This window comes from Hyperolius riggenbachi, chromosome 6, assembly GCF_040937935.1.
Source record: "Hyperolius riggenbachi isolate aHypRig1 chromosome 6, aHypRig1.pri, whole genome shotgun sequence".
NCBI classification, from domain to species: domain Eukaryota; kingdom Metazoa; phylum Chordata; class Amphibia; order Anura; family Hyperoliidae; genus Hyperolius; species Hyperolius riggenbachi.
Genome location: NC_090651.1, coordinates 109,114,685 through 109,403,042, shown reverse-complemented (window position 1 = coordinate 109,403,042; position 288,358 = coordinate 109,114,685).

The following is a 288,358-nucleotide window of genomic DNA, read 5'->3' as shown; positions in this document are numbered from 1 at the left end:
TGCGCGAACCTCGAACGTGAACTTCCTCAAAAGTTCGCAATCATGCAAACTTTTCAAACTACAATAGACTTCATTGGGCAGGCGAACTTTCAAAATTTCAAACATTAATTCTGGCCAGAAAAGTGATGGAAAAGATGTTTCAAGGGGTCTAACATCTGGAGGGGGCATGGCGGAGTGGGATAAATGCCAAAAGTCGTGGGGAAAAATCAGGATTTGACGCACAGCAGCGTTTTAAGGGCAGAAATGTGACAGACAGGGCTGTATATGCAAGTGTCAGTGGGCCACACAAAAAAAAAAAACATCACAAGAACATAAGCTCTGAAAAGAGCTGTTTTGGGGTGCTTTTTAGCAACAAATATCAGCAAGGAGCAAGCTAACAAGTCTAACAACAGCCTAACCAAGCTTCCCCTATCTCGTCTCCAATGTCTCTCCCTTCTCTCCCTAATATCTGAGCAGACTGAGTGAGAACATGGCCGACACTGCTGCCTTTTATAAGGGGGGGTCGAACTTACATAAAGTTCGCATTCAATCGCGAACACAAACCCATGATATTTGCGCGAATAGGTTTGCATGTGAACTGTTCGGGCTATCACTAGTGATGAGTGAAAATGCCAATATTCTTTAGCATTAATTTTCGCAAAAATAATGTAAATTCCATTTTTGAGTGAAAATGCCATTAAAAATCATTTTGTATTAAGTTAATTTGTGTGATTTTTCGCATTGTTTGCGAATTTTAGCACTAAAATAAACTATGTTTGCGTTTTTCACAAATTTTCGTGGTAAAAATAAAGTGTTCATATTTTACGTGAATTTTCGCATCTGAAAGAAAAGTGAATTTCCTTTGACAATATTGAGAAAATACAATGTATTTTCACACATATTTTCCCAAATCAAAAATTTTATTTTTTAAGCCGAAACCTCGCAAGCAACATTGGTCCGGTTGCCCTGAGCCTTCATTCATTCAATTTGTTTCATTAATCACATGAAACCTCATTGGATGCTTTAGGCATCTGCTTTATTTCTGCTTCAATTTGTCTAACTCTGGTCTTGACAAAGGAGCTCCGGTGGGTATTTATCTTTTTATTATCGTGGTGTTTGGTATTTCATTGATGAATAATGCATATTCTACACGTATGTATTTGCAATAGTGTCCCACACACTAATCAAACAAAAACTTTACATTGTATGAGCTCAGCACTTATGCTGCTACATTGTTAATGGTGTGTGTAAACCCAGAAGCAAAGTCACAACTCAAGTGTAATGAGTGACAAATGAGAAGTCATTCCTACAACTCTAGCTAAAGAAAATCTTTATTCGCGCAGAACAAAATATATAACCGAAAAGGCACAACATAAAGCATACGTATACAACTACACCACACACATTACAGTAAAAAAATGCATCCTATTAAAATAACTGAAAGTACACACTGTTTAACCTCTCCACTACTCACGCTGCTCCCTTCGGGTGGGGTTGGAGGGTTAAAATTTTGTGCCGCCTGGGGTCCCAAAAACCAAATTCTAACCCCTCTGTCTCTTCCTCTAATGTCCCAACCCCACTGCCCTCAAGGTTGAATGCTCACAAGGGAAGTTACCTCCCCCCACTGATTCTTCTTTTTTGCTGTACTTTATCCTATGACCACGTACCAGCAGTGGTGATATCTTAAACCCCACATCAACTATGTATGTACTGTATTTGTACTTGTATTGCTAGATATCTTGACTACAGTGTTTTGAACTTCTCCTGTATCTCTGCTCCCGGCCATTTGTTTTGTACTATTTATAGCACTACGGAAAATGTTGGTGCTATAAATAAATAATAATAATGACAGACTACCTTTAAGCCTAAACACCCAGTCATAGGAAAAGGAGTCTGGACAATTACTAAAAACAGCTTTCTTTATTGAAACAAGGTGTCAGAAAAAAAAAAAAAACAGTAACAAGGTCAGCTGGCATTATGGACCACACTGACCAGTGGGTTCCAAATATGTCACTTGGGGGTTGATTCACAAAGGTTACTTATTTTTCACCTTTACTGTAAGGAACGCTAATGCATGAGATAAACAAATAAGGAGAGATAATTCATGAGATAAATAGATAAGGAGAGCTAAACCATGAGTTATGTCAAATAAGGAGAGCTAAACCATGAGTTATGTCAAATAAGGAGAGCTAAACCATGAGTTATTTATTTATTTATTTATTTATTGTATTTATAAATGTATTGTATTTATAAAGCGCCATCATATTACGCATCGCTTATGTCAAATAAGGAGAGCTAAACCATGAGTTATGTCAAATAAGGAGAGCTAAACTATGAGTTAAGTTAGATAAGGAAAGCTAAACCATGAGTTAAGTTAGATAAGGAGAGGTAAACCAGGAGTTAAGTCATTTAAGGAGAGATAAATTGTGAGTTAATAAATAAGGTGAGGGGGGCGTGGCCTGGCGCCGACGGAGATGGCAGCTTAGTTCCCAGCTCTCCTCCTGGACTCGGAAATCTGCCCCATATTAGCTGCAATATAGATTTAAAATAGAAGGGGGCACACTGGCAAGGACTCCTGACCTCCCAGCACCAGACTCAAGCGACCAGAGCTGATTCCCCGACTACCCGCGGACTTCCACGCCAGACGCGCTCCATCTGCGGCCGGCAAAACTACGCGAGGCCCCGGCTTCGGCGGCGCGACTAGGCCGCAATTACGCATCCGGCTCCACAAAGCAGCTCTGACTACAAGAGACTGATCCTGAAGCCCAGCGCATAACACCAGAGGACCCAACAGGTATCTCAATCCTCCTGTCTCATTCTTTAGAACTATCTGAGACCCCTTTTGCCAGCAAGCACCATCCCCTTCTACCCTCACTACCAACAGCTATATACACTCCTAGGCTGCCTCTACCCTTATACTAGCCACCAATTGACTAGACAAAGATCCGTGGGCTAAACACCAAAGAGGGCCTTGCTGCTTCTCACTTCACATGACAGATTTGTGAACTTGCTATTACTGAGATATTGAAAAATGGCGCAGACTCCACAACCAGACCAACTGGCCCCACAGTTTCTTACAGTGGAAGTACTCGATGAAAGATTGGCAGCACTGTTCGAGAAAATCACGCTGTCACATACTAATGAGTTATCCAAACTATCAAATGAACTGAGAGGTGAAATATCCTCAATCGGATCCCGTACCAATGATATGGAGAAAAAAATGGATCAACTCACGGAATATGTTAATACACTAGAGGAAGATAATGCTACTTTAAAGGATGATATGACCATTCTGAAGCTGCAACAAGAAGACCAGGAGAATAGGGACAGACGCCAAAATTTACGGTTTAAAGGAGTCTCAGAATCGCTTAAAGATCCAGAGATAAAACCCTTTCTGATATCACTCTTTCGTAAACTGGCTCCGGAAGTAACCGATGGAGATTGGAGACTTGATAGAGCTCACAGATCACTGGGCCCGCCACCTGAACCAGGTAAAAGACCTAGAGACATTGTGGCGAAATTCCACTTTTACGAAAGTAAAGAGATCCTAATGCGCGCCGCACGGAAACATGAATCGATAGAGCATAATGGTCTTCGTGTACAAATCTTCAATGATATTTCAGTCTCTACTCTGCTTAAAAGGAGGGCTATGCAACCAGTAACTGCGCTTCTTCGCAAACATAACATCCCATACAGTTGGGGCTATCCATTCAAACTACTAGTGAGAAAAGATGGCCGGATACTCTCAATTAACAACATAAATGAAGCTGACTCCTTCTTACAGAAACTGGGCATCCCACAGACGGTAACGGAGATGCGTCCGAATATTCCGGTGAAACATGCTCGGTCACCCCAAAAAGAGTGGACTGAACACCCTTCTAAAGTATCGCGTGTTAGTAACCGGCGATCAGCCAACATATCTACTATGGAAACATGAAAAGACTATCGACCAGCTTGGAATCCTTTAACAGGCTTCTGTACGGAGGCCATGGGAGAGCCTCCCTCTCCTCGACACCAGTCACTTAACCCCCTACAGGTGTAGTGGACAGGCCACCACCATACTCTGTAGTGCCCTGAACTCAGAGTAGTATTCTTGCTCTTATCCTTGTCCTGTAATTTTGATTACAGGCAAAGCTTCTACACAGTTGTTCAATAATGATATCCTTTTCTCTTTTTTATTTACTAGCATTAACTGATATGATGATGTTGATTTCTGTTGTTCTTGACATGCTATGTTGTTACTTTCTCTCTATTGCTAAATTTGCTTGTTGCAAATGTACTGACCCTCATTATTTCAAACACAATTATGTTTTTATTCGACCTGTCGCAGCCCAGCAGTTCTCTAAATACAAATTAAGATTGACATATGACGCAGATTGGGTTCTACCCCACAGACATACACAGTGAAGCTCCTTTCTTACAATGTAAAGGGGTTAAATTCCATTAAAAAGCGTAACCTAGCTCTAAAACAATTTATAGACTCAAAGGCTGAAATTATATTGATCCAGGAGACACATTTTAAGAGGGGAGGCTCCTTAAAGTTTGCTCTTAAACACTACCAGAATACATATACTGCCAGTGATGTTTCGGGTAAGGCAGAGGTCGCTATTCTATTGGCTAACGGTTCAGGAATTAAAGTCATAGATCACAAACTGCACCCGAAAGGGCGCTTTATCATACTTAAATGTCTGTTGGGTGAGACCCAGTTTGTACTGGCCAATCTTTATGTTCCGAACGTAAAACAAATTCAATTTCTCTCTAAGGTGATGACTTTTATTGAGAACATGGAATGCCCAGCCATGATTATAGGAGGTGATCTAAATTTACTACATTCCCCTTATCTAGATCGAGATTCTTTAGTTAAGCCCGACCCCCCTACACCCACAATTAAATTATCTAAAGATTTTCGACAATGGATACGATCTCACCACCTCTTTGATACTGTTAGAATCTCAGATCCTACACAAAGACGCTATAGCTTTTACTCCCCGGTACATAAAACCCATACAAGGTTAGACTACTTCCTGGTAACAATTCCAATTTTATGACTTATGCTCTCAGCCGATATACTGGACATATCATGGTCAGATCATGCCCCCATAACTCTGGAAATTAAATTAGAAACATTAAGCCCCAGACCATATCATTGGAGACTTAATGAATATCTCCTGCAAAATGAGGAAACTAAATCCCTCCTACAATCATCTTTACAGGAATACTTTTCAATTAATACAGGCTCGGTAGATAAGATATCGACCCTATGGGAAGCCCATAAGGCCTATTTCAGAGGACAATGTATGGCTTTAGGGGCAAAAAGAAAAAAGGATAAGCTTATGCAGATCCGGGAAGTTTCGGAGAAAATAAAAGAGGCTGAAAAAATCTATGCTCAAACTCCCTCTCGTACAACATTGAAAAAGTTAGTATCCTTAAGAAACCATTTGAAAGACCTATATATGACCCGCACTGCTAAATCCCTAATATGGTCCCGACAGAGGTTCTATGCTCAAGTGAATAAACCACATACTTTGATGGCAAGGATGCTCAGGGGTCCCAACCAGAAACACTCACCAGATAAAATCATTGATTCATTAGGGACACAACATCTAGATCCACAACGAATTGCAGACGCGTTTGCCGGATACTACACAAAACTCTACTCCTGCTTGGAGAAGGGGAAGCACCCCGAGTTCAATGAAGAGTTATTCCTGCAATCCCTATCTAATTCGGATCTACCAAAATTACAACCTGAGGGTATTATATCTCTGAATGCCCCCGTAGATCGAGAGGAAATTGAGCTAGTTCTTAAATCACTACCCTTGCATAAAGCCCCAGGCCCAGACGGTCTGTCTTATATATATTATAAGACTTATCAAGATATTTTAAGTCCCTATTTAACTCAACTGTTTAATGCCATTCTTGAAGGGAAAGAATGCCCTCACAACCTAGGTCACTCATATATATCAGTAATCCTTAAACCAGGCAAAGATGACACCGATTGTGGCAACTACAGACCGATAGCCCTTCTAAATTCTGACTATAAAATTTTCACTAAAATTCTAGCGACTAGACTGGCGGGTTTATTACCTGACCTGATCGATAAGGATCAAGTCGGATTTATTAACTATAGGCAAGCGGGAGACAACACCAGACGTACAATTTCCTTGATAGACTCTCTTAGACATACGAAAACACCGGCTTTGTTACTTAGCCTAGACGCAGAAAAGGCCTTTGATAGGCTTAGCTGGCCATATATGTTTAGTCTTTTACAATATCTAGGCTTCCAAGGCCCATTCCTACAGGCACTACGTTTTCTATACTCGGCTCCCTCAGCTCAAGTACGCTTACCACATGCTTCCTTTGTTAGATTTCCCATTAAGAATGGCACACGGCAGGGATGCCCCCTTTCACCATTACTTTTCGTTCTCTGCATAGAACCTCTGGCGTCCGCTATACGAAATTCACCGGATATCTCGGGTATACAAATAGGTCATAAGCAGTACAAACTGTCACTATTTGCAGATGACATTCTCCTTACTCTTACAAACTTGCATATCACACTCCCGAATCTGCATAAGCTCCTACGTCAATTTGGGGACCTGTCTGGATACAAAGTGAACACCACTAAAACAGAAGCCCTTCCCATTAATATCCTTCCAGACAAGCTCATCCTATTACAAAACAGGTTTACCTATAAATGGTGCTCCACTTCGCTGAAATACTTGGGGGTTAAACTAACCTTGGACTACGATTCACTATACATCAACAATTTCCCCTCCCTTTTTGTAGAAATTAGACAATTGCTTACTAAATGGTCTCCTCTCAAATTATCCTTCTTCGGGAGAATCTACAGTGTATCAATGACTATTCTCCCTAAACTGTTGTACCTATTTGAGACCCTACCAGTTAGGATCCCAATGAGCTCGTTACGCTCCCTACAGAGAGATATATTACAATACATCTGGGCCTCGAAATTCCATAGAATACCCAACTCTGTTATGATCACTCGGGAGGAACATGGAGGTCTTGGGCTACCTGATATTATTAAATATTACCTGGCTGCCCATCTAAGGCAGGTGGTGCCATGGACTCATTATTATGCATACACTAAATGGATGGAGATCGAAAAAATTTGGCTAGCACCAATACATCCATGCTCCCTCTTATGGAACGCCAACCTAGTACACACACCCCTACTGAAGACCATACAATTTACCAAACATATCTGGTCATATAGTAGTAAAAAATTTGGCTTAATATCTCAAACATCCACGCTAACCAATATATTGTTTCATCCTGACCTACCTAATAGCTCCATGCCCTACTTTGCAAAACATTGGTTAAAACGGAGTTTTCCAACTAAGACACTTAATAGATCCTCTAACTAAAACCATGTACACTCCAAAACAAGCGAAGGTAAAATTCAAACTATCGTCATTGATGCTTTATAATTATCACCAAATTAGACATTTTATACACTCACTAAGTGGATCATGGTCTTTCGAGACACCCACATCTTTTGAGACGCTATGCGCAAGGGGCCATACCCAACCTCATCTCATCTCAACGATATATCGAATATTATCCACCCCACTAACTGATATATTCACACATAGATATATGATGAAATGGTCACAATACCTATCTATTGATATTACACCCCCTATGTGGAAGAGACTTTGGAATGCTTCTTCTCTACTCCCCATATGTACGACACATAAGGAGACTTACTATAAGGTCCTTTTCTTATGGTATAGAACTCCAGAGATTATCAATAAATGGAACCCAACCATCCCTAGCTCTTGCTGGCGATGTCAGAAAACGCAGGGCAGCATATATCATATATTCTGGGAGTGTACTCGTATAATCCCCTTCTGGAACAAGGTTAAAAATATTCTGAGCGAAATCTTGGAAACACAATTAGAATGTAATCCTTTAAATATGCTATTGGGATATCCATACCCAGGACAAACACGTAAAGCCAGTAAGCTCTCGAGTATCATTTTAAACACGGCCAAACGTTTGATAGCCAAACATTGGCGTTCAATAAAACCACCAACTAAGGATGCTTTGATTAACGAAATTTTGGAGGTTAAGAGATTAGAAGAGCTCACGGCTCGTCTAAATGATACACTAGGCAAGTTCAATGAGATCTGGAGGCCATGGGATGTATGGCGGATTACACAGGATTATGGAGAAATACTCTGAAACTATCAGAATATACAATATTAAAGGAATTTATACTTCCCCTTTTTATCATTAAACAATAATAATAACTTCGGTGTGTGTGATCACTGCATGGGCTGCGATGGGACGAATTTGAAACTCGCTTCTTTATATTCTATCCTATACCTTTTTCTCTCTCTTCATCATTACCACTTATTTTCCCACTTCTTCGGTTTTGGTTTTGTTATTGCCAACACTAGTTTAGATATTATAGACCCAATTACGCATCTGAATGCATATATTAATCAGTGGGTCAAATAATGACATTAGCAGTATACGTTGAGTGCACCGGGCGTGCATTCATATCTATACTACATAGGTAATACACACGTACACGTAATATTTTATTGATTCTACGAATTGAAAATCAGTTACTATGTCAGAGACAATAGATCTACGTCAAGGGGATCACTTGAGTGTATGACCCCTTAGGGCCTCAGGTCCCTCTTGATGCAGATAAAAAATTCTTATAAGCTAACTCCGATTATATAGTTAAGCGCACATGAGTGGCAGACATGTGCAACTCTCTTAGCTTAAGAAAAGTTTTCAATATGTCAAAATACTTGTTATCTTTTCAATTAATGGTTATAAAGGGATATATTTGTTTATTCTACTCACTTGGTTATGGACTTTAGAAGTCAACGCTGTTGGTTGACCTACTGTATAGGAAAATCTGTCATCAATGTAACCAGGTGTACTACTTACAGTTCCCTTGTATCAATATCATACTTTCTATATGTTATGTGTAAAACTTTAAATAAAGAATTTTAAAAAAAATAAATAAATAAGGTGAGATAATTTAACAGAAAGGCTTTGTAAATCAGCCCATGATCTTTTATGTTGTTTTTTTCATGATGTCTTTATGTTTTTAGTTATTGTGTGGATCACTTGTTAGTTACTATTACTGAAATTAACAATGCTTAAATGTGAAATGTTAGGGACTTTGGTGACCGTTCCCAGCTTGCTGTTACTGAGTCCATTTAATTTTCCAATCTAGCCATATTCCATGAATGTGGTTCGTCTTCACCTGAAACAGATGCTGCCTAGCCTGCCTTAATATGAATGAATCGCTTTAAAAAATGGCAGTAGAAGCTTGGTGGTCTGAGTCAGCAGGAAGCAGATCTACAGCAGAGAACAGACTGATTGTGTTAGATCTCTCCAGAACATTGAACATCACCCAGAGAGTCTGGGGAAAAATGGCTTTATTCAAATGATTAAGCTAGTTGCTGCTGTGTTCTGCAGATTCACACATTCTCCCATTATTTCCTGACCTCCTGCCAAAAACTCCTACTTAGAGCAATAATTAGAATTAGCGATTCCATTGCATGCTTCTGTCCTCTTTCTACACGCAAATGAAATGCAGCTTTTGTACAACCTCCAGGTACTTGTCTCTGCATTGTAAGTGCTGAAATATTTATATTTTCCGATACAATACATTAAAAAATGTTATTACAAGATTATTCTTGAGAACCTTCTCTGCTAATAAGAAATTACATTTTAAGAGAATATAAAACGCATTTGAACTGTACGTTATCAATGCGGATGAATAATGTGCCTCGCTGTTAAAATCAGCTAAAGGCCAACAAAAGAAGATAGGAAGGCTCAGAGTCTGTGTTATTTTTCTCAATAAATTGCAGTTTCCTCTCAATGCGCACAATGGGGATATTCATAAATTCAGCCAGAATGAAAACTGAGATTAGGTGATTTTTTTTACGACATGTGTGTGTGCTTCTCTGTAGTGTACAGTATATTATTTACAATGCACTTTTAGGTTACCGCCACATAGCTGTAATCACTGGTGCAACAATAGCCCCTGCAACCCTCGCCATTGCAGGGGGGGCCCAGGGGCTAAGAGGCCCAATTTTGTGTTTGCCCCCCCCATGGACGGGTGGTTACAGTAGCAGGAGCAGGCTCACCCAGCTCATCTGCAACCAGAAAGCTTCCTGAGCACTTCCTGAGCCCATGGTCCTGCAACCATTCAGAGGCAGCTTCTCTGGTGGTCTAGTGCCCCTCCCCCCCTTATAGCTTTCCCTGGTGTCTAGTGGGCATCCTACCTCCCCCTTTCAGCATCCCTGGTGTTTAGTGGTCCACCCATTGTTCTCAGTTCAGCATTCCTGGTGTCAAGTGCTCCCACTCCCTCCCCGATACAGCCTACCTGATGTCTAAAGGTCCCACCTCTGTCCCCCATACAGTGTATCTGGTGTCTAGTCATCCTCGCTCCCTCCCCCTTATAATGTACTAGTGATTCTAGTGTTTCCACTACCTCTCCCACAGCTAGTTCCCTGGTGGTCTAGTGGCCACCTGCCCTTCTCCATAGCATGTTCCCTGGTGTGTAGTGGTAACCCTGCCTCTACCATAGTGTGTTCCCTAGTGACTGAAGGGTGAACATCATCTTTCCTGATCTAGGGCCAGACACACTGCACTGGGTCTTTTTGTCATCCTTCACATCGGGAAGTGTGTCTGCCCCAGAACAGGTATGCTTTTCCACTGTCTGCAAGGGGGCATAGGGAGAGAGGGTGGGTGGCCACTAGGAACACACTAAGAGAGAGAGAGGGTGGCCACTAGACAGGGGAACGTGCTATGAGAAAGGGTGGACAGACACTAAACACAAGGGGACAAGCTAATGGAGAGTGAGGGCATCCAATGGACACCAGGGAACATGCTAAGGGAGAGGGCGGGTGGCCACGTGACACCAAGGAACATGCTAAGGGAGAGGGCGGGTGGCCACTTGACACCAGGGAACATGCTAAGGGAGAGGGTGGGTGGCCACTAAACACCAGGGGACAAGCTAACGGAGAGTGAGGGCATCCACTAGACACCTGGAATATGCTAAGGGAGAGGGCAGGTGGCCACTTGACACCAGGCAGGTTTTTAGCAGAGTATAAACTGAAATTTTGCCCTTTAAGGAATTTTAGGATCAAAAAATGTTGGGTTTATGCTCGAGTATACAGTATGGAGTAAGTTTACCTTTCAATTAAAATTGCTGCTTATATTTGGATTAGTGCAAAGAGAACACAGACAGGCAGAGCACAGTAGAGCAAAGTGTGTTTTTCCTCCCCTGTGTAAGTTAAACAAATTATTGTAGTGACGCCTATATTATGCTGGTGAACAGTATATGTGCATTACAGCGTGCTGGGGAAGTAAAGTACAGCAACTTTTCCTGTGCACAATGTGGGTAGTCAACTCTCTTCAGCCAATGCCTACTGCATGTCCTCTGTCCACTGTAGGATGCATCCGCAGTGTCCCTCCGTGTCTCACAGACATACCGCTTGGAAACCTGTTCTTTTTCTAAGGAGAGAGGAAAGGAAAAAAAAACTGTTGCTGAAATTGTCAGTAATTGATTAATTTTGATGGTCTGGATTAAAATTATCTGACTGGAATGGTTCGAAAAGTTGGTTTTAAAGCAAACCAGAAGCAATAAAAAAAAAACCAAACAACTTATGATATAATTAATTGTATGTGTAGTACAGAATCGAACAGAACATTAGTAGCAAAGAAAAGAGTCTCATTTTTATTTTCAGTTATATTGCTTTTTTTAAATAACATTGCATCACACTGTCAGTTTCAGTTTTAAAATCACACTCTTTTAAGCTATAAAACAATGCAGAGGTAATGACCCTTTAAACTTTCTTGCAGTAAAACCTTATCTCAAGCTGTCTTGCTGTCTTCCACTGTTTCTTTGATATGTAAGTGCTTCAGAAAACAAGACCGTATTCGACCAACTTGGGTTGAAGAGCTCAGAAAAGCTCTTTTGCGTAGATAACAACTAAAGTTTTTGTTTAACTCTTCCTGTACTAACTAACAATATAAGACTATTTTCTTTGCTACTAATGTTCTATTTCTTATCTGTACTACACATACAATTCATTATCTCATAAGTTTATTTTCGCTTCAGGTTTGCTTTAAATCTCAAATAACTGATTTCTCCTGTTTGTGATCCATTAAACATTCCTTTTGAGATGCGTGTGAAAAGATTTATGCTTTTCTATCTCCTTCCAGAATGACTAATAACTGTGACAGTAATTGTCCATATTAGGAGAAAAGATCATTGCCAAGCCAAACAGCTTCAGCCATCAAGGGATCTGTGTATTTGAAAGGTCTGTATCAGTGCTGCGCTGCTCAGGAACAGAGAAGGAATCTGCCAACTATCAGCATCTAGCTCAGGTGCTTTGAACCCTGAAGCTCAGAAAAGCAGCATCTTCATCTTCAAAGCTGTGAGTCGCCTGATGGGCACAGCAGAGGGAAGTGTAAATTACAGCAATACACGTACCTATCAGCCATTATTTGGAGCTTTGTGGTGTACTGTAATATACTGTGTAGAAAATAACAACATTGCAATTTGGTGTTGGAGTTGGAGAAACCTTTTTGGGGTGTGAGTTTGTGTTTTTATGTGACAGTTTTTAAACCTGAGTCTTGCCATTGAATGCTTGTGTAAACATTAACATTGAGGGCTGGTGCACGCCAAGAGCGGTTCTGCGTGTTCTGAGCGTTTTTTTTAAAATGCTTTGGGGTAGAAAACCACTTGGCTAATTTATTTCAATGGGCTGGTGCAAACTTAGGTCCTGCAGCATTTTTGAGATTTCTAAGGCATTTCTGCCTCAATGTTAAGTATAGGAAAGTGGAAAACCGCCCTGAAAAACGCTAGATCAGAGCGGTTTTCCAGGCGTTTTTGTTACAGTAGCTGTTCAGTTACAGCTGTACTGTAACAAAATATAAAAAACGCTACACAAAAACGCTCGGCATGTTTAGAAAATCTCTCTAAGCTGCCTAAAATCGCCCAGAAAAACCTCTCCAAAAACCGCTAGCATTTGCGGATCCACTAACGGTTTTTGGTGTGCACTGGCCCTTAAACTTGCAAAACTTTTCTTTTAGCCAACACACTATCATGCACAGACAAACTAAATGACAGTATTCAAAAAGTATTTGTTTTAACTTTTTATAGAGGAACTGTAGTGAAAATAAAGTAATTAACATTGGGTTGTTGTTGTTTTTTTACAATATTACTTTATAAATTATTTAGTCAGCATTTGCCCATTTTAAAATCTTTCTTTACCCTGATTTACATTCTGAAATTTATCACAGGTGGCTACATCTTTAGTACTGGCAGGTGATCTCTGCGGAATGTTTGTTTTTGATAATTTCTTCCAGAATGCTCTGGGGGTGAAAAGTCTGCATATCTTATCTTATCCTGATTTACATTCTGAAATTTATCACAGGTGGCTACATCTTTAGTACTGGCAGGTGATCTCTGCGGAATGTTTGTTTTTGATAATTTCTTCCAGAATGCTCTGGGGGTGAAAAGTCTGCATATCTTATCAGCCTAGGCTAAGCATCACTGCTTACTGTTACATACAATATACAGCAATAAGGAAATGTTTCTGATGATGAAACCAGGAAAATTACCATAAAAGCAGCTACTCTGAATAATTTACTGAATTCTACAATATGTGGTTATGGTGCCTCAAAGGACATGCCAACCCCTTGCGTACCAGCAGTCTCCAGAAACTGCTGGTACCACAAAACGGCTGTTACCGACAAATCGCTGCACACACCCGCCATTCTCGCCGGTCATGCCATTCTCCCATCGCCGCAGGCCCCTCTCTCTGCCATCGCTATGATGGCAGAGTGTTAGAATTTAAGTATTATATGCTTAATTGTTAGGCCTCAGTTACTTTAACTGAGGTTAGTTAAAAGACTTGATTTGCAGAGAAGTCTCCCTTTAAGGAGCATTTCTAGAAGCACTGTGCTTCTGATCACACAAGGCCAGAATGCTTATCTTATCCACGATGTACAGACAGCCAGACATCTTTTCTGTAAACATTGAGTGTTTTCGTATTTGCTAAAGGTAAACAATAGCCAGGAACATTTTTCCTAGATTCTGGGTATAAGTAGAGGAAACGCCATATTTGGCTTGTCCCATCGGAGCAGGCGCAGATAGGTTCATCCATCACATGCTATTATCAGCCAATTGCATGCAATGGGGACTGGGCCATCCTTGCGGGATGATGTCACATTTAACTCTTTAGAGGTTAGTATAAGAATAGCCAACATGGGCTCCCGAGGGCACTTCTCTCTACTTCTACTGACTTCTTTCTTGTAACTTTCCGTAACTGTATGCTGTATATATGCCTAAGTGCAACTAGCATAGATGTAACAAAGAGAAAGCCTGGTCTCTCGTCACTAGGGATAGACCGAGTCTGCATGGAACATATAAGATTCTACAGACCGTTTGCTTTGCCGAGGGAGGTAACATGTAACGAAGATATAAGATTGCTGATGAACACATCTGTATATTTGTTTTACAAATAAACTCTTGAACCTTTGACGACGTCTAAAGGTGCCCATACACTAGAACGAATATGGGCAGATTCGCCCAAGAGACAAATTTATCTCTAATCGAATCTGATTAGAGATACATTTGTCTCTAATCAAATCTGCCCATACACTACAGGTCGATTCCCTTTCGATTTCAACATAAAATCATCTGGGAATCAGCTGAGCCGCCGCTGTCCACCCCGCCGCTGCGTCCAAAATGTATAAAATGTATGTAAATTATGTAGTGCATTTATACATTACCTGTCCTGCAGCAGCTCGCCGGGTCCATATGTCCATCTCGCTGGGTAAGCCGCATACACGCTAGCGGCGCATAGCGTCTGACGTCAGCTGCTATGCACCTTCGTGACGTCAGAGCGCCGCCAGTGAGATGGACGGATACCGCGTGGAGGCTGACACGGACAGGTAATGCATAAATGCACTACATACATTTATACATTGCGGCGGCAGCGGCGGGGGTGTCGTCGTCTTGTCGATCGTTCGCAATTCGGCCACCCTACCGCCGCGCACCCGACCAACCAACCTCAGCCCGAAATTTTCCAGCATGCACGATCAACCGTGCGGCCAATTTCTGTCCCGAAATTGGTCGCTTTGTTGGTCGGGCATGCACTTGGCAGCAGCAATTTTCATCCAATTCGATTATAATAATTGAAATGGATGGTCGATTGGTTGGTTGGTTGGTTGCCTAGTGTATGGCCCCCTTAAGAAATTCTATCTCCTATGCTGTTTGCTGTGATGAGTGTCAAGTTATCACACTTCCTGTGATATGGTGCCGTACGAAGGTGTAGTGTTGTTGCCAATAGCAACCAACAAAGATTTATTACACAGAGCTCTGTGCACCAGTGGTGCTCGGATAATTTCCATGATCACAGAATAACCGTGATTCATGAGCACTTTTTCCCTATTCGACTTCCGAATCCAAATCCGTGATCAATTCTGGATCACAGAAATCGGCCACGGAAATTCCGTGATTGCAAATATTTGGAATTCGGTTACGGACGTGATTGCAGTGGAAAACCGTTATTAGGTCGTGATTGGACGGAAAGGGGAAAAACTGACATTCCTGTGCCAATCGGAGGCCCCCAGGCAGGCCCTAGCAACCAATCATAGGAGGGGAGGCTCTGCCCTCCCCTCCTCTATATAAAGTGGGGGCCATTTCTAGAGCTACGTCCTTGCTAGACTGTGTGGCACTGTAAGGATCATCTCCAGATCATATTGTACATCTGCAAGAGGGTTTTCAGTCCTTACATTGCCCTTATACTGTATTTGATACTTGTATTCAGCTTGCTAGCCAGTGAGTGATTACTTAAAGGGGAACTTCAGCCTAAACAAACATACTGTCATCAAGTTACATTAGTTATGTTAATTAGAATAGATAGGTAATATAATCTCTTACCCACCCTGTTTTAAAAGAACAGGCAAATGTTTGTGATTCATGGGGGCTGCCATCTTTGTCATGGGGGCAGCCATATTTTTGGTTGAAAGGAGGTGACAAGGAGCAGGAGACACAGTTCCAACTGTCCTGTGTCCTGATTACCCCTCCCAGCTGCACACGCTAGGCTTCAAATGTCAAATTAAAAATGTAAAAAAAAAAAATTGCACCAAAACAGCAGAACGAGAACAACAACATCAGAAATCCCATCATGCTTTGCACAGCATCAGGTGAAAAAAGCCCAGGCAGTTTTTTTTTTCTGTGCAGCTAAAAATGAGGCTTGTATAAAAGAAACAAAGTTCTGATGCTGTGAAACTGTTAAAGAAACACCAGGCCTTTTCAGTGCTGCTGAGTCGATTTTTAGTCCGGAGGTTCACTTTAAGTTAGTTGTAGTCAGTGTAGTTGTCAGTGAGAGAGTGTACTGATTGCTGTGCTTAGTGCAGGCAGGCAGGTTCAACTTCACACTGATTCTACTGCTCTAGTACTGTATACTTGTTAGCGAGCTAAGCCAGCCAGCGATCGACTTCAGTTAGTTGCAGTCACTGCCACAGTTGTTCATTCACTAAGTTTAGTCAGTGACCTTGTACTTTGCTACTAGCGTGCAGCCAGTTAGATTGCTGTGTGCATAGTGTAGGCAGACCACGGCGCTGTCCACTGATTTTCGTGTTCTATCTTACTGTATTCAGTATTTTTTTTTCTTTTTTCTGAAAAATCAATAAAAGCCTCCTGTTATATTCCATCAGTCCCCAGGCCCACACACATATTGACTGTAAAAAGCATCACTCTTTCTCCACCTCGAAATTTTGTGCATAGTATACAACATGTCTGGCAGGGGTCATCGGTGTGGCAGGAGAGGGAGTGCCATTGCCTCCGCCACTTCTGGGACTGGTCCACGACCAGGGAGAGGGTGCTAAGCTGTAGGGGGTGCAGCAGAGAGTCGTCCATCAGCAGCACAGCCTGTGCCGAGTCAGACGATACTGGTGTCGCCCATTTTCAACACCTTGGGTCGCCGTGTGGTCATTCAGGAGAAATACTCACAGGCATTGATGGACATGATGACGGAGGAGCAGCCCATCATTAGTTTATCCCAGACCTCCGCTGTGAGCAGCACTCCCAGCAGCGGCAGCCCCATGCTTGCTGTGACATCCACTCATGGATGGGAGCCATGGATGCATGTAATTTTTTTGGGCATCATGCTGTGGTACCACCAGTGAGGTGCCATGGTTGTTATTTGCTGCCGCACAGACCGCTTTAGTCCTCATCCTGCTGCCACTGATGTTCTACGTCACTACTAAAGTCTGCGTTCCCGCCTCCAGCAGCCATGGACAACTCTGCTGCGATGTCATTGCTATCGCTGCAAGGAAAACATTTTTTACAAAAACCTCTCTACTAAAAAACCTTGCTACCAATTAATAGCCGCATTTAAAGTATTGATTTATTTTTAAAATCCATTTTCTCAAAAACTTAAAGTTCTTTTTGGAATTTTTTGTTTAAGTTATCACCTTCATAATCCATGCAATTTGGGGGATTGTAGCATGTATGGGGCCTTGCTATTAGCTAAAAAGCTTTTCCATGATCATGGTCGTGAATTTCCGTGATTGCCTCATTCACGAAAAAAATCTGGGTCGAATTTGTGAGTCCGTTTCAAATCCGGAAATTAATCACGGAATTTCCAGAATTTTTTTCAATCACGGCTGAATAGTCGAATCTGTGATTGGGGGGTATCCGAGCATCATTGCTGTGCACCGGTCAGGAGCAGCTTTTATTGGGTCACAGTGATCACGCAGTCAGGAGCCAATGAAAGCAGCTTCTGACCGGCTCACAGAGCTTTGCTGTCATATAGATGGCAGGGCAAATGAACTGCAGCAGGGAGAGAGCGACGTGATCGGCGGTAGCAGTGGTAGCACGCCGTGGACTGGTTGAAATCTACGTCCTGCCAGAGCCGCGCAGCCACCTGCAAGACGTAGATTTCAACTATCGCGGCACAGAAGAAGTTAAGGAACGGACAACTTACAGAAATATGTGGAGCCAGCATAAATATTGCTTTGTACATACTTTAGATCGTTTGACCTCGGGACGGGTATCCTCTAAGAAATGTAAAAAATGGGTCTTGTAAAAGCACAGTTATAATACTTATAATATATAGTCGTTTTTATTGCTGAAAATTAAAATCAGTATACAGTATTTTTCCTATACTGAATTTTATTTTCAACTTAATTTCAGCATTACGCAGACTAAAAACAAAGATTACTTGAAAAAAGGGTCATCTTCATTATGTCCTAGTCTTATTGCCAAGGCCAGTTTTCTGAGAGTATTCTGGAAAGCTTTGTTGTAAAATACAACGCTAGTCCCTTTAACAGTGAACCGCTTCAACTGCAAACAGGAAACAAATAGCATCGGTTACTTTCTCTTATCCTCTTTTGACCTTAGATAAATAACTCTTATATTCCTTCATAGATCATATATCATATTTTTACAGCATTTGCCACTTCATGTTTACAGAGAGAGCAGATGGCTGAGACAAGCTTGTACTAGGCTGTTACACTCACACACCACACGTCTGTAGTAGATAAAAAATAGAACCTTATGAGTCTTGTAATAATGTACTACTAAGGATATATAGATATTAGTTGTATACCCAAGAGATTTGCACATTTTTTATTACTCAGTATTTGGAAGGGCTTTCATGAAAAACACTGTTAAAGGAAATCTCTAAGTTTGTTAAAAAGATGGGTACGAGTAAACTGCTACACAAATGGTTGTTACAGAAAACTGAAATTACCTATCTACTCCCAGGGCAGTTTTTTAGGCTAAATTGCACCCAGGGCAAGGGTGTAAAAATTGCACCCCCTTCCCTTGTGGAGCCATGTATAGGTGCCACAAGTTAGCCAGGTACCCAGTAAAGGTAGCCAGCTATAGGTCTCCCCAGTATAGGTAGCCAGGTATAGGTGCCCCAGTATAGGTATCCAGTATATTTGTCCCTGTATAGGTTAGCCAGGTAGGTGCCTCCAGTATAGGTAGCCAGTATAGTTGCCCCCAGTATAGGTTAGATAGGTAGATGCCCCAGTATAGTTTAGCTAGGTAGGTGCCTCCAATATAGGTAGCCAGTAAAGCTGCCACCAGTATATGTTAGATAGGTAGGCACCCCCAGTATAGGTTAGCTAGGTAGGTGCCCGCAGTATAGTTTAGATAGGTACGAACCCCCAGTATAGATTAGATAGGTACGTGTCCCCAGTATGGGTTAGCTTGGTAGGTGCCTCCAATATAGGTAGCCAGTATAGTTGCCACCAGTATAGGTTAGATAGATAGGCGTCCCAAGTATAGGTTAGATAGGTAGGTACCCACAGTATAAGTTAGATAGGTAGGTGCCACCAGTATAGGTTAGTTAGGTAGGAGCCCCAGTATAGGATAGATATCAAGTTGCCCCCAGTATAGGTTAGATAGGTAGGTGTCCGCATTATAAGTTAGGTAGGTGGCCCAGTATAAGTTAGATAAGTAGGTGCCCACATTATATGTTAGATAGGTAGGACCCCTCAGTATAGGTTAGATAGGTAGGTGCCACCAGTATAGGTTAGATAAGTAGGAGCCCACAGTATAAGTTAGATAGGTAGGTGCCCCCAGTATAGGCTAGATAAGTAGGAGGCCCCAGTATAGGTTAGATGGGTAGGTTTCCCAATATAGGTTAGATAGGTAGGTGCCCCCCATAATGGAGGGGGGAGTCAGTGGAGGGGGGTGCTCCCCCCTCTGCTGCAGAGTTAGCGCAGGGAAGCCTGGTATTCTTCCCTTTCCGAGTAAAATTGCGAGAATCAGAAATTACTCAGAGTATCGCGTTCCTTTCTTCCATGCAAAAATTGGCTTTGGAAACAAGAATTTTCAGTAAACTCAGCAATAACTAAATGGCTGGGAACATAAAAAATGACTTATAAAACCGGAATTTTTGGCCCATAATGATGTAAAAAAATGGCTGCCAGGGATAGCATGTACAGGGGCTTTGATATTAACTGTGGAAATCAGCGCTATTTACTTCAATAGTAAAAGCCTCCAGAACACAAAAATCAGAACAAGTGATTCAGTACTTGCCGGCAGAACATGGAATGTCAATGGATTCGGAATTCAGCTGTTCTTATCAACCCTAGTGTCAAATAAGCAACTGTCCAAAAAAAGCTCATTTGCCTAAGCAGCAGTGTATGGAATCAGCACCATAACAGACAGGAATGAAGAGCAACACAGATGCTGTATGTTGCATAGTAATGCACGGCCATCTGCACTGAATAATGGGAACAAAGCCTTAACACCCATACTAATAGTCCAACTCTTTTCTGGGAGGCACAGAGGAGGGGAAGAGTGCGGTGGCAAAAAAGTGCTACCCATTCACAAGGTTCCCCTCCAGTATTGCCAGCTATGTGGGGATCTGCAGTTAGAGGGTGGTTGGGGGTGAGACAGGCAAAAATGGCACTGGAAATTTGGGCACACCATGCGCTGCCATAGGCCGTGATGTGAATTACGGCTATAGCGGTGCTCAGACATAAATTTGGGCACCGTCAAAAGCAGAAGCCCAAATTGCTATAAAAACAGCATAATTCGGCCACCAGGAATAGTTGGCAACCCCCAGAGTCGAAAGCGGCCTAGATGGGGAATAGTGATTAACACCGCCGGGACTTTTGTAGTAGCAGGGTGAGACATCTTTCAGCTTTGCCCTGCGCCCAAATTTCCCAATGCTTTAATTACATGCAGTGTCAGACTGGGAGGTGGAAAAACTGAGGAAATCCACTTGCTGGCCAAGCAGTAGAAACCCTGTGTTATCACTACCAATAGAAACCTGCAGCAAGTCTTTACTGTGAGCAGCAACACCCAGGCCCGGATTTACCTCACAGGAGCCTATAGGCACAGATTCCTGGCACCTTATACTTCACCCTCCATGAACTTACCAACCCCTGCCGAACCGCACCGCAAGTGTGCTGGCTGTCCAAGCTGTCACTTCTCTCTTGCCCGTCATAGGTAGCTACAGGTGCCCTTTAGTATTAGGTAGCCAGAAGTACCCTCAATTATAAGTACCTAGAGGTGCCCCCAAGATTTAGGTAGCTAGAGCAACCTCAGTATTATGTAGCTTGAGGTGCCCCTGACTGAAAGGAGATCTCATCAGTGGAATGCTGAGAGCAGGGTAAGCAACCTTTCATTTACACTCTCATCAGGACTCTGCATAGGGAAGGAGGGAGGCACTGGGGTAGGGGAGTGAGCCACCTTTCCATCATCAGGCGCTTGTAGGCACGTGCCTACAGTGCCTTATTGTAAATCTGGCCCTGGCAACACCTGATTACTGCTGCTTGGCCAGCAAGTGGATTTTCACAGCTCTTCCAGCTCCCAGTCCAACACTGATTACATGCATGGGAGGTGAGCACATAATCATTACCATTGCCTGCCACCAAACTGAATGACTGTTCATGTGGTTAGTTACAATATCTAAGTGGAAACAACACAGTTTTTTTTTCTTTTTATGAAATAATAAAAAAAAGTTATGACAAATTTAGATATAGTTATAATATTTATTTGAAGTGCAGTGATGTTTTGTTAACATTTATTTCTTACAAACGACATAGTTGTAAAGCACCACCAGCTGCTATTAGCTGGCAATCACCACAGATGTCACCTGGAGCATAGAAACCCACAGTGAGTGTCGGGGAACAGTTAATAAGCTATGATGTGACACCATGGGCACGCTCGTGGACATTTATAGCGCAAATGGGATTTTCTCTGCATCACGGAGGATTGCTGCTTACCATGGTATTAGTAAATCACTTCCACAGAATCATTAATGACAGTAAGTACTTCTGGATTGTTTAGAAAATATTCTTAGCTATCAGCCAGTTTCCTCTTGCATTCTCATAACCGGTATAAGTAACAGAAAATAAATCATTTGATGGTTTGCTGGTAGATTGAGGCCCCTTTCATACTGGGACGTTTTCGTTGCGTTACCCTTTTTTTTACCGAAGGGTAACACTAAAGCAATGAAAACCTATGGGGTATTACATACTGACCGCAGTGTGATGTGCCGGAAGTATCGCATCTGACGTGACTACAACAGAACAGCGCATTATCAGTGAACTCCTTCAGAGACGTGCGGTGCCTGGAAGTCATGTAACTTAACAGCGCTACAGATATTTTAAACTGCTTTGCATTTATGTTCGCATCGCTCATGTGCGGAAGCATATTTTGTCAATAAATTCTGTGCAATTCTTAATTCGGCCACAGGAAGTGAGCGCTAGAGAGCCTCACTTATACCTTGTCTTGCAGCCAGAAGTGAGATTACCACGCATTGCTACGGTAATCTCCAAAGGCTATTTTTAACATTGCAGGGGCGATACGATCATCTGATCTCATCGCACCGCTAACACTGGTTTCTAGTGTGAAGCCGGCCTCATAGAAATGTACTAGATTTAGAAACTTCCGGATTTAGGACCGTGTTTTGTTTTCTCTCCTACACTTGTCTGAAGGTATTTCACTGTATTAGGATATGTAAAGCAACTACATGATTTTGTTATTGTACTCACACCCATCATAAGCATTGTGTGAGCTGCCATCTACACAGTAGACCTCCTGTTGTTAGACCAATCTAGACTTCTCCGAAAGTGCCAGAACTGGAATGCATCCATCACTGTGGAACCTCTGTAGGCCTGGATAGCATCCACTGCTGGCAGCGGAATAATGTTTCATTCTAGCAACCAAATTGCTGTGGATTTGGCCACGTGAGGCTGTTTTATAATGAAAGAATATCTGGCACAGGATTTATAAATGCCTAGAGTGCTGTTTCTAGCTAGGAAGAGCCGTTGTTTGGATTGGAATGGCTCAAACATTGGATGATGGCTCAAACACCAGGCACTGACAAAAAGTTACACAAAGCTTGTTATGCATAGTAGCGATGGCTGGAAATGCTGATTTGCGATTCTGCAAAAATTCTCATTTTCGCCAATGCCGATTACTTACGACTTCCGCTTTCCATTTTCTGATTTCTGAGCAGTGTTTTCGTTTGTCAGTTTTTGCATTCTCTGATTGGCTAAATACTTCTGGATTGACTCTGCATTCTCTGATTGGTCCAATGCTTCCAAGTTCTGTGATTGGACTAAAATTACCAAGTTGCAGTAATGCGGTAAATTACCGCAGATATCCATTTTCCGATTCCCGAGTAGTGGTTTTTTTTGGTCATTTTTTGCATTCTCTGATTGGCCAAATCGGATATTTCAGTTCCGCAATATCTGATCGACCATCCCTAATGCAGAGCCATTGGAGGTCTTTTGCCTCAAAGTGAATAAGGAAAGGAAGGTGTCTAGAATTGCAGACTGGGGTTTAATGAACCTTAAATGGGCCAAAATCTAGTCTTAAGGCTAATTGTATTCCAAAATGTCTATATTGCTAGTGATTACATCAAGCGCAGTTATGTCACTAAGCAGCTTGAGGCTACTGGACAAGGTTATTTTTCTGTTGATAAATACATCATAATGCTAATTAATTCATCAAAAATAACATCATAATGCTAATTCATTCATTCAAACCAAGAGAAAATGGCAAGTACCCAGGCTGAACAGTATTTTTCTTATGAAGGGTTGTGTGTAATATTTAGTCAACCAATTAACCTCCTGGGGACCGCCTGACGCCAATGGGCGTAATCAGGGTGGCAGCCCCAGGACCACCTAACACCAATTGGCATCAAGTCCTGGGGGGGGGATTTGTAAGAGATGCGCGCGTATCTCTGCATGAATGACGGAGCTCCGCCATCAGCCTCCCAGCGGCAAACGCTGCTACGAGACTGTTAGATGGAGAAACTGCCGTTTTTTTATAGTGGTACAGCGCTGTGATCCATGCCAGCGCTGTACTGGGGACAGCCGTGTGACAAGGCTGTCCCCCTGGGAGACATGACAGTGATCGGCTGTCATAATCTGAAGCCTATGACAGCCGATCAGGCTGACTGGCTGGCGGGGGGAGGGAGAAAAAAAATAAAATAGGGAAATTTAATAGAAAATAATAACATAAATATTTATAATAAAAAAAAAACACTGGGGGAGCGATCAGACCCCACCAACAGAGAGCCCTGTTTTTGGGGAGAAAAGGGGGGTTGGGGATCACTTGTGTGCTGAGTTGTGGAGCCCTGCAGCAAGACCTTAAAGCTACAGTGGTCATTTTTGTGAAAAATGGCCTGGTCGGGGGGGGGGGGGGGGGGGGGGGGGGGGGGGGGGGGTGAGTAAAGCCTGGTGTCCTGAAGTGGTTAAAGACCTAAACTGTGCTATTTTACCTCAGCACAATCATAAGAAGAGTCAGACCCACATTCCTATCTCTAATATAAAATTGGTTTCACACATTTGGAAATATGTGATAGAATATGAATGCCTGTTTAAAGCTGTCTCTTTTGTTCCTGTCCTAACCTCTCTTGAAAGTCTTGAAAGGGACTCCGAGGAGTGCCCGAATTGAAAAGAGTGCACTTACCTGGGGCTTCTTCCAGCTCACCGTAGGCGGCAAGGTCCTGCGGTGTCCTCCTGGCACCTCTCCTTCAGGCTCCACCAGCCCCCGTTACCGGCGTCACCCAGCGACACCAGGGGCGGGTGTCGGGCCGGCTCTTCCTGGTTAAGGACGCAATGCATCATCATGCCGGCCGCTTCGTGTGATGACACATTGAATCCTTAACCAGGAAGATGCCGGTAACGGGGGCCGGTGGAGCCTGAAGGAGAGGAGCCAGGAGGACGTTGCGGGACCTCGCCGCCTACGGTGAGCTGAAAGAAGCCCCAGGTAAGTGTATTCTTTTAAATTCAGGCACTCCTCAGAGTCCCTTTGAGGCATGACTTTAAAAGGGGTAGGTATAATTACATGAATAGGAAGTAATGCGTGGACATGTTACTTCGGTAGTTACAATGATTGCGGCATCTCATTGATGCTGGCAATCATTGACACGGGGAATTAATTAAATGGGAACAGCATTTCCATTCATTCATCTCCCCTATAACGGGTGGCGGTGAGAACGCGTGTGGGAGTGAGCGGTGGCTGTCTGATTTAATTAACGATTATCTTCATTCATGGGCAGGAACTGAAGTCCTGCATGGTGTAGAAGATGATCTGTAACAAACCACATAAGTGGTTAAAGAGAAGATAAAAAATTATCTATAACAAGAAAACTAAAGAGAAAAAGTGAATTGCATACAGGCTCATGAGCCCAATCTACTTCATTTTTTTCCCTAAGTTTTCTAGGAGAACATTTTTCATCTTTTGTTTAAAACTTTTCAGTTGGCTGACTTTTAACTTTTCAGGACTCTGCAACTGAAAAAGTACCAAAAAAAGTAGGTAGCAAAGTATTGTCAAAATTATTCTGAGTATTTTCCTCATTGCTGGTGGCTTAAAACAGATCCGAGATGAAGAACTAACTATAACAGGTAACTTGTTTATATATCTTATCTAAAGTTTAGATTACACAGCATATGTAACTGCAAACAGCTGTGATACAATGAGGGCAGCCATGTTCTGTTTGTCACATTGTCACAGGCTGAGGGCTGGAGATGCTATCAGCTTGCCTGTGTGTAAATTCAGTCCCCTCTCCTCCTTCCTCCTCCCCTCTACCTCTGAAATCAATGGCTAGTAACCTCCTCTTCCTCCTACTGCCCAGACTGAGCTCCCATAAGCCCTTGCTACAGTGCCAAGGCACAAAAGGAGCTGTGGGCAAGGCTTATTTAGTTTATAGGGAATTAGAGTATTAAAACAAAACAAAAAAAGTGCTTGGCTTGAGGAATGCCCTATAAACTATATGAAAGGAACACAATTATGCAATGAGTAAAAGTTTATCTCGGATCCACTTTAAGGGGGACTTTATTAATAGTGTAAAAATACCATGTAGGAGAAAACGTAGGAGAAAAAGTAAATTAAATCATCCCCTGTGTCTTTTTAATATCTGTCTTTTTCTGTTATCTCAGAATAAAGCTTAAAAAATGAAAAACAAAACAAATAAATAAGATAAAACAAGAGAATGATATTATACTAATCAAAAATAATATTGAGTTGTAAAGATCAAGTCCTCAAGGGTGTTTATTAGGGTCCATTGACCTAATTGCTCCTTGTCCAAATTTACAGCTGTTTTTCTTGCTATGTTGTGGTTCATTGAGGTTTACTGTGACCACGACAACCATCAAATTACCAGGAAGTTTAGGTTGGTGAGATTACAGGAGACCAATCATAGATGTGACCAGCGAGTATTTTATCTATGAATAACATTGCCAGTCCAAGTGACTATGAAATCACAGCCTCAATTATATTGGGTGTGAGAAGTGGCAGGAGGATACAGTGTTTGCTCTCTCTTATCCCCGGGGCTCAGCTTGTATTATGACTGGTATCCATGTGTAACAAATAGTGTTGTTCACTGGACTGGAAGATAATAAATAGATCTAAGGTGGTGATTTTCAGAAGAGGGCTTGAAACATATTCACCCAATGGTGAGTCAGACTTACATTTTGTTAACCTGACTCTTGCATTTCCTGGTCTGATTTTTAGAGCACTTTAGTGTTTCATATCAGCATAAAAGTTCAACAATTTTAAGATATTAAATTTCTGGACAAACTATTGTGATCACTTAGGCAGACTACCGAATTCCAGTGAAAAGAAGAACCAAAATATTTGCAAGAATTATGTTGCACATATTTTACCACTCTGTAACACAATTTTTTTTATACCATTACTTGCGTTCCATATTTTTCACCTTAACTACAAGGAGAGATGCTTCACAATGGTTGATCAGGTGCAATAAAGAATTAAGACAAAATGGTGCTCTAGGCAAGATAGCAGTTTATATCCACTGCTGATGATCACCTGCCTTTTTAAAATAAGATTTGTTGGGGGCTAGCACCCACCGAGCCCCTAGTCTCTTTGCAGACCCAATGTAACTGCCTAGCTTTGCCGTGTGGATTATCCGGCTCTGATCAGGTGTGCAGTGGTAATGGACCCCTGGCTGCTGTCCCCCAAGTGTAAAATGTCCCCTCTGGTGCAGTGTATAATCTCACCTGTTTAGCTGCCGCGACTCCTGGTCTCCTCCTCAACTGTCTCCCCTGAGTGGCACCAGCCATGTAGGTGTGTCACCACATGGTAAACACACCACCATATGGCGGCTTTGAGTGACTACGGCGCTCACGGGAGACAGGAGGAGACCGGGACTTGTGGCAGCTGGTCAGGTGAGATTAACAATTCACAGGATTAATTTCTGAAATCTATTGGGAATCAGTCTGCGATGTATGGGCAGCCAACCAGGGGCATAGCAATAGGGGGTGCAGAGGTTGTGACCGCATCAGGGCCCTTGGGCAAGAGGGCCCCCAAGTGGCCTTTCCTCGACCACAGAATTAGCTCTCTATTGGTCCTGTGCTCATAATAATCACTTCTATAGATGCTTTGAATAGTGGTAATCATTAGCAAGTTGTTCCCCATCCCCTTCTTGCACCTCTGACACTGTAGTTGCCATTGGCAGGTTTTGGTGCGCCATGTCAATTGTTATGTACATAGTGCTTGGTGGGGGCCCAATGTAAAACTTGCATCAGGACCCACAGCTCCTTAGCTACGCCACTGTCTGCAGCCAACAGATCTCCCCCGATCAAATACGGTTACAGAGAGATCTATCTCTTGGTTCTCTTGAGCCTCATTTCTTCTAAGGTCATAATTATTTCACTACAGATAGTTCCTTTTCCAACAAGAAACTGTTTAAAGAAGTATTCTCACCATGACTTTAATGTAGTGCTGTATGTGTTGACATAAAAGGTAACCTCTGTAACAGGGACATGGTTTACCACATTCAGCCCTAAAAATAAATGATTTATGTTTTCACTTTGTAAGTCTATGTAATTAACCCTAAAATGAACAAACCTACTCAAAGGACTCCATTTAAGTAAATTGTATGAGTTTCAGACCTCTTTAAGCCACCAAGTAAGAAGATACTCAAAATGATTTTGGCAGTACCTTTTCACCTACTTTTTTGGCACTTTTTCAATTGCGCAGTGCTGAAAAGTTATTTTAAAGAGAATATGAAAAAATATCTCCTAGGATACTACTGCTGTGTTTAGTCTTCCCAATGTTTAAGATTTAACTGTATTCAGCAACTTGTTAGTGGCGCATGGGTTTTCATCACCCATTTTTATTTCCCTGACACAACTGATTCTGTTTGAGTTCTTGATTGTGTTTAAAGGTGGCACAGTGATATAGTGGATGGCACTCTTGCCTTGCATACTTAACCAGGGCCAAGGTACTGTTTGCATGGAATTTGTATGTTATCCCTGTGTTTCATCTCCCCAAAACATACTTACAAGTTAATTGGTTCCCCAGAATTGACATTAGACTGTGAATATGGTAGAGACTGTGAGCTCCTCCGAGGGTCACCGAGGATCAGCTGGAAAGAGATACAGAAGATGTCACAAATACATAATAATCAGTTATTCAGCTGTATTCAATCTGAACCAAATGACTGATATTCAAGATGAATTTAATGCTGACCTGAATCCAATCAGCAAAACTAATTGCTAGAATGTATTGTCAAAAGACAGCAATTTAACTGCAGACTTGTGTTGTGAGCTAAGGAATCATCGTAAAACTTTAGGACCTTGACCACTGAGTAAGCCAGTTAGCAAACAGTTAACTTTGTGATTTAAGATGACCAATTTTACACACTTCCCGAACTTGTGATGGAGTAAAATTACAAATTGATTTACATATTAAGGAAACTTGTATTGCTCCTGAGAATTATGTTTTACTGCCAGTGCATCTATATTTCAGAAGCTTGAAAAAAATCTATTTTAATTTAAGTCGTTTTTTTTTTCTTACAGTTGCTCAAAATAATTCATGCTCTTTTTTTATTTTTAGAGAACACTCAGACAAATCATTAAATAACTACTGCATATTTTTTATGTTCATCTTTGTCACTGTTTGAAGTAACTGTGTGGTCAAAATCTAAAGGCCCATACATGCTTGACTAATTCGGCCGATATTGACTGCCTCAGCAGATAGTCAGGTGTGCGTACAGTTGCCTCTGACACGCGACCCCAATCTTTGAGCGATCTGTCCGCTGGATAAACTCACCCCCATGATGGCTTTGTTCACCGCTCCCATGCCCCCCCCCCCTGCTCTGTTGCCTGTCCCCCCTTACACGGAATAGCAATTGATTGGTTCCTGATCCCCAATGGGGGACATAAGTCAAGAGGTGTGTACGCACCATAAAGAAAGTCTCAGTCCATGGCGAGGACTATAGCATTGCTGCTATAGCTGCACAAAACTCAGTGCTACGTGGCGCTCTGTGTGCGCCAAGAAGACCTGCCATGGCTTAAACTTTACCATGAAATTACTGTATTCATACTTCCTTCAGGGTCCGTACACACATGTAGAATCCATTGCAAAATGAAATGTTGCATCACACCTTAACAGTGCAGTGCGCCAATACAGTAAGGCATACAGTACCATGTAAGAAGAATGCCTGTAAACTAGCATGTCATCCTGTTAATGCATGCAGTGTGTTACGCCCTAAAAACCTGCCGTGCTGCACCACAATCAATAGGTATGTACATCACATCTAAAATCGCAAAACGTTAGCGATTACCGCTGGCATTTTGCGGGAGTGATTTTTCCGCGATTAACGTGGAAAAATCACTGGACACTGTAGCGTTTTGGGAGCAATCGCAATTACCGGTTCTATACATGCTAATCGAAATCGCACAGGAATCGCCGCCAAAACGCTGCATGTAACGCGTCTGCAGTTAACGCTAAACGCAAAATGCCTGCGATCGTGGCAGTGAGTACACTGCCATAGAATTGCATGGGCAAGCGGTTTTTTAAAAACCGCTAGCGGTTTGCGGTGAGCAGGAATCGCGCAATTCCAGCTCAAGTGTGAATGAGCCCTAAGGCAGTGTGTCATTGTCCTGGAATTACTTTTTCCCTGCCACAAAAGTCTAGACAACCTTTAAACAGTAAACTGCACAGTGGTTTGGAGGAAACACATTCTATTTGAATAATGTCAGTGATTGATCCACCAGATAATGAATAACCATTTTTAAACTTTACTTTTCTTTCTATTTCTATGGAATCTGGGTGGGGCTCTTGCCATGATCAGGAGTGTGAGGTTGGAGATAATTGTTCATTGTCGACTCTAAATGAAAAGATAATGATATCTTTGGGAAGTATTATTATATGTAATATAATTATTATATGTAATTATGTTCTAATGGTGCATTTCGATTGTTTTTGTGATGGAATTAAGACAAATGCATTGTCGTTCATTACATGGCGTTATGTCACTATGACAGAAAGAATTGTTTTGCAATTTTAAGGATTATATTCTTCTTATTAAAGAAACATTTCTAAAAATTAAAAATGTATATTTAGGTTTATTTGTGAACTGGTAGAGGGACCTGCATAACCCACCTCTTCCTTATTGTCACCTTTGGCAGAGCTGCTGGTGCTTGCATGGACTGAATTTTTTTTTTTTATATATTTTTTAGGACAGGAACCTGATATTCTCAGAATCACTGTTCAATTGACACAGAGATTTTGACTGCAATGATGTCACTGTTTCTGTCACATTTAGTGATCTCAGCCTCAGGGGCCGAACTAAGAATCACTGGGCCCCAGTGGCGTGGAAATCGCCATAGCGACCATAGCAATGCTACGGGGCCCGCCCCCAGCCCTACACCACAGCTGAGAGGATGGTTTTTCTTACTTTTATATATTTATAATGAAGCTAGGCACCGGGCCCCCCTCCCTACATCCCTCCTCCCGCCCCCCAGTCCCCGCAAATAGCAGGTAAGGGGGGACTATTTTTGCGGCTGAATACCTCCCTGGCCGGCTGCCAGACCCGACAATTACTTTGTAGTTCCGGCCAGGGAGGGAAGGAGGAGTGGCGTCCTGGCCAGATCGGAAGAGGCTGCCTGCTAGTGCTGGAGGAGCCTCTAGCTTGGTCCACCTGGTCCTGACAGGGAGACTAGCGGGTCAGTGGCGAACATAGGGCCGTGCAGCCGCACAGGGGCCCCTCAGGTTCTGTTTCTTAAGGGCCCCAAAGCTAATCACAGTGCCCCAAATGTTTAAAGAGTTGCGCACATGCAACTTAACAGGATTCATAGTGCCCGGCTAGCACGTCATCATCATGGGCGGCACAGGATATTTAAATATTATTCTCCTTGCCTGCATCCCCGCAAAAACTATCATACTCCAGTACATCTCAGCTGCGCCCCCAGCCAATAGCTGATCTCTTTCTGGACACTGCAGAGCAGCCAGCAATGCTATTTGCTGCTGGCAGTGCTAATCTTAGTAGGGGGCGGGCTTGAAAGTTACAGGCAGTGCTTTTGGTTTGACTTTTTGTAGCTCCACCCCCCGCACGCTGGAGCGAGCATGTGTCTCCATCTCCATACCCATCAGAGATTGCACTAGCCGGGCATCTGGAGTGACCTGTGAGCTAACAGAAGCAAGCCAGCCTGACAGTCAGCTTGGAGAAGCAAGACAACAATGCAGGTCATTTATGTGCCGTGCAATGCTATGTACATGTAGTGGAAACAAGTGCACCAAATTGATATGTATCTCAGTACAGGGAAGCCTCTGAATAATCCAGAGGCTTTGCCCATCCCCCTCCACCTTCACCTTGCTGTTCCAGCATTTGGTACACCCTCAAAACTGACAAAAGCTTGTTGAAAAGAACACTCCTGTCTGTGTTCCAGTGGGGCCGCGTGGGCAGATTTAAGGCAGCTTTCGCCTGCACAAAAGCATGGAGCTGCTCATGCCCGTTTTTTTCTGCAGCGCTTGAGTGGTACTGTGCTACTGCACAGACAGGAGCCGTCCTGCGTCTGTACTTTGTGGCTGTGCTTCTTCATGAACGCAGTCTCAGCAGCAGTGGTGCTCTCACGAGTAATCACAAGCGATGACTTGTGATTAAAATGAGCTTTAATTGGCACGGGTGTGCGGTGGGATACTAGGGGTTAATTACCCATAATGCTGCTGTCTGCTCTGCGTTCCAAACAGCTTGCACGCATCCTATTGGTCGACTTGAAGGAGGAAGTGCGCTGTGGTGAGGCTTGCAACACGACCAATAGGATGCGTGCAAGCTGTTTGGAACGCAGAGCAGACAGCAGCATTATGGGTAATTAACCCCTAGTATCCCACCGCACACCCGCGCCAATTAAAGCTCATTTTAATCACAAGTCATCGCTTGTGATTACTCGTGAGAGCACCACTTCTCAGCAGCAGTGGTTTGAAGTAGGCTGTGGGAAGCCTCTGGAGGATCCACAGGCTTCCATCTACTGATGTAAGTATCTGACTATTCTCTTTGCTGAATTCACATGTTAACTTAAATTGGGTTCAGTCATAAACTGCAATGCTATGCTGTTTATGGTGTTTCAAGTGTACCTATGAGAAAAAAAAGTGTTGATCTTTGCTACCTGCAGTATGTACACTATAAGCTGTTACTATGTGCCTGTATGAATAGTAAACCAGCTGCAGTGTGTGCTGATCTCTGCTACCTCCAGTATGTTCAGGATAAGCTGTTACTCTGTGCCTGTAATGACAGTAAACTAGCTGCAGTGCTTGCTGAGCTCTCCTACCTCCAGTATGTACAGTATAAGCTGTTACTCTGTGCCTGTACTGATAGTAAATTAGCTGCAGTGTGTGCTGATCTCTGCTACCTCCAGTATGTACAGTATAAGCTGTTACTCTGCGCCTGTACTGATATTATACTAACTGCAGTGTGTGCTGATCTTTGCTACCTCCAGTATGTTCAGGATAAGCTGTTACTCTGTGCCTGTAATGACAGTAAACTAGCTGCAGTGCTTGCTGAGCTCTCCTACCTCCAGTAAGTACAGTATAAGCGGTTACTTTGAGCCTGTACTGAGAGTAAACTAGCTGCAGTGTGTTCTGATCTCTGCTTCCTCCAGTATGTATAGTACTGGGGAAGAAGGGGGTGGGGGGGCCCAACTACAAAATTTGCTATGGGGCCCATTGAATTGTAGCTACGCCCCTGCTGGGCCCCCTGCGAAACTTTGGATGGGGGCCCCTCCCCCCTTTCGCCTCACTTTCTGCACAGGTAAACTGAGAACCAATGTTAATCAGTTGGCTAGCTAGTGCACACTTGAATGTGTTTTCCCCATGTACATAAAAACTGACAGCAGTGAAACACTGCAATCATTTTCTCTATCAATTACATTTGCTTCTGTGATAAAATGTGCATGTTTTCACAAATACAGACACACATTGGGCTTGATTCACTAAACCATGATAACTCAAAGCACGGGTGCGCTAGCGTTTTTGCGTGCAGTTTTGCGCACAAATGCGCGAAAATATGCGCAAAAATGTTAACGCGCCCGTGCTATGAGTTATCTGAGTTATCACACTTTAGTGAATCAAGCTCATAGTGTGCAGAAAATGCATACAGAAAACCGACAAATGAGTGTGATCCCATCCTCAGCTTATTACACTCACTCTGTCTATCTCTGATGGAGCAGAACTGGCTCTGCAGACTCCTCCAGCATCACTACAGTACACAGCACTTGGGGAGGTGGTAGAGAGGCTGGGGGCAGGGTGCTATACACAAGACCCTGCTAAACACTGAATAGGGATTTTCTACAATTCTTTGTCTGAAAAACTTTGTATGATTCCTTATCAGTGGCTGAGCAGATACAGTCATTAGAACAATTGTGCAAATAATAGAAAGCCTTTTCTCTCCACGTTCAGACAACTCAAATATCACTACAGCACACAGCACTTGGGGAGGGGTAGAGAGGCTGGGGGTAGAGCAGCGCTGTACACAAAACCCTGCTGAACACTGAATAGGGATTGTCTACAAATCGTTGTCTGCAAAACTTTGTATGATTTGTCATCAGTGGCTGAGCAGATACAGTCATTATAACAATTGTGCAGAGAGCAGATTTTTTTTTCTCTCTGTGCCCTTAGTTTTCAGTCTCTCATGAGAGGGAAAATAAACTCACCCCCCCCCCCCCCCCCTCCCAGTGGTATCCAGTCCAGAGCTGCATCCTGCATTCCCCCCACGCAAGCCTCCATTTCTCTGTAATTCTTCTTGTAATAGGCCCCAACTACCTGTTGTCAGACTGGGTATACTAGCTTTCGGGCATGTGTAGTTGGCTCATGGATGCGGCTCTGGTCACATTCCCATGGCTTCCCTATTGCAGGGTATGTGCTCACAGCACTGTCAGCAGCGCATGTGTATACTGTATATGAGCATGGCCAGAGTGGTGTCCAGAATTCAACTGCGCATGCGCAAAAGCTAGTATATCTGGTTTAAAGGTCCCAACCACAGGTGGTCATGGTCTAGCACAGGATGAATTGAAAAGAAAGAGAAGCTTGTCAGGGTGGAACAGAGAACAGAGCCCTGGACTGTACATCATTGCTGATAAATTTACTCTATTTGACTCAATTGAGATAAACAATTGGATCTTTCCTCCTGCTTCTAAAAATGACTTTTAGATCTTGTTGTTGCGGAGATGTTATTGCTATGAAATATGAGTTATTGCTATGAGATATAGGTATGTACATGATAATGATTTTGCATTGAGCTGAACAATGCGATATACCTGCTCATGCTTTCTCTCTTTTGTTTTCCCCTGCTTTATCTTCCCTTTAATTAGGGTTGGTGTTATGTTAATTACCCTGTGCACCTATATGGTCGCATAATATTTGTATGCATTTCTAATGCTTATAAGTGTTACAATAAGCAGGAAATTCTGAACACTAAAGCCACCAGCCGCATCTAGTTCCAATCAAGCGAAAGGCACAACACCAGAAAGGGGCAAGGCTTACTCCGTCCTATACTGGGTGCTTTACCCTCTTGCTTGTTGTGGAACGCAGCGTGACCAAGCATCCATTAGTACACGAAATGTCCGTCACTTGCCCTCTTGCAGTACACGCCACCCACCTTCACTCCCACAGCTGCACCTGATGCCACCACCCACAGCACAATAATACAGCAAACTGGATACTTATAATGAATGCTGACCTACAGTGAATAAACCACTTGCATTGAACGGATAGCACAAGTTCTCTTCTTTTTGTCAAATATATCACATCCCTTTCTTCACACCCTATCAATGGAGCACACGTCCTTCACTTAGCGACCAGAGACGCAGCAGTAGTGGTGAGAGTACAGTTTTTTTTCAGGCTAGGTTCACAGTGGGGCGTTGCGTTTAGTGGACGTTATAGGGCACATAACGTGCCCCTAACGCAATGCCTGGTGCTCTCTGATGTGGACGTCAGAGTGAGCTGCGTTGTGCAGCTCACTCTGGCCTCTGTGATGCCATGATGCGTACTCTTGGACGCATGCGGCATCACGTGGTCCCGCCCGGCCAATCGCCGCACAGAGCGGCGCTCCAGGAAGTAAACACTGCACGTCACACCGTGCAGTGAATATTAATTAGCCATGTGCCCGGCCGCTGTCCCCTCCTCCCCAACATGACTGAGCATGTGCAAACAGTCTAATGCGGCTTAGCCGCCTATAACGCACTGCATGCAGTACTTTCTGTTGACGTGGAGCGTTACAATGTAACGCAACGTGGGCACTGTGAACAGCCCATTGATTTTTCATTACTGTGCGGTGGGGCTGTGTTAGAGGCTGCACTAACGTGCGCCTGTAATGTCCCACTGTGAACCTAGCCTTATACTTTTTCGTTATATATACAGTGTAAATGGTGTTTACCTAAGGGAGTGCCGCACTACCTTCACATTCAACTGTGTTCTAGATATCCCACAGTCTTATGTTATGTTTAAAAATGTAAAAAAGTACCATATTTTTGTAGACTATAAGATGATCCCGTCTATAAGACACATCTAGGTTTAAAGGACAAAAATCAGGGGAAAAAATACTGTCTCTCATCTACACTGCCCATCTACTATACACTAACACCTGCTACCCCCACCAACTACATAACACTACCCTGCACTAAACTACACTACACTACACTACGGTACATTAACCTCTGCCCCCCCCCCCCCCCCCCACCACCACCCATTTACAGTGCAAACTAACTCCTAATTCCAATCAGCTACACTACACACTACAAACCTCTGATGCCCACCAGATACACTGCATTAACCACTAATGCCCACAAACTACACTACACTAACCCCTAATGCCCACCAGCTAAACTACACTACTGTAGCAACACTAGCAGCGGAACATCTCACTTATCGTGCTGCCGCACTCTTCTTCTACTCTGTATCTGACTACCTTGCCGATGTAAGCTCTGATCCTCCAAGGGTGCTGTTCTTCAGACTGCAGGACCCCAGTTGCCGCTCTCTTTCCTTCAGTTGATATCTGCAGAGATGCTGGGTTATGGTGGTAGTGCATGATAGCTGTGCCTGTGGCAATCTACACTGCTGTGTGCCAGACAACTTTGCTTGTATGTCACAATCCCTCCAGCTGCACTGAACGTCTGTTCAGAAAGGACACTTAACATGGGGCAAGCCAAAGCACATCCTGACGAAGCTCGCAAGTGGGCGGGCGCAACGCGTCGATGGGCGGGTGCAAATCCCGCGGCCTTGAGCGCTCCTAACTATCGGCGGCAGCTGCAGCAGCGTGATAGGAGGTCGGCATCCGCTCCCCGAGAAGGCTCTGGCGGACTGGGTTGAGCGAGACAGCCGACTACTGAGGATTACCGGTAATCTGAACAGCAGTGAAACACCTTGCAGCAGTCCTGTAGATGGTGGAATCCTGAGTTGAGACGGAACCCGACAGGATATAACGCTTGTGGTGAGATCACCCCATATACCGGCTTAACCCGTTACTGCAGCATTGCAAGCTGAAGCTGTTCAATTATATCTACCTACACTTAAACTATCTCCCCCTCTCTGAAGATAAGGACTAATGGTACCGGTACCAGAAGGGGTGTATGATTTTAATGGTGTGTAAGGTGTGATTTATTGAGTGAGCGCTCTATCATGGCCGTGGTTTAAATTATTTTAATTGGTTGGTCTGCAATTTTGACGTACGAATTTCCAAAATAAAGCAATTTTGTAATTTTCTATACCTATGAGAGACCAGAAACTATTTATTTCCCTAATCTTGAATTCTATTGCAATTTTGGCCACTCCCTCAGATTGGAGGTGGGGGTATAGTTCACTAAGGAGGTGGTTGAGTCAGGCATTTATATTTATTTTTCCAGTGCATGATAGCTGTGCCTGTGGCAATCTACACTGCTGTGTGCCAGACAACTTTGCTTGTATGTCACAATCCCTCCAGCTGCACTGAACGTCCGTTCAGAAAGGACACTTAACATGGGGCAAGCCAAATGCACCATGGCAAGTTGTGACAGCTCTGGCCATGGGTCAAGCCTGCACACAGGTCAAGCCTGTAGAAATCCAGAGTTTCCTTGCTACTCAGATTGTTCAAGGTGATAGTTAACCCAAGGTAGTCGGATACCTGTTTGCAGGCGTCGGGTTTGAGCACCCATTGCCTCATGTAAAAATACTCCATCTCCCCAGAGACTGTCCAACTGGCAAGTTTACATAGGCAAAACAACAAGATTCTAGAATCGCTTGGCACTACTTGGAGTATTTATTGCCACATATATGGTAAAAAAAAATGGCATCCAATATAACGACATTCAAAATACAAAAGGATGATACTTATCACATCTGGCAGTGAAGGGGTGTCAAGATGGGCGGTGGAGGCTGTAGGGTGCACGGCCTGATGACCGTTTCACTTTGAACAAGCTTCCTCTGAGGCTCTAATGTGCACCAAGTTCACATAGGAACTGATATCACCGCTGCCACAGTACAGTCGGTCACAGGGGTGTTGCTGTGATGCTGTGTGTGAGTTCTGTTATGCTGTGTGGGCGTAAAACAACACGCAACGTGTCACAACTGTTAGACACTAAATCACTTGCGCAGTGATAGTGAGCTATAACGGTGATGCAGCGACACACTACACTGTATATGGGGTTGTTGTGGTGCTACAACGCACCACACTGCAACACAAAATCCAACAACAACAAATAAATACAGCAGGGTTAACCTGTTCTGTACCAGCTCTCTCTGGCCCCTTAAGGACCAGAGAGTGCTGGGTACAGCAAAGCAGCGCCAAAACGGTGCTTACCGACGAATCTCCACGCAGTCCCCCCGCTCTCGCCAGTCACACCGCTTTCCCATTGCTGCAGGTTTCTCTCTCTGCCATCTCTATGACAGCAGAGCACTGTGCGGTAGTTAGGAGCCGCTTTCATTGACTCCTGACCCTGTCAATCAATGTATACCAATCGGATTGGCTTACAGTGATGACAGGGTCAGGAGCCAATGAAAATGGCTCCTGACCGACTCACAGACCTCTACCATTATAGAGACGGCTGAGCGAGTGTATTGCGGCAGGAAGAGAAGGGCGCAATCGCCGGGAGCCCTGTGAATGCCCGACAACGATTGTTGAAATCTACGTCCTCTCAGATTTGCGCTGACACATGCAGGATGTAGAATTCAGCTGTGTCGGTCCGGAAGTGGTTAATGTAAGACAGTCCTAAAGTAATTTTGTGGTCAGGAAGAGTCCTCAAAAGGACTATTGGTGGGTCCTTACCTGGTGAACTGTTGCGCAGTGATAGTGAGCTATAACGGTGACGCAGCCACACACTACACTGTATATGGGGGTGTTGTGGTGCTACAACGCACCACACTGCAACACAAAATCCAACAACAACAAATTAGTACAGCAGAGTTAACCTGTTCTGTACCAGCTGCCTCTGGCCCCTTAAGGACCAGAGACTGCTGGGTACAGCAAAGCAGCGCAAAAACTGTGCTTACCGACGAATCTCCACGCAGTCCCCGCGCTCTCGTCGGGAGTGGTGTGAAAGCCCGACAACGATTGTTGAAATCTATGACCTCTCAGATTCGCACTGACACATGCAGGATGTAGATTTCAGCTGTGTCAGTCTGGAAACGGTTAATGTAACAGTTAGTCCTAAAGGACTTTTGTGGTCAGGAAGAGTCCTCAAAAGGACTATTGGTGGGTCCTTACCTGGTGAACTGTAAGTAGCATAGCACCTAGGAAGTTGCTAAACAGCACAATATCACAAAACAGCCTATCTCTCACTGTCCCTCTTTCTGCAGCTGTAGGGCGGGTGCAGAGGTGGCCTTAGAGTACGCGGGGCCTGGGGCGAGTGTCATATGCGGGCCTAGAGACATATGCTGTGGATATACGTTGTGGAAGCACACACTGTATAGGTTAGATAGGTAGGTGCCTCCAGTATAGGTTAGATAGGTAGGTGCCCCGCAGTATAGATTAGATAGGTAGGTGCCCTGCAGTATAGATTAGACAGGTAGGTGCCCTGCAGTACGGATTAGGTAGGTACCCTGCAGTATAGATTAGATAGGTGCCTGCAGTATAGATCAGTTAGGTAGGTACCCCGCAGTATATATTAGATAGGTGCCTGCAGTATAGATTAGATAGGGTGGTGCCCTGCAGTACAGATTAGATAGGTGCCTGCAGTATAGATTAGACAGGTAGGTGCCCTGCAGTACAGATTAGATAGGTAGGTAGGTACCCTGCAGTATAGATTAGCTAGGTGCCTGCAGTATAGATTAGTCAGGTAGGTGCCCTGCAGTATATATTAGATAGGTGCCTGCAGTATAGATTAGATAGGTGCACTGCAGTATAGATTAGATAGGTGCCTGCAGTATAGATTAGACAGGTAGGTGCCCTGCAATACAGATTAAATAGGTAGGTAGGTGCCCTGCAGTACAGATTAGATAGGAAGGTGCCTGCAGTATAGATTAGTTAGGTAGGTACCCCACAGTATATATTAGATAGGTGCCTGCAGTATTGATTAGGTGGGGTGGTGCCCAGCAGTATAGATTAGATAGGTGCCAGCCTGCAGTATAGATTAGATAGGTGCCAGCCTGCAGTATAGATTAGATAGGTGCCTGCAGTATAGATTAGATAGGTGCCTGCAGTATAGATTAGATAGGTGTCAGCCTGCAGTATAGATTAGATAAGAAGGTGGCTGCAGTATAGATTAGATAGGTAGGTGCCTGCAGTATAGAATAGATAGGAATGTGGCTGCAGTATAGATTAGATAGATGCCTGCAGTATAGATTAGATGGGTGCCCGCAGTATAGATTAGATAGGTGCCAGCCTGCAGTATAGGTTAGATAGGTGCCTGCAGTATAGGTTAGATAGGGGCCAGCCTGCAGTATAGATTAGATATGTGCCAGCCTGCAGTATAGGTTAGATAGGTGCCAGCCTGCAGTATAGGTTAGATAGGTGCCAGCCTGCAGTATAGATTAGATATGTGCCAGCCTGCAGTATATGTTAGATAGGTCCCTGCAGTATAGGTTAGATAGGTGCCAGCCTGCAGTATAGATTAGATAGGTGCCAGCCTGCAGTATAGATTAGATAGGTGCCTGCAGTATAGATTAGATAGGTACCAGCCTGTAGTATAGGTTAGATAGGTGCCAGCCTGCAGTATAGGTTAGATAGGTGCCAGCCTGCAGTATAGATTAGATAGGTGCAAGCCTGCAGTATAGATTAGATAGGAAGGTGCCTGCAGTATAGATTAGATAGGTGCCAGCCTGCAGTATAGATTAGATAGGAAGGTGCCTGCAGTATAGATTAGATAGGTGCCAGCCTGCAGCATAGGTTAGATAGGTGCCTGCAGTATAGATTAGATAGGTGCCAGCCTACAGTATAGGTTAGATAGGTAGGTGCCCCGCAGTATAGATTATATAGGTGCCTTCCTGCAGTATAGATTAGATAGGTAGGTGCCCCGCAGTATAGATTATATAGGTAGAAGCCCTGCAGTATAGATTAGATAGGTAAGTGCCCCGCAGTACAGGTTAGATAAGGTGGCAGCAGTGCTGGGGAGAGCGGGCATAGTTGTTAAAACTCACGTGTCTTCACGGATGCTCACAGCTACCATCTAGTTCCTCTCCCAGCATCTGTGTATTGGTAACAGTGCCCCCCTGTGGTGACATGCGGTCACATCATCCCAGGGGGCGCTGTTACCAATACACAGATGCTGGGAGAGGAACTAGATGGTAGCTGTGAGCATCCGTGAAGACACGTGAGTTTTAACAACTATGCCCGCTCTCCCCAGCACTGCAGAGGGTGCAGGGCCTCCTCAGGCGCGGGGCCTGGGGCGATTGCCCCACTTGCCACCCCCAAAGGCCGGCTCTGGGCGGGTGTGAATGGCCTGTATAGTTCCCGCTACTTGCGAGTGCACGAGTAGCTCAAGTTTGACCTTTCCTAGTAGTAAGGAGTGGTGATTTCACATTGAAATTCGCAATTATGTATCGTAATCGTAATGCGAAATTTCAGGAAAAATCGTAATTAATTTCGTATGTAATAGTAATATTTAATAATTTAGTGTATTTTTTTGCGTAATTTCCCAAAATGTTGTGCCGACTTTGGCGTTTGATAGCAAAGCCCCCATACACGCTATTGATACCAAAATTGCTACCTATATTAAGGAAAATATTGGATACAAGTCAAAAAAAATTATTTTTCAAAAAGACCTTGTAGTTTTTTAGAAAAAAAACTATTTTAGATTTGGAAAGAAAAATGTTTTTTTTTGTTTAAAAAACATTTTTTCTTTGCATTTTTAAAATCGATTTTCTCAAAAAAAAAATTCATTTTTTGTCCTGTACCCACTATTCTCCTTAATATAAGTAGCAATTTTGGTGTCATTACTATGTAGGGGGGCTTTGCTATTCACTGCCAAATTGGCACGAAATTATGCAAAAAATACGCGAAATTTTTGGTGAAATTACAAATCACTATATGAAATCAGTTGATTTTACAAACGGTAATTATGTACAAGCGTAAATGCTGAAATGTATGCAAAATTTTGCGTAATCGTAATTAGCTGATTACGATCATCAGCTTCAGCGAAGCACCTTTAAATGTGCCACGGGAGTCCCTTATTGGTGCAGTTATTATTCCAATACCAAACCTTATCGGTTGATAGAAAGCCTTATATGTAAATACCCAAATATTTCTTTGTTGTGGTGGGCGAGGGACATTATTGCTACATTTTCTGCTGATATAATAATCTCTACTCAAAATTATGATTGACTGCTAGACCACACTTTATTTTCGTAAGCAAAACAGGCTACTAGATGTGTGAGCTGAAAGGGATGCAGACATCCTTTTTTAAGCATTTTACAGCTATTTCTTAATAAAAAAAAAAAGAGAAGACATAGTTAATAAAGCAGACTTACATTTCTGTATGATTTTATTGACTGATTTGCTGCTGAAAGTGTTATGTGCTCATTTCAGTCCGCAGTCACATTGTGTAACAGCGCTGCATTAGTGAGTGAAGGAGGGTGCAGTAAAATAGCCAGAGAGAATACTTTGTTTTTAATAGCATTTGGTAAAAATAACAACCTGTCAAATGGAGACACATCTTGAAAGTTACTCGCAGGGAAACCAGCAGAGCAAAAAATACAAATGAAAGTTTGCTGAGGCAAGACTCAAGATTGCTTTCTGAATTAGACAAAAAAAAAGTAATGCTGTATTTTAAGCTAGTGCATTTTTTTTTTACAGAAACGCTTTATGGGCTATAGATTAACAGGATTTACTGAGCAGTGATCACAATAAACTGCAAATAACAGAAAATATCCAAGCCAATATATCTATTTACAGTATATTCCCATACACCTTTACGAATCTATACATTCGTCTGTCTTTCTCTACAAAAAGGAAAAGTTGGTTAATTGAAAAACGTATTTGAACACTGGCTAAGTTAACATTATGCACATTGCATAACACCTAGTGCCTAGGACATTTGACATCCGGTGCTGGGTATTAAATAACAACTCTCGCCCTGTGCCCCCAAAAAAGGAAAGGAGTGAGTGCGGCATGCTAAGCGCACCACAGAAGGTAAAGCCAGGTATAGGTGCCCCAGTATAGGTAGCCTGGAATAGTTGCCCCCAGGATAGGTAGCCTGGAATAGCTTCCCCCAGTATAGGCAGCCTGGTAGCCTCTGGAATAGTTGCCCCGAGCATAGATAGCCTGGAATAGTTGCCCCCAGTATAGGTAACTTGGAATAGTATAGGTAGCTTGGAATAGTTGCCCCCAGCATAGATAGCCTGAAATAGTTGCCCCCACCCAAGCATAGATAGCTTGGAATAGTTGCCTTCAGTGTAGGTAGCCTCGAATGCGTATGAGAGGAATCGGCGCGGGAGACTTGGGCACAGGATACAGCCGGTATATGGCTGATCCTGCTGCTGCACAAGTTCCCGGTGGCGTTAAATAATCTTCATCCTCCAGGTCGCCATGAATGGTGGGGAACGAAATAATTCGGCTTCCAGCAATTGCTGGAAGCCGAATTATCGTGTTTTAGGCTTCTTGCACACAGGGACGTTACAGGCGCACGTTAGTGCAGCCTGTAACGCTCCCCCAACGCACAGCAATGTAACACAAGTGGGCTGTTCACACTGCCCACGTTGCGTTACATTGTAACGCAGCAAAATGCTGCATGCTGTGCGTTCTACGCGGCTAAGCCGCGTTAGACTGTTTGCACATGCTCAGTCATGTTGGGGGGGAGGGGAGAGTGGCCGGGCACATGGCTAATTAATATTCACTGCACTCAGTGACGTGCAGTGTTTACTTCTTGGAGCGGCCGCTCTGTGCGGCGATTGGCCGGGCGGGACCACATGATGCTGCATGGGTCCAAGAGTACGCATCACGGCATCACGGACGCCAGAGTGAGCTGCACAACGCGGCTCACTCCGACGTCCATACCAGAGAGCACCAGGCGTTGCGTTAGGGGCACGTTATGTGCCCTATAACGTCCCCTAAACGCAACGTCCTGGTGTGTGACTAGCCTTAAAAGTAACTTCAGCTCCGTTTTCTGATGGCGCCAAAGTTACTCCCTTTGCGCCCAAGTCTCCTGCACTAGATTCACGTGTTCGGCCTTAAATAGTATAGGTAGCCTGCAATAGATGCCCCCAGCATAGATAGCCTGGAATAGCATAGGTCAGTGATCTGCAAACTTGGCTCTCCAGCTGTCCCTACAAGTCCCACAATGCATTTGCATTATGAATCATGACTGGCTGTCAGACTCCTGCAATGCATTGTGGGACTGCATTGTGATAGGTAGCCTGGAATAGTTGCCCCAGTATCGATAGCCTGGAATAGTTGCCCCAGTGTAAGTAGCCTCGAATAGTATAGGTAGCCTGTAATAGATGCCCTCAGCATAGATACCCTGGAATAGTATAGGTAGCCTGGAATAGTTGCCCCCAGCATTGATAGCCTGGAATAGTTACCTCTAGGATATGCAGAGTACCGAGCGTAGCAGAGACGTGCTTTTATCTTACCTGCATCCTGGAATCCACCGAGGTCTGCAGACTTCCGGTCACCGCTCAGCTCTTCCCTACTGCCTGGCGCCGCTTCCTGCATCACGTGATTACACACGTGCAGGAAGCGATGCCGGCACAATGGTGAGAGTCTAGCAGTGACAGATAGTCTGACATTGCTGGACTCAGGAAGCAGATGAGGAGGGTAGCGGTGGCGGCCTGGTTGACACCCCCCCACGTGCTGAGATCCGGGTCAGGCTGCTCTCTGCACACACCCCTTTCGGACGCCACTGATAACACCTGCACTTCTATATGACATAACTAAAGGTGGTCGCACACCATACAGTTATTTTACAAAAATATCTGTTCAAGAATTGCAATCAATTTTTCTGACTGATTGTAACATTTCAAAAATATGACCAATGTACCACACACATGTTCAATTTTTCCCCAATTATAATAAAAATTATTGGAAACTCTGAGAAAATTGCTAGGGTGTGTATATTAATAAATTGACAATCTAATACAAACTATACAATCTTTAGAAAAATTGAAGAAAAATTTCCAGCATTCCGGATCGATAAAAATAAAAAAAAGGGAAATCCGATCGTATTTTTTCAGTCAAATGAAAAAAAAGCTTTAAATTTTTTCGAGAGATACGATCATATTTATCGAATTGCCGTAAAATCGGATCATTTTATTGTATCATGTGTGGCCACCTTAATGTGCACTCCACGTGATATTTTTTATAGGATAAACGTAACTAGCTAACTAACACACTAGTTAACGCACACGCTATCCAGAAATGCACCGTAGGAAGTGTGTGTTGATAACCCCATTACAACTCAGAAGCAACATACACAAACAATATTTACACTGGAGTTGAATGGAACAGCCGAATTCCAATTTCATTGAAATTTGACATTTCACAGGCAAATACCAAATTTCATGTTCCGAAGGTATTTTATATTGAAGTCAATGGGGTCAATAGTTCTGCCGATGCGAAAACTGGCTTTGGAAACAAAAATGAACACTGTGAAAATTGGAAACAAGAATTTTCAGCAAATTTGGCGCTTACACAACGGCTTGGAAAGTGAAAAGTGGTTCTGAGACAAGAATTTTTGGCAAATAGTGACACCAACAAGATGGCCACCATGGAATCCCCAATCCCCGGAGGCCATGCTAGAGTTCCAGGGGACCAGGGCATGGGCCGCTTCTAGTAACAATGGGGGTCCCCCCAGGCAAAATAAATGGCCCCCCTGACCACTACCCAACTTAACTGTGTTCCCCAGGGGCCCTGCAGAGTCTTTGGCAGAGCAGTCTCTCACCCTCTGATAGACCATGACTCCACGCACTCCCCGACTTCACCTTTACAGGGGTGTGTCTTCTCCATGACCCGACACATGTTATTACATAATATCCTACTACAGGTCACAGAGAAGATGCAGCCAGCGGAGGATGAAGATGGAAGTGCACATAGCTGCAGACTGGCAGAGGTGAGTGCCCAACAGGACAGGTGAGACACTACTAAAGAGTCTACTCGGACCCCAGGGAGAAACAGTTAAATGGGGGGGGAGGCATACAGGCTCTGGGGCCCTGAGGCTTTTGCCCCCTTTGCTTCTATGGTTGCGCTTGCCCTTTTAGAATGCGAATAACTCATACTCCTCTCATTAATGAATCAACCCCTACATCCGTTGCACTGCTGAATAATTCTGCATGTCACCTCACTGCTCATACAATTCTGTGGGCCTGGTCAAATCTTTTGTTATAGAACACACTATTTTAATTCAGCATGCAGGCTTTGAATTAATGTGTTTTTTATAACACACGCAGTGTCCATTGCAGCTCACACACATTATAACACCTGCATTCTGCAATGTGCACAGTGTGAATCCAGACAGTATATTATTATTATTATTGTTGATTCCCTGGTGCTGTACAGAGAAAGAAACAAACACGAGATACATAATATAGACAATGGTTTACACAAAATATAGATGTCAGTACATAATACATAATTGGTAGACATCATAGTAATTGCAGTGGGAAATGTAACATGATTATCAAAATGTATAGCAATGCCCAAAACATGAAAGAGAGAGAGAACTCTTATGAGCTTACAGTCTATTTCAGCTGAAATTGGCCATATGTATCGATCACACATGCTGGAAAATCTAGCCTACCCCGACCCCCCCTAGCTCCGCGCCTGGCCTCAGGATCCTATTGAGGCTTTCCTCAGTGCTCTGATGTCACCCCCACAGAAGATTAGGGACAAGGCATTGTCGCCGATCATATCAGAACCGCCCACATACTCTTCCATCCAGGGCCGGGCCGAGGCATAGGCTGGAGAGGCTCCAGCCTCAGGGCGCAGTGTAGGAGGGGGCGCACAATTCATTCAGCTCTCATTCCTAATTGTGTTTGAAGCATAAAGAAATAAGGAAAGGGGATACAGAGCAGTGACTGCAAGCCAGATAACTAGATATTAAGGTGTTGGGGAGGTTGTGACCCTTTTAGTCTAATAGCAATCAGTGTGTGACGGCTGGGGTGGGAGGGATGGAGGGGCGCACTTTGGTGTCTAAGCCTTGGGTGCTGGAAGACCTTGTCCCGGCTCTGCTTCCATCAGTACGGCCACGCATGAGCCATGCAAGCACCCCTGCACATACGCAATTTTCTTGGAGCTGCTCATGTACGAGCCGCTCGGCGCCCAGCCACGTTGTTTGTTTGCTTTTTCCCCTCTCTCTGCTGCCCGAGTCTGCCGCTGCTGCTGCCTTGCTCAGGGCTCTTCCTGTGTGACGTCAGAAGCCACACACTGCGTGCGGCGGATGAGAAGCATTCCACACGTTCTCCCTTTGACAGGTGGCTGGGCACTGAAGCGCTCCTAACTTCTCTCTCCTCAGTTTGGCAAGCAACATTTAACTTAGGCACTCTGTCAGGCTGCAACAGGAGGAGTGAAGGGTGACCGGGTCACTCACTCCCTCATGGCTTTAGCTGGCTGTCCGTGCGTCTCAGCAGAAAGACGGCAGCCAGCTGCTCTGCACACATGAGAACGGGGAAGTATTGGCGGCAGGAAGACGCATGCAAGAGTACTTAATGGAGGGAGCCGTCTGATCTGAGGTCAGACATGTACACACAGATAGCTTGGCACAGAAGCTGTGACCTAAGCCCTAAAGTCAGTCGTTTCCACCACTAATCAAGCTGTTCTGTGCTTTTCTTTCTTCCTCCCTCTTAATTTCTTTTTAACCCTTGTGAAGGACTGGAGGATGCAAAACCTGTGGAGTCACAAGAGACAGTATATGCCCACTCAGACCATGCTGACTTACAATAAAAGCTGCTGTTTACCTCTACTGTATAGCTTAATAATAGTATTCCAAACACTGTTCCCAATAACCTGGAACAGAACGTGAATTTGGCGCACAGACGGGCCGTGGCATGGGGAGTTTTAAGTAACCCTTGACACTTTGAGACTGCCTCTGTGTGCTGTACTCCATGGTGTGTTCCAGCTCACAATATTGCTAAGGTAGAATACAATACTAAGGAGGAAGTAGCTGGTGAGCTGGAAGTCGGAGTCCGCTATGCTTCAAAATCGTGTTCTGTTCCGAGTTGTTCGGAACAGCGTTTGATGCAGAACACGCATCCCTACATCTCACAGACATGCCATGCTGAGGCTTCTTGTTCCACGGGTATTGGAGCTATTAATAAACATTGTTGTAGAATGCCAGACAAATCTAATGCCAAATCGTTGCCTAACCATAATTTAACCTTCCTGATCACTAATCACAATTTTTGTTTTATAAGTAAATCTTGTGATTTGAATTATCTGCTTGTTGGTAATATTAGGTTAAAGGAGAACTGTAGTGAGAGGTATATGGAGGCTGCCATATTTATTTCCTTTTAAACAATACCAGTTGCCTGGCAGCCCTGCTGATCTATGTGGCTACAGTAGTGTCTGAATCACACCAGAAAGAAGCATGCAGCTAATCTTGTCAGATTTGACAAAAATATTAGAAACACCTGATCTGCATATGCTTGTTCAGGGTATATAGCTGAAAGTATTAGAGGCAGAGGGTCAGCAGGATAGCCAGGTAACTATTATTGCTTAAAAGGAAACAAATATGGCAGCCTTCATATACTTCTCACTACAGTTCTCCTTTAATTCTGTATGGCGTTGGTAATGTCTGCATATTGATGGTATTCTCTGTGTCTATATTACCTTGCATATTTTTTTTTCATAAGAAAAGTGGGGCTTGATTTGTGGAAGTGGTCTGTGCTGGGGAAGGCGGGGCTTAGGGTGCCAAAACTTTTGTATCTATAGACTCCTGAGCTGTAAATCCGACACTGTATATAGCACTGACAGCTTCTGCAGCACTTTACAGAGTACATTGTCATGTCACTGACTGTCCTCAGAGGAGCTCACACTCTAATCCTACCATAGTCATAGTCTAATGTCCTACCATATTATTATTATGTATTTATATAGCACTGACATCTTCTGCAGCACATTACAGAGTACATAGCCATGTCACTTACTGTCCTCAGAGGAGCTCACACTCTAATCCTACCATAGTCATAGTCTAATGTCCTACCATATTATTATTATGTATTTATATAGCACTGACATCTTCTGCAGCACATTACAGAGTACATAGTCATGTCACTGACTGTCCTCAGAGGAGCTCACACTCTAATCCTACCATAGTCATAGTCTAATGTCCTACCATATTATTATTATGTATTTATATAGCACTGACATCTCCTGCAGCACATTACAGAGTACATAGTCATGTCACTGACTGTCCTCAGAGGAGCTCACACTCTAATCCCACCATAGTCATAGTCTAATGTCCTACCATATTATTATTATGTATTTATATAGCACTGACATCTTCTGCAGCACATTACAGAGTACATAGTCATGTCACTGACTGTCCTCAGAGGAGCTCACACTCTAATCCTACCATAGTCATAGTCTAATGTCCTACCATATTATTATTATGTATTTATATAGCACTGACATCTCCTGCAGCACATTACAGAGTACATAGCCATATCACTGACTGTCCTCAGAGGAGCTCACAATCTAATCCCACCATAGTCATTGTCTAATGTCCTACCATATTATTATTATGTATTTATATAGCACTGACATCTTCTGCAGCACTGTACAGAGTACATAGTCATGTCACTGACTGTCCTCAGAGGAGCTCACACTCTAATCCCACCATAGTCATAGTCTAATGCCCTACCATATTATTATTATGTATTTGTATAGCAGCACTGATGACCATGCTCACATTCTGATGAGGGGCCACGCCCCTTTTTTGCGTTTTGCTACCATGGGGGGCGCATAAACTGTCTTTGTCCCCGGGCGCTGAAAGCCCTAGCTACGCCTCTGCCTGAGGCTTCCCTCTCTTTGGGTAACCATCTAATTTTGTGCCCAGGCTGAAGCTTGGGTATCCTTTAAGTATAATGGAATCTAAAAGTTAGTGACTATATACAAATGGTTCTTATTTACAACAAGAAGATAAATAAAGCTACATACAGTATGTTGTCTAAAGTAAGGCTCAGTATACAGTATATCCAGGAACTAGAGCCAGTAAAGTTGAATCTGTGGCTTGAATTTTTTTAATCCATTTTTAATAACTTGTAGCCTGCAGAGCAGCCTGTCACAGAGCTGGACGCCGCTTGGCTCTTCTGCATCAATCTTACAGCAAAGGTCTGTGCCGAGTGATGTATTGCAAGAGAGATATTCTTATGAACAGATCAAGGGAAAAAGACTCGTCAAGAGGCCTGACATTACCTGGCCGGGTGCCCAGGCTTCTCTGTGCCTTGCTCTGATGAAAAAATGCAGCAGGATCTAATCACAATACTAATCAGCAATGTGATCAATACATTGTAATTGTTGTCATAATTGTTAGCCGGTTTATTCTAGGAACAGTTGTACAGGAAATGGAAATATGATACATGCATCTAAAATGCACCTAAAGTGTATTTTCTATCATCAGATGTGTGTTAATTTAAAATTTTTTAAATAATTTATAATATATATAAATAAAAAATAGCTTTTAGTAACAGACTATACTTTCATTTAGATTACATTAACAAAATTACCTTAATCTCCCTGGCGGTAAGCCCGAGCTGAGCTCGGGCTATGCCGCGCAGGGGGAGATCTCAGCCCCTGGTGGGGCGATTTTCACCATTCAAAGTGCTGTGCGCGCAGCCAGCACTTTGCTAGCCGTGCGCACAGCTTGATCGCCGCCGCTCTGCGGTGATCATCCGCACACAGCGGCGTAAGAGGGCCCCCCCCCCGCCAGAGCCCTGCGCTGCCCGGACCAATGAGTTCCAGGCAGCGCTATGGGCTGGATCTGGTGCGCCTGACGTCATGACGTCCATGACGTCATTCCGATCGCCGCCATGGCGACAGGAGAAGCCAAACAGGGGAGCGCGTTATATACGCGTTCCCCTGTTTGCTATTGATGCCGGCGACGATCGCACTAGAGGGACACATGCGCCCTCTAGTGGTGTTTTATGTAGCTACCACTCTGGTAGCTTTACATGAAACCAAAAAAAAAAAAATTAAAAAAAAAAAGGATTTTTGCCCATTTGCAAAAAAAAATTAACCGCTAGGGAGGTTAAACCCCCCAGTGGGCATCTAACCATAACCACCCCCCACCCCTGCATCTAACCTTATCTCCCCACTTCCCCTCGGACACCTAATCTTAACCTGTGCATTAAACGGAACCTTAACTGAGTGGAATATAGATGTTACCTTTTAAACAATACCAGTTGCTTGCCAGTCCTGCTGATCTCTTTGGCTGCAGTAGTGGAGGAATCCCACACCTGAAAAATGCATGCAGCTAATCCAGTTAGACGTCAGTCAGAGCACCTAATCTGCATGTTTGTTGAGGGGCTGTAGCTAAAAGTATTAAGGTGCATACACACGCATGACAGCAGCCAACGACGGGTCCGTCTGCACCTCCCGCTGGGCGGGTTTTCAGCAGACTGTAGTGCGTACGTACGCACTGTCAGCGGACTTATAAGGCTGTTCCTGAATGATCCGCCGGGCAGATCGTTCAGGAACAGCCTTATCAGTCCGCTGACAGTGCGTACACACACACTACAGTCTGCTGAAAACTCGCCCAGCGGGAGGAGCAGACGGACCCATCGTTGGCTGCTGTCGTGCGTGTGTATGCACCTTTAGAGACACAGCATCAGCAGGAGAGTCAGACAACTGGTATTATTTTAAATGGAAAAATCCTTATCCTTCTCAGTTTAGGTTTCCTTTAAGACAGGTTCTATTTAAAAAAGGAGAATTATAGGATATATCGGATATATGCATTTGTTATGAAGAGAGTGAAGGGTGTGTGTGTGTGTGTGTGTGTGTGTGTGTGTGTGTGTGTGTGTGTGTGTGTGTGCGTGCGTGCGTGCGTGCGTGCGTGCGTGCGTGCGTGCGTGCGTGCGTGCGTGCGTGCGTGCATGTGTGTGTTTGTGTGTGTGTGTGGGACTGGGGGGATGTGTATCCACATTTGATCATGAAGAATGAGGGGGCTAGAGTGGGTTATAATGACCAATTATTGTGGATTTAATATTGACGGTCGCCATGGCAGAAGGGATCCATAGCCCTTGTGGGGACTGGTAACTGTTCAATGGCTGTTTCAGCTTGAGGTTCTGCTAATTTTATGTCAGTTTAATTGAAGGAGTAAGTTCACACTTATTAATTACAATTGGCAATGTCATACCTACAGTATATAATGTGGTCATAATTATTTGAGCAGCAACTTCTGCAGATACAGTATATACAGTGGTTTGCAAAAGTGTTCGGCTCTCTTGAAGTTTTCCACATTTTGTCACATTACTGCCACAAACATGAATCGATTTTATTGAAATTCCACGTGAAAGACCAATACAAAGTGGTGTACACTTGAGAAGTGGAACGCAAATCATACATGATTCCAAACATTATTTACAAATCAATAACTGCAAGGTGGGGTGTGCGTAATTATTCAGCCCCCTGAGTCAATACTTTGTAGAACCACCTTTTGCTGCAATTACAGCTGCCAGTCTTTTAGGGTATGTCTCTACTAGCTTTGCACATCTAGAGACTGAAATCCTTGCCCATTCTTCTTTGCAAAACCGCTCCAGCTCAGTCAGATTAGATGGACAGCGTTTGTAAACAGCAGTTTTCAGAACTTGCTACAGATTCTTGATTGGATTTAGATCTGGACTTTGACTGGGCCATTCTAACACATGGCTATGTTTTATTTTAAACCATTCCATTGTTGCCCTGGCTTTATGTTTAGGGTTGTTGTCCTGCTGGAAGGTGAACCTCAGCCCCAGTCTCAAGACTTTTGCAGACTCCAAGAGGTTTTCTTCCAAGATTGCCCTGTATTGGGCTCCATCCATCTTCCCATCAACTTTGACCAGCTTCCCATCAACTTTGACCAGCTTCCCTGTCCCTGCTGAAGAGAAGAAACCCCAGAGCATGATGCTGCCACCACCATATTTGACAGTGGGGATGGTGTGTCCTGAGTGATGTGCAGTGTTAGTTTTCCGCCACACATAGCGTTTTGCATTTTGGCCAAAAAGTTCCATTTTGGTCTCATCTGACCAGAGCACCTTCTTCCACGTTTGCTGTGTCCCCCACATGGCTTGTGGCAAACTGCAAACTGGACTTCTTATGCTTTTCTGTTAACAATGGCTTTCTTCTTGTCACTCTTCCGTAAGAGCCAACTTTGTGCAGTGCATGACTAATAGTTGTCCTAAGGACAGATTCCCCCACCTGAGCTGTAGATCTCTGCAGCTCGTCCAGAGTCACCATGGGCCTCTTGACTGCATTTCTGATCAGCGCTCTCCTTGTTTGGCCTGTGAGTTTAGGTGGACGGCCTTGTTTTGGTAGGTTTACAGTTGTGCCATACTCCTTCCATTTCTGAATGATCGCTTGAACAGTGCTCCGTGGGATGTTCAAGTCTTTGGAAACCTTTTTGTAGCCTAAGCCTGCTTTAAATTTCTCAATAACTTTATCCCTGACCTGTCTGGTGTGTTCTTTGGACTTCATGGTGTTGTTGCTCCCAGTATTCTCTTAGACAACCTCTGAGGCCGTCTCAGAGCAGCTGTATTTGTAATGACATTAGATTACACACAGGTGCACTCTATTTAGTCATTAGCACTCATCAGGCAATGTCTATGGGCAACTGACTGCATTCAGATCAAAGGGGGCTGAATAGTTACGCACACCACACTTTGCAGTTATTTATTTGTAAAAAATGTTTGGAATCACGTATGATTTTCGTTCCACTTCTCTAGTGTACACCACTTTGTATTGGACTTTCACGTGGAATTCCAATAAAATTGATTCATGTTTGTGGCAGTAATGTGACAAAATGTGGAAAACTTCAAGGGGGCCGAATACTTTTGCAAGCCACTGTATACACACACACATATATATATATATATTTAAACATACACTAGGCTTGATTCACAAAGTGGTGCAAACCTACTTAGCACAACTAAAGACTTTTGGGCGTAAATTCCATTGCACTAAGCAGGTTAACACCGTTTTGAGGAATAAACTTGCTCGCAAAGTCCCGCGTGCAAAGTTTTGCACGCGCAAAGTCCGGTACAGAAAGTCGCATAGGGTTTAATGGGCGCATAAAACTTTATGCGTGCAAAACTTTACGCGCGCAAACTATTACGCGCGCATTAGCACGCGAAGAGGCAGTTTGCACGTGATAAGCAGCTTTTCACTGGCGTACTAACAGTTAGCACGCTTTTGTGAATCAAGCCCATTGTATCTGTCCTATGACAAGTGATGAATTATACAGTGTCTCTAGCTTGTCTATAAAACTAAGTCCTATGATCTAGCTTCACAAGCAAATGAAACTAAAATGCCTCATAATGTCTCCAACAACTGGTATTGTTTCATGTAATCAACATAAAAGCCTTTTAAGCCTTTTTCTGTCTCCACTAACATTTTTTAAGTAAACAGTGTCATTTCCACCTAAACTCTGGACATGCAACGCAATCTAACCTCTCCAGTATTATCAATAGTTGTCATTGACGTAATCTTTTCCCTTTGCCATCTTCAAGTGAACGATGATGTTACATCGTGCATCTGTATCAGCCAAGGAAAGCTGTGCATGATTGAATAACCACCCTAATTATACCAGGGTGATAATGTCTATTTTTCACTTGCATTTGGTGTGTCCATCTAATTGAAAGTTGAGCACATTAGTCGAGCGCTGAATAAATAGGCCATTCCTGCTGTCTCTCATCAATAATGTACTGTTCTATTACCAAGGAACCTAATAGAGTGTAACAAATTCTAGCTAAACTAATATAAGCTCCACACCAGACCACAAAGAAAGGAGAATTTCTTGTGTCTCAAGCAAGCAAGGATTCTTTAAAGCTATATATATATATATATATATATATATATATATATATATATATATATATATATATATATATATATATATATATATATATATATATATATATATATATATATATATATATATATATATAGTGTTTCTGCCTTCTGGGACAAGCAGAGGTGGAAGCATGTCTGATAAGACAGTGGTTGTAGTTCACCAACACCAAGCTTTATTTATTAAATTTATTTATTATTTATTTATTTGTGCTGTACAGAATAACTACCCTATATTACATTATATACAGGAAATAATCAGAATCAGAATCTATCCACTGGATGGGTTACTAAATATTTATACCCTGAGAAGTTCTCTCTGTACAAAATGAATGTAATACAGTAATGGTCTTGCGCCAAACAAAGTCAAATATAGCAATCTTTTTAGGCACAAATCACAGTACAGCCTAGCACAGTCTATGTGCTCTCTCAGATGAGACTACACTATTCTGGGTTGATTGGGATTTTATTTACCAGCTAAGTAATCGTTTCAGGGGAAACAGCCTATTCCTGTTGTGAAAAGAAGGGGTAAAGAGCAGGGGCGTAACTAGAAATCACGGGGCCCCCTGCAAAACCTTAGATGGGGCCCCCCCAGCTGTTAGAGTGGGGAGCACTGATGGTAGCCCCAGGTGAGGGAGGTGGGGAGTTGGGCCCCCATCCCTGCTGCTGTTTGTGCCTGCTGCTCCCCCTTCCTGCGTTGTGCCTCTCCTGCCCCTAAAAAGGGCCCCAGAGCCAGGGCCCCCCTCAGGCTTCTCCCCTTAAGGCCCCCCCCCCCCGCAGCTGCATTTCTTGCAGGGGCTATTGTTACGCCCCTGGTAAAGAGGCACCCAATGTAGTATAAAAGCGATAAAAACACTAAAAGCTAAAAAGTTGAGGTGGCTTACCTCATAGACGACAAGAAGAAATATTTATTTATAAGCACAGGCAATGCGTTTCGTGGGAACTAGCCCACTTCCTCAGGCCAAATAACGTGCCTACAGATATCAGAGAAAAGGGAAAAAAAAAGGCGCTCAGTGCTCCATAAAATTTGCATACAAAAACACATAGTATAAAATGCTCGAACCACAGTATAGTATACGTATATATACATACATATCTCACAATACAATATAATGTAACACATAGCATAATGTATCCAAATCATGTAAGTCTAAATACAAATATAATGCGCATTATATTTGCATTATATGTGTATTTAGACTTACATGATTTGTCACTGCAATTTTTTGGAGTATGTGAATCAATTATTTTAGTTTGAAAAATCAACATTATCTTGTGTCTACATTGGGGAGGTAAGTCCACCACCAGCCTCCCTCCTTTTAAACCTTTTACCTTTATTTTACACTACTGGTGCCTCTGTCACAGTGTCTACAATTTAAGTCCACCCCTGATGGAGGGGATTTGGCCCCCTTTTTTTCTTCCAATCCACAGAGAGCAACTTCTTAATCCTGAGTGGGGACAGGTCTAATTCTCCCCACCTGCCTATATAGTGGTTACATGGATGGTAACCCAGATTTGTGAGTATATTTCTTACAATCACACTTCCACTCCACTTATCCAGGACATACTACACTATACTGGGCTCTCGGTGTCTCCCTTCCTTCACTGTATCATCCAGAAACATGAGAGAGCAACCTGGAATCCCAGTTTCTAGGATGCTCAAAAAGCAACTGTCTGATTGCTGTCAAGGAAAACCTGCTCCTTTTGTGATTGGAACTTACCCTTCTCACCTCCAAAGGTTTATATTTGGCTCATCACTGCGGTCAGTGGCATAACAATAGGCCCTGCAGCCCATGCTACCGCGGGGGGGCCCGGGCCCCCCCTGGGGCCCGCTCGGGGCCATTTTGTGGGGGCTGGAGGGGTGGCAGCATGAGGGGAAAGCCTTGGCCACAGTCGGCGGGGAGAGGGGAAGTTCCCCCCCTCTCCCTCACCTCGGGGCTCTCCCCCCTGCGCTCCCCTCCAGCTAGATATAGTGTGGGCAGTGGACAGCGGGCAGTGGCGGGCAGATATATACCGGTACCTTCTTCCGTGCGATCCACCGCAGACTCCTCGCTCTAGCGGCTGACATCACTTCCGGAAGTGACGTCAGCCACTAGAGCGAGGAGTCTGCGATGTAACGCACGGAAGAAGGTATGTATCTGCCCGCCGCTGCCCGCTGCCCACACTATATCTAGCTGGAGGGGAGCGCAGAGGGGAGAGCCCCGAGGTGAGGGAGAGGGGGGGAACTTCCCCTCTCCCCGCCGACTGTGGCCACGGCTTTCCCCTCATGCTGCCACCCCTCCAGCCCCCACAAAACGGCCACGAGCGGGCCCCGGGGGGGGGGGGGGGGGCCCGCTCTGAAATTCTGCAGGGGGCCCGGTGGGGCCTAGTTACGCCCCTGACTGCGGTGTAATCTTCACCAATCAATCACCACAGGGTTTAGTCATGGAGGGGTGAGTCATATAATTGCTGCTTCAATCAAGTTATGTGAATGTGAATACATGTGGAATGAAAAGCTTTTAAATTATATATATAAAAAAAGGTAAAATGTTGCCTAAAAAGATGAGTGTAACAGCTAAAAACATACCTGAAGTGAGAAGGATATGGAGGTTGACATATTTATTTCATTTCAGTAATACCAGTTGCCCGGCAGTATTATCTGCATTACCTAGGTGTGTACACGTTGCCCGGGTACCACGTGCCTTGCAAGTACTGCAGCACATGGTGCTTTGTCAGTGTGTCCATTACCTAGGTAATGTGAGTCCTGCTAATGGTGCAACATGTGCTACCTGTCAAGACTGCCAGTAAAATTGCCATGTGCACCCTGTACACCCAAATGTTTGTAAGTGATACTATTAGAAACGTTATCACAAAGTTATCAGCTGTAAATGTTTTCACATTCCCTAACCAGCTGGCTGACTCACTTTTTTGAAGGATAAAACCTACCAGCGTGTATTGTTAAATGGGAACGGGAGGTGGGGTGATGTGTGATGAGCAATGGAGTGGCTTCCAGCAGGTTGGAGTAAATAGAAAAGCAATGTGCTCATGCTTTCTCATTCATTGTCTTTTGTTTACCAGGTTTTTCAGATTCTGTTTGCTCATACCTGATTTATCCATGGTGTTTTAGCGAGGTTTTTTTTACCCATTTAATATATAGTGAATGTTGGAGGAGAGTTGTTCTTTAATATTTATTTCCTATGAGTGGATTGGTTAGTTACTATCACCATGTCATTATCACTCATTTTCATTTTATCTAAAACAATTTTTAATTGTTTGTATTCATGCAATATTTGTTTCAAGAAAGTTGATAATTATTTTTTTCCAACCGGATTGGTGCCTATTTTGCAATGCTTTCCTCCTTATGCGCTATTTCCAGTCATTAGTATTGCTACAAATAGCGTTCATTTACTGGTTTTTGCATCAACCCGTAGCAGCATGTGTATTTAGGGAAGGTGAGGTGGTCACATGTTGTTGTGCTTTGGGCACTGAATAAATCAGAATACTTGTGTAGCAAGTATGTTTTGGTTATTAGGGTTAAGGTGTATAAACATGCACTATTTGGTTCACCCATCAGGATCAAACTTGGTTCTATAAACAATGTGTCCCGTACTGATGCTTCACTCTGGATGCTTGCAGTTGCTATGGCGAGGCCAGGAAAAATGATGGCTTAATGTACCATTAAGCAACAAAGACAAAGGGAAAGGGTCAGGAATCAATAGTGCAAACTATCAAAAATAAACATATAGGATGAAAATTAGACATTATACTAACATTATGCAGGTTGCAACAGATGACCATTTCAATGTGTATGTAAGAATCCCACTTCCATTCAGATTGGGGCGTCTACTCCTGGTGGTCGCTCTTCAGATGATTACATTAATGTTGGCAGTGCTTATAGAGAGACTCTCAAACAGGGGGAGAAATAAAAAATACAACCTTAAGGCAAAGGTGTAAAAGTATAACAGCTAGGTGCACATAATAGTAAAATACATCCTACCTAATAAAACCTAAAGTGTCGCTGCGTCCAGCGGTTTGCAGCGTCCCTGTGTCCCTGGTAATTTGTTACTGCGCATGTGCGCAGTAACGTACAGCTGGAGGGACCAGGGAGGCAGGTTGGTGGGCGGGCAGTTGTGTTCGAGCGGCGGGTGTGCACCGGGCGCGCGCGCATGCGCAATGCCTGGCGGCGGTGGCGGCGTTAAAAAAAAAGACCTAGAGCCTTTTAAACGGGCTTGGGTCTACTAGTGAAAATATAAAAATCAAGAGTGATAGGTTAGCCTACTTCTCTAGTAGCATGTGCCAGTCATACAACAGCCACTGCAAAAAAAATATTCAGAGCACAATGACTATGCGTTTCTCAGGCTGGCCCTGCTTCCTCAGGTCCATAACAAGTTGCAGCGGGTGGTGTAGATGAGACAGGAACAAGCGCCTCTATGGCTAGTCATTGTAAATATCTTTTCCAGTAGCCATTGAATGACTGGGTCATTTTTCTGGAGAGGTAGACTAATCTATCACTCTCGATTTTAATATTTTAACATAGTCCATTGCCCCTGAATGCCAGTACCTAAGGTGCGATTTTCATGCTGATATTGCCAACGACCGGGGATACTTTGAGCAATGCACGATTGTTTCTGCAATCTCATGTTGTAGGTACAGGTGCGTGATCACACGAACAACATTTGGCAATGTGTGGTCATAACAACGTCATGGTCGTTATCGCCAAGATTCTCGATGTAATGCAATCACTTGACTTCCTGTTTCCACCCATTGTGTAACGTCACCTGACGTTGTGTGTACCCAAATGTAGTAAGATGGATTGTTGAAATCTCGTTGTCAGGGAGATGTCGCTGGATCCCTCTTCCTCCGTCGGGTGGTGAGTATTCAGCTGGCATAATTTATCTAATGGAGTAAAAGGATTATGATGCTGTAATCTAAAAAAAACACTACTGAGAAATTGACAATAGAGGCCAAGGCACCCTGTATTAGGTGTATTTAAATACATGTAATTATATTTTATTTATTAAAAGCATGGCTGGATTAAATATGGGCTTTTATTGCTGCCTGGAATTCATCATTAGGCTATGAGTCTTCAGTGGGAAGGATTTAAGCCCTATCTATTGCATGCCTACAGACTTCAGATCTTTAAACCTGTCCCTGGGTTAAATTTTTGTTATGATTACTGCCTCATTCACCGCAGCAGCAATCGTACATAGAAAAACATTAGCTGTTTACAAGAGATTACCTCTAAGTTGTGACATCTGACACCCACTCTGCTGCTAGTGCAAAGTGTTTCTGCAGTAAAAGTAATGGACTCTTAAAGACTTCCTTTCAGCAATCAACATTAATTTTATTAATACTATATACTGAAATCAACAAAATTTTACAGCCTTTAATTGACTTAACTTGGATATTTCTGGAATTGATCTACATTACAGCAGTTATTGCGTTTAATATAGAAAAAGATGGTCCATTTTTCCTTCTGTTTAAGGTTTTATGGTAGCAGTTTGAGAGGAAATTATATTCACAGTATAAGGGTTATTTACCAAACAAGTTCCAATTTCAGTGCTTTAAATGACTTTAAATGCTATTAGAAATTTCAGCTACTACTGTGAGATCCAGAGTAAACACAATAACAATTAGACATGTTAACATTCAAATTCGGCTTTAAAAGAAGAGTTCCATGATGCATCCTATAAAAGTGCCCCCCAGGTTATATAGCTTACGGCAATGAAATACTTTCAAGTAACCTGCTCCTTTAATTTGACTTAAACAATTGTTTACAAAAAAAAATCGTCCTGCTCCTGCAATGATTCTCTATGGTGCCATGATCTGAATTCAGAATGTGTTTTCTGCTGTCTGCTCTAAAAGATAAATAACAGCATAATAACCTTTAGGGGTGGTTGGAAATGCCCATTTTCAATTCTGCGAAAATTCAGATTTCCACCAATGCAAATTTCTTTTTTCCCGATTTCTGAGTAGTATGTTGTCATTTTTTGCATCAGAAAAAGCAAAAAATGCCCCCAAAAAATGGAAATCAAAAAATAGGGAATCAGAAAAATAGAATCTTGCGATTCGGTTAAAATGCTTCCAGGATCTGTAATTGGGCTAAAATTAGCAAGTTGTGTTAAATCCAATTTCAGCGAATTCCGATTTCCGAACTACGGTCAGAAATACTGATTTCCAATCGGAAATGTAGAAATTTCGATTCAGTGGAATCCGAATGAGCATCTCTAATAACCGTTAAAGAAAAACATTTCTTTGTTACAGCTTATAGAAATCCAACAGAGATGTGGCAGTGTAATACAGTTTCTAAATGAAAGTGGCAAAAAAAAGAGGGACATGTGTGTCTGCTTTTTTTTTTTTTAAATCAGCTACTATATACTCAAAAAGACTGCTCAAACCATTGTATACGGAAAATATAAAATAGGTTACTTTATTCAACAAAATACAAAAGAGTGCTTAAAAACAACATGGGTTGGCCACCCCGCCACAGACAACCATAAGTCACTCCGCCTATACCCACACACATGCACACCATGGTCGTGATATTATGCACACCAGGGACTGTTTTAAGTATCTGATAAAGCGCTCACAAGGTACAGTCTCCAGAACAGTTCCACAGAAAATATTCCTCCACAACAAAAGGGTTAGTCCTGCAAGCTTGGTTAGTGGTTTCAGCACAGCAAATCAGGGAAGCGGAAAAGGCCTTATGCAATATAAGCTCATAGCACAAGAGTGGCCATCACCACAGCAGCTGTCATAAGCATTTCCATATGCATGGTACAGTCAATGAAATCTCACCACACCGAATCTTGATGGTCGGAGCTGATGTTGAAAGCGACTAGTGCTGGCACACGTGTGGTGCGCTGGAGCGATGTCCACCAGGAGCGTGGGTACAGCGGAGCAGCCTGCAGCAACGGGTCCTGCCGCGGATGTGGCAGTGTAGTTACTTCTTGGTTTGCTGGGAGCACAGAAATGGTTAACCTCCTGTCTTTATATATTAGCCCAGAATGAAGTAAAAAGTAGGTAGAAACCAGGTGGACAAGCACTGAGTTATAAAGTTGCATCCACACTTGTATGCAGCTTTGGACTTTCTTATTTGGAGGTGGGGCATGCACTATAAAGCAATAAACAATACTTTTGGTTAAATAATATTTTTTAATGATAATGGACCAGTATGTACATTTTTAAACTTTCAAGAAAACAAAAATACAAAAAGAATCAAATTGGCCAAAACGTTTAATACGGTACTTTCTTTTTTAATATTATGCTAAAGAGATTTCTTTGACTTTGCTGTAATAAAATAATTTCAGGTTTTCTCCTTTAACTAAATGCAAAGTATAAAGAAAGGGAAATTATCAGATAAAGGATCAGCCAGATACTGATTGTTTGCCTGATCCTTTTGTTTTGAATCTTGCATCTAATCTGTTAAAACAACACTGGTAATATTCTCACAGGGAGTCCATGGTTATTTCCCTTTCTTTGCACGATGGCACCATAATGCTGGATACACACCATGAGTTCCGCATCGAATGCGTCCGTCGATACACGTCGATTCGATTATTTCCGAGCATTTCCGAACGAATTTCGATGATTTTTAGGTCGATTGCCATGTAAAGTATGGCAAATCGACCTGACGAACCAATCGAAGCTTGAATCGGACATGTCGGAAATAATTGAATCGACGCGTATCGACGGACGCATCGAACGCGGAAACGCATGGTGTGTATCCAGCTTAAGGGGCAACCATAGTCACAAGGCTCTGGGCAACTTTTCTTTTGTTTCTGTTTTCCCATACAGACATATACAACTTGATTGTGAGATAGATGCAATAAAACGTGTGTTGTGTTTTGTTTCGTAAAAAATAATTATGGAATAAACATTATAGTTTATGGAGGTCTTAACTAGTGTTGGGCGAACACCTGGATGTTCGGGTTCGGGCCGAACAGGCCGAACATGGGCCAGATTTTCGGCATGTTCGGCCCGAACGCAGAACTCAATGGAAGTCAATGGGACCCCCGAACATGCCCATTTTTGGGGCCCTATGGGGTCGCAGGCATAAGGGGGGAGCATGCCCCGATCGCGGGGGGGGGGGTTGGAAATTCCCCCCACCCCCTCCGCTACCGCTCCCCCCTCTGCCCGCTTCCCCATAAAAAAAGTTTAAGGCAAGTTAAATAGTACTTGGTGGCTGGCCTGGCACTGGCAGTGGAGTGAGGAGGAGGAGGAGTCCGAGTAGCAGAGTGACGCATTGAGGTCGGGCAGCGGGCGGTTCATCGGCAGTACCCTTGTGGTACTTCCGCCCTTTCTCTGACCTCACGTCCTCTGCATACGAGGGTACGCGTCACGCGTACCCTCGTATGCGTCATCACATAGAGGACGTGAGGTCAGAGAAAGGGCGGAAGTACCACAAGGGTACTACCGCTGAACCGCCCGCTGCCCGGCCTCAACGCGTCACTCTGCTACTCGGACTCCTCCTCCTCCTCACTCCACTGCCAGTGCCAGGCCAGCCACCAAGTACTATTTAACTTGCCTTAAACTTTTTTTATGGGGAAGCGGGCAGAGGGGGGAGCGCTAGCGGAGGGGGTGGGGGGAATTTCCGACCCCCCCCCCCGCGATCGGGGCATGCTCCCCCCCTTATGCCTGCGACCCCATAGGGGGGCCGTATTGCGGCATGTTCGGGCGAACAGGGCCCTGTTCGGCCGAACAGGGGCCCTGTTCGGCCCTGTTCGGTGGCCATTCAGTAGTTCGGGGCGAACCCGAACTTAAAAGGCCGAACACCATCAGGTGTTCGGCCGAACTCGAACATCACCCGAACAGGGTGATGTTCTGCAGAACCCGAACAGTGGCGAACACTGTTCGCCCAACACTAGTCTTAACTGTAGAGCTGGGTAGGAACAAGAAAGGCCTAAATAAGGTTGCTTCACAAAGAACAATAGAGATGTTGCCAAAAGTTACTATGACTGGAAATGTTTTGAGATTTTTTTTTTTTTTTTACTTTGAAAGACTTGCTTGTTGCAACAGTAAATCAACATTCTTTTCATGACAAAAAATGCCTGGTGGGGGTACAATTGTAGCACAAAAAATTAATGTGCATTATATGTAACATTTTAAAAGTTTGCAATTAAAAAGGAATTCCACCCAAAATGCATTAAGGCTTGGAATAGGGTTTGAGAGGGTTCCAACTTCTATCAGAATTTTATTGTTTTGCAGTTGTTCTGTTTGTAAAGATCTGACCTTTTCCTTCATTGATGTCACTAAGTAAAGAAGATACAGATTTTGGCAACAGTTTTGGAACTATCCAGCCAGGTGTACAATTAAACACCTGTCTCCCAACTCTTCATTCCCTATATAGTTGTCCTACTTGCCTTTAATCCAAGTTAATGTAATCTGTGTAAAAATTGCAATGCTCCCACCCTTCCTGCTGATCATAGTCAACGTACAGGAAGCAACCATTTTTGCATAATAATGTATTATCCAGTAGTGATGGTCATGACTAAGGGAACTTATGTAGAAGGAGGTAATTTGTTTGATTTACAAAGCTCTGTTGTAATCACATCCTGCATGATCATGACTAGAAAGTCAAAGACTTGCATATCTATCACCTGACCAAACTGATGACATGGCTCTGCAGGATTCATCCTAGACATGATCATCAGTATTATCTACGTCAATTAGAAAGCCATGCAATCAGGACAATGCAATTGCAAATGTACTATAAGTGTAACTTGCACACTGAAGCTTACCACTGAATATTAGCCTCATCTTGTGCAGTACGTGATGAAAAAACAATCTGTTAGCAGCATACAGTTCCCTGGGCTCAGTGCGGCACACTGCTGCACACTTATGATGCTGGGAATACACGGGTTGATTCTGGCGCTCGATTCTGGGCTTAATCGTTTTGCCCGCTCGATTCTCTTATCTTCCGCTCATTTATCTTATCCTTTTTCAATTCACTTCAATAAGAAATTGAGCGGCAAATCGTTCAAACGGTGATCAGACATGTCGGAAATTATCTATCGAGCCATCTTATTAGCTCAGAATTGAGCTGTGCATTCCTAGCATGAGATACAAAAGTAAACATATGAGTTTTCTTTTTACAAATTATAATACTGTGGATAACCTATTGGCAGTGGTGTATCTAGGGCATTTGGCACCCGGTGCTGGGTACTAAAAGACACCCCCCCCCCAAAAAAAAAATGGACGTGGCCATGATCGGATGAGGGCGGAGCTAACTGTAATTTAAAGTATTAGCTAGTATAGTTGCCCCCAGTATAGCTAGTACAGTTGCCCCCAGTATAGCTAGTACAGTTGCCCCCAGTATAGCTGCCTCCAGTGAAGCTAGTATAGTTGTCCCCAATGAAGTTAGTATAGTTGCCCCCAGTATAGCTAGAATATTTGACCCCAGTATAGATAGTATAGTTGCCCCCAGTATAGCTAGTTTAGTTGCCCCCAGTATAGCTAGTTTAGTTGCCCCAGTATAGCTAGTATAGGAGTCCCAGTATAGTCAATATAGTTGCCCCCCGTGTAGCTAGTTTAGTTGCCCCCAGTATAGTTGCCCCCAGTATAGCTAGTTTAGTTGCCCCCAGTATAGCTAGTATAGTTGCCCCCAGTTTAGCTAGTATAGTTGCCCCCAGTATAGATAGTATAGTTGCCCCCAGAGATGCCCCAGTATAGATAGTATAGTTGCCCCCAGTATAGTTGCCCCCAGTATAGCTAGTTTAGTTGCCCCCAGTATAGCTAGTTTAGTTGCCCCAGTATAGCTAGTATAGTTGCCCCCAGTATAGTTAGTATAGTTGACCCCAGTATAGCTAGTTTAGTTGCCCCCAGTATAGTTGCCCCCAGTATAGCTAGTATAGTTGCCCCCAGTATAGTTAGTATAGTTGACCCCAGTATAGCTAGCTTAGTTCCCCTCAGTATAGTTGCCCCCAGTATAGCTAGTTTAGTTGCCCCCAGTATAGCTAGTATAGTTGCCCCAGTATAGCTAGTATAGCTGCCCCAAGTATAGCTAGTATAGCTGCCCCCAGTATAGCTAGTATAGCTGCCCCCAGTATAGCTAATATAGCTGCCCCCAGTATAACTAATATAGCTGCCCCCAGTATAGCTAATATAGCTGCCCCCAGTATAGCTAATATAGCTGCCCCCAGTATAGCTAATATAGCTGCCCCCAGTATAGCTAATATAGCTGCCCCCAGTATAGCTAATATAGCTGCCCCCAGCTAGTATAGTTGCCCCCAGTACCTCCCCAGGAGGGGGAAGCAGCGCTAGAAGGAAGGGCAGTGGGGGCAGCGGTGGGGAGGGGGGACATATCCCCCCCTTCCTCACCTGGGTCCCCTCCTTCTGCCTCTCTTCCCCTCCAAATGACAGCGGGGGCAGCGGGCAGCGAACAGTCAGGTTGGGCAAGCGGGCAGGCGGAGACTACTCACTTTACTTCTGCGTTCCAGCAGCTGGAGCGATCCGTTGCCGTCACGTGCCTCTTCTGCGCCTCCAATGCTGTGACACGCATTGGAGGCGCAGAAGAGGCACGTGACGGCGACGGAGCGCTCCAGCTGATGGAACGCAGAAGTAAAGTGAGTAGTCTCCGTCCACCCGCCCGCTTGCCCGATCTGACTGTTCCTTGCCCGTTGCCCGCTGCCCCCGCTGTCATTTGGAGGGGGAAGAGAGGCAGAAGGAGGGGACCCAGGTGAGGGAGGGGGTGGGATCTGTCCCCCCTCCCCACCGCTATCCCTGTCACCCCTCCTTCCAGCGCTGCTCTTCCTCTCCCGCACTGCAACAATGGGGGGTCATGGCGACACCCCCCCTGGCTGTCTGTCACCCGGGGCGCCACGCCCCCCTGCGCCCTATTGTAGGAACGCCACTGCCTATTGGTGCAGAGAACATTTTGATTGTTGATCTGCTTTGTTGAAATTAACACAGGTAAGTTCTGTGTTCGAAAGACAATAAAGCGGAGACTTTCCTTTTGATTTACAACAACTTCATATTTCTTGCACATTAAAAAAACAAAACAAAATGTAATAGACATAATTATTGGTACCGATTGTCTAATATTTTATACCACACATTTTTTAGGCAATAAAAAAGACAAAGCAAACTCACTTCAGGTTCGATACTTACCTAAGCAGAGTGAAGCCTCTCGGTAGTATAGAGCATTCCTGTTTTTCCGTCCGGTTCATCATTGCAGCTCCATCCCTGTTTGTAGCTATTCCTCCAAATAGCTGTTTGGAACTATGCGTCTCTGAGTAGTTCCAAGGATAAGCACATCCATACTGCGCATGCGTGAGTTCCAACTCATGCATGCACAGTACAGATGCGCTTGCCCTCAGAACTATTCTTGTCCAAGGATTTCTAAATAGCTATTTCACCGAGCAGGTCTTATACATAAGATTAAGGACATACTGCAATAACGAGCCAGACAGAGAAATGGAAAGTCTTTATACTATCTAAAGCTTTCCAGCTACTTCAAGAATAACTTATACCAAAAAATAGTTGGGGGCTGGTGGTGGTGGAGGGGGTGGGGGGTAAAACAATGTATTATAAATTTAGAAATTGCATTACAAATGAAGAAGTTAAAAAATAGAAATCAAGAAATTATTGATATTCGCTGTTATTTGTTCAAGTTGTTTGATCCACCATATGTCTGCAGGCCATCATCTATACTGCTAGCAGACAAGAAAAATAACTAAAAGAACTAAAAAAGGAGGAGAATACTGCATAGCTAAACTGCCTAGGTTATACATTACCGGCAGGGGGAGTAACATACCAATTTGCATATATATATATATATATATATATATATATATATATATATATATATATATATATACAGTGGGTTGCAAAAGTATTCGGCCCCCTTGAAGTTTTCCACAATTTGTCACATTACTGCCACAAACATGCATCAATTTTATTGGAATTCTACATGAAAGACCAATACAAAGTGGTGTACATGTGAGGAGTGGATCGAAAATCATACATCATTCCAAACATTTTTTACAAATAAATAACTGCAAAGTGGAGTGTGCGTAATTATTCAGCCCCCCGAGTCAATACTTTGTAGAACCACCTTTTGCTGCAATTACAGCTGCCAGTCTTTTAGGGTATGTCTCTACCAGCTTTGCACATCTAGAGACTGAAATCCTTGCCCATTCTTCTTTGCAAAACCGCTCCAGCTCAGTCAGATTAGACAGCTTTTGGGAACAGCAGTTTTCAGATCTTGCCACAGATTCTCGATTGGATTTACATCTGGACTTTGACTGGGCCATTCTAACACATAGATATGTTTTGTTTTAAACCATTCCATTGTTGCCCTGGCTTTATGTTTAGGGTCATTGTCCTGCTGGAAGGTGAACCTCCGCCCCAGTCTCAAGTCTTTTGCAGTCTCCAAGAGGTATTCTTCCAAGTTTGCCCTGTATTTGGCTCCATCCATCTTCCCATCAACTCTGACCAGTTTCCCTGTCCCGGCTGAAGAAATGCATCCCCCGAGCATGATGCTGCCACCACCATATTTGACAGTGGGGATGGTGTGTTCAGAGTGATGTGCAGTGTTAGTTTTCTGCCACACATAGCGTTTTGGATTTTGGCCAAAAAGTTCAATTTTGGTCTCATCTGACCAGAGCACCTTCTTCCACATGGTTTCTGTGTCCCCCACATGGCTTGTGGCAAACTGCAAACTGGACTTCTTATGCTTTCTGTTAACAATGCCTTTCTTTTTGCCACTCTTCCATAAAGGCCAACTTTGTACAGTGCATGACTAATAGTTGTCCTATGGACAGAGTCTCCCACCTGAGCTGTAGATCTCTGCAGCTTGTCCAGAGTCACCATGGGCCTCTTGACTGCATTTCTGATCAGCGCTCTCCTTGTTCGGCCTGTGAGTTTAGGTGGATGGCCTTGTCTTGGTAGGTTTACAGTTGTGCCATACTCCTTCTATTTCTGAATGATCGCGTGAACAGTGCTCCTTGGGATGTTCAAGGCTTTGGAAATCTTTTTGTAGCCTAAACCTGCTTTAAATTTCCCAATAACTTGATCCCTGACCTGTCTTGGACCTATCTTGTGTGTTCTTTGGACTTCACGGTGTTGTTGCTCCCAATATTGTCTTAGATAACCTCTGAGGCCATCACAGAGCAGCTGTATTTGTACTGACATTAGATTACACACAGGTGCACTCTATTTAGTCATTAGCACTCATCAGGCAATGTCTATAGGCAACTGACTGCACTCAGATCAAAGGGGGCCAAAAAATTATGCACACACCACTTTGCAGTTATTTATTTGTAAAAAATGTTTGGAATCATGTATGATTTTTGTTCCACTTCTCACGTGTACACCACTTTGTATTGGAATTCCAATTAATGTGGAATTCCAATAAAATTGATTCATGTTTGTGGCAGTAATATGACAAAATGTGGAAAACTTCAAGGGGGCCAAATACTTTTGCAACCTACTGTGTATATATATATATATATATATATATATATATATATATATATATATATATATATATATATATATATATATATATATATATATATAGCATTTCTGATGCTGAAACCAGGGAAATTAACATAAAAGTGTGTTTTCTGAATAATTTACTGCATTCTGCTATATGTTGTTACAGTCCCTCTTTAAGTAGTATGTTCCAAATAGCCATGGTATTACTCCTTACATTCAGCAGTGCACTCTGCAATAAAATAATGATACCTTGGAATCTGACATCTTATGTTCAATATATCAGAAATTGCAACAAATTCACAGTTGCTATAAATAAACGGGTTCTACCTAAAATATGTATATTTATATATTTCATAAGGAATACTAAATGAAGTTATTTGGAGCAGCTTGCTTGTTTATTTTAATAAGACCTTTTCTGGCACTATAGAAGGCAAAAACTTTGAAATATTTCTAATTAACACATTGCAGTGTTGAGACTATCTGCAAAACATGCCATTTCAGCTAATTTATTGAAAGCCAACCTAAAAAAGGTACTGATCTCATTTACTGTATTTGCTTCACAAGTAGGACATGTGCAAAGTGAAATGAAAGCAGTTACTTCCATACACATCTGACAAGAAGCTTTAGACAAACTAAATTGGTCAACCATCGGACATGCTTCCAATTAAGAAAGTCACTACACTAGCTATTTCAGCCTTGCCCTATAAAAATATAATCATTACGGCTGATAAGAGCTTGTTATGACATGTAATTGTCTTGGGAGTCCGTGGTAAAGCACTTCAAGGCAAATATAATTTCCTTTCTTATTTTTTTTTTTAAAGTCAAATAACGACTGAGGGTCAGATACGTTTTAACCTTTTTCTTCTTTCAAAGTTTATTTGATGGAAAACTGAACAAAGTGATGTAAACAACCACTTTTTCTTACTATATATTTCCATGCATTAAACAGGTATTTAATATAGTGAGTCCAGAAATGTTTCAATTGATTTTTACATTTTTTAACTGACAGTAAGGTTAATATTTTAATTATTTATCATGCTTTTAAACACAGAAGAAACGGGACTCCTGGGTGGAAAAAAAACACTTCACACACTTGTTACATTAGGAGCTGGCTGGACAGGTTTGGCTAAGTCCATGTGCTGTGATTTCCTAAAAGGCAGGATAAGTACGTCGTGGTCTATGTGGTTCCCTATTCAAGGTATCTGCAAACATTATGGAGAGAGGACTCATCTGTAGATGATTTGCAAGATTTGGTTTGTTGTTAGGGTTCTTCAAGTATTCTGTTGACCTTTGCACTGCTGGTAGGTGTAGCCTTCCCGTGGCATGGAGTCTAAGATGATATGGTTGATATGGGTCTTCACCAGAGCACTCCCCAAGGCTTGATAATCTTCCACCCTTAGTACATGGCAGATTACTTTGCTGTCTAGTAGCCACCAGGTCACAACTCTTGGGAATGCCCTACCAGTGATAGAGGGAAAAGAGAATACAACAGAATGCAAGTGGATAGCAGTCTGATCAATAAAGGCAAAGTGAGACTAGCCATGGTGAAAGTCAAAGACAGGCAGAGATAAATGATAGGTCAAGGAAAACTAAGACTGGAATAAACAGAGTTCAATCTTGCACATGATTCTAACCAATAATGACTCCTGTTAAAAAGGGCAACAAATATAAACGATATTCAAATTATGGTTTACTTTTCCCCACTAGGCACCAGGAAGAGTGATAAAATATAGGTTAATTTACCGATATTGTACCACTTTATTCATATAGTAAAATATATGTAATATTTGGATATTTCACTATGACCTAACCCAATGATCTGCAAACATGGCTCTCCAGCTGTTAAGGAACTACAAGTCCCACAATGCATTTGCCTTTATGAATCATGACTGTGGCTGTCAGACTCCATCAATGCATTGTGGGACTTGTAGTTCCTTAACAGCTAGAGAGCCAAGTTTGCAGATCACTGACCTAATCTAATCTCTCCGTACTCTCACACACAACCCTCCCCTGTCGGTGCCTAACCGTAAAGGGAACCTAAACTGAGGAGGATATGCATTTTTCCTTTTAAAATGATACCAGTTGCCTGACTCTCCTGCTGATCCTGTGTCTCTAATACTTTTAGCTACAGCCCCTCAACAAGCATGCAGTTCAGGTGCGCTGACTGAAGTCAGACTTGACAAGCTGCATGCTTGTTTCAGGTGTGTGATTCAGCCACTACTGCATCCGAAGTGATCAGCAGGACTGCCAAGCAACTGGTACTGTTTCAGGTGTGTGATTCAGACACTACTGCAGCCAAAGAGAACAGCAGGACTGCCAAGCAACTGGTACTGTTTAAAAGGAAACATCCATATCCCTCTCAGTTAAGGTTCCCTTTAACACCCCCCTTCCCCAGTGTTGCCTAGCCTTAACCCCCCCCCCCCCCCCCCGGTGGTGCCACCAGTCCAAGCAAAAAATTGGGGAGTCACAATGGACTTGTATAACCTACATATTCCAGATAAATCCAGATACATTTATTTCACTTTTTATCAATATGCAAGTTATACAAGTCCATTGTGACTCTAAACTTAGCACTATGTGGGGGGGGGGGGGGGGCATTGGGACTTCACAATTTTGCAGGGGGGCCAGGATAGTTAAGTTTTGCCCCGCTACACTGTCTAGTTTATTACATCTCAAATGGATGTGTGCTTCTTTCTTTGAAAGGGTAGAGGAGATGATTGTGACTGCACAAATTATTGAAAAATATTTTTCTCAGCACAAATCTTTAATCAAACATACAATAGATTCCACTTATTTAAGAAACCTAAACATTTATAATTTGACCTCATTCCGTAGATAGTGCATCTAGCACCTACCCTATAACCTATGAGCACTGACAACCCTTTATTTTGTGTCCTCACGTTGCTCCATTGTAAAACAAGCATATGGAAGATAAAATAACAAATTATGTAACGAGACAGCATGGTAAGCCGTGAAACTTTGCAGCTAGTTTATCTGAATGATAACAGTCCTTAAGACTTGTGTTTGGTTGCATCTTCCCACAAGCCACACATATGCCTATTAAATACCAGGCCAATTTCAAGTCCCTGATAATGATTAAATCAAACTATTTGTGAGAGTGAAAAATAAATCAGCATGATGAGCTGGATAAACATGAACCGTTTTCTGGCATGAAATTATAGTGATGATGAACTGTCTGGAAACAGTGTAATTGTCTGATGCCCAAAATGTAATATAAAAATAAATGTGATTGAAGAACCAAGAGGAGAAGCATAAGAACAGCAAATGTTCTTTTTTGATAAAGACCAAAAGACCAAACCAAAAAATTGGTATATATGTATTTATCAGCATAGCTTCTGAAGTTTGCAAAAATTACACTGTTAATTCTCTTACTCTTATATCAATACCAGCTGGAGCAGCAAAAAGATGGATTTAAAGGGTGCCTAAAGTAAAATAAAGCATACACTTGAAAAAGCCACATGTCAAAAGGGCACAGGATAACGGTAGTAGAATATTGGTAGTTTTACTATTATTCTAATACATTCATATAGTAAAATATCTGTAATAATTACCAGTATTTTACTATGACCTAACCTCTTCCTACTCTCACACAGAACCCTCCCCTGGCGATGTATAACCCTTAACCCCCGTGGTAGTGCCTAAGCATCAAGCCTCCCTGGTGGTGCCTAACCCTTAAAGGAATACTTAAGTCAAAATAAAAAATATGATTTTTACTCACCTGGGGCATCCCTCAGACCCCTGAAGCTGTATGGTGCCCTCGCAGCCTGGCTCCGATGCTCCTGTCCCCGCCGGCAGCTACTTCCAGGTTCGGCAACAGCCGCCGACAGGCTGGGAACGTGAGTGATTCTCCGCGTTCTCAGCCGCTATATCACCCTCTATGCTGCTATAGCGTATATGTTATACGCTATAGCAGCATAGAGGGTGATATAGCGGCTGGGAACGCGGAGAATCACTCACGTTCCCAGCCTGTCGGCGGCTGTTGCCGAACCCGGAAGTAGCCGCCGGTGGGGACAGGAGGATCGGAGCCAGGCTGCGAGGGCACCATACAGCTTCAGGGGGCTGAGAAAAAGAGAGAACACCAAGAGCCCAATATAGTGTAGTATGTACTGGTAAGGTATAATTGATAGAGTAATAATATTAATTTAATACTCACAAACCAGGGTTACCAAGTAGGCAACCACTGTCGAAGCAGGTGGGGAGATTGTCCTGACCCCACTCAGGATTAAAAAGTCGCTCTCTGTAGTTGAAGAAGAAAGGGTACAACCCTCCACCAAGGGTGGACTTGATGTAGATAATAGGATAACAGAGGCGCCAATAGGATAAAAAACACTAAAAGAACTTAAAAACCTATCTTGGTAATAGAGGAGGCAGTGGTGGACTCACCCCCTCCAAGCAGAACACACGACTGTGGATTTTCAGTCAAAACAATTGTATTGGATACTCCAAATAAAGTGCAACGCATTTCACGGGATACAAACCCGCTTCATCAGGCAATAACAGATAGGAGTAAACAGCATCTGCCAGTATCATCAACACTGAGCGCCTCTGTGAGGGGCTGAGGGATGCCCCAGGTGAGTAAAAATATTTTTTTTATTTTGACTTAAGTATTCCTTTAACTCCACCCCCTGATGGTGCCTAACCCTGTACCTCCCTAAGTAGTCCCTAACCCTTAGCCCCACCCCTGGTGGTGCCTAACTTTTAACCCCTCCTGGTGGGCAACTAACCTTAACCCCCCCAAACTAACCGTAACCCCCCACCTAACCTTCAACCCAACATATTTGTTTAAAAGGGCACCCGGATTGCAGCTACAAATAGTGGCTACAAATTGCAGCGACAAATAGTAGCTATCCATAGAAAATAGCAGTTAAAATTGCAGCTACAAATTGTAGTCGCTATTATAGAGGGTGCCAACTTAATACTGTGTGCACCAAGATTTCCAGTCACTGGCTATTGCGCATGCTCAGCCCTGGCCACACGCCTCCTCAATCGTGATTCCATGGCTGGGAGCATTTGGCGCATTGTTCAGTTGCAATTTTTACAGACTGCACAATTGCAGAATACTCCAGAACACAGAACACTCCCATCCGTGCATGGAGCTTTCAGAAGAGCACAACAGCTGAAGGGAGAAGAGGGAATGATGGTGAGGGACCAGAAGGACTGCAGGGTGCTGGAAGAAGCCCAGGTAAGGTAAACTGGACACCTTTATTTTACTTTAGGTACCTTTTAAGTCACTACTAAAGGAAAACAGGCCACTTTCCTAGTACCCAGCAATATTTAAGCTGTTTTGAATCTGTTTAACCCTTTTGGGACCAGCTGCCTAACCCTCCATAAGGACCAGGCAAATTTGCATGCGGGGAGGGCCAGGCAGCCAGATCCCAAGTGTAGCTTGCTAGGCTGTGTGTCCCCCCTGTAGCCAGATGGCCCCCCTGTAGCCAGCAGCCTTTACTCACCTCCCAGAATCCAGCGATGAGCCGCTGTGGCCCCCTCTGCTCTTGCCGGCATCCTGGGTCGCACTTATGTTAAGTTCCGGGACGCAGCTTGATGACGTCATCAAGCCGGGACCCAACATTTACGTCAGAGCAAGTGGGGATGCCGGACAGAGCAGAGGGGAGCGCGATCACCGGGGGAATGGCAGGAAGGTGAGTGGATCCTCTTCTTTCTCTCATACCGTCGCATCACTAACAGTGATCACTACGATCCTCCAGCAATCGTAGTGATCATGTCATCATGCGCAATGACTTCTGGTCACTGAGGGGAGATGTTAGCTGTCATATGACAACTTAATCTCCCCTCTCGGGTGCTTAAGATCGCGGCGGGAGCGTAAACGGTGGGCGGCGTAGAACCTAATTTAAATGAAATTGGTACTTACCTGGGGCTTTCTGCAGCCCACCGTAGGTCGGGACGTCCCCCGCTGTGGTCTTGGCTCTTCTCTCGGTCCCTCCGTCACATACCAGACCGCTAAAAACCCGGGCCAGGATTTCGGGCTCCCACTTCCTGAACCGGGACGCTCTTCGTCATCACGTCGGCCGCTGCGCGTCATCACGGCGGCTGGCGTGACAGTACTGCACATGCACGGTTTAACGGCGCATGCACAGTACTGTCCACGCCGGCCGCCGTAATGATGCGCAGTGGCCGGCGTGATGACGAAGAGCGTCCCGGTTGGTGCGGTATGCGGCAGAGGGTACGGGAGAGGAGCCAGGACCACGCCAGGGGACCTTCTGACCTACGGTGGGCTGCAGAAAGCCCCAGGTAATTACCAATTTTGCTCATTTTTTTTAGCTTGGAGTCCCTTTAATGTAAACTGTTCTATTGTAAAGTAAACCAACATATTTTATTTGTCTAGCTCTCCTTTTTATTCAAACAATTTGTATACATAATGCATTAGTAACAGATTGTGTACATTACTTAATGGTTACATCTTTTTGCCCCTGGAATGTTTATTTTACACTTATTTACTCATTAGCCTTCCATTAAATTCCCTGGGGGGAGGGGTTTGCTGTCATTCCTTTAAATCTTTATAGTGTTTTTATTAGCTCAGAGATAAATAAACAATGTTATCTAGGATTTTGCAGGGAAAAGAGTTCAGAGACTTATTTTCACATCATGGGGCAACTCCTTACTCATTGGGGTTATCTGCTAACTTTTTTTTCGCTTTAGTGGTCCTTTAAACATACTGCCATGGTGCTCATCATTTAGCTGCAGCAGTGTAGCTAAAACAGATGTCAGGATGATTGCTGGGCTTTCACTGTGTCTTAATCTTAAGTGCTGGCCTGGGATACTGCCCACCTTGGAGGGGATAGCAGCCGGACAGCAATCAGTTACATGTTGGGATGCCTCCACGTTCTTACCTATGTCAGATTCTGATACGATAAAAAGGATCCAAACCTCTGCTAATGAGAGGCCTGTCAGAAGCTGACCTTTCTAGGGATGCTAAAGTCAAAGCTAAAGTCAAAATATGAAGTACTATGGAGGAGGAAAGGCCAGCCATCAGATACAAGATTATTTATAGTTTACAGTTATTTGGGCCTCTGTCCTTTGGTCATTACCGCATCACCTTTTCATCCCAACACAAACATGACAGTCATACAACAGAGAATAAAACACTCCCACACTCTTCTTATTTTTTGAAGTGAGAGGAATATAGAGGCTGACATATGTATTTCCTTTTAAACAGTGCAAATTGCCTGGCTGTCCTGCTGATACTCTGACACTAATATCTTTAACCATACACCCTTAAAAAGCATGGCGATTTAGAGGTTTCTGAGGGCTGATGCATACCAAGAGCGCTTCTGAGTGCTTTTAAAAACGCTGGCACTTCCAAAAGTGCTTGGCTAATGTATTTGTATGGGATGGATCACCTCAGGACGATGTGATGTTTTTCACAAACGCAGGTCCTGCAGCATTTTGGAGCTGATTATGCCTCAATGTTAAAAATAGGAAAAGTGGAAAATTGCTCTATAAACGCTATAACAGAGCAATTTTCCTAGCATTTTTTTTTTCAAAAGCTGATCTTTTCCAGGTCAAAGTATATAAGAAGTATAACATTGCTACACAAAAACGCTCCAAAAATCGCTAGGCATAAATAGAAAATCACTAGGCACATGCCTGGAATTGCTTTTAAAAATAGCATCAAAAAACAATAAGTGTTTGCGATTACGCTAGCGATTTTTGGTGTGCACTAGCCCTGACTGAAGTCTGACTGGATTGGGTGCAAGCTTCAGTGTTGCTTGCGAATTTTCGCCCAAGTCATTTTTGCATAGAAAATCCCGTTTTCGAATTTGGCAAATTTTCGTGAAAATCTTCAGAAATAGTCGCGTTTTCGACCAGCATCAAAAATTGCCGTATGCGTACGCTTATGCCCTTATGCGGATAAATGTCCGCAAAAATCCGCATAGAACTTCACTGTATGCGGACGCTTATGCCGTTATGCGGAAAAATGTCCGCAATAATCTGCATACAACTTCACTGTTGGCGGACGGTTATGCCCTTATGCGGAAAAATGTCCGCAATAATACGCATGGAACTTCACTGCATGCGTACGCTTATGCTCCTATGCGGAAAAATGTCCGCAATGATCCACTAATACATGCGAACTACGAATTTAACGCAAAAATTAACGTGAAAATAATCGATCGAAAATTCGCCTGTCGAAATGAAATGAAACGATGAAACGAATTTTTGCATCTTCGCTCATCACTGGCAAGCTTGTTTTAGGTGTGTAATTCAGACATTACTGGGGTACTAAATGCTCAATATAAAAATTCTAACATGCGCTGAAATAGCTTCAAGTTTATTTAAAAGATAAACCATACATTAATAAACGTAATGCATCAAAATTATTCTTCTCTAATCCAATCATTCATCCACACCATACATACAACTGGCTTGAAGGGCCCTTCAATATCTGCAAAAAAACGTCTTGCATAAAAATATCTAAATTTTAAAGTGTATTAAAAATATATAAAATGTATAAAAAATGAAAATGAATATGAATAAGGAATCAATATTGATAAAGTCCTCTTAACTTTCGTCAAAAAGAGGCCATGACCATATCCTCATATGGTCGCACTGTCCCTTAACCTCCTTGCCGGTCTAAAAAATCCGGCAAGGAGGCAGCGCCGCACTTTTTTTAATTTTTTTTTTTCTAAATCATGTAGCGAGCCCAGGGCTCGCTACATGATAGCCGCTAAGCGGCGGCATCCCCCCACCCACTCCGATCGCCTTCGGCGATCAGAGTATGCAGGGAATCCCGTTGAGAACGGGATTTCCTGCAGTGCTTCCCCGGTCGCCATGGCGACCGGGCGGGATGACGTCACCGACGTCATAGATGTCGTGACGTCAGAGGGAACCCCGATCCGCCCCTCAGCGCTGCCTGGCACTGATTGGCCAGGCTGCGCAGGGGTCTGGGGCGGGGGGGGGGGGGCGGCTCGGCACGGCGGGTAGCGGCGAATCGGCGGCGAGCGGCGGCGATCGCGTATTACACGCAGCTAGCAAGGTGCTAGCTGCGTGTAGGGAAAAAAAATTATGCAAATCGGCCCAGCGGGGCCTGAGAAATCCTCCTGCGCAGGTTACCCCGAGCTGAGCTCGGGATAACCGGCAAGGAGGTTAATATCCGCCCGCATCAGTGATACAGTTCAAACAGTCCACCTTCAAAGTCCCGACTCACGTGTCCGTGTGTCCGCAGGGATAAATAAAAAGATGTCTCCTCAGATGGTATCAGGACTGTCCCTGTCTGCTGCCCCGTAAGCTTGTACCACACTAAACTCCGTGTGTGAATGTGGCAATACCCCGAGTGATTGTTCTCGCCGGCTCCTACGTGCCGTTTGGGTCACTTTCACCCGGCAAACATAGCAGCACACTCGCTGCACTTGTGGCCGGCTGGGCTTACTCGGAGGCTTATTGGGGTAACGTCACCAATACTAAATGCTACCTAACTGTTGGGAGTACTGGTAAGGGGTTGTTTCCACTACACGCAGATTTGATGCAGATTGGATGCAGAATGGAGGCAGAAAAACTGACTCCAATGAATTCCTATGGGCCTGTTTCCACTAAACACGATTATTCTGATGCAGATTTTCCCATAGGAATTCATTGGAGTCAGTTTTTCTGCATCCATTCTGCATCCAATCTGCATCAAATATGCGTGTAGTGGAAACAGGCCCTTATAGACTTCAATGAATACCTATGGGAAAATCTGCATCAGAAAAATCACGTTTAGTGGAAACAGGCCCATAGGCATTCGTTGGAATTAGTTTTTCTGCATCCATTCTGCATCCAATCTGCATCAAATCTGCGTGTAGTGGAAACACTTTTACACTTAATCAGTTGCTCTCAGTTAAAACGGAAAGAAAACTGATTTCCAAAGTAATGCCCATGTTTTCCTATGGCACCTTTCACACTTAACGCGTTTTAACTGAAATCTTCTCCCCAATGCACTGCTATGGAAAAAACGCGTACCAACGCGCACTAACGCATACTAACGCACACTAACGCACACCAATTGATTAAGTGTAAATGGGACCTTAGAGTCCCATGTGCACTCCTTGCACATGACAATTTTATTGACATTTAGGGAACACACTGCAAAGAATATTTCTCTAACTGGATTTATGTAAATTTACTAATTTATTGAAGCATCATAGTAGCCATACAGTGAGGTCTACCAGCAAGCTCATGGTGAACCAGAACTCATTGGAGTGTGTGAGGGCCTACAATGGTTCTAAAAGCCCCTTACTAAAATGCTACGGAAAACAAGTTATCCCAAATTCTTTCTGTTGTAAGAAAGCAAACTTTTGTTTTTCTTAGCATTTTAGTAAGGGGGCTTTTAGGACCATTTTAGCCCCTCACACACTCCAATGAGTTCTGGTTTACCATGAGATTGCTGGTTAGTCTGTACCTCTCTGTGTTTCAAGCCCTAATCCATAGAGCCATGCACTGCTGATGATCAACTAATCTGAAACAGTCTGTATGCATGTTGGATTATTATGGCTCTGTACAAATTAACAAGGTGGCACATCATTGCAATCCAGCGGATCTGGAGGTGTGTCTAGCTTCGAAGGGCAACAATGGTTAATTTGCATATATTCAGCAGTGATGCACTGGGAGTCATGTCAGAGCTCACTCCAAACTGAAATATCGCAAATTCTTTCTGCTTTAATTCAAGGACCACAGGGTTTTCTTCTGATCGGTGCTGCGTGGACTCTCCAGCCCGCAGCACCGATCAGGAAATAGCCAGGGCGATCAGACTTCCCCCTTTTTTCCCCACTAGGGGGATGTCCTGCTGGGGGGGGTCTGATCGCCGCCGGCTGCCTGCACTTTCCGGGGGGGGGCTCTTCAAAGCCCCCCTCCGCAGCGCTTTCCGCCCTCACCGGCTTTCCCTCCCTCTCCCTGTACCTGTGAGTGGCGCAGGACGGAGTTCCGTCCTGCGCCGGATAGGACAGGCTTCTGCCTATCAGATGCCGGCGATCCCCGGCCAATCAGAGGCCGGGGATCGCCGATCTACGTCACGGCGCTGCTGCGCAGCAGCGCCGTGTGATGTAAACAGCGGGGATTTTTTCCCCGGATGTTTACATTATGCGTGCGAGCCGCGATCGGCAGCGCGCACACTGTTCACGGAGACAGTCTCCGTGAACTAGCATGGAAAGGCCGCTCAATCGAGCGGCCGTTTCCATGCTATACCACTAACGACCCGCCGACGCCTATGGGCGTTAGGCGGTCGTTAAGTGCTTAAGAAAGCAAACCTTTTTAGTATCCATACGCTGCTGCTTCCCTGAGCATATATTCTGAATTCTGCACAGGGCACAGGAAGAGAGGGAGACACAAGAGATACAAGGGCGACACAAAGGTAACAAGGGGACACAAGGGGGACATTAAGCACAAGGGGGACACAAAGAAGTACAAAGGGGGCAGAAGAAGTACAAGGGTGCACAAGAGGTACACAGGGATGCAAAGGGGACACAAGAGGTACAAGGGGGACACAAGAGGTACAAGGAGGATATAACGATGCACAAAAGGGGTAGAAGAGGTATAGATATAGCTTTAACTTAGAATTTTCTAAGCTTAAACTATTGCTAAAGCTAACATAGCTCAGTAGTTCCTCCTGATTTATACAGTTAATCAGATTCATTAGTAAGTTAAATAGTCTTCTGCTCTAAAAAAAAGTAAGTAAAAAAAAGTTTCATAACAAATAATTGCCAATATAAACATGCCAGTAGGGCTTAGTGTAATTCAATTGATTCTGAGAATATTACATACATTAATTGTGTATCATTAACTTTGTTATGTGACCAACTCTGAGCTGAGGTTACAAATCAATGGGAGAACATGTTAGCATAAAGTGCAAGTCACTTCCATGCATATTAATTTATTTCAAGCACATTAATCTATGGAATGTATTCCCTGGTTTACCTTCTGAAATGATTCTTAGCTTGACAGCAATGGTGTAGAAAGCCCTATCCCTAGTGGTATCCTCAAAATTGCAATTATTCTCTACAGACTGTAAGATTTCTGGCTACCAATCTCTGCTCACAAAAAGTAAAAAATTCTCCTTGATTTTTATTAGAAATTAATTGATTAGTTGATTGGCAAGTTCATTGGCAGGTGGAGATGACTTGAATCCTTACTCTTTACTGTTATAGTCAGGGCCGGCCCGCTCATGAGGCGGGGTGAAACATTTGCCTCAGGCGGCAAACTTCTAGGGGTGGCACCCGCCCGGGGGGGGGGGGGGGGCGGCCGCCGAGCCGGAGGGATAGCGGGCAGGTCGGGGATATTGGGCCTAGCGGCGGGGAGGGGGGTCGCCCCCCCCCTCCCTTGCCTGTGTCCCCCGATCTGCGCTCCCCTCCAGCTGTAACCAGGAAGCAGCCTCTTGCAGATCATAAGAGGCAACGGGCGGGGAGGACACACCTTTTCCGCGTTCCAGCAAGCGCTCCACTGACGTCACTTCCTGCATCGCCGCCTACTGTATTGTAAGTGGACAGCGATGCAGGAAGTGACGTCAGTGGAGCGCACGATGGAACGCGGATAAGGTGAGTCCTCCCCACCCGTGCCTCTTACGATTTGCAAGCGGCTGCTTCCTAATTACAGCTGGAGGTGAGCGCAGATCGGGGGACCCAGGCGAGGGACGGGGGGTTTGACCCCCCTCCCCGCCGCTAGGCCCAATACCCCCGACATGCCCGCTACCCCTCCGGCTCGACGGCCGCCCCCCCTGCACCCACGGGCGGGGGGGGGGAGGGGGTGGCAGCAATTTTCTCCTAAATTTGCCTCAGGCGGCAAAAAGTCTAGGGCCGGCCCTGGTTATAGTTGTGTTACATTTCATAAGTGAAAAATCTTATAAAGGGAATGCAAGGCTTTTGTTCACATTATAAATCACCAGCGCAAGCTTTCTAAGCGCTTTGAGGGCTCGTTCACACCTAAAGCGTTTTTGGCCTTTTTTCAAGCGCAGGCGATTTTCAAAATCGCCCACAAAACGCTTGTGCACAGGTTTTTCACTGTATGAGAAGGTTCATATCAGTGCGTTTTGTCCGCTGTACGCTCCAGAAAGCCGTGCCTGTACCATTTTTGGGGCAATTTTGCTCCAATGAAAGGTATAGGAAGAGCGCTAAATGCTAACAAAATCGCTTTATGCAGCGATTGCATTTGCGTTTTTAGGATTTAAAACATTGTATTTATTCTTTTCTGGGTCAAAGAGTTCACTTCCTGACTGATGTCAGGAAGTGACAAAACAAAATCGCTCTGCAAAAGCGCTTACTAAAGCGATTTGCCCAAAATCGTAGCGCGCAGTTGAGCGGTAGGAGGGGGAATAAAAACCGCTCAAAAAATCGAAAATCGATGCCGTCAGTGATTTCGATTTTAGATGGGAAAAGAGCCTCACTGAGCAATTACGATTTTCACTTCCTGACATCAGTCAGGAAGTGAACTCTTTGACAATGTATTTATTCATAAAAGCGCTCAGGAAATTGCAAAACAAAGCGCTTTTTGAAGCTCTTTGCAATTTCCCTGTACCTTCCATTAAGCCAAAGCGCTCAGAAAATGGTACATGAAGCATTTGCGATTTTAATAAAATCTCATAGGGAATCATTGCACAAGCACTTTTAGGGTGATTTCTAAAATAGCCATCTCTTGAAAAAATCGGAAACGCTCAAGCCTTTCCTGCATATAACAAGGCTTTACTGCATATAACGTAATGAATTAAACTACGTCTTTATACAATATTGATGTAGAGAGTATTTAGTCAGTGTGCGCTCATAGTTAACCACTTCGCCACCCGGGTACAGTATATCTACGCTCCTTTGGACTTCAGTTCCCTGCCCGGAGCATAGATATACGCACCCCCCGCCGCTACCGCCGCTGCCACCACTGTCCGTGCTCCGGCTCGCACGTGCGCGCACTCCCGCCATCGTGCACGCCGCCGCCCGCTCGCCCGGAGATCAATGAACGGGAAAATCCATTCCCGTTCGTTGATCTCTGCCCCCGCAATGATCGGCATGCTTCTATGAGAAGCAGCACGACCATTGTGAAAAAACTCCGTTTCCCAGCCTCCCTTCCTGCATGCGTCCTTACGACGCTTGCAGGACGCCTGAAAAAAATGTGGCCATCTTGTGGTCAAAAAGTAATACTACACCCAAAAACATTTTTCACATACACATACATTGTTTTCACTATTAATTTGGACTCCTTAACTCCCACACTCCCCAATTGTTACCAATAATTTTTTTTTGTAATATTAAAATAAATAAAAAAAAAATTACAATAAAAAAAAACTTAAATAGTTACCTTAGGGACTGAAATCTTTAAATATTTATATCAAGAGGGTATAACACTGTTACTTTATAAATTATGGGCTTGTAATTAGGGATAGACGCAAAACTGAAAAAAAATGCACCTTTATTTGCAAATAAAATATTGGCGCCAAACATTGTGGTAGGGACATAATTTAAACGTTGTAATAACTGGGACAAATGGGCATATAAGTTACATGGATTTTAATTATAGTAGCATGCATTATTTAAAAACTATAATGGCGGAAAACTGAAAAATAATGTTTTTTTTTCCAAATGTTTTCCTATTTTCCCATTAAAACACATTTAGAATAAAATAATTATTGGCATAGTGTCCATAGTTTCCCACCTAAAAAAAGCCTAATTGGTGGCGAAAAAAACAAGATATACCGTATATACTCGCATATAAGCCGACCCGCATATAAGCCGACCCCCCAACTTTTCCCTGAAAAAACAGGGAAAAATGATTGACCCCCATATAAGCCGGGGGTAGGAAATGCTGGATTGGTGCAGCCCCCCAGTGTGTCCCAATATAGCTAGTATAGTGCCCAGTATAGGTAGGTAGTGTCCAGTATAGCTAGTATAGTGCCCAATATAGCTAGTAAAGTGCCCAGTATAGCTAGTAAAGTGCCCAGTATAGCCAGTATAGTGCCCAGTATAGGTAGGTAGTGCCTCAGTTTAGCTAGTATAGTGCCCAGTTTAGCTAGTATAGTGCCCCAGTATGGCTAGTAAAGTGCCCAGTTTAGTTAGTATAGTGCCCAGTTTAGCCAGTATAGTGCCCAGTTTAGCTAGTATAGTGCCCAGTTTAGCTAGTATAGTGCCCAGTTTAGCCAGTATAGTGCCCAGTTTAGCCAGTATAGTGCCCAGTTTAGCTAGTATAGTGCCCCAGTTTAGCTAGTAAAGTGCCCAGTTTAGCCAGTATAGTGCCCAGTTTAGCTAGTATAGTGCCCAGTTTAGCCAGTATAGTGCCCAGTTTAGCTAGTATAGTGCCCCAGTATGGCTAGTAAAGTGCCCAGTTTAGCCAGTATAGTGGCCAGTTTAGCCAGTATAGTGCCCAGTTTAGCCAGTATAGTGCCCCAGTATGGCTAGTAAAGTGCCCAGTTTAGCCAGTATAGTGCCCAGTTTAGCTAGTATAGTGCCCAGTTTAGCGAGTATAGTGCCCAGCATAGGTGGGTAGTGCTCCCCCCCCCGCTCCCCCCGCGGCCGCCGCTGCTATTTTACCTTCTTAGACAGCGGCCGCTTCCTAATCCGCGTTCCTCTTCTTTCTCAGAGTGTCAGTGTTTCACAGCAGCGCGCCGGGCGCTGCTGCTGTGACGATGCAGGGGGCAGGAAATAGCGCGGCTCCCTATAACGGCGATCTGTATCGCCGTTACCAAGGGAACCGCTCTTTCCTGCCCCCTGCATCGTCACAGCAGCAGCGCCCGGCGCGCTGCTGTGATACACTGACACTCTGAGAAAGAAGAGGAACGCGGATTAGGAAGCGGCCGCTGTCTAAGAAGGTAAAATAGCAGCGGCGGCCGCGGGGGGAGCGGGGAGGGGGGGGAGCGGGGCGCGGACCACCCGACCACCCACCACCCACCACTAGACCACCAGGGAAGACTTGCATACAAGCCGACCCCCCAACTTTTGACCCCCTTTTTGGGGGTCAAAAATTCGGCTTGTATGCGAGTATATACGGTAGTTCATTTTATTGTGATAAGTACTGATAAAGTTATAGCCAAATGAATGTAAGGAGCGCTGAAAGGAGAAAATTGCTTGGATGCAGAAGGGGTAAAACCCCTCATTTGCGAAGTGTTTAAAGCTTTCCCTACCCTGATTTACATTTTGAAATCACTGATCGCAGCATCTTTACTCCTGGCAGGTGCATCACTGTGGAATGTTTGTTTACTGTGCTTTGCAAAGCCAGAAGAAATTACACCTGGTCTCCCAAAATGCTCTGTGAGAAGAATTCTGCATAATAAAAAGCCTAGGCTAAACAACACTGGGAGGGTGGGGCTACATACCAGTATAAATTAATATAGAGATTTCTGAAGATGTAACCAGGTAATTAAAGAGAATCTATCCTTATATCACAAAACAAGATAGTCATGCTTTGGTAAGTTCAGGTTTGGATGTAGGAATTGCTAATTTTGTGGTTTGTTTTTGGCTTAGTGTGAAAACAACTGAAGCTTTTTGCCACAGCCTAGTACAAAAGGCAAGGAAAAGCCAGTCATGTAATCATGCAAGGACTGGATGAGAAAGAATGTTAGAACTAGCTAAAGGTCACAAGACTAATGGTAGATTTGCATGGGGATAAATAATATAGGTGAAAGGCAGCAGAGATGCACCACTGGGATCGGAATACGTAGAGGTCAGGCTTTGTATTAATGACCTGGTAGATGGAATAGAAAGTAATGCTGACATTTTTGCTGACAACACAAAATTGTGTGGAGCCATTGAATCTCAGCAGGATAGTGACATATTACTGAAAGGTATTAAAAGATTGCTAGCATAGAAAGCTAAACAGCAATATTTAATGCTGATAAATGTAAGTGTAGTAACAGCATAACCCCATGTAATAAATGTAAAGTATTTGGGATCAGAGCTGCAGATGGTCTAACCAGCCATGCTCAACATGAAGCAATAGCTGCAGCAGTAAATGAAACCTAGGAGTGTGTAAAAGGGAAATAAAACGCACTGGACCCGATCCAATTCACCTTTTCACCTAAATTGTTTCCTAGGTGATATTTTCACATCTTATTAATAAAATGCCCTTTAAGCCACCAGCAAGAAAGAAAATACTCCGAATAAGTTTGGCAGTACTTTTACATGAATGCATGAAATAGAGTTGCGGGGAAAAATGGTTGTGGGTGGTTAACGAAGTCATAATAAACGGTAAAGATCCTTTTCAAGTGGGTGCATAGTGAAGCCAAAAACATGTAAACAAGAAGTATTGTTGTAAATCAGATGGGAAATGAAAACAATATTTACTTTAAAAAACATTTCATTATTCAAAAATACAGCTTAACCTAACCCTACTCTCATACAGAAACCCCCCCTGGTGGTGCCTAACCCTAAGACCCCCCCCCCCCCAGGTGGTGCCTAACCCTAAGACCCCCCCAGTCGGTGCCTAACCCTAAGTCCCGCCCCCCCAGTGGTGCCTAACCCTAAGACCCTCCCCTGTGGTGCCTAACCATAAGACCCCCCCGTTGGTGCCTAGCCCTAAGAGCCCCCCCCCCCCCGGTGACGTCTAGCCCTAAGACCCCCCCCCCCCCCCCCCCGGAGAAGCTGTAGTAAGAATAACATAATGAGCAAAACATTTTTTTTTTCAATATTTATTTATAAATTACTTAGTCAGTGTCTGTCCATTGTGAAATCTTTCCTAACCCTGATTTACATTCTAGAAATTTATTACAAGTGGCAACCTGTAATAAACCTCTTTACTGCTGGCAGGTGATCTCTGCAGAATGTTCATGTACTGAGAGTTCTGAAGCCAGTAGAAAATACACCTAGTCTTCCAGAATGCTCGGGGGGGGGGGGGAATTATGCATATTTAATCATATTAAGCATCACAGGGAGGGTGGGGCTACATATCAATATTCAGCAATATGTAGATATAGGAGGTGTTTCTAATGTTAGAAAATTACTGTAAAAGTGGATATCCTGAATAATTTACTGCATTCTTTTATACGTCACTACAGTGCCTCTTCAAGATTTAGTTTTCAATCAACATTGTGTATAAAGTCAGGCCAGAAGGTCACTGGCACCCTATGCCAAATGTAATGGTTAATTTTCATTGTACATAATGGTGAGTCATGTATAATGCTCACCTATCAATCAAACCAGCCCAATGCAACCCAGTGCAGTAAATCTCAATGGAACCTTGCAACCAGCACACCTTTATGCTGCAGAATGGACTGTTTTTTTTTAGCATTCTGCAATGCAGTGCAGTGTGTGGACAAATGCCAAAACAAAGAAATTCAGCTTGCAAGGCATTACCAAGAGGTGTGTAACTCACAGCAATGGTAGCAGCTATAATAAGCCTGGAATGTCTTACAAATGTGCAGTGCTGATGAACTATACTAAGCTGCTACTGGAGGTTCTTATCTTTACAATTATTGAACAATAAATGAGTTAAAAATGCTGTCTCTAATCAGAAACATGCAGCAGCACATAGCCAGTATATTCTCCTCAGACTCTGACGCTTAGAGACTCAAAAGGCAGAGTCAGAACACAGGCTGCAGGCACAGAGCGCAACGTAGTCGGATGGAGAGAAAAGATTAGTGTCTCACCTCTAATCACTATTCTCAGTGGGAAATATATATTTAAGGTCTTTAGTACTTGAAGCACAAATGAACGACAGAAACGACACAATTAGGCCCTGTACTCACATACAAGGACTGTCACCGAGCAGAGAACGGGACTCAATGCCTTGGGCGACAGTGCAGGGCTAAGGCTGGTACAGATGCATTGCTAGCCTCTAGGCTATAAACATGTTGTATTGTAATGCGGGGGAGAAGGAGGACCGAAGAAGTAGCGCATGAATGAGTGACATGCAGGGAGAGTGAGGAGCACAATGTCCTTGGCTAGCGAACGGCTGAGGGTACTCACACGGTTGATTTTCGGCAAAGGCAGACTTAACCCACCACTAACCGGCCATCTTGGCAGAGAGACATCTAGCACAGGGATGTGGAACTCTAGTTCTCATGGCCTGAGGTCATCACACATTTTTATTTATGGGACTGAATCACAAAAGGTGTGGTTTATCGAGTAGAACACATTTCTCCATATCTCAGTCTATCCAAAACACTGCCGTGGTTATGACCCTCAAAGGACTGGAGTTTGACGCTGTGATCTAGCGTGTGTAAAAGGCTTAAGACACATCATACACTGACCTCCTCTCTTGCATTCACATGCAGGCTTCCACACTTAGCACAGTGATCAGAATTCTGCTATTCTATGTCTATAGATTGTTGGATAAGCCTTATCCCATATGTGACAGCAGGCCAAGCTGTCAACTGATAGATTACCCTCTGGAATTTGGGAATTTGCTTAGGGAATAGCAATTATGGAATAACCTTTACGCTACTTATTTTGATTAGATTTCAGCAGATATCTGTTGAAGAATTAATGGAGCTACTGCCACCCAAGCTTTGTACCAATGAGTCGCCATAAAAAAGCGGTGGAGCCATTCATTTCCGCTGCTCCTTCTTCTGCTCATCAATAATAACTGTCCCCTTGTCCAACCACAGGGGCGTTGCTAATATCCTAAGAGATCCAGGGCACTTTAGGCATTCCAGTCGGAAAACGTGTGTGCCCACTATAATGTGGGTGTGGTCATCGGTGGAGCCAAATTTACATGAACTTAACAGCAGTCTAAGTAGGCCTGTTCAGAAAAATGTTGGATAAGCCCCCTCTCCATTAATAGGAAAAAAACAACAATGTAGCATATCACATAAATAGACAGTGTCCCTTACATATAACTAGGCGAGGTTACTTGGCTTTCTTTGCTGGCTAGTCTAGCTTTCTGCTGGGCAGGCTGGTCCACTGCTCGGTTATCTGACCATTCCCTGACCTTCTAGTGAACTCCTCCTATGCTTTCAAGGGCCTCCCATTGAGGCTCCACAACTCCCAGCATGCTCCCACAGAAGAACCACAGCTCCCTGCATGCCCCCATAAAGGCATCACAGAGCCCAGCATGGCACCACAGCACCCAGTATCCCCACATAGAGGCACCACAGCACCCAGCATACCCCGGACTGATACACCACAGCTCCCAGCATGCCCACCATTGAGGCACCACAGCTGACTCGGCCTGGGGGACATCCGGGGCACTCCAGAATAGATCCAGGGCACGTGCCACTGATCTTTTGGCTAGCAACGCCCCTGTCCAGCCATAGTTTTGACTGCTAAAATGTTGGAAACTGGTTTGATTTTTATCAGTTGCCTTGCAGCAGTCAGTAGATCACTGACAGTTTGCAAAGTAAGATTTGCCATGAATGCCGATTAAATATCAACTTGTAGGTGGTACCTCTCCTGTTAATATGAATATGACAACTAATAATAACAAGAACCAGTTAGTTTGAATGATAAAACATTGTATTTTGCTTATGATTTGGTAGCGGTATGCGTGACTAATGGTGTGCCTAAAGGTGTGACGGGGTTTTTTCTTAAAGTGTTCCTCAGAAAGTTGGGCGGTATGCTGTATTGTAGTTGCTCAGCCCAGCTGACAAAATATAGCTTATGTTGATGGTTCCTAATGTGATTGTAATAACCCCAGACTCATCTAAAAGACAAAAGGAGACCAGGAGCCCAATGGTGCAGAATCGTGCAAGATTCAGAAAAGCAAAATGCTAAGGATGTACGGTATATACTCACAAAGGTGGGTTGCAAATCCTTCCAACCACAGTAAGAGCAGGCGGGAAATTAACCATCCCCACTCGTTTTTCCAGGTCTGTAACAGGAACTGGTTGCCTCTATCGAGGCGCTCATGCTTGCTACACAGCCATGGCAGTTAAACAACAAGCGAGGCGAGAGAAATAAAACTATATTTACTTATTCTTTAATGCACCTTTTTTTCACTGACCGGAGGAAGTGGGCAAGCACCTGCAAAATGCGTTGTCAATTTAATGTGTTCAAATAAAAGACCTTTTTCAATAAACTGGTCCAAATTCTTCAAGAAAGGTAATATTAACTATCTGTTTATAAGATCAACAACTTATTAGCCTGTGTTTTATGCATTGGGCACCTCCACCCCTGTTTTAAGCAGCTGACAAAATAATGTGCAAATAAATAATGAGGCTGGCTGACATCTTTCTATGGATCCAATCCAGAGAGTCCTTTTGTAAAGAATACTCTTAGTATTGAGTATCTCCCATGAGGAGATGGACTAGTCCAAATCCTGTCAGCTATGTCAGGTTTTACTGCCTTCTGTAAGTAGCTGCAACATAAGGAAAAGGTAATTTCTAATGCATTTTACTCAGGGAGAAATGTACATTTTGTATTTACTGTATGTATTTGAGATAGTTTGTCCTTTAACTCGTTTTATTCTTTTTCTCTTCTTTTATTTAGCGTCACTCAAATATTTTACTCCCCCTCTGTAATAAATAGTGGACAGCCATTGAACACACACTGCAATCAATTTTCAGTAAGTGATACCGAGAACCATACTATGTCATCTGTGGATGACACTTTCAATGTACTGGTTTTCTTATGTCAAGCTGCTTTGTTGGACAGATAGCCCTGTATTTGTGATAATAAGCACCAGTTATCACCCAGTGGCCCCATAAATCTCTTTATAAAGCGTAATAATATACAATCCATAGCATAAAAGGCAGTGCGATGGAGGAAGTGCATCGTATGAGGCCTAAGTGACTGATGACTAAAATGACTATTGATTATGCAGTTCCAGTCAAAGTAAGAGTTTGCCAGATTAAGAGACAGTGAACGTTATTGCAGGGGGGAAGCAGGATGGAGTGTTTGAATAGAAATACAAGTCTACGGTGTCAAAGCTATGGAGGTATTGACAGAGTTATGGGCATACAACTGGCCATTTCATTAAAAGGCCTGTGAAAATAGAGAACACTCTGTAAGAAATATTGAGGAATGGCATAGCATTCAAACACAGCTAAATTAGGTTTCTTGGCAGGTATAAAGCTAATTTCGGAGCTCCTCTGAAAAAGGGTTGTGTCCATTTATGTTATGCCCTTCAATGTGTCCAGCAGAAAGTGTAACGTTAAATATATCTCTTATATCTCTGCTTGTCAATGGATTTGCATTTTACTACTACTGTTTACCACAAATGTCAACATTTAAAGGGGTGATTTATTACAGGAGAAATAGTGGTGGCATGGGTACTTATACATGTCAAGTTATCTTTAAGCACTTTTCACCCAAATAATTTTCTTTTGCACTGATAATAAAATAAATGTAACATGCTTCTTTATGCTTAATGTAGTTATTGCGTTAAAATGAATTGTGTGTGTTTGCTCAAGAAAAAAGAAAAAAAAATCCTGTTTAGTTTTCGAGTCAGTTAGATACATTTTTATATAAATTAACTGAATTGGTATTCACGGAAAAAAAAAATCACAATATAAAAATGTGTATGAGAACCTCCACAAAAAAATGCAACAAAGCACAAGAAAGTTTCAATTTAAAAAAATCCTCGCTTGTAGTGTATTTTGTTCTGGCTTTCCACTGAGCTAAACAACATAAATACAGGTAGTCCCCGACTTACGAACACCCGACTTACAAATGACCCGCCGATATGAATGCCCGCCGATCCGCCGCAATGACATCACGAAGCCGGGGACTACCTCTTGTGCCTCCTTTCCTAAAGCGGAGTATGCACAGCAGGTGCGACTCCTTCTGATTGCGTCACTATGCAACGCTACTAGTGAAGCCACTGGGAGGAATGGTGAAGAGAGAGAGGACGTCGCTGATTGGCCCAGGGCCGCCTTGGAAGAGGTGAGACTTTTTGCGGCTTCTGTTGTGCATACTCTGCTTTAGGAAAGGGGGCACAAGAGGCATAAAGGGATCAAAGAAGGCACTAGGAGAGCAAATAAGGAAAAAGGGGAGCAAAGAAGGCAGAAAGGGAACTCAAGAGGCACAAAGGAGGAAGAAGGGGAACAAAAGAGGCAGAAGGGGAACAAAGGAGGCACAAAGGAGGCAGAAGGGGAACAAAGGGCACAAAGGAAGCATATATGGTGGCAGGAGGAGGCATAATGAAGGCACAAGGAGGCACAATAGAGATACAAGGAGGCACAATGGAGACCAAGGAGACACAGAGGGGGCAGAGATGACACATAGGGGGACACTGGAAGCACAGGGGACAGAGATGGCACAGCGTTTTAACTTAAGAATGGATTAAGGTTAAGAACTAACCTACAGTCCCTATCTCGTTCTTTAACCGGGTACTACCTGTAACATCTTTAAAGCACACTTGAACTGTGCTTAAAACTGTAGACTTAAACTTACCTGGTGCTTTTTACAGCCCCCTTTATTCGGTGAGGTCCCACAACATCCTCTGGGTCCCCTCTATTCTCCGCTGGCAGCTCTATAAGATATGTGACCCGAACAGAAGTCATGGCGACTGTACATGCGCAACCTTGTTCATGCACTCGTCTCGAGCTTGCTCCTGTCACTGAGAGCATTCTGCATATGTGCAGTTATCAAAAGAATGAACCGCGCATATGAAGAATGCTCCCACTAATGGGAGCATGATCAAGATGGGCATGTGGACAGGACCACACATGCTCAGTCGCTGCAACTGGTGTTCAGGTCACACATCTTATGGAGCTGCCAGCGAGAATGGAGGGGACCCAGAGGACATTGAGGGATCTCAAATGGAATTCAGGGGGCTGGAAGAAGCCCCAGGTAAGTAAAAGTCTACAGCTTTAAGAACAGTTTGTTTGTTTTTTTAAACTTCTTGTGTTGCAGTCACTGAAAAAATGTTAAGCTGGTTACTACATATAATCGGCTGTATTTTAGCCATAACATAATACTCATAAGTGAGGTATACCTCATGTTCATGTCTTACAGTGCAGTAGCCTGATGTATACATTGGTAATATCTATGCTAGTGTAACCTACCCAAAACTGCAGATAAGTTGGCTTTTTGACATCTGAATTTTAGGTGTTAAGGGAACACTATATATTAACATGTTTTTAACCTGGGATTGAGAGAGTTCCTGCAGTGCTGGTAAATAATGATGTATACATTTAATTTGCTTATCTCTTTTGTTTACAGTAACAAATTCCGTTCGCTCTGAATAGACGGCAGTCTGCTCTAATCTGATGGCAGAATGAGCCATGAGGGGAGGGGGAATTCCCTCACAGTGCATCTGTTAATCCTGTATGTGTGTGAGAAAGTCCTGTTTCCTGTGTCTTTGACTGAAGTGTCTGAAGAGAGCAGTGGAAATGTAACTTGTTATAAACATTTGTAATTTTCTGTGACCACAGCTTGCCATACTTTTTTTGCTTTCAGAGAAAAATACTCTGTAGTTTTATATGCAAAAAAAACAACAACAACAACAAAAAACCACTGTCTGTGCATTGAAGCAGACACCCCTTTTAAGAATGATTTGTTCCAAAAGAGCTAAACCCTACATATATGAATTAAAGCTTTTGCTTCTGATATTCAACAGGAAAAGTAGGAAAATGTTTAAACAGCTACTTAGACATTATTTGTACATTGCCATTTTGGTTTGATAGTGTTCCTTTAAGTGTGTGTGTGTGTGTGTGTGTGTGTGTGTGTGTGTGTGTGTGTGTGTGTGCGTGCGTGCGTGCGTGCGTGCGTGCGTGCGTGCGTGCGTGCGTGCGTGCGTGCATGCGTGCGTGCGTGCGTGCGTGCGTGCGTGTGTGTGTGTGTGTGTGTGTATAGGGGCATGATGGCTTGTCTGCTTGTGATATGCTGTGGGAGACATGTGCAGGGGATCCCATATGCGGAGTGTGAGTTGAAGCATGCTTCAGTACATATAGCTACCTGTCCTCTCTGGCTTGCATCATGAACTGGTTTTTAGAGTTCCAGGCTCACTGCAGTCACATGACAATGAGCCTGGAGCTCTAACGGCCAGTTCATGCACTAGAGATTGCAATCCGCAGTGAGGATGGGTAGCAGTGGTGTAATTACAAATCATAGGGCTCCCTAGAAAAATTTTGATTGGGCCCCTAAATTTTCACGTCCCTTCCCTTGCCTCCCCTTGGTGCTCTTCAAGGCCTTGGGACCCATCTTACAAGACTCATAAAAAAGTGTGGCCATCAGAATCTACACACCAATAACATGTGTAGCCACAAAAACACCTGATCTGGATTATCAGAGAATGTTAGTAGTAGTAGGGCAACCAACACACACACTTCTGGGCCCCCCTGCAGTTGCTGGGGCTGCTTTCTCATAGTTACGCCCCTGATGGGTGGCTATATATGCTGAAGCATGCTCCAACCTGCACTATACCCGCTGGCATGCTCCAATGTGTGCTCTGCATGGAGGTCTATGGTGGCACTTCTGCAGGGCCGGATTTGTACTTTTTGCCACCCAAGGCCCAGTGTCAACAGCCGCCCCCCCCCCCCCCCCCCCCCGCATTTCTTTCAACACTGCCTACCAACCTTTTAACCTTTGAAATAACCCATAAAATCTTGCTTATTTATTATTAATGCATGCGTGTTTGTACACACACATACAGTACAGATGCCCTTAAAGGATATATGAGGTAAAGTAAAGAAGTGAAGCTTTACTTGCTTGGTCTTCATACAGCCCCTAGACGTCTATCTGCTCTAGTGCTGAAGTTCTGCTATCCTCCAGGCTGCCGCTGTCCCATCCGTAAGATTGCCAACCCCCACCTGGACATGCACACCTCTTGTGATCGTGCTCCCAGAGCATTATGTGCTTGTGCTGTTCACAAAGAATGCATCCGTTCATAGAAGTGCGATCACGAGAGCCACACAGCACATCCACACATGCACAAAAGTCTGGGTGGGTGATCTTACGGAGGGGACAGACAGCAGCAGCCTGGATGACAAAGCAACTTCAGCGATGGAGCAGATAGATATATAGGGGGCCCAGGTAACTAAAGTTTCACTTCTTTATTTTACCTCATATAGCCTTTAAAGAAGCAGCCATACCTGAGGGCTTCTTACCAATCCCCATAAGGTAGGTGGCTCCTCTGTTTTGCTAGGGACCCCTCTGTTGCTGTGCTGTGACCCCTTTAATGCTCCATCCAGCGCATGCTCTATCCTCTCTGGTGTCAAATCACGGTCCCAACTAGGCATGAGCAAAACGATCGGTACCTGTGTTCCGAATGCTTTGCAACAGAACTTAAATTTCAACTGTCGCACTCCATGACAATGGAGTTAACTCACCCTTGTCGCCAACTCTGTGCGCTGCCCTCCACATAGCATTTCAGCTCTCCAGCTACTTCATCGTTCACAGTTGGAAGAACAGAAATGCAACGTGCAGAGGAATGCACAGAGGTGGCAACGAGGGTGAGTTAACCGACCTTCCGCAGTGTGCATCAGTGTAAATTTTAGTTATATTCATAACCATTTAGAACAGCGGTACCAATTGGAACGCTCATCCCTGCTCCCAACAAAGAAAAAGCAGCAACTCCTTCAGCGAGTGTGACGTTAAAGTAAACTTGAGAGGGGAAAACAAGTTCTATTTTAATTACCTGAGGGTTCTTTCAGCCTTTCATAGCCTTACAAGTCCCTAGGTTCCAGCCTGGTCCATTCAATTGTGTCGCTACACCCTCTGAAATACGATTTCCTTGATCATGCTCCCATGGTGGGGAGCATTCTACTAATGTGCAGAACGCTCCCAGCAGTGGGAACATGATTGAGGAAGCGCACAGCCTGGGGTGCGCATGTGCAGTAGCCACGACTGGTCTAGTGGACAAGCTTTTGGAGGGAGACAGTGACACAGAAAAACAGACCGGGAAGAAACCAAGGGACCTGTAAGACTACGAAGGGCTGGAGGAAGCCCCAGGTAAGTAAAATAAAACTTTTTCCCCTGTCTCAGGGGTCCTTTAAAGGAAAAAGATTTATACTTACATGGGGCTTCCTCCTGCCCCCTGTAGTCCATCTGCTTAATTACCACCATTCTCCCACAATGAAGTCCGTAATCCAGCCCAGTTGCACGCCAGAGTGCATGTGCGCTAACGGGAGAAGGACCCTGATCAAAATACCATTCAGAGCATTTTGTGCAAGCGCAGTTACAGAGTTAGTAAAATGCGCATGCACAGAACACTCCCTACAACGGGAGTGTGATCGGTGGCGGTCAGGATCGTCCGCACACCGCACATATGCTGTAAAGTGTGACTAAACAAGACAGAGAGCATTGGCTGGATAGGGCAGAAGCAGACCATTAGGGGACCACAGTCAGCAAAGACAGAGGATGGGGACTGGTAAGAAGCCACCCCCCCCCCGCATATATAATTACCTAATTAATATTAAAATAACTTACATACATTAACAAAATAACATTTGATTTCTAAAGGGGGGGGGGGGGCCTCAGTACACATCACCACCCAGCATTTGTCATTTTACATTTGATTTTACAGTTAGAGTGACACAGACAGACATGATGCTGCAGCAGACTATTTCTAACTGTATGTTCACTTACAGTTAAGAAGGTGCAGGGTGCAAACACTGAAAGCTGGAGCCCGGGCTGTGCAGAGCAGATAATTAGGGATGGTAGGTCTCGTTCCCCCTTCGGCGCCTGTGCATGAGGTTCTCATGCAACCATCAGCCCCAGCGGCACCGCGAGACCTCCCTATTCACATTCAGTCTCCTGGCCAGCGCTGTGCTGATGTGACGTCACATGCATAGTCACGCCAGTGAAGTTGATTGACAGCGTGGCCCTCCAGTAGCAGGATGCACTCTCACCGCTTACCACAAGTTGGAAGCTTGGAGCTGGCTGGCTGGGACTCAAGAGTGAGAGAGTCTGCCTACAGTACCTAGTACTGGCCAGCTGCCAGGTGCAGGCAGACTTGCTTGGGTCCAGGCAGCTTCACTATATGAACGCGTTGCCTCCGATCTCCTCCTCAGTCCTCCGGGTCCCGCCTCCTCATAGCCAGGCAACCGCAGATAGACAGTTGCGGTTTGCGGGCGGCTCAGCTGACAGCCTACAGTTAACCTGTCACCCGTGGCCGCCCCAATAAAGGTAGCAAATTTAATCGCCCTAGTCCTGAGCCTCGGAGGCCTGCCCACAAATCCGGCCCTGCACTTCTGGGGGTCGGCCAATTGGTGGGTCATAGCTTTTGGCCTATTTTCTAGTCCAGTAGGGGGGGTCTGTGTATACTTGGGAAAGCTTATCCATATCTAAGTATGGTATTCTCTCTGTGGATTGATTATAAAATTGTCTGCACATAGGAAACAATAGCCTCTTTTAGTTGGACAATAGCTGGTTCATTCTTAATCTTTTAAAATGAACATTAGTAAAGCATTCCAATGCAGAAGAGATTATTGATCTCCAGTCTTTTTATATCCTACTATGAATTCTATGAAGCTGGAGACTGTCAATAATATAGAAGCAGTATGCCAACTCTCAGCCACGCCAATAAACAGAACTGAATTCCACTAATTTGCTTTCAGGTCATTTTATTGTGTCCTTGTCATTTTTGTACCATTGTAGTCTTATTATTCTGTGCACCAAAATGAATATTAACAACTGTACTTTTATATGTCAAAATAATACTTGCACCATAGGCCTGATTAAATTGCAGGTGGTAAAAACGCTCTCCTTTTGAGTTTTCTAACTCCTCGCATTGGGCATCATTTACCAGCTGGCCCAATTGATTCTTGCACTGACTTTGGAATTTGCAAATCATCTGGTATATACAACTAATTAGAAGGCTGTTATTGGCATATTGCTGGGTAATTTCTTTTACTTTTGCTGAGATTTGTTTAAGGCTTATGCATACGACCATCTCAATTATTATTATTATTATTATTTAGTACTTACATAGCGCCGACATATTACGCAGCGCTGTAGTGTGTACATATATATATATATATATATATATATATATATATATATATATATATATATATATTGTCACTAACTGTCCCTCAAAGGAGCTCACAATCTAATCCCTACCATTGCCATATGTCTATATTATGTAGTGTAAGTACTGTAGTCTAGGGCCAATTTTAGGGGGAGCCAATTAACTTATCCATATGTTTTTGGAATGTGGGAGGAAACCGGAGTGCCCGGAGGAAACCCACGCAGACACGGAGAGAACATACAAACTCTTTGCAGATAGTGCTCTGGCTGGGATTCGAACCGGGGACCCAGCGCTGCAAGGCGAGAGCGCTAACCACTACGCCACCGTGCTGCCCATGCTCAATGCACAACATGACCAACCACACAAAAAGTTTTTTACCTGACAAGTACGTACACAAACGCCAAACAACGAAACAACCAACTCACTTAAATACTATGCATGCAAGCTAAATGACAAACTGCACAAAATGTCCACATTCAAAAACAACAAAGTTGTTCAAAAGACTTATACACACGTTCCAACCTGCATGATAGTTGGGCAGATTGATCCAACGGTTGGACAACAACCTTATCAGTTTGTCATCTGGTTGTTTGCCAGCTGTACACACGCCCAACTTATCTTCCAACAAACAAGTTTGGAAGATAATTGGACAGATTTGTTGGTAGGTGTGTATGAATCTTTAGCACCTTGCATCATCTATTGCTTTAGCCTTTTGTTTTAGCCGTTTAACTCTTTTTCCCCATGCAGGATGGTATTGCTAGAACATGGATGGAGGCTCTGTAAGAGGGGAGCACAAATCTCTTACTTCTTGTAAAACTCCTCATCCCATATCAACAACAGAGGGCTTATTCCCACTTTAGTCTACCATAAATCACCCCACTCCCCCAGGGTGCCTCTCCGAAGATATGTACCCACACCTACCTGAGCACTCTAAGTAGGGATGAACCCCTAGTCCATTACATGGACATGGAAGCAGAGTGCCTAAGACAGGCATTCAGAGCTGTACATTACCATGAACCTTTCACTGTTTATTGACCTGAGAAAGCTGCTATAAGCTGTGAACCGCCTTTTGTGCAGAATAAGAGTCTGAATCTCATGTTCAGTGAATTATTGAACTTACCTTCTCATACTTACCTTCTTTTCCTATTGCTTTTTATCATTTTATACTTTTAATTTGGGCTCCTCTTGTGTTGTTTTACCTCCAATATTATTTTGTCCTGGTTTTAGCCCTCTAAATCTTGGTGCGTCTTATGGTCCGAAAAATATGGTAAATGGTCAATGTATATCAGTTACTTAAAATTTTATAAGTGAAATATATCATTTTAAAAGAATTCCTGGCTAATCTGCACCTTTTCCTCATAAGAATGACTACTCATATGTTTTTCTGTCTTCCATTATGCACAGCAGCCCCATTGATAAAACATTGTTCTTAAACTTTTGGTAAAGAATATGGTTGTTGGAGATGGCTGGACATGTGTGTGTGTGCGTGCGTGCGTGCGTGCGTGCGTGTGTGTGTGTGTGTGTGTGTAGAATTCTACCAATAGCATCACTACTGGGCTCCAAATTGTGTTGCACATACGTATGTGTCTTCTGTCCTTTGAGTAGAGTCGTATTTTTGTAAGAAGGGAATTTTGTTTTTTGTAAAATAAAAAAACTACCTGAAATGGTTACGTTGTCTACTTTAATTTCCTCTGGAGCATTAGCATGTGTTTACACAAGAGATTACACTGTCAGGAAATGTGCTGTACTCAGTTTTCCCAAGTGAGGAATTTTCTCTGTGATGAAAGAAAAAGATAAGCTTCCATTTGCTAACTCAACAAAGGAGGAAGCTTCTTGGTGACACCTGCATTAAACATTAGCATTTTTCCCCTCATGTGTACATTCTGATCTGGAAATTACGTACACATGGATAATGGATGTTACCAGTATTAGTTGTACTGTGAATAAAGGGTGATTGGGGCTTTTTACACAAATAACATCACTTTGGGGTTAAGGTAGCCATACACTGGTCGATTTGCCATCAGATTCGACCAACAGATAGATCCCTCTCTGATCGAATCTGATCAGAGAGGGATCGTATGGCTACCTTTACTGCAAACAGATTGTGAACCGATTTCAGCCTGAAACCGTTCACAATCTGTGGTGGTGGTGCTGCCGCCGCTCCCGCCCGCATACATTACCTGCTCCGCCGGAGCGAGTCCTCCCGGTCACCGCTGCTTCGTCTCCGCTCTGGTCTGGTCTCCGGCATGCTTCACTTCTCACTGCCTGGCAGGAAGTTTAAACAGTAGAGCGCCCTCTACTGTTTAAACTTCCTGCCGGGCTAGCAGAAGTGAAGCATGCCGGAGACCAGAGCGGAGACGGAGCAGCGGTGACCGGGAGGACTCGCGCCGGCGGAGCAGGTAATGTATGCGGGCTCTATTGCGTCGGTCGTCGGGCACTCGAACGCCGCTAGCGACGCACTCCCTACCCGCGGGCGATCGACGGTAATTTTCCGCACAGAGCGATCGACGGGATCGGACGGGATAGATCGAAATTCGGCTTGTAGCGCGAACGATTGGCAGCAGATTCGATCCCAGTGATCGAATCTGCTGTCGAAACGGCGGCAAATCGGGCCAGTGTATGGCCAGCTTAAGAGTAGATAATCTAACTACAGTATTTGGTAAAAAAAAAAAAGACTTAAGGGAAAAAGTTCTTACTGGATCCTATACCAGACTGTAATTCTGCATTAATGGGAATGTACATCTGATTGAGGAACAAAGAGTGACTAGAAGCAACAGGATATTGATTCTCCTGTTGGGGCACACAGTGGCATAAAACTTGGATTCAAATGCCAGTCCATTTTATTTTTAAATACAAAACAGACATTATGGGTAGACTTTATTATTTAGTCACATAAGAAAATTTTTTTATACATTGCAAAAATGATATGCCACTCATTGAATTGTTATTCTCTCGTAGTATATTTCTTACTTTTAAAGAATTTATTTTATACTCCACTCAGTCAATGGTAACAAGAAAAAAGGGCGCCGGCAGCTAGTGGACAAAAAGGGCGCCGCCATTCACTCCCATAATAAATATCGTTTAATAGGGCGCTGAACAGGAAAAAAGGGCGCCAGAGATTATTAACGTTTTACAAACGGCGCCCGGAGATTTTAAATGTTTTATAACTACGCTTGTGATGATTTAAGTTTATAAAATGCGCCCATGATGAATAACGTTTATAAAAATACTAAACATATTTCTCGTATTTAACTAAAACATTGTTTAAAATTTTATCCCTTACTGTTTGTAAAACATTATTATTCACAAAATAAAGCAATCAGTACGTAACGTAAATTGCAATATATTTTTTACAGTCACTATTTGTAAAACATTATTATCCACAAAATAAAATTATTGAAAATTTTATCGATTAATGTTTGTAAAACATTATTATTCACAAACTAAAGCGATTAGTACGTAACGTAAATTGCAATATATTTTTTACAGTCACTATTTGTAAAACATTATTATCCTCATAATAAAGCGATCAGTAAGGGGGGTGGTTAGGGTTAGGCACCACCATGGGGGTCTTAGGGTTAGGCACCACCATGGGGGTGGTTAGTGTTAGGCACCACCAGGGGATGGTTAGGGTTAGGCACCGCCAGGGGGGTCTTAGGGTTAGGCACCGCCAGGGGGGTCTTAGGGTTAGGCACCACCAGGGGGGTCTTAAGGTTTGGCACCACCAGGGTCTAGGGGTTAGGGATAGGTACAGGGAGGGTTCTGTGTGAGAGTAGGGTTAGGTATAGTTACAGTACAATATACACCACCAGGGGGGTGGTTAGGGTTAGGCACCACCAGGGGGGTCTTATGGTTAGGCACCACCAGGGGGGTGGTTAGGGTTAGGCACCCCCAGGGGGGTTGTTAGGGTTAGGCACCACCAGGGGGTCTAAGAGTTAGGCACCACCAGGGGGGTGGTTAGGGTTAGGCACCACCAGGGGGGTCTTAGGGTTAGGGATAGGTACAGGGAGGGTTCTGTGTGAGAGTAGGATTAGGTTTAGTTTTAGTAAAATTTTAGTAATACTTACTAATGTTTTACAACACTTAATACGTACACAGTTATATTTATATAATCATTATAAACAATATTTTCAGATTTTATTATAAGAAGAAACAATACATGAAGGTTATTCACAATAAAATACAATTATAAAGATTAAACATATATTATCGTTTTTTTAACAAACGTAAGTGGGTCCCCTTTCGTGCTTTACGCGGGAATTTATTACATGCCAAACGTCGTTTGTAGTGTACGCATTGTGGTGCCCCTGTGGCAGATTTTATATAGGAGAGACCACAAGGCCACTTACAAGAAGATTCCGTGAACATTTTCATTCCATTGAGTCAGGCAAGGGCTCCACTCGGGTCATTACCCACATCAGGGAAGCCCATCAAGGGGATCCCACAAAACTGACTTTTGCAGAACTGATGCATGTGTTGCCCCAGAGACGTGGAGGAAAGGGTCCTAAAGAGAGAAGAGGCACGGATGATACTTAGATCCGATGCGATGGGCCCTCTTGGTATGAACGACCACACTGACCTTTCGTGCTTCTTGGACCCACAGATTTGACATCTGGGAGTCACTTGCCCCATGCAATTTTACCTGCAGTGCAAATTTTTCCATTGTATAAATGTAACATGTACTGCTCCTGGGGGAGGCTTGGCATACGGTCGCCCGCCCCCGATGTGCATTGGCCACTTTTTGCCCCTTACATATTGTTTATATACATACATATAGATGCAGGTCATCCTAGAGGTAGTTTGCCCACACACTAACGGGATTTCTCCCTCCCTCCAGGCTGCCGTTCCAGTGTAGATGTTTTTAACTCCCATCCCCCCCCCCTTTTTTATTATCACTTCAGGTTCACAAATAGCCACCTGTGGAGGGCGTATATACATTTAGATGCATTGGGCACTTTTATGCCATGGTTTCTTAACCTAACACATTAAGTCTTAAAAATTAATTATAAATCACCTAATGCACTTTACTAGGGCAGACGTTGAGTATCAATTTATATACTTATATATTGCAGATTGATGTACATCACGTCATGCCCCTTTTTTCAAATCACTCAATTAATTATTTAATATCTGCTATTTTTATCCCTTCACGCTTGGCCATTTTTCTAGCTGCATATTTTGATATGCCACAAGATGGCAGTACAATCTTCCAGATTGACGAAGTGGCCTGAGCTGCAATAGCAGCTTGGGGAACCTAATACAAGTATTCCCCTTACAGGCCTCCGTCGCTAGGAAGTACCTGACGTCACTCGCTCTGGGCTGCTTCCGTGTAGTACGCAGCCGAGACGGAGTGACTTACGATGATAGAGGGGCGGGACCTTGAGCGGCAGGACACCGCACGCCGCCTAGTAAAGGTATTTAGGCCACCTGTCCCATTACTTCCCTTGCAGCCTCCGTAGATGCAGAGTGCAGAGGGAAGGCCGTCAGGCTCTCCTTCCCTCTGCACCCACCACCACGCCACAACTATCCACCTCAGGGTATGTGTCTCCACCATGTTGTTTTCATGTATGCATGTAGTCACATGTCGCCAACTGTGGAACAATAAATTGTGATTGACAGCAGTGCCGGCGCTTTTCCTCTTTCTCATTGTAATTATAAGTTTCACTTTTGAAACAGGGAAGATTAACGTTTGATGTCCGTAAGTCAATGCAATTTGCATGCCCTTGTGTAACGATCGGTGAAGCACAGAGAGGACCTGATTACCGGTGATCTGCAGTATCACTGGGAATACAGATGTATACCAGATTATAAGTGATCTACAGTATCACCGATAATCCGATATACTAGCTAACCTCTGTTCACCTGAGTAGAGTGTAGTGTTAGGTGCAACAGTAACACTTAGAGGACTAGGCCTCAGTGCAGCAAGGAGTACTGCACAGATTCCTTCCGCAGACCTGAGCTCTCCAAGACGGGAGGAGTCAGACTGACATTAGGAAGGATTGTCTGTAAGTGACACTCAGGAGGAGATGTCACTGACAGGACGGGGAACCGCCTCCAAGAGTAAGGTCGGTTCTCGAGGTCGGACAAGCCAGGTCGTACACACACGGACAGACAAAGTACAAGATCATAAAGCAGAGGCGGAGTCTAGGTACAGGCAGAGTTCGGCAACAGGGTATCAGAAATATCGAGGTACAAGATCAGGAGGCAGAAGCAGAGTCTAAGGACGAGCCGGGGTTCGGCAACAGAGTATCAGAAATATCGAGGTACAAGGTCAGAGTTCAGGAGGATAGTCAGGCAGGCAAAAAGTCATAACAGATAATCACAATCAAACTAGTACTTTAGCTATCAACAGAATCTAGCTAAGTGTAGGATTACAGCTCCAGCTGGTCCCGGCACACTTGCGGATCTGACTCCGGATCTGGGTGCTCCCACATATGTGATCGCAACGCCAGACACCTAACAACTGAACAGCTGGCAGTATATATACACGGAGGCCTCTCCAGTACCTCCCTAAGTGCTGGACCAATCAGGAGGGGAGCCAGAGTCAGCTGACCAACCTGGTCAGCTGACTCATTTCTGGCTGGTATATATGCTCTGCCTCCATGCGCGCGCGCGTCATTCTTACCCTAGAGGGACTACGTGTCCCAGCCACCCCAACACCGCTCTGCGGTGTTGCAGCCAGAGGGCCATGCGCGCTCTTTCCCCGCGCTCCGCCAAGCCCTGCATGGGGACAGCCGCCTCAGACTGAGTGGAGGCGGCTGACTCCCCGTGCTCTGCCACGCTGGATGTGGAAGCAGCCGCCCCGCTCTGAGAGAGAGCGGCTGTGCTTCCACGTTTTCTAACACCTTGATTAATTTTTAAGCAAATTTGACCTGTGTTACTTTGTCCTTATTTGAAATATGCATAGTAGCTACAACGACATTCAGATGTGTGGACAAGGGGAAAAAAATAAAAGGATTCTATTATTCATAATTACCCAGCAAGAAATTGATTAATAGTCTACTGTACATCTATAATGGAATGTACAGAGGCATTGTTGTAAGTATCAGTGTGAGAGGTTGGGGTGTTAAATGATGAAAGAATAGAGGATCATGTGGAGAAGGAAAAAAAAGAGAGAGAGAATCAGGGTTAAAAGTCAATTAGTGGATCAAAAGCTAGGAGAGTGATTTCTGTAATGAAGAAGTAATAATTATGCAGGCTTGAAGAGAATTACGATGGAGAGATGACAATTAACTTGGACAGCTGGGGAAGGAAAAAGAGAACATGTATCTTATGGACGAGATACACAGGCGAGCATGATATAAATAATATTCTTGTAAAATATTATAGAGCAATTCTTACGTAAATGTCTTTTGATCTTGATTTTATTCAAAAAATTTTGCACAAAAAATGTATTTGTTTTTATTCAGTCAAGAATTTCTAAAGCTCTCGATCTAGAATTCTAGATCTATTTCCAGTATATCCCAACTAAGCTGGACTTGAATTGAATTGACACTGAAGACCAAGGTCCATGTAAATTAGCAGTTAGAGCTCAAACCTACTAGCAGCCTTTTCTAAGCGCTAGTGATTTGAAAAAGCTCCTGCTAATGCAATGCTATGGGGGATTTTTTATAAAACATCGCTCAAGTGGGTTCAGACCCATAGCAGTACATTAGCATGAGCTTTTGAAATCACAACGGCTTAGTAACAGCCTGCTAGTGAGTTTCAGGCCTTAGGGATGCTCATTTGGATTTTGTGGAATTCAAATTTCCGCTTTTTCAATCGGATCTGTATTTCTAATCGGATTTTGATCAGAACTCGGTAATCAAAACTCAGAAATCGGATTTTGGTGGAAATACCACAATACCACAACTCTGTAATTTTAGCCGATTCCCAGAACTCAGAAGTATTGGCCCAATCAGAGAATGCAGACACAACTCGGAAGTACTTGGCAAATCAAAGAATACAAAAGATAATCCAATAAAAAGGCTACTCAGAAATCAGAACTTGGGGATCAATCAGAAATCTGAAATCTGCTGAATTGTTCGAAATCAGATTTTCCACAGAATCGGAAATCGGCATTCCCGACCATCCAGTTCAAATGCATGTTAAACTGATTGTGATCATCAAAGGGAATCAAATTAAGGGATTCAAAGAGCTGCTGTAGTGAAATATAGTAGAGTGCAATAAATTATTCAGGGCCAAATTTTCATGGTTACAGAGACACATCTTTTATCCGTATACTGATGTATATTGGTATATAGCCTTTCCCTTCCAGTGATGATTAGCCTAGGCTGTTTAGGTATGCAGTATCCCCCTCCCAGTGGAGCGAGACCAGATATTATTAACACTGGCTGTGGAACTGTTACTAAGCAAGCATTCAACAAAGCTGCACCTGACAGGACAATATTGTCAGATGACGTCACCAGTGATAAATGTCAGAATGTAAATCAGGGAGAAGAAATATTTTGAAATGGGCAAACACTGACTAAATCATTTATAAAGGAACAAATTAGCAATTTTATTAATTACATTATTTTCACTACAGTTCATCTTTAGAGATTTTTTTTTCTAAATGTGAAATATTAGCATCTTGATGTGAAGGGGTGGGTGAATATATATTTCCTGGTGGTCTGTTTTAATGTAGATGCTGCATAATATGTTGACATTTTACAAAGAAATTATAAGTAGTAGTAAAATAATAATAGTAATAATGATAGTAAAATAAAATTGTACTTTTCATGTGAACATTTTGATAAGAGAATGTTGTTTTACTAATGCTAATGTGCTTATAATCTGCCAACTTTTCCTTATGTGTGCAGTTTATGCTATTCTTTACAACCTATACAGCGTGTATTTATGCTCTGTATGTAACTACAAGCTAGCATCCGTCTTAGGAAATGTATTTTTTTGCTGTTGTCTCTGCTAGTGGATTTTTTTTAATATTGCGTTTTCTTGGTGTCCACATCCACAGCCCGTCCAAAAAGCTTTTGTTTTTTTGGTTCATTAAGGAGAAGGATGTTGTGTTGTTAGGTGAAAGTTCCCAGTTTAATGGTGCACTTCATACATTAATGAGAATGATACTTCTGTATCTGACACAGGCTAATGATAAGTACAATCAGTCAGCCTCAGTTTTGAAGTGTGCCTTGCTGGATGATAAGTTTCCAGAGTTAATCCACATAATAACCAAACTCTTCTATACCATAAAGCAAACCCCCTTTGAAGTTTTAAATGAGAACAAAGCTATTACTTTTAAGCTGATTAAGATGAGAGAAGGCAATGATTTGTACAAGTTAAGAAGAGATCATTATGTGGCATGAAAACGTGAAGAAAAATAGAGCCATATGAAAAAAAAAGATTAATAGATGTATTTGAAGTTAAAATAGAACCAAAGCTTTTTTTTCTTTTGGTTGTGGATAGATAAAGCAAACATTAGAAACTTTGCCAGGTTTAATACTGTCGACCCCGTTGAGGGGATTTACCCCACCTACAATCTTCCTGGTATCAGGTCCACCATGAGACAGAAAAATAGGTATATTCTGAAATGTTGTGGCTATGACTAGAAACACTGGGCAACTGCCATGAAGGCAACTGGTGGCATATGTTCTTCCTTTGGGAAGATTTCCAACTTATTGCAATTTTAATGAGGCACTTTCTACTTTAATCCTTAAAGGGGACCTGAACTGAGTACAATTATTTAAATTAAACATGTGATGTAGCTGCAAATGAATATTACATACTAACCTCACCGTCAGTTCCTCTCAGTGACGCCTTCCAGTTCTGACAATATTTTGTCAGAGCTGAAATATACCAGTTGCTGTCAGTTATATATCAGCTGCTGTCAGTTACAACTGAATGTGCAAGGTAATGTCCACATTTCCCTATGGCTCAAGGGGGCGATATTACAATTTAACAGTGTGCTGACCAGGAAGTAATGACGCTCAACCCCCTATTTAATCATACCAATGGGTGCAGGATCTGGTAAGCCACGCCAATCCACATGTGCAAGGAGAAGGATCCACAAACCAAGCAGTGGTTGAACAAATTGCTGGTATTCGTTATTTGGAAACTCCACATGACAAGTGTAAAAACACAGGATCAACTGACGCGTGTTGAGCCTACAGTCTGCCCTTAGTCATAGTTGAACTATCTTTTTCCTTGCACGTGTGCTGACCAGGAAACTGTATGCGCCAATATTTCATTTGGAAATAAAGGTGCATTTTTTTAAGTTTTGCGTCTATCCCCAATTACAGGCCCATAATTTATAAAGTAATTGTAGTATACAGCTTTTGTATACATATTAAAAAACTTCAGTCCCTCAGGTAACTATTTATGTATTTTTTTTTATTTGTAATTTTTTTTATTAAAAAAAATAAATAAATAAAAAAATGGTAACTTTAGGGGAGTGTGGGAGGTCAGCGGTTAATAATAATGATAAAAAAAGGTAACTAGGGATAATAAACTGAAAGAAAAAAGTGGGATGTAATATTACAATTTGGCCACAAGATGTCCTCAGTAGTGACTTCAGCTCCGTACTGTTTGTACGGAAACGGAAGCACTACGCGCATGGGATTCATTTATGGCTTAGCCGTCTGTATAGACGGCTGCAGCCATTCACACGGGGAATTAGATCAATGAATGGGATTTGTTTTCCCATTCATTGATCTAGCGGCGGGCGATCGGCGGTAATTAGCGGCGGTACCGAGCGCGGGGGGCGAGCGGGGGGGGGGGGCGTGGCGGGAGGGACGTAATAGCTACGTCCCTGCACAGAGCTATGGCATTTTGCAGGGACGTAGTTACTCGTCCCGGGGGAGAGGAAATGGTTAAAATACTCTGTTGTACCAAGGCAAAGTGAAGTAACTTGTAAACAAGTTGTTATAACACATTATAAAACTGCTCAGATAAATTAAGCCATATGCTGGAATGGCTGCGCTAGTTACCAAAGAAAGGATAAACGTTGATGTAGGTCCTTTTATTATTTAGTCCCCCGTGAGGGTGCTGTTATTCCACAGCTCTCACTTGAAGTTAGATATTTGTACAATAGAGAATGTGCACGCATTACTAAAGCTAAGTGCATGTACTGCTAATGTTAAAGTCTATATATCTCTAGGGTTGATTTAATGGTAAGTAGAAGTACAGAACTGTAAGAGAATTGTCTTCTGTTGGACTTACATGAAAGTGGCAGTGGTAAAGCTTTTAAAAGTAATGCTTGCCACCACCAAGATGTAAAAGAGACATCCTTGCTCTTCCCTGACCCTGTTTGATGGACCAGGGCAGTGTGGGTCAGCCTGGCATTATGAGCAAGTTAATTCTACTTGCTGAAGACACACAGACAAACATCAACAATGTTTGCCGTAGTTCAATTTGTTCCAGAAGGCCATTGCTTGAGTCAAATTTGACTAAAACCAAAACTGAGCACAAAATCTGTTGTTCATTGACCAGAACTAAATGTTCACTCTTATATACAATGAAGTTACATCTACCACTTGTACATTATGTCTAGCATAAGTAAGAGGAAAATAATCCTCTTATTGGCAAAACTTAAAGGGCTTGATTCACTAAGACAAATAGCATGCCTTTTCAGAGATGACACGCCTTATCAAAGTTAACACGACTTATCAGAGTAGCATAACGAACTTATGCCTGCTAATTGGCAATGACAAGAGCTCCTGCCCTGATCCCCTGCGGGTTCGAAGCGTTGGCTATGCTACTCTTATAAGGCGTGATAACTTTGATAAGGCATGCTATTTGTCTTAGTGAATCAAGCGCAATGCAAGCAAGGGCTATTTGCCATACAAACCATAGCCCATGGCAAAGGCAACCTGGATTTGTAAGGTTTTTACTGAATCAGGCACTGTGATATTGCTGTCATTCAAATGTTCCTGCCACACCTAACAAGCTTTTTCATAACTTTAAGCTGCCTGTGTAAAACATCCAGTTACATTCAACCGCTTTCAGACCAGCGTAGTTGAAATCTACGCCCCCTGCTCATGTCCGCCTAAGCATGCCAGGGTGTAGATTTCAACTTCTACATTTGGTACTCCCACCGTTCCTGACGTTTGTACCACTTTCTCATCACTGCAGCTCACTCACGTTGCTGTCACGCTGCCAGCAGAGCTCTCAGTCTCTTACTGTGAACCAATCACAGTTATCAATGTTTATAAAAGGAAATGTCAGCTCTGGTTCTTAAAAGGCCAGTGATGTCGAGTCCCAAAGTGGTTAAGAAAGTTTCCGTACATTTGTTATGGCCAGAACCTGCTGTCTGCCCACTTCGGGATCTGGTTGTCCAATGTGCAAATTGACCAACTGACATGGCCAATATGTGAACAAACTTGTGTCAACTTACTTTTTTGGACATTAGCTGGCCAGAATGTTAAATAATAGGACCTGGCTGGCCAAGTTCTGAAACCTTTTCCAGAGTGGTGGCAGGAAGAGCCAGCTGAGAGATGCCTCAAAGGTAAAAAGCAGAGACTAGAAGTCCCGAAGGAGTTGGCTGGCAAGTAGAAAGAGGTAAACATTTGGATGGGGACATATAGAGTGGAGGGGAACAGAGTGTGAGCGAAAAATGGAGATAAACAGATGACACAAAGTGGAGGTGAAGGGCAGCGACCAGAAGGGAATAGAAGTGAAGGAACATAGAGACAGAGAGCAAAAAAGTAATAGAGGTCCTTGACTCCCAATATGGGCCCCTCCGCGCCATGGCCCGTATGCAATTCTTTTTTTACCCTGAGTTTTCTCCTAAGTGATTTTTTTTTAAACTTGTCTACAAAATGCTTTCATAAACAACACGCAAGCAAGACAACACTCAAAATAATTGTAATAGTACTTTTTCCCTACTTTTTGGTATGTTTCCAATTGTAAAGTGCTGAAAACTCATTGCAAACAGAAGATGAACAATTATCACCTAGGAGAAAACTCAGGAAAACATGAATTGTATATGAGCCCTGGGACCATATGCAATTCCCCTTTTATTCTAAGTTTTCTCCTAGGTGATACTTTCACAACTTATGTCCTAGGAGAAAACTTTGAAAAAAAAGTGAATTGCATATGGCCCCTTGTCTTTTACATCAGCTTAACAGCCCGCTGAACTTCTTTAGGACTTGGGTGGCCGGGTCCTGTCATTTTGTGTTCCGGCCAGCCAAAGTACAAAAATGTACATCAGTCAGTCACTGGATATATATATATATATATATATATATATATATATATATATATACCTGTATATATATATATATATATATATACATATATTAATATATATATACACAGTATATATATATATACATATATATATGTGTATATATATATATATATATATATACATATATATATATATATGTATATATATATATATATATATATATATATATATATATATATACATATATTAATATATATATACACAGTATATATATATATACATATATATATGTATATATATATATATATACATATATATATATATATATATATATATATATATATATATATATATATATATATATATATATATATATATATCCCTTAACTTGATTGGAAGCTTAAAGAAAATGCAGTCTAACTTGACTGCTTTTCACTGTACATCTTTCTTAGTGAATCGTACTTATTGTCAGGCATCATTTCCTTCTGCCAGAGCAGGAACACATACAGAAGAACATCAATTTCCTTTCTTGCAGAGCATCTAAACACAAAAACCTCTGACACAGGTAAACAGCTTTTCACTTTGCATATTTATGACTGAATTTTATATCGTGCCTCAAGCTCTCCTGTAATATTTGCTGGGTAAATAATGAAGGTAATATGAAACACTCTCTGATAGCTCTCACCCTTTCAGTCTGAAGATTGTTGCTTTTGGGTTGAGATTATCACTTAGCAATTTAGTGTGCATAGTCTGAGGCTATTTGACAATCAATATATTTGAAAATATATTAAAGCTTCAGACTGTAATCCCATTTTAAAGTGTAAACCCTTGAAAAAATGTGAAAAAAATCCATCAGTGCTACACAAGCCATTTGGTGATTTGGTTATTAAAAAAAACTATAATTACCTTGCAGCAGAAACATAGATGGTCAGCGCAATACACCTCTACTGCAACCAAAATCTCTACATGGAGTGCGTTCACAAATTAATGGTGAACTTAACATGCACAGACAGTGCATGTTAAAGAGAAACTGTAATGACATATAGTAGAATGCAGCAAACTATTTAGGATATCCATATGGGGCAATATACCGATATAAGGTGTCAGGTGACCCTAAAAGCACTAATCTTATTCAAACCACCATTAAAATATATAAAAGGACTTGTAAACTGCTTGGAGAGCCCATTACATATATCTCACAAAACTCCCCATTATGGGGTAATCCCAATTTCCCAGATATAACCTTTTGGCATACTCATGATATTAAATATACCTCACAACTTTTTATAGATGGTTCATTTAAAGACTTCAACACCCTCAGATCTGAATTTAATTTGCCCAGACATGCGCTCTTTAGGTATTTCCAGTTGAGACATGCCATCAGAACGCAGTTTGGAACAGCTAACGTCACATTGGCACCCTCACACCTGGAGTGCAGGCTATTAAATCAAGAAAAATCCAAGCAGATAACCACCCTCTACTCATTTCTAATGTCGCAGGGTACTGACCAAAAACTATACAATATTAGGGAAAAATGTCAAAGAGTGGGAAACTGCACTTCCGGAAGCCCTCTTCATCATTCTGGGGGACTTCAACAATGCAAATCTGCGTCAGGAGCTGCCTCGGTATAAGCAGCACATCACGTGCCCCACCAGAAATCACAACACCCTAGATCATTGCTACACAGTTTTAAAGAACGCGTACAAAGCTGTTCAGGGAGCTGCCCTGAGGAACTCTGACCATAACCTTATCCACCTGATCCCCACCTATAGAAGGCTCCTTGAGTCCTCGAAGCCCATCATCAGGACTGTCAGAAAATGGACAGAGGAGGCAAAGCTTGAGTTACAGGCATGTTTCGACTGCACTGATTGGACGACCCTGGAGGCACCCTCCCTGGAGGAGTGGACAGAGAACGTCACTTCCTATATCAGCTTCTGCGAAGAGTTATGCGTCCCAACCAAGATCTTGAAGGTCTTCCCAAACAACAAGCCTTGGTTCAACAGCAAGCTGCGCCGGCTGCGAGAACTCAAGGAGGAGGCACACAAGTCCAGCTCCCCTGAGGATTTCAGGGCAGCTAGGAACTCCCTAAACCGAGAACTGAGAGCTGCAAAAAGGGCCTACTCTGACAAGCTGGGTCTTAGTCTCCAGTGCAACAACCCACGGGAGGTATGGAAAGGCTTTAGAGCGGTGACGAACTTCAAAGCCCCCACACATCGTGCGACCCCAAGCACCGAACTGGCTGCAGAGCTCAACGAGTTCTACTGCAGATTTGAGCACCAATCTGTGCAGCTAGGGGTCCCTGCACCCATGCCAAGGGGAGCTCCTCCCCTCCCATCCCCACCGCCGGATCACGACCCCCCTGTGCCAGTTGTGGTCCAGGAAGTGGACGTACTGAGACTCCTCCGCAGAACCAACCCCAGGAAAGCCGCCGGTCCAGACGGTGTGTCATCAACCTGCCTGAGAACCTGTGCAGATCAACTTGCTCCTGCCCTGACCCCCATCTTCAACAGGTCCCTAGCGGAAGGCAAAGTACCCTCCTGCCTGAAAAGATCTCTGATTATCCCAGTTCCCAAAAAGCCAGGGAACACAGAAATTAATAACTTCAGGCCTGTAGCCCTTACCCCTGTCATCGCAAAGATCCATGAACGTGTTGTTCTGGCCCTCCTGAAGTGCTCCACTGACGCCCTCCTCGACCCACACCAGTTTGCATACAGAGCCAACAGGTCCGTGGAGGATGCCATAAACATCAGCCTGTCATACATCACTGAGCACCTTGACAAACCAGACTCCTATGCTAGGTCCCTGTTCTTGGATTTTAGCTCTGCGTTCAACACCATCTGCCCTGTCATCCTGCTCGATAACCTTAGGCAGCTTGGAGTCAATCCCACCCTGTGTGCATGGGTCAACGACTTTCTTTCCAACAGAACGCAGCGGGTTAAGCTCGGAAATTGCTCCTCCCATGAAAAAAACACCAACCAACAAGGGTGTGTGCTGTCCCCGCTACTTTTTTCTCTGTACACCAACAATTGCACCTCATCTGCAGACTCTGTCAAAGTCATCAAATTCGCAGACGACACCACTATCATCGGCCTCATCGACAACAGAGGTGAGCACACTTACCGAAGCGAGATTGAGAGGATCAGCAATTGGTGCAAGGGAAACAAGCTCGTTCTCAATGCGACAAAAACTGTTGAGCTCATTGTAGACTTCAGGAAGCACCCCTCCACACTCTCCCCAGTCCTCATTGATGGAGATACAGTCTCCAGGGTGTCCGACGTACGGTTCCTCGGTACAACCATAACTAAGGACCTTAAGTGGGAGCAAAACACCTCCAGGATACAGAAGAAGGCCCAGCAGAGGCTATTCTTCTTGCGTCAACTGAAGAGATTCGGTATGCCACGCGAACTGCTGACCAGCTTTTACACCGCTACCACGGAATCCATACTCTGCTCCTCCGTCATTGTATGGTATGCAGGGGCATCCACCAAGGACAAGTACAAACTCCAAAGGGTAATTAACATGGCGGAGAAGATCATAGGCTCACCCCTGCCACCACTGGACCTCCTCCACACAGCGAGACTGGGGTCGAGGGCTTCCAAGATTTCACAGGACCCCTCTCACCCGGGGAACCACTACTTCAAATTTATGCAAACAGGCCGACGTTACAGGACCATCTATTCCAGAACTACCAGGCGCAGGAACACATTCTTCCCTCAAGCTGTCCTCCACCTGAACTCCAACCCTCCCTCCGTCACCGTCCGCAGCACCTAGCCCCTAGCCAGTGCTCGGATCCCTGAACTCTCACCACTCTGGGCAGTACTGCCCTTCACTCTAGCTGCCAGTGCTCTCAAATGAACTGTTCCCCAGTTTCTACAATCTATGCGGCTATACCTGTCTCGTTGTATATTCCTGTCTGTTCTTGTATTGTCTGTTATGTAAGAATGCCTATGCCATGTGTACCACAACCAATTCCAGGCACGACAACTGTTGTACTTGGCGAATAAAGTGATTCTGATTCTGATTGTAAGTCTTCGGGCAGGGTGTTCCTCCTTTTGTGTCCTACCCGATCATGCACCTCCATTACTGTGCACTCATGCTATGCATTTGAGTGAATTCAACTATTCTAATCTCCATGCTCCCATCCAGTGACCAAGCATTACCTTGTACTCATACTGTGCTGCGTGATCTGGTTTTTCTTGTTTTCCTGTATTGTTGTATTGCTGTTGTCACCCTAAATATTGTCTGTAACCTAAACTAATGTCCAGCGCTGTGTAATATGTTGGCGCATTATAATTTATAAATACAATAAATAAATAAATAATTGCGAACTTCTAGATTTGAGCATCTATGACAGAACAGGCTCACTTTCCAGTCATTTGTTCCAATTTGGATTCTCCTCTCCAGACACCAAGGTGCTCCAAGGACAACACACCACCAAGGCATTAATCTTGTCCATGAGACCCACTTAACAGGTCATTAAATCCATTCTGAAAAATTCCTTGCTGACATCCAAACAGGTCACAGATTATTACACTCCGTCTTAAACCTCCGGAACCAGCACTGAATCAGTTCAGAGATTTATTTTTTAGAGCTTCCCACTAGTCAAACCAGAACATTGTTACATAAACCACCTTTATTAAGTCCAAAAGCAACTCATACCAACATAGAACTTATGCCCATAGATCGCTTCCACAAAAAGGCCCAATACAAGCCCAGAAAGAGAGGATGTAGATGTGGTAAAAAGAAAAAGTCCAAAGCACCACCAACAGAACACAAGTAAACGCTGAAGATTTACAATCTATCACGCTCGTGAACAACTCAGATCTATTTTTACTTTATCTTTGCATGTCCTCAACCAATCTGAATGCAACGTTTTGAGTAAGGGCTTATCTTTTTGTCCGAATAACAAAGTAGATCACTTTGAAATTTTTGTTGGCTGAAATAGCTTATGAGGAAGTTAACACTGTAAAGGTACTGCACCATAAAAAAAACTAAAGGATATAGAACTCGCAAAACCCAGTATGATACCTATCATTGTGAATTCAGGCGCTAATAATACCACATATAAGCATACAGACAAATTGGTGCTTGAGTACTTTATACATACGGATTGAAGAAAAAACTTTCCTTATATCCTACTACACATAGAGTACCATATATGGACATTTTCTACACAGCAGTTATGGAAGACTTTAGAAGAATAAATCACAATCAAGGTTTAATCTTCACTAGAAAGGAAAGGACTGCAATCAAAGGTTTAAATAAATATAAGAATTTAGTGATAAGACAGGCCGATAAAGGAGGAGGAGTGGTGATATTGGATAGATCCTATTGTCTTAAGGACGTTTTTAGGATATTGGACAACATGGAATATTATTCTTTGTTACAAGAGGATGATAAGAAGGAATATGAGTGCCAGTTATCAGAACCTATTCAAGAACTCTTAAAGGCAGTATAATTACTGAAGAAAAGGAGTTTATCTTAATACCACATCCAAAAACTCCACATTTTTACTATTTACCGAAAATGCACAGGAAATCACTAGAACAAACCCGTGGACATATTTCCAGCATTTCCTCCATTACTTCAAACTTATTAGTATTCTTGGATAAACACTTACAGAGGAACATACAGAATTTGCTGTCATATCTAAGAGATTCCACACATTTAATGGAATCTCTGGAAGGGATCATATGGCATGACAAAAACAGCTGGATCACTATGGACGTTAACTTGCTGTACACTAACATTAAGCATGAAATTGCACTAAAACCTTTAGAATATTTCTTCAAAAAAGATCAGACTTTACCTGCTAGACAGGCTTTGTTCTAAGTTGAAGCAATACTTTTACTTTTTTAGATAACCACTTTGATCAAATCAAAGGAATGGCCATGGGCTCTAGTTTTGCACCAGCATATGCCATTCTAACTATGGGGAGATGCAAACAATTCTTTTTAGACCCTAAAAACCCAGTTTATGAACATATTGGCCTCTATTCATAAAGCATTCCCGCATGCTTACCGCTGGAAACAGCTGACTTTACCGACCATTTAGCAAAGTGTTGATTCATAAAAGCTGTTTCCGCATAAAAATCTGACATTTCTGAGCAGTGCGGGAAATTACCGCCTTGTGCGGAGATTATCACAACACATATCACTGAAGGTTAATTCATAAAGATTAGAGCAGGCGGAATATTGTCGGAGAACACCGGCTGTTTAGATAAGGCGATAAGCCAGCGGTAACAGCCAAGATAACAGCTAAGTGAATGAGAAAGACTTCCCAGGCAGCTGCAGCAGTGAGAGCGGAGCAGACAAGGCATTCCAAATACCAAGGCTGTGTTTTTTTAACCCCGTGGGTATCTGTTTTCAGATAAATTGTACATCAGACAGCCTGCATGTGTAACATTTATTGAAGTTCTTCTAAGCTGCAGCAATTAAATAGATTGTTTAGGAAGACTAATAGACAGATTCAGCGCAGATTCAGGAGGAGAGGCAGAAAAATGCACATGTAAAAGGATGCTGGGGCTGCCTCCTTTATACTAACTCTGTCTCTGTAGGAGAAAATGTAACAACTCAGCAGCACTGCCAGTTTAGTGTGGGAATTCCCCAACCTATTATAGCAAGTGTAAACATTTTTATGAATTAGCACACAAAAGTCTAAAATACCGATGCAGTGTTTTCCCTCCAAGATTTTTTGTACCGCAAATATTTTATGAACAGAGCCCATTATCTAATCTATTTTAGATACATAGACAATTTACATTTTTTTTGGGAGGGGTGACGAGGAGCCTGTGGAGCTTATGATTTATATCTTAACTCAAATGATTGGGGACTTCTTTTAACTAAACACACCAACAAAACATCAACATAAACACATAAAAACATTGCATACCTGGATTTTATTTTATTTCACAAAAAGGGGCTGATCAAAACAATTTTTTTAAAGTGGATGCTACATTTCTATATCAATTTTAATCGTTACCATCTGTGAACATGAAAACAAAACAATTAGAAAAAATGGCACAGACTTAAATACATTTAATGTTCAAGATAAGATACTGAATAGAAAATTTCAACAAAAACACTTCCCTATCAATCTTATCAAATCAGCAAAATGCAAAGCCAGATCATTAAACAGACCTGAGCTATTATCTACAAAGAGCAAATAAAAATGACCCGCAACTGAAACAAGATTAAACTTCATTACCAGATACTCCACAAACCATCAACAAATTCAAACCATTCTGAACAAACATTGGAGTTTACTCTGCAATGATCCCTTTCTCAAACATCAGCTAGAAATCTAAAAAGTCTACTGGCCCCAAGCAAGTCAACCAACATGGCAACTTCAGCAAAATCCACCAAGCAAAGAAAATAGGATATTTCAGGTGCCACGGTCATTCTTGCCTCTGCTTAGACTTCAGCACTGATGGGAGTAACACATTTACTTCCAATGTTACTCAACAAGTGTTCCAACTGCTCCTGAATATGAGCTGTGGCTCAATCTACATACTTTACTTGATCACATGTCCTTGCATCCTACAATATGTAGGCGGTACCACACAACAATTGAGAACCAGGATAGGGCAGCACAGGAGAAATATACAAAAGGATTTTTAAAAACATGGGCTCTCCATATATTTCAAGGAAAAATATAATAATTACCCGAATGGTATGGAAGTTTTCCCCATTGAACACGTTCCCCTTCAAGATAATGAAAATTGATTTGAAAAACTTAAAGCATGTGAGATGTTTTGGGTCTTCCTTTTAAGGACCTTACAACCAGAAGGTCTCAACATACTGTATGTCTTGAACATAATTATTAGCTTCAAGAGAACCTGAGGTGTGTTACAGAATGTTATCTGCATACAGAGGCTGGGTCTGCCTATACAGCCCAGCCTCTGTTGCTATCCCAAACCCCACTAAGGTCCCCCTGCACTCTGCAATCCCTTATAAATCACAGCCATGCTGTGAGGCTGTGTTTACATCTGTAGTGTCAGTCTCAGCTGCTCCCCCGCCTCCTGCATAGCTCCGGTCCCTGCCCCCATCCCTTCCCTCCAATCAGCAGGGAGGGAAGGGATGCAGGCGGGGACTGGAGTTCTGCAGGAGGCGGAGGGAGCAGCAGACTGACACTATAGAGATAAACACAGCCAGCTCTGACAAGCTGTTTGTCAGCAGCGTGGCTGTGATTTATGATGGATTGCAGAGTGCAGGGGGACCTTAGGGGGGTTTGGGATAGCAACAGAGGCTGGGCTGTATAGGCAGATCCAGCCTCTGTATGCAGATAATATTCTTCAAACCCACCTCGGGTTCTCTTTCAAGTACTCTATAAGAATCGTTATAAGCTCGGTGATTCACATTTTCTAATACATGTGCACACAAAACTTGTACCCTTCCACATTGGTTTTATCATTTTTCTTACCTTTTTCCTTATTGTAATTTTCTTATTTATTCTATATTGCACTATTATCATTTATTCCCATTTTTAGGTTTCACTTATTAGAGGCCTTTTCGATGGTTTATCCTCCCATAAGGCTGGGTTGACGTGAGTCCATGGCCTCAATTGTCCATTTTTTCCCGTTTAAATTAAAACGAATTGGGCAGTATGGTTCTATTTCAATCTACTTTCCCCCATAATATACTTTTCACCACTTTTTACCCATCCCTTGTTGTCCCTTCTCCCAAACTCCACACATGTCACATACCTTCCCCACTTACCACATTACTAATTCCAACCACTTTTCTACTTCCCTTCCTTCAAATCTCCCCTTTGCTTTGATGCAAACCATCACTTCTACATGCTACACCATAAGGTTTTCTGGTGTCTCTGTTTTTTTCTAGTCTCCTCCTGAAGGTCCCTCAGGAGTACTAGATCAAAATGGAAGTCCGCACCACCTCTTTAGGATAAATCTTTGTTTTATTAATATCAAAAACACATTAAAAAGAACCAGTAGGCAAGACAGTCCGCTGTTTCGGGCTCCTGCCCTTCTTCATGTTGCCAGGTTCTGCATACATGTACAAACACATCACATATATATACACCAGAGCTACCAATCAGATTCAATATTCAAATAGGAGGACCTGATGGGGAACTGCTCATTTAAATATAACACTCCGCCTACCCATGTATCTCTATGGGACATCAGTATCCTCTATGAAACACTGAGCATATGGTTAAAGATCTCAATTTTACCTCATGTAGGATAAATATAAGTACAGTCAATGTCCCCAGATAGATCACAAAGTTCCCCTGGCTATAGATCGCCTTCACCTCATTCAAAAAGTGTATCACCAGTTTGTAAACAAACTGCGTGATCACTGTCCAATCAAAACGCTATATGTGTCCGCGTCATGGTCCGCAGTACGCCCACATTACGTGGATGCCATAGCCGGCCAATCAAAAATAGGTACGCGTCAGATGACGCTGATGACGTGGCCAAACGTATGCATGGCCAGATATGCCAGCCAATAGGACCATGCGTAATGCGTCAACCAATCTCGCGGTATTGATGCGGCCGCACAAACGCAAAAAACCGCCTATCAAATGCCTAAACAAAAGTACACAGTGTTAATATGGCCATGCGAACGTTCAAAGAACGCCATGCGAATGCACAAAAACGCCGATCGGAAATCAAAAATGAAGGCAGTCCAAAGTCCAATCCAACTGAGGAGAAGATAGGTGATGTGTCTCTTGTTATTAACATTTCGTCTTATACGTTATCCAATGTTGAAAAACAGATCCTTGAATATGGACTGTCATTTTGCCCAACTCATGGTCCCGATTTTTTCTCGTTGGACATTGAACTTAATCGTTTTTTTCGTACCCTAAAGCTTAAGAACTTTTTTGGGACTCCTCGATCTGACCCTATCTTTAGGTTTACAGCACCCTCTGATGGGAATAGCCTATCTCTTAAAGAAGTTGGTCTTCGCAATAAAAGTGCATTTACACCAAGTAGTCACCCGGCTATTGAGCTGTTTATCAAACGGGTTACTAATGATATGAAGAGAGTAGAGAAATCTTCCAAGAGGGGTGAATATCTAGTAAACCATAACCTGACATCAGAAGAGAGAAAAGCCTTGAGAGGTTTGGAGGCCAATACTGAGATTATTATACGTCCAGCAGACAAGGGGGGAGCAGTGGTCATTATGGATAGGGATTACTATATTAAAGAAATTATGGATCAATTATCTGATAACAATGTGTATAGGAAACTAGATGGTAATCCGATTTTATCTATTATGGAGAGAGTTGAGAACTTGGTGAATGGAGCCTTGGTTAATGGCCTCATTGGAGATGATGTTTCTCACTTCCTCATTAATCGGCATCCATCTACTCCATTGCTGTATACATTGCCCAAGATCCATAAGAATCCACTGCTCCCCCCTGGACGACCGATAGTGGCAGCCACTGATTCTATTTTTTCCCCTATGGCAAGATTTTTAGATCGTATTCTTCAGCCCTATGTTAATTGTTTACCATCTTATGTTAGAGATACTGGTTATTTTTTAGGCGAGATCAGCAAATTAGATGATGTCGGTGATGATTGGCTGCTTGTTACGCTTGATGTCGAGAGCCTCTACACCTCCATCCCACATGATGGGGGTGTGGAGGCGATCGAGCATTATCTTTTTGCATATTCTGATTATGATGGTGCCCAGAGGTCATTCTTGGTCAATATGTTGAATATTATTTTGAGGGAGAATTACTTTCTTTTTAATGACAGTTTCTACTTGCAGTGTAGGGGTACGGCCATGGGGTCGAGTGTGGCCCCTGTATATGCGAATCTTTATATGGGCCTCTATGAGGAGGCCCATGTGTATACTTCCCCATTTTTTTTCCCGACATGCACGGTGTTGGTTTCGCTACATCGATGATGTCTTTTGTTTGTGGGCGGGGCCACACTCGACCCTTTTGGAATTTATTGACTCACTGCATGAGAGGTGTCATGAGATTAAGTTGACCGCCAATTTTGACCTCGAGGGCATCTCGTACTTGGATACTAAGATATACAAGAGAGACGGTAAATTGCTTACTGACTTGTACAGGAAGCAAACAGACCGCAATGCCATTTTGCATTTTAGCAGCTTTCATCCCAGACATATGGTTAACAACATTCCGGGAGGACAGTTTCAGAGAATAAACAGGATTGTCAGTGAAAAAGATAACCAGGATACAAGACTTGCTGAGATGGTGGGAAGGTTTAGACAGAGAGGCTATCCAGATAGAATACTTAATGAACAACTACAGAAACAACATATGACCAACAAAAAGCCCAGAAATTCAAAAAATTCTAAAATGGATAGAGTCATGTTGGTATCTACTTTTAATACTGTTAGCCATCATGTTGAAAAATGTATCAAACGCAATTGGAGTATTTTGGGTGATTCATTGCCATATATACCTGAATTTAAACGGCCACCTATGTTTTGCTATAAAAGACCTCCTTCCCTTCGCAGTAAACTTGTACACTCAGATATTACCAACCAAACCACTTATAAGGGTCGTTGTGGCACTTTTCCGTGTCTCAATTGCCACATCTGTAATAGCCTTATCCGGGGAGATACTATATCACATCCTACTAGTGGAAAGAAATATAAGATACATGGCAGATATTCGTGCGATTCCAGCTGGGTAGTCTATTTACTTAAATGCCCTTGTGGTAAATGTTATGTAGGTCAAACGACCCAAAGGCTCAAAGACAGACTGGCATCGCACAAATCTGCCATACGTAATCATAATAGTGATCAAGCTGTGTCAGAACACTTTACCCTCTTTAGACATAATGTCAGCCAACTTAAAGTATGTATCATTGGTAGTGTCCCCCTAGATAAAAAAGGAGGTGATAGGCTGTCCAAACTTCTTAAAATGGAATCTAGGTGGATTAGGGAATTGGATACGATTAACTCTGGATTAAATAGGGACTATGACTTACGCCTTGATTGGTAGTTGATTTGTTCATGTTTTTTTTTATATGTTTATTTAGGAGTTCACTTAGGGGTCTTTGTTGTATTAATTTTAAATTTTAGAATATAGCAACCAATATTAACTAATAGAGTTATGTGTGTTCTTCTGGCTATATATATTATTGCATTTGCTTCCCTAAATTGCATGTGTTTGTGACACACATTCTCCCCTTTGACATAATGGTATCTTGCCTGGGGTGAGGTTTTGTGCCTTCATTTTTGATTTCCGATCGGCGTTTTTGTGCGTTCGCATGGCGTTCTTTGAACGTTCGCATGGCCATATTAACACTGTGTACTTTTGTTTAGGCATTTGATAGGCGGTTTTTTGCGTTTGTGCGGCCGCATCAATACCGCGAGATTGGTTGACGCATTACGCATGGTCCTATTGGCTGGCATATCTGGCCATGCGTACGTTTGGCCGCGTCATCAGCGTCATCTGACGCGTACCTATTTTTGATTGGCCGGCTATGGCATCCACGTAATGTGGGCGTACTGCGGACCATGACGCGGACACATATAGCGTTTTGATTGGACAGTGATCACGCAGTTTGTTTACAAACTGGTGATACACTTTTTGAATGAGGTGAAGGCGATCTATAGCCAGGGGAACTTTGTGATCTATCTGGGGACATTGACTGTACTTATATTTATCCTACATGAGGTAAAATTGAGATCTTTAACCATATGCTCAGTGTTTCATAGAGGATACTGATGTCCCATAGAGATACATGGGTAGGCGGAGTGTTATATTTAAATGATCAGTTCCCCATCAGGTCCTCCTATTTGAATATTGAATCTGATTGGTAGCTCTGGTGTATATATATGTGATGTGTTTGTACATGTATTCAGAACCTGGCAACATGAAGAAGGGCAGGAGCCCGAAACAGCGGACTGTCTTGCCTACTGGTTCTTTTTAATGTGTTTTTGATATTAATAAAACAAAGATTTATCCTAAAGAGGTGGTGCGGACTTCCATTTTGATCTACTACGACTACTCTCTGTGGTATCCGGAGACAAGCCCTGCACACCTCACCCCCCCTTTCTTCTGATCAAGGGTGGTGTGCCAGAAGAGTGCGATTGGCTCTTTCTTGTGTTTGCTGGTCCCTCAGGAGTACCACATAATCCTCAATTTCAAGATAGAACACACTTTATTGGGTATTATCGCACTTTGTTGTGATGGGTTTTGCGAGTCAAACCTGCTTCTCAGGCAATAGGGAAGTAACTGTGGGTCGAAACCTCAGCATTTGGGTGTCTCTTTATATATACTCTGTATTTGTAAAGGGAGCATATGCATGCCGTGAAATCACTCTTATTTCTCCATTTTCATGTTTTTTTCATCCAAAAAAGTTTTCATTTTTCTCATGTTCTAATTTTTCCAATTTTCAGGGACATAAAGAGATAATTTGCATATTCAGTAGTGGTGCATTGTGGTTAACCACATATGTTCACTTAAAGCTGAGTTACTGTGTTGTACTGGTCCAAGTCCTATCCCATAGAGCCATATCAATCCCTACCATGCACTCAGGAGGACCTAAAGTCTAAAACAGGCTGTCTGCATGTTGGGTTGGTGTGGCTCTGTAAAATTTTAGCTATAGGCTTGCTATACATCAGCGATTTTAGATGTAAGCCTGGCTTCAGGTGCATAAAGAGATAATTTGCATATTTTGTAGCAGTGCCTTGTGGGTAATCACAGATGTTCACTTAAAGCTGAATTGTCACAAATTCCTTCTGTTTTAAGAAGGCAAACCAGACTAAAATGCTTTTTTGTAGGAGGGCTTTTCAGTCTCTTTTAGTCCTCTATACTTTCCTTGTGGTTTTTGGTCACCTCAAGCTGCTTGGTTACTGTCTCATTTTTCCAGGGAGCAGGCCTGGTCCGCCCATGATGCCAAGTGCGGCGACTTCCTCAGGCGGCAAAAGTCTGGGGGTAGCACCATGCAGAAACAGGAAGTGAAGAAAGTGCCTGGCCAGTCTATACTGTGGGCAACAGTACCTGGCTAACCTATACTGGGGGCACCCATACCTGGCTACCTACCTATATTGAGGGTGTTTTTTGGGGGGCTCACTGTAGCTATAATGTGCGGTGCAAATTGTCGGTGCTGTGGGATCATTCCAATTCAGGAGGGGGGGGGGGGGCGCATCCTCACAAATTTGCTTCGGGCAGCAAAAATTCTAGAACCGGCCCTGCCAGGGAGTACCAAACTGCATTACTTGTACCATTAAACAAATGAACCAGTCAAGCTACATCTACCTTCTATAGCAGTAGTAATCAGTTGAAGTTAGTTCATAGATTGCCAGAAGCCACTTCTCCCTTCTGGTGGTGATATCTCCTTAAGCAATTCAACATAAATAAATGGCAAAGGGAACTAATACTTGCAGTTTAGTTGGTGGTGTACTTTAAGGCTGAACACACTCTATTTATGCAAGCATTGTTTAAACAGCAATCCTTCTTTATTGTATCTAGATTGCTGGTCATGCAAACAGGCTCATACACATTGTAAATGGATGTATAGAAAACGTACCCTTGAGATGCTTGCTGTGGGGCAGTGTGGGAGCAGCGGTCCGCCTGACAGCTGTTTCGCTCAAGTGAGCTTCTTCTGACGGAGCCTCAGAAGAAGCTCACTTGAGCGAAACAGCTGTCAGGCGGACCGCTGCTCCCACACTGCCCCACAGCAAGCATCTCAAGGGTAAGTTTTCTATACTTCCATTTACAATGTGTATGCGCCTGTTTGCATGACCAGCAATCTAGATACAATAAAGAAGGATTTCTGCCTAACCTCAGATGTAGTGCCGGATGAATCCATTTCTCTACTGTATATATACGTTTGATGTTATCTTCAGCATCCAGAGCACGCAGGGGGTTAGTACCCTTAATACCCGGATCTATTCCAAACCTCCAGAGAACCAATCATCCCCATTTAAACCTCGTGACTGCAGTGCCAGTCTCTTTTTTTTTTAACTTGAAAATTGTTTAAACAGCTATCCTTTCTGTTTTGCTTTATCTGTCTCAGTTGGCAGCACAGGATACCATTCAGAAAGTGAAAAAAATAACAACTGGTCTGTGAGCAGACGTTTGGTATTTTGGTGTCCCTCTAGATGAGAAGAAAAACAAAAATTTGCTTTCCTAAAACAGAAAGAATTTGCGATAATTCAGGTTGGAGTGAGCTCGAGATGTCTCCCAGAGCACCACTGCTGAATATATGCAAATTAACCATTGTACCCTTAGAAGCTAAACACACCTCCAGAACCGCTGGATTGCAATGATGTGTCAGCTTGTTAAATTGTACAGAGCCATAATAATCCAACATGCATACAGACTGTTTCGGATTGTTTGATCCTCATCAGTGCATGGCATGGATTAATTTGGCTCTATGGAGTAGGGCTTGTAAACCGAGAGGTACAGACCAACCAGCAAGCTCATGGTGACCCAGAACTCATTGGAGTGTGTAAGGGACTACAATGGTCCTAAAAGCCCCCTTACTAAGATGTTAAGAAAAACAAAAATTTGCTTTCCTAAAACAGAAAGAATTTGCGATAATTCAGGTTGGAGTGAGCTCGAGATGTCTCCCAGAGCACCACTGCTGAATATATGCAAATTAACCATTGTACCCTTAGAAGCTAAACACACCTCCAGAACCGCTGGATTGCAATGATGTGTCAGCTTGTTAAATTGTACAGAGCCATAATAATCCAACATGCATACAGACTGTTTCGGATTGTTTGATCCTCATCAGTGCATGGCATGGATTAATTTGGCTCTATGGAGTAGGGCTTGTAAACCGAGAGGTACAGACCAACCAGCAAGCTCATGGTGACCCAGAACTCATTGGAGTGTGTAAGGGACTACAATGGTCCTAAAAGCCCCCTTACTAAGATGTTAAGAAAAACAAAAATTTGCTTTCCTAAAACAGAAAGAATTTGCGATAATTCAGGTTGGAGTGAGCTCGAGATGTCTCCCAGAGCACCACTGCTAAGGGTACAATGGTTAATTTGCATATATTCAGCAGTGGTGCTCTGGGAGACATCTCGAGCTCACTCCAACCTGAATTATCGCAAATTCTTTCTGTTTTAGGAAAGCAAATTTTTGTTTTTCTTAACATCTTAGTAAGGGGGCTTTTAGGACCATTGTAGTCCCTTACACACTCCAATGAGTTCTGGGTCACCATGAGCTTGCTGGTTAGTCTGTACCTCTAGATGAGAATAATCCCTACACATGTAATGAAATACTGCAGAAAAGGGATTTTTAGCACAGTGTGTGAAAATGAGACTTGTGGGCTGTACCATCCACCAAATGGCACATTGCTGAAATAAAGCCTAATTTAATCCTGTTTGACCTGTCTGGAGAATCATTCATGGTTGTAGACTGAAATTGAAGGGTCATTAATGAGGATGTCAAGTAATTCCTATACTTTATGTATCTGTGAGCCCTGCTGTAAAATATGTAATAGAGGCTTCTTTAATGGAAGCTTTTAAATACCTTATTTCTGAAAAAAAGAAAAATGCAGTCACATGACCATCCCTGCTCATGTTCTGCTCTCCTGAAAACTTTTAAACACCAGGGGCCCTATGCAATTACCAAACTTGCCAGCGCTAAGTGCTGGCGAGTTCTTAAATTAGGCGTCAGTAAGGTCGCCTAATGCAATTGCATTTAACACCCCCCGGGGCGGAAAAGAACTCGCTTGGGCGATATAATCGCCCAGTGAGTTCCTTGCCCCCTATGCAATTGCATTTTTCATCCTGAGGGAAGGGATGCTTCATGCCAAATATAGATGTTAACTTTTCACCTGTTCTGAGCAGACCTATCGCTGGTGTCGGCAAGCTGTTTTTGGCATCTGGGAGCCTCCTTTACTAAAGACACCCTAGATGCCAGGGATTTAAATAGGTAAAGGAGTCAGTTTTGACTCCTTACCTATTTAAAATGTAACTAAAAAAACATACCTCCATCGTTCCTGTCTTGCCGCGTGTCGCACGCCGCTCCTCCACTCATTCTTCCTCCATCTCTGTGCATTCTTGGAGCCGGCAAAGCATCTTTGAGTCTCCCACCGGGGCTCCCCATTCGTCCACTAGGTGGCCCAATTACAATCATTCTGATTCTCATTGGTCCAATTACAATCAGGACGGTTCTCATTGGGCCACCTAGTGGATGAATGGGGATCCCCGGTGGGAGACTCAAAGATGCTTTGCCGGCTCCAAGAATGCACAAAGATGGAGGAAGAATGAGTGGAGGAGCAGCGTGGGACACGCGACAAGACGAGAACGATGCAGGTATCTTTTTTGCCAAAGGTCCCAGCGGGTCCCGCAGTAGCGACGAGCAGCAGGAGGCGACGGATGGCGAGTAAGAGCAAATGCTGGCTCTTGCAACGATGCACGCGCATTTCTCGGGGGGAGTGAGGCTGCAGTGCTGTGGTGCTGAAGGACAGCTCCCTGGCACTGATGCCTTGCTCCACTTCGCTCACTACACAGGAGCATCGCTCAGCGACTACCTAGTATTCTCCTGAGTTATGCTTCTTTACGCAAGGACATCGCTCAGGTGAAAATGGCAATCCTGAGCAATGTGAGGAGATAAGAAGCTTGCATGTTTTAAGCTTCTTATCTCCTCGAATTGCATATGGCCCCATGGCCCATATGCAATTCATTTTTTCTCCAGAGTTTTCTCCTAGGTGATATCTTTTAACTTGTCAATAAAATGCTTTTTAAGCCACCAGAAAGCAAGAAAATACTCAACATAATTTTGATAGTACTTTTCCACCTACCTTTTGGGACTTGTTACATAGCAAAGTGCTATAAAGTTATTATAAATCGAAGATGAAAAATTATCTCCTAGGAGAATACTCAGGAGAAAAAGTAAATTGCATATGGCCCCCTATCTCACCTTGGCCCATATTCAATTCACTTTTTCTCCTGAGTTTTTTTTCACCAGAAAGCAAAAACATACTCAAAATAATTTTGACAGTACTTTTTCATCTACTTTTTGGTACTTTTTTAGTTGAAAAGTGCTGGAAAGTTATTTTAAATCGAAGATGAAAAATTATCTCCGAGGAGAAAACTCAGGTAAAAAAGTGAATTGCCTCTGGCCCCCTGACTGCTTGTTAAGGTTTACTTCAGTGGTGGTCCAGGACACACCCCTCCATAATCCAATGTATTGGACACTGTATAAATTGCCTTTCCTGCCCCTCTGGCACTGGAGAAAAAGACTGGTGTAGTAAACAACAGAAAATCATATATCTGTGCCTTGGAGACAGATATAAGGTCCTTAAGGGACATACAATCTGTAATGTTAAATAGAGATAATAAATACAAATAAATAATAATAGTTAATAATAATTAGATCTACTTATCTGGGCCATCTTCCAGCCCCTGGAAGTCTATCTGGTACCTTGGTGTAGTTCCACTGCCCTTCAGTGCACCACTAGCCCCTCCAAAAGATCACCAACCACAGCTATGGTCAGACTCATGAACTATTATGTGCAGGCCTGTCCTTGCACCTTTCTCAATCTCACTTCCATATCCAGGAGCTTTCTGCACTTGCACAGTTTAAAGCCATTGTGCACTGCGCAAGCGCAGAACCCTCCTGGCTACAGGACTATGATAAAGAGGTGAATGGACATGCTTGCACATGTGCAGTAGCCCACAACCACAGTTGTGGTCGGCAGAGGAGGACATAGGCCCGTGCAGACCGTGCAGCTGCACAGGGGCCCCATGTCCTCTAGGGCCCATGCCATTGGACCAGTTAGGTTATGATTATCCTCTTAGCTTTTCTCCATGTATTTATCTCTAAAAAGTAAGAGAAACAGTGATCATAACTTGTACACAAGTCATATACAAGTTTAAAATGTGTGCTACATTAATACAGTGCCTAGAGAATGTGACCTAGGTTCATGTACTTTTATCTTATCGGCATTGTTTGGATTCAACCATGATCTGTTATGACCACACCCACTAACATGGGGCCCGATTTATTTATTTTTGCACAGAGGCCCATTGTTGGCTTTGTCCGCCACTGGTGGTTGGTGATCTTTTGGAGGGGTTAGCAGCACACTGGAGGACAGCGGAACTACACCGAGGGACCAGTTACACTGCTAGGGGCTGGAAGAAGCCCTGGGTAAGATCTAATGTTTAACGTTTCAGCTCGGATGTCCTTTAGGCTTTTTTCACACTGGGCATTGGGTTTTTTTGTGGTTCTATGCAGGAGTCAAATGACAAAAACAGCCTTTCCATGTTAATATATGGTAATCCCCATCAAGAAGCAGGCCAAAAAGGAAGTGAGGCTTTTTTAGTGCTCACTTCCTGTGGCCGAAAAGATGGCAGAAGTGTATTGACAAAATATGCTTCTGAGCATGCACAACGAAAATATGAGTGGCAGTTGCTTTAAATTATCTGTGTTGCCATAGACTTACATGACTTCTGGTTTGACGCACGTCACCGCACATCGCCACTGAAGATGCCCGACAATGTGCAGATGTGCTTGTGGTGGCCATAAACTTTCATTTCCGAGCATTACTGTGCGGTAACGCAACACAATGAAAATGCCCCAGTGTGAAAGGAGCCCTAAATTAATGTCTTACTGAGGCACTGTGATAGTTTCTTAATATATACTGTATAGGTGGAGGCCTTTATAGTCTCTTGATTAGAAATTATTGGAAAATTACAAAATGTCTTGTCTCTAAATATGTTACATTTTTTATTGAAAAGCAGAGTTACATTTTGCAATATGGTCTTACAGAGGAACTCCAGTGAAAATAATGTAATAAAAAAAGTGCTTCATTTTTACAATAATTATCTATAAATGATTTAGTCAGTGTTTGCCCATTGTAAAATATTTTAAATCCCTGATTTATATTCTGACATTTATTACATGGTGACATTTTTACTGCTGGCAAGTGATGTAGCTGCTGCTTGCTGTTTTGGCAGTTGGAAACAGTTGGAAAGAGCTATTTCCCACAATGTAACAGGGTTCACAGACAGGAAACTGCCAGAAGTACCTCGGTACTCAGAGCTTGTTGTGGGAGGGGTTTCACCACAATATCAGTCATACAGCGCCCCCTGAGGGTCTGTTTGTGAAAAGGAATAGATTTCTCGTGTAAAAGGAGGTATCAGCTACTGATTGGGATAAAGTTCAATTCTTGGTCAGAGTTTCTCTTTAAGTAGTATGTAAGTGTTAGTAGACCGATAATTACTCAGATATACAGAATAAACCACATAAGCATTTTTTAAACTTATTTGTCCAGCTTGAGATGCAAACTGGTGGCTTTTTTGTCATTCCATAGGTGACATTTTTCATGCCATTGAAGCAAGTATCTGTCTTATTCCTGGCCAGGCTGTCTGCGTTTCAGTTCGCATCTGACTAAAGATCAATGAGAGATAGCTTTTTGAAGGTGCTTTCGGGACCTGCAGCAGGAGAGATGATCAGAAAGCTGCCACAAGCTTTAGCCACAGTAGATAAATGAGGAAATAGTTCAAATACTAATTAGAACTACTTTTCCATTGAAAGTGTCCAGTGCATTAAACACCACTTCAGCTTTTGCAATTAGCTTGCCCATTGACTTACCAAGCCTTACCGCAGGGCTGTTAGAGAGGGAAAAATATGGCAGCTATTAAATAATGCATCCAGTTACATTTGGATCTCATAGCACTTAGGTTTTAAGATATGAGTACAACATCCCAATTGGATTGCTAGTGAGACTTATCCAAATAAGTGCAAGGGATATTTCAATTTCATCTGCATTGATGCCAACATTTAAAAGCTTTCCAAATATTATTAATCATAACACAAAAACAAAAGTGCTATCCTTAAAGTGATACTACAAGAAACAAAAATCTAAAGGCAAACATCAGTTACTGTGTGTATATGGGAATTGTTTTCTTTACCTGCCAAATGATTTGTTATTCTGGCTACCCAGTATTAGATTCACACTACACTGCTTCAATAGAGGGTTGCTTCACTAAACATGTGTGAAGATGTAAATGCCAACAACTGGCAGTTATCCCCTAGGGAATAAAGAGTTCACAAGCTAGCATGGTCCATAACACTAGGGTATTCCACAAAAGGGGGCAACAACTTCCCCCTTTTTTACAACATCCTTGTCCAATGTTATGGGCAAGGGGACCATGCCACCTTGTGCTCAGAAAGGTAATGGTAACTACCCTCTCACAAGTGTGGGTAGACCCTGGGGAAATCTTATGGTAGAGTCTGTGTGCCCACTTTAGTACTAAGGGAACATTCAGATATTGTCTCCTTTTGTCTATTTGGCCCAAAAATTCACCCCTCCCAGGTTAATAGGTCAAGGCGGTGATTTGTGATCCCCAATATATTTACAAAAAAACGTTTGATGAAAAAAACGATTTAACAGAACTAAAGAAAATAACCTTTTATTTTAACGTGCACTTTTCTGTTTTCACTTGTATCCTTCTTTCTTCTTCTCTGTTTATCTTTCGTTATACCTGTATATCTTTCTTCATACTTCTTTTTTCACATCTGTATAAATGTATTCTTTTATATCTTCTTCTTCTTAGTACTTCTATCCTTTTTTGGCATGTGTATTCTTTTTTTATCTTTGTTTTTCCCTTCTGGTTTTCCTATGCTTCTGTTTTTTGTTCTTCTATTCTTGATAGGACATGGCATTCCACTCGCTTCCCCTGCCACAATGTTGATCAGGAATCCCATTGGTGGTCACCTAAATTTTCCACTGGATTCCAATTGGTTTACTATTTGGAGCATGTGTGTATAGAGTGAGGTCAGAAGTAACATTGCTAGTCATTCCTTGATAGCTGTATTAGCAATCTGTCTTGCATGAAGGCTTGCAGCCCATAAAGAAATAAGCAATACTTATCTGCACTAAGGTGAGAGTCTGAAATGTGCAATCCATGTCTTTAATAAATCAAGACCTATGTACCACTATCCAGAAAATCAGAAGGAAGGACAGTTGTCAGTGCCCTTACTTAAGTCACCAGCCTACAAACCCAAAGTAGAGATAACATTTCCTTTGAATGGACAAGTCTAAGAGTTGTGGACACTGTAACTCAAATGTGAGGTGACCTTTTAAGTTATGAGATCATTTGCATCAGTCTTTATTATTAATATAGCGCCAACATCTTCCACAGTGCGGTACAGAGTATATAGTTTTGTCACTTAACTGTTCCTCAGAGGGGCTCACAATCTAATCCCTATCATAGTCATATGTCCACCATAGTCTACAGCCATTTTATGTAGGGTGAAGCCAATTAACGTATCTGTATGTTCTTACAATGTGGGAGGAAGCTGGAGTGCTCGAAGGTAACCCATGCAGGCATGGAAAGAACATACAAACTTCATGCAGATAGTACCCTGACTGGGATTCGAACCGGAGACCCATCGCTGCAAAGCAAGAGTGCTGTCCCCTATGTCATTCTGCAGCATATGTGCATTAGTCATCTGTTTTGTTTCATGCCTTGATCCTACTGAGACCTACATCCGTCTAACACACACCACAGATCATGTACTGTTACACATTAAATGACTTTATCCTGCTCTGTGTTCAACTAACTGGGAACATGCAGTAAAGAAATATAACATGTATTCTCATTACCACTATTGGGAGCAATCTTAGTTTTGAAATTGTAAATGTCAGACAAACAAACATACACATTAATAATTGTTTTTACTCTGTGGAAGCATTTGTATGCATGTAGGCAGATTGATTAGGACAGGCCTTTAGTCCACATGACAGCTGTTAAAACAACGCCTATACACTCTACTAATATAGTTTTGATGCCTTTTGTGCAATTTTAGATTATTATTATTACTGCATTTAGGTAGTGCATTGTATAGGGCTTTATAAAGTACACTACTCATATCATTTATATCACTGTCTCTCATGTGAGGGAAGGCTTTCCTTTTTGGTTTATCTTGTTATGATTAGGTGTCAAGAAGAGTTAATTGTAGTGAGGGCGGTTAGGGTTTGTGATCAGGAAGAGGTACCGTATATACTCGCAAGCAAGCCGACCCGCATGCAAGCCGACCCTCCAACTTTTACCTAACAAAACATGAAAAAATGATTGACCCTCATGCAAGCCGAAGCCCTGGGGGGAGCAAAGCAGGGGCAATGAATGGCCACACAATGCTGGTAATAGAATGCAATAGAAAAGGTGACCACCACTCGGTCACTAAAGTGCAAAAAATAGGCAGGTCCATAACAAAATGTAAGTGCCAGTCGCATACAATAACCACAGTGAGCAATGCTTTAGCGTCAGGCCGCCGCCGACTACCTATGTGTGGGCCCCGAGCGTCCAAGCCACCATTACGCCGCAGCCACCCTGGAGGAGATAGGGTCTCACATGTGTGTCGCCGGCCGACTGCCGGCTTCCTCAGAGACCACCAGCTGATCGGGGCCGAAGGGGAGCGGGCAGCTGAGAGATCGGGTGTCCGCGGCGAGAGCAGAGCGGATAGATGGCCACACAGAATAGATACACAGCAGGAGCGCTCTTCCGTGTTCATAATCTCGCGCTTCCTGCTGTGTCTGCACCTTGTGAGCCCATTGGCTGGTAATAATAGCCAATGGGCTCACAAGGTGCAGACACAGCAGGAAGCGCGAGATTATGAACACGGAAGAGCGCTCCTGCTGTGTATCTATTCTGTGTGGCCATCTATCCGCTCTGCTCTCGCCGCGGACACCCGATCTCTCAGCTGCCCGCTCCCCTTCGGCCCCGATCAGCTGGTGGTCTCTGAGGAAGTCGGCCGGCGACACACATGTGAGACCCTATCTCCTCCAGGGTGGCTGCGGCGTAGTGGTGGCTTGGACGCTCGGGGCCCACACACAGGTAGTCGGCGGCGGCCTGACACTAAAGCTCTGCTCTCGCCGCGGGCATTCAGCGGCTGCAGCTATACTCTCCGTCTTCCGCACCCGATCTCTCAGCTGCCCGCTCCCCTTCGGCCCCAATCAGGTAAATAATTGACTCGCATGCAAGCCGAGACCCCCACTTTTGGGCCAGTTTTTGGGGGTCAAAAATTCGGCTTGCATGCGAGTATATACGGTAAATATTCATGGTAAAAGTTAGTGGTAAGCATCACAAAAGGGTTAAATTAACTACTTTGGGACAGGAGCCTCTGGTCCCTTTAAGGACCATAGGCTTTTTTTTTTCTTTTTACACTTCCTGTTCCTGATCACTGTGATTGACTCACAGTGATCAGGACGTCAGGAGCCAATGAAAACGACTCCTGACCAAGTTACTTTTTAAGGAGGGACGTTATTATTAGCCATCAGTAAAAGGTTAAAGAGGAATTTCAGCCTAAACAAACATACAGTCATTAAGTTACATTAGTTGTTAATTAAAATAGATAGGTAATATAATCTCTTACCCACCCTGTTTTAAAATAACAGGCAAATGTTTGATTTCATGAGGGCAGCCATCTTTTTGGTTGAAAGGAGGTGGCAGGGAGCATGAGACACAGTTCCAACTGTCCTGTGTGATGATCACCCCTCCCATTTGCTAGGCAACATGAATAACAACATAAGAAAACCCATCATGCTTTGCACGGCATTAGGGAAAAAAGCCCGGGCAGATTTCTTTGATGGGTGGAGCTCAGCTAAAAATGCAGCTAAAAATGATGCTTTGGTAAGAAAAACAAAGTTCTGATGCTGTGAAACTGTTAAAGAAACACCAAGCCTTTTCAGTTGTGCTGAGTAGATTTTTAGTCCGGAGGTTCACTTTAATTTTAAGAGAGGGGTTATGGTTAGGTATTGATAAGTGTCATCTTGTTATAAGAACAACTTAGAGCTAGGCAAATAATAGTGGTTTTGCACCAACAAAAAACACTGTTACAAAACTCAAAAGCAAGATGAGCACTGGCAATCAATTTGGCCACACTCTGAGCATAAGCGATCATTATGCACATACTCAATGCTCACGCTGAATCCATTGGTGCCAAAGCCATATCTACTGCTAAAAATAAATTCTTGGAAGTTAGACATTATTAATAGTTATAGCATGAAAATGTCTTGTGCATTAGCTCTAGAAACATCTATAATATCCTACAAATAATGTACTATATTTGCAGCATATGTTTACCCAGCAGGATCAGCACATTAGCTGGCAGGGCACGTATTATGGTAGGGTGGAGATTGTATATTATGCAGCATGCCTGAAACTGACACTGCTTGCAATAAAGTTAGATTTATTCCAAAATAAAATGTAAAGTAAAATGGTACTTACATAATTTTTCTTCTTTTTTTTATTGTATTTTTGTTTTACATACTGATGGAAAGAAAAAGACAAAGAATTTCCAACCCCTTCTGGATTTGTATATCTGCATATTATGATTTATTCATAGATTTAATGTAAAGTGCATTCTGGGCAGAAGTAAATGAGACTCTGACTGTACAAAAAGGTTGTCTCTCATAAATACAAAGAAAAGTAAAGTACAAGCACTGGCAGACATAGGCCCATGCAGGCTGTGCAGCCGTACCAGGGCCCATGTCCTCTGGAGTCCATGCAGCTGCATCACAGTCAGGAGGACCAGATTATCCTCTGGGTTTGAGTACGTGTCAGCACCTAGCCAGTTCAGAAACTGTTTCTCCCTCCCTGTGCCACTCCCCCAACAATGTGGATCTCTGTCACTTTATGTACTTTATGAAGTGGTGCAGAAGATGTTAGCACTAAAAATAAATAAATAAACAAATATGAATAACAATAATAATAATAATAATGAGGTAGGACATTAGACTATGACTATGGTAGGATTAGACTGTGAGCTTCTCTGAGGATGGTCAGTGACATGACTATGTATCCTGGAAAATGCTGCAGGAGATGTCAGTGCTAGATAAATACATAGTAATATGGTTGAACATAACTGTGATACTATGGTAGGATTAGATTTTGAGCTCCTCTGAGGACAGTCAGAGGTTTGACTACATACTCTGTAAAGTGCTGCAGAAGATGTCAGTGCTATATAAATAAATAAATAAATAAATAATAATAATAATAATATGGTAGGACATTAGACTATACCTATGGTAGGATTGGATTGTGAGCTCCTCTGAGGACAGTCAATAACATGACTATGTACTCTGTAAAGTGCTACAGAAGATGGCAATGCTATATTAATACATAATAATGATATGGTAGGACATTAGACTATGACTATGGTAGTAACTAGATTGTGGGCTCCTCTGAGGACAGTCAGGAATATGACTATGTACTCTGTAAAGTGCTACAGTAGATGCCAGACTATATAAATACATAATAATAATATGGTAGGACATTAGACTGTGGCTATATTAGGATTATATTAGGATTAAATTGAGAGTTCCTTTGATGACTGTCAGTGACATGACTATGTACTCTGTAAAGTGCTGCAGAAGATGTTAGTGCTATTACATAAAAACATAATAATACTATGGTGGGGTTAGATGGTATTAAATGGTAAGACTGGGACTATGGTAGAGATAAGATGGTAAACTGCTGTGAGGACAGTCAGTAACAGTGCTATATAGATACATAATATGAATAATAATAGTATGGCATTTTTTATCATTTATATTTTACAAGTTTTCATCTTTATTTAGGAACATGTGTGACAGTGCTGCATGAGGAGTAGTGGTAATTGCTTATGGCTCATTTGTGTATGAGACTTTAAGAGGACCCAAGGCTTTAGGGCTCTTTCACACCAACGATCGTGAAACACACTCGCAAATGCAAATGCATTTCACATGTTGCGTTGGGCTCAATCGGAATGCAGGAAAAACAGAACTATGGTTGCCTTTTTAGAAAATCATAAATGCATTCAGTATGAATTGATTTCCACGATTCCAATTGTAACATTACCGTATTTGGTTTTGGCAAATTGCAAGCCTTTTCAAAAACAAAACCGAACGTAGCCATAGCTGGTGTGGAAGGGCCCTTACTAAGCTAAAAAAATAAATACTTATCTAAGGAGAGGCAAGCCTTTGGATCCTCCAGAGGCTCCTCCCACTGCCCTCTGGTCCATTTCCACTCCCCAGGACCAGCTGGAACATCAGGGCTGCACTCCTCTTCTGGCACATACATTACCTGTCCATGGCCTGCTATACATTACCTGTCCATGTCATGTCATTTCATTCAACGGTCACACTCAACACACACAAGGAAGGCTAGGCCTGCATAATCAGGCTTATTGCGCAAGTGCAACTGTACTAACACAGCCGTGAGACAGCTGCGCTTGTCCCTGAAGAGGAGCGCAGCCCCGAGGTTCCTGACGACAAACCCTTGTGGATAATCTTCAGATGGTGTTTGCTCAAATGGCATGGGAGGCCTCTATCGGATCCAGAAGCTTCCCTCATCTTAGGTAAGAATTTGCTTTCTGTGCTTTTTGATGCCTCTGATACGCTATAATGAATAGGTAAAAAATATGAACTACCTTAATTCAATGTTTACAGAATGCAGCCGAGGTTCACATACTTTGGTTTACTGAAACTTTTTTGATCTAAAAATTGAAAATTTGGATCTAAAATTTGGAAAAGTGCAGTTACTTTCGGATAAAAAAAAATCGAGTTGTAAAATCTCCGGTAAAACCTTAGCCCTGATTTACTAAGTTAGACAGCAGTGCAAAGCAATAGGGCTGGTAAAGCCCATCTGGACTGGATTCTTTTAAAATGTATGGGCTATTAGGTGATAAAGCTTTGCAACTCTTGCTTGGATTATTCTGTTGATGACCATAGTTAGTGTTGCTGGTTTGGCAGTATTTCAGCTTTGTTTATAGTGTCATGGACCGGAATTTACTATTCTGTCCCACAGTTCAGAATGCTAGATTTTGCTTGCTGTATTACCCATTACTTATGGGAAAGATGGACGGCACAACAGCCGTTTCACGCCAGACCGGCACTTGCTCATGTGCGGTGTCCTGTACAGGACACCGCACGTGAGCAAGCTCCAGTCTAGCTGAAATGGCTGTTGTGCCGTCCATCTCTCCCCTGGTCACCCACATCCCCAGCACCCGAGCACCATCATCTACCAAGGTTTAACTTACCGATGTTTGGCAGACGTGAATGTAATACTTGTATAGCATCAAGAGGCAATAAAGCATTTAAAGCTGTGTCCTGTACAGGACACCGCACATGAGCAAGCACCGGTCTGGCGTGAAACAGCTGTTGTGCCGTCCATCTTTCCCCTGGTCACCCACATCCCTAGCACCCCAGCACCATCATCTACCAAGGTTTGACTTACCAATGTTTGGCAGATGTGAATGTATTACTTGTATGGTATCAAGAGGCAATAATGCATTTAAAGTGACAGTGCCCGGTCTGTCTCACTGTACAGAAACCTTTGTCAAGTGTCTTCCGCCCGTATTTTTCCGGTTGCACGTCACTTCAGCTTGTCCGACGGCCATTATACAGGTTTTTTTTGGGATGCGGATTGTACTCATTTGCACAGGTGTAGACTGACCCCTTTTTCCTTCAGAAGACACAACTTTGAGTGCCGAGTTGTTGTTTTACTCTACGGTGTACTTATACTGATTCAAAATCTTCTTGCTTTTACTAATGGCTAACACGGTACAACACTCTATTGCTTCAAATTATAAAAACACAGGGATAAGGAAAAGTGGTGTCTGTCCTATGGGCAATACAACAAAATAATATCTAATTTATATGCACAAGTCACTAATCACAGAATAATATAACAGCATATGTGCATAATATATATTATCTACAGCCCAGGAGAAAACAACTGCAAGAGAATACTGCAATGTAAGTGAACCTGTTGCCTGAAATCAATCTAGAATGAATGGCCATAGCAAATAGTCAGACCTTGAATAGACCAAATATCGACTGCTGCAATCCACAAAACATTACAGTCTACAATGTCCCTACAGTAATACCTGGTAGCTGTGCAGTGTCCCATACATGTTTATTAGCCAGTCCAAATCTGTTATGGTGAGATAAGGAGTAGGCAAGTCAGCTCATTGCTTGATTTATAAAATGACCAAACACCATTTCATATTTTTGTATAGCTTTTAGTTAAATTTGATGTTGATGCTGAATCTAATGTCTACTTATTAAAATACCTTATGATTTATGGGCACCTTAACACTACATACAGACAACCCTCTCTTTGAGTATTATGAAAAGACATGCACAGACATTAACAACAGGTACACTAAACAGTCCAACTTAGCCAGGTTGACACATCAATATGCCAAAAGGTTTACTGTGTCTCTCAGCACAGTGGGAATGGAGAAGATTACTGGAGACAGATAGGAGACAGACAGTCATTCAAGGAGAGCTGGACAAGTTCATAGAAGGATGTTAACCCATCAGCAGGCCATGTGCTCACTGCCCACCACTTTTGAGCTCAGTTGACAACTCTGCCAATGACATCTTGTGCTTTTCAAATATGAGAAGAGGTATGCTCGTAAATTTGTAAGAAAATAAATAAATGCACGGTATGTGATTGATTTGCCCTGCCATTGACTTCTCCACACAAACACAGAAGGAAAAATTCAGAGTGCACTATGTTTGGAAAAAGTCAATGTGCAGCAGTCATCTTCCTGATAATCTTGGCACCCTTACGTTTTGCAGATTGCAAGCAATTTCACAAGAATTTTTTTTATGAAAATCGCAATTAATATAATTTGCCCTAAGTTTGTAAGGAAAAAGGATCAAAAATAAAACTACCTTCAGCTTGCTCATGTCTAATTCTCAGCTGCTTGTTGTCATTCCACTTAGTTACAGCTGACACATCAGGCAACAAGCGTACAAAGAAGAACACTTGTGTGATACAAGTATACATATATACATATAGAGCAATCTGGTGAGGAAAAATAAATAAATCAAAATAAGCCGTTTTGTCTAACCTCCATGGCCAATTTAGCCTGAATGAGCCTTTCAGAATGATGAAGGTTAACCACAGCTGGGGAGCCACAGATTGCCAAAGCCCGTCCTATAGCAATGCAAGAACCAGGTGTGTAGCTGATTGAGATAGATAGGCAGTTGCAAGTTTTATGTGAGAAAGCTGGCTTTTGTTTAATAAAAATGCCTACAAGGCAAAGCATTTCTTCATCTGATTTAAAAGTCTAATTCTCCATGTGCTCTCACTGACTCATCACTGAATTTTCAATGCTGTAACAAATAAGAAGATTCATGTGTATAACGCTAAATCTTCATATGAAAAATGTTTGCCTAGTCATGTCCTGAACAGTTTTAGGACTATCTCAGCCACAAATGCAGCTATGACTGCATAGTCAAGGCATTTCTCTAATTGCCTAATTAAATTATCACAGTCACTTAAAAGAATGAGAATTGATTAAGACTCGGTAATTACTTCCTGCCATGCTTCATTTGTATAAAATAAATGAGGTAGAACGTTTTTTTAAATGATTAAGCTGGAAGCAGATATTTTCAATAATCAAAATCAACCATTTTAATTGGATGACTGGTAGGACATTATGATAGGGCTGAGAGACATGTATATGTGGAACTTTTGTCTTTATTTTTAGTAGGTCAATTTAAAGACAAAAATGATTCTATGTATTGGCATCTCAGCTGGAAGGCACTGAATGGAAATAATGTCCCAGGGGCTTAATGGGCGAGTAAACCTAAATTTAAACTAAGGGCAATGTTGTTTTGTAGACACCTCTAGCTTAGAATTGACATTTATGTTTCTGCTTTTCCTTTCTTTCTTTCTTTTTTTAATGTTTTTTAATCGTACATTACATAGTTATATAATAAAGGCCATTTGTAGTAGAAAAAAATTCAGCCCAATTAGTATAGATGTTATACACTACAAAAATATTTCTAAACATTCCAATTGATAATTTTGGTGTACCTGCGGAAACAGATACAACCGTGCCAAAGGGCTTACCAGCAGTAACATTTTAGATGCGCTTTTCAGAGGCATTTCAAATTGCCTGGTAATCACAACCTGATCTCTGGTACAGGGGCATGAATGAAATCCATGTGTCCCCCTTTCAAAATGTCATGGGGTCCTTCAAGATCTACCTACATCCTGTCCCGGGTGAACAAGTGTAGTCATTTCCCCCTGCTCCACACCCCTCCTTCAATACATGCAGCCAAAAAAGTTTGCACTGCATAACCATCACCCTACAGCATTACTATGTATGACCAATATAACTTCCCATTCCACCCATAACCCCCCCCCCCCCCCACACACACACACACACACACACACACACAAAAAGACTACGAATAACATGTAAATCACTGTAGCATGTAACAAGTAAATCACTGTGCTGTTTTTCCACTAGTGCAATTAGATTTTTTCCTAAAACACAATCGCCAGCCCGCTGCATTTTTGTTGCATTTGTGCTACCATAATTTGTACAGGGGCATAGGAAAATCGCATGGCAGCTGTGTTGGTAAGCAATTTTCCCCACGATTAGGCAGTTCAAACCATTTTCCCTGCCAAGGTTTTATTTTTTTTCCCATAGGAAATTGCAAGCAAAATCGTGGTAGTAGAAAAAGAATGGAACACGATCATATTGTAGCACAATCACATTTGCTAGTGGAGAAGGGCATGAAGTGAGGGAAATTATGGTAAGCTATACATTAGTAGAAATCTGATAACTCATCAAACCATTCCCCACTTTATCCAGTACTACATGAAGAGACATGTATGTTGCAGTTTTGATTCCTCTGTCTTAAGTTAGCCATGCACCATAAAATCCTGATCATGCAATCTTCTACACTCTGAAGGTATGTACACATGTGCAACTTAATGCACAACCAACATCCCAACATGAGGAACCACGTGACTTGTTGTTTGCACGACCAGTATGTACAGAGCTGACCAACTAAACAGCCAACTCATTTAAGTACTGCGCACACCAGTATGTCTGCATTAAAAATACAACAAGTCGTTCAAAAGACTTTTAACACGCGTGGTCAACCTGCCTGATGATTGGTCAGTTATCGGTCAGTTATCGTCTTGTACACATGCCCAGCCTATCGTCCAACAGACAAGTTTGGATGATGGTTGGGTGGAAAAGTTGCACGGTGTATGAGCCTTTACTACATCTGTGTAGTGCAAGAGTCAGAAGATTGAGGATACTTTGAATAGATTGTGTAAGTTTGTGTGATTAAGACTGTATATTAGATGGCCATGTTAAAGTCTATTTTTAGACAAAAATTGCAGTATGTGATCTGGCTGCAGAAGTCACTTGATAGAAAAGATAGGCAGTAAACATAACACAACAGTAAACACTGTGTGTAACACTTATGCAGTTAGGTTACAAAGTCTACCACATGTACTGTGTTTTCCCAAAAGTAAGACATCCCCTGAGAATAAAACCTAGCAGGAATTTCAAGAATGCTTGAAATGTAAGACATCCTCCAAATTTAAGCCCTAGCTAGGCAGCAGCCCACATGACACCAGCAAGTCACGCTCAATACAAAGCCTGGATACAGGAGAGCAGCAGTATAATGTTAGTTCTACACAGTCCTATATATGTCAGGCAATTTGTGTTTTTTGTTGGAGCCAGCCCTCCTGATTTGTCGTAATAAGCATCAGCAGCACTTCACCTTTTCACCTCTTCCCAGGACACACACACAGCTTATCCTATGCTGAGGGAGCCTGACAGTTCTCTGCCTGCAAGAAATAGACTCTTAAAGGGAAGGTTCAAGCAAAATAAAAAAATGAGTTTCACTTACCTGGGCCTTCTACCAGACCCATGCAGCCATCCTGTGCCCTCGTAGTCACTCACTGCTGCTCCAGTCCCCCGCTGGCAGCTTGCCGACCTCGGAGGTCGGCGGGACGCATTGCGTGCATTTTTACGCATTGAACCAGTAACGCGTAAAAATGTATGTGTTAATGTTCCTGCACTAGCGGGAATGCGTAAAAATGTACGCAATGCGTCCCGCCGACCTCCGAGGTCGGCAAGCTGCCAGCAGGGGACTGGAGCAGCAGTGAGTGACTACGAGGGCACAGGATGGCTGCATGGGGCTGGCAGAAGCCCCAGGTAAGTGAAACTAATTTTTTTATTTTGCTTGGACATTCCCTTTAATTACATGATCAGCAGAATTAATTTCTTGTAATTAGGAGCCAATATTTGCAAACCACAAGCTCTGTGTATGTTGCACATGGCATACAGTATGTACATTGTGTATAGGAAAGCTACCAGTGTTTGCCAAAAAATAAGACATCCCCTGAAAATAAGCCCTAGCACATATTTTAGAGCAAAAATTAATATAAGACAGTGTCTTATTTTTGGGGAAACACGGTATGCTTTGCTTTATATATAGATGTACTGTCTTTTTTTTTTTTTTTTTTTTTACCGCTTTAGTTGTGAGTCTGCATAATTTAATATTGTTATGCACTTTTGTTATGCACATTTATGAGCAAGGGTGTATTCTGAAATGACAGGGATGCAGCCATTATATTTTTTTATTTATAGTTTCTCCACAATTACGGTGGTCAGAAATTATGCAGAAGAATTTTTATGTAATACAAATGTACCTCTTTAATGTAAATCAGACAGGACATGCTTACTTTACTTTGTAACAATTATGGTTTCAAATTATTTAAAATTATGTGAATGATTAATGCAATCAGGTTTAAGAACCATATATGTTGTTAATGTGAAGATTAAGACACTTCAAGGTCATACAGTTAAGATGAGTTTGCCATCATTTTCAGTGAATGAGATCATTTTTATATGCACAGCCCTAAAAACAAAATATTTCTGGTTAAAAGACAAAACTTGAAGCGTAGCCGAGGAGACATGTGACATGATGAGAAAGATGTGTATGTACAATGCAAAACATAATAATAACCAGGCAATTTTACCTGTTTGATTTTGCTGCCTGAAAGAGTTAATTTTTAGGCATGGAAGAGACAGCCTCTGTCTTGTCAGTATATGTATAAGATAGTAAACATCACTGATAAGCAAAGTACAGCAATAAAAAAAACTTCTGAGAGCAGGGGAGATACAATACATGAACTATTGACCTTTTTCTAACACTGGGACACTTGATAAGCTGCCACTGAGCAAAGACAACAAAACATTCAATCTACTTTGTAAATGTTTAAATATAAAATAAAACCATGGGATGTGTAAAAAAAAACGTCTTTTTTGGAGTAGGAGGATAAATACAATTGTTTACCTCATCAATTTATGTTCACCTTTATTTTCACCCTTACTTTCGCTTTAAGCCAGAATACCAACATTACCACCACCATCAGTACTGCCGTCGTCATCATCATCAACATCATCCTCATTATCATCACTCATGCCTACTAGCATAGAAATCAGAAGTTGTAGGGTTTATTGTGTGTAAAATTCGCTTCACTGCTTATTCACCTAACCACTGGATATCTTGTAGACTTATCAGAGCTATGACATTTTTTATTCTACAAAAAGTGACAAATTAAGCTAATAGATTTGGCTGCATGAAAACAATTGTTGGCTCTTCATCAGCATATGTGTAGGTGTATGAGAGACATACCTATCCATTATGTAACACTACACTGAGGCAACGTTACACTGTAGATACATCACATTAACTTCTTATTAGGACAAAGTACAGTGCAGCTTAAGGGGGAATTCAAAAAGCATTGCTCCCATTTTCCTTCAGGGTAGTGTAAATCTTAATCACATGTGGACACTCGAGGGTGTTGAGCTAATATCCTGCCGCAATTAAATGCATTACTACATAAATAAAACATAAAGGAAAGTGGACTGATGCTATGGCAACAAATTGTAGCCAGAATGGAAAACAATACATTTTTGAAGTGTGATAATTTTGGCAGAAACTGCTAGACTTTAGACAATAGTCAAATTATGATTACATAGAAACCTGACATTTTAGGAGTTGGGAAGGTCAGATGGATGGTTTTTGGAGAGAAACAGGTACATAATGACCTCACTTTTGAGTATTTGGGTAGAAAAAGGAAAATGCATAGATGGAATATAGTTGTTGCATGAGAAGGTGCAGAGACGAGCAACAAAATTGATACGTGGGATGGAAGGTCTCACTTACCAAGAAAGGTTAGATAAACTGGGTTTATTTAGTCTAGAGAAAAGACGCCTTAGAGGGGATCTAATTAACATGTATAAATACATCAGAGGGCAATATAATAGCTTAGCAGATGAGCTTTTTGTCCCTAGGCCTTCTCAAAGGACTAGAGGACATGATCTGCGCATGGAGGAAAACCGTTTAGCCATTTATTTAGGAAAGAGTTCTTTACAGTAAGAGTGATTAAGATGTGGAATGCATTGCCACAGGAAGTCGTTATGGCAAACTCTATACCTGAATTTAAAGGGGGCTTAGATGCTTTCCTTGCGTTGAAAGCCATCCATGGCTACAATTACTAGGTAATGCCTAATGATGTTGATCCAGGGATTTTATCTGATTGCCATCTGGAGTCGGGAAGGAATTTTTCCCTTTTGGGGCTAATTGGACCATGCCTTGTAAGGGTTTTTTCGCCTTCCTCTGGATCAACAGGGATATGTGAGGGAGCAGGCTGGTGTTGTACTTTATACTGGTTGAACTCAATGGACGTATGTCTTTTTTCAACCAAAACAACTATGTAACTATGTAAGATCAGCAAAGAGAAGTCTTTGGTAATGCATATCTGAAAGCTGTTTGCAGAAACTTATGGAATGTTACAGTGGTTCAATTATATGCAATCGAAGGGCACAATGAGAACCTTAATAAAACTGACAGTAAAGTTAGTTGAAAAAATCTTCTAATTGTTATGGAAAATAAATGCAAGGCTGGTGCAGAAAATCAGGGATCACAGGGGCCTCAGAGCTATGGGAGTCCCGACTACTAATCTTCCCTTCCTCCGATACAGGGGACAAAACTTCATTCAGTTCAGATGTTTTTTTGTGGATACACTTGTTTTTGGTGTGAAAATCATGTGGCCAGTGGCCACACTTGTTTTATGACCCTTGTGTGATGGGCCCCAAGGCTATGAAGGGCACAAATAAATTGTAGTTATGTCACTGCAGAAAATGAAGGCCAAAGAACAAAAACAGGGAAAAAAAAGTATAACTGGATTGTATACTGGTTAAGGGCTCTGCCTCTGACACATGGGACCAGAGTTCAAATCTTGGCTCTTCCTGTTCGGTAAGCCAGTGCCTATTCAGCAAAGAGACCTTGGGCAAGACTCACTAACAATGGTACTACCTACTGAGCAGCTGCAGCTCTGGCACTTTGAGTCCACCAGGAGAAAAAATAGATAAGAATTATCACAAAATCTCTTGAGTGTATTGATCCGTTCAGCTGTCGGCACAGACAGACAGCTGTTTGACCATTCCTTAAGTCTGAGGGCTGCAGGTCTCTGGAAAATAGACCTGTCTTTTCTTTGCAAGTTTCAGACTTGCTCTGCTGCTGAGGAATTTGCATACATTTGTTATGCAAATCCCCTAGCTGCCTTCTTTGATGACTGGCACTATAAGAGCTTTATGTTTCCCAGAAGGCTTTGCCTCTTCTGTTCATCTGTCTGGATTGCATTAGCCCAAATGGTAGTGGCAGTGCCTCCTTCTGTATCTCAGCCTTTGGGGTGTTAACCAGAGCAACGGTTGCTACTGGTAGCCCTTTCTGTTCATTTGTCTGGATCGCACTTGCCCTAGTGGTAGTGGCAGTGCCTCCTTCTGTATTCTGCCTCAGGGGTGCTAACCAGAGCAGCGGTTGCTACTGGTAGCCCATCTGTTTGTCTGTCTGGATCGCACTCACTCTGGCAGTAAGAGCTGTGGATCCTGCTAAGCCTATTTTTGTACTCGGATCACACTTGCTCTGGTGGAAAAGAGCAGTGGATCCTGCTAGTTCTGTTTCTGCACTTGGATCATACTTGCTCTGGTGGAAAAGAGCAGTGGATCTTGCTAGCTCTGTTTCGGTACTTGGTTCACACTCGCTCTGGCGGAAAGAGCAGTGGATCCTTCCTGTACTATCCCTGAACCCGGATCGCACTCGCTCTGGCGGAAGAGCGGTGGATCCTATGTACACTATTCCTGTTTTCCGTTCGTCTGTCTGTCTCGTACGAACGCTTGCTGTAGGCTCGGTGAGGTAACTGTTTAGCAAGCGTTCGCATTCTCTATTTCGTGTTTGTCTGTCATTGGTTAGTTAGGGTGGCACGCTTGTCTCTGTTGCGCTTATCGTGCGGAGACCGCACCGTAAACGTGTTTGCTGTTGCGAATGAGTGCGGTGTTCGCGTTTAGCTAGCATTTGTTATTTTCTTTACCTTCTCATTGTTGTTTGCTGTGCCTTTGCTACTCTCGTGTTTTCTTCTTTCCTCTCCCTGATTTACATTCTGACATTTATCACATGGTGACATTTTTACCACTGGCAAGTGATGTAGCTGCTACTTGCTTTTTTGGCAGTTGGAAACAGCTGTAAACAGCTATTTCTCACAATCCAACAAGGTTCACAGACAGGAAACTGCCGGGACCATGGTCCTCAGAGTTTCTTGTGGGAAGGGTTTCACCACAATAGCAGCCATACAGAGCCCCCTGATGATCCGTTTGTGAAAAGGAATAGATTTCTTATGTAAACGGGGGTACCAGCTACTGATTGGGATGAAGTTCAATTCTCGGTCACAATTTATCTTTAAGAATAAGTACTTTAAGATCTTGCATGCTGTGTCCTGGTTCACAGAAGTGTTGGCCCACTGGTGTGTCCATTTTACCCTCATTAATTTTAAATTGGTGATGGTTCATTCTTGTGCGCAGTTTTAGGGCTTGATTCACTAAACTGTGATAACTCGAATCATGGCTGTTTTTGTGCGCAAATTTGTGATTGAGCGCAAACGCGAAAATGCGCGCAAAAACGGTTGTGATATGCGTTATCACAGTTTAGTGAATCAAGCCCTTTGTCCTGTTTCTTCTATATAGATTCCTCTTGAGGGGCATTTCATGCAGCGTATCATGTATACAACATTAGTTGACGCACAGGAAAATTGGTCTTGTATTTGATGATATTTCTGTGAGTTTGGTATTTGTATTTGGCTTGTGCACAAGATACAAGGGCAGGTTTCACACCTTGGCCCATATGCAATTAACTTTTTCACCTGAGTTTTCTCCAAGGTGAAATTTTCAAACTTGTCAATAAAATGTCTTTTAAACCACCAAAAAACAAAAAAAATACTCAAAATAATTTTGATAGTACTTTTTCACCTACTTTTTGCTACTTTTTCCATTGCAAAGTGCTAAAAAGTTATTCTAAATCGAAGATGAAAAATTATCTCCTGGGAGAAAACTCAGGAGAAAAAGTGAATTGCATATCGCCCCTGGGGCCATATGCAATTTACTTTTTCACCTGAGTCTTCTCCTAGGTGATATTTTCACAACTTGTAAATAAAATGCCTTTTATACCCCCAGCAAGCAAATGAATGCTCAAAATAATTTTGACAGTACGTCATCAACTACTTTTTGGTACTTTTTCCATTGCAAAGTGCTAAAAAGTTTATTTTAATTTAAGATGAGAAATGATCTCCTGGGAGAAAAGTCAGGAGTAAAAGTGAATTGCATATGGGCCCTTGTGTTAATGCAAGGTAATTAGCCTGGAGTTTCTGGTGTAGATAATGCACTTCTGATAATCATTTGTCTCAAATTGCGAGGTTGTCTAAAAGCAAGCAGTGGTAAATCAGGAAAAACTCAATAGTGTCAGAAATAAGTGCACAGCAAATATATCACCACCATTTCCTTGTATCTTAGAAAGGTTTTGGAAGAAGCTGTTTGCTTAAAAATAAGCTACAATACATTTTGCCTAGGGCAGATCATTGCAATTTACATTATTATTTTATTATTATTATTTAGTATTTATATAGCGCCGACATATTACGCAGCGCTGTACAGTGTATATATATATATCTTGTCACTAGCTGTCCCTCAAAGGAGCTCACAATCTAATCCCTACCATTGCCATATGTCTATATTATGTAGTGTAAATACTGTAGTCTAGGGCCAATTTTTTAGTGGGAGCCAATTAACTTATCCGTATGTTTTTGGAATGTGGGAGGAAACCGGAGTGCCCGGAGGAAACCCTTACAGACACGGAGAGAACATACAAACTCTTTGCAGATAGTGCCCTGGCTGGGATTCGAACCAGGGACCCAGCGCTGCAAGGCGAGAGAGCTAACCACTACGCCACCGTGCTGCCCTAAATAAGCCCTACATACGCCACCGTGCTGCCCTACATTGTCACCTGAATTAAAATTTTTGCAAAATAATAGTAGGATTTAAGTTGGCAAGACACACATTTTCACCAAAATTGGAACTTCTTTGGAAATATGATCTTTTGTTCCCATTGACTTCCCTATATTTGAAGAAAATGTTTTTACATGCATACCCACACATTTTTGTAAATATGTTCATCTTTGCAAAAATGTGTTTTCACATTGTTATAGACATCAATGCATTTGAAGCAAATGTGTGTTTTCCTACCTATAGACTTCAATACTATTGGTGAAAATGTGTTTCCTCATGCCCATAGACTTCAAAACATTCAAATCAATTTTTACAGATCATTTAGAAAAATGTTGGTTGCATATTCTAACAAGTGTCCTTGACCTTGAATAGAAAGTTGGCAACATGTACATGTAAAAAAGCACCCAGAGATAGCCACTAGTAGAATATTGGTAAAATTACAGATAATCTACTAGTTTATTCTTATAGTAAAATACTGATAATATTATCCAGTATTTCACTATGACCTAACCAAACCCTACTCTCACACAGAACCCTCCCTTTACTGATGCCTAACCCTGAGAACCCCCCAGTAGTGCCCAACCTCACCCCCCCCAGTGGTGCCTAACCTTAACTACTTTGGCCTTTTGGACATATAATATACGTCCTACCTGATCATGCACCTCCATTACTGTGAACCCATGCTATGTATCTGAGTGAAACTAACTTGCCTAATCGCCATGCTCCCCTCCAGTGACTAAGCATTACCTTGTACTCATACTGTGCTGCATGATGTGGTCTTTCTTGTATTCAGGTATTGTCATTTTGCTGTATGTCACCCCTAAATATTGTCTGTAACCTAAACTAATGTCCAGCGCTGCATAATATGTTGGCGCTTTATAAATACAATAAATAAATAAACAATAAAATGTGTGCTCCCGCGGCCCATCGCTTGCACGTGCGCGCCCGGGCCGCGGTTCGTTAGCCAGGGAATCAATGAATCGGGACATGGTGCCCGATCATTTATCCCTTTCCCCGGCAGGAAAAGCAACAGCTTCTCTCGGAAGCCTCCCTCTTTCTGCCCCTTACATCCCCCCTACGTCCCAGGCTTTCTCAACCAGGCATCCCTGGAACCCCAGGGTTCCTTGAGGACCCTCATCGTGAGGGAAGTATAATATGGCATATTATAATAGTGGGTACTGTAAAAAGAAGCACTAAATTGGGGTGTAATAAGTGTCAGTGTAATAGGAGGTGGTGAAATCAACAGCCTCACCTACTTTTAAAGACTGTGCCTCCTGAAAAATAAGTGCAGGGGTTCCTCAAGATCATAAAATTGTGTGCAGGTGTTCCTTGAGATCCAAAAGTTATTTGCATGGTTCCTCCAGGGTAAAAAGGTTGAGAAAGGCTGCTCGAAGCGTACATGTTACGCTTAGAGTGACGTAATGTAAAAAAAACTCATCTTGTGGCCAAATAGTAAAACTACATCTACATAAAAAAAAATAAATAAATAAACACATATTTACTTAAAAAAGTTACTGTTTACATCCCACCCTCCCAAAAATACCCAAATAAAATGTTTAATTAAAAAACAAAAACAAAACATTACAATAAAAAACGTAAATATTTACCTAACGGTCTAAACTTTTTAAATATCCATGTAAAGATTAAATATTTCTATTTTTTTTTTTATTATAGGCTTTTAAATAGTGATGGATGCAAAAAGGAAAAAATGCACTTTTATTTCCAAATAAAATATTGTCGCCACACATTGTGATAGAGACATAATTTAAACAGTGTAATACCCGGGACTATTAGGCGAATACAATACATGGGTTTTAATTATGGAGGCATGTATTATTTTAAAACTACAATTGCCGAAAACTGAAAAATAATGATTTTTTTCCCGTTTTCTCTTATTTTTCCTGTTAAAATGCATTTACAGTAAAGTAGCTCTTAGCAAAATTTACCACCCAAAGAAAGCCTAATTGGTGGTGGAAAAAACAAGATATAGATCAGTTCATTGGGATAAGTAGTGATAAAGTTTTAGGCAAATGAATAGGAGGGGAAAATTGTTTGGATGCATAAGGTGAAACACGACTGAGGGCTGAAGTGGCTAACCTTAAAGTGAACATCCGGACTAAGAATCGACTCAGCAGCACTGAAAAGGCTTGGTGTTTCTTTAACAGTTTCAAAGCATCAGAACTTTGTTTCTCTTATCCAAGCCTCATTTTTAGCTGCACAGAAGAAAACTGCCTGGGCTTTTTTCCCCTGATGCTGTGCAAAGCATGATGGGATTTCTGATGTTGTTGCTCTCGTTCTGCTGTTTTGGTGCCATTTTTTTTTTTTTACATTTGGAATTTGACATTTGAAGCCTAGCGTGTGCAGCTGGGAGGGGTTATCAGGACACAGGACAGTTGGAACTGTGTCTCCTGCTCCCTGTCACCTCCTTTCAACCAAAAAGATGGCAGCCCCCATGACAAAGATGGCAGCCCCCATGAATCACAAACATTTGCCTGTTCTTTTAAAACAGGGTGGATAAAAAATTATATTACCTATCTATTCTAATTAATATAACTAATGTAACTTAATGACAGTATGTTTGTTTAGGCTGAAGTTCCCCTTTAACCCTCCCTGGAGCCTAACCTTTATCTATAAGGATATCCTCCACCATGCACACACTCCTAGCACTAAAGACCCCTGCCTTCTAAACCCTAACACCCAATATTTTTACCTCCAGAGTCGCCAATGTTAAAAGCTATTATTAGCGGTTATAAACAGTAAATAGCAACTATAAATGGCTAAATAGTAGTTGTATTAACTGTAAGTAGCGGATACACCCGTTGTTTTATCTGGCACCTCCAGATTCCCAAATTACGATTTATAGCAGCTAATCCCAGCTTCTAACAAAATGTGTGGCATCTACCTTCCCCCATAACACTTGCAGCTACCATTCCCCTTCCCCCTATAAAAATAACTACCACCATTTCCCCTTCTATAACAACTGTAGTCAACATAACTTCTCTTCTGTCAGGGCAGCATGGTGGAGTAGTTGTACAGGAAGCATAGTGGTACAATGGTTTGCACTCTCACCTTGCAGCGCTGGGCTGGATTTCCTCTGGGCACTCTGATTTCCTCCCACATCCCAAAAGCATACAGATAAGTTAATTGGCTTCTCCCCTAAATTGACCCTAGACTACAATATACAGACTGCATACATACATACATACATACATAGACATATAACTGTAGGGATTAGATGGTGAGCCCCTGTGAGGGACAGTTAATTAAGTGACAAGTGAAAACATCTTCTGTGGAGGCGATCTTAACATGATCCTGGACCCATCTGTGGACTGCTCTACGGGTAAGAGCTCCCTGACCAACAGAGCAATTGCTAAGTGTAGGAGGGAATTGGTTCAGCGCCAATTAGTCGATATCTGGAGGATCCAGCACCCATCCGGGCGCGATTATACTTTTTTCTCCAACTTACACAATTCCTATACGCGTATTGATCATATTTTTATCTCTCAAAATCTACTCTCTGAACAAATTTCCTCAGAGATTAGCAATATGACGCTATCTGACCATTCTCCGGTTACACTGGAATTGGGTATTCGCCCTAAAACTCACCTCCCTAGACAATGGCGTTTGAACATTTCCCTTCTGCAAGATAAGGACTTTAAACACTCCATTTCCAACGCCCTTCAGGAGTATTTTTTAACAAATACTACTGAAGAAGTCCCGCTTTCTTCAATCTGGGAAGCACACAAATGCACCATTAGAGGGAAAATGATACAAGAGGCGAGCTTCAGACACAAAAAAAGACAGGATGACATTCTTCATAGTTTAAACACTATTACAGTACTGGAGTCGCGTCACAAGAAAACCTTATCATGTGCTGATTTGCAAAATCTGCAATTGGAAAGGGAAAAACTGAAAACCTCTCTCTTCCACAGGGAGAAACACTTGGCTCTTAAGTGCAAACGCTCATATTATGAGTTTGGCAACAAGTGCAGTAGAATGCTAGCTAGGGCCCTCCGGGAAACCTATGCTCACACTAATGTGGCACATATCCAAGACCGTTCGGGAATTAAAAAATATAGATCTGAATCAATCGCCAAGGTTTTCAGGGATTATTACCATTCCCTTTACAACTTACCATCTAACTACTCTGATCCTCCTAACCAGGCAAGGTCTCATGCCATAAACACTTATCTACAAGCTGCTGGCCTGCCCAAATTGACTGAACAAATCGTTAGTGATCTAGAATCCCCTATAACTGACTTTGAACTTAGACAGGCAATAAAGTCTTCAGCTTCTGGCAAGGCCCCCGGTCCTGACGGCCTCCCACTTGATTATTATAAAACCTTTGGAGACATTCTGATCCCCCGCTTACTGATGTTTCTTAATGCCTTAGTATCGGAAGATGCTCCTCCCTCTAGTCTACCCAGAGACATGCTATCTGCACAGATAGCGGTTATTCCTAAACCGGGTAAGGACGCCACCTTGTGCTCTAATTATCGTCCCATTTCCCTTTTAAATGCTGACTTGAAACTGTTTGCCAAAGTGTTGGCAAACAGGCTTTCCCCCCTTATGGATTCACTAGTTCATCCAGACCAAGCTGGTTTTATACCAGGACGTGAGGCGAGAGACAACACCATACGCACAATTGATCTTATCCAATGGGCGCATAAGACACATACCCCTCTGCTTCTTTTATCCACCGATGCCGAAAAGGCATTTGATAGGGTTGACTGGAGCTTTTTAGAGGCTACACTTCAACATATAGGCCTTGGTCAACATATGTTGCGGTGGATTATGTCACTCTATTCCATCCCGTCTGCGCAGATCCGTGTTAATGGTGTTGTCTCCGCCTCTTTCCCTATTGCCAATGGTACAAGGCAAGGCTGTCCCCTTTCCCCTTTAATATTTGCCTTATCATTAGAACCCTTCCTACGCACTATCCACAAGAATGTGAATATCAGAGGCCCCCAACTACCCTCTTCAGAGCACAAGGTGGCGGCCTATGCGGATGATCTGCTATTTTACCTGATAGAACCCCACACTTCCCTCCCCTCTTTGGAACTGGAATTAAAATCATACCAATACATTTCTAATTTTAAAATAAATCCAGACAAATGCCAAGCTATGGGGGTATCCATGCCAACTAATTTAAGTTCCCAGATCAAAAATAACTTTCCTTATAAATGGCCACCACAAGCTATTACATACCTTGGCATACGTATTCCCTCTTCACTAAATGATTTGTACAGACTCAATTTTGTCCCTTTGACCCAAACTCTAACTTCCGATCTACAGCGTTGGGACAAACCTTGCTTTTCCTGGTTAGGAAGGATCAACATTATAAAAATGAACATTTTACCAAGAATACTATACCTTTACCAAACCATACCAATAGTCTTGCCAGCGGAACACTTTAAGACTTTACGGAAGCGGTTTGCACGGTTCATCTGGAAACGCAAGCCCCCACGCATCCGTTACACTGCACTTGTTCTGCCCAAAGATTCTGGTGGTTTAGCTGTACCGGACATGGGAAAATATCACTCCGCAGCATCCTTGACTCGCCTAGTTGACTGGCACAGGAACTCCAATCAGAAAAGATGGGTACAACTGGAGCAAGATCTTGTTGGCACGGAGCTTTGTGTTTATCCTTGGTCCTCTTTTAAAATACAAAATGAATACCTCTCTGTGAACTCCACCTTAAATGCTCTCTTTAAGGTCCGCCATCTCCCAGATTTATCTCCTTGGCCTTCCCCTATGGTGCCCTTACTAAACAACCCATTATTCCCCCCAGGCTATTCTTCTCAAAGCTATGCCTGCTGGAGAATGGGTGACATAATTAGATGCCGTGACCTCATACAAAATAGAGCTTGGATCCCACTCTCACAGATACGTGACTCACGTTCATGTCCATTTTTGGACGAATGGAGTCACATGCAATTTGTCCACTTTCTCAGTTCTCTGGGAAATAGGGAGCAACTTTCTAGACCACTCTCTACTTTTGAGAATTTATGTTTATCTAAGGGCACCATTAAAAAAACGCTTTCCCAGTTATATCAACTTCTGCTCTCAGATACCACCTGGTCGCTAGAACTCAAATCTAAATGGGAATCAGAACTTAACTGTGTATTTTCTGATGAGCGTTGGCAGAAGATACTCACGCTAAATCAATCTGCCTCAATGTCCTCTCGGATCAAAGAGTCCAATTATAAAATCTTGTCGAGGTGGTACCTGACTCCGAGCAGATTAAATAAAATCTTCCCTAATACTAGCTCTCAATGTTGGCGATGTGACAATGCAGTAGGTTCATTAACCCATATATTCTGGGACTGCGAAGCTATAAAACCATTATGGCAATCGGTCCAGAAATACATTAAAATTTTATCAGACGGAGATCCGATTGAAGATCCCTCATACTACTTGCTCCATAATACCCCAAAACCCTTTAAAAAATTCAAGCGCTCTCTTTCTCGCCATTTGATCCAAGCTGCAAGAGTCCTTATTGCTCGCCACTGGAAATCACAATCTGTGCCTTCAATAAGGGAATGGATCAATGAGATAAAGTTTGTCTATCAGATGGAGTCTTTGACCCACACCTTACATGATAGGGCCGAGGCCTTCCCACGTACATGGATTCACTGGGATATGTTTCTAGAATCAGAAGAATACCTACAAATTTCTCAGGATACATACATATTTTACATTTTCCCCTTCGTAATGGGGTGATTCCACATTTTTCCTCATAAACTTGAGTTTTTTACTAGATCATGTGAGGTCTATTTGGGTTCGGCCCGGCGCGGATCTTACTATAAATCTTTCCTTCTTTATTTCACTCTAATGGGTTCTCTGGATCTGGTCTTCAGAGGACCCATTCTATTTCTCTCCTTTCCTCTGGTTTTCTTTCCTTCCCCCTCTTTCTTTCTTTCCCCTTACCCCTCTTCATATACTCCGTTTAATAGTGGTAACACTACAGTTTTATTCTTTAAGCATTAATAGTGGGGGAAGGGATAGGCCCCTGGGCTTAGGATTTTAACTGTTGTGCACAATAGTTTGGAATGTTATATCTGACCTGTGGCTAGGAATGCCCCTCCCCACTAAGTGCTATTGTTATCTGTATTTATTTTGTTCAAGACTGTGATGAACCACTTGTTGTTGTTTTGTTTAAAATGCTTTTTCTTCTTCAAAATAAAATAAAGAATCTTTAAAAAAAAACATCTTCTGTGGGACAAGATGTTGGTGCTAGTTAAATGCTGAACAGTGACAAAACATAGAACATTTATATCATGCTTTTCTCCTGGTGGACTCAAAGTACCAGAGCCGCAGCCACTAGGACGTATTCAGGAGGCAGTAGCAGTGTTAGGGAGTATTTCCCAAGGTCTCTTACTGAATAGGTACTGGTTTACTGAACAGGAAGAGCTGAAATTCGAACCCTAGTCTCCGGTGTCCGCGGCAGAGCCCTTAACCGGTACGCCGTGTCCCCCAAAAAACAAGTGTGGGCACTGGGCAGTATAACTCCACCTCCCCAAACCATGTGTGGTCAGCAGAAACATCACTTCCTCCTTACTAAATGTGGCCTGTATACCACCACTAACCCACCCCCACCCAGAAACTGCCCACCCCTACACTACCTTTCCATATTGCAGATTTGCACAGTTATCTACTCTAGTACTAGGTTGGTCCACAGTCCTGTTGACTGTTAAACATAACTTTGTTCCATACATCTCCCAATACGTGTCACATGACATGCATTGGGAGATGTACTGTAGGAAGCAGAGGTATTCCACGGCACAGTGGGTGAACAGCATCATTAAGCAAACTGGCACTGGAAAAGGTAAATCTCCATTTCACCACTCTGAAAATTAAGGGGTGAGAACTGCGGGACACTTTAGGGAAGAGGAGTAGACAAATAGCATATTCAAAAGTGATCAAGTTTTATACTTGTTCTGATTTAATTGAAGTAAAAAGTTAAAAGATCAGAAGAAGATGGGAGGTTTACAAATTCTACAATGTACTCTTCTATGCCATTCCATTGTAATATATGTCTGAAAAATGTCCATTAGTTCTAGTATATAGACATTATCTATACTCCAAAACTCTGCAGTGCTCCATGGTAACTATCACTCTAGTAGTTGTTTAGAACAATGCAACATATAATTTAAGCTCAATTTATTTCTAAATTGTGCAACAATATTTTGGATATTTTGTATACCAATTACGTTCAAACAGAGCAGTAACAGTTTAGAAGAAAATAACAGCAATAGAACAATTGTAAGTGTTTGAGATGGCATTTTAGCATGTGACTCATAACCTGACTTCACAAACCACAATCTCCCAAGCTGCTACCAATGCTTCTCTTTAACGCCTTCTAACAGTAAAATGACTAAACCTTTTCCAGTTGATCCCATTTACACTTAATCTACTTTAGCGGGAAATTTACACAAAATACCCAACACTGTACAGAGAACCACATTCTTTCTACATTGTTTATACCGCCTTTCAGGGAATCTTTATTCAGTGTCTGTTTAGTATTGTTTTTCCAGGGTCCTTCAGGACTTGTCATTAAAACCACTTGCCTAGTATTCAAAGAAGCACCTGCCCATTTCTTGAATAAATCATACACTGCATTATCAGCCATCATTCATACATCAGTGTACACGGAACATTTACTTCCAGGCACAGTAGAAGCAGTAGAGTGTTGTGCCCTGTTAGCCATTAGTGAATGCAAAAGGTTTTGAATCAGGATGATACCATTTATTAGAGGTAAACAAAAAGTAAGCTTTCAGCTATAAGCCTTCTTCAGACTTTGGGCTTGATTCACAAAAAAGTGCTAACTGTTAGCACGGCCGTTTTCGCTTGAATTTTCGCATTGCGAGCGATCGCGAATTTTCGCACGAAACGATAACGTTTTCGTGCGCAAACACGAATTTTACCGCAAAATCGATATCGGTTTCGCTCGAAAATTCACGTTTGCACGTGAAAACATTATCATTTAGAGCGAAAATTCGCGATCGCGCGCAATGCGAAAATTCGCGCGAAACCGCCCGTGCTAACAGTTAGCACTCTTTTGTGAATCAAGCCCACTGTTTCTGTATATTAACAAGATGTTAAAACACAGCTTATGTACACTAGACATTCAGGGGAGAAACATTCTTTTGAAAACATAAATAAATGTCATTAGATGCCTTAATTACAACTTCAGGAGGGTCTTATAAATTAGCTAGCATCCCTGTGAGACCCTTTTCAAGTTGTCATTAAGTCATCTTATGACATTTATTTATGTCTGCAAAAGATTGTTTCTCTTCCCAATGTCCATTGTATATAGGCTGTGTATTAACATCTTATTATTATACAGGAGCAAAGTCTGAAGAAGGCTTATTAGCAGAAAGCTTACTTTTTTTTACCTTTAAGTTAGCCAGTAACTGGTATTATCCTGATTAAAAATGTTTGCTTCCGGGCACATATATGGTACAGTTTTCATTATTATGGCCAGAAATGAAAATGTCTGTTATGAGATAAAAACAGTCTGTTATAAAATAAAGCAATGTCATTTGTACCGCTTGCTGTCCAAAAATTGCTTCTGTTTGATGCCCACTATTCCTTCCATGACTTTTGCATGTGTAGGTGAGAGAAAGACCCTCTTAGATGATATTGGACTATGTGTACAAGATGAACATATGAGAAAGGACTGAGCTTCTTTTTAATATGTACAGTGGGGAAATACTGTAACAATTTGATCCCCTGCTATTTTTGTAAGGCTGCTGTAAAGTTTTAGGGATTCGCTGGGACTACAGCTAACACACAGGAGACAGGTATTGTATCAGTAAGTCCGGTTTATTTAGGCCAAGACAAAGAAAAAAAAAAAGTTTTTCTTTAGCACAAGGCAAAACCACAGGTAAATCAAAACGGCGAAAATCAGAGTCCTAGTTGTCTGAGAAACCTCTCAATCCAGAAAACAGTCCAGTCTTGGCAAAATAACAGTTCGATCCAATAAGCCATCCACTCTGTAATCAAAGCTCAGGAGGCCAACAGCACACATCCACCTTCAGCACTCTTAATCAGCTCACCCCATGCTCGGAGCTCCAGATGTCTGCTGTCTGGCTGCTTTCAAAGGCAGGCATGGACTGGGGTGGAACAGGGACGCGGCCCACCCAGCTACCTTCCTTCCCTGTTTCAGATGCTCGCTCACCTCTTATTTTCTCTCTGGCCTAGGTGCCAGCACCCAGTCCATTGTCTTTCTACCTATAAATCTTCTTAGATTTGGTAAATCCTGGTGAAAACCAAATTCCTGTACCGTGTAGCCAAGCACTGGTACCTAATTCACCAATGCTGAGAGCACTTGCTCTTTGAACTATGGGAAACTATTGACAGACAAAGGAGGGACATACAATATTAGTGGTGACACTGGGGTTGATTCATTAAACATCGGTACTCTAGTAGTGTGCCTGCTACTATGGTAATGTGTGCATTACCGTAGCAACGGTCACGCTACTGAAGAACCCTCCCTCCACTGGCTTCCTATCCAGTCCAGAATCAGATTCAAGGTACAGTGTCTGACCTACAAATCTAATAAATAAGCCCCCCTTTTACACCTTACTACCTCACCACTCTCTATTTTATTTGCGGCAAGTCAGCGGTTATATCTGCTAGCTGCACAATACTACTCAGTACGCTACTGACATCGCATAGACGCCGCTCACTCCCGTTTGGTCTCGCAAGGTGAGGGTGCGCCAGGATCTAACGTTTGGCCTGCCTACAGCCTCCCTGGAAGTGTCCAAACTGAGACCGTGACTCCCTGGTGGCCCTCCGGATTCCCCGCCTGGAGCTGGATCGCGAGCCTGGTCCCTGGCCCCTAAAGGGACAAACGCTATCAGAGGCTGTGTCCTACGAGCAGCCATTTCTGAACAGGTGAGACCTGTCCTTGGCAGGGTGGATGCTCTTATTTATTTGTCACTCAGAGCGCTCTCTCTTTTGCATGTTTTTACTTTCTCTAGTGGATACTGAGAGCTGCCTAAGGAGGATTGCCAGATCGCACCAACAGGGAACTGTCTACATTCCCAATTTGCATTTACCTACAAATCTGTCCACAAAACCTGTCTATCCTACATACTCCTCCAATGAAGTTCACCTGACCACCCCCCGCATCACCCAGTCCCATGCACGCCTCCAGGACTTCTCAAGAGCTGCTCCAACACTATGGAACTCCCTACCTCCACCCATTAGGGCAGCCCCCTCCTTCAACATCTTCAAGAAGGCCCTCAAAACTCACCTTTTCACTCTGGCCAACCACCCCTCACAAGTACTCTAAACCCACAGCTGAACTCTGGTCCCCTACCTTTCGTGTCCCTACCTCTCTCTCTAGATTGTAAGCCTTTGGGCAGGGTCCTCCTCTTTTTGTGCCCTACCTGATCATGCACCTCCATTACTGTGAACCCATGCTATGCATCTGAGTGAACCTAACTTGCCTAATCTCCATGCTCCATCCAGTAACAGACTAAGCATTACCTTGAACTCATACTGCGCTGCATGATCTGGTCTTTCTTGTATTCATGTATTGTCATTTTGCAGTATGTCACCCCCTAAATATTGTCTGTAACCTGAACTAATGCCCAGCGCTGCGTTATATGTTGGCGCTTTATAAATAGAATAAATAAATAAATAACATATAAACCATGCTACTAGCGTATTCTCATGGTACTTATGCACAGAAGTAAGGGTAATACTGCCGTGAGCTGTGCGTGTAACGTTTAATGAATCAAGCACCAACTCAAGTAAAAAATACTATTTATAATTACTATTTTATTGCAGGAAACATGTAGAAAGAGAAACGTGAGGTGTTATCTTTATTTCTGCTTTTTCTCTGTTGATGTTTGACTTCTGTAATTATTGAACCACACATATGCAACAAGAAAGCAGAGAGGTGTCAGTTTACCTGATTCACAGACTTAATCTGGGTTGGTGACACAGAAAACATTGAAGGCAGAAACATAGTATAGCAATCAGGTACGTAATATTTATTTAAAGAAAATCAGTATTAGTGTGCTTTAATTTTCCAACTCAGGTGTCTTTAACCACCCTGGCGTTCTATTAAGATCGCCAGGGCGGCTGCGGGTTTTTTTTTTTAAATTAAAAAAAAACTATTTCATGCAGCCAACTGAAAGTTGGCTGCATGAAAGCCCACTAGAGGGCGCTCCGGAGGCGTTCTTCCGATCGCCTCCGGCGCCCAGAATAAACAAGGAAGGCCGCAATGAGCGGCCTTCCTTGTTTTGCTTACATCGTCGCCATAGCGACGAGCGGAGTGACGTCATGGACGTCAGCCGACGTCCTGACGTCAGCCGCCTCCGATCCAGCCCTTAGCGCTGGCCGGAACTTTTTGTTCCGGCTACGCTGGGCTCAGGCGGCTGGGGGGACCCTCTTTTGCCGCTGCTTGCGGCGGACCGCCGCAGAGCGGCGGCGATCGGGCAGCACACGCAGCTGGCAAAGTGCCGGCTGCATGTGCTGCTCTTTATTTGATGAAAATCGGCCCAGCAGGGCCTGAGCGGCAGCCTCCGGCGGTGATGGACGAGCTGAGCTCGTCCATACCGCCCGGCTGGTTAAAAGCAGAATGAAAGTTAAAGTATTGTCTCTGTTCTATTAGGGAGAAGGGGTGCGGCAGACCACACATTTCCACAACGGAAACTGGGTGAGACTACTGGTGGTTTTAGTTATATACTAATTATTTTGTAGTGATCTTAATTAATCTATTGTCAGCATATATGCAGTATTTTCAAGGGCAGTATCTAGTTTGGCATATGATTGTTTTCTTATGTCTAGCCTGCCACAGCCATTCATTTCCCAGTATGCTATTGATACTTATTGCTACTTATATTTGCAGATTTAGCTACTTCTATTGGTATTGCCTTAGTGGGTGTGCTGTAACCACTGTATCCCCATATATTTTACTTGGGATTTGTGGGATATGATCCCATAATAAACTTTACAATTTTTTTGGACCTTATGAGGTTATTATTTTGAATCATTGCCTATATGGATACTTTTCTTATGTATTGAAACTATTTTTATAAACATGCCTGAAAAGGTTTGGTAGGTTTACTTTCATATTTCCCCAGAGCCTTATAATTCACTGAACCAACAGGTAGCTGCATAAAAATTGAGTTATCTTGTCTGCTGGGAGATTGCAGTGCAATCTCTGAGTGCAGGAGAAACGGCTTGATTTATTAAAGTAAACATAGCAGCATACTCACTCACTACACTTCTTTTTCATTATAATAATCTGCACAATTATGCAAGGTGGCTGCTTCTAGCAGTAACTGATGGAGGGGGGGGGGGGGTACACAGACAACATTACTTTGAGGGCAAAGGTTAGTATACTGGTTAAGGGCTCTGACACAGGAGACCAGAGTTCAAATCTTGGTTCTTCCTGTTCAGTAAGCCATTACCTATTTAGTAAGGAGTTGGACACAACTCCCTAAGACTGCAGGGTGGCCTACTGAGTGCACCCCTAGTGGCTGCAGCTATCAAGTGCTAGTCCAACAGGAGAAATGTTGTTGAGGACAGATATTATTAATAGTAGGATAAGTGAGGCTTTAATTCTGTTGTAAACATATATCCATATATACACATATATACATATATACATTGGACCAAGATAGGGCATAAACTGCCCTTACTTTATCAAAACAAACCTGGGTGGAAGAATGTGAAACTGGTATTCTCTAAATTTTGTAAGTACTACTATTTTTAACCACAGTCGGACAATTATGACAAGACTTAAATAAACTCAAGGTTGATATTAGGACAAATTAAACCTGATCACATAATATGCCATAGTCAAGACATTTGATAACTAATTAGATAATTGGTTTGACACTGTAAATCAAATAAATTCACAGGAAAAAAAAAACAATTGAGCAGATGAACTGATTAACATATTTACATATTTCAACCTCAGATTGATTATACAATACGTGATTTCTTTGAACAATTACAGTCAACAAACATTCTAACATTGCTCTTGTGTATACAGTCTTTCAGAGGTTCCTTAATGTTAATTATAAATAACAATTATGCAGTGTGTAGCACTTCTCAAAATGTATTGTTGCTAATAATGTAAATTAAACTTTATGCAATCAAAGTGTTTGAAGAAATCCCCTTATGCTCTGTTTTGATTGCATAGATTTTACCCTCTTCATTAGAGACATGAAAGTCACTTGTTGAGAAATTGAAATAGAATAATTTGGAATATTTATTAGTTGCTGGAATAGAGAACATATTGGAACCCTTAAACTGTTATGGAAGACAGAAGGGACTATCTGCTTTGCCACGGCAAGTGTTGTTTAAAGCCACATGTTGTTTTTGTGTCCCCAGTTGATTTATCCAGCATTATGTCACTAAAGGGCAGATATTACAGATTTTGATACTCAAAAAGATTTTCATTTTTTTCCTAGTAGAGAGAAGGAAACCTTTGAAGCATCACCTTGATGGCAATTATTGTGAGATGTAATTGTGAGATAGCATTTACTGTGAGATTTAACCTGATCTGAGAGAGATCTGTTGGCTGCCCATACACTGAAGGTCGATTCTTGATTGATTTAAGCTTAAAATTCTCTGGGAATCGGCCTGGTGAAGCCACTTTTGTTGCTGTCCCCCCAAATGTTACTTGTGCCTCTGGTGCCCTTATTTTAAAATATCTCAGCTGCAGTGCCACCACGTATCCAACTGCCCTTTTTCCGCATTTGCATCCCACCTGAACGACGTCCCACACGTGCTAGTAATGTATGCGGAAGCCGTGCAAGACCTGAATATGCAGAAGAAGAGCAGGTGGACTCATGGTGGCAATGAACAGGTAAGATATAATGCATAGAAAAAAAGGGAAAAATACGGGATATCAACCTTTTAGTTTACTTCACTCGTCTCACCTACAAATATATCTACAGATAACATAGGAAGACGCTTGATATGTGATAGCCCTACTCGCTGGAATTTGACCCTGGTCATGTTCTCTCGCCTGCTAGAACAGGAGAAAGCCCTCACCCAGTACCTGTACAATTAAAGTAAAATGACACAATCTGGGGAGATGGGGATGTTCTGGCCCAACAAGTGAACACTGATGTGAAATGCATGCAGGCTCATGCGGCCGTTTGAGGAGGTGACCAACCTGGTGAGCCGCGGTGAAGGCACCATCAGGGACTTGTTCCCGTACGCTTACTTCCTGGAGTGTGCCGTGCGTAGAGTCGTGGATCAAGCTGTGGAGGAGCGTGAAGAGGAACAGTTATGAGAGGAACAGTTGTGGGAGCAATGTTCAACAGAACCAGATTTTTCCTCAACACCTGCGGCAGCACAGAGGGGGGGAGGAGGAGGAAGAGTCGTGTGGGGAAGAGGAGTCAACTCGGATGAAGGTGTTTCTTTGGAGGAGGAGGAGGCGGCAACAGAAAAACAACCGCAGGGGGCTTGTGCTGCTCGACGTTCCCGTGGTGTTGTTCGTGGCTGGGGGGCGGAGGAGGACTTACCTGACGCCACTGAGGAAGAGCAAGAGGAGATGGATAGTATGTCTGTATCCAACTTTGTGCAGATGGCATCTTTCATGCTGTCCAGTTGTCATTTACAGCAGAGCCTCGAAAGTCCTCCTTTTGGTCACTACCTCGGGACGTGCATGCCATGCCTGCTGCCTTCCATGGATATGTGTGGTAGCCGTTCCTGCTCCTTTGCCCACAGCGTGGGAATTGAACCAGCATTACCAGTGGTCACTCACAATGGCAGACTTTCCCTCCATAAAAGATTCTCATTGCAGGTACTGAACAGCAAGCAGAACAAGTATTTAAAAAAATAGATGTAAGCTTTAACAATGGTAGATAAAGAACCATTGAAAGTTGATAAGGCAGTCAGACATTACCTGACATCACTGAGTGAGGAAGAGCAATTTCGCCATGGTGCGCACCAGTCCAGCACAGCCATCACTACGCAAACAGCTGTTTTCGGTGCGTTACACAGTGAGTTTGGTGTGTCAGTGTGAAGCAGTACTCTAATTACACTCCCTGATTGATGTATACACATGCAAGATGTTTTAAAGCACTTTAGGCCTGCAATTTAGCATTCAATGTGATTTCTGACCCTAAAACGCTGCTTTGCGTCCAATACAGATTTTACCCCCGGACTTTTGGCGTCTATCCCACTCCGCCATGCCCCCCTCTAGGCGTTAGACCCCTTGAAACATATTTTCCATCACTTTTGTAGCCAGCATAAGTGTTTCTAGTTTTCAAAGTTCTCTTTTCAAGGGTGATTGAAAGTCCTTCTGTTTTGAGGGTTTTTTTCTTCCCCCCATCCCTGGGCTCTAGGCTCATATTGAGGCTGGAGACGGACCATCACAATGGGCACCATGCATCCCCTCCCCCTCCCGCTGAGTGGGCCTCTAATCCTCCTTTTTCCCTTCTATCTCCGTTAATTCCTCCACTTCCCTCCTATATTCCCTCTAGGGCTTCACTGCAACGTATGGTTCCAGGGTGATGGGTCAGACCATTATACTCATACATGAAATTCCCTATGTTCTACCCGTTCTCTAATCCATCCATCCCCATCCCCCACTCTCCCCCCCCCCCTTTATTTAATGATTCTATTCTCTTTAAAATAATTTTTCCACAATCATACACATTATCTATCCTTATTATATATACTTATTTATCCTTATTTAACAGTCTAACACCCTCATAAATTCCCACAGATTTTTACTTCAACCTTCGCCTTGTGCATCTATTATCCCCCTTTTCCCCCTCCCCCTCCCACCATTAGCCAGGGGTGGACAGGGGGAGGGACTGCAGTGCGCCATCACTCCCAAAAAATTCCCTATATTGAATATCCCACTATCCCAGTTTCCCCAATCCTGTGATCCAAGAATAAATACTTCCATAACATAACAAGTTACATAGATTTTTTTGCACCCCAAACGAAAAAAATCACAGTCATAAATTCTTCATATTTCACCTAAATTTCACAATAATCACCTCCCAGTGTCCCCCCAGTTTATCCCCCTTTTCCCCCTCTCCCCCTTCCACCATTGGTCAGGGGTGGACAGGGGGGGGGGGGGCACCGCAGTGTGCCCCCCTCCCACCCCCGACCAATTCCCTATATTGAGTATACCACTATCCCAATTTCCCCGATCCTGTGATCCAAGGCCAAGTACGTTTAACCTTCCATAACATAACGAGTTACATAGAGTTTTTTACACCCCACAAGAAAAAAAATCACAATCATAAATTCTTCATGTTTCACATACATTTCACAGTAATCACCTCCTTGTGTCCCCTCAGTTTCCCCCTACTCCATCCCCCCCATCATCGGGCTGGGTGGGGGCGGGGGCACCTCAGTGCACCCCCCGTCCACTCCGCATGATCCCCCCATCCCTGCATCACATCACCTCTCCCTCCTCTCCCACACCAGATATTCAATACCCAAAGTATTTTGTGTTTCCTCTATTCCCAATGACACCTATACATTACTTACAACTACAAATCATTTCCCCTCTTGTGTTTTTCACTGCAATCATTATCATATATTTTCCCCCCAGTCTGGTGTTTATCCCACCAAAATTCTCTAACATGTTTGGAAAGAAAGAACAAGCATAGCATCACTTAGAGCTCTATCATCAGGAACAACTTATTCAATTGAGACATTTCAATAGGGTAATCATTTTCTTTTTCTTATTATCCTCCATGTTTTATTTAATCTTCCCCCCTCCCCCCACCCCCCCTAGTCCAGTCCTGCAGCTCCCTTGAAGGAAATAGCGTGTTATTATCTCCCAGGGGAAAATTCAGCACCACTAAACATGCAATGGCCCAACGATATTACCATATTACTTTATTTTCAGCTTCTGCGGCCTTGCTGCATCTTACCCAGCATTATTACTTCTGGGTCCCAGTCCGGGAGCTAGGTCATCTGGAGTTCTCAGGGCGAAAGCAAGTGCCCCTTTCTTTATCAACAGTGAGAACGGGAACCCCCATCTATAGGTGGCCCCCTCTTTTTGCACGGCCTGTATCAGCGGTCTTAAGGCTCTTCTTTGCTGCAAGGTTGATGTCACCAGGTTCTGGAACAGTTGTATAGGTTTTCCCTCAAATTCTATCTCCGTGTGATGATCCGCTCAGCTGGCTGCACAGGCAGACAGCTGTTTGTCCATTCCTCTAGTCTGTGGGCTGCAGGTCTATGGAACAGAGACCTGTCTTTCCATTGCAAGTTTCTGGTCTGTTCTCTTGCTGGGGAATTTGCATACATTCGTTATGCAAATCCCCTACCTGCCTTCTTTGATGACTGGCACTATAAGAGCTTTATGTTTCCCAGAAGGCTTTGCTGGTCATTTCCTTTCCATGGTCTGTTCCTGATGGACACTGCTGGAGTGTCAGCCATTGCTATCTAGTATAGTTAATTCCTGGGGGTTGCTTTAGGCTCCCCCTCTAGCCCAGTCAGGTTGTATTATCTGTATTGCCTGTTCTGTCTTGTCTTGCCTGTTGCCATTGTCCTGTCCCAGCGGTGGTGGACAGGAAATGGTTCTGATCTCTGTTCTTGGAGTATAGCTGGTGCAGCGGTTGCTACCAGCTATCTCTTCTGTTCTGTCTCCTGGGATCGCGCTAGCTACTTTTCGCTAGCGCTGTGGATCCTTCTGTTCTGTCTCCTGGGATCGCGCTAGCCACTTTTCGCTAGCGCTGGGGATCCTTCTGTTCTGCTACTCTGTACCTGGATCACGCTAGCCACTTTTCGCTAGTGCTGTGGATCCTATCTCTCGTTTGTCCCTGTTTTCGTGTGTCTGTCTTGTCCGCTACGCTTGCTGGAGGCTCGGTGAGGTAACCGTTAAGCAAGCGCTCGCGCCCTCTGTTTCATGTTTGTCTGTTAATGGTTAGTTAGGCGTGCTTGTCTCTATTGTGCTTATCACGTGGAGATCGCGCATAACCGCGTGCACTGTTGCGAATGAGTGCGGTGTTCGCGGTTAGCTAGCGTTTGTTATTTTCCGTATCTCCTTATTGTATTATTTGCTGTGCCTTTGCTACCCTTGTATTTTATTCTGATCTGCCTTGTGTCACGTCTGGCGATCGCACCTCTCGCGATCGCGTTCCTATTTCGCATCTGCTGTTGTGTGTGTGCGCGGTCGCGGGGTGGCGACTGGATTGGTGCACACACATACAACCTGTCCCTTTGCTCAATCTCATTCGCAATCGCCTCTCTTGCGATTGCATTCTGCGCTTCGTACAATTCCTGTCTGGCACTTGTGGAGGTACAGAGGATTGGTTCCTCTGCACTCCCCAGCGCCATCTGCCGACAGGAATTTCCCTCTACAGGTGCGTAGCACCTTTTGCTGGGTGCCTGCAATTAAACGCTTGTGGAGGATTTCCGCCGTGTCAGCGCACGCGTTGTGCGCTGATCACGGAGAAAGTTCCACAATCGTTACACTCCGGGTGTTTCCATGCTGCTGTCATAATTGCCTCCTTTCCGTGTAGTAATGGAGACGACAGATCACGTCTCTCTCTTTTTCCCCTGTCTTCAGGTTTGCTCCCAGCCCTCAATGTATTCTGTCTATCACAATCGTATGTTCTTCAGGCCTTTTCAGGATTCTATTAAAGATACCCTGTGCAGTGTGGCACAGCCTCTCAGCACCTATAGATTCTTGTAGTCCGCGGATCCTTATGTTCATCCTTCTGGAGCGATTTTCCATGTCTTCTAATTGCGTGCAAATCATCCTATTTAACAACTTTCATTTTTTTTATTTCTTGCTGGAGCTCAGCCATTGTTGATTTCACTTTTGTAAGTTTCTGCTTCAGGGCCTCCTTTCGTGATGAGGTCTCCCCCATTTCCTCCCTTAGCATAGCTATCTCTGCGTGGGTGGCCGACAGGATCTTTTCATTTTGATCACTTAAGTCCTGCTTTGTGGGCAACATCTTCAGGTATGCCCACATTTCTTCCAGGCTAGTTGATTTCTTATTTGCTAGGGAGTGAGGTGAACTTAGCTGTTCAGCTTTGTCATTTTTCTCCGTCAGTCTCTCACGTGGGCTCCTGGAGCCTGCTGGCATGAAAAAGTCTGCCGCACCTCTCTGAGGCGTTTTTGCTGCTGCACCAACCTGTCCGGCACTTGCTGTCTCTGTGCCTTTCTTCTTTGTGCCACCTGCCATCTCCTGTTATTTTTATATATAGGTCACCTTTTTATTCAAGGCCTGGCACTTTGCAGGTAGTATTGGGGGCAGTCACGTCCTCACCTCCTCCTCACCTCCTCGTTCTGGGCGGTGAAATTCACTGCTAGGCCCAAGCACTTCAGTCTCTCCAGCGGATCACTCCCGCGATTCCGCGGATCTCCGTTGTTGCTTGTGACTCCGCTTTTCTCACCTCTGTCCCCAGTGTCCTCCGAATGTCCCCCCCTCAAAGTCCAGATCTCCGGGGGGGGGGGGGGTGTCCAGTGGTCTTACACTTTCGCCACTGCTCCAATCGTACAAGCAGTGTGTTGGTTCTGAGCCTCCTCTCTGCGTGTAGCCGGAAGCCCTCCTGTATATTGTTCTCACGATACTACTCCTCTTTCTGCTGCAGGAGTCGCCAGCCACAAACGCCTTCCTCCCGTCCCTCCACTGGGTCCCAGCCGCCTATCTTCGCGGGCAAAGTGCTTTCTGCTCCCAGGTGGTTATCTCCTAGTCGGGCGTTCTCTATTACTCTAGGAGACCCATCTCATGGTGAGGGAGCGGTGCGCACAGGGTTACGTCATGATGTCTGCTCCTCCTTCCTATCTCTCTTTCTCCAGTTTATAAGCATTTTATATCTGCAAAAAACATGATTATAGCTCTTTTGGCTAACACATCAACCGGTGCTTTGACTTTAGGATCTACAGTTCAGACACAATGGAATGCAGTGCCCTTTACTACATGTACATCTTTTATTCTGCTCAAGCAAACATCTGTTTCCAGCTGTAGGAGAGCGCATATAAATGCATGGAGATAAGTGCTTACTTGGCAGGCCATGCCGTGTTTCCATAACACAGCATTCAAAAGAAACATATTTGTCCCAAAATCAATACAATCCTTTCAATGCTCCAGTTTAAAAATGTGTCAATTTTGCTGTTATTTAGTATATAGATGACAAATGATTTTCTCTTTGCGGCATTGATTTCCATCGTAGCCAAGGAAAAAAAAATACATTAAACAAAAAAATAGAAATTGGAGGCTTTAACAGTTTCTGTAATGTCAGGAGCAATTACTGCTGCGTTCCTATATGTGAAACAGTCTGATTGTTAAAGCAGCGCACTCAAGTAAATCTACAAGTCAGTGATGAGCAAGACAATTTCATTGCAATTGTAATCTTCTACAAGGAGGAAAGAAGCCAGGCCTATGACTCGGAGAAAAAGAAAATCAGAGAAAAAGAAATTCTATTATGAAGTTACAGGAAGCAGATCTGTATAGTGTTATGTGTCCTCCAGTGCAGATCTGCTTTGGGTAATCACAATAACCTCGCTAAGAAGTCACAGAAACAAAAGCACTGCATTTGATTTGGTAAATCACATCTTCCTTCTCAGTGACCTTACAGGGCTTCTGCTTTTTTCTTTGTCTCTGCATGTGGAATGCTATGGCATATTTTTCATAGGAGATGAGAATAATTCTGAGAATTTTTAAAAATCCATTGTCTTGATCTTTTACATTTTCTTTTCTATTCATTTAAATTAAAAAGACCCCCCCCCCCACCACCCACCACCACCACCACCATCGTGTAATAATCAACAATCACCAAAAAAATGTCCTAGGAGGACTCTGCACCAATATCTCTATGTAAGTGAATAAGGGAAATATTCTGCTGTCAATTATAATTAGGAAGTACATCTATACAAAATAGTACAAGCTCTCCCAAGATTATGACAGCCTGGAAACAGTATATTCTAATAAGGAGACATGTATTTTAAGCAGGACTGGTTTAAGAAGCATGGGGAGCTCAGTGCAAAGTTAACCCTACCGCCAAAGCAGGGGCATAACTATAGACCCTGCAAGGGATGCAGCCACAGGGGGCCCAGAAGCCACAGGGGGCCTTGTGGGGGGAGACGTTTATTTTCCCTGTCCTGAGAGACTGACAACTAAGGGCACAGAAAAAAAACTTTCTGTATTTTGTAGACAAATATTTGCAGACAGTCCCTATTCAGTGTGCAGCAGGCTCTTGTGTACAGCACCCAGCCCCAACCTCTCTACCCTACTGTAGTGATGCTGGAGTAGTCTGCAGAGCCAGTTCTGCTCCATCAGAGATGGACAGATTGAGTGTAATAAGCACTTGTCTGTTGATTTTCTGTATGCATTTTCTGCACACCATGTGTGTCTGCATGTGTGAAATCATGCACGTTTTATCACAGAAGCTGATGTAATTGTGTAATGATCTGCTCAGCTGCCTGTGCAGGCAGGCAGCTTTTTGACCATTGTTTAGGTTTGCATGCTGCAGGACTCTGGAAAGGAGAACTTCTGTCAGTTTTGCAGCTTGTGCTTGCTGAGGAATATTCATACGTTGTCATGCAAATTGCCTGGCCACATTCATTGGAGGCGTGTACTATAAGTACTATGTGTTTCCCATAATGCTTGGCTGGTCATAAGGATTCCTTCCTGTGAAACACTCCTGGAGGAGTGTCAGCCTTTCTCTTTGTTTGAAGTTCAGCTTAGAGTAATTCCTGAAACTGCGCTAGGCAGGTTCCCCTAGTGCAGTTAGGATTGCTTATCTGTTTTGTTTGTTCTGTTGTGATTGTCCTGTCCCAGCGGTGGTCGACAGGAAATCGTTCTGATCTCTGTTCTTGGAGTATAGCTGGTGCAGCAGTTGCTACCAGCTATCTCTTCTGATCTGTCTCCTTAGCTCGCGCTAGCCTCTTTTCGCTAGTGCTGTGGATCCTTCTGTTCTGCCTCCCTGGATCGCACTAGCATCCTGCGCTAGTGCTGTGGATCCTTCTGTTCTGCTACTCTGTACCTGGATCGCACTAGCATCCTGCGCTAGTGCTGTGGATCCTTCTGTTCTGTCTCCCTGGATCGCACTAGCATCCTGCGCTAGTGCTGTGGATCCTTCTGTTCTGCTACTCTGTTCCTGGATCGCGCTGTGGATCCTATCTCTCGCTTGTCCCTGTTTTCGTGTGTCTGTCTTGTCTGCTATGAACGCTTGCTAGAGGTTCAGTGAGGTAACCGTTAAGCACGCGTCCTCTGTTTCATGTTTGTCTGTTGATGGTTTTTTAGGCGTACTTGTCTCTACTGTGCTTATCACGTGGAGACCGCGCATGAACGCGTGCACTGTTGCGAATGAGTGCGGTGTTCGCGTTCAGTTAGCGTTTGTTATTTTCCGTATCTCCTCATTGTATGATTTGCTGTGCCTTTGCTATCCTCGTATTCTGTTCTGATCTGCCTTGTGTCACTTCTGGCAATCGCCTTTCTTGCGGTTGCGTTTCTGTTTCGTATCTGCTGTTGTGTGTGCGCTGTCGCGGGGTGACGACTAGATTGGCGCACACACATACAACCTGTCCCTTTGCTTGTTCTCATTCGCAATCGCTTCTCTTGCGATTGCGTTCTGCGCTTCGTACAATTCATGTTTGGCATTTGTGGTGGTACAGAGGATTGGTTCCTCTGCACTCCCCAGCGCCATCTGCCGACAGGAATTTCCCTCTACGGGTGCGTAGCACCTTTTGCTGGGTTCCTGCAATTAAACGCTTGTGGAGGATTTCCGCCATATCAGCGCATGCGTTGTGCGCTGATCACGGAGAAAGTTTCACAATCGTTACAGTATGACCAGCCCAACCAAAATTCCCAGTGTAGAGGGAATTTCCGATTTGTACGATTTTGTCGAATATGGCTCTTGTACCTTTAAGAGATTTAAAAATCTTGAACCTGAATCAGCAGACGAGTTTTTGTCTGAGTGCACTAAACTTTTAGCGAACCCTGAATTCCAATGCACCCCAGTGTCTACCTGGGCCCCCCAAATGGTCTACATTCTGTTGGGGGGCGAAATGTCAATGTGGGCTTATGATGTGTTAGATCATACCACCCTGAGTCAAAGACCCCTGTAATTCTTGGCCTTTTTAATTCACAATTGGCTGAAATTACCTCAATTACCATACCCCCTTAATGAGTTGTTGTCAGCAGCTCAATCAGCTGTTCCATCTACTCTTTCATCCAAAAAGCAGCCATCCAGAGCTGCTAAGTCTAAACGTAAAAGATCTAGGAAGACTTCCCAGCGGAAAAATCCGTTGCCCATAGCAACTACAAATAAAGAAATTAGTTCTGTAAACTCTGAAGTAGGGAAGGCACTTGAATGTGATGATTTCAGAGAGACTTCTCAGTCTCAGGTTTCGTTGCCCCAATCCAAAGCTTATGTGGATCCTATTATAGGTAGGATCGCACACTATATTAAAGCAGTTAAAAAATCTGTTCTTGTTCCTGAACTCCACCCATATGGAGATTATCTGGATACTGGCCTGTTTGAACCCCCATTTGCTTCCTGGGATGTTGGGGCCTTGCTGGAGGAATTCGACTTTGATTGGAAAGCCTTTTGCGATTTTTACATCGCAAAAAGCGAAGATGTCTTGAATGCTTGTCTCGATTCTATGTACCTTCTGATTGATTCCGATGAATGTGACAAGGATGATGTGGATCTGGTGATTTATGTGTGGCAGACGATTTTGGATGAGTTGCACACACACCAACCAATTGATTCCAATAAAGAGACATCATTGTCGGATGATTGTTGCTGCCTTTCTGGGGTAAAGCATGCGAGTCTTGACTTTGTGCAATCTGAAATGAATGAGTGTGCTGCTGTGGTTGATTCCTGTGTGAATCCTGAAGGATTCGCTCCTGACAGTGTGCAGTTTGAATCTGTGCGATCTGATGCCTGTTTCTCGGATGTTCCTACAGATTGTGATCGGCATGAGTCTGCCGGTTTCCTCAAGGATGTGTGGGATCCTTTGTCATTTAGAAAAAGATCTTTGAGATCTTCCGTCTGTGACCCTGCTATGGGGAACATTTCTCGACTATGCAGCGTCAAAAGTAAAATTAATATGCCTAATAAAGTTTATCCTGTTGATGTCGCTATTTCTTCTGCAGATGAGTCTCTGTCTCACCCTGTTCACACCTGTAAGGGCCCGTTGCCTGGTGACAGTTGCTCCAGTGTTTCTGTCCTGAACACCTTGCAGTCTGCTCCGCAAATCGCGGAGGTTTGCGTTATGGAAGCGTCAGTTTCACAACCTAAAGTGATTTTTGATTCGCAGGTTTTTCGTTCTGATTCCTCGGATTCGACATTGTTAGCCGAATCTAAGAGTGAGACAGCGCTTCGGTTTTGCGAATCTGATGCTGAACCTTCTTTGCCTTGTTCAGAGACGCTTTCTCTGAACCTGCCCTGTACCATGAATGAAAACATGTTTTCCTTTCACACTGACGTTTGTGAGCCCCTTTCTTGCTTTGAGGGAAGTGCTGATTCTGCACCCTGTACTCTGGATGAGTCAATGTGGCCTTGCTTAGAATCCCCTGCAGTGTCCCTAGAGGCTCGTCTACGTATTGCCACTATACTCACCTGTTTTTCTGCAGTTTTGGAGTTACAAGCTAGTTTGACTGCCACACACAGAATTCTGGGTACAGTGAGAATGAAGTTAGGGAGTCAGTGTGTGTTCCAGTAAATATTCCTGTACATCCCGCTAATTATAATGATGAAGTTCAGTCTCAGGTTGTGGTGGAACCATTCCTGGGACATCTGCCCTGCCTGCAGGAGGTATTTAATGTTCAGCCCTGTAACATGGATAGTTCAGAATCCTTCTTAGAAAACCTGGAAAATTATGTTCCTGAGGTCTTGTTTGATGTTCTAGAGGTCTCCGAGTTCCTCCCAAAGGGTGCAGAACTTGTAGGAGATGTCTCCTGCCCCCCAAGTCCTTCTGAGGTGTTGCCCTCTTCCGTAGGCATTGCTGCCTTGCTGGCTACCTTTTCAGCTCTGGTGGAGCTTCAGTCATGGGTAGTCAATGATGAATTTCTGTCAGATACCATTACAGTCATTGAGATCTCTAAGCCTGAGACCGAGTCTTCTTTTGAAATACCAGTACCTGTGACCTCTACTCGTGATGATTTTCTGCCCGGTCCTGGTTTTGGTCTGGTCGTGCCTCTGAGGTTGGCAGTTCCCCGACGTGTCCTAAGGTTTCTCCTGTGCTGGTGTACCCCAGTGTGCTCTGTGACCCAGAAAGCCCAAGTGTGTCTCGGTTACCAGCGTACTCAGATGCTTCCTCGGTGGAGACATGTTCTGATTTAGCCTGCCTGCTTGCATGTCCAGAAGTGGTCCCTGAAAGTTCTGATCTTGATGGGTATCCTGCTAATTCTGAATCTGGAACTGTCATAGGTTCCATGGGGGTGCTTGATAGCTCTCCATGTGAGCCTGGTGAGCGTTCTGGCTTCTTGGAATCTCTGCGGAGCTTCAAGGCGTTCCGGGAGATTCCGAGAGAAGTTTTGCTTGGTACCCTGAATACGATCAACAGCGGCTTTTGTTTTAAAAGAGACACTTCAAACAGGTTTTGTGGCAGATTTGGTATTTTCATGCGCTCCTTGGAAGGTGGTGGGTATTGTCTGGAGGGTGTCGATGGCTTCTTCTCTGGTATCCACAGTCCTGATGGGTGTTACGCTGAGACTTGTAGTGCTGATGGGCATGTTTCGGTGGCTTCTGTTTCCGATGAGGTCGGTTTCGGGTGGACTGACTCTGGAATTGGACCTTGTCGGGCTGTCCCGACCTTCATGAGTCTTCGGTTGGAGTCTTTTGCTAAAGGCAGTTTTGAGGGTCGTCTGGAATCCGACCCTGGAGGGGGGGGGGGTACTGTAATGATCTGCTCAACTGCCTGTGCAGGCAGGCAGCTTTTTGACCATTGTTTAGGTTTGCATGCTGCAGGACTCTGGAAAGGAGAGCTTCTGTCAGTTTTGCAGCTTGTGCTTGCTGAGGAATTTGCATACGTTGTCATGCAAATTGCCTGGCCACATTCATTGGAGGTGTGTACTATAAGTACTATGTGTTTCCCATAATGCTTGGCTGGTCATAAGGATTCCTTCCTGTGAAACAATCCTGGAGGAGTGTCAGCCTTTCTCTTTGTTTGAAGTTCAGCTTAGAGTAATTCCTGAAACTGCGCTAGGCAGGTTCCCCTAGTGCAGTTAGGATTGTTTATCTGTTTTGTTTGTTCTGTTGCGATTGTCCTGTCCCAGCGGTGGTCGACAGGAAATCGTTCTGATCTCTGTTCTTGGAGTATAGCTGGTGCAGCGGTTGCTACCAGCTATCTCTTCTGATCTGTCTCCTTGGATCGCGCTAGCCTCTTTTCGCTAGTGCTGTGGATCCTTCTGTTCTGCCTCCCTGGATCGCACTAGCATCCTGCGCTAGTTCTGTGGATCCTTCTGTTCTGCTACTCTGTACCTGGATCGCACTAGCCACTTTCGCTAGTGCTGTGGATCCTATCTCTCGCTTGTCCCTGTTTTCGTGTGTCTGTCTTGTCTGCTACGAACGCTTGCTGGAGGCTCGGTGAGGTAACCGTTAAGCAAGCGCTCGCGTCCTCTGTTTCATGTTTGTCTGTCGATGGTTAGTTAGGCGTGCTTGTCTCTGTTGTGCTTATCACGTGGAGACCGCGCATGAACGCGTGCACTGTTGCGAATGAGTGCGGTGTTTGCGTTCAGTTAGCGTTTGTTATTTTCCATATCTCCTCATTGTATGATTTGCTGTGCCTTTGCTATCCTCGTATTCTGTTCTGATCTGCCTTGTGTCACTTCTGGCAATCGCCTTTCTTGTGGTTGCGTTTCTGTTTCGTATCTGCTGTTGTGTGTGCGCTGTCGCGGGGTGGCGACTAGATTGGCGCACACACATACAACCTGTCCCTTTGTTCCTTCTCATTCGCAATCGTTTCTCTTGCGATTGCGTTCTGCGCTTCGTACAATTCCTGTTTGGCATTTGTGGAGGTACAGAGGATTGGTTCCTCTGCACTCCCCAGCGCCATCTGCCGACAGGAATTTCCCTCTACGGGTGCGTAGCACCTTTTGCTGGGTTCCTGCAATTAAATGCTTGTGGAGGATTTCCGCCGTATCAGCGCACGCGTTGTGCGCTGATCACGGAGAAAGTTCCACAATCGTTACAAATTGTCTGCAGTGCTTCACTGCTGTCTGTTTTATCTGCATGGGGTAACACCCATTCAATTGGGCACTAGCCATCTAAATACCTGTGCAGAAAGCAGAGGGAGGGGGCCCCATCCAAAGTTTTGCATGAGGGCCAGTGATTTCTAGTTACGCCCCTGCACCAAAGTTAGCATCCATGGCACCCGAGCTAGCCGACGCATGTCCATCCTGATCACGGCAGCTGTGATCCACTCTAAGCGTTGTGTATGGGATGCAGAAACCACATGTATCTGCACTAAAGCCCCACAATCCCTTGCATTGCCTAGTGCTCTTTCCAGTTGACAGCTTCTAGCCAACCAGAAGTCACCTGCTATGAGCAATAGGTGATGCAAGAGAATGTGGGGAATGTAGTGCAGACAAATGTGGCCTATGCATCCCCTACTCAGTGCTGCACTGCTGTTCAGGACAAGGCAGCTGTCAGGGGCCCTAGGGCAATTGGCATATACCGTATTTTTCGGACTATGAAGTAGGGAGAAAAAGTCACTACGTCTTATAGTCCGAATGTAGCAGTCATACCTATCCTGGCACTTGTTTCTTTCCCGCTGTAAATGATATTGATGAGGTGTGCAGTGGGCTACAGCAGCAGCAGCGAGATCCACTGTTTCCAAGCGGCATAGGAGCAGCCGCTGTAATGATCCTCAGTTCTGGCCCTTTGATCTTCTTTGATTATACCCGGCATCAGCGCGATCCCTGGCCGGTGGCTCCAAGTGGCAATAGCCGCGGTAATAATCCGCAATGTGATCCTTCGATCATGCCCAGTCACCGGCATCAGCCCAGCAGCAGCGCGATCCCTAGCTGGTGGTTCCAAGTGGGAAAGGAGCAGCCTCCGTAATTATCCTCCCCGCTGGCCCTTTGATCTTCTTCTTTGATCATGGGAGGCATCAGCGCGATCCCGACTGACACATGCATCTTCAGCCGCTATAGCGACAGAGTCCTCAGGGGCTTCCGTACTGCCTAGTTCACTTGCGTCACCCGATGACCCCGGCACACGTGCGCCATGGGTCATGAGAGGGCGCCAGTGAACTAGGCAGTACAGAAGCCCCTGAGGACTCTGCCGCTATAGTGGCTGAAGATGCATGTGTCAGTTGGGATCACGCTGATGCCTCCCATGATCAAAGAAGAAGATCAAAGGGCCAGTGGGCAGGATAATTACGGTGGCTGCTCCTATCCCACTTGGAACCACCGGCTGGGGATCGCGTTGCTGCTGGACTGATGCTGGTGAACGGGCATGATCAAAGGGCCACATTGCGGATAATTACCGCGGCTATTGCCGCTTGGAGCCACCATGGATCACACTACTGCTGCCGCCCCACTGCGCACCTCATTGGGATCATTTGGACTAGCCTGGACCCTCAGACAGCACCCAGCTACTGCCACCCAGGCTGGTGAGATATCCTGCAATATAACTGTTGTGGTTAGTTACTGTAGCTGGGAGGGGCAAGGGGGTTTATGTAATGTAATGCAGTGGAGCTGGGATGGGAGAGGGGAGCAGGGCTTTGTGTAGTGTAGATGGCCTGGGGGGCAGCAAGGGTAAGTGAAGTGTAGTGTAGTATAGTTTGTGGGGGTATCAAGGGTTAGTGTAGCTTGGTAGTGTAACTTAGACAGGGTCACCTTGGCTGGAGGAAAGGTCCATTAGACACTCCTGGGCCATATATGCACTAGGTTTAGTATATATCTTTTCCTGATTTTTGCCCTCTAAACCTAGGTGCGTCTTATAGTCCAGAGCGTCTTATAGTCTGAAAAATACGGTAACTAAATTGCAATATTCAATACTTCAGTATAGAACTTCAGTCTGAACCTGTTAAATGACCTTAGTACTAAATGGTAGCCTCCTTGTATGTGTAAGAAATGATAATATGTACCACACATACAGGAGCTCCCAATGAAACTATATGTAATTTCCAAGCTGGTGTCCCATGCCAACTGCTTCAGTCTCACTGGTGTCCAACCTAAAGAAGAATGTCCCACAGGAAGACTAGTAGAATGGGCTTTCCAATAATATTATGGCCCTCCCATGCTGTCATTGTCCACCAATTAAGACCAGAGGAGCGTAGCAATATCTTCCTTCCAACTTGGTGTCAGCAGGCTTTTGTTTATATGCTAGCCTAACAATGGAGTTGTGGTTTGGTCTAGCATTACCTAACATCACTATATGGTCTAGGGAATGTAGACAATGTTTGCCAAGTGGAGCAACCATTACTGCCAACAAAATTGCCTTCTATGTTTTCTGTATTACTGGTCAACACTCAGTCTTTCATCCTACAGCTGATGGAGCATAAATATGTCCTCTAAAATATGCTAAAAGCCCAGTGATTTAATGCTAATATTGTATGACAGCTGATTCTACAGCTTCTCCCCATAGATTAGAGGACAAACCTGCCATCCATTATTTGTAGCCCCAATACAGGACCAGGCTATTTGGGTGCAGGAATTGGCCTGTGCAACTTAATGATATTCTGGCGCCCAAGCGGTGAGTTGGGTGCCCAATGCGGATAGTAGCCTATTGGCTACAGCATAGACTACTACATAGGAAATGTGGAAATTAGACGATTGACTACAACTAGCAGTCTTTTGGATGCTGGGGTTAGTGTTAGGAATAAGGAGGGGATGGTTGGTTCCAATGCGGGGTGGACAAGTGGTGGTATGCTGTCCTCTCTCTGTATGCTGTCCTGCTCCCTAATTCCCATCTTCAGTACGACCCTGCTCACTGTTCTGTAAAGCTGTCATAGACTTTTGATTATCTCCATTTGTCAGATGATCCTTAACACCAAACATCAACTAGCCATGGCACAATACATATTTATTCTTTTCAAAACTTTCAAAACTTTCACATACAAAATAAAATGTAACCAGGCAATATAGTAATTCTTACAGGAAGTTCTGTGTTCCTATTCGTTGATACTGGCAGCTGCCAGTGGGTCTGTTTCTCTTTTGCGTAGTTCCTTGCTATGCAGCATGTTCTGAGGATGTCTTGAGGATGGGACGAAACATGTTAACATGATACTGCATCATCACGTAGGTCTGGCGCGAAGCTGAGGTGCATGATGGTTGGACATGGAAGCTGGCATGCTCTTACAATTCATAAGCGGAATTAAGTCCAAGGATTTACTGATTATGTACAGGCTGGTGGCTACATGGTGGAACTTTCATACCAACTATTCAAAGGCAACGGAGGACAGTGATCTATATGCACAGTTTCAACTACATGCAAAGGACTGGTAACTATATGTATTGCACGCTACTTAGTATCTCCATCTTGAGATAGTTTGCATGTTTGAGACTTTGCTAAAAGTGATTTAAAGCCACTGCACTGTGATTTCTTGGAATGAATAGATCGTGTGTGATACCTCTGCACTTCAATTACATTGTCCACACACCAGAGAAGATACTGGGGGCAACGATGTTCTTACGCGTTGTGGACAATTGTAACATGTTGCCCAATCTGTCATTAACTGGGGGGGGGGGCGACACTTTGAGATAGACAAGCGATTTTTGGGCCGAAGTTTGGGCGCCCGGTCCCCAAAAGGTTCACCATGACTGCTATAGTAGATTGCATTTAAGTGAGATCCATTTGCTTGGGCTAATCTGCTATCTATTCGATTGAGTCAATATTACAAGCAGGGATGCCCAAGGGCCTGTTTCCACTACACGCGGATTCTGGATGCAGAAAACTGACTCCAATGAATGCCTATGGTAAATCTGCTTCAGAAGAATCACGTTTAGTGGAAACAGGCCCATAGGCATTCATTGTAGTCAGTTTTTCAGCATCCAGAATCCGCGTGTAGTGGAAACAGGCCCTAACTGAAGGTGTTATGATTGATATGTTTTAATCCCTGCTTGCATAGCTAGCGCCAGACCTACAATTTATGATTTTAAAACACTATCTTCCACTTTATTGATATTATCAATCACATTGGTCTAGAACATTCTGTAAATTGGTGGCTATGAGTACTCTAGCATTGTATCCAGGGCAATTGAAGCCTAATTTATGCAGCATTGCTGGATGGCTCTCTAGAGAAAAAATTAACATTGCAGACTGGATCGAAAGTGATATTAAGGTTTTAAATTAGGTACTTATACACAACAATATGATGTGCTATATATACAGTATAGTCTTTGCATATGCTTGCATTGTCAGGCATTGAACAATATTAATATGTGTACTGCAACTTTGGTGTATATTTCTACCTATCTATTCCTCCTTGGCTGCAAAATGAAATGGTTGCAAGTGGAGTGGTCTATTCCTATTTGGTGACTGAGCCCATTTGGGGTCAAGGGAATAACTACAAATCATGCTCCCCCCCCCCCCCCCCCCCCACAGAAAAACTTTGATGAGGCAGCCTAAATGTTCACAACCCTCCACTTGCCTCCCTTGGTGACCCTCAGAGCATGGGGGTTTCTCATACAAGGGTCATAAAACAAGGATGACCTTCAGGATCTTCACACCCATAACATGTGTAGCCACAAAAAAACCTGATCTGGAGTATCAGAGAAAAGGAAGCCCCCTACTGGTCAGGGTTGCATATGAATGGAAGCGCAGCTAGTCTTATTTACTCTTTGGAAAAGACTGGTGAGTCTTTACAGTGTTCAAACCACGTTATAGAAACACATATATAAGTAGATGAATACTTGCTCTACTTACATAACCTATGTATTGCACTGTCCACATTTAGATTTTAGTGATTTTTCTATAGTAAAACAAGAAAATAATCCTTCTTAGGATTCTCCATTTTAACTGTGTCTATTTTGAAGCCAATCCTCATGTAATTTCTTTCCTTACTCTCCTCCGCCTGATTGGGTATTCATTGCCCGCCTTCCTCCCAGTCTTCAGGCACTCCCATTGCATTGTCTCAGCATGAGAAATATTGGCCAATCAGAGAGGAACAGAGGTGTGTGTGTGTGTGTGTGTGGGGGGGGGGGATAAGGAGGGAAAGAGGCTTTAGCCAATCAGACTGCATTAGTTAAGTCTGAGGGGAAAGTAGAGAAGCCAAAAATGACAACCCAGCATGCCCTGCAACTCCTTTTGTGTGGCAATGTACCAAATAAGAGTCAGGTAAACTGGGGAAAGATCATTTATCAATAAGAAAAATAATAGTGTTTTTTAATTTTGGATTGCCTGCTTAGCATCCTTATTACTTGTTTACCTGATAAAAATAAAGAATTGATTTTTGATTTTATGCCCGACAGTTACACTTTAAAGACTAATATTTAAGATCTCAAATGAAGCCTGCAGTACTATAATGGTCATGAAAAAGCCCTATGTTTTATATAAATTCTATATGGTCAAAGTCAGAAAGGGTAGGAGAATATATACTGTCTACCAGTTTCCTTAAACCATATTAGCTGTCTTTGACTGTTTTTAAATGTGCATTTAACAGTGCTTTCATTCCACTCCTACTCTGTGCTCCAGTATTAAGGGATCTGTCAAATTACAGATTGATTTGTTACATAAAGAGTTATAGTTTTTTTTTCCCTTACTTTCTTTTTCTTTATCCAGGTGGCACAGGCAAATCACAAAACATTAATATTGTATTTTTATGTTTTATTCAAGGCTGTTTTTGAGCCTGAAGGTAACAAAATAACCATACCCAATAGCTAAATGATCTATTTTCTGACTTAAATGGACATTTCAGAAGCAAAGAAAAGAATAAAGTAACATTAAATAAACAATATTGCAGAGTACAGGGAAAGTCAGATTATTGGATATGAAAGCACAAAATCCACATTCAAAGTTAGTAAAAGTTAGGTGCGTACAAATGAACTTACATAGATTGATTGGACCAATAGACCACCAGGGCAAATTACGGGGCAGGGATGGTTACCAGTAGACCATCAAGGAAAGCTATGAGGGGAGGCGGGCATTAACTACTTAAGGACCGCAGTGTTAAACCCCCCTAGTGACCAGGATACCATTTTTTTATAATTGGGCCACTGCAGTTTTAAGGCCTCGCTGCAGGGCCGTACAACTCAGCACACAAGTGATCCCCCCCTCCTTTTCTATTTGTCTTTTTCTTTATTTTTCTTCTTTTTTTTTAATTCCTTCTTTTTATCCCCCTTTCATCCTCCTTCCCTCCCTTCTTCCCTCCCCCATCAGCCTATCACAGCGACTGGCTGTAATAGGCTTCAGCCTATCACAGCTGATCGCTCCTGTGTCCCCCAGGGACTGTCCCCAGTACAGCGCTGCCTTACATCGCAGCGCTGTACATACTTATTAGATGGCAGTTTTGCCATCTTACAGTCTCCAAGCGGTGAATGCCGCTGGGAGACTGTTGGCGGGGTGGAGCTCCATCATTCATGTGGAGATGCGTGCGCATCGACGCGCGCAATCTCCTGCAAACATAATTCCCAGCCAATCATGCCAATTGGCGTGGAGTGGTCCTGGGACTACCACACTGCTCACGCCAATCAGTGTGGAGCAGTCGGCAAGAGGTTGAACCACCAACAAAAACAAAAAAAGTGTGAAAGGGAACCACTAGACAACCAGGAAAAATAAGGAGGCATAGCACAGGGTTACCAAAAGGGATGCATAGCACAAGACCCACTGTAAGGAAACAAAATAGAGTAAACTCTAGGGGCTGCTATAAATGGGAGGACACTTTAATGAAAGCATTAAAAAAGACTCCTGCAATAGGTGAGCATAACAACAGCGTAATATAGGGGATGCAAAAGGAATACAACATGACACTATTACAATGAAAATAATATTTAGCTATTTCCTATAACCCCTCCCAGTTTTTAGACAGCATCCCCAGCATAATAAATTATCTGAGTGCACTCTCTATGAATCTTTTATTTCCTCCTGTTGTACAAAAATGTAAGTCTACAAACCTCTGTTGGTTTCATTTCAGCTGCAGCCTGATTAGGAGTGCTGACAATTTTTTTGCTGTTCTCTAGGAAATGTGTAGACCATTTATGGATAGCTGCCCCCAGGATTACACAATGTTTTTAATTGTTAATTAGAGGTTAGGTCTCTTCCATGGGGACCCCTCATCCTGGTGGAAGAGTCTTCTCTCCTTCTGATAAAGGGATACATCTTTTAGATCAGGTGTTTCTATGGCTACACTTGTTATGTTGTGTGAAGATTATGATGTCCACACTTGACTCTTGTAAGATGGGCCCCAGGCTGTGAGGGTCACCAGGGGTTGGCATGGGAAAAGATGTGAACATTGGGGGCTTCATCACAGTTTTCCTTAGGGGCCCCATGATTTATAGTTACGCCCTTGGCTGGTCACATGTGTTACAGAGGTGGAGGAGTGGAAGCAACATGATCAAATTGTCACATCTGTTATAAGAGAGTTACAATAGTTATATTTGAACTAAACCATTTTAGATAAGAGTTATCAGTTCAAAAGTCTTTAATTGAAACAGTATGAGTTCTACGTCCAGCAGCTGGTGCTGCGGCTCTGACTGGACGTAGATTCTACTGCTTCGGTATTCTGTCTCCCCACCGCTACACCAATTTGGCCGCTCTTTCCACGCCGTAATTCACTCTGTCTGCAGTCTATAAGACGGCAGAGCTCTGTGAACAGGTCAGGAGGCATTTTCATTGGCTCCTGACCGCGTGATCACGGAGAGCCAATTACATTGGCTCACATTGATAGACAGCACCAGGAGCCACTGAAAGCTGCTCCTGAGCGCCTGACAGCACTGTGTCGTCATAGAGACGGCAGAGAGAGGAGCCTGCGGTGATGGGACAGCATCGTGACCAGCTTGAGTGGCGGGTATGTGCGTTGCTTCATCCAGAGACAGCGTTTTACGGTACCAGCAGTTTTTGGTGCTTAAGGGGCCAGAGACTGCTGGTATGAAAGTGGTTAAGAATGTACGTTTAAATGTAAATACAGTGATGCCTTTTATCTAAGTGTTCTTGGTAAATATGTATTTATAGTGACAGTTTATTTAAGATGTGTTAGTCATTTTAATGTAATTTAATTTTGTTTATTTTTTTGTGGACTGGGTGAGGGGGATAGTGGGCTGACGGGACAGAGGATTTTTCCTGCCTAGGATGACAAGCTATGAATGCATCTGGCTAGAGTTGCACTGTAAAACGAATAAATAAATACAAAAATAAGATAAAAATGCTTTATTCCTGTAAAACTGATTTTAATTGCATGCCTCCTTATATTGTTTAAGGTTGCCTTTTTATTCTTAGCCCTAGCAAGAACTAGTATGAATGTATCCATTAGGCTAACATTCCTTGTCTTTTCAGGGAAGATATGAAAAGGTTTAAATAAAACTGAAAAGAAAGAATGGGTGTGCTGAAAAGTGATTTCTGAAGCCTGGAAATTTCATAGCTCACCAAACAATGAGAATTGCCTTTTCTTTGATATAATTACTGATATTGCCACCCCAGAGAGAGTATTCTGCTTTGCATTTTATGACAAAATTTAGAATCCATTCATCAAAAATTAGGTTATGAGATTTTATGCTGAATAGCAATTTCTGCCTATGTATTTTTTTCTGTAACATTGTACCTGTCCCAGAGCTTTGTTACATTTTCTTCTATAGAATCATTTCACTTTTTATGATTAAACATGTGCAAAGACCTACAGCCTACTGTAATGTTCCTACAGAAGAATATTTTTTTCAAAGGGGTTAAAATTGAATGCAAAAAAATTGTCTGAGCAAACTTAATAAATTGTTCCTTTTCATTTCATCTATTAGACCATACTCTTATTTTGTACATGGTTAGCACTTCTAAATCAGTTATTTGTTGTGTGGACAGCTGAACCCCCATGACTACTCAAGGCGGTATTAGCTGTTATCCCTGGGTATTTCTTTGCATTTCTTGAATGGATAAATCTCAACATTTAAGTGCAAACAGACCTGCTTTCCATGACAAATTGATAAATTCATTTACTGTGTGAAGCATAAAACAGGTCTTTGGTAAATACCTTTGGGTTGATTTATTAATAGGAGAAAAGCTCTCAAGAATGAATGACCCAACTCAGCTACCAAAGTATTGTAAGGTTTTGCTGTTAGTTAATGAAGAGTTTTGACACCAGAGTCACATATATACAATTCAGACTTTTTACAAAAATGTTTGGCATGTTTGGCAAAAATGTTGTTTCAATATTTGGAGGTCATGGGACAATCTTAAAGGGAAAGAAGAAGAAGTGAAGTGAAGTCTTTCGCTCACACTATAGCTCTGTACACATGTGCAACCACGTTCATCAGTAAACAATCTATTCCTGATGGTTAGCAATGCACAAACAATGTCGGTGCACATTTGAATTCAGTGACAGCACAATGACTGTCCCTCAATCAGATTACTAGCAGAATCGAGAAAATAAGGACTTGGAAATTTGAAATGCGCTACACGTGAGTATTTTAAATGAATTGGTCATTTGCCATGGTGCAGTATGAACAATTAACAGTGATCATCATCTGAACCAATTTGCCAGGATGGATCAGTCTAAATGGATGCTAATCGATGTCTTTTTCTGTTGTTTTTAAACAATTAGAGTCTGCTCTGTTGTTCAATCATATCAAACTGGGGTCGCATATGAGTAAGGAGCGTAAAAAGCATGGAAAAGATTGCCCAATAATGATATCCCACAAGATTCCTTAGCTTTATTAATTTGAGGAATGTTATCATTCATATTTTTCACATCTACATAAATTGTTTCTAAATAATAGAATTAGCACCCTTACGCAATTCAAATAGGATGTCCCCACTGTGTACTTCACAAATGTGGACACCAATCTCACAGCCCTCTTAACTGCACCACGAGTAGTCAGGTGAGTGCAGCACATAAATACTGACTTCTAAAATCATCCGGACACTTCAGGACACTTGCTTCCTTTAGCTACATCTACCCTTTTAAAGAATAGCCCCTTAAATACTGGTACCCTTTGGCAATGCCAAGTTTCTTCCAAGGGATCCTAGCTATAAAAGGTAAGAAGTCCACTAGCATATAGTCTTCTTGGTTCTCTGTTTTCCTTTAGCATTGATACAATACGGAAAAAATCCAGGCAGGGTCATACACAGAAATCAGATGTCAGTCATATTGGAAGGATCAGACAATAATGTAGTCAGGGACAGGCCGAGTCAAACACAAGTATCAGATGAACTATATAGATATAGAGATTATTTAAGTGGAAACAAATTGGGTTTGTCCTTTACTATGGAAACAGATAATTTGCAGATACATTTTCTAGATTTGGAAATCAAAGTGGACTTTGATAGTGCTAGTATTAGTACTACTAATTATTTCAAACCCACGGACCGAAATGGCTATCTTGATTATAAGAGTGCACACTATAAACCATGGCTGAAAAATGTGCCGTTTGGCCAGTTTAAACGTTTACATAGAAATAGTACTAATAATGGGGACTACTTATCACAATCAAAAATATTAAAATCGAGATTTCAGGAAAAACACTACCCTGCCTCTATAATACAGTCAGCTTTTGAGAGAGCTGCTACTCTCTCACAACAAGATTGCTTATTGCCTAAAGATCTGGTGAAGAAAAATCATATAGATGACCCAAACTCCGCTATTAATAAAAACATGCCCATTATTGTCAACTTATCTGGCCAGGCCAAGGAGTACAAGAATATTTTTGATAAATATTGGCCAGTGTTACTTAGCGATCCCATACTTAAACAAGCTCTTCCGTCCAAACCTAAAGTAGTTTTTAGAAGGGGGAAGAATATTAGGGGGCATATAGCCCCTAGTAAACTCCCCACAAAGAAATCCTTGATGAATAAAACTCCACAAATGGGGACCCAGGGCAAACTTGGTTGTTACTCTTGTAAATACAAACGTTGCCTGTGCTGTAGAACAATTATAAATGGGGCTACCACTTTCAGGGCCAATAATTCCATTGAATATCCTATAAAAAATTATGTGACGTGCCAAAGCACATATGTAGTGTATTTACTTAGTTGCCCATGTGATCTGGCTTATGTGGGCCGTACCACTCAAAAATTACACACTACTAGATTAAACAAACATAGATCCAATATTACTAAGGGGGAACCGAAGCATGGGGTGTCTCACCATTTTAATTTAGCGCATAACAGGAACTTCGATGTTCTGAGGGCCACCATCATAGAGCAGGTTCACCATTCGAGCAAATACGAAAGATACCGGGTCCTATGTAGATGGGAGTCCTTTTAGATTCTAAAATTGGGAACGCTCGAACCAGGCGGTCTAAATAAATGCCTGGAAGAGATGAGTCATCTTCGGTCAGTGGCACTTTGATTTACTTTCTTTCTGGAAGGGTGTATGTTTATACATAGACATGGATGCATGTGTGTATGTATATAGATGTATATGCAATATGGTCTATACAAGCCCTATGGGGACTGAGTGTAGATATGGGCTAATATTGGAGTATGTGTTAATATATGGGGGTATATATATGGAAGTGTGTATGAGTGTGCATATGTGGGTAGTGTATGTGTCCCCATATATGTATGTGTGTGCGTGTATGTATGTATATATGTATGTATTCGAATATGGACGTGGATTTTTGTGGACACATGTGGCTATTTACATTTATCAAACTTTTTAAAAAAAATATTTTTATTCTTTTATGTATTGATTTTATTGATTGGTTTATGAATTAATTTTCTATGATCAAATTGGAGATGTATGGCCGCAGCCAGTGGGCACTGTGGGGGTATAGTGTAATTGCTGTAACTATATGATAATATTATTCATTTTTTAAAATTGATGATTTGGAATATCCATTGTACTTTTATAGAATTTGTGTAGTACTGCTAATTGTAGCCCTAATAGTAGGGATAATATGCTATTTATTACTATTACAGGTATTACAGTAATTCCCTCCCCCTCATACAGAGCCGATTGGCTGCAGCCCTATGAATTCGCTGTATATAATGAACTGGTTTTAAAATGTTCATTTGACTTGAAAAAGTAGAGGTAGAACTTCCGCGAAACGCGTTGTCATTAAATTACTTTGTATCTACCAAGTCGGGTTGTCCTTATCATCCTTTGATAACCTGACCAGACGCTGCTTGCTGCGGTATTACAATAGAAGCAGAAAGCGCGTCCTAGTCTCCATAGTAACCCTTACAGGAAGTGCCCCAGAGAGTGACGTCACGTCCACCCTACCAGGAGAGCCCAGTCCCCGGCTCGGCATAGAGGGACGCAGGCTGATCGTGGCAAAGCATGCTGTGCTAAGCCAATCTCGTATGAGGTGAGACCTGTCCTGGGATATTGCCCTTCCTTATTGCATACATCGTTCAGTGCGCCCCCTTCTTTTCTTGTACTTCCAGTGGTTTGCTGGGGAGCGGCCGAGCACTACAATTGATGGCCTGATCGCACCTGGGGCTGACCCACCACCCCATCTTGTATCTAAGTTTCTTCCAAGGGATCCTAGCTATAAAAGGTAAGAAGTCCACTAGCATATAGTCTTCTTGGTTCTCTGTTTTCCTTTAGCATTGATGCAATATGGAAAAAATCTCTGCTCTCTCCTTTCTCCCACAGTTAACAGCAATCACAAACAACAGGATGCAGAACCCCTTACAGGTACAGACTCACCAGATCCAAAGGTCTACATGACCAAATCTCGCATCCGGGCCCCCCCCCCCCCCCCCCCAATCGCCTCTCTGGATTTTAGGTATCGTCTGATGTCCGCTTCCTTCCAAAGTCTTCTTTCTTCTAGTTGGCTTAACCGAAGGGGGTATAAAAAGACAAAAAGAGGGTCCGCCTCTGATCGTGCAGTACTTCTTTTATTTTAAAAATGAATCTTAAAAACAGATTGGCAGCAAAGAAGTTGAGCGGCTATGAGTGTACAGTATTAGGCAAACTTGAGGACTTAGCTCCCGGGTGGCCACCCCTATCCATCCACCAACACTCTCCACGCCGCCGCTGCACAGGTCAAAACACCCGCGCCGAGGGTCACTGTCAGCGACACCACTCGGCTCCAATCAGTTGCATACCCATCATACGTTACGCATGTACGCGTGTACGTCACACAGAGGCTCCACCCTATGCGTTTCGCTATAATAGCTCATCAGGGGCTTACCGTAGTAACGTATACGCTTCCCTTTTATTCCCTTAACTTCTCCCGGCCGCCATCCAGGAAGTAACTCCCCCTTTACAAAGTCAACAACTACATCGTCATGGCAACATCTTAAACATAAGTATAGTTAAAACATTCTCCTTAAATCTGAATTAGGTACGCATAGATAGAACATACAAGCCACTACCTCTAATAGTGCCAACATGCCTGATTATTTAAAAAACACAAACAAACATTAGAAGTTAGTGTGATGCCGCCAGCAAACCCCACTTATTTAAAGGCACAGAGATCACACCTATAATAAAGTCAGCAAAACTGATCATTAACAGGAATGCCAGCTCGCCTAGTTATGTGCAGGGACAAGGTATATAATAGATAATTTATGAAAATGCTGCTGGCCCATCCAATTATTTAGAGGTACAGAAGAACATTAGAAATTATTTGAATGTTGTTATTCAGAGATACACATGGACATTAAGAGTTATTTAGAAAACAATTCATATCAATATCAATATTAATGCCCTTTGGCTCTAGTGTGTCCAATTCGTATATCCACTTTGTGTCAAGTCATGACAACTCACGAATTCTATTACATCCCCTCCACGAGGGTTTCAGTTTCTCGATACCACACATTTTTAATTGGCTTAATTGACATCGATGATTATTCACAAAGTGTCTAGGTACACTATGGTTAGTATGCCCTTTCTCAATCTTGTATTTATGTTCACCCAAGCGTGCTTTCAGTTCTCTGCCCATACGCCCCATGTATTGCTTGCCGCACTTGCAACTCAGGCAATAGACCACATATTTTGTACTACACGTAATAAAAACCCTTTATTTTAAAGTTTTGTCCATTACTGGACGAATTAATTATGGTAATTCTGTACGTTAGGCCAGCCTGACATAGTCCACAGGTTCTGCATAGAGACCATCCTGCTGCCATAGGTTTCTGTTAGTCACAGGCGGGTTTACACAACTTGGGGCAAGTAATGACTTAAGATTATTAGCCCTCCTATACACAAATTTGGGCTTATGGGGAACTAGTGGGCCTATTTTCGCATCTGCCCTAAGCATATGCCAATTCTGGCCAATGATTTTCTCCACATCTCTATACTGGTGACTGAACCCAGTAATAAACTGGAAGTCCAGACCAGTATTATGTCTTGATCTTTTATGTAGCGTCTTTTCTCTGGAAACATCTGCCACTCTCTGTCTTTCATTCTGTATATAGTCATATTCATATCCACGGTCAAGGAATCTTTGCTCCAGTATTTTTGACTGTTCCCAGCAATCCTGCTGTCTGGAGCAATCCATTTTGATTCTCAGGAATTGGCTTCCAGGGACAGACTTAACCCAGTTTGGGTGATGGCAACTGTCCGTCCCTATATAGCCATTCCTGTCTGTTTCTTTAAAGTAGGTGTGCGTCCACAGCCCAGCATCACCCTTATTGATCTCCAGATCGAGGAAATGCACCTTGGTTGTATTGCATTCCATACTTAACTCAATGTTTAAGTCATTTTGATGTAACAATTCAGTGTACTTATTAAGCTCCTCCTCCGTAGAGTCCCAAATTATCACCAGATCGTCTATGTATCTGGCCCATTTCTTTACTGCGATGGAGGTGGGGCTCGCTAGGACCCCTTCCTCCCATACCGCCATAAACAAATTGGAGGAACTTGGTGCGAACTCCGCCCCATCACACATCCTTCTGCTATAATCTGCTAGTAAAAATGTCCTCGATACCAGAAGTATTTACTCCTCAGGGCAAATTCCAGTAGCTTGATGACAAATTCAATCTGCTTCTCGTGCATCCCTGTTCTATCCAAATAATTATGTGAAGCCTCAACACCCGCCCCATGTGCAATGTTTGAATACAAGGATGACACATCTGCTGCGGCCAGCAACATATGTGGCTCAATAGTCACCCCCCCCCCCCCCAGGACCAACAATGCATGTTTTGTGTCCCTGAGTAGGTGTGGTATCATTGCCACCGCTGGCTGCAGCATGTCATCCAAGTATGTGACCGAACCAATGCCACTGATGATCGGCCGCCCGGGGGGATTTACCGGGTCCTTATGGACCTTAGGAACCTGATAAATTACAGGTATCCTAGGTGCTGATGGGAGTAGGAAATCAAACTCACGATCATTTAGTAGTCCCTCTCTGAGACCCTCCTTTAATATCTCTCGCAATTCTTCATAGAATCTTTTTGTGGGGTCAGATCTCAGGTGTTTGTAAGTGGCCTCATCATTGACAAGCCTTAGCAACTCCCGATTATATTGCTCACTAGTCATTATGACCCCCCCTTATCCGCAGGCTTTACCACCAATTTATTTTCATCCAGAAACATTTTCACCTTCTTGGGGATGGTTGGTTCCTTCAGCTCTTTACACACCGCCCTTTTGAACGCCTCCACTGTACTACCCCCCAGAGCCCCCCAGAGGTCACTTGCCAGGAGGTTTGCCTCACCGTGGCACAAGTGTCTAGTATAATATACTTTGCATGCAAACCATATTGGAAGCTAAAGTTCCTCCTAGCTTAATAAATTGTTAGCACTTGTCTTGGATGCAGGGCATGCATTTTTCAGTCTGGCAGAGGCGGTGTATGCCTGTGCGATTAACCATTCAATTACAACATGTGTTTAGGGATGCGCAGCCTCTCCCCCCACCTTTTCTTAATTTTGTAACTATGTAACTATCAGGTTAGCTGCTCCCAGCCCCTCCTCCTGAGTTTCCTGTTTGCATAATAAGTAGTAGCAGATTTCCATGTGATTTGCATCTGAATTGAATGCGAGGTGTGCAGGAAGTCTATTTAGGTGCTGCACACTGAGCTGGTGGTCATTTCAGATGCAGCCTTAGCGGTATGCGCTGGCGTTCTCCTCGCTGTTCAACAAAATGTAGGTTACACATTTTTTTTGCATGTGATTTGCATTACCTCAATGAAGACAAATTCATATATTAATAGCATTTTATTGCACTGACAATGCGTTTCGTGGGTGAAGTGCCAGGACTTGGAGCGCAGAAGAGCCCGACCTGGCAGCCGGCCTGGCCAGGTCGGGTCGGCCACCGTAGACCACCGGGAGCCTGCGGAGCGGCGGCGAGGGCACCTCCTGCCTGCCACGGGCTGGAGGAAGCCCCAGGTAAGTGGAAATTGATTTTTATTTTTTCTACACCCTCCCTGAACCTTCCCTTTAATACAACAGCACTGACAGCATATCAAAAAACACAATGCAATATGATACAATATTGATACAATATTCCCCCTGTACAGCCTCAACCATTTATTTGTCACAATCTGCCTAGTGGTCAAATTACACCCACTATCCTTTTTTCAGGTCCTCTATGTCTCATTATTTCATGTCTCAGGTCAAACATACTGACTAGGCTCAAAGTTTGGTCTTGGGATGTTACATCCATTATATTTCTATGCTTGCAGTTTGCCCTCTAGGAGGAAAATCTCCTGCTATGTAAATCTCCTATTTTCACATTCAAGCTCTCTATTATTTAACAAGCCTCCCCTCATGACTTATTTTTTTAACTGCTAAACATAAAATAAAAATAAATGAAAAGACCTGTAGACGTGCCCGAGAATCTTACATCTTCTAGAATACAAAGTTTTACCAATGGTTGAGTGTAGTAAAGCTTAATTTTTCCAACTCCAAATCCTGGCTTGGAGCAAGTTCTCCTGCTTTGTTGATGGTTTTAGATGATGCCTCTCTGAACATATAATGAGACCTTACCTATAAAGAAAGCAGGGGTCCCCAACCTTTTCCGGCCCGAGGACCACTTACTGACCAAATTTTTCTCCGAGGCCCGGGGGGGGGGGGGGGTGTTATTGCGTGCGCGACCTAGTGGACAGTGTCGTGCGCAGCGGGTTATGGGGGGAGGGGCTGGGGTGCGGCGGCATAGCTAGCATAGTTGCCTCAGTATAGGGAGTTTAGTTGCCCCAGTATGGCTAGTATAGTTACCCCAGTGTAGCTAGTATAGCACCCCAGTATAGCTAGTATTGTGACCAGTATAGCTAGTATAGTCCCAGTATGGGTCGGTAGTGCCCTAGTATAGCGCCCATTATAGCTAATATAGTGTCCAGTATGGGTAGGTAGTGTCCCAGTATAGCTAGTAAAGTGCCTAGTATAGTGCCCCAGTATGGCTAGTAAAGTGCCCAGCATGGTTAGGCTAGTATAGTTACCCCAGTATAGCTAGTATAGTGCCCCAGTATGGCTAGTAAAGTTCCCAGCATGGCTAGTATGGTTACCCCAGTATGGCTAGTATAGTGCCCCACCATGGCTAGTATAGTTCCCCAGCATGGCTAGTATAGTGCCCCAGCATGGCTAGTACAGTGCCCAGCTATAGCTAGTATAGTGCCCAGCATGGCTAGTATAGTGTCCCAGCATGGCTAGTATAGTGTCCCAGCATGGCTTGTATAGTGTCCCAGCATGGCTAGTATAGTGTCCCAGCATGGCTAGTATAGTGCCCAGCATGGCTAGTATAGTGCCCAGCATGGCTAGTACAGTGCCCAGCTATAGTTAGTATAGTGCCCAGCATGGCAAGTATAGTGTACCAGCATGGCTAGTATTGTGTCCAAGCATGGCTAGTATAGTGCCCAGCATGGCTAGTACAGTGCCCAGTTATAGCTAGTATAGTGCCCAGCTATAGCTAGTATAGTGCCCAGCATGGCTAGTATAGTGTCCCAGCATGGCTAGTATTGTGCCCCAGCATGGCTAGTATAGTGCCCCAGCATGGATAGTATAGTGTCCCAGCATGGCTAGCATAGTGCCCAGCATGGCTAGTATAGTGCACCAGCATGGATAGTATAGTGTCCCAGCATGGCTAGCACAGTGCCCATCATGGCTAGTATAGTGCCCCAGCATGGCTAGTATAGTGCCCCAGCATGGCTAGTATAGTGTCCCAGCATGGCTAGTATAGTGTCCCAGCTTGGCTAGTATAGTGCCCCAGCATGGCTAGTACAGTGCCCAGCTATAGCTAGTATAGTGTCCCAGCATGGCTAGTATTGTGCCCCAGCATGGCTAGTATAGTGCCCAGCATGGCTAGTACAGTGCCCAGCTATAGCTAGTATAGTGCCCAGCTATAGCTAGTATAGTGCCCAGCTATGGCTAGTATAGTGCCCAGCATGGCTAGTATTGTGCCCCAGTATGGCTAGTATAGTGTCCAGCATGGCTAGTATAGTGCCCCAGCATGGCTAGTATAGTGCCCAGTATGGCTAGTATAGTGCCCAGCTTGGCTAGTATAGTGTCCCAGCATGGCTAGTATTGTGCCCCAGCATGGCTAGTATAGTGCCCAGCATGGCTAGTACAGTGCCCAGCTATAGCTAGTATAGTGCCCAGCTATGGCTAGTATAGTGCCCAGCTTGGCTAGTATAGTGTCCCAGCATGGCTAGTATTGTGCCCCAGCATGGCTAGTATAGTGCCCAGCATGGCTAGTACAGTGCCCAGCTATAGCTAGTATAGTGCCCAGCTATAGCTAGTATAGTGCCCAGCTATGGCTAGTATAGTGCCCAGCATGGCTAGTATTGTGCCCCAGCATGGCTAGTATAGTGCCCAGCATGGCTAGTACAGTGCCCCAGCATGGCTAGTATAGTGCCCAGCTATGGCTAGTATAGTGCCCAGCTTGGCTAGTATAGTGTCCCAGCATGGCTAGTATTGTGCCCCAGCATGGCTAGTATAGTGCCCAGCATGGCTAGTACAGTGCCCAGCTATAGCTAGTATAGTGCCCAACTATGGCTAGTATAGTGCCCAGCATGGCTAGTATAGTGTCCCAGCATGGCTAGTATAGTGTCCAGTATGCGCCGCTCTCATTCATGCAGTACTATCTCCTCCTATAACAGCAGCGCGTCTTGCGTCTGCTGTAAGGAGGGAAGGAGACGGGGCAGCGGCTTCCTGTAGCGGCGATATGCATCGCCGCTACCATGGGAACCGCTGCCCCGCCTCCTTCCCTCCTTACAGCAGACGCAAGATGCGCTGCTGTTATAGGAGATAGTACTGCATGAATCAGAGCGGCGCATGGGGGAATCCGGAAGTGGCCACCAGCTCATAAAGTAACAGAAGCGGCGGCCGCAGGGGGGGGGGGAGAATTGACAGACCCGCCGCGGCCCAGCTGGAAACTGCCAACGGACCGGCAGTGGGCCGCGGCCCGGTGGTTGGGGAACCCTGCTATAAAGGGAGCTAAGACATGCCAAATAAATAATAAAACAATTAAATAGGAAATTTGTCCCAGGACTGAACTAACACCAGACAATACCCCATTTCCCACTGGAAATCTTTACCTTTTCTCATGTAGTGCTTCAGGGATGTCTGTTGGGCTTAAATTATACTGAAATCCAGGGGCATAACAATAGCCCCTGCAAGGGATGCAGGTGCAGGGGGCCGATGGGGGAAAAGCCCGGTGGGGGACCCGCCCAGTGCCAATTTTAGAAGCAGCAGGGGGGTGCAACACAAAAGGAGGGGCAGTGGGCACACAGCGGCAAAGAGGGGGGCCCTACTCCTCCCATCCTCACCACGCCCCCCCCCCCCCCCCTTTCAGTGCTCTTGGCTCCCTCCTCCAGAAAGGATGGCAGCGGGTGGGGAATTCACCTAATTACTGGTTCCAGGCAGCGATGGAGCTCTGCATGCCACCGTCTTCTATGTCTCCCATGCTGATAATCTGAAGTAGAGTCTGTGGCATTGGAGACATAGAAGACGGAAGGCACGCCGAGCTCCGTTGCCATTTGGAACCAGAAAGAGGTGAGTCCTGTCTTATTGCTACTGTGCTCATTTCTGGATGGAGGAGCTGGGAGTGTGGAGGGGGGGGGGGGGACTGAGGTGAGGGGGGGGGGGGCATCCAAAGTTTTGCGGGGGGGCCAGTGATTTCTAGATAGGCCCTGGTGAAATCCCTCCTACAGTGTAATGTCGGGGCAACTCCCACTTTGAAAGTGGCAGTAGAAATTGTCACTTGGGGAAAGGAAGAAAGCTGTCACAAGGAGAGCGATGTCACAGCACATGTATTGAAATACCAATAAAGGAAGTTTATATCATTATATAATTCCCTTTGAATATGGTGGTCCCCTCCTTTCCCAAAAGCACTATGGCTGCTACAGTAGTTCCTCAGGTTAAATTTTTGTTGCTGGAAAGGGTAAAACAGCCTGTGGAGTGAAGAGGTTAAATGTTACAGGTTTTTTTTCTTTTTTAATCATAGTGCCTCTTTAAGAGCTATTTCTATTTTTAGCATTAAAAAACAAACAAACAAAAAAAAACGGGCATAGTTTTATCCATTATCTGCCCTGATATAACCTAGCTGATGCATGGGAATGTACACTCTAAAACAGCAATCTGTGAGGGTCTCATGGGTGAAAAGGGTTAGGCTGTAATGTATGCTTATACCACTTATTGTTTTGCAAACTCTTCTTCTGCAGCCAATTGACTGATGGAATAATAGCTTTATAAAAATCACACAGACATCTCAATAAAACAGAAAGCCGTTAAAAGTATATAGCGAACAGTAACATGTTTCTCTCTGTATATTTTCTTTTTAATAAAAATGATGGTTGCCTTTTTATCACTGCTGACAAAAGGTTATCTCCTGTCCCTCCAGTAATGACTCGGCTCAATTCTCGGTGCCAATATAATGTCTTTTATAAGTGAGGGAAGTAGCATTTGTTTGAAAGATCTCATGTAACAGTAATATCCTGTTCAAATGTAATTTTAAAAACAATGAGAGCCATTAACTCTCGCAGAGTAAGCCATATAAAGACAGATAGCCCTATATGGATCTTTAATAAGTAATTTAACCAAGGTTTGAAACATGAGCTTGTCCAGTAATTACATTAATGTATAAGCATGTTGGTTAAAAAAAAAAAAAGTAAAAGAAAAAAAAAACTGGCATTCCCTTCAATTTGTTCAATTTTGATAACTACTTTTTTTTAATAGCTTTTGCAACCCAAGAGACACAATTAGGGCAAGATCAACTCAATACAGGATTTGAATTATTCATTGAGTTTTCACTTCACACCCTGATTTTTTTTTTTAATATCTAGAATGAAAATCAGTATATTGGAGGCTCTGTCGGTGTCTGTATAAGACATAGTGGAATATAATCCAAGAGACACATGACTGGCTAAAAACAATGGCTTTGAAGATAATATTAAAGTGAAACCACAGTATATTTTCAAAAAGCCTATATTCTGAGTTATTATTGTGATATATAACACAAGAACAGCAGTAATAATCCAGAAAAGAGGTCAATAGATGCATTGCACAAGTATATTGAACAATGATAAAACAGAAAAAAAACTGGCATTGCCTGAAATTTGTTCAATTTTGACAACTACTTTTTTTTAAAGTGGACCTGAACTCAGAACGTCCTCTCTGCTCTAAAAGATACACAACAGCATAATAACCTTATTTCTTTGTTACAGCTGATACAAATCCTAAAATAAATCTGCACTGTTTCCAATTCCTGATTCATGGAAGCAGGCATATTGTTAACATCCTGTGCTTTCAAATGAGCTTATCTGCCATCTCTGCCATGGCAGTCATGTGACACAAGGGAGAGATCAAATTACAATTTGTGATTATGCACAGATGAGGGGGGATTATACAGGCTACACTATCTAAATACATACAGGGTGCATTTCTCTATGTTTTCCTTCTGTCCTGTGCAAGAGTTCAGGTCCACTTTAAATAGCTTTTTCAACCCTCGGGGCACGATAAGGGCAAGATCAGCTCAATAAAGGATTTAAATTATTCATTGAGTTTTCAAACTTCCCACCTTGATTTTTATTTTAATATCTTAAAATCAGTATATCTGCGGCTCTGTCCTCTAGTTTGTAAGACATAGTGGAATATAATCCAAGGGGCACATGACTGGCTAAGAATAATGGCTTTGAAGATAATATTAAAGTGAAACCACAGTGTATTTTCAAGGAGTCTATATTCTGAGTGATTATTGTAATATATAACATAACAACAACAGTAATAATCCAGAAAAGGGCTTAATAGATGCATTGCACAAGTACCTTGAACAAGGATAAAAGAGAAAAAAAAAACTATTTTACGGAAATCCAATTTAAAATATTCCAATAGATGTAAAATCCGCATCAGATGAGGAGAAAGAGGTGAAAGGAGGTAACAAAGAGATTGACAGCTGTTTCATATCTTCTGATACTTTGTCAGTACCAAATGTCTCCCAGTTATGCATACCAATATAAGCCATTATTTAAATGAGAAACACCTGCACAAGGCATTACACTGCAAGCCATCACAACTGGAATGCAACATACTCAGATGCATAAAGCACAAAAAATACATCCTTCAATGCAGATTTACTGGTTTAGATTTCGGTGGATTCTCCACTACGAGTCAAGCAACAAGAAAAAACACAATACTAGGTTCCATCTCAAAGTGTTATCTCAAAGTAATCTATAATTTAATATTTGGTGAGGGGACATTTTATCTGAACTTTCAAGGAGATGTTCATGTAATATGCCCCTAAGATACCCAGTTATTTGAGTGACCTCAAAGCATAGCATTGACTCAAATGAGAATATAAATGACTGTCATAATTAACTAAAACAAAAGTTTGCTTTCCTAAAACAGAAAGAATTTGCGATAATTCAGGTTGGAGTGAGCTTGAGATGTCTCCCAGAGCAACACTGCTGAATATAATTAACTAAGTAAGGCTTGTTTTACAGGAGAGACTTAGGAGACTGCCAGCATTCGGGGACTTTATTTACTGCCAGGATTGGCAGACACTCGCACTGAGATGAATTTGAGTGTTTATCTCAATGTATTAACTGTTCTGTGCTGGTGATTGCGGTCAATTGAGATTTCTTGAACCCCAATGGGGCTTAAAACCTGAAGCAATTATGCTAACCAATGCTTGGTTGCAGAAAAGCATTTAGCATTGGCTAGACGCTCCAGCCTCAGAAGCCTGTGTGAACCGGCTTTAAGTAAGCCCACCTAGTTGCATGTGCCTTACCAACTCCAGTTTATTAAAAAGTATAAAGTAACATCTAACACTCAGTATCAACATTAGAGATCCAGCCCAAATAGTCCTCACAGCACCAATCTCAGCCACTAAAGCATGGGGAAAAAGAAACAACAACAAACAAGAAAAAAAATACATAGGCAATATGCAAAGAGGATAGCCCAAAAAAAAAATCAGCATTCAATAAATAAGGTGCAGCATTCAAGCCATAAAAGGGAAAGGAAGGCATAAAAGTGTGATACATAATAAGCATTATATAGATAAATAAAGAATACACAAAAAAGTACACATATATGGAATACAAAGAGATCATTACAAAATTATGCATATGCCAAAATTAGTCATATATATTCAATAAATGCATCAGAATCACTAGAGCAGGGCCATTTCTAGGTATAGGCCAACAAGACAGTTGGCTTTGTCACCTGTATAACAAAGAGGAGTATATAGGTCTATGAGGTTCAGTTTTAGCTTGGGCATCACCTAGTCATGAGTGTGAGGGACAAAGAAGGGAAGTTCTGCACACTGACCATTGCAAAAGTATAGATCCGCCTTTATTTAACCCAGGTTAAAACAAAACAGCCAGAATGCTGACATGTTTTGGACACGCAATGATTATAGTGCTATGATTAAGGACCATTGTGTGTCCGAAACATGTTGGCAACCTGGCTGTTTGTTTATTACCTGAATTAAATAGAGGTGGGTTTGTACTTTTGCAATGGACAGTGGGCCTGATCCAATTCCAATTTTCATATTCTGTTTAAATTAGCTTTTCAGCATACTGCAATTGAAAAAGTACCAACAAGTAGGTATTAATGTCCTGTCAAAATTATTCTGAGTATTTTCTTACTTGCAGGCGTTTTGAAAGCCATTTTATTGATAAGATGTGAGATATCACATTGGAGAAAATGTAGGAGATAAAGTGAAGTGGATTTGGATATTGTGCAGAACTTCCCTACTTGTCACTGTAATTGGGTCTAAGTCACCTGGTTCCTGCATTGACCTTGCAGGCGAGGTAGAGAAGAATTCACCTAACATTTATGATGAGGGCACAAACTGCGCTCTTTCAGTGTGAAACCCCGCCTGCCTGAATACTGACTTGGCAGAAGTGTTATATTGCTTTCTGCCATCCAGAAATCCCGCAGTAAAGGGACAGGGAGCAGACAACACCACCTGCACCTTAAAGAAAACCTGAGATGGGAAAAATATACATACTTGGGGCTTCCTCCAGCCCCCTCCAGACTTAATGCTCCCACGTCATCCTCCTTCACCTCCTTGTTCCTCTGCAATGAGCCCCCGGATATGGGCCCTGAAAAGTCCTCCGATCCGGGGCCAACTGCACATGTGCAGCGCAGCCGTGTGTGCTCCCATTAACTTCATTTAAAAATCATTATTTCTCTCTTTATAAGCAGGCGCTGCGCCAAGGGGAAATATCTGTGGCACCCTTGCAGCACCGCCAGCCGCTACTCAGACCTCATATTCAAAGCAACCTGCTGTGCCGCTCTGAAAGAACAGAGGTTTCTTGTCAGTGCACTTACAGGAAGTCTTCCTGTATGCGCGCTGATAGGCAACCCGCTGTCCTGCCAGAGCGGTGCAGCGGGTTGCTCTGATATGAGGTCTGAGCAGTGGCTGGTGGCGGGAGATGGAGACAGGGAAAGCGGCTGCCAAATTATGGTAAGATAATTGGTGGCTGTGGGGGGAGCAGGCACTGACCGGGGTCGATACTGGGGGCAACTAAACTAGCTATAATGGGGGCAACTATACTAGCTACACTGGGGCAACTTAACTAGCTATACTGGGGTAACTATACTAGCTATACTAGGGCAACTATACTAGCTACACTGCGGCAAGTATACTATCTATACTGGGGCAACTAAACTAGCTATACTGGGAAAGCTACACTACCCATACTGGGGCAGCTATACTACCTGCACTGGAGCAGCTATACTACCTATACTGGGGCAGCTATACTACCTATGCTTGGGCAGCTATACTACCTATACTGAGGCATCTATACTACCCATACTGGGGCAGCTATACTACCTACTCTGGAGCAGATATACTGCCTACACTGGGGCAGCTATACTACCTGTATTGGGGCAGCTATACTACCTATACTGGGGCAGCTATACTACCTATACTGGGCAGCTATATTTCCTATACTGCGGCAACTATACTACCTATACTGGGGCAGCTATATTTCCTATACTGGGGCATCTATACTACCTATACTGGGGAAGCTATACTACCTATACTGGGGCAACTATATTTCCTATACTGGGGCAGCTATACTACCTATACTGGGACAACTATACTACCTATACTGGGGCAACTATACTACCTGTACTGGGGTAGCTATACTACCTATACTGGGGCAGCTATACTACCTACACTGTGACAGCTATACTACCTATACTGAGGCAGCTATACTACCTATACTGGGGCAGCTATACTACCTATACTGGGGCAACAACACTATCTATACTGGGGCAGCTATACTACCTATACTGGGGCAGCTATACTATCTATACTGGGGCTGCTATACTACCTATATTGGGGCAACTATACTACCTATACTGGGGTAGCTATACTACTTATACTGGGGAACTATACTACCTATACTGAGACAACTATATTACCTTACACGCCCACTTTCCAGTGCATAGACATGCCCCTTTTTGACCACACCCACTGTGTTTTGACCACACCCCTGTTTTTGGTCATGCCCCCTGTAGTTCACAGCTGCCCCTAGAGGAGATCCAGCACCTGCATAGCACCCCCTAAAAAAATGTCCTGGAGCCATCCCTGTCTATAAGTAATGTATTGATTTATTCTCTCTGCAATATAAATGGCACAATTGCTTCATAAAACATAGGTACTAAACTTTTAATGTGTTTATGCTTTCATGTTTTGAGGTGTGCATATAATAAGAGCTCCAGTTAAAAAGGGCACCAGATATAAACTATATTAAAGGTATCGTTTAGTAAAATGGGCGCCAGGATATAATGTAAAATATTGTTTATAATACTGATATTCTACTATTCCCTACTGTAACCTCTGTTTTTATGTTTACTAAAGGAGCACCAGTAAAGTGATAAAATATTTAATACATTGATATTGTATTACTTCATTTATATAGTAAAATATCTTTAAAACGTATCAATATTTGGCCTCCATTCAATCACACTTAGGCCTTCCATCCTTAGACCCATGGGCCCTCCTCCAGTTTTAGCACTTCCTCCTAACCACAGGATCCAAACATGACTTCTCTAGAGGTGCTACTGTTTTTGAAAAATTATGTAGTGGAGTGGGCTATGTCACAAAGAGTCTCTCACAGATATACTCCCTCCTCATAATTAATCCTGATCTCTCCTCCTCCTTGCGATCTAGATGGGAGACGGATTTAGGCAGAGTCTTTCTGATGCCCAATGGCAAAAGATTCTACTCCTTGCTCAAAAGTCCTCAACCTCAGCTCGCATATAGGAATCAGGTTATCAAATGCTAACCCAATGGTATCTCACTCTGGAAAAGCTCCACAGGATGTTTCCCAACTCTAGCCCCATGTGCTGGCGGTGTTCGCATCAGAGAGGTACGTTCCTCCATATTTTTTGGAGCTGTCCGAATTTGACCCCATTTTGGTCTTCAGTTAAATCAATAATGGCTCATGTAACGGGAGTAGATCCATCAGATGACCCTGCTTATTATTTCTTACACAATACACCTAGAAATATAGGAAAATATAAGAAATCCCTCTCAAAGCACATGATCAATGCTGCTACAATTATGGTAGCTTGCCATTTGAAATTAATCCAACCCCCATTAGTCTCTGAGTGGCCGAGGGAGTTACAGACTTTAGACCAAATGGAGCACCTAACCTTGTCCCTATACAACAAACACGAACAATATTCTTACATACAGAATACGAGGCAGATGCTTTTAAAAGCCTGATGAGGTCATGAATATAGATCTGGCGAACTCGCCCCTCTGACATTACTACTACTTTCTGGATAATTAGGGATCGGTTCTTTATTGTACCTTCCCTTTACAGCCTAGACCTTGTGCTCCTGGGTACCACCACCGAGCCCCATTCCTTATTGTTCCCTTTGTCCTAACCCCATTTTTCTATCCTTTTTCTTTTACTCTGTTCCTTTATCCTATTCCTAAAAATTCTGTTCTCTTTCTCCTTCCTAAATTAGAGCTAAAATTGATGGCACTTATGCAATTTAGATTTCCCAAATAAATAATACTTATATATCCATGGTTCCATAGGTGTACTAGGTTAATTATGGGAGGAGTTTCCAGGTGTGTGATCCCATTGGGCCCTGGACTCCTCCTTAACGGAACTTATACGATTTTATGGTGTTTGCTGGGACCATTGTCTTACACACATGGGGGCAGACATGTGATTCGACAGCTTGACGTATTATATTTGCTTATATATAGTATTGGACTTCTCATTTCAATTCTTTTCTCCAGTTTATGCTATCTACCTGTATATATACTGAGTCTTATGTTCTAACGGGTCAACACTGGTAGTTGACCAATGCTCGATACTTGTGCTGTAATGAAATGGTATGTAAAATAAGGTATCTTTTTCTCTATGTTTATTTTTCTACCTTGTTGTGTTTGTTGGGAAAGCATAGGGAACAGTTTTAGAAACAATTATACAGTTTTAGAAACAATTATACAGTTTAGCAGAGGCGGGACAAGGTCCTCCAGCACCCAAGGCTGAGACACCAAAGTGCGCCCCTCCATCCCTGCCACCCTAGCCGTCACACACTGATTGCTATTAAGCTAAGAGGCGCCACAGGGCCCACAACCTCCCCAACACCTTCATATCTTGTTATCTGGCTTGAAATCACTGCTATGTATCCCCTTTTCTTATTTCTTTCTGTTTCAAACACAATTAGGAATGACAGCTGAATGAATTGTGCTCCCCCTCCTACACTGCGCCCTGAGGCTGGAGCCTCTCCAGCCTATGCCTCGGCCCGGCCCTTCAGTTTAGTAATGATTATTTGTTAAATAATGGGTTATTGTAATAAATAAATTTGGTATGGAAAAGAAAGTTAAAGATAGCAAGCGATTTATAAAGGATATACTGTAATTGTTTGATATAAAAGAGGCACCTTTTTATACAGTTATTGCTAAACGAAAAAAAAACTTAACATTGATGTCTATGGGGCACCCTTTTTAACAGGTGTCTTTATTACATGATATTATTTTGACTTTCTCAGTCTGGGAATTTTTTTCTGCTCTTGCTGGCTGAGGTTAAAAATTCACAGAATAATATTTAAAATATTTAAAGTATATTTAAAAAAATTTAAGTATCTCAACTTCACAATTTTGTACTGACATTTAAAAATGTATCTTTTGCACAGCAATTAATAAATACATACTGTATATACTTATATATAAGTCGACCTCATGTATAAGTCAACCCTAATATTTGACCCTCTTAAGCTGTTTTTTTTTGTGTGTGATTACTCAAGTATACGTCTATCCAGCAAACGAATGGCTGCACTTGGGGACCAGAATAAGTTAATGGCTGCACTTGGGGACCAGGATGGGTTAATGGCTGCATTGGATAAGGTATTGTAGCCATTATTCCCTCTTGGCCCCCAAGTGTAGGTAATACCTCCTCAAGACCCCCACATGCACTTATTAACCCTCTAATCTGTCCCCATGTCCCCTGTCTGTGTGTCAAGTGTCTCCCTGGCTGTGTGGCCCCTGTGTCCACCTGGATGTGTAGCCCCTGTGTCTCCCTGGCAGTGTGGCCCCTGTGTCTCCTGGGCTGTGTGGCAACTGTGTGGCCAATAGGTGCTCCCTCTTCAATGTGGCCACTGGCCAGTATTCTTTTTAACACCTCACCCTTCCCCCTCTTCCTCAGAGCTGCAGTAGCCACCATCTCTCTCCCCCTTCCCTCAATGCTAAAGAAGCCAGTGTGCTGAAAATACCCTCATGTGCTGGTTCCAACGGGATGAGAAGATTTTTGAAAAGAGCAGACCAGAAGCTGTTTGCATCTTTGGACTGTAATGTTCATATTTGGTAGGCCTAAATTACAACTATGTTCTATTGATTGCTGTTAAATAAAGCTATTGGTAAAATAAATCTTTAGTGCACTTTAAAAATAAAACTGTCAAGAAGTGTGTGTGTGTGCGTGTGTGCGTGTGTGCGTGTGTGCGTGTGCGTGTGCGTGTGTGTGTGTGTGTTGGATTCCATCATTGGGTGTGTAGGGTCTGTTTTCTATGTTAGCAGGTTTTTATGTTGAGCGGTATTCCTCCCATTATGACATCTACTTGTCTTATAAAGGAAGACTGCATACATAACTCCCACATTAGTGAAACAGTTTTCAGTAAGAGGATTCTCGGGATGATGGCATAAGGAGTTGACAGTCTCTAGCAGGAAAGGGGGGGGGGGGGGTAAAAACAAATCATGGCCCCCTAATGTTCACACCTTTTCTTTGCCTATCCTCGGTGACCCTCACAACTTGGGGTCCCATCTTGCAAGGGTCAGGAAACAAGGGTGGCCATCATAATCTTAACACCCTTAACAAGTGTAGCCACAGAAACACCTGATCTGAAGGATGGACTTTTTTGGAGGAAGGGGAGTTTAGCAGGGGCCCTCTCACAGCTTTGGGTTCCTCTGTGGTCGCAGGGGCTGCTCCCTGTAGTTATACCCCTGGTGTCTAAATCAAAGAAACATGTTGGACAGAACAATAACAGTGACATGAGGATGCTATTCTGCTGAACTTCAACTAGAATTTCTATTTGCAAGTGCTAAATGAAAGTATTTTTTGCTTTTTAAATGTTTATGCATTTCTATTAGTCTGTGGAATTGAAGGGCAGCTGCTGCTAAAAGTGTTTCTTTGTATAAGAATATGAAAAGAGTTATCTCTAGAACTAGAGCCAGACCTTCGATAGTGTTAGTTGCCACTGGAAATATCTTATAAATGCAAGCAACAGTTGTTTTATGTAACTGAAAGCTGCATTTTGATTATATTTATTTGTTATTCTGTACACAGAGTAGATGCCATTTTTGTGATGTTTTATGGATAATCCATCATGATTAACCATTTGCGGACCGCAGTGATAGAGATCTACGCCCTGTTTTGATGGGCTCCTGGCTGGCAGGGCGTAGATCTCTATCACCGGCGCCGCCGCTCCCCGCCGCGATCGTGCGCACCGAACCGGCTGCACTTAGCTGTCTTATGACAGCTAAGGCTTCCGGGTATCGGCAGGAGCCGTCACTGATTGGCTCCCTGCCGTGTGATTGCTGTGAGCCAATCACAGCGATCACCCTCCGAAAGGCAACATAGTTGCCGTTCCGCCTCCCTCTCCGCCTCCCTCTCCCTGTCACTGTGGATCTTATGTGACAGGGAGAGACGCACAGCCTGCAGCCGTGACAGGCTGTGCGATTTTAGTGTAAATAAAAATCTTTTTATATCCAGATCTCCCCCCAACCACCTATATATAGATATATATATATATCTATATATAGATATATATATATATAGATCTATATATATATAGATCTATATATATATATATAGATCTATATATATATAGATCTATATATAGATCTATATATATATATAGATCTATATATATAGATAGATCTATATATATATATATGGATGTGCCCGCCCGCGACGTCAACCCTCCAGCCAATTAGCAGCGGCGGCGGGTTTTTAACCCCCGATCTGCCGCATGTAAAGCGGATAATACGCTTTGTAATGTATACAAAGCGTATTATACAGGCTGCCTCCTGCCCTGGTGGTCCCAGTGATTGAGGGACCACCAGGGCAGGTTGCAGCCCTCCTAGTAAGTACCCAAGCACACTGATCCTGCCCCCTGATCGCCCACTGCACCCATCAGACCCCCCCTGCCCACCCCTCAGACACCTGTTTGCACCCAATCACCCCCCTAATCACCCATTAATCACTCCCTGTCACTATCTTAACGCTATTTTTTAGATTAGGTCCTAAACTGCCCCCTGGAGGCTCCTGAACACCCCCCCCCCCACACACACACCCTCATATCCTCCCTAGACCCTCCCCCCTGTGTACTGTATACATCTATTCTTCCCTATAATCACCCACTGATCACCTGTCAATCACCCATCAATCACCCCCTGTCACCACCTGTCACTGCCACCCATCAGATCAGACCCTAACCTGCCTTTTGTGGGCACCTGATCACCCACCCACACCCTCAGATTGCGTGCAGACCCACCCTCAGATCACCTCCGAAAGTGCATTGTTTTACATCTGTTCTCCCCTCTAATCATCCACTGATCACCCATCAATCACCCCGTCACCAACTGTCACTGCTACCCATCAGATCAGACACTAATCTGCCCCTTGCGGGCACCCAATCACCTGCCCACACCCTCAATTAGCCCCCCAGACCTCCTCTGATCAACTCGCCAGTGCAATGCTTGCATATATTCTCCTCTGTAATCACCTACTGATCACCTATCAACCACCCCGTCACCCCCTGTCACTGCTACCCATCAGATCAGGCCCTAATATGCCCCCTGCGGGCTTCTGATCACCCGGCCAAACCCTCACCCGCCCCACCGCAGTGACAGAATTTTTTTTTCTGATTACTGCTGGTACGACTTAATTGCCATGTCCAGGTCACGATTTGAGAACATTCCTGCACTTCAGTGCCAATACAACCTGTCATCTAAGAAGCCACCCTGCTTATGACCGGTTCCACAAAATTCGGCGCCTCATAGACCACCTGTCATCAAAATTTGCAGATGCTTATACCCCTGAACAGTCATTTTGAGGCATTAGGTTTCCAGACTACTCCTCGTGGTTTTGGGCCCCTAAAATGCCAGGGCAGTATAGGAACCCCACAAGTGACCCCATTTTAGAAAGAAGGCACCCCAAGGTATTCCGTTAGGTGTATGACGAGTTCATAGAAGATTTTATTTTTTGTCAAAAGTTAGCGGAAATTGATTTGTATTGTTTTTTTTTCACAAAGTGTCATTTTCCACTAACTTGTGACAAAAAATAAAATCTTCTATGAACTCACCATACACCTAACGGAATACCTTGGGGTGTCTTCTTTCTAAAATGGGGTCACTTGTGGGGTTCCTGTACTGCCCTGGCATTTTAGGGGCCCTAAACCGTGAGGAGTAGTCTAGAAACCAAATGCTTCAAAATGACCTGTGAATAGGACGTTGGGCCCCTTAGCGCACCTAGGCTGCAAAAAAGTGTCACACATGTGATATCGCCGTACTCAGGAGAAGTAGTATAATGTGTTTTGGGGTGTATTTTTACACATACCCATGCTGGGTGGGAGAAATATCTCTGTAAAGGGACAATTGTGTGTAAAAAAATCAAAACATTTTAATTTACAGAGATATTTCTCCCACCCAGCATGGGTATGTGTAAAAATACACCCCAAAACACATTATACTACTTCTCCTGAGTACGGCGATACCACATGTGTGACACTTTTTTGCAACCTAGGTGCGCTAAGAAGCCCAACGTCCTATGAGTACCTTTAGAATTTCACAGGTCATTTTGAGGCATTTGGTTTCTAGACTACTCCTCACGGTTTAGGGCCCCTAAAATGCCAGGGCATTATAGGAACCCCACAAGTGACCCCATTTTAGAAAGAAGACAGCCCAAGGTATTCAATTAGGTGTATGGGGAATTCATAGAAGATTTTATTTTTTGTCACAAGTTAGTGGAAAATGACACTTTGTGAAAAAAACAATAAAAATCAATTTCCGCTAACTTGTGAAAAAAAAATGAAATCTTCTATGAACTCGGGGGCGGAGCCTGCGATGGACGGGTGAGGACGCGTGGTGAAGGAGCTCCCGCAACCCTCCACCCTTTATCTTGATAAATGTGGCTTTTCATCAACCAAACTGAAAGCTGAACATGTCAGGGAGATCCAAGAGGACCTCCACTACAGAATCAAACCAAAAGCGCTCATCTGCCGTGCAATCCAAAGTTACACGCTACCTACAGAGGAATGAGGCTACTCAGACCCCGACTAAAATGGCGGCGGAGGCGTCCTCCCCTAATGGCGCACCGCAGAGAGCATCGGAGGAGTCCGCCACCGCTAAGTCCCTGAGTGAGATCAGGGACTTCCTGCACAACCTGCCAACTAAAGCGGACCTTGATGAACTGGCAGTCCGGATCACCTCCGCCACCCATGCAGAAATCTTAGAGGTACGGGAGGAGGTGAGAGACCATGGGGACCGACTTGTGGCGTTGGAGGCAGCAGCCGCCTCTATGAGGACGGAAATCCAAGCGCTGACCGCACAGAATGAAAAACAGAAAACAATCAACACCATTCTGAGGGTGAACATGGAAGACGCACAAAATAGAAGCAGAAGGTGTAATATCAGGATCAGGGGCTTGCCGGAGACGGTCTCTGCCCTACAGCTAGGCCCAACCATGGTCGCCATCTTTAACCAGCTTCTCAAGCAGCCAGAAGATGCTACGTTGGAAATAGATCGCATCCATCGAGCTCTGAGATCACAGCCTCTGAATGGAAACCCCCCGAGAGATGTCATATGCCGCATCCACTACTTTACTGTGAAAGAGGCAATTATGAAAGCAGCTCGGAACGCCATTTCCATTGAGCACGAGGGGCACAAACTACTCTTCTTTCAAGATCTGGCGCCAAGTACACTGTCACAGCGAAGGGCACTACAACCCCTGCTCAAAGTCCTGCAAGAAGAAGGAGCTACATACAAATGGGGCTTCCCCTTCCAGCTGCACGTAATGAAGGGGGACAAATCCTTTACCTTAAAACAACCATCGGAGTTGGCAGATCTTTTTACAGACATCGGCATACCTGAAGTGGAACTTCCCGACTGGCAGCCGGATAACTTTGGAATAGGCCTTCCTCAACGACAACGTAGACAAAACGCGGGAAGGAGGCCACTGCAGGCGGAGTGAGGCCCTGTATCTCATTTCTACGCAGTACGGGTGTCGCGCTGGAGGTGGTGGGACTTGTCTTCACGCAGCTAAGTATCATACTTTACTCCTAAGGGGCCTTGCATATTAATCTTCACTGGGGATGTGGTACTTCACCTACCTTCGATACGCCAAGGAGGCCGGGGGGACTATATGTGTTTCACGTGGATCCTGCACCGGGGGCCACCTTGGAGACTTTGGGAGGGGGGGGGGGTTTCGAATGAGTGTTGGGGTTAATCTTTACATACGCCTAAGTACTCTCCTACTAAGCCCTATAAAAGATCCATCATGTGGGGCTTCCTGTCCCTCTTACTTCTGCCTCACACTACTAAGGACCCTATCTATAACCAATGTATTGACTTAATCCCGCAAGCTTGGAAGATCTAATGGAGAAAATACATAGGCCTGCTATTGCAGGGAAGTCACGAAGAAACTTTATTTGCCTCTCATCCATAATTACATGTACTGTATATGCTCTATATGATTATTCTTGAATGGGGGGGCAGTCGGGAGGGACGGGATTGTTATGGGGGACTGTGAGCAAACTGAAATGTTAAATGTGCAACTGGCTGGTTTAGGGGTGATGACCTGTGAGACTGGTGTTTCATATTGAAACGGAATGCGGCCTCCCTGGCGTGGTGCCATGCCCCCCTGACGGCCCGGGACTGCGGTCTCGGGCGGTCGGGCCAGTTAGGGCGAGGTGGACGTGGCGACATGCCGGGGTATGCCCACTATGTGGGCACCTCTGGCACCGCCCTAGGAAATGAAGTGGGAATGTTAAGACACTGGAGGATTGGAGTTATCAGTACAAACCACATTGGCCGTAGATAACCAACTGCAGCACCAGCTCGGGGAGGGGGGTTTTCCCCTTCCTGGTCTGTAACTTCACGCTAGAAACAAACCACGGAAGTTAGAGAGTAAATGAATGACAGACCCTCAGACACGACTTCCCTAACGCAGATAGACCCTATATTAATCTAATCCGGGACACCCACGGGCCACTGAACACTCTGAACAGACCCCTACTCACTTAAAATTGGAGAGGTGAAGGAGAATGCTCCGGCAATGGCGCCACCTATAACACCCTACCTAGGGATCACCAGATCAGAGGCGACACAAACAGCTCATGTCTGCCTCACCGTGGCAGACCTCACGACATTGTGGTCTAAAATGGCTACAGAGGACTATGAATACCACGATCCCCTGTCGCCCCTAGATGCTTAGAGCCCTCTCCTTCCGTCCCTGCCCTGCCTTCCGATCGATCTCGCTCCTTGGCCATCCCTTTCCCCTTATAAGGGAGAAACACCATTATCTTATGGGTGGGTTGGGAAATCACATACCCCGGTGGAGCCCCTCACATTGTTTGAACCCTTAACTAGAAACTCATAGCGGCTCATACAAGAGGACAGATAGACAGGCCTGACATCATAGCACAAGATACTACAATGGTTTTGCGATGCGCCACCTTCCAGCGCGCCGCTCGAATGCAGTAAGCACTCATGTTGTCATTCAAATGGCCCCTTTACTCACATGGTTCACGTTACAGGAAAGCCACGCAACATACTGAATTTAATATAAGGGGGGGGGAGGGAGGTTCGCCACTTCTTGCACTGGGCCATGGCTCTCTTACTCCCACATAGGACTGACCTGCCGTTGCAGGTCATACTTAGGTCTATGACCATCATTCTAACTTTTTTTTCTGTACAGCCTGAGGACGTACAGAGAACTCAACATACGTGCTCAGATGCATACAAAAACACGGGGTTTTATTTTTTTCTTATTCCTTTGCTTTTGGGACAAATCCATGCAGCCACCATGAACCATAAGATTCCACTATGGCACATCTGAAGATAGTAACCATCAATGCCAGGGGTCTCAACACGCCTGAAAAAAGGCGCATCTTGCTTAAGGACCTTTGGAGGCAGAGGGCACAGATAGCATTCATTCAGGAAACACATTTCAAGGGTCCCTCACACCCGAAGCTCTGCGACAGACACTTCCCCAGAGCCTTTTATAGCAGCACGCAGATGGGCAAGGTAAAAGGGACAGCGATACTAATCAGTAGCACACTTCCTCTTGTAGAAACTGATGTCCTGTCGGATCCCCAGGGGCGATATGTCATGCTGAAATGCACTATCCTGGATCAAAAGTACACCCTATGCTCTATTTATGCCCCAAATAGTGATCAAGACAAATTTCTCCTAAAATTCCTCACTGCTCTAGATTCCTTTGCTGAGGGAAGTGTGATCTTGGGAGGAGATCTTAATGTTGCTCTTAACCCTGCATTAGACACATCCCATGGGAGATCGAGTGTGCCATATGCAAAATTAAACAAAATAAAAAAGGCATTACATGAAAGGCAGTTGGTTGACACGTGGAGGGTGACTCACCCCCAAGATAAAGACTATACATTTTACTCAAATGTACATGAGATCTACACAAGGCTGGATTACCTTTGGATCTCCCACAACTTACTGACGGAACATATCTCCTCAGAAATTGGCACAATCACCTACTCGGATCACGCCCCGGTCTCTGTGACCCTTAATTGCCAAGCCAAGAAAGACACACCATTTACCTGGCGCCTGAACACAACTATGCTTCAAGATGATGTTTCCCAAGCTAAAATTGCTGATCAAATTCAGAATTATTTTCTAAATAATGATAAGGGAGATGTTTCGGCACCCATATTGTGGGAGACCCATAAGTGTGTCCTTAGAGGATACCTGATTAAGAGGGGCACCAAACTCAAACGCGAAAAAGGGGAGACGATTAAACTTCTGTTGGAGGAAATCCGTGCCCTAGAGGGTATCCACAAAAAATATCAAAATGAGGTGGATCTACTAAATCTAACGGAAGCTAGACACAAATTAAATAAGATACTCCAAGACTCAGCCAAGTGGGCTGCTAGGAGATGTAACCATGCATTTTATATGCATGGAAACAAAGCAGGTAGGTTGTTGGCACGAGCACTAAAACTACAACAACAGCGCACTTATGTCTCACAAATAATTGACTCAGAAGGGAAAAAACATATCAGAAATAAATCCATAGCCAAGACTTTTAAAAACTTCTATCACAAATTATATAATTTAACTCAACTGCCTGACGGAACACTTAAGGAAGCTGGCCCCCGCTTCATACAGGAATACCTAGAAAAGGCAAACGTGACAAAACTAAATGATGACATGAAGGCCTCCTTAGAGGAGCCATTCACAGAATTAGAAATTCACAAAGTGATTTTGGAGACCAAATCGGGGAGGGCACCGGGACCAGATGGCTTCCCTGCTGAGTATTATAAGAAATTCAGAGCGATCCTAGCGCCCTACCTATCCAGGTTATTTAATGCCCTGGCGGAAGGAGGAGGTACGTTATCTCTCCCTAGACAGTCATTGGAATCACATATAACAGTTATAGCAAAACCCCAAAAAGACCCCTCGGCTTGTGGAAGCTACCGCCCCATATCCTTGCTGAACTCGGACCTGAAAATATTTGCTAAAGTTCTGGCTACTAGACTCGCGGAGCATATGCCACATCTGGTACATTGGGACCAGGTGGGTTTCATTCCCCAGAGAGAGGCCAAAGATAACACCATCAGAACGGTTGGTCTGCTCCGGTATGCCCGATCGAAGGGCATCCCTTGTATGCTGCTTTCTACTGACGCGGAGAAGGCCTTTGATCGGGTATGCTGGAGCTGGATGAGGGCGGTACTGGGGCACATAAATTTGGGGGAACGAATGCTGGCATGCATAGGAAATTTATATACATCCCCGACAGCAAAAGTCAAAGTGAATGGCATATTTTCGGAAGCTCTGGAGATTAAAAACGGTACTCGGCAGGGATGCCCTCTCTCTCCGCTGATCTTTGCACTGACCCTAGAGCCTCTTCTGAGCCAGATTAGAAACAACCCAGACATAACAGGACTCACCATAGGGGGGACCGACCATAAGATAGCAGCATACGCGGATGACCTCCTATTTTTCCTGACGAGCCCATCAATTACCCTACCTATTTTGATAAAGGAACTTCGCTATTTTGGGAAGGTATCCTTCTTCAAAATTAATCTGGATAAATGTGAAGCCTATAATGCAGGCCTAACTCCAGAGATCGAAGAGTCACTTAAAGCTAATTTTCCATTTAAATGGAACACGACAGCAATTAAATATCTGGGAACCAACATTTCTGACTCGCCCAAAAACCTTTACCAAAATAATTTTCCACCCATGCTTCAGAAACTAAGCGCTGACCTTAAGAAATGGGATCTTCCTCATTTCTCGTGGATAGGAAGAATTTCCATCCTAAAAATGAATGTTATGCCCAGACTCCTCTACTTGTTCCAGACGCTTCCGATTGATATACCCCTCTCCTTCTTCCAGCAGATGCAATCTATCTTTAATAAATACATCTGGAGATGCAAACCTCCGAGATTAAAAAGAGACATCCTCTACTGCCCCAAGCAGGAAGGAGGCCTTGCCCTGCCATGTGTAATTAGATATTATGAGGCAGCAGTCTTGACTCGGATAGTAGACTGGCATAGACACAACCAAAATAAACAGTGGGTGAATATGGAAATGACCCTTGCAGGTTTCCCACTGGGGGACCTGACATGGACATCACTAAAACCTAAACAATCATGGGGCCTGCCATACCTGGCGCACGTCACCTTACTGATCTCACATAGAGTAAATAAACGTCTGGGGCTATCCCCCTTCCCATCTCCTTTGTTGCCCTTATCTACGCACCCTAATCGTGAGGGGGAAGGAAAGTTGCTACCGTCCCTTGCAGTCGGAAGGACAAGAAACATTAGATATAAAGACATGTGTAAACAGGGGAGTTGGGCCTCTCTCTCCGATCTAAGGAGGGGGGAGACAGACGCAAATCTCAATTGGTGGGAATACTTCCAATACAGATATCTACTGGTCTCGTTGGGCCTTGGCCCTACCTCAACTAGAGCCCTTACGGACTTTGAATTAATATGCACGGAGGAAGGGAGAACAGACAAAACCCTCTCTAAAATTTACTTAATCCTCTCAGATCTTGCAACCCCTGCGATGCCCTTTTTTGAGGCCTGGGAAAAAGAAATGGGAAGGCCCTTCACAGAGACACAGCGCTTAAGGATTTGCATTTATACTCATAAGTCATCTAGGGCAACCAGAGTACAAGAAATTAACTACAAACTCCTCACCCGTTGGTACCTAACGCCGGTGAAACTTAAATCTATATACCCTGATAGAGATGATAACTGCTGGAGATGCAATTTACACAAGGGTACACTATTACATCTAATGTGGTCCTGCCCCATGCTTATTGATTACTGGAAAAGAGTAGAGAGGATTATCAAGGCAATAACAGACAGGGAGACACCCTTTGACCCAGAATTTTACATACTACACTGCAATAACTGGCCCATGAAAAACTATAAAAGATCAGTTGTTAAGCATATCCTCAATGGAGCCAAATGCCTACTAGTTAGGCATTGGGGAAGCGTTATACTGCCGAATAATGAAGAACTAGTTAACCACTTCCCGACCGCCCACTACACAGGGGCGGCGGGGAAGTGGAGCCCTGCAGGACGGCCTCACCCACAGAGGCGGCAGTCCATTTAAGGGCATGGGCGGAGCGATCACGTCATCCGTGACGCGATCCTCCGCCCGGGATCGAAGCACGGGCATTTTGTCTCCGCTCGCCGGCCACTTAGCAGAGCCGGCGAGCGGAGGAATCCGCAGGATCCACCAATCAGGGAGTATAAGGCACTTTGTTAGGTAAACAAAGTGCCTTATACGTGCTTCCTCCTCGCCTCGTGGTCTCATTGTTGCAGAGACCACCAGCGAGGAGGAACCACTTGTAAGTGACATAGCTACACTGTGTTTTTTGCCCTCAGCCTCCCTGATCACCCACCCCAGCCTTCCTACCCCCCCTGATCACCCCAGCAGACCCCTGCCCATCACCCTTGCACCCCTGTAAAACCCCCACCCCCCCCCACCTGCCACTAACTAGCGACGCTGCCCCTTAGTTTAGGTCCCTAACTGCCTCCTAGTCACCCCTGATCCCCCCCCCTACCTTTAGATCACCCCCACACCCCATCCCAGACTACCCCCCTGTATACTGTATACATCTGTATACAGCTACATTACCCTCTGATCCCCCTCTGATCACCTGTCTATCACCTGTCCATCAGCCCTCAGCACCCCCACCCATCAGAGCAGACCCTAACTGCCCCGCGGGGGTAACCGATCACCTGCCCAGGCCCTCGATTGCCCTCGTACCCCCCTTCTGATTACATCCCCTGCTGTTTGTTTACATCTGTCCTCCCCAGCAATCACTAACTGATCTTTGATCAGTAACCCCCTGTGTCTGCCTCTCATCAGATCAGGACTCAGTCTGCCCCGTGCAGGCTCCTGATCAACCCCCCACCCCCTCAAATCGCCCTCAGACCCCCCCCCTAATCACCGTCCAAGTGCATTGTATTTGACTGTGCTGCGCTTGTATTCGATTGTGCTGCGCTTGTATTCAATTGTGGTGTAATTGTATTTGATTGTCCCGTGATCGGCTTCGATTGCCCCGTGATTGTTTGATTGCCTGAGACCCCACTTCCCGCCACACCCAACCCCCCCCTCCCCCCCACCCCACCCAACCCCCCCCCCCCCACCACCTCCAACCACCACCTTCCGAGTGCATCAGATTTGCTTGTGCTGTGATTGGAGTCGATTGTGCTGTAATTGTATTTGATTGTCCCGTGATCGACTTCGATTGCCCCGTGATTGTTTGATTGCCTGAGACCCCACTTCCCGCCACACCCAATCCCACCCTCCCCCATCACCTTCCGAGTGCATCAGATTTGATTGGGCTGTGATTGGAGTCGATTGTGCTGTAATTGTATTTGATTGTCCCGTGATCGGCTTCGATTGCCCCGTGATTGTTTGATTGCCTGAGACCCCACTTCCCGCCACACCCAATCCCACCCTCCCCCCATCACCTTCCGAGTGCATCAGATCTGCTTGTGCTGTGATTGGAGTCGATTGTGCTGTAATTGGATTTGATTGTCCCGTGATTGTTTGATTTCCTCTGAGACCCCACTTCCCACCAACCCCAATACCTCTCAAATACTCCCTTTTTGCTAGGTAGGTGCTCTTTTTTTCTGGGTAGTCTCGGAGGAAAACCCCATAAATTTAGCAATCCAAAATGGCAAGAAGGGGGCTTTCCGATGACGAGGTATACAGGTACATGGACCAGTCGGATGAGTTCTTTTGGGAAGAATCATCCGTCGAATCTTCCGGGTCCGATTTTGAACCTGTAGAAAGCAGTGGTTCCCTGACCGATACTGATGACGAGGCTATGGTCCCGGCTAGAGCCAGGCGTACCAGACCCCAAGTCGTTAGACCGCAGGTGGCGCAGGATCCGCCTCAAGGGCAGCAGGGTGGTGCTAGCGCTGTTGATAGTTTTCTTGGTGAGGCAGGCACCAGCAGCGCAGCATCTCCTGGACTTAGTGCCAGTGCTTCCGTAGACCCTGACGAAGTGGTGAGCGTCAGCATGGAAGTTGAAACTGGTACGGTGGCAAGTGCAGTAGTACCCCCGTCGCAGCCACCAAGAAGAAGACGGGCCCGTAGTACCCATAGACTCCCAGAGGTGCTGGCACAACCAGATTGGCAATCCCCTGATTCCGCCGCACCCGTAGTGCCCCCTTTCACCGCCCAGTCTGGAGTCCAGGTGGCGACAGCTCATCTAGGAACGGCCCTAGACTTTTTGCAGCTGTTCATCACCCAGGTTCTCTTGGACTTAATTGTGGTTGAGACCAACCGTAAAGCCACACAATTCATCACCGAGCACCCGGAGAGCATGTATGCCCAGCCTTTCGGGTGGAAACCAGTCCAAGTTTCCGACATTAAAATCTTTTTGGCCCTTATCCTTCACTTGGGACTAATGAAACAGAATGTACTGCGGTCGTATTGGTCTACGAACCCAGTAAATCATGTTCCCTTGTACCCTGCTGCCATGTCCAGGACACGATTTGAGTCCATCCTGCGCTTCCTGCACTTCAACGACGACAAAACCTGTCATGAAAAGGGCCACCCTGCTTATGACCGGCTCCACAAAATTCGGCCCCTCATAGACCACCTGTCATCAACATTTGCAGATGCTTATATCCCTGAACAGAACATCTGCGTAGACGAGTCCCTCTTACGCTTTACCGGGCGCCTTGGCATCAAACAGTACATCCCAAGCAAGCGCGCCCGGTATGGGGTGAAACTGTATAAGCTCTGTGAAAGGGCCACAGGCTATACATGTCGTTTTAGGGTCTATGAGGGAAAAGACTCAAAATTGGAGCCGGTCGGATGACTACCTGGGGAGCAGTGGAAAGGTTGTGTGGGACTTGGTGTCACCCTTGTTCCAGAAGGGGTACCATCTTTTTGTGGACAATTATTACACAAGTGTGGCCCTCTTTCAGCACTTAAAGTTAGAAGGAATCCGATGCTGTGGCACTGCGCGGCCTAGTCGCCAGGGCTTCCCCCAACGGCTCGTTACCACCAGACTTTTACGGGGGCAGAGGGTCGCCTTGCGTACTGAAGACCTGCTCGCGGTGAAATGGAGGGACAAGAGGGACGTTTACTTTCTGTCCACCATTCACACAGACACGACAGTCCAAATTCAACGGGCAACTGCGGTCATTGAAAAGCCCCTTGTCGTCCACGAATATAATGTCAACATGGGAGGGGTGGACTTCAATGACCAGAGGTTAGCGCCCTATTTAGTTACCCGGAAAACAAGACGCTGGTATAAGAAAGTGTCTTTTTATCTGATTCAATTGGCAGTTTACAACAGCTTTGTTCTCTACAGTAAGGCTGGGAGAACTGGATCTTTCCTCCAATTTCAGAAAGAGATCATTATGGACATCCTGTATCCAGGAGGTGCCAGGCCCCCCCCCCCCCCCCAGATGCAACTAGCCGACTGCATGGAAGGCATTACGCCTATCTAGAGATGAGCGTAATGACCTAATTACGATTTCGCGAAATTTCGCGTAATTAGTGTAATTACGATTATGGCCGTAAGTACATAATCGTAATGAAGAAGGATTTCGCGAAATTTCGCGTAAGCGTAATTTTCGCGTAATTTTCGCATTACAGTGGGTTCATGCCGTAATTTCGCATTAAACGCTACCGTAATTTCGCGTTAAACCGTAACGCTCCGTATAATATAAAAAAGCCGCCGATTTTAAGGGTTAATAGCAAAGTCCCCTTTAATGCTAAGAGCCTCAAATTTGGAGAATATATTAAGGAGATCAGGAGGAATAAGAGGAAAAAAATTTTTTTCAAAAAGACCTTATAGTTTTTGAGAAAATCGATGTTAAAGTTTCAAAGGAAAAATGTATACATTTAAAAACCCGCCGACTTTAACGGTTAATAGCAAAGCCTGCTTAAAGTTTAGGAACACCAAATTCCTAGGGTATATTAAGGGGATCAGTGGGAATAAGAGGAAAAAAATTTTTTTCAAAAAGACCTTATAGTTTTTGAGAAAATCGATTTTTAGGTTTCAAGGGCGAAAATGTCTTTTAAATTCGGAAAATGTCAGTTTTTTTTGCACAGGTAACAATAGTGTATTATTTTCATAGATTCCCCCAAGTGGGAAGAGTTTTACTTACTTCGTTCTGAGTGTGGGAAATATAAAAAAAAAACGACGTGGGGTCCCCCCTCCCAGACCTCTTTAACCCCTTGTCCCCCATGCAGGCTGGGATAGCCAGAATGCGGAGCACCGGCCGCGTGGGGCTCCGCACCCTGACTATACCAGCCCGCATGGTCCATGGATTGGGGGGTCTCGGAAGGGGAGGGGCAGCCAAGCTTTCCCCTCCCCCTCCGAGCCCTTGTCCAATCCAAGGACAAGGGGCTCTTCTCCACCTCCGATGGGCGGTGGAGGTGGAGGCCGCGATTTCCTGGGGGGGAGGTTCATGGTGGAATCTGGGAGTCCCCTTTAAAAAGGGGTCCCCCAGATGCCCACCCCCCCTCCCAGGAGAAATGAGTATAGAGGTACTTGTACCCCTTACCCATTTCCTTTAAGAGTTAAAAGTAAATAAACACACAGACACTTAGAAAAAGTATTTTAATTGAACAAAAAACATAACCACGAAAAAAGTCCTTTAATATTCTTAATTAACCATTAATACTTACCTGTCCCTTTAAAAGCCAGTTCCCACGCAATATCCTCGGAAATATACTAAACAGTTACAATATAACAAAGTTATTACAATGTAACAACTTTGTTACATTGTAACTACGCCGCACCCGACGCCACTCGCCGCTCAGCCGCCGCACCCGCACGCACCCGACAGAGCTCTGAGCTATATAGCTCAGAGCTCCCTAAGCATCTTTGTATTTGGGCTCCAAGGAGCCCCATTGGTCCTTAGCAGACCAATGGGGTTCCTTTAAATCAGAAGGAACCCCATTGGTCTGCTAAGGACCAATGGGGCTCCTTGGAGCCCAAATACAAAGATGCTTACAGAGCTCTGAGCTATATAGCTCAGAGCTCTGTCGGGTGCGTGCGGGACGCTAAGTCCCCGCCGGCTCCCGCTGCCTTCCCTGCCTCTCCCACATGTCACCCACATGTCACCACATGTGGGTGACATGTGGGTGACAGATGTGGGCGGGGTGGACAGCGGGAGCCGGCGGGGACTTAGCGTCCCGCACGCACCCGACAGAGCTCTGAGCTATATAGCTCAGAGCTCTGTAAGCATCTTTGTATTTGGGCTCCAAGGAGCCCCATTGGTCCTTAGCAGACCAATGGGGTTCCTTCTGATTTAAAGGAACCCCATTGGTCTGCTAAGGACCAATGGGGCTCCTTGGAGCCCAAATACAAAGATGCTTAGGGAGCTCTGAGCTATATAGCTCAGAGCTCTGTCGGGTGCGTGCGGGTGCGGCGGCTGAGCGGCGAGTGGCGTCGGGTGCGGCGTAGTTACAATGTAACAAAGTTGTTACATTGTAATAACTTTGTTATATTGTAACTGTTTAGTATATTTCCGAGGATATTGCGTGGGAACTGGCTTTTAAAGGGACAGGTAAGTATTAATGGTTAATTAAGAATATTAAAGGACTTTTTTCGTGGTTATGTTTTTTGTTCAATTAAAATACTTTTTCTAAGTGTCTGTGTGTTTATTTACTTTTAACTCTTAAAGGAAATGGGTAAGGGGTACAAGTACCTCTATACTCATTTCTCCTGGGAGGGGGGGTGGGCATCTGGGGGACCCCTTTTTAAAGGGGACTCCCAGATTCCACCATGAACCTCCCCCCCAGGAAATCGCGGCCTCCACCTCCACCGCCCATCGGAGGTGGAGAAGAGCCCCTTGTCCTTGGATTGGACAAGGGCTCGGAGGGGGAGGGGAAAGCTTGGCTGCCCCTCCCCTTCCGAGACCCCCCCAATCCATGGACCATGCAGGCTGGTATAGTCAGGGTGCGGAGCCCCACGCGGCCGGTGCTCCGCATTCTGGCTATCCCAGCCTGCATGGGGGACAAGGGGTTAAAGAGATCTGGGAGGGGGGACCCCACGTCGTTTTTTTTTTATATTTCCCACACTCAGAACGAAGTAAGTAAAACTCTTCCCACTTGGGGGAATCTATGAAAATAATACACTATTGTTACCTGTGCAAAAAAAACTGACATTTTCCGAATTTAAAAGACATTTTCGCCCTTGAAACTTAAAAATCGATTTTCTCAAAAACTATAAGGTCTTTTTGAAAAAAAAATTTTTTCCTCTTATTCCCACTGATCCCCTTAATATACCCTGGGAATTTGGTGTTCCTAAACTTTAAGCAGGCTTTGCTATTAACCGTTAAAGTCGGCGGGTTTTTAAATGTTTACATTTTTCCTTTGAAACTTTAACATCGATTTTCTCAAAAACTATAAGGTCTATTTGAAAAAAATTTTTTTCCTCTTATTCCTCCTGATCTCCTTAATATATTCTCCAAATTTGAGGCTCTTAGCATTTAAGGGGGCTTTGCTATTAACCCTTAAAGTCGGCGGCTTTTTTAGATTATACGGAGCGTTACGGTTTAACGCGAAATTACGGTAGCGTTTAATGCGAAATTACGGCATGAACGAAACGCGAAATTTCGCATTGAAAATTACGCTTACGGTATTTTCAATTACGATTTTAATGGCAATTACGCTACCGCAATTTCGCATCGTAATCGCGAATTTCGCATGCGTAATTATAGTAATGCGAAATTTCGAAAATTTCAGCTCAACTCTACGCCTATCAGCTTCCGTGTGCCCCAGGTCAACGCATCCGAAGAAAACGTTGCCGTGTCTGCAGCAGGGCTGGAACAAGGAGTGACACCGTTTATTATTGTCCCCGCTGTCCTGACCAGCCTGGTCTATGCGTAGGGCCGTGTTTTGAGAGGTACCACGAGCAGGTACACTATTAGAACCTAGGGAACTCCAGACACAGGAGTAGGCACACACTCAGTGGTCTTTCGCACATTGTCGCAGGGAGAGGAGAGGTAAGCTTGAAGACCAAACGGGTAAGCATAAAAATGGGAAGAAGGATCGGTTTCCATGCTTGATATTGCTGATCTGTCCTGGGTTGGCGATATAAGACGGCATGTTTGAATTTCCCTTGAGTGTGGACACCCCCGGTTTATATGTGATTTGGGCCTATGATGATGCTTTAATGCCACACAGAGTCATCTCTATTGGCAGGCATATTGCTGTATCCTACAGGCATAATGCTGTATACTAAAGTTCTGAGGCCCAGTCACATAAGTTGGTGGCTCACCCTGAGTGCAGGGTGGCACGGGGTGTCTCTCTCCTGAGGTTATCACTGCCATTGATGTGGAGGAAGATCTGCCATTGATGTGGAGCAAGGTATGTTTGCTGTTCATTTTTCCTTTCAGCCCAGAGTGCATTACTTGTATACCCAATATAAGGAGTATAGCAGAAACTCCTAATACTGGCCATACATGTAATGATTGCAGAGACCCTAAAATGCCAGGACAGACTCCACAAATGACCCCATTTTGGAAAGAGGACACCCTAAAGTATTATGTGAGGTGCACGGTGAGTTCATAAAAGATTTTAGTTTTTGTCACAAGTTAGCAGAATTTTTTTTTTTATTTTTTTTTTATACAAAGTGTCATTTTCCGTTAACTTGTGACAAAAAATAAAATTTTCAATGACCTCACCATTCCCCTCATGGAATACCTTGTTGTGTATTCTTTCCAAAATGGAGTCATTTGTGGGGTTTGTTAACTGTCCTGGCAAGTGGGCGGGGTGCTAAATTTTGAGCACCCCTGTAAAGCCTAAAGGTACTCATTGGACTCTGGACCCCTTAGCGCAGTTAGGGTGCAAAAAGGTGCCACACATGTGGTATCGCCGTACTCGGGAGAAGTAGTACAATGTGTTTTGGGGTGTATTTTTACATATACCCATGCTGGGTGGGAGAAATACCTCTGTAAATGACAATCTTTTGATTTTTTTACACACAATTGTCCATTTACAGAGTTATTTCTCCCACCCAGCATGGGTATGTGTAAAAATACACCCCAAAACACATTGTACTACTTCTCCCGAGTACGGCGATACCACATGTGTGGCACTTTTTTGCACCCTAACTGCGCTAAAGGGCCCAAAGTCCAATGAGTACCTTTAGGATTTCACAGGTCATTTTGCGGAATTTGATTTCCAGACTCCTCCTCACGGTTTAGGGCCCCTAAAATGCCAGGGCAGTATAGGAACCCCACAAATGACCCCATTTTAGAAAGAAGACACCCCAAGGTATTCCGTTAGGAGTATGGTGAGTTCATAGAAGATTTTATTTTTTGTCAAAAGTTAGTGGAAAATGACACTTTGTGAAAAAAACAATAAAAATCAATTTTCCGCTAACTTTTGACAAAAAATAAAATCTTCTATGAACTCGCTATGCTACTAACGGAATACATTGGGGTGTCTTCTTTCTAAAATGGGGTCATTTGTGGGGTTCCTATACTGCCCTGGCATTTTAGGGGCCCTAAACCGTGAGGAGTAGTCTGGAAATCAAATTCCGCAAAATGACCTGTGAAATCCTAAAGGTACTCATTGGACTTTGGGCCCTTTAGCGCAGTTAGGGTGCAAAAAAGTGCCACACATGTGGTATCGCCGTACTCAGGAGAAGTAGTACAATGTGTTTTGGGGTGTATTTTTACACATACCCATGCTGGGTGGGAGAAATAACTCTGTAAATGGACAATTGTGTGTAAAAAAAATTAACAAATTGTCATTTACAGAGATATTTCTCCCACCCAGCATGGGTATGTGTAAAAATACACCCCAAAACACATTATACTACTTCTCCTGAGTACGGCAATACCACATGTGTGGCACTTTTTTGCAGCCTAACTGCGCTAAGGGGTCCAAAGTCCAATGAGCACCTTTAGGCTTTACAGGGGTGCTTACAATTTAGCACCCCCCAAAATGTCAGGACAGTAAACACACCCCACAAATGACCCCATTTTGGAAAGTAGACCCTTCAAGGTATTCAGAGAGGGGCATGGTGAGTCCGTGGCAGATTTCATTTTTTTTTGGTGCAAGTTAGAAGAAATGGAAACTTTTTTTTTTTTTTTTTTCGTGTCACAAAGTGTCATTTTCCGCTTACTTGTGACAAAAATTAATATCTTCTATGAACTCACTATGCCTCTCAGTGAATACTTTGGGATGTCTTCTTTCCAAAATGGGGTCATTTGGGGGGTATTTATACTATCCTGGAATTCTAGCCCCTCATGAAACATGACAGGGGGTCAGAAAAGTCAGAGATGCTTGAAAATGGGAAAATTCACTTTTTGCACCATAGTTTGTAAACGCTATAACTTTTACCCAAACCAATAAATATACGCTGAATGGGGTTTTTTTATCAAAAACATGTTTGTCCACATTTTTCGCGCTGCATGTATACAGAAATTTTACTTTATTTGAAAACTGTCAGCACAGAAAGTTAAAAAAATCATTTTTTTGCCAAAATTCATGTCTTTTTTGCTGAATATAATAAAAAGTAAAAATCGCAGGAGCAATTAAATAGCACCAAAAGAAAGCTTTATTAGTGACAAGAAAAGGAGCCAAAATTCATTTAGGTGGTAGGTTGTATGAGCGAGCAATAAACCGTGAAAGCTGCAGTGGTCTGAATGGAAAAAAAGTGGCCGGTCCTTAAGGGGTAGAAAGCCCTAGGTCCTCAAGTGGTTAAAGAGTGGGACAGCACTGAGCTGATGGAAGACCTATCATTTACTGCAATAAATAAGCCCGAAATACACAAGAAAACCTTGGCGTACTGGAGTTTCTTCAGACACTCGGAGGAATTCGAGATAGCACTAATGAGTGGCTAGTCTATCCGTCGGCTACCAGTGTTGGCCTAACCTTGGTTGTTGGTGGTTCATTCTTTGCAATAGTGAAATATACGCATAAAGTGGCGGATAGGAACGTGGTGGCTGTATGGACGCATTCAGAGGGTATTGAGGGAGGGGGGTGGGAAGGGGGGGTGATACTACAAAACTTCAGGTATCGTAAGTCATATATGGCACACCATATTAGCCTTCAACGCTTTAAGATTAACAAAGCTGACACTAGTAGATCATACGAAAAGGGTAAATTCTGTTACTGATTGCACCCTTTCAGATTCTTATTACAGCTTAGCACAAAATTTTTGACCTTCCTGGTATACAGCAACTCTAAGTGCGATATTCTATCTAGAAAATGGCTTTTTTTTTTTTTTACAACTTTAAACAGTTATCTTTTTTTTTTTTTTTTTTTGATGTGTTTAATCGCTATTGACTATGTAATAATCATTATAAGCCAAATGTGATTCTCTCTATTTGCACTGTATGTTATTTGATACTTTTCCTGAAATAAAAAGATTATGAAAAAAAAATCTTCTATGAACTCACCATACTACTAACGGAATACCTTGGGGTGTCTTCTTTCTAAAATGTGGTCACTTGTAGGGTTCCTATACTGTCCTGGCATTTTAGGGGCCCTAAACCGTGAGGAGTAGTCTAGAAAATAAATGCCTCTAAATGACCTGTGAAATCCTAAAGGTACTCATAGGACTTTGGGCCCCTTAGCGCAGTTAGGGTGCAAAAAAGTGTCACACATGTGGTATCGCCGTACTCAGGAGAAGTAGTATAATGTGTTTTGGGGTGTATTTTTACACATACCCATGCTGGGTGGGAGAAATATCTCTGTAAATGGACAATTGTGTGTAAAAAAATCAAAAGAAATCTCATTTACAGACATATTTCTCCCACCCATCATGGGTATGTGTAAAAATACACCCTAAAACACATTATACTATTTCTCCTGAGTAAGGCGATATCACATGTGTGACATTTCTTTTGCAGCCTAGGTGCGCTAAGGGGCCCAAAGTCCTATGAGCACCTTTAGGCTTTACAGGGGTGCTTACAATTTAGCACCCCCCAAAATGCCAGGACAGTAAACACACCCCACAAATGACCCCATTTTGGAAACTAGACACTTCAAGGTATTCAGAGAGGGGCATGGTGAGTCCGTGGCAGATTTCATTTTTTTTTTGTCACCAGTTAGCAGAAATGGAAACTTTTTTTTATTTTTATTTTTTGTCACAAAGTGTCATTTTCCGCTAACTTGTGACAAAAGATAAAATCTTCTATGAACTCACCATGCCTCTTAGTGAATACTTTGGGGTGTCTTCTTTCCAAAATGGGGTCATTTGGGGGGTATTTATACTATCCTGGAATTCTAGCACCTCATGAAACCTGACAGGTGCTCAGAAATGAGAGAGATGCTTCAAAATGGGAAAATTCAATTTTTGCACCATAGTTTGTAAACGCTATAACGTTTACCCAAACCAATAAATATACACTGAATGGGGGTTTTTTTTATCAAAAACATGTTTGTCCACATTTTTCGCGCTGCATGTATACAGAAATTTTACTTTATTTGAAAAATGTCAGCACAGAAAGTTAAAAAAATCATTTTTTTGCCAAAATTCATGTCTTTTTTGATGAATATAATAAAAAGTAAAAATCGCAGCAGCAATCAAATAGCACCAAAAGAAAGCTGTATTAGTGACAAGAAAAGGAGGTAAAATTCATTTAGATGGTAGCTTGTATGACTGAGCAATAAACCAATAAAGCTGCAGTGGTCTGAATGGAAAAAAGGCTCTGGTCCTTAAGGGGTGAAAAGACTGCGGTCCTTAAGTGGTTAAGTATAGACTATACAGACAATAGTCAGATGGTTAGAGACAAAAGTCAGATGCAAGAATTAAGGGAGCAATTATAGTAATTAAAGGATTCCAGATATGAATAAAGGAAGAGAAATGGGGGGAGCAGGCATATACTATAACCTGTCCTGATGCCCACCGCTCCCTCCGTTCTTCTCTCTAGCCCCCCCATCATAGCATGGCAAGGGGGGTTCCGTCACATTCTCCACTCGTTCTGATATTGCACACTGTTACCACCATGCACCCGATTAAGCATGTTAGCCCAACATCTTAATGCATGCAACCAATTCCGGCCCAAAATTGGTTGCATCATCCACCAGGCCTGCTTTTGTGGGCACAGATTTTCATCCACCTTAAAATAAGCAAATTGGATGGTCGATCTGCCGTCAAGTAGCCTGATGTATATAAAAGTTTTGCTGATTACATTGTGTTGCTGATTGTGCCCAGTACATGTGTAACTTAGTAGCTGTAACGATCGGTGGGCGCAGAGAGTATCTGATTACCGGTGATCTGCAGTATCGCCGGAAATACAGATATATACCAGATTATAAGTGATCTGCAGTCTCACCGATAATCCGATATACAAACTAACCTCTGTTCGCCTGAGTAGAGTGTAGTGTTTTGGTGTAACAGTAACACTAGGAGGCCTAGGCCTCAGTGCAGCAAGGAGAACTGCACGGATTCCTTCCGCAGACCTGAGCTCTCCAAGACGGGAGGAGTCAGACTGACAGTAGGAAGGAAAGTCCGAGAGTGACACTCAGGAAGAAGTGTCACTAACAGGACTGGGAACCGCCTCCAATCGTGAGGTCGGTTCTCGAGGTCAGACAAGCCAGGTCGTACACACACGGACAGATAAAGTACAAATACAGTAGGCAAAGGCGGAGTCAAAGTACAGGCAGGGTTCAGCAACGGGGTATCAGATATATCGGGGTACAAAATCAGGAGGCAGAAACAGAGTCTAGGAACGAGCCGAGGTTCGGCAACAGAGTATCAGAAATATCGAGGTACAAGGTCAGAGTTCGGGAGGATAGTCGAGGCAGGCAAAAGTCATAACAGAAAATCACAATCAAACTAGTACTTTAGCTATCAATAATCTAGCTAAGTGTAGGATTACAGCTCCAGCTGGTCCCGGCACACTTAAGGATCTGACTACGGATCTGGGTGCTCCCACATATGTGATCGCACGCCAGACAAAGAGCAAGTGAACAACCAGCAGTATATATACTCTAGGACCTTTCCAGGACCTCCCTAATTGCTGGTCCAATGAGAGCAGTGGAATTTGTCAGCTGACCCGGCTGGTCAGCCGACACCCTTCTAACTGCTATTTAAACTCTGCCTCTCTACTCGCGCGCGTGTAAGTCTGAATCTTGGTGGACTATCAGTCCCAGCCACACCAGTACTGTCATGCAATGTATCTAGTGCGGGGGCCGCCTCTGATGCGGATTCCGCCGCACTGCCTATGCGGCATGCAGCGTTTTTTCCGCGTTGTGACGCCATGCTGGACGCGGAAACAGCCGCCTCACCTTGAGAGATGGCGGCATTTCCGCGTTTCCTTACAGTAGCCTTGTTGAGATCTTGAATGTCTCCTCTATGGGCACTGGTCACCTACCCTCCAGTGATCATTAAAAAAAAACCTCCCCTGGGGGGTACCTACCACAGGAGGGGGAAGCCTCATGGTCCCAATGAAGCTTCCCCCATCTCTGTAGCTGCAGGCAATCCAGAGCTGGCTTCCCCAAAGCCTCCCGCAATCCTCCCCTGACCCGAGGTAAGTATCGCCCAGAGGGGTATTTTTTATTACAGGAATTTTATTAATTTGCATAAGTACATTTTGACTATTAAGTTATTTCTTTGGGATAAAAGGAGGGATCTGTAATGCTCTTACCAGCAGCCATTTTGCTGCTCAAACTCCATTTTGTCTCTTTTTAGGCTAACTAAGAGCAAAACATGTTTTTGGTTTTTATTGTTTTATTCTACATTACAGATAGTTTGAGTCATATGTGCCTAGTATCCCTAGTTATGCATGAAAAAATGCTGATATTCTTTTCACATTAATTTTAATAAAAATAATGTTACATTCACCTTTTGAGAGAAAATTAATTTGAAAATCATTTTGTAATAAGTTTAAGATTTTTCGCAAATTTTCCCACTGAAAATAAACGACTTTTGGAGTAAAAATACCAGTTTTTGCAAATTTTCCCCATATTGCAAAAATACAACATATTTTTTGCAAATAAACGAAAATAGCATTTGCAATGCGAAAATTACTTTGGCGTAAATTCACAAGCGACACTGAATCCATCATCAGTTTACTTTCACTTCAGGTTTACTTTAAGGGTTACTGATGTATCTATCGCACTGCAATCATGTTTTACCAAAGTCAACTGCTGCAAAAAGAGGCACCTTGTTGCAGGATCTAGCTTCCACATCCATATGTATACATGTCAAGATAACGACTGTGTTTTATTTTAATGTTGGAAACAGGTTTTAATTAGGTCCCCTTTTGCTGGCTAACAGTGGATGAATGCTGGGGAATTTTGCTTCATGCACTTGCAGTATTCTAATTGGATTTCTTACCCCATAATTGCAGTGAAATATATGTAAAGATGTTCCAGAAAATAAGTCTTTTGCATAAACTTCAAAAAGCTGCTCCCACATGTGGTCCTTAGTTTGCAATATAACCAATGGAACACAATATAAGGCAGTAATGAATTTATGTATGGTTTCAGTTTCCATGCTATTCTTTCTCCTTTGTGGCATATGAACTCCATTCCCTGTAGTTCTTATCAAAAATTCACCATCTTCCCTGCATTTTATAGAACATGAAAAATGTTCTCAGTGTTATATAAATGGCAAGGCAGGAGACACAAGGGATGAATGAGATGTTTCTTGATCATTTTACATCGTTCTCTCAGTCCTCACGGTTACCTCAGCCAGCTGGAGGCCTCCTTTATGAATGCCTATGTTCTTTTTTTTTCTTTGTACGACAGCTGTGAGAAAGGGCTGTGTTCTACAAATGTTTGCTCACAGGAATCTTAGATTATTTTTCATGATGAGTTTAACAAGGTCGAAAAAACAATACTTGAGCCTAATCTAAGCTCTGATGGATAATTAAAACACATTTGCAATTTAACTGGGGTTATGAGGCCCTGGAAGGCTGGTAACACTGTAAATTAAACATCTTAAAAATTAAACTTGGTCAACAGAAATTATAATTTATCAAAGCATAATTCATGTTTCTAAAACGTGTGTGTCTGCAAATTTGTATTCTGCAGCTGGTGGAAGTTGGTAAATATCAAGTGTGAAGTTTGTGGAACAATCTGAAAGTAGTAGAGAGCTAAAATCGTAAAGAACCAAACGCAACAACATTTTATTCAGCACATCATGTATTCTTGGTATCTACTGTAATGGATGTACAAAGAAACAGCAGTGATGAACAGATCATCAATGTGTGTTCAAGAGTTTTCACATGTACACGATAAGCTATCAACTGTATAAGGATGCATTTTAGCTTTTTTAACCACTTCACATCAAGACCTTGTCACCCTTATGGACCAGAGCAGTTTTGACATTTAAAAAAAAAGGAACAAAATAGAAAAATAAACACATTATTTCTCAGTTTAACCACTTGAGGACCCACCCTTTACCCCCCCTTAAGGACCAGCGCTGTTTTAGCTGATCTGTGCTGGGTGGGCTGTGCAGCCCCCAGCACAGATCAGATTGCAGGCAGAGCGACCAGATCGCCCCCCTTTTTTCCCCACTAGGGGGATGATGTGCTGAGGGGGTCTGATCGCTCCTGCCTGCCTGGGTGTTGCGGGGGGGGGGGCACCTCAAAGCCCCCCTCCGCGGCAAAATTCCCCCCTCCCTCTCCTCCCTTCCCTCCCTTCCCCGGAGATCCGAGGCTGCACAGGAACGGATCTGTCCTGTGCAGCCTCTAACAGGCTCCTGCCTGTCATGTGACAGCTATCCCCGGCCGCTGATTGATCCGTACAACGCTGCTAACAGTAGCAGCGTTGTACGGATGTAAACAAAGCGGATTATTTCCGCTTGTGTTTACATTTAGCCTGTGAGCCGCGATCGGCGGCCCGCAGGCCATTCACGGAGACCCCCGCCGTGAATTGACAGGAAGCAGCCGCTTGAGCGGCTGCTTCCTGATTAATTAGCTTGCAGCCGGCGACGCATAACTGCGTCGCTGGTCCTGCAGCTGCCACTTTGCCGACGCGCGATATGAGTGCGCGGTCGGCAAGTGGTTAACCAATTCAAGTTTAATAATAAAAACACTACTGTAGATAAAAAACAAAATTTTGTTTGGCTATTTCTACTGTTTATCAAAAAATCTTGTCGCAATTTATGCTGTAGATATTTGTGTAAGGATCAGTGCATGCAGATCCTTATCAAGGCAAAACAAGAAATAGAGATCACTTGTAAGGAAATACTGAGGTCTGCACAGATTGGATTTAAACGTGAATGAACATGTTTATTTACAGAAGTGCAAATTAACATGTATACACATACAAACAATATGCATGCAATCGTACAATATGACCACAGTGCCCGATATCACCCTGACTAACTAATATTTACAATAAACATGCAAAGACACGGGTCACACAATATGCACAATAGCAGCAATCAGGAACCTGGATCACACAATATATACAATAGCCACACACAGGAACCTGGATCACACACTATATACAATAGCAATAATAATACAAAATATACAGACACGTATCAGCAGAATCAGCACACAGGAGAATAGTCGTACAGGCCAGGATCAATGATCATAATATCAGAAGTATACAGACAGTTGGCTAGAGAGTAGTCAGACAAGGCAAGAGGTCGATACCGGGAGATCAATACAAAATACAGGAGGCAAGGAGCTAGGAACAACGATGGGTGACCAGAGCACAAGGCCTACAGCACAAAATGATCTAGCAATGTTCTTCTGCTAGAGGCAGTCTTAAATACTGCACAAAGGTAAGGTGATTGTTCACAGAGTTCCAAAACTGAGGTGAGACCTCTGCTGGTGGACTGCAGAAGTTCATATAAAGTCCATAGTGTGACACCAGCAGGAATTCAAACAGCAAGCAGCATGACAATTTGATTCTAAAATAATGCTACAGTGTTTATTTTTTACTATAAATTGAGGAAGTAAATGCATTTTTAATGGTAAAAGTCAATCCTATTGGCTGTGCTTCAGCTACAAGATATATATATCTACATCCTTGTGGCTTAGATGAAGTCACAGAGGACATATATCTACTGTAATGGTTGATAAAGTGGTTAAGTACAGTAGTGAACCAGTACTCCATGTTGTCTTCATGCAGCCATTTTGTTTTCTATTTTATTGTTTTGTATGTCATTGTATAGTACTGAATTTAATGTGATGCCTCCTTGCTAGATCACTTTGAAGACTTTTTTTTCTTTGATGGACAGAATTTTTACTCATCATTTTCTTCTGTTACATCTGATTCCGTCCATTTTTACCACTTTCCATGTTTGTTTTTGGAGAGGGTACGTACTTAGTTCTTCATGACAAGGGCTTCTTAATACTTGGGTGACCAGAAAACGTTTACTTCCCTACATTTAGTTTCTCCTGTAAGCAACATATAAACTGAGTGATTTATTGATATTCTACTTCAGATGCAGGTATTTATTGGTGCCGATTAGAAAATTTGCATAAATTATGCATAAATATGTAAAATCAATTATGTGCAAATACTTTAATGTTGTAGTTTTAAAAAAATAAATATGTGCTCCATATTTATCTCCTCCTTAGTGACCCACAGCTGCCTGGTCACTCCCAATTAGTCAGAAACATTTAGTTTTTAGTCCTGGGGCAAGTAGGGGCTTAAGTTATCAATCAATATTATACCCTCCTCTTGAATAATTGGCTCTTTCTGTTGTTAGTCTCTAGTAGATATGCACTTCTTCAGACTGATTGAATGCTGATGGGGAGAAGGGGGGGTGAGGTGAGTAAAGTCAATAAGTGATCAAAGGTTACTCCATAAGGCATGAAGATCTCTGAATTGGTACAGGAATATTTTTATATTTTTATTTCATAAAAACTCATGCTTGCATGCTAGAATCAACCACTTAATGATTTTGATACAGCACATCTACGCCCCCAAAGACTTCATCTTAGTTTCAGGGATGTAGATATACGTATCTCGCCATGCTCGCCACTGTGTGCATTCTCGCTTGCTCGTGTGCACACTCCCACACATTCTCATCACCGCCCATTAGTAGAGAGATCAGTGAATGGGAACGCTGTTCCCGTTCATTGATCTAAGTCCAAGTGTCAATGAACACCGGCATCAACGAGATGCCTGTGGTCATTTTTTTTTTTTTTTAAAGTAACACATGCAAGCGTTACTTCCTGTTGTTGTACTAACAGTATGCAAAGTGGGGAAAAACTGTGGGGACATCTTGTGGCCAAATAGCAAAATTACACCTATATATACAAATACCTTTAAAATGAACCCCTTACCTCCCCCACTCTCCCATAGTTACATAAAAAATATTTACATATTAAAAAATACAGTTACCTTAGGGACTAACCTTTTTTAATATATATGTCTATATATGTCTTGAGGGAATATTACTGTTTTTTGTATATATGGGCTTGTAACTAGTGATGGATGTCAAACAGAAAAAAAATGCACCTTTATTCCCAAATAAAATTTTGTCGACATACATTATACTAGGTAAAAATGTTAAATGCTGCAATAACCAGGACACATGGGCAAATAAAATAAGTGGGTTTTATCCACAGTAGAACATTTTCTTTTAAAACTATAATAGGCGAGAACTGAGAAATTATTTTTTTTCTTTTTTTCCCTTACTATTCTTGTTACAATGAATTTAGAACAAAATAAGTATTTGTAAAATGTAGCTCCCAAAGAATGTGGTAGGGGGATTTAATTGGTGTCAACTATAGTCCAATAACATTCCCATCATTTTTACTATATATATATGTGTGGGATTGTCTTCCAAGTTTTAAAATGGGCTTGTCCAGATGTGCAGCCTGTGTGGCCTGGAGGTAAAGACAAGAAAGCCTGTGACCACTTTCATATTTTGTTAAAAAAAGGAGTAAAATTACATACGTTCCTTACAAGTTTCAGAGAGACCATATTCCAGACATGCAGCCATAGAAGTCAGAAGTCAATGATAAACAAGTGCCCTCCACCACCTGAGCTTTGACTAGATCACATGTCTTCCAACACTATTTGGTACCTTGCAAAGTGATGGAAAGCAATAGCTGCACTCTTTTCAAAGCCTCCTTGTCTAAGTGTTGAGAAAAGAGCTCTCGGGCTGTTTCCCATCTCTCATGCCCAGAATGGTGTAAGGAAGGATAAAAAAAACGAAGAGGGGAATTTATAGAGGCATCTTCCAGCCCCCCTTTTTGGGGATTGGCCAGATATCTGCTCCCTCTATGTTATTCAGAAAATCCAGCCAGTGCTTATGTAGGTATAGCAATCAGCTTAATTACAATTATTATTTAGTAATTTCATAACACCAACATCTTCTGCAGCACTGTACAGATTATATAGACTTGCCACTTAAAGCAAATGTGAAGTGAAATTAAAATAACAAGTCAGATACTTACATATGGAGAGGGAAGACTCTTGATCTAATAAAGTTTTCCTGTTCCTCTCATGATCCCCTTGTCTCAGCACAGTCACCCCATTGAAATCTGCTTCAGAAGGCTTCAGGAGCCGGAGTGCTTCCAAAGATGAACGGCTCCATACTGCGCATGCGCCAGAACATGCTCACACATGCGCAGTATAGAGCCGTTCATCTTTGGGAGCTCTTGGACTCCCAAAGCCTTCAGAGGATACTCAGAGCTGTATTTGAACAATTGGTCAAAAAGCTCTTGCAGAGGTGACGACACTGGAATGCAGGGACTGTGAGAGCAACAGGAAGGCTCTATTGGAGTCTTCCCTCTCCATAGGTTAATATTTGAGGGGGACAATCTAATCCCTACCATATTCATGTGTGAATCATAGTCTAGGGCCAATTTTAGGGGGAAGCCAATTAACTTACATGTATGTTTTTTTTTGGATGTGAGGGGAAACCAGAGTGCCCAGAGAAAACTCACACAGACACTGGAGGAACATACAAACTTTGTGCAGATAGTGTCCAAGCTGAGACTCAAACTAGGGATGACGGACCCAGAGCTGCAAGGCGAGAGTGATATCCACTGCACCATACTTAAAGTAAAATAATATTTATAATATTAATAATCACATTCACCACCCTTAAAGTTCCATAAGGATGATGATTGTTGTAGGCTAATTTATTTACCTACATAAATTACTGCTGGATTTTCTGGGTAACATTATAATCTCAAGACTATATACTCAAACTGCATGATTTTACAACAAATTAATAACTGCTTGCTTTAAGAGATGATAATTGGAAGCAGGCAGTAGTAGTAGTAGTTAAGAAAAACAAAAGTTTGCTTTCCTAAAACAGAAAGAATTTGCGATAATTCAGGTTGGAGTGAGCTTGAGTTAATTTGCATATATTCAGCAGTGTTGCTCTGGGAGACATCTCAAGCTCACTCCAACCTGAATTATCGCAAATTCTTTCTGTTTTAGGAAAGCAAACTTTTGTTTTTCTTAACATCTTAGTAAGGGGGCTTTTAGGACCATTGTAGTCCCTTACACACTCCAATGAGTTCTGGGTCACCATGAGCTTGCTGGTTAATCTGTGCCTCTCGGATTCACAAGCCCTACTCCATAGAGCCAAATTAATCCATGCCATGCACTGATGAGGATCAAACAATCCGAAACAGTCTGTATGCATGTTGGATTATTATGGCTCTGTACAAATTAACAAGCTGACACATCATTGCATTCCAGCGGTTCTGGAGGTGTGTTTAGCTTCTAAGGGTACAATGGTTAATTTGCATATATTCAGCAGTGTTGCTCTGGGAGAGATCTCAAGCTCACTCCAACCTGAATTATCGCAAATTCTTTCTGTTTTAGGAAAGCAAACTTTTGTTTTTCTTAACATCTTAGTAAGGGGGCTTTTAGGACCATTGTAGTCCCTTACACACTCCAATGAGTTCTGGGTCACCATGAGCTTGCTGGTTAATCTGTGCCTCTCGGATTCACAAGCCCTACTCCATAGAGCCAAATTAATCCATGCCATGCACTGATGAGGATCAAACAATCTGAAACAGTCTGCATGCATGTTGGATTATTATGGCTCTGTACAAATTAACAAGCTGACACATCATTGCATTCCAGCGGTTCTCGAGGTGTGTTTAGCTTCTAAGGGTACAATGGTTAATTTGCATATATTCAGCAGTGTTTCTTAAATGAGAGTACTCAAAAGCATTGTTTTTTAACCCTGGCATTAAAGGACATCCGAGGTGAAAATAAAAAGTTGAGAAAAACAATTGTATCTATCCTCCTTCTCCTAAAAATGACTTTTTTAAATATCCAACATTTTTATTTTATATTTAAATCTAGTTTTTAAGTTTTTATTGTCGCTGCTCAATGACACCTTCATTGAACTATGCCAGTGCTCAAATCTATGAAAAGTCTTTTGTGGCTGTAATTACTTATCAGTGAGGGTTATGCTATAGTCTGACCCAGTCCGACCCGGGCAGAAACTGTCACTTCCATACCTGATGTTTAACTCATTCAGGCAGAGAAAGAAAAAAAAGAACACAGCATAGTTATTTGTGTGCTTGGCACTGTACATTTATTTATGTACTGTATTTATTCCTATCCAGTCCGGAATCAGATTCAAGATACTGTGCCTGACCTACAAATCTGTCGACAAAACCTGTCCAACCTACATTTCCGATCTTACTCAGAGGTACACATCTAGCCGCTCACTCCGCTCCTCCAGTGAATTTCGCCTGATCGCCCCTCGCATCACCCAGTCCCATGCACGCCTCCAAGACTTCCCAAGAGCTGCTCAAACACTATGGAACTTCATACCACTACCCTTTAGGGCAGCCCCCTCCTTCAACATCTTCAAGAAGGCCCTCAAAACTCACCTTTTCACTCTGGCCTACCACCCCTCACTGGTGCTCTAAACCCACAGCTGAACTCTGGTCCCCTACCTTTCATGTCCCTACCTCTCCCTCTAGATTGTAAGCCTTTGGGCAGGGTCCTCCTCCTTGTGTGTCCTACCTGATCATGCACCTCCGTTACTGTGCACCCATGCTATGCATTTGAGTGAACTCAGCTTGCTTAATCCCCATGCTCTCATCCACTTACTGACTAAGCATTACCTTGTACTCATACTGTGCTGTGTGATCTGGTTTTTCTTGTTTTCCTGTATTGTCTTATTGCTGTATGTCACCCCTAAATATTGTCTGTAACTTTAACTAATGTCCGGTGCTGTGTAATATGATGGCTCTTTATGAATACAATAAATAAATAAATAAGATATTGACCCTTTTTATCTCGTTTCTGCTCTCAGAAGCCACTTACTGACAGAAAAGTGCTTTATGGCTATAATTACTTATCAGTGAGGGTTATGCTATAGTCTGATCCAGTCCAACCTGGTCCCGACCCGGACAGAAACTGTCACTTCCATACCTGATGTTTAACTTTTTCAGGCAGAGAAAGAAAAAAAGGAGGGAGGTACACTTGCGCCAGTACCCACGTCGTTTATGGTTTAAAATGTCCGTGTGGTATGATGTATGTGGGCATGACCACACGGGCAGTGCGTGTGCGAATTCAAGAGCACAAGCGATTTATCAGCAGGTTTTTGGAAGGAAAAAAGAAATATGAGACCTCTGTGTCTAGACATTTTCGTGATGCTAGGCACAGAGCTTCACAACTAAGATGGATGGTACTTGACTCCTTAGATTTACAACGATGTGGGGGCGACAAAAAAAAAGCCATTGCTTCAAAAAGAAGCACGGTTAGATGTTATACATCTAAGAGGGATGAACGAGCATGTGCAGTGGAAATGTTTTTTATAGTGCCTTTTGTAATGATGCTTTTTATAGTGCCTTTTGTAACTGGGCTATGTAATGTTAGCGGTGTAATTAACAACAGATGTGAGAGGTAGTGATTATTGATACATTCTTCACCTTTCTTTTTTTATGTCGGTGCCCACGGGTAGCCCTAGTGGAGTGCCCTAGGATTACGGTCAGTTATAATGTTTATTAGATGGGTAGACTTTTTTGGAGTGCCCTTATGGTGACAGCGTTCTTAGAAAAAATGATATAGATTAAATTTTGTAGTTGTGGTAATTTTGTATCATTCATATGTATTTATATTTGATCTATTTATGAATTCAAAGAAGTGATGAGTTTATGCAATGAGCTTGTAGCTGTGATAGTAAGGTGTGGCCAGTGTCTAGTTAATGACCACCATGCCCCCTAGCAAAGGGGTGTGGTTTTGTGCTATTATAAATGCGGGTGTTGTGATTGGTTCCATTTTACACCTGATGAAGAACCGTGAAGGTTCGTAACATGTAGTGTTGCTCCACCATTAATACATGCTTTAATTAGCAAGCCATTTGTGTGCCGCCTCTTCATTGTTTGTATGACCTGATTCTTAGGGGGGTGACCTGAGCGAGGCGTAGCACCGGCAGCGTAAGGAATATTCTTCCTGAAGTGGCTCCAGGACTGTGACCCGTCCTATTGTGTAAAGAAAAAAAGTAACACAGCATAGTTATTTGTGTGCTAGGCACTGTACATACACATGTCTAGGTCATTACGCCACGTGTCACCTCGGTTGTCCTTTAAGATGGAAATTTTCATACATTTTTCACTGTTAACATGTAAAAAAAAGGAAACAAAATTGAACTGCTAATATCTCATAAACTGGATAAGGTGTGCCTGATTACCTGATGTATGTGTGTGTGCGTGTGTGCGTGTGTGCGTGTGTGTGTGTGTGTGTGGGGGAGGGGACGACTCAATCTTTTTTACATGCACCTTGCTTTTAACTTGCACCTTACTTTTAACAGAATACAGATTTCTAATGTAACATTCTTGTTAAGGCTTCTGCTCTTATAAGCTGCTTCATGCATGCCCAGTAGCACAAAGCCGCTCATGCATGTGTTTTCCTCCTGTACAAGAGCAGCTTTGTGCAACTGGGTAATGCATGCCTGGATCATATTTGCTTATACCCTTATACTCGGATGGGAGCATGACTGCAGAGACTGCATAACTGAAGAGAAGAGGAGGGTCCTGGGCAGGAGTGTTGGGATCTAGAATAATTTAGGAAGTCTTAGATTCCAAAGGCTGCCCATTACCTAGGTGAACAGCTATTTTTGAACTTTTATTTCCTCACAAGTTTGCTTTAAAACACAGCTAAATTGGAGCAAAAAAACAAACAAACAATCAAAAAAACACATTATTTACCTGGGCCTTCTTTCAGCCTCTAGTAGTCTTTCAAGTGTCCTCTTGGTTGGTGCCCGGTGTCCTCCAAGTCAGTGTCCTCTGGGTTTCCTCCATTGGGCTGCTGCAATCTACGAAAGATCTGCAACTGGAACTTCAGTTCCCGCTACTGTGCATGTGTGGGGATATCTGCCTGCCTTCTTGATCAAGCTCCCACTGGTGGGAGCACTCTGCACAAGGGTGGTCCCTAAATTAATTGTACCGTGCATGTGCAGAATGGTCCCAGCAATCGGCGCGCGATTGAGGAGGTGGGTGTATGAGATCTTGCAATAAGAGCAGCTGCAAATAGAGTTCCATTTCATTTCTTTTCTTGCTCTATTTCAGGTATGCTTTAAACTCCTTTTTTTATTAAACCATCCTGTTAAATACTTTAATCCTACCTAAATCACCGCATTCCCGCGGCTGTAAGCTATCTAAAACCCCCCTAACTCTCCGGGGGGTGATCCGGGGAGCGCTACCGTGTGAGGCAGGGCTATGAGCCGCAGCTCTGCCTCTCAGCGCGTCTGTCAGTGGCGGATAGCCGCCTCTCCCCCGCCCCTCTCAGTCTTCCTTCGCTGAGAGGGGCGGTTGAGAGGCGGAGAACCGCTGCTGACAGACGCACGTGAGGCAGGGCTGCAGCCCATATCCCTGCCTCACACTGAAGCTAATGCGGGCAGCAAAATCCACAACCAAGAAAGTCGTGGATTTTGCAGGGGAGAGGGAGGGCGAGTTAGGGGGGTTTTAGATAGCTTACAGGCGCGGGGATATGGCGGTTTAGGTAAGGTTAAGGTATTAAACAGGATGGTTTAATAAAAAAATGATTTTTAAGAGGCTTCAAAGTCTCTTTAAGCAAACCATCCCCATTTTTCCACTTTTACACTTTATTGAAATGTCTTTTCTAAATTAATCTACAGAAATAAATTACTCTTAAAACTAAGATGTAAATTAAGAAGTTTTAAATCAGGATGATACCATTTATTGGCTAACTAAAAAGAATAAGAATAAGCAAGCTTTCGGCCTTGCAGCCTTCGTCGGGCTTAAATCTTGTTTTCTTGCAGGCTGATGGTACAGACAGATTTATACATGCAACATCAAAAGGGAAAACATTTTTTTTTTCAAGCATAAATACAGTACGTGTCATTTAGATGCCTTAAGTGAAACAGAACATCTAAATGGAGTGGGAAGTTGTTAGCTGAGATAAGAATCCTTGTTTACACCATACTCACAGACCTGGGAGTTGGACTGACACAGAGGTATCGTAAATTCTGAGTTCACAAGTTTAGCTATATAGGCTGAGAAAGAGTTTAAATATCATCAGCCTCATACCAATATAAAAAGTTTTTGTCCTTATTCAAGCCCTTGTCCACTGCTTTCAACCAAGTTATAAATTTTGTTTCTGCTATTAATCGATCATTTGACGTTTTGAAGCCACCCTTTAGGGCAGTGACACGAAGATAATACATGCTGTGTCCATTGGAACGAAAGTTTGTAGCAACTGGGAGTTCAGATTTGGTATTGTTAATAGTGTGCCTGTGTCCATTCATACGTTTGCGCAGAGTTTGTCCAGTTTCTCCCAAGTACATAACATTGGGGCATTTAGCACACATGATCAGATATACCAGATTGGTGGAACCACAGGAAAATGTACCTTGTACTCTGTACTCCTGTTGTGAACCTGGTATCGTTACCCTGTCAGTGGAGTAAATGTGTCTGCAGGTCCCACACCTTTTTGTGTCGGCAGGGTGATGTTCCATTTTGTTGAGGCCTATTCAAAGAACTCCTGACAATCATCTGTTTTAGATTGTGTGGTTGCCGATATGACAAGAGGGGAGGTTTAGGGAATATCTTTCTCAGTCTGTGATCCTTGTGTAAAATGGGATGAAGTTCCTTAGCAATCCTCCTTAAGATTTCCAGGCGTGGGTTGTAGGACCAGAGGGACACGGTCCTCTTTCTGGTTCTGCTTATATTTCAGGAGTTCAGTCCTGGGGATGATGTTGGCTTTCCTGATTTGGGCCTCAGCCATGGGAGGACTGTAACCTTGTTTAATGAATGTGCTCTTAAGGCGATCCAGGTGCTTGTCTCTGTCCATCCTGTCAGCACAAATCCGGTTGTACCTTATAGCTTGGCTGTAAATTATAGAGTTCTTAATGTAATGTAAATTATATATATATATCATGAAATGCCATAAACATAAATCAGAGGTTAGAAGTTGCTTTTTTCTTTTTTACATGTACATTACTTTTTTTTTCTTTTTTACTTGCGTTTAATAGAAAGAAAATTTCTAATGTAACATTCTTATCAACACACAAACTATCCATAAATGCATTAAAGAGAACCCGAGGTGGGATTTAATTATATTAGTGGGGCACAGAGGCTGGTTGTGCACACTATCACCAGCCGATGTTGCCCTATGGTGTGCCCCCAGGACCCCCCTGCGATCTGCTGTCCCCTCCGCCGTGCTAGCGACACGCAGCCTGTCGCCAGCACAATGTTTACCTATGCGGTGTCTGTTAGCGCCGCTCCCCCGCCTCCTCCGTATCGCTGATTGGAGGGAAGGGACGCGGGCGGGTAGCACCCCACTAATATAATTAAATCCCACCTCGGGTTCTCTTTAATGAAAGTGTATTTGGATAGTGTGGTATGTTACAATGCCAAGGTGTAAACATGCCCATACAATTGTATGGACTGTATGTTCACATCCAGCAACACACTATGCAGGGATGTACTGTAGATACGCTGTGGACTAAATTAATACAATTTAAAGTCCATTGTACTAATTCTACCCAAAAACAAACAAACAACAAAATAACATTTAAAATCGCTGAAGAAACTCAACATTTAGGTGCATCAAACAAAACAAAAAAAAAATAGTTTGTGTTTTTTTAAGCCTTTTTCTCTTTCTGTGTTGCTTTTGAAGTGCTCAGCCAACAACTCTGGTTCCAAAAAGACAGCAGGACACAAGCTGGTTGCTGCTGCTAACTACTAAAATATATATTTTCATTCCTGCTTGCTATCCCTTTTCCGTGCCTCACACAAACACACATCGGGCTTCCCCATAGATTTACTGCAACAGTTGTCCTCATAGTGCTTGTAAATAATAATTTAACTAGTCCAGTGTATAAAACATTAAACCATCTTACACGTTGCAAATGAATCTATATATCTGATAGTATTTGAATCAAGCTGAAACTGTGATTATTTTTTATACTCATATTATAATTTATAACAGAAAAGCAAATAGGACTAAATAACTGATTCTGTTTAGATCTGTACAATTATGACATGTGTCACAGGCATAGTTCGGCTGTGATATTCTCCAGCTCACTAACAGTCCTCTAGAATCCATGATAATAGTCAAAGACCTGGAAAATCCCCTTTCCACTATGTATGCATGTCTTGTAGGTCCTACCCTGAGTAGATTGCATGATGGATAACGGATGTAGGGGAGATGGATGAGGAAGAATGGGAGGAGGTGATCTGCAGAGCAATGGAGTTTCTGATCTTTGACCATCTCATGCACTTAAAATTCATTCACAGAGTGGCACCTACATAAAATGGATAGTGGAGATTGGTACTTACCTGCACACGTTCTTGTACTGCCCTGGATTGGCAAATTTCTGGGGTCAGATCGGTGGACTGGTTTCTCGGTTACTGGGTCATCAATACACCCTTGAAGTATGAACTGCCTTACATGGCCACTTTGTTGAGGACAAATTAAGCAGTTATAAAAAAAAATGGTATTCTATATACGTCATGCAGCTAAAAAACAAATCTTGAGTCACTGGAACCCTTTAGAATTGCCAACTACGAAAGAAGTAATCAATATAATTAATAAATCACTGCCCTTAACATTAAAATGACATACAAAAGTAGTAACTGTTTGTAACTTTTCTAGCCACCACCAAGGGCTTAAAACTCTGTAGCTGATTTGATAACTAAGTTTGTAGGAGCACCAAGCCAAGGGCGTGCATTATTTTAATAAATTAGGCCCTCCGTCCATCTAGTAAAACATGCAAAAAGAGTAAAACTTTGTAAATAATCTGGATTTTCAGGTAAATAATCTGAAGCAGCAATAAGGGGTGGGAAGTGTCAAAAAATAAGGACAGATTACTAATAATCTCTACAGAGCAATGACCTACAGATTTTGCAGAACGCAATTAAAAGCTAGACATATATAGATAGAAAGATATCATATGAAGCATACCATATTAAACAAGCTAAATAAACACATTTTTGATAAGAGCTTCAAACAGAATTCCCTAAAACAACTTACATTATTAGTATTCAGATATAGCATCCACATATAAGACTTTGTTTTAAGATGGTAGGGATTTTTTTTTCTTTCAGATAAATATGGTAATCATGTCCTGTTGAAGGTGATCTTTGGTCCCTATGGTCTTGTATTAAATGTGGCTACAATAAAGCAAACAAGAAAATGAGACAAAGAGAACTGAAAATGCCTTAAACAATGCTCCAGGCTACTAAATTATATATGTATTATTCATAGATTATTGTTCATTCATTTGGGGTATTTCTAGAAACCTACAACCTATTTAAAATTAAAAATATTGAGTTATTTTATTCCACAAGCTGCATAGTTGCATACAGTTTAAACCAATTGGTTATTTTTTTACTGTAAAAAACGTGGTTGCGATTTATAAAGCTATTTTGTATTTAGAATTCTTAACAATATTAATAAACTTAAAGCAATTTTTAAAACATACACTTGTACATATTTCCTTGCCATTTTTCTTTTTTTCTGCCTCCATACATTGCTTAAGAATATATGTTTTATCAATCTCGGATAACTTTTTCTTTAATAAAACACTCCAGACCAGCTATAGAAAGAAAATACCAGGTAGAAAGAAAATACTCCGAATAATTTTCACAGTACTGTTTGACCTACTTTTTGGTATTTTTACAATTGCAGAGTACTAAAACATTATTTTAAACAGAAAATTATTTATTTTGAAAAAATATCTCCTAGGAGAAAGCTTAGGAGAAAAAGTGAACTGGATCAGGTCCATTGTGTCATATATTAAAGTAAGCTTTTGTTTAGGCAGACCAGGAATTAGTACTAGGTTGGGAAGATAACCTTCATAACTCAGACCAAAGCAGCAGCAGTAACAACAGAAACCACAGAGTGACTTAAATGTTATTTTTACCAAGTGTGATACATAGGTGAAAGTATTATTTTAAATGGTTTGGTAGATCGAATCACATGGCAATGGTAAAGCATGATACAATTTTTAGTCTTTGGTATCAGAAGAGGATCAACAGCCATGGCTAAGCCTTATTCAATCACAGTATTGCTCTGCAGACATGCAATTTTTCATGTATCACCGAAACTTGGAAGCAACCATCCCAAACAATTACTCTATATACTCGAGTATAAGCTTTATTTTTGGGTCAAAAAAGTAGCCCAAAAGTGGGAGTTTCGGCTTATACTCGAGGCACTACTCTTTGAGTAACCGCCACAGTGCCCCCACTATATGCCCATGGTGCATCATCTGAGGGAGACCACACACTTGACTTTTCCATGAAAGGTCCTAGCTTACCTCATCTCGAGTTGTAGCCTTGGAAGGCATACAGGGACAGTGTCTACTAAGTGGTGAGAGTCCTTGCATTCCTAAATCAAGTTTTTGGTACATGACTATGTGTGTAACGATTGGTGTCAGCACAGAGAGAGAATCTGATTATTGATGATCTGCAGAATCATCAACAATACAGATGTATACCTGATTATGGATGATCTGCAGAATCACCAATAATACAAGTATGGCTAACCTCTGGACACCTAATGAAGTGTAAGTGTTTGGTGTAACTGTAGGCTATCTCCCATGAGGTGGGAGACACAGATAACTCGGCCAGCGACCACCTGAGGAGCAGGTGGTCCTCGGCTGTGCAGGGACTATCTCCTTGAGAGAGGGGATAGAGAGAACCTGGCAACCAGTGATTACTTGGTGATCTGATATCAGACTGTATTGCAGCCAGGGGACTCCAGAGGAGCAGAGGCCACTGGCTGCATTATCAGGCTGGACTCTCTGAGGAGCAGGAGTCCTAGTAGCTAACTGACACTTGGTGGAATAGTGTCACAGATAGTACAGACAGACTGAACACTCAAGGGATGAGTGACAGCCAGGAGGGTCGGGCAGGTCAGGTCGGCAACACACGAGCAGATAAGATACAGAGACAGAAGGCTGATTTGGTAACCGGGTACAAGCAAGGTTTGGCAACAGGTAGGCAGATATGCAGAGGTACCGAATCAGAAATCAAGAGAGAGGTCGACAGAGCAAATGGTCATAACAGATATAAAGCACAATCCTAGTCTGGGGTGTGAGGTCCTTGGTCTCGACACCCAGGAACTAGTCTAAAGAATAACTCAGAATGACACAGTAATCCTAAGCTTGGGTGTGAGGTCCTTGGTCTTAACACCCCGGAACTGGTTTAAAGAATAACACAGCAATGACACAGTAATCCTAAGCTTGGGTGTGAGGTCCTTGGTCTCAACACCCCAGAACTGGTCTAAAGTATAACACAGCAATGACACAGTGATCCTAAACTTGGGTGTGAGGTCCTTGGTCTCAACACCCCAGAACTGGTCTAAAGTATAACACAGCAATGACAAAGGGATCCTAAGCTTGGGTGTGAGGTCCTTGGTCTCAACACCCCGGAACTGGTCTAAAGTATAACAAGAGCGTAATCTGGCTAAGTGTGAATTCCCAGGTCCACCTGGTTCTAACACACTGTGGGATCTGACTGAGGTCTGAGTGCTCACACGTAAGTATTCGCAACGGCAGACAACAAGAGACTGACCAGCAAGATCTATATATACTGCAGCGCTCCTCAGCGCCGCCCTGCGCCACTCAGCCAATCAGTAGTTGCGCTGGAATCAGCTGATCGTCTTGATCAGCTGATCCCTCTCCTACTGGCATAAAGGGCCTGCCTTCTAGTGCGCGCGTGCGTAGCTCCCCATCTGCGTGCACTAGAAGGTCCAGGCGAACCAGACGCATGCTGCTGTGCGGAAACCGCCGGTCTGAACGCGGAGAAAGCTGCCCCGCTGCCAGACCGCGCGGTGGCATCTCCGCTATTCATTACAATGTGGCTCTACATTCATTGCTTTATCTTTATGCCAGCTTAAACTTTGCAACAGGAGTTCTTTGCATGTCCACCTCCATTGTAGGCCTATGCTCTGGCTTATTATTACAATTTGCTGAATTTATTCTGCTTTTCTAAGATATGGTTGTGGCTGGCTATTGCTGTGAGTGATGTTGTGGTTGTTGCTTTAGCCACATTAGCCCCTCCCAACCCCCGCTTATACTCGGGTCAAATTTTGTTTTCCATTTTTTTAAAGATAAAAGTTGGGGGGGTTGGCTTATACGCAGGTTGGCTTATACTTGAGTATATACAGTACTTGATTCAAAGTGAGGGAAGACAAATTGCAGAGGAGGGGAGGGGAGTCTGAGTGCTGCACATCTTTTGGGCCTGACCACCTTTTTTCCCTCTATGTGTTTCAATTAACCATTTACCGGCAACCTAGTGTATTAAAACGTCATGCTTTTGCCTGTTAATGGCAACATGACATTTTAATACGTTGAGCATTCCCGTCGCCGCTCCGCACGTGTGCGCGCCGCTACCGCCGCCGTTTCCGTCGGGTTCCCGTGCTGGGTGATTGGGGAAGAGGACTGAGAGGTCCTCTACCCAATCGCACTGCCTGGAGTGAATGGACGCTTAAATAAATAAATAATCAGCTTAAAATAAATAAATAAATAGTTGCCTTAGGGACTCAGCTTTTTTAATCTATATTTTATGGGGGAAAATTATTTTAATTTATTATATAGGGGCAAAAAAAAAAAAAAAACAACAGAAAAATAACATTTATATTTCAAAATAATATATTATCGCGATACATTGTGATAGGGACATAATTTAAACAGTTTAATAAACGGGACAACTGGGCAAATAAAATGTGTTTGTTTTATCCACAGGAGAATGTTTAATTTTAAAACTATAATGGCTGAAAACTGAGAAATAATGATTTTTTTTTAATTTTTTTGGTTTTTTTTTCCATTAAAACGCATTCAGAATAAAAAAATTCTTAGCAAAATGTACTACCCGCAGAAAGCCTAATTGGTGGCGAAAAAAACGAGGTATAGATCATTTTCTTGTGATAAGTAGTAATAAAGTTATTAGGGAATAAAAGGGAGGAGCACTGACAAGTGAAAATTGCTCTGGTCCGTTAGAGTAAAAACCCTTGGGGGTGAACTGGTTAAAATCCCAACAGATTCCAGTACACTAGCTTTTTTTTCCCCCCTAATGTAAGAGCCTTGTATATTAGCAATCATTGCTCTTCGGGAAGGAATAGGTTAATACCGGTCATCCTTGAGTGTTGCTGTTTTTTCATAGGGGGTAGTCAAATGTAAACCACTGGCTCTGTGAATCTGCTGGAGAGGTGTGAAAATTCCATTGATGTGCAGAATGTGGAACCCACTAAGATTCACATGGCTAGGAAAATACTGCTAGCCTTCCATTGAGAAAAACAGTGTAGACACATACCTATATACAGTATTTTTTGAATCTGAAGTCATTTGAAATATTTGGACAGGCTGCAAAAAGACTGATTACCAGCTGAAAAAATGTTACAGTTGTGAAGGAGGGAGGATGATTTGTTACTTGGGATGAGAGATCTTGAGGAGGTAGGAGAACCTGCTTACTGTGTTGCATCGACATGCTCTCTGATGTGTTAATATGCTTCAAGCGGTGATCCCCTGAGTATCCTGGTAGAGAAATTGTCATGATCGATGTTAGCACACAGAGAGAATCTGATTATTGGCGATCTGCAGTATCACCAAGAATGCAGATATATACCCGATTATTGGTGATCTGCAGAATCACCGATAATACAGATATATTGCTAACCTCTGGGCACCTCAGCAAAAGTAACACAATAAAGACAGTAATATCACAGAAGTGTGGAAATATCCACCTCACGGTAATTCCTCAGAGGTGTGGTTACCTCTGAATGGGAACCCCATGAGTGAGATCCTCTAACCAGGCTGAGTGAGGAATCTCGACCCCTAGCAGTAATCGTCTGCTTGGGGCAGGCGTCTCCGAGAGGCAAGCCTCAGAGATAACCCTCCAGTGGGAGACGTTCCACTGAAGGGAGAAAGGTCAGACAGGCAAGGGTTCGGCAACAGAGAGGATGGCAGCGGTACAGGAGCGGAAGACAGAAGAGTAATCGGTAAACGAGCAGAGGTCGGCAATAAGGATCAGATAGGCAAAGGTACAAGATCAGCAAGAGATAGAGTAGTCAGGGATAGCCAGAGTCAAAACACAGATCAATATACAATAATATTCCTAAGCTAAGGTGTGAAATCCTTAGTATCAACACCAGGGCACTGCACTAAGGTCTGAGCGCTAACACAACAGTGTATTCACGACAGCAGACAACTTGCTACTGACAGGCAAGTTGTATTTGTAGCTAGAGAGCTACTCAGCGCCGCCCCAGAGCCCCAACCAATCCAGACACCTCCTGAGGTCAGCTGACTAGTGAGTCAGCTGAGCCTCCTACGTAGGAGGTAAAAGTCCTGCCTCTTTGCGCGCGCGTGTGCGCCCCTTTGCCTCTGGGTAATGGAGAGGCCAGGCCCCGGGTCCGCGTCCACCTGCGGACTGAAATCCGCCTGCCGCCATGCGAGACCCGCCACCGTGTCGCCAGTCGCGGCGGCGGTGTCCCTAGCAGAGTGTTCCGGCTGCTCCGCATGAGCGATGGAGTCAGCCGGCTGGGAAGCGGAGGCCGCCGCCATGCTGCCCTGCGCGGTGGCGGCGGTCCCGCTATTCCTCACAGAAATCCTATTCTATCGCGTTTCCTTGTAGGAGTAGAGAGAGCTTTTGTTTGTTTGACCCAGAGACTCATCCAAAGGCACCGCCCTACTCCCTGTGACCTGGATCCTGGCCCAACTGGTTCCTTAATGCAGTGCCTGGAGCTGACCAGACCAGCACTAAAATACTACCCACTACTCTAATCCAGTGGCACTTGCTTAGGGAGTTCCACAGGGGTATGTGGTATCATCATTACTCATTGCAGTCTAGATGCTCCCAGTGGGAAAATAGTCCAGAACTATGGCCTAGGATACCATTTTTACACTGACATACAACGGTATCCTGTCCTCCAAGGCTGACACACAAGATCCATCAGCATCCATCAATGCCTGTCTATTGGAATTACAAAACTCGATGAACACAAGCTGGTTGAGGCTGAAATAAAATCTGACAAAACAGAAGTGTTGGCGGTAGGCGGTCTATACATGATGGATTAAGTTCCAAACTCTCCCCACTTCAAACTAGCAATTGGGGGAGATGCCTTGCAGTATTAAGACTCTGTGCAAAACTTGGGGTTGATTTTGGATGGAAAGCTAACACCCAGACAGCAGATATTACCTTATCCCAGCTGAAGACCAACCCACTCTAGTTCATGCATTTTTATCCTCCCATCTTGACTATTGCAGTGCCCTATTCATCAGATCCTCAGACAAAGTTCTGTCCCTCCTACAACTAGTACATAACGCAGCTGCCAGACTCCTAGACTCTGCCCCCCACAGCTCACACATTTCCCCAGTACTGAAAACACTTCACTGGTTGCCAGTAAAATTGAGAATCCATTTTAGGATCTGCCTGCTGACATTCATGGCTCTAAACCACATGGGACCCACGCACATAGAAGATTTATTGGAACTTAATGCCCCTCCACGCATGCTCTGCTCTGCACTTAAGACAAATTATGTTATTCCCAAGATCCACTTCAAAACATTTGTTGCACAGGCTTTTTCCCATGCAACCCCCACTCTATGGAACTCACTTTCACAATCAGTGTGAGAGGCTCCTTCCCTGGACTGCTTTAAGAAAAAGGCTAAAAACCTCCCACTATTCCAGAAGTTTTGGAGACTGCAGAACGCAGGGTCACAGCGCTTTGAGTCCCCAGGGACAAAAGTGCTGTAAAAATATTATTATTATCTAGTGTGTCACGTACTTTTGCTATTTAGTATCGTGGTAAAAGGCAAGCATCTGTCTCTAAATGGAGGCACACACGTATCAAGTGTCAAGAAAGTTCTCATTTATGCAAAAATGTGTGTCTTAAGAAAACTCATTATATTTTCATGAAAAGGCACATTTTGATGCAAAATTTGAGTTCATCCCTAGTGTACACTCCTTTTAGGTATTGTAGGTCTCAGGGCTTCAGGGTCAGGCTGTGTGTTATGTGTTTGATTGTCATTCTTTTTTTAGGGATTGGGAACTGTCTCATGGCTGGCTGATTCATATTGTGTATTTCATTCCAAGAAGTTACAGTATGAATGACCTTTTGTATTGGTAGGTTTAATAGACACTACTCATCTCTGTTATTGCTGCTGTTGTTTGGTACATACCTGTCTCACCAGTTTCAGACGATGGCTTATTCCCATATGTTCCTGTAACTCTGGCCAACTTCTCATGTCTATGGCTTGGTATATGCACACATCCTTATGTAACCATGTAAGATCTTGCATGCATGGCCTGACCAACAGACTCATGGCATGTATGATGTCAGGATGGTTGATGGTTTTCAGTACTTGCTTTCTGTAATTATTATATCCTGCAGATAAATACATCCTGTACATAATGATAATCAGTTTCAGCCCACCTTTTTACATTCATTCTTTCAGATTAATCTGATGTTTATCTTTCCTCAAGCACATTATAAAGACTAATCGGTCTTCTTTGTAGGCTTTACCGAAAACTCTACTTGACCTGAGGGCTAGTCACATTTAATATATGGACTGTTTTCCCAATGGAAAATCTTCACGTTAACCTCTTACATACCTGTATTCATCATATAGTATATGATTCAGACCTCTTTAGGCGGGCAGATAACAGCTGGTGAATTTATCACCTGACAGCTGCTCTCCTGCACTGGACAGTTGCTTATTAGCACTTGGTACCAGCGCTAGACAGGCAGCCCCCCATGGGGTCACATCTGAGGACAGCCACAGCCGTGCTCAGACACAACATGTTTCGGTCCTCTTCTGTCGGGTAATGCCACCACATATCAGTGAATGACACACGTGGTAAGACAATCACTGCAATTCGGCTGCATTTAAATTGCACCCAAGTTGTACTGGTGGGCAGTAGCTGTGATGCTGAACTGCTCAGCAAGCATGCAGTTCAGGCGTCCATCTGAAAGAGGTCTTACTTGAGTTGAATTAATTTGTTGATGCCATAATACCACCAGCCATTTTTTGTTTGCTTTGTAAGACACCTGGGTTGAAATTAATTTACAAAAAGTATGGCTACTCAGCACTACTGTTTATGGGAAAAAAAAAATATGGAGCTGATAAGAACATTAAAGTGGTCTGAAACTCTGACATAACATTCAATAAAAATGTGTTTTCCTACTTTTTATTACTCATACAGTCATCATATTTGCTTTTGTGCATAAGTAATATTGTCTGTTTACAAATTACAAGTTTCCAAAGTGTAGATTTTCTTGCCTTGAAACCTGCCATTGCATTTTATTCAAACTGCTTTTTATTATATATTAACATCTTCTAATTAGCTGTTCTGAGCTGTTTGTGTGCTTGAAGCACAGAGAGCTCCTTTTCACTTGTTACATTGTGTTTACACACATGTATCAACATTGGAATGCAAACAAATATACTGTTATCTCCAGTTTGGATGTGGATTTGAAGCTGAATAGCAAGACAAAGTGATTTTTTTAAGCATTTCAGTGATGTTCTGCTAAGAAAAAATCTGTGATAGTAGCTTTGAAGCTGTGGGGAATCTTTTAGAGCAAAGTAGAAATGATGGCTTTCAGACCACTTTAAGTGATCATATTTAGCACAGTTTCATGATGTGTGCAATGTTGGCTAATTAGGGGAATTTAATTGTGGCTAATAATTATGTGTTTTGGTTATACTTGTGTAGAACAACCATTTATCGTTTGATTCTAATATTGTAGTATGATACTTTTCCTGCGGCTTGCAGTCCAAAAATTTGAAAGTGAGACAATAAGCAAATTGCATTCTATATTATTGGATGGACTGTGTACCATAACTAATGACTAATAATATATTAATGCTAAGTGGAACGAGTTAATCTATTTTACTAGTTTTTATTTTATTTTTATAGTTAAACTTTTGTCAATATATTATTATTTTTACGGGTAAACATCAACGTTTTTGAATTGTAAAACAGAGTTGTGTTGCAAATGTAATACAGTAAGTCCTGCTGACTGTACAAAGCAACAATGATAAACATTTAAAAGTATTCAGAGTTATAATGTGCAGACTAATGGCAGTGCAGCTTAATGCTTGGTGCGGTATGCTACACTTGCTAATGATTTAGAGCAGTAAACTCCACCAACAGCACAATGCAACAATGATAAGTAGTGTAAAGTAGATGGGGCTATAATTTGAAGGCTTATTATAGGAAGCCAAAAAATTCTGCTGATGGTGATGACTGAGTGCTTTTCAATACAGCTCAATTGGTGCATAATGCTTTGCAGTTGCTTTTGATTCTGCCACTAGGTAAGTAGGTATTGGCTTTCTCATGGTGCACAGTTTTTGTGGATGCTGGTATTTACCAGTGTGTCCAAAAAGGGTAATTGACCCTTCACCCCTAGTTGGCGTTGAATAGCATACTTTGTTGTAAATAGCCACCAGATTGTGGCCCTGAGATGGCACCACCAGAGACAGAAAATAACAGTTAATGCTGAAGTTTGAAGAAGCAGGCAAAATCTAGAAAAGGTTTGGTCAGTCCTGGTGGCAAATATAAGCAGGCCAAGATCAGGGCAGGCATCAGACAGGTGCGAACAAGGGTCGGTAATGGAAACACACAGATAAAGTCAGAGTCACAAGCTGGGATTAGGGCAACCGGGGAGCAGATACGTCCAGTAACAAGCCAAGGTCAGGTAACTAGAAGTACAGATTAGACGTAGTCAAATAGGACAGGGTCACAATGAAACAGGCAAAATTGGATAGCAGGACATGTTCACCCTAGCTGACAAATAAACACTGGGCACTGGGGCTAGGAGGGCCTATATGGGCAGTGTTGATTATTCAAGTGCACAACCAGGCCCGGATTTCTGCAAAGGCCACAGAGGCCACGGCCTAGGGCGATAAAATCAGATAAGATCAGAAGGGCGGCATGACTTGGAGAGAGAAGAGGTCATATGTCAAAGTAAATCATCTCCTCTGTTCCCGCAGCGCAGCCAGCCAGCGCCCTGCTCTGCACTAATAGAGGAATTCCAGAGTTCCCCAATCCCTGCACCTCTCACTTCCTAATGTGTTATAACAATCAGGATCAATCATAACTGTCACCTGATGATCCAATTATTTATATGGATCGACATACAGTACAAGTGGATGTGAGAAATACCAGGGATTTACATTACAAAGCAGATAAAACTAAGTTCCGCTGAGTTCTAATGCAGGCATTCACAAACATTTCTGCTAGTTTCTTTGCCTTCTCTTTTAGAGCTGTGACACTGTCTGACCCCAGCAGTTGTAAATTACACTTTCTTATCTAGGCCTAATTTATTGCTTTTTTTTCTTCCTAGCCAGTGATCTCCGCTCTGCTTAAGTTAACTCTTTCCTGACTCATTTTCTGTCCTTCATCTCCGACCATCTATGAGAACTGCTGCAGCTTGGAATAAAAATGCTGTATGCTTCCCTTTCATTGCTAAACTGTCACTGTCACCTGAGCTGTTACTACCTCTATGCTAGTGTGTATGAATTGGCATCCTTCTGCTTTCCTGTAGCAGTAGAACATTGTACCATCTTAGCCATCAGCAAAAGCAGAGAGTTTTGAATCAGGGTGATGCCATTTATTGATTTAAAAGAAAAAGAGTAATCTTTCTGCTAATAAGCCTTCTTCAGACTTTGTTCCTGTATACTGCCTATATGTTAGAGCACACCACCATATGTACATTCAGCATTCAAAAGAGATACGTAGATTTTTCAGCAAATATAAATAAATGTCATTCAGATGCTTTAAAGTGGAGCTGAACTCTTGCACAGGACAGAAGGAAACCATGCAGAGACATGCACCATGTATGTATTTAGAGAGCCTTTCGAATTCTTCCACATCTGTGTCTAATCACAAATTTGATATCTTCCCTGTGTCACCTGACTGCCACAGCATATAAGCTTATTTTAAAGCACAATATGTTAATATATTTGCTTCCATGAAAGTAGGAATTAGACACACTGTCTATTTATTGCAGGATTTGTATCAGCTGTAACAAAGAAATGTTTTTTCTTTAAAGGTTATGTTGTTGAGTATCTTTTAGAGCAGAGAGGAAGTTCTGAGTTCAGGTCCACACTAATTACAACCAAACATCCAAAGTGGGTCTTGACAGGATGTTTGCTACTTACCTGTTCTCTGTTTTGTTTGGGCTTTTCTCCATTGCACTGCCCTGCCACCTGTTTGTGGCTCTGACTGCAGCCAGTCGCACAGAGGACAAAGAAGCAGCGCATGCTCTGGCCACTCACGCTCCCTGTTACCTGTTTGTGGCTATGACTGCAGCCAGTCGCACAGAGGACAAAGAAGCAGCGCATGCTCTGGCCACTCACGCTCCCTGTCACCTGTTTGTGGCTCTGACTGCAGCCAGTCGCACAGAGGACAAAGAAGCAGCGCATGCTCTGGCCACTCACGCTCCCTGTCACCTGTTTGTTGCTCTGACTGCAGCCAGTCGCACAGAGGACAAAGAAGCAGCGCATGCTCTGGCCACTCACGCTCCCTGTCACCTGTTTGTGGCTGTGACTGCAGCCAGTCGCACAGAGGACAAAGAAGCAGCGCATGCTCTGGCCACTCACGCTCCCTGTCACCTGTTTGTGGCTCTGACTGCAGCCAGTCGCACAGAGGACAAAGAAGCAGCGCATGCTCTGGCCACTTGCTCTCCCTGTAATTTCCTGCTCCTGCCCAGATGTGCACAGCAACCGAGGCCAGTATAGTGTTATGCATTCTTGACGAGTACCGATCATACATCAGCGTAATTTCTCAAGTATGCATTCCCAGAACACTATCGGCTGCTGTGCACATTCGGGCAGGAGCGCAAATTTCCATCGTGAGAGGACAGAGCATCCACTGATTCTTTGTTCAATGAGGGGCACAACAGCACAACTGAAATGAGCCCATTCAAACCAGTGATCGCTAGTCAGATAGTTGGACAGAATGTTTTTTGGTGGTGGTGGTGGCGGGGGGGGGGGGGGGGGGGGGAGGGGGGGAGGGGGGCGCTTGGTGACAGCAGGCCTAGGGCACTGGTAAGTACAAATCCGGCCCTGTGCACAACGTGCTGTGCCTGGATTTGCCCATGCATGCATAAACTCTAATAATGAACTTGTGGGCATAAGAGTATTGACAGGAGCGCACAAATGCAGATGACCAGAAGGATGCCAATAAAGAGGCTGATAAATAAATTGTTTCCGCAACTATCCCTTTTCTCAATGAGATGTCTGCTACCACCACCATGGTTTCCAGAGTCCCATGCTCAGCCTCAGCTAATGCATTGTGATATAGCTTATTGAAATATTAACATGATTTTCAACTGAAACAAATGACTGACATTCATGATGAATGATTTGAGTTTAACATGAATCTAAACAGCAACACTGCTTTGTATCCAAGCAAGAGACATATGAGTCAACAGTGGAAAGCAATTTCTTCTAGGCACATGTTCAACTAAATTTGTAAATGCTACATTAAATTACCATTTAAACATGACTACATTGTACCAAAGTTACTCACTATCAGTGCTGCTTGCAAATTTTCACCTTTTTTTTCACCTTTCACCAATGTTTCACATATGTTTTATTTTCGCATCAAAAATGCCATTTTCGATTTAAAGAAAATGTTTGCCAAAATAGCTTCTAATGAGCTATTTTGAATTTTCAATGTGAAAATATAGATTTTTTGTATTTTCTTGAAAAGCACGAAAATGAGAAAAAAATTCAATATTTTTGAAGCAAAAATTCAAAAAAAAGAGCAAAAAACTGCAAAAAATAGTAAATCCTATTTTGATGGCATTTTTGCTCAAAAAATCGAATTTAACATTATTTATATGGAAATCACTTTAAAAACAATATTGGCATTTTTGCTTTTCACTGCTCACTATTACATCTATCTATCTATCTATCTATCTATCTATCTATCTATCTATCTATCTCCATATATATTTTCCACATAACTTTTCTTTACATACTTTGCAGCATTGTTAAAGGTGTCTTTGTAAAACAGTTGTGAGCTGTTATTATAGTTACTGATACCCATTCAATGATGCTTGTATAACATCTGTTAGCGTTCCATTACAGGCTGCTATTACAGATGTGCCCCTGTTATTTCTCTCATTTTGTGTAATATACTGCATCCCATAAAGTACATTCAAGTGTGTCCATTTGCAGCTTTTAAGCAATTCATTATAGAACTTCAACACAAGTACTCATGATGCCTTTGACGTAAATATTACCAGCCAATTCCATAGTGTTCAGTTGCTCATATGAAATCAGTAAAATGACAACAATACTACAAAACGGGGATGTTGATTTTAACTTCAAAATTTCTATGTTCATTATTGTGCTATTTAAAGAGGAACTGTAGTAAAAATAACACAATTAATACAATTGCTTATTATTATTATTTTTTTACAATATTCATGTATAAATGTAGTCAGTTTTTGCCCATTGGAGTGGTGACATCTTTTGTCCTTTTAGGTACAGCTCTGCATAGTGTTTATTTCTGAGAACCCCAAAGCCAGTGAAAATAATTCCCCATCTCCCAGAATGCTCTGGGAGGAGATTTCCACATAGATCAACAATCATCACCTCTTTAACCCCCTTGGCGGTACAATAAATCCGCCAGGGGGCAGCGCAGCACTTTTAAAAAAAAAAAATTTTTTAAAGCATGTAGCTAGCCTAGTGCTAGCTACATGCTTCCCCCCTCCATTCGCTATCCCTCCCACCCCTCCGATCGCCGCCGGCGCTTTTACCCTGCAGGGAATCCCGTTCTGAATGGGATTCCCTGTATGGGCTTCCCCGTCGGCATGGCGACGATCGCCTGCGGGTGTCCCGATCCACCCCTCAGCGCTGCCAGGCACTGATTGGCCAGGCAGCGCAGGGGTCTCGTGGGGGGGGAGGGCAGCACGGCACGGTGGATAGCAGCGAATCGGCGGGTGGCGGAGGTGATCGTTTTGCACAAGCAGCTAGCAAAGTGCTAGCTGCGTGTAGCAAAAAAAAAATGATGTAAATCGGCCCAGCAGGGCCTGAGCGGCACCCTCCGGCGGCTTACCCCGTGTCCAGCACGGGGTTACCGCTAAGGAGGTTAAGTAAGTGTGTATGCATGAGGCTTTGCGCGTTTGTGTGTGTGCGCGTGTGTGTGTGTGTGTGTGCGCGTGCGTGTGTGTGTGTGTGTGTGTGCGCGTCCGTGTGTATGTGTGTGTGTCTTTTGTTCAATGTACTGGCTTCTTTCATCAACCCACACATAATCAATTAAACTCAGATTTGTGAGTCACATTTTAACCCTGGCTGTAGATCCCAAGTTGAAGTATTGATCATCTGCACAGATAGCTAAAGCAGTTGATGTGGACATGCAGCTGACAATGCAAAAAAAGTAATCTTTTGGGATTACCTAATCATCTGAAATATGATGGAACTTCAGGCTACATTTAGACTCTGCATTGTGCGGTATTGCTCCAGTCTATGAAAGGGGCATCACGGGCAGATGAGGCTGGGAGTGGGGGAGGAGTTTGCACTCCTCTTCCAGCGGTGGACCAGGGAGGTTACAATTATACACAACCCCATCTCCAGTGATGTACTGGATCAATTGCCTTGATCCTCTTGCCTGACGATTCTGTACTGTATCTTCCTGTCTGTGCCAAACCGATCTGTCTGACTACTCTACTCTACGCGCGCACAGACGAGATCTTTATTTGGGAAGGAGGCGCGTCAGCTGACCGGCCGGTCGGCTGACGTCAGCGGAGACTTTTGGCGTCTCCGATAGGCTGGTGAGCGGAGGTGTGGCCGAAGGGTCTCCTCCGCTTCTTAAGCAGCGTGGATTCACTTGCAAAGTGTCTGCTGTTGCAAATGCTACGTGTTAGCACTCAGACCCTTAGATAGTTCCGGTGTGCTTTGATCCGGGAGGAAACCCGGGATTTCACACAGACTAGGATTTATTATTGTTAATTGATATATATATTGCTTGATACCTGTGTATGACTTTGGCTCTCTTCTGACTTCCCTTCCGCTTAACGCCTTTGTACTATAGCCATCTGATCCTGTTGCTAACACTGCCTGAATTACCTTGATCCTCTTGCGTGCCGATTCTGTACTGTATCCTCCTGTCTGTTGCCAAACCGATCTGTCTGACTACTCTACTCACCAGTGAGCCCTTGTCACTGGTGAGGTTATTTATTATTAGTGCCCACCAGCTCCTCTGGTGAGGACTTCTGTTTTGATAGTCTCCACCAGCTCCTCTGGTGAGAACTATTGCATTGTTATCATACACCAGCTCCTCTGGTAATAGCTTCTGCACTGATAGTGCTCACCAGCTCCTCTGGTAATAGCTCCTGCACTGATAAGTGCTCACCAGCTCCTCTGGTGAGCTATCTGCATTACTGTTGCACCAAGCACATTACACCTGTTACACCTTTTGTATTTGTTGTCACAGCAGCTTCTGATATACCAGAGGAGGTGATTCTGCAGATCATCTTATAATCAGGTATACATCTGCATTATTGGTGATACTGCAGATCACCTAATAATCAGAATTCTGCCTTTTGCTGACACAGATCATTACACTTTTATTCTATTGGCTCCTCTGGAAAGCTTCTACATACAGAGAATAACTTGAAGGCATAATTAAATATCTACCAGAGTGAACAGATAGCTCTTGGCTACTTGAGAACTTTTAATAAATGAGTCATCTAAAGTAACTTTACAGTAGCCTCTCCCCTCCCCATCTATAGTTTTCTCCAGTGCCCCATTCCTTCCAGGCCTAACACATTATTAGTTATTCTGCCCAACACTATGATGGGCTGGTAATGATATTCACAAGGCAAGAAGAGATCTGGCTAATCACAGAAGAAGTGGGGGTGACAGGATTTCCCATTTTACATGTGTTCCATTAGTAACTGGCTCCCTAGAGGGCAAGAACAGCCTAAAAGTATTTATACGGCACCTCTACACCTAAACGGAAAATAAGCGTGTGAAAGGCGCCTTGGAAATTTTGGCGTGGGCCGGGGCCATGAAAAACAGTGGTGGCAGAGTTCTGCTACTTAGTTATTGAATTCTGTAGGAATGGCTGGCATGCTGGAAGCAGTAGTTCACTGGAGGCCACAGTATAGCCAAACTCCAGTGTAAAATAGGGGTGGCAGTGTTGCACTACATAGTAGCAGATCTCAGTAGGAATGGTGGGCATGCTGGGAGTAGTAGATCACTCAAGTACAAAATAACATTGAGTGGTTAGTGATAGGAGTAGGTGGGGGAGGGTTAGGGTTAGGCATAAATAGTGGAGGGTTTAAGTGAAAATAAGGGTACAAAGGGTGATGGAAGGATAGCATTAAAATTAATGATATTCTACTCTAGTTAATAGTAAGATTTAAGTAAAAATTACAGATATTCTATTGCCACATTTCATGCTCATTTTTCCTTGAACACTTTTTTGCATAGATGCCTTTTACATGCCTGTATGTTAATAATCCTGGCAATTTAAAACAAAATGACAACCATACTATCCCAGGAAAACAAAAACACATATATAAGTAGATAACTACTTGCTCTACTTACATACCAGATGTACTGTATTGTTCACTTCTTGATTTCAGTGAACTTTATAAAGTAAATAAAGATAATTCTGTTCCTGGTATTTTCCATCTTCATTCCCTCTGATTGAAGCAAATCCTGATGTCATTTCCTCCATTAATATTTTTTCATCCTAGAAGCTGCACTGTCATAGCTAGCTTGCTTAGAAACACATGTGAGCTCAGCATAGATCAGATTTCAGCAGCTCACTGTACTGCCCTCAGCCAATCAGTGAAAAGCAGTAATGTGGGAGGGGTGATGCTAAGCTTACTTCTCGCTGGCAATGTACAAAATAAAGCCAGGCTGATAGAGATAAGATTTATTACAGCCGACACATTTGTGAATAGATTGGAGTGCTTGCAATGCAGGGTAAGGTTGCACGCTGCATATTATACACAGTGCAGTGGGTAAATGGAATTTGGTTTTGTGGCTGACAATCCCTCTTTAAATCAGATTTAATGATAATTGTCCAAAATGTTGAAATGAATATTACGAGCATGTCATGTTTATGGGTGCCTTAAGGGATTACAGAAAATCTCTGATTTAATTTAAGGAAGGGCTAATATCTACAGGACCTCTGCAACTCAATTCCGAACTAAGCAAGGCATATTCCTAGACTGCGATAGTCTACCCCTCCTCTTCAGTGTCTCTGAACACTTTCCTTACGGACTCAGTGGATTGGTTTTGACAAGGCAGTACTGCATGACTAGGCATCTTTAAGAGATACTTAGCAGTTCTATTATTCCTGGAAGAAAGGATGCAACACTCAGCTAACCAATGATTCTCCCGTTCCGTGCAGTAATATGCTACATCATGGATGCTTATTTGGAAAATGTGTTACTCAATAAGCCATTTCATTCGCCGAAAATTAAATTAGCCCCTGCAAAATAAAAAAAAAAAGAAACCTGCCAGCACATGTACCGATTTCAACCTCATCTGTTCACCTCGCTTTACACTTCAACGAGCAAAGGAGAATAAATCAGATTAGCATTTGTGGATGCCTTAGGCACTTTTCCCAAACACAGTGAACCATAGGAAGTTGTGAAGCAAACAGCGATATGAAGAAGGAAAATATTGTGGTGTCTGTGTATTTACTTTTCACCAACCTAAAACAAATGCTCTGGGAGGCATTTATACATTCTGATTGGAAAACATTTCATACCCTTGACAGCCCTATACACTTCATCTGTATGTTTTGTTTTTTTTTGTTAACTGTGTAAAGGGATCTTACTGTACATCTTCTGTTACATTAAAATCTTTTTTTGTAATTTCCCAAAGAGAATAAAAAAAAAATACTTACACAATTGTCTCTATACAGTTCAAACATGTTAAGCTGCATGATATTGACATACCTGTAGGTAATCTTTTAGTGCTTGGGTCATTGCTCAGAAGCTCTGCTGGTATCAGCGTTAAAGGGGGATGAAACTGCAAGTTGAAATCTCTTGTACCTATTGCTAGGTGCAAGATTATTAGTGTAACATGATTCTCTCCAACATTTTTTTTTCATGTTCAAAAGGTGCTTTATTGATAAGCGAACATGACAGTCAATAACAGGAATTAACAATATGGACAATCAAGCAGTAATATGTCTCAGGAATAAGACATCTTAACAACATAAAATTACATAATACAGCAACAACACCAGGGAGCACACTATAGCAAAATACCATAGCTTCAGCAAATTATATAGAGCAGTATATTTTACCATAAGGGAAAATAGACATATTGATATCACCAAGTACCAAAGACTTAGTATTGTGAGCAGAGCCAGTACAAGGTCCACCAGCACACACCCAAGGCTGAGACACCAAAGTGTGCCCCTCCATTCCTCACACCCCAGCCGTCACACACTGATTGCTATTAGACTAAGAGGCACCCCAGGGCCCCCAACCTCTTAATCTCTAGTTATCTGGCTTGCAGTCACTGCCATGTATCCCCTTTTCTTATTTCTCTATATTTCAAACACAATAGGGGAATGATAGGTGAGTGAGTTGTGCACCCCTCCTACACTGCGGCCTGAGGCTGGTGCCTCTTGCACCTCTGCCTCGGCTCGGCCCTAAATGAGAGACATGAAAATACTGTATAAAGGAGCATACAGGTTAGTCATTCAAAATATTGAACATTGGGACATTCCCTCTGCAATCTGTCCAGAGTTTCCAGACTTTTTCAAACTGATGCATATTATCTTGGAGCCTGAATTGATCCGTTCAAACCCCATCTTTCTATCAATCCGTGTTAAAATAGCAGTGTAGTGCAACTCCTTTTGCTTCCATTGAGAAGTGATATAAAGTTTAACTGATGTGACTATATGCTGAATGAGTTTGTGGGCAGCATGTTTCATTGAATCAGGTTTATGGCCTAAGAGAAAGACCTGAGGGTCTTTGGTAAAGGAGCTTTGTAGGACCCTAGCTATTAGGGCCTCAGCCCAATGACGCAGTTGTGCACAGTTGTGCACAGTTGTGCGCAGTTGTGCACAGTTGTGTCCATTTTTCCACAACACATCAATGTTACAGATGCTGAAAAGCGGACACAACTGCGCACAACTGCGTTAGTGGGCTCAGGTCTTGCTATTCTTGTCCAGAGCCTAGAGAACATTTTTTTTATATAAATATAAACATTTATACAATACCTGTGTCTAGTATACCGTGAAGTGGCAATCAGAAGTAAACTCTCTTCTGCTTATAGCTCACTACTCCCCGCCTCCTCCCTCGCAAAGACATATTGCTCTGGCAATGACTGATGCTTAAAGGGGCACTATTGCTAAATTCTTCTTTTTTAGACCCTTTAGTGTAAATATGAGTTGTTGGAGGATTGATATTTCACATTAATCAGTCTTTTTCCAATGTATTTGTTTACTGGTAATAAACATATAAAGGCATGCAGTCACGTCAGTACTTTTACCTTCCCGACACCAATGCAGCCTAAACCATTCTGTAATAGGGATGCATCTGTTAGTGGTTGGTGTGCTGTCGTTATTTTACACCCCTCTGTCCATCTCTTTTCTTATTTCCCAACTTTGTAACTGCACGAATGAGCAGTTACTGTGCGCACAGCAGCCGCCGTAAACTGAAGGACGCTGCCTCTCCTCTGTGCAGCGTAAGATATTGTTGTGTGCGGCTGCATGTGGAAGACATACGCCAGCCCGGCCGCCAAGGACCCCCTATTCCCGAGCTGGCAATGAAACGGACACATATTGTTGTCCGTTTCCTTGGTAACCTGACCGGCTTTCCGATCTGCGCAATGTAGTGGCGGCATCAAAAAGCACACACAAAAGCGCTGCAGCTGTGTGTTGCTCTGGTCGCTGCTTTGGTTTTTTTTTCATGGTTGTGTGTTATTAAATTACTACCTGCTTCCTCAAGTTACAAAAACTTAAAAAAGTTTTCCCCAGGAACACACAACCATGAAAAAAAAAACAAAGCAGCGACCAGATTAACACACAGCTGCAGCGCTTTTGTGTGTGCTCTTTGATGCCGCCGCTACATTGTGCAGATCGGAAAGACGGTCAGGTTACCAAGGAAACGGACAACAATAGGTGTCCGTTTCATTGCCAGCTCAGGAACAGGGGGTCCTTGGCGGCCGGGCTGGCGTATGTCTTCCACACGCAGCCGCACACAACAATATCTTACGCTGCACAGAGGAGAGGCAGCGTCCTTCAGTTTACGGCGGCTGCTGTGCGCACAGTAACTGCTCATTCGTGCAGTTACAAAGTTGGGAAATAAGAAAAGAGATGGACAGAGGGGTGTAAAATAACGACAGCACAACAACCACTAACAGATGCATCCCTATTACCGAATGGTTTAGGCTGCATTGGCTTCGGGAAGGTAAAAGTACTGACGTGACTGCATGCCTTTATATGTTTATTACCAGTAAGCAAATACATTGGAAAAAGACTGATTAATGTGAAATATCAATCCTCCAACAACTCATATTTACACTAAAGGGTTTAAAAAAGAAGAATTTAGTAATAGTGCCCCTTTAATTTGGAAACAGACCTGAACTGATTGGCTTTCCACACTGGTTTGATATTATTGTCAGCTACTGTGATGTCTTTGGTATTGAGCCAGTGGAAAGCCTGCAGTTCGGGACCATTTTCGATTTATGCATCTCTATGAGGGAGGAGAGTGCTATAAGTAGAAGAGAAGTATTCCTTTAATTTTTTTTGAGCAGTTTATTTTGGTGCTGGAAAGTCCTGAGGATAACATATGGTTAGTGCCAACTTATTTGTTCTAAGCTCATGCCTCCCATGGAGCCTCCAATAAACAGTCTGGAGTTACAGTACATGGAAATTAGGTAGAGACACAATTTTTATTGTGGGCAGGGGCTTACAGTGTAACAAGACTTGAAAATGCGGGTACAAACATTTATAGAGTTCAAAATATAATTACAACAACACACAAAAATGAATATGAGCCTTGAAAAGCCAATTACAATTGACACAGCAACACTTGCACAGCAACACTAGCATTCTGAAGCTTCCTGTCCCCAAGTAACACCAGTCCTTTTCTGAAGCCCCATTCTCTCTCTAGGGTAATATGAACAAATTAATTACATGAAGGCCTTCCAATTCCAGATTGAATTGCAACCATCATACACTGAGACAGATTAGTGTGAAATTGGGCCCTAGACAAGCTAGTCGTTTTGGCTCTCTGATAGAATTTTGGCAAGCTTAGGTTGTAGAGGGTATAGGGATGGTGGCAGGTTTAGGTCCTGACTAGAGAGAAACTATCACTTGCATACCTGAAGGTTTAAAGGGGAACTGAAGAGAAAGGTATATGGAGGCTGCCATGTTTATTTCCTTTTAAGCAATACCAGTTGCCTGGCAGCCCTGCTGATCCTCTGCCTCTAATACTATTAGCCATAGCCCCTGAACAAGCATGCAGCAGATCAGGTGTTTCAGACTTTAAAGTCAGATCTGACAAAACTAGCTGCATGCTTGTTTCTGGTATTATTCAGATACTACTGCAGAGAAATAGATCAGCAGGGCTGCCAGGCAACTGGTATTGGTTAAAATAAAATAAATATGGCAGCCATCGTATACTTCTTACTTCAGTTCCCCTTTAAGTCTTTCAGGCATAAAAAGAATAAATGGAACACAGTCTAGTTATTCGTATGTCTGGCACTATACATACACATGTCTATCTCATCAGGTCATATGTCACCTCGGATACACTTTAATTGTGGGACCCTGACTAATTAGGGCCTGTTCCCACCAAAAGTGATAAAAGGGCAGTACTCATCAATTTGAACACCCTCTTTTCTGCTACTATCCAGGCTCTGAATTCAACAACATGGCACTGTTCTCACATTATGTAGTTTGATGCAGCACCATTAAAAATATTGGGTCTCTAAACATTTTTGTAGTACTGGAGACGAGTGACCCCATATAATTTATTTACCTGCTCCTGTGCTGGTTTGGGTCTCCTTTAAACTTCCTGATAAACACACCCTCTATGCTGCATATCACTGGCTCTGAATGCATGCCACCTGAGCATGCTCTGAATGCATGCCACCTGCAGCAGCCAGGAAGAACAGGTAATATTACACTCTTCTGCTGCACTACTCTAATATGTGGGGATAGGGTGCCAGGGTGGTGCCAGGGTTGTGTAGGTGTGTGTGTTTTATCAGCCACACAGGGGGATTTGAATGGGGACACCATGATAATTTTGAAGGGGGGTCCCATGGTTGTTGCTGTATTCAGGCTCAAACTGTCAGCCTTCGGATTGGAAGGCAGTGTAGTGTTGTTCTTTTACCACTTACAATGTCGCACATTGAAGCTCTCAATGGCCACATAAAATGGCAACCAAACTTAGGTCACGTTTTAGGCTATCCTGACCACCTATTGCGCAAAGCGTATCATAGGGCCAATGCTGCTGACCGCGGTGCCTTGCTCTCGGGCACTAGATCGCAGAAGGAGGATGCTAACGAGATGCGCCTGTGTCTGCGCTATTCTGCGCAGCACAGGGAAATTGTACATATTTTACAATGTCATTGGTATATTTTGACTAATGACCCTAAAATTGAAGCATTGGTGACACCGGAACCAAGGGTCACCTGTAGGCGGGTGCCTTCCCTCCGCGATCTGGTGGTTAAGAGTCATTTTAGAGGATCAGTAACTACACGCCCCCATTGCATTGTCACGGGTACTTACAGTTGTGGTGTGTGTACTGTGTGTCACTTTTTGTCCATTGGTAGAGAGGTTACTCTTCCTAATGGACATCGTTGGCGGTTACAACATTATGTTAATTGTATTATCCCATTTGTGGTCTATTTACTTTGCCAGTGTGGAGCATTTTACGTCGGAAAGACGGGACTTGAATTCAGATCTCATATCGGTGAACACGTGACCAATATTAAGAGCATTACCTCCACCACACCGGTGGCACGACACTTCAGGTCAATGCATGGGGGCGACTATCGAGGCCTACGGTTTGTTGGCCTTGATCGTATACACACTACGATTCGAGGAGGGAATTATGATCGGTTACTCCTCCAGGAAGGAATCCAAGTGGATTTTTGAACTAAGAGCCACTACACTGCCTGGTTTGAATGACACTGTGGGGTTTGTAGATTTTCTGCCAATCTGATTGACTACTTGATGATTGATAGCCATATGACTTTGGTCCCCTGGCCACTTCTTCTCTTTTCTTTTCTTTCCCTTTCGTCCCCTTTTCTTCCCGTTTTCTTCTGCATGTGTTCTGCCTCATATTGCTCCTGCTCTTGGTACCCTGCTCTTGCCTTGCGACATCCCCGCACCCTGGGCATTTTGTTAACATTAGTGCATATTGATATATAATAGTGCTATTGTAGCACCTCGGCGGCACATGAGATTAGTATACACTGTCCCTTTATGTGTCCACCAATATATGCTGTCCAGCAATTGTGGTTAAGTGACCCATGAACTCTGTTTTATGTTTGTTTATTTTTGTTTATAGCGGTGATCTTGTTCAGATGCTGTTTTCATCCTAACATATACATGCTTGTTGTTCAATGATTATATACTGTACCTTGTTCTGCCTATTTGCTGTCCGCTTTCCTTCCCCCTCTGCTCCTGCCACTCAATTTTAGTGAGTATTCACTATGCAGACTTCACTCTGCTTTTTTAGATCTCGGTCCGATATTTCGGCCTCCTGATTGTCTGCAGCTCTGTGGGCGTGACGGCGTGACGCGCACAGACGGCTGTGTGGCTGGCTGTGTGCATGGTATATAGGGCATATATAGGGTATATAGGGCAAGACAGGATGTGATGTTTTTGACCACGCCTCCCTTCATAAAAGCCAGTAGACCCGCCAAAACTTGACAGGGCTGTGGGCATGCCCCTGACATAGGAACTCTGCTGCTGTGTCCAGTGTCCACTCCCCGCACGCTTCCTCACCTACCACAAGCCTTGTTGCCATCAGGGTCGTCTTGGACCTTCATCCTGCTACACCACGCTGATGTCCCCTTTGTCAGGACTGTTCTGGTGGGTCAGTTTGTACAGCAGCATAGCAGGACAGTTTCCATATAGATGCTGCACAGCAGAGGTTTGCGATTTCACAACATTGGATGGTGCACTTCCACACGTGTTCCAGCACGCACAAGGTAGGTACCTGTCTGTCAATCGGTCCGCTGGCTTCTGGTCACTCCCCCAGCTGTGAGCTCTGGCAGTAGGGTTGAGAGACCGCTTTCCTGCATGGATATCTAACCAGCTGGACATAAGCTGAGCCTATTCGTCCAGACCTGGTACAGTATTCAACATCCTGATGGTATCCATTGTGCTTAATGTGCGATCACGTGCTGTGAACTCATTCAGCTCACTTTTTGCTGCCTTTGCTTTTAATCAAGACTTGTGAACCTACCTGTTTGCTGCTGACATACACACCGAGGTGTGCTCAAATTGCATGTGCCTGCATGGCTACTAGCTTCTCTGCTGTGAACTCTTTCAGCTCACTTGTTGCTGCCTTTGCTTTTAATCAAGACTTGTGAACCTACCTGTTTGCTGCCGACATACACACCGAGTTGTGGTCAAATTGCATGTGCCTGCATGGCTACTAGCTTCTCTGCTGTGAACTCTTTTTCAAGCTTGCCCTACTCCGTGGCTCTTATCCATTGGTGTTGCAATTTTTGATACAGTTTTCTGGGCTTTTTTTGTTCCCTGGGATCCCTGATCACATTAGGTGATCTTAGGTGTATGTATGTGAGGTTGTGTGTGGTTGGTTGAGCGGCCATTCCAAGAAGCTTTGTCCTATGTCTTTTTTAATGTTCTTTCTTGAATATATTATTAACGCGGCGCAGCAGTTTTAAAATTTTTTTTTTTTAAATCATGTAGCTAGCCTAGCGCTAGCTACATGATAGCCGCTGTGCGGCAGCATCCCCCCTCCCCTTCCGATCGCCTCCAGTGATCAGGCCCATCAGGTAATTCCATTCTGAACATCGCCATGGCGATGGGCGCGATGACGTCACCGACGTCATGGATGTTGTGACATCAGAGGGAGTCCCGATCCACCCACCAGCGCTGCCTGGCACTGATTGTCCAGGCTGCGCAGGGATCTCGGGGGGGGACAACACCCGCTAACGCGGCGAGCAGCGGCGAATCAGCGGTGAGCGGCGGCGAGTGGTGAGTTCACGCAGCTAGCAAAGTGCTAGCTGCGTGCAACGAAAAAAAAATTTCAATCGGCCCAGAGGGGCCTGAGCAATTCTCCTGCGCGGCATAGGCCGAGCTCAGCTCAGGATTACCGCCAAGGAAGTTAATAAAGATTTCATAATTTTTATATTTTTCTAAAAAATGAGTCTGTGAAGATCTTTTGCACATACCTTCCAAACCCCCCTTTTCCCTTGAACCTTACATTATTTTACCACTTTCAATGTCTCACATTGAAGCTCTCAATGGCCACATAAAATGGTAAGCATGGCTGCATTTGGCCCATAGGCCTTGTGTTTGACATATTTGCCCCTATCTGCTCATTTCACATTTACTCAGAAATGGAGGTGCAAAAATGAGCGAATGCAAATACAAACACTTACTATGTCCTTATGCACTTGGATATTTGATATATAGGAACTTCCTAAAAAAATGTTCACATATTTTTCTGCAAAGGAGATGTGAAGTTATTATGGGTTATATATACAAAACCTCAGTAACATTTATTTGTACAGGTTATGTATATAAAGTTTACTGGGCTGTAACCAATCCACACAGCAAGTCACGCAAACAACATAACTCACCTTGTATGCAATGGTTGTGCAGCACCTGGATGTACTACAGATTGTGTATATATCACAAGGTGGGAGTAAGCGCCTCAATTGTGATACAATATGTAGTGAGTGGAGGTAAGTAATAGGAACAGTCTTACCTTGTGAAGCATGTTGTCCTTTTATTGGTGTCTAACAATAAAAATGATAAACTCTTATCACGAGGTACCTCCTCTTACTACATTTTGTATCACAATTGGGGCACCTCCTCCCATCTTGCATTGTTTTCTCCCTGTCCCAGGGGTTACCCCTGTGACTACATCCAGTGGTCCTTTTTTTCTGAAGTGCAACCCACATTTACCCAAGCGAGTCATCATAACTGAGTGCAGTTGGTCCTTCCTCACATGCCCGAAATTGTGGTTGCCAATAGCACTCCACATTTGTGAGTAGTTGTTATTTCTTTACATTTGCCAGAAATACTACACTATTGGGGCTCCTGGTGCTCTTCTTGTCTCCTTTTCTTACCAGTGCCTGGGCTTCCAATCCTGAAACTCACCTTCTGGACTAGTGTTGGGCGAACATCTAGATGTTCGGGTTCGGGCCGAACAGGCCGAACATGGCCGCGATGTTCGGGTGTTCGACCCGAACTTCGAACATAATGGAAGTCAATGGGGACCCGAACTTTCGTGCTTTGTAAAGCTTCCTTACATGCTACATACCCCAAATTAGCAGGGTATGTGCACCTTGGGAGTGGGTACAAGAGGAAAAAAAATATTTGAAAAAGAGCTTATAGTTTTTGAGAAAATTGATTGTAAAGTTTCAAAGGAAAAACTGTCTTTTAAATGTGGAAAATGTCATGTTTCTTTGCACAGGTAACATGCTTTTTGTCGCCATGCAGTCATAAATGTAATACAGAGAAGAGGTTCCAGGAAAAGGGACCGGTAACGGTAACCCAGCAGCAGCAGCACACGTGATGGAACAGGAGCAGGCGCAGGAGGAGAAGGCCATGCTTTTTGAGACACAACAACCCAGGCCTTGCATGAGGACAAGAAGCGTGCGGATAGCATGCTTTTTACCGCCATGCAGTCATAAATGTAATAAAGATAAGAGGTTCAATAAACAGGGACCGGGCGTCAACGCTAACCCAGCAGCAGCAGACGTGATGGAACAGGAGGAGGCGCAGGAGGAGAAGGCCACGCTTTCAGGTGCAACTCAGGCCTTGCATGAGGACAAAAAAATGTGTGCGCAAAGCAATGCAATGAGTAGTTTTCAGGACACAATGGGCTATTCGGAGGAGCTATTCCCACCCCCACAATCTTCTACCTGTGAAAGGTCAATGGAACAGCCACAAATGTTGTGCCCGGATTCACAACCTTTTTCTGTGGAAAATGCACCTCGCACTGAAATGCAAGGCGAGGCCGAGGATGAACATGACGTCAACAACTCAACATGACGCAAAATGGGGGCGGAACAGAAAGCTGCTTTCAATGTTTTGAAGGCCTTAATTGCCTCCGGTGGCCAGTTAGATGCATCATTCATCACACCCAAATCCCAGAGCAATGTGTGCAGGAATTTGAATCTCAGGAGGTGTACCGAGATCATCTGGACAAGTGACCAAGTGACAAAGTGACTAGTGACAAAGTGACAAAATGACAAAGTGACAAAATGACAAAGTGACAAGTGACAAAATGACAAAGTGACAAGTGACAAAGTGAGAAGTGACAAGTGACAAGTGACAAAATGACAAAGTGACAAGTGACAAAATGACAAAGTGACAAGTGACAAAGTGACAAGTGACAAGTGACAAAGTGACAAGTGACAAAATGACAACCTGCCTCAGGAAACGCTGGTCCCAGCTATGACAAAGAACAGGACGAGGAACAGCTGGAGTTGGAGCAGGAATTGGATGCCCCCACTGCCGAGGGACAGAGCGGTGCACGTTGGACTTCCATAATTTAGCGGGAAAGGACAGCAGAAGAGGAAGAAAGTGATGCTGGTGACGAATATGGTGCATCACAACAATCACAACTCTTACAAGAACATGAAGATAGAGGAGTCTGGCAGGACTCTCTGGCACACATGGCTCAATTCATGCTAGACTGAATTGAAAGCGGCCCGCGCATTATTCACTATTCATTATTATTCATTATTCTGGAATCTGGACAACACCAATTACTGGGTTTATACCCAGTTTATACAAACACAATGTTAAAAAACTGATTGAAGAAAGTGTCAGACAGGTCAAAAATGGAACAATTCCAGCAGGCCCTTGAGGATGGAGACTTTAGAGAGGAGATTGACATCCTCCTCCTTCTCTAGCCAGTTGTACGCCGACAGACTGACTTCAGCAAACCCAGGAGGACCAGGAGGGCAGCAAAGAACACAAGCTGCTGCTAGTGCCCAAAAGGGAATGGTATTGGCAGTGTCCTTGGAGTGGGAACATTTTCTGACACCCATGCAGCAGCCCACAGAACAGCAATCGGGCAGTTCCACGTCCTCCAACACCAATCGCCTAGAGAAGATGGTCAAGGTCCAGGACTACATGTCAGATGGCGTAGCTGTGTTGAACAATCCATCTGCAGACAGACGGTGAGTGTGACAGGCAGCACAGAAGGACCATGGCAACTCACTCATAGTACCACAGTTTGATAGTGCTGCCCAAAAAATTATATGGATCCGTGGACCCGGGCACTGCAGGCAGTACTGGGAAGTGGGAACGCAGATTTTAGTACCTAAACACACGATACAACATGTTTTCCGGGGTCGGACTCTGAGGCACATACGGATGGTCCCGATCATCATCCTCATCATACAACTCTTCTCCTGAGTCTGACCCACCCACCACCTCTGCCACCCCAACATCCCCAGACACAGACCCCTCATCGTCCTCAACATTAACTTGGGATGCTGGCCTGAGCCCGACCTCCTCCTCCACATCAGGCCCCATCATCTCCTCAATGGCAGCCCTCATTAATCGTTCTGGCGACGGACCGATGGACACAACATTCTCCTCCGGAGAGGGCTGCTGCTGACCACTGGCTGCTGTAGTGGATGTTATAGCTTGCGTGGGGCGTTGGCTGTTGCTGTTGTTGGGAGTGCTGCTCACAGCGGAGGTCTCTGAGGAACTCATGGTGAGCTCATATAGTGGTTGGCGGTGAGTGGAGTATTACTGATCCCAGCAATATACACACTGACTGGCAGAGTACGCAATGCTATATAGTCTGGCTGAGCGGTGTACACAGAGTGGCAGTACACACAATGCTATATAGTCTGGCTGAGCCGTGTACACAGAGTGGCAGTAAACACAATGCTATATATAGCGTGGCTGAGCGAGGTGCACAGTGGCAGTACACACAATGCTATATTAGTCAGGCTAAGCCGTGTACACAGAGTGTCAGAAAACACAATGCTATATATAGCGTGGCTGAGCGAGGTGCACAGTGGCAGTACACACAATGCTATATTAGTCAGGCTAAGCCGTGTACACAGAGTGTCAGAAAAAACACATTGCTATATATATAGCGTGGCTGAGCGAGGTGCACAGTGGCAGTACACACAATGCTATATAGCCAGGCTAAGCCGTGTACACAGAGTGTCAGAAAACACAATGCTATATATAGCGTGGCTGAGCGAGGTGCACAGTGGCAGTACACACAATGCTATATTAGTCAGGCTAAGCCGTGTACACAGAGTGTCAGAAAACACAATGCTATATATAGCGTGGCTGAGCGAGGTGCACAGTGGCAGTACACACAATGCTATATTAGTCAGGCTAAGCCATGTACACAGAGTGTCAGAAAACACAATGCTATATATAGCGTGGCTGAGCGAGGTGCACAGTGGCAGTACACACAATGCTATATATAGCGTGGCTGAGCGAGGTGCACAGTGGCAGTACACACAATGCTATATAGCCAGGCTAAGCCGTGTACACAGAGTGTCAGAAAACACAATGCTATATATATAGCGTGGCTGAGCGAGGTGCACAGTGGCAGTACACACAATGCTATATATAGCGTGGCTGAGCGAGGTGCACAGTGGCAGTACACACACTGCTATATATAGCGTGGCTGAGCGAGGTGCACAGTGGCAGTACACACAATGCTATATATAGCGTGGCTGAGCGAGGTGCACAGTGGCAGTACACACAATGCTATATTAGTCAGGCTAAGCCGTGTACACAGAGTGTCAGAAAACACAATGCTATATATATAGCGTGGCTGAGCGAGGTACACAGTGGCAGTAAACAATGCTATATATAGTGTGGCTGAGCGAGCGGTGTACTACTGTTCCCAGCAGCGACACACAATGACTGGGGGGGACCCTGGCTAGCGTGGCTGGAGAGCGAACTACCCTGCCTGCCTACCCAAAGCTAAACCCACAGACAAATGGCGGAGATATGACGTGGTTCGGGTATTTATTTACCCGAACCACGTGACCGTTCGGCCAATCAGAGCGCGTTCGGGCCCGAACCACGTGACCCGTTCGGCCAATCACAGCGCTAGCCGAACGTTCGGGGAACGTTCGGCCATGCGCTCTTAGTTCGGCCATGTGGCCGAACGGTTTGGCCGAGCACCGTCAGGTGTTCGGCCGAACTCGAACATCACCCGAACAGGGTGATGTTCTGCAGAACCCGAACAGTGGCGAACACTGTTCGCCCAACACTATTCTGGACCTCACCGAATTGTGTATATATGGATGCTGTTGTGTAGCGTCATTTTTTAATCAAGGGTCTCTGATTTCATCTTTAATATGGTTTTCCTAAATAAATATTTGTCTCTCTTTTGTTGTCAAAATATTAAAGACACAGAATGCTTTGACATGATTCCCCCAATCTTCGTAACACTGCATTTTCACAAAGGGCATATCATGCATAGGTGAGCAACAGAATTAGGAGAGAGAGCAGAAAATATCACTCTCGGATCAGAAGGCTCATTGATGACCAGGAGCTAAAAGAAGCACACATAATAGACTGAAACAATATTACTTTTCCTGGAAAGGTCAAAGCAATGTCCACAGATATATCTCAGAGGACATAAGAACAGAAAAAACAATGAAAAAGGGAAAAAAAAGTGTAGCATGAACTTCACTGTGAAAGGTTCATATTTCGACATTGTCTTCCAATTTAAATTTGAAATAAAGAAAAAGATGCTAATCATCATGCACTGTTTTGACATTTATGTTTTGGGCAACAACTCCACAAATGTTATAATGATTATTATCTGTTATCTGCCTTTTTTTATTCTAGAATCAGTTTAGCAACAAAATAGAAGTGCCGTCCTCTAATCCATTCCACAGGTTTGGAGGCTACTTGCATCAACAGTGAATTTTTGTTTTTTGCATACATTATAAGTCTTATTGAATATAACTTGTATCCACAAGACATACTGTGATGAATGTTAACTTTCTTTAGTGTGATTGTCTGTTGTTTAACTGCTTTGGGACCATGCTGATTGAAATCTACGCCTTGTGTGGGACTTGTTATACCTGCCAGAGCGTAGATTTCAATCATCTCCACCGCTAGCTCCCCCCACCAATTGCACCACTCTCTCACCTCTGCAGCCCACTCGTTATACTGTCGGTATGAAGGCAGAGCTCCCTGAGCCTGTCAGGAGCTGATTTCATTAGCTCATATTGGCTCACATTGATCACAGGGTCAGGAGCTAATGAAATTGGCTCCTGACCGGCTCAGGAAGATGTGCCTTCATAGCCATGGCACATTGTGTGGGCTACAGCGATGGGAGAGTTTCGCAAACGGCCATAGTGGTGGGTCCATGCGGCGTGACATTGGTAAGCCCCGTTTTGTGATCCAGCAATCTCTGGTCCTTAAAGTAAACCAGAGCTGACGACCTATGAGAAATCAATACTTATTCAGGGCTTCCTTTAGCCCATAAGCACGTGTGAGTCCCTCACCGCCCTCCCGTGGCCTGCCATTTAGCTGTGATTTGTCCCGGTAAATTGATCATTCTCATCAATCTGGGTCTACTGCACATGCACAAGAGGTGAGCAACTTATCGGGGCTGATTGCAGCTGAACGGCACACCACGGGAGGATGGGGAGGGACTTACACGTGCTTATGGAGCTAGAGGAAGCTGTGGCTGGGTAAGTATCGATTTTTCATAGGTCCCCAGCTCTGGTACACTTTAAGGGGCCAGAAACTGCTGCTACGGAAATCGTTAAAACCAGTCTCCTGACATGGATGTAAATAGATTGTCTGATTGCCCGATCTCTCCTGTGGAGTCCTCTCTTTGTTGCAGCTGAGTTGCATCCAGGCAGTTGTGATATCCCTGCACGTGTGCAGTTGCCTAGTATTGCATGCATTCGTTATGAGTGTCTTATCCATCTGCAATCAGTCTGCAGTTCATCAGAGTAGCACAGGATTGATTAATTACCATTTAGCTGTCCTAATAAAAGCCTCATTCTACTTGATCACTTGCCTGTGATAGTGATCAGCTTACGCTATAACTGCATTGCTGGGTCTTATGTTAAAAATTGTTGTTTATCATGCATTGTACCTCTGTGAACGTTTGCTATTCCTGTGCTGGTGATTAACAGCATTCCTTCCTGCCTCGAAGTGTGGACATACCACAGCTGCAATTGCTATTAGTATCGCTCTTTCTAGTCCTGCCTGTCTGGTTTTGCTATCACTGCCGTGATTGTAGGACGTTCCTTCTAGTCCTGCCATGTGAATATACAATAGCAGCATTAGCTATTGATTATGCTCCATCCTGTTTAGTCCAGTGTTGTTAGTTTTTGTGTGGACATTTATCATTACTATGGTAGCGATTGGATTGATAAACATTTCCTCCTGTCTGTCCTTGTCTTGTTATTATGATGGTTAACAGCAGCTCAGAGCTGTGGTCACCCCGAGCAATCTTCCACTTGCTTATCTACTCCTGCTGCCTGTGATCTGACCTGGCTCCTCCACAGTGAATCATACACTTCCTACTACCTGATATTACCCAGTAATGCCTGTCTTTGCCTAGTGGGTTCCGATAGTATCTCTGACTTCCTTCCTTCAGTCACTGTACCTTGCGCAATAATGCCTGAGTGTAACCTTGTGCTAACTAGATGCAGCTTGTTGCCCGAGGCTGAGCAGGGAAATGCCCCATAGGGTGAAGATTGCGGAGGAGATTGGGACATAGAATATGAACCGATAGCTTAGAAATCAAAATGCCCACATTTATGTTGTCAAAGTGATTACAAATAGAGATGGTCCAAACGGTTCGCCGGCGAAAGGTTAGCGGCGAACTTCCGGTGGTTCGCATTAGCCATGTAAGGCAAACTTTTCCGGAAGTTCGGTTCGCCCCCCCATAGTGCACCATTGGGGTCAACTTTGACCCTCTACATCACAGTCAGCAGACACATTGTAGCCAATCAGGCTACACTCCCTCGTGGAGCCACCCCCCCCCCCCTTATAAAAGGCCCTGCCGGCCATTACACTCACTCGTGTCCTTGCACTAATTAGAGAAGGGATAGCTGCTGTAGACTCTCTCATAGGAAAAGATTAGTTAGGCTCGTGTAGGCTTGTTAGCTTGCTACTTGCTGATTTCTTATAGCTAAAATAGCACCCCACAACAGCTCTTTTGAGAGCTAATCTTGTTCTTGTGATCTATTTTTTTTTCTGTGTGTCCCACTGACACTTGTGTTGCGTAGACAGCCTTGCTAATTCATGCTGTGTGCGTGCTAGCCAGCCAGCCAGGCCAGCACATTCAGTGATTACCTGTGTGTGGGACAGGTGCACATTGTAATACCCAGTACTGCATATACCTACTTGTTGTGTTCAGTGCACCCACCTCATCACTGCATATAACCTACCTGTTGTGTTCAGTGCACCCACCTCATCATTGCATATACCTACCTGTTGTGTTCAGTGAAACCACCTCATCACTGCATACACCTACCTGTTGTGTTCAGTGAACCCACCTCATCACTGCATATACCTACCTGTTGTGTTCAGTGAACCCACCTCATCACTGCATATACCTACTTGTTGTGTTGCGTTTACATGCCTGCCTAGTTTTTCTGGCTGCACTGCAGCTGCAACAACAAAACAAAAGGCATGTACATGTGCCCATTCCCCTTCGTGATCATTACCTTGCCGCGGTGGAGAGGCTTGCGTATCACAATGAAGCAATGACCGCCGGCTATATGAGTGTCTCAGGGGTTGACACACCAATGATAATAAGGTGGTTGCTTCACTGTGGACAGACCAAATTGGATCAGCTGGACAGTCACTGTTGTTCTATCATTGAGCTACAACAGCCCAGCGACCATATGGGCTTGAAAACCGCCACTGCCTGCACTCTCGCCATGGTGCGCACCAGTGCAGCACAGCCGTCACTACGCAAACAGCTGTTTGCAGTGCATTACACAGTGAATTTGGTGTGTCAGTGTGAAGCAGTACTCTAATTACACTCCCTGATTGATGTATACACATGCAAGATGTTTGAAAGCACTTTAGGCCTGCAATTTAGCATTCAATGTGATTTCTGCCCTTAAAACGCTGCTTTGCGTCAAATACAGATTTTTCCCTGGGACTTTTGACGTCTATCCCACTCCGCCATGCCCCCCTCCAGGTGTTAGACCCCTTGAAACATCTTTTCCATCACTTTTGTGGCCGGCATAATTTTTTCTAGTTTTCAAAGTTCGCCTCTCCATTGAAGTCTATTGCGGTTCGCGAAAGTTCGTGCGAACCGAACTTTTGCGGAAGTTCGCGAACCCGGTTCACAAACCGAAAATCGGAGGTCCGGGCCATCTCTAATTACAAATCCTATAGCACCTGAGTTCGAAGTGGTCCTTGCAGAATCTGTAGGAAAGAGAGTAGCAAGACTCGCATTTTCTTGCTAGTCAAGGGGGCAGAAAACAGATTGCTAATCTCGTAGGGACAAATAATCACAGAAACAAAGGGAACCCAAACTGTTATATACTAACAACATATATTAATACAAGTTGGACTCAGAAGGTTGTGAGCCCAACTTGTATTAATATACGGTGTAGTACTCACAAGGTTGGATTGCTGTGCCAAGCAACCACTGAAATATGCATATGAGCAAGTTCTGTCCTCATTCAGCCTTGTAAATGGATGACATGGCGATAGCAGCTCAAGAAAATTGGACTTAATGATAAATCCTAATACAAAACCCCCAACAGTGGTGACTAAATCCTGATGAATAGATCACTGGAGGCACCTATTTAATTAAAAAAAGATTGTCCTACCTTCACAGAGTTGACTCACGTGTATACCAATATAAACTTTATTCAGCACCAAGGACAATGCGTTTCGCAGCTCAATGGCCGCTTTGTCAGGTCAGTAAAGTGCTAGATATGTAGCGTAAAGCCATGAAACAAGTTGATTGTCCTCAGTTCTTTTATTTTGGTATAAATGAGAATCAACTCTCTGAAGGTAGGCCAAAATTTACCTTTTATTTTAAACAGATTTTTAATTGTATTATCATTATCTGGGTATCTCCAGTGATCTGGTCATCAGAACACAGAATGAACACTCTTAGAATAGTTCTTCCTACAGCAAAGGAAGACTGTGCTGCAGGAAGTTTATATAGTTTACACAGCAAATCTAGCTGCACACAGCTTTAACAGTATATTATTATTTCTTCCTGTGATACAATGAGAGTGGCCATGTTGTGTTTGTCACATTACATACAGGTAAGTTGATCGGTATCTCCAGCCCTCAGCCTGTGAAAAACCCCCTTCTCTCTCCTCCCCTCTACCTCTGAAATCTCTAGCTAGTAACCTCCTCCTCCTGCCCAGACTGAGCTCCCATAAGCCCTTGCTACTAAGGTTTAAAGTGCCAAGGCTCTCTGGAGAAGCTGTGGGCAAGGCTTGTTCAGTTTATAGGGAATTAGAGTAATAAAAGAAAGCAAAATATATTTTGACTTGAGGAATGCCCTATAAACTATATGAAAGGAACACAATTATGCAATGAGTAAACGTTTATCTTGGATCCACTTTAAAGAGAGCCTTTAGGTAAGGGCTCATATACACAATATACTTTGCCACTGTGTGCTTACACAGGACTAGGAAAATATTTGTGCTTGGAGTGGAGCTTTAAATTGTCTTTAGAAACACAAGGAAGTCTGCCAAAAATTCCTAGTAAGCCATTTTCAGGCATTAGAAAGTAAGTTACAGATTACTAATTGTTAGGAAGTGTCTCAGCTAGCTGAAACAGCAAATTAATCCTCTCCAATAGAAATACAAACACAGCCAGCCTGTAGGGTTAAACAGCAGAAGGGACTATATCCAGCTTCCAAGCAGTGGCTGCATGTGAGCAATCATAGTGTCAGGGTCCCCAAGTGTTATACAGTAAAATGCAATGGCTCCCAATCTGCATGACAAAAGGCATGCAGGCAACCTCCACGGTTGCAGCTGTTTAAGTGTCCAGCATTATGCCTGCATGTTGTTGTTGTGTATATGTGTCAGCTTGTGGCCATTTGCAGGCAAAAGGGTTTACAGAATCCCCCTATGAATGTGATAGCAGCTGAAAAGTCTCTGCAAGGTAGTGTACCTTGCCTATTGCCCATAATGTGTATTGACCTTAGTATAATTACTGACGTTTTCTGCTCATCCTGACCTTTAGCCTGGTTTACTGGCTGTGCCTGAACGTCATCTGCCCTGGGATGCCACCCAGCCCTTATTGATGCTTGTTGATCACCAGTCCTGACTTTTGGCCTGAAATACAACTGCACTCTATCTTTGCTCTCAGTTCCCAACCTGCCATTACTTGTGGTACTTTTGTATTCCAAATCCCAAGTGGGGCAAACCACAAAGCTGCAATCAGGTAGTCACATGCAGCAAAGTAGCCTGCTTCCCACTAGAGGCAGCGGTCCAACCACCCTTGCAGAATGCTCGAGTGAAGACTGCTGACTACTTGGACTCTATGCTCTGGTGGAGCCTGTGCCTATCACTGATGCCCGGGTCAGCTCGTACCCAGAACCCCAACACAGAATTCAGAGCCGGGACAAGGTCCTCCAGCACCCAAGGCTGAGACAGCAAAGTGCGCCCCTCCATCCCTGCCTCCCCAGCCGTCACACACTGACTGCTATTAGACTAAGAGGCGCCACAGGGCCCACAACCTCCCCAGCACGTTAATATCTAGTTATCTGGCTTGCAGTCACTGCCATGTATCCCCTTTTCTTATTTCTTTCTGCTTCAAACACAATAGGGGAATGATAGCTGAATGAATTCTGCGCCCCCTCCTACACAGCGCCCTGAGGCTGGAGCCTCTCCAGCCTATGCCTCGGCCCGGCCCTGACAGAATGACAGAGTTAAATATGCATAAAATGACTTATAACTTGACCCTGGTAAGTGAAGTGTCAGTTTTGTAATATAAATAATAGCATTGACCCGCTTGTATTGTAAAATTAATGGAAACTCATTAACACAAGTATATTTTATTATTGATCAGCGTCCAGTTTTAAACTATGTTAAGTGCATTGAAGTATAAGTAAAGTAGTACTTTAATATAAAGCTGTTCTTGATATCAAAGTGACCAGTAAAAATATGTTACTGAGAGGATAGGAGGCACCTTTGGGAACAGTAAATATGTCTGTATATTCGCAATAAATTGAATAAATTGTTAATTAAAGAATACATTTTGTGATGTGTGCACATATATTTGCCCACAATCGATTTGTTATTGTATATGATATTTATTGTGTATAATTTTTAACTGCTAATTTTGAATACAACTGCGCATGAAAAATACATATTGTTTAATTTTCATGATATATATATATATATATATATATATATATATACATACATACATTATCACATGTTTCCTGATCGTTCATATTTGTTTGTTTTTAAGCACCCTAATTGACCTGAAGAAGCGGTTTAAGCCGCAAAAGACATTGTCTGAAGTGCTGATTGTTAATAAATACCATCATTATTTCATTAAATGGATGTCTCCTTGTTTAAGTTAGGCAAGAACTTTATTCTTTAATTAACAATTTATTGTGAATATACAGACATATCTACTATTCCCAAGGGTGCCTCCTATCCTCTCAGTATTTTGTTTATCCACCCACAGAGTGGTGTTGTTCACTGCACCTTGCTGGAGTGAAGTCTTTTAAGGTGCAGCGACCAATCCCTGTAAAGACCGAGTGGGGACGGGACTTCCCCACATGCCTAGCTGAATGGTTGCCTCTTCAAGCAACCAATTCTTATAACTTACTCTTACATCAGCCAACTTACCTACGATAATACAACGGGCTTCCGGTGTCCCTGTGTTTTTTCCCCTCGTTTTCTACAGTTTCCAGTAAAAATATGTTTACCATTAAGGTCTTGCCCTTGGCATTACCAAGGCCAGATTTATACTTTTTGTGCCCCTAAGCCAAGTATGTTGTGTCTCCCATTTCTTGTGCTGCAGCGCCAATCCCATTCCATGTGCAGCGTCCCCTTCCATGCATATCATTCATGTATTGCAGCCCCTTTCTTTAATGAACAGCTCCCTAGAGCATCCGTTTCCCTTTTTCATGTGTTCCTCACCATTTTCAGTTTCCTCTTTCATATGTAGAAACCTCTTTTTCATGTCCTGGTACCCCCTAGGGCTGCATCCCCCAAGACCCGGGCCCTTGTGACCTTTCCAGAAATCCAGCCCTGGGCATTATGTTTAGCCTCTGTAATACATGAGTAAAGTGATAGGTTTGAAAAGCTATGACTCCTGTTTGTGGAAACTTTCACCACATCTGTAGAATGGTCCTGGTGATAATTAGTTGCTTGTAGTCCTCCTGTATTAGTCATGGAGAGAATCTGAAGACATAACAACAAAAGTTGTTTAGGTGATACATTTAATGACTAACTGTCACGTTCCGTAACAATTAGTGAGGACAGAGAGTGTCTGATCTCTGGAGATCTGCAGTATCGCCAGAAATACAGATATACCTGATTATAAGTGATCTGCAGTCTCACCGATAATCCGATATATTTACTAACCTCTGTCCACCCAAAGAGGAGTGTAATGATTGGTGCAAACAGTAAATGGCTAATTGCTCTGTGGCGAGGGCCCACAGAGTACAGACTGCCGTCCAGCAGCAAGGGCCCGCTGGCGGGGAAGGTTGACAGGCAAGGTTCGGCAACAGGGTATCAGAAATACGAGGTACAGAATCAGGAGGCAGAGGCGGAGTCTGAGGGCTAACCGGGGTTCGGCAACAGAGATCAGAGATACGAGGTACAGAGACGTTAGGCAAGAGAGTAAACGAGGGCACAGCAAGGTAGGCAACGGGAAATCAGAAGGCAGCGGTACAAAAGGATCAGAGAAACTCAGAGTCAAAAAACAGGCAAAAGATCAAAGGCACAGGTAAATAACAATGGTATGTTTCTTCCAGTACTTATATATTGGCGTAACCAATATATAAGTATACTGTGGATCCGAGAGCTAGCACAGAGTGTGATCGCTACAGCGGACAAGGAGTACTGGCAGTCTGCTGCTTAAATGCAGACTGTCAGGCCAGGAGCCCCCACCCCCCAGATGACATCAACAAGGGGCGGAGAGTGACTCAGCAGAGCGAGTCAAGACAGCCTCCTCCTCAGGACATAAAGGGCCTGACGCTCCGTGCGTGAGCGCGTTGTCCTGCCCTGCAATGACGACATGCGGCTGGAACGGCCGCCGGCATTGACAGCTGACGCGGACCGGAAGTTCGGGGTTCCGGCGAGCTCAGACCCGAGAGCGGCGTCCACACTGCCAAGCGCTGAGGGGGTGAGTCCATGCCTGACATTACCCCTCCCCTGAGGCGTGGTCTCCGAACGCGCTAATGAGGGTCTATCAGGATGGGAATCGTGAAATTCATGTATGAGTTCCTGTGCATGGAAATGATGTGCTGGTACCCAGGATCTCTCCTCAGGACCGTATCCTCTCCAATGAACCAGATACTGGAGAGACTTCCTAACAAAACGAGAATCTAGGATTCTCTCAACCTCATACTCAGGCTCACCGTCTACAATAACAGGAGGCGGACCAGAGTCCACATGCACCGCGGGTTTCAATAAAGACACATGAAACGTTCTTACCCCACGCATAGATTGGGGTAACGTTAACTGATAAGTTACTTTATTGACCTTTTTTGCTACAGGATATGGACCCACGAATTTAGGCCCAAGTTTAGCTGATGGCTGCCGCAAAGCGATATGCCGAGTGGAAATCCAGACAAGATCTCCGGGAGAGAATTCCCACTCGGGTGAGCGCCTTCGGTCAGCCTGTAGTTTCTGGAGAGAAACTGTCTTTTTTAAATTGGCATTTACTTCCTTCCACCGAGATCTTAGTGTTTCCTGCCAGGTTTCCAGAGCAGGGAAAGGGGAGGAACTGACAGGGAGGGGGGAAAACCTTGGAGATCTCCCATTAACAATCTGAAAAGGTGAAAACCCTGAGGAAGAGCTCCGAAGATTGTTGTGAGCAAATTCGGAGTACGGTAAGTATTGGACCCATTCCGTTTGATTGTCTGCCACGTAACACCGGAGATACTGTTCCAGTGACTGGTTCACCCTCTCTGTCTGACCATTGGTCTGAGGGTGATACCCAGACGAAAATGAGAGCGTGATCCCCAGTACTCTGCAAAATTCCTTCCAAAATTCTGAGACAAACTGCACCCCCCTGTCAGATACTATATTATCCGGGACCCCATGAAGGCGAAGGATGTGGATCACGAAAAGATCTGCCAGTTCCTTGGCGGAAGGAAATTTTCTCAAAGGGACGAAATGAGCCATTTTAGAAAATCGATCAACAATAACCCAAATTACCGTGTAACCATCTGAAGAAGGTAATTCCCCTACGAAATCCATGGATATATGAGTCCAGGGTTCGGAGGGTATGGGTAGGGGTTGGAGGGTACCTACTGGGGATATTCGTGAGGGTTTGCTCCGTGAGCATACTGTACAAGAGACAACAAACTCCTCAACGTCATTCCTCCAGTTGGGCCACCAGACACTTCTAGATAACAATTCTCTGGTTCTGGCTACTCCAGGATGACCTGCCAGTTTAGATGAATGAAACAGCTCTTGGAAGACAGCGGGGGCATTACACAGACCAAAAGGCATGACCGTATATTCGTAATGCCCGTCCTGAGTGTTGAACGCTGTCTTCCATTCGTCCCCCTGTCTAATTCTGACCAAATTGTAGGCTCCTCTAAGATCCAACTTGGTAAATATCTGGGCACCTGTGACCTGATTAAAGAGATCGTCAATCAGAGAGAGCGGATAACGATTTTTAATCGTGATTGCGTTGAGAGCTCTGTAGTCAATACAAGGGCGTAGCCCACCATCTTTTTTCTTCACAAAGAAGAACCCTGCCCCAGCGGGTGACCTAGAAGGTCGAATGAACCCCTTCTCCAAATTCTCCCGGATGTATTCTCTCATGGCCACTTTCTCGGGACCAGAGAGATTATAAAGGTGACCCCTGGGAGGCATGGTTCCAGGTCTGAGTTCAATCGGGCAGTCATACGGTCTGTGAGGTGGTAGTGAATCAGCAGACCGGGGACAAAACACATCGGCATAAGATACATACGGCTGAGGAAGGCCCTGAAGCTCTAGGTGAGTAGAGTGGAGGGAGATTTGGGAAATACAGTGCTTCTGACAGTAGGGTGACCAGGCCAGTAGTTGCCCAGAGGCCCAATCAATTTGTGGGGAATGCAGACGTAGCCATGGCAGGCCTAAAATAATAGGGCAGGATGGCATACTAATGAGATAGAATCGTATCCTTTCACAGTGTAGCACCCCCACAGTACAAGTTAACTCAGGTGTGATGGAGACGGGCAAACTATCCTGTAACGGTGAATCGTCAATGGCTGTGACTATGATATGCTTCTCTAAAGGAATGACTGGTATGCCCATTTTTATAGCCAGATTAGAATCCATAAAATTGGCTGCAGCGCCTGTGTCAATAAAAGCCTGCAGTAAATTGTCTTGTTTATTCCAGGAAATGGAAATGGGTAATAAGACCTTATCTCTGGGAGGTAACGAATTCTCGCCCAGGGTAGTACCTCCGACTAACCCTAGGCGGAGAAGTTTTCCGCCTTCCTGGTACAAACAGACGCAATATGACCTTTCTCCCCACAGTATAGACATAAACCCTCCTTTCTTCTTCTTAACTTCTCTGTTTCAGATAATTTGGAGTGGCCCAGTTGCATGGGCTCTTCAGAGGAAGAGGAACTGGGAAGGCTCATAGGAGACTGAAGTCGCATAATGGGTCGCTGTCTAGATGACTTGTGAAAACGTACCCTGCGATCAATTTTAATAGCAAGACTTATGGCCTCATCCAGGGTTCTGGGCTCAGGATGACTTAACATTAACTCAGATACGGAGTCAGCTAATCCAGTCAGAAACTTATCTAGGAGAGACTGTGCCTCCCACCTAGTGGAGAATGACCACTTGCGGAACTCCGCGGCATAAGTCTCAACAGAGTTCTGACCCTGTCTGAGTCTTTTCAATTTCATCTCAGCCGTGGCAGAAATATCTGGATCATCATATACCACCGCCATGGCTTCAAAAAATTTCTCAACAGAGGTAAGGGCCTCATGACCTAAGGGTAAGCTGTAGGCCCAGGTCTGCGAGTTGCCCTGTAAGAGGGTCTTTATTAGCGTGACTTTTTGTAATTCAGAACCAGATGAAATGGGACGCATCAGAAAATATGACTGACAGCGATCTCTAAAGTTTCGGAAATCAGAACGTTCCCCTGAAAACGGTATGGGCAACGG